General features: G+C 41.0%; 5 protein-coding genes and 1 long non-coding RNA gene across 24 annotated transcripts; 2 read left to right on the plus strand and 4 right to left on the minus strand.

Annotated features, from left to right (window-relative positions):
* Positions 1–21,914: 21,914 nt before the first annotated feature.
* Positions 21,915–30,419, plus strand: RFXAP (regulatory factor X associated protein). Its single transcript, XM_065851434.2, has 4 exons — positions 21,915–22,050; positions 22,163–22,950; positions 25,888–25,995; positions 28,925–30,419. Exons 1-4 carry the CDS (start codon positions 21,915–21,917, stop codon positions 29,033–29,035), a joined length of 1,143 nt encoding a protein of 380 aa, XP_065707506.2. The 3' UTR covers positions 29,036–30,419.
* A 1,135-nt stretch (positions 30,420–31,554) lies between these two features.
* SMAD9 (SMAD family member 9) lies at positions 31,555–75,995 on the minus strand. 3 transcript variants are annotated; one of them, XM_071804935.1, is made up of 7 exons: positions 75,787–75,995; positions 60,566–61,189; positions 53,836–54,093; positions 50,838–50,975; positions 48,866–49,087; positions 43,313–43,569; positions 31,555–39,091 (listed from the first exon to the last, which is right to left on the minus strand). In XM_071804935.1, exons 2-7 carry the CDS (start codon positions 60,975–60,977, stop codon positions 38,948–38,950), a joined length of 1,431 nt encoding a protein of 476 aa, XP_071661036.1. In that variant the 5' UTR covers positions 60,978–61,189; positions 75,787–75,995; the 3' UTR covers positions 31,555–38,947. The 3 variants fall into 3 exon arrangements, with proteins under 3 accessions (XP_071661036.1, XP_065685652.1, XP_065685644.1); XM_065829580.2 differs by lacking the exon at positions 75,787–75,995 and adding an exon at positions 75,484–75,610 and having other exon boundaries at positions 50,865–50,975; XM_065829572.2 differs by lacking the exon at positions 75,787–75,995 and adding an exon at positions 75,484–75,610.
* Positions 75,996–84,485: 8,490 nt separating this feature from the next.
* LOC139827267 (uncharacterized) lies at positions 84,486–99,365 on the minus strand. 2 transcript variants are annotated; one of them, XR_011737712.1, is made up of 4 exons: positions 99,216–99,365; positions 98,998–99,129; positions 96,206–96,344; positions 84,486–84,656 (listed from the first exon to the last, which is right to left on the minus strand). It is a non-coding gene; the product is annotated as an uncharacterized lncRNA (long non-coding RNA). The 2 variants fall into 2 exon arrangements; XR_011737711.1 differs by lacking the exon at positions 84,486–84,656 and having other exon boundaries at positions 92,413–96,344.
* Positions 99,366–99,786: 421 nt separating this feature from the next.
* Positions 99,787–125,773, minus strand: ALG5 (ALG5 dolichyl-phosphate beta-glucosyltransferase). Its single transcript, XM_065829535.2, has 10 exons — positions 125,614–125,773; positions 124,535–124,706; positions 123,222–123,268; positions 122,470–122,538; positions 120,185–120,277; positions 118,525–118,638; positions 117,235–117,294; positions 113,951–114,102; positions 102,562–102,647; positions 99,787–101,058 (listed from the first exon to the last, which is right to left on the minus strand). The coding sequence occupies exons 1-10, from the start codon at positions 125,683–125,685 to the stop codon at positions 100,946–100,948; spliced, it is 978 nt and encodes a 325-aa protein (XP_065685607.1). The 5' UTR covers positions 125,686–125,773; the 3' UTR covers positions 99,787–100,945.
* A 70-nt stretch (positions 125,774–125,843) lies between these two features.
* On the plus strand, positions 125,844–135,746 carry EXOSC8 (exosome component 8). Its single transcript, XM_065829557.2, has 11 exons — positions 125,844–125,944; positions 127,360–127,396; positions 128,447–128,510; positions 129,702–129,775; positions 130,312–130,357; positions 131,362–131,467; positions 131,555–131,600; positions 131,856–131,952; positions 132,899–133,019; positions 134,975–135,081; positions 135,534–135,746. Exons 1-11 carry the CDS (start codon positions 125,928–125,930, stop codon positions 135,647–135,649), a joined length of 831 nt encoding a protein of 276 aa, XP_065685629.2. The 5' UTR covers positions 125,844–125,927; the 3' UTR covers positions 135,650–135,746.
* On the minus strand, positions 135,502–166,462 carry SUPT20H (SPT20 homolog, SAGA complex component). Of its 16 annotated transcripts, none has more exons than XM_071804958.1 (25): positions 166,350–166,462; positions 164,283–164,380; positions 163,930–163,968; positions 163,053–163,088; positions 161,881–161,939; positions 161,731–161,797; positions 158,413–158,539; positions 157,660–157,763; positions 157,022–157,138; positions 156,836–156,889; positions 155,791–155,930; positions 154,395–154,551; positions 154,252–154,308; positions 153,121–153,192; positions 152,035–152,192; positions 149,812–149,844; positions 147,596–147,713; positions 145,488–145,596; positions 145,097–145,258; positions 143,046–143,358; positions 141,865–142,019; positions 139,451–139,506; positions 137,688–137,793; positions 137,052–137,170; positions 135,502–136,208 (listed from the first exon to the last, which is right to left on the minus strand). In XM_071804958.1, exons 2-25 carry the CDS (start codon positions 164,283–164,285, stop codon positions 136,071–136,073), a joined length of 2,499 nt encoding a protein of 832 aa, XP_071661059.1. In that variant the 5' UTR covers positions 164,286–164,380; positions 166,350–166,462; the 3' UTR covers positions 135,502–136,070. The 16 variants fall into 16 exon arrangements, with proteins under 16 accessions (XP_071661059.1, XP_071661069.1, XP_071661093.1 ...); XM_071804968.1 differs by having other exon boundaries at positions 145,488–145,593; positions 158,413–158,542; XM_071804992.1 differs by having other exon boundaries at positions 143,046–143,115; positions 158,413–158,542.
* Positions 166,463–253,011: the final 86,549 nt, after the last annotated feature.

Consider the following 253,011-nt stretch of genomic DNA (forward strand, 5'->3'; position numbering starts at 1 on the left):
ACTGCCAGGTAGAGCACAGGCTAGGGATGGGGAAGGCAGTGCATTGAGGCATTATTGAAATACAGCCTCGGACATGTGCTCTTTGACTTGGGAGGTCTTCAATTAACGTATAGCTTGTAGTACTGTTTCTATAAGTTGTGATGATACATACAAACAAATCAGTGAATTGATTATCAGATCATGTAAGAGTAAGTTGGCCATATTACTGATTAAAGAGTACAAACTAGTTAAAAACTATTGTAAGTAGTCTACAGTTTGTCAGCATCCCAGTGTCAGCAGTCACCAGTGTTCCTCAGAGAAAGATAGGCTCCTCTGTCCAAAGAATACTTTTGATGTTGAATAAAGTATCTTTAAATTAGTACTGCCTATAGCAGATAATAAAGATTTAATAATTCTGATTAATTCTGGTAGCTGGAATTAGCTGCAGTACTTGGGAAATGGCTCTTCCATCAGGATCACATAAAATTCAGCATCAAAATCTGAAGGTGAAATTAAATACCATGGCCATATCCATCTAACATTTTGCTGCCAAAAGGGAGAGTTTTGGCTTCTCCCTCTTTCCAATGCAGCACGCACATGAGAATCCTGAGTCCACGACCACCTTCACCTTGTTTCCAGGAGTATGGCTGCCTGTGCTCATGGCCAGCTTTGATACCAGACAGCTGCCAAGCCTTGAAGAGCTAAGTGAGAAAGAGCTGAGAGATGCCTCTTTGGGGTGAACTGCCCTTTGCTTGGGTGAGGCTTTTAAGGTGATGCTCTTGACCTTGGTCCTTGCCAGAGCTCCACTGCAGCCATGCTTACACCCAGCAATGCATGTCACTGATATGGTCACAGCCCATGGACTTAACTTCCTGGCTTCACCACAGGCCCTGCCCCATCACTATGGACTTGCCTGGCGATCCGGGCTCTTGGCTGAACCCAGTCACCATCATAGGGTCTATTCTGTTCACCTCCCTCAGCTATTGTTGGACAGGGCTGCGTGGTCTCTGCCGTGTCTGCCCTGTTGTCATCCTGGCACTTGGCTCCTCTCCCCTGCAACACAGCCCCACCACTGCTGCTCCCCAGCCGTCCTGCTGATCTGAAGGGACTCACTGCTCTGGCAGTAAGCAATTCACCTTTTTGTCAGGCCAATTCTCTAATGAGCATTGTAATTACAGCGTATTATTATCATAACATATCACATAACATTGATGACACAACCCATAAAGTTAATTGTCACATGTGTCCATGACCTGGCTCTCCTCTGATATTGCAAGATGTAGGATGATATGTTGGTAAGACAGGTCACAAACCTGAGCTGTTCCTGCTACAGCCCATGTGAGGTCCCTTTTTAGGAGCCGTCCGGCAGCCAATGCAACAGCCCAGCATCACCGGGAGACTATTTGAAAAGAGGGGTCAGATGAGGTAAGCCAATTCTGCTAACACCCAGAAACACCTGAAAGATAGTACAGCTATACCACAGTGTGCCATAACACACAACTCTGTTTTTCACCCTGCTAACTGCTTGGGTTCACATTGAGTCAGTGATTCATTATATTATTTGTCACCTCAATAACATCTTAAACTCTCTCTCTAGTTACTGGGCTATGCAATAGTAAAAAACAGGAGGCCTTAATTATGTTTTTTTTTCTATATTCAACAAATCTTTATCTTCATGTCAATTAAAATTTGTATTTGTAATGCTTAATGAAGAAGCCACATTCCCTAGAAAATGAATCTTTTCTAAAAGATCTTATGTCAGGACACCAGCATAGTGAATGCATCTGCAGCAAGAACCTTCCCTCCCCGTTCTCTTCAGTAACAAGAGAAAAAAAGATCCATTGTTTCCTCTGCTGTGGTGGGTCATATTGCTTTTTCACTTTTAAAAATAAAAAGACAGTAACCTAGAGAAGCATGGTTATCACTTCGCTGCAAAGGGGCTAAAAAAACCAGTAATTTCTTATAACATGTTCTTCCCTTCATCAGCTGGAGTGCTAACTGCAGCCTGCCCAGGAAGCAGTGATGTTGTGAGCAGTACAAAAGCTACTATGAGAAAGGAATAGCTAGATGTCTAGTGAAACTGCAATACCAGAAGTCATAAGAGGGTTTAGAGACAGTGTTGGATGACACAAAAAAAATGCTAATCTCTGTCACCCAAAGTTGTAGACTAGGTCTTGTCTCACCTGGTACACCAAGTACCTACTTCAGGGCACCTCGGGCTGCCTTTACGACCAGCCATGAAACACAGACACTCTGAGAGCAGGCACAATGGTCATATGTTTTTTGCTATTTTATAATGAATACACTAACTCACTGCACTGACAGAAAGGGAAGCTCAGGTGACAGGTATCCCAACCATTAGCTCTTGCATTATCACAGATACCCTTCAGATATCCCCAGTCTGAACACAGGATCTCACACTGCAAAAATTGCTATGAAGAAAACCAAAAAAAAGAAGGACATTCATTGAGAGCAGAGGACTAAAAGGAACTGTGAAGAAACTGTCCCCTCCTGTGTGAGGGATTTTACATCAGATTCAGAACTTTTATTTCATGAAAGGTTAGTGCCTTTTCAAAGAGATTAAACCAAATCAGAAGGTGCCTCAGCTCTATACAGATAATTATTGTGAATGAAATCAATTTGTCATGTTGAAATGCAGTTTTGTGGCTCATTACAGAGATTACAGACAGAAAAAGTGCATCCAGTTCAGGTTTTAATGAATCTTCTCATTGATTTACAAACGTTAAATGGCCTGAGGTAACTGTGCCTAGAATGAAAATAAGGTTAGATTCTTCCAGAGTAGTTACAGATCCAGTTCAGGAGATGTAGGTTTATCATTTTAGTCATGAGCATCCAAAATCAGTGTCGCAGAGAGTTTAATTCCTCACTGAATGCTGACCAAATGTGGCAGATATCCCTTTGGGTCAAACAGTTGAATAAATATGTGCATGTGACAATCAGTAGATGGCATTTTAAATCAATTTAAATTACTTTGTTTGGTTTCAAAGTGACAGCAGAGGAGAAAAATACTTCATATTTCTACAAAATATCATACAATGTTCTCTCTGCATGGAGCTATTACTTTGGCGGGGAGCGAGGAACACACAAACACATTTACACCTATTTTAAACCTAGGTAGATCTACACCACATTGCAGTCACTGCAGTAATTTTGGTTTATACCCAAAAAAAGCACTGCCTGTAGAGCCAAAAAGGGTAAAGAGGACTGCTACTGCCTCCTGCCCTTGTTCCTCAATTGAGGAAATGAAGGATTAATCCTAGATACTCAAAGATGATTAATCATGAATTCACTGGAAGTGTCGGCTAATTATCTCTGAGATCAGAGCCAAAGCCATTTGCTAAAGGTCACCGGGAACTCTATGACCATTGCTGAAAAGGAACTTGAATCGAATAAACATGAATCCAAAATAACAAGCAAACACTGTTTCTTCATTCTGCTTACAGCATTTAGGAATCCTGAGGAGACCACTTCAATGATAACCTCCCTGGTACTTTGAATGCGGAGACACAAACAAGCTACTAACAGGCAAGAGAAGTTGTGACTTTGCAAAGTGCTAGTCACTGTGCAGACACTGTTCTTTGAATTGTGGTGAAGTGGTCGATGCCTTAGTGAGTACCAGCTAAGCTACCTCATGTTTGCTGTGTGGTGAAAACCTTCCCACAGGCTTCCCCAGAATACCTTCTGTGGTGTAAACTTGCCTTGTGGTAACTTGTTCATGCAGTCAGTCACTCCTTCTGCCAACTTCCAAGGATTAGCAGAAAACACGGTCCATGGCTGAAAAGTGGCCACCTTTTAATACAGGTTTGGTGATAAAGTATATTAAAATATTTTAGGGGGGCGTTTTTTGCTTGTCTAGTTTTGAATAGGAAATAGGCTTAGTGCAATTCTCTGACAGGAGTCCTGTCATTGCTAAGCTGATTAGAAATCCAGGAGCAACACAGCTGAGCTCTATTATAAGCTATCAGTAACAATCACCACTGGGAATTACTGTGTACTGCTGAAAGAACAAAATCCATTTTACATCAGAATGAGAGATGTGGGACAGTCAAGGGAGCTTGGAAGGTGACTGGGTAGTGTTATCAGTTAAATGGATTTCATAAAACATCGATTTTTCACATCTTTACTCACTAACACAGTATAAGACCAGGCCCTTGGGGATTCTGCATCTCATCAGGGGCAAAACTTGGCAGAAAAGAGAGAGCTGGGCTATCAGTCATTTCTGATGGCTTGGTTCCTTGAAAGCCTGCAGCAGTGTAATCACTGAACTTTTCAGAGTACTTGATCACACAGCTGGCATGCCCTAAAAGAGTGTTCCAATAAAACGTCTCTGACACGCATTATCAAGCAGCACACAACATGAAACTGCTGCACATGCAGAACCCTTGGCACAAATCAAAGACTTGAAGGTTGCATTCAGATGATGAGAAACTTCCTGAAGCTGAAGGATATTTTGGTCTCTCCTCACTGATGTCTGACATCATCACGATTCACGTCTGATGCAGGCCAGCTATGTGCTGCTGCACAAGCTGACAGGGAAAACACCAGCAGCTGTGTTACAGAAGCAATCCTGATGGCTCCATTCGTTGCACAGCACTGGGTGACCATATGATAGCACGTGGTGGTGTGGCAATGGCAGACCAGCAGAGCGCTGAGCACAAACTGTCCGCATCCTTACATTTGTTGTAGAACAGTGAGTCCAACAACTATTGCTTCCTCTCTTCCTCATCTTCCTCTGCAATGGACTCCTGTTGTTACCTTGCCACTATTAGATCCTTATCATGATCTTGGCCATCTCCCTGATTTCCTTTTAATAAGGAAATGTGGTCTTATGTAAGTAGCTGGATTAACAGGCATTAGTGGTACAGCAAAATTATTATAAGTTTCCTCTGACCCCTTGTTTGAGCTACTTCCTTTCTAATTTGGAAGAATTATTTATATTTGGAAGAGGAATGAAAGACACTTTATAAATCTATTTTTTCTCTGTTGAAATAGCTAACATATACAGCAAGACAAGAGGTCTAGGTCTGAGACAATTCTGTCTCCACACAGCCCACCAAAGACTCTTCAAATTCTCCACTTCTAGTGATCTGGGCCAGATGGCTCAGAACAATCACTTTTAAGAACATGTTGTAATATGTGCTTGCTTGCTTTTGAATCTAAAGGTGGATAGGCTTGCAACTTATGTCAAAGGGTCATCTCAGAGCCTCAATTCCAACAGTAACTTCACCTGGAGGTGCCTACAGCTTGTTATCCCATCATTTTCCCCAGGACCCTGCTTGAGCATGGGTTCTTTTTCTTCAGTGTGCCCTCCTCTGGGGACCTAGATGCATTGGGTTTTTTATGTAAATCTCCAGACAGTGTAAGCTACCATACCAGAATTTGGCACTGACTGTTAAGGACCACTTCACAAAATGTGAGACAGACAAAGTGTGCTGTATGGTGTGAGAGCTGGGGTTGTGGTTCCTTTTACACAGAGTAACTTCTGGCTTTATTCAAGGATTCTGTAATCTGTGCGATCACTCCAGAGGAGGGAACACAGGTCTTCACCTTACAAACTTTCCAGCTGTGAGACTTAAGGTCTCTTTGGGGACTGATCTCTTCACACCGTTGTGCTTGCCTTCCTGGCTGCTTAGGGACTTCACTTGGAGGTAGGTGCTGTGGGTACCCTGACCCCCTCACATGTACAGCCTGGAGGTCAACACGCTGTTGGAAGGAAGGGTACATGGCTTGCCTCCTCTGAGACTGATGAGGATGCTGAGTCCAAGTTGCACACTTTTCATATGATTTAGACTCTTAGAAGATGTGAATTCTGCTCTGTTAAGTACTTGTGTCTGGATGTAGCACTCAAGTTGATGAATGAACTCAGTGTCAGTTCCTGTCTTTAATGGTAGCAAAAGACTAGAGTTCAAGCACCTCTTTTCCCATGGACTAACTGCTGGGCTTTGTGTATCGCTCTTTGGAGATGCCCCAGGACATGCCTATGCTACGTGCAGAAAACAAGAGTGAAGTGCTGGATGCTCTCCTGCTTTTGGGTTCCACCACCTCACCCTAGTAACAGTACTAGCTGAGACTCCTGCATTGCCTTGTGTGCTCCATGTCTTATGTCTTCACTCTGTCTGTCTTGGCTCCTAACTTGCATGCTCTGGTTCATTTGCTGAGAACAGAGGGCTACTTCTTAGCTACTGTAATACCTATGTGGGAGAAATACCAGCAGGTACTGTGGATCTTTTTAAAATTAACTTAAAAACAGAAGTCTTGTTGGCTTTGGTCATGGCACTAATTAACTTCAGTCCAAGCTTCCTGTAGTAGTTAGACTCTTAATTTCCACAAATGTCAATATAAGATAGACATTTAACTGCTACTGGGACATGTATCACAGGTTCTTCAAAATCCCTGTTGCCCATCTTTTAAATCCATTACTAATCCTATGATCCCATGCCAAGATTCTCAATTTCTTAGCCCCAGTCACCTCTCGTGGGGCTGGTGGTAGCTGCATCTGTAAAGGAATTATGAGTCAATCATGAGTCATGACAAGCCAAATGCTGTGCACAATTAACTGCCTATTTACAGTTTTAAAGAGACACTGAGCCTGTCAGGGTTGCAATGACTTATGAATAACTACGATTCCTGGGACAGATTTCATGTTTCCTGAATTGACACAGTCAAATGGCACTGTCTTCTCAGTGTAGGCCATTCACAAATATGTACATTCTTGTGTAGCAAGATCTGGTGCTAGAAGCCAAACAGGAATCTGCTGTTTATAGTACACACTTGCAATCCTAATACCAGCATGTGAATGCAGAATGGTTTTCTTGGAGTTTTCATACATTCGGCTTTTTCTTACAAATGTCTCTCTCAAACTCACGGCTTGCCTATGCTTTAGACACTGTTAATATTTACTGTAACTGATAAGAGTGGGTCAATGATAAAAGGTAGAGTTTATATAAAAATGCTCATTTGGATGCCAATATTATTTGCCTTGTGGCTTGCTTTAAGCTGTTCAGGTGAGACAGAGCTGATCATAATGGAAAATCTTTTGCCTACTGTGGAGACAGTTGGACCTGACTTCAGGCAAAACCCTCATGTGGCATTTGATATTTGTGTTTCCCCTACCCAAGTACTGCTTATGCCTTGGTTGTGCAGCTCCCTGTAGACTTTCCTGTAACAATGAGAATCTCTTCTTCAAACTGTCTTAATAGAGGGCAATCTTCTCATACTATAGTTGATAAACACAATAGACTTCACTCAAAAGATAATGATGGAGAGAGCAACAATCTGCACAAACAGATGGTCAAGTATTAAAATTCTATGACAATGTATCCAGCATCTGCTACACATATGATGCCATACATTTCTTATTGCATATAGAAATTAGCATGGCCTACTGCTTCAGCGTCTTGTTAGTATGTTTGGTTCTTGAAGATATTTGCCTCAGAAATCTGCAGTAAAGAGTTCCACTGAGTCTTTTATGTGATTGAATGAACGATGAAAAAAGGTGGTCATGTACTGCTATTTACATTTTTCTCTTGTTTTTCCAGTGAATCTTTCAGAAGTCCAAGAATTCTGGGGAGTTGTGTCAACAGAGAATTTGGCCCCAGGTTTCTTTTTGCATATGATGAATTGACAGCCTTGTACCTGTAGCCAAAGGGAGCAGATGGAAGAAATTCTAGTGACAATTTTGTTCTAGTTGCATGCTTCAACAAAACACAAAATATTTCAAGGAAATTTTTTTCCTCCTCTAATTCTATGTATCAAATGAGGGTATCAGGAAGGCAGAAGTGCCCATTCAGCTCTGGAAGCTACCAGAGCACAATTTCCCAGTACCACTTTCATGACAGCTGAGGCATTAACTGTTTTGTTGTTCTTCCTCCTCTCCAGCTTCTGAAAAAAGAGGTATAAGTTTCTGTGATATTTTTTATCATAGCGACAGTGAACTCCACTGATTAGTGAAATTGTGGTCCCCCTGGGGTTCAATCAAGTCTCCTGTTCTGGACTTGAAACTGTGAACTCAAGCCTAGTTTACAGACACAAAACTGGAGCCTATTCCTTGTTGACCCAGCTGTAAAAGGACGTGGACTCATGGCCAGACAGGCTGCGAGCTGCTACCTGACAAGAACTACAATGCCCTTTCCAAACCAATACAACTGTCTTTTTCAAGATACTTGTCTCATAAACCTCATATTCATTAGGATAGTAGCTGTTAGTCTCAATGAAGTCTCCTACAACTGCTACTATGAGAGAGTTAGCGTAAGAAGAAACTGTGGTATGATCAGGAATAATCTTTTCCTCATCCTTATTAGAACATGAAATTGGCTGAACAGGGTCAGAATGATCCATCTAGCCCAGGATTCAGCCTTCAAAAGGAGTTACTATGTTGTCTGTCAGAGGTAGGACGTAACATGAGGCACTTTCAGCCTCAGACGTCTCAGTTTAGCTATGCTCCTTTTGGCAACGACCTTGCGTTTCCCAGGAGCATGGACTATCAGTAATTTCCAGTCTCTAACATCTGATACTAAGACTGGTACTTCTGGAAATCACAGAATCAGAATACAAGGGCAGTGATAGGTGAGACCCTATGAAACTCCAGTACTTCCCACTTTTTTATTCCCTTTTCTCACACCAACTGACAAAAGCATCATCCAGCAGAGTGGAGCAAGGCTTTGGCCAATCTTGTGCCCATGGCGGGAGCCAGACGTGAAAGGTGGCAGGAATGGAGTGTAATTCCCCTCCAGTTAAGGGATGGTTGGTGAAACATTCCAGAGAGCAGTTTCTGGCACTCAATTCAGTAAGACTAGTTTCTCTTGAGGGAAAAAAAAAAAAAAAAAAAAAAAAAAAAGATTAAAAAGGGAAGAAAACAACAATGACAACAATCCCCAGGGAAACGGTGGTTAGCGTGCTTGAAAAAGGCAATAAGAACAGTGCGCTCACAGTAGTGTGTCCTCCAAATGCTCTCGTGGCAGTCATCCAACAAATAATCATTTGAGGACTTCCTGAGCCAGAGGTATTGTCGCTATGCATATTACAACTGTATTATGTAACTGTTTAATAAAATTGCAGTGTAGACAATGGATATTTAAAATATATGTTGTATACCATTATCTGTAGTACTATTGCACGTAACACAATAAATCTGCATTTCACTTTGGTTGAAGTTTTCTTTCATGAATTTGTCCAGTCACTTTCAGCTTGACTGAATATTGTATGAAAATTCACCTCCTTTGTTTGCTTTTATCTAGTCATCTGCTAGTTTCGTTTGAAGTTCTCTTGCTTTTGTACTGGATGAGACAGCTTATAATAGCAGTTTTTAATTGTCTTTTCAAGCCACTCATTTTCATAGACCTTTCTACCCTCTCAGTTATCTCTCTGCCAGTCTGCTTATTTATTATTTGGCAGTTCCATACCTTTGATCATCCTTATCACTCAGTGACAACCAATGACACGACAAGGGGTAATGGGTACAAACTGGAACACAAAAGGTTTCACTTAAATTTGAGAAGAAACTTCTTCTCAGTGAGGGTGACAGAGCACTGGAACAGGCTGCCCAGGGAGGTTGTGGAGTCTCTTACTCTGGAGACATTCAAAACCCGCCTGGACGCACTCCTGTGTAACCTCATCTAGGTGTTCCTGCTCCATCAGGGGGATTGGACTAGATGATCTTTTGAGGTCCCTTCCAATCCCAAACATTCTGTGATTCTGTGATTCTGTGACTCACCTCAGTACTCCTCCCAGTTTTGCTATCGCCCTTGAGACAGAAGGAGCAGAACTGTACTGAGCACCTCCAAGTGGCACACCGTGCATATAATTTTCTGTTTAGTTTGATGTTGCTTTCCTAATAAATTTTAATACACTTGTTGCTTTTTTGCTTAAAAACAGAACAATGTATAATATATTAGAGAAACAATAAGGAAATAGCCTAGATTGTACCTTAGCAGCAATGAGGTATGAAGTGATCTTGGCGTACCAAATGCCAGAGCGGCAAAGATGCTGAAAGTGCAAAGTCACACATTTGCTCGTAACTCATAGAAAGACCTCTGCCTCCTCCTGAACCCTAAGGACCTGTCTTAAATAAGAGACTTTATTAAAAATAATGCGTTGATTAACCTTGTGCTTTTCTTGGCAGCATTTAGTGGAAGGGCTGTGACATTTTCAAGGGGCCAGCATTTGAGCAGTATTTCATCACTTACTGGGCCAGAAGGAGATCTAGATTAAGACTTTATGGCTCTCAGTTGGGGACAGCCTCCTAAGGAGCTTTAATTACCTGGCGTGGAAGCTGGGACGCGTGAGGGGACCATTTCCTGCCACTGTTACCTACCAGCCCAGAAGACAGCTCCCCCAGCAACTTCAGGATTTTCAATTGGGAGGAACTACTTCCACATTTTATAATTACAAAGTTCAAGATGGATTTGATTTTGATTCAGCAAAAGGCCTTTGAATACTAAAGTAATTCTCTTAGCTCCATGTTTTCCGTACAGATTTGGTTAGAGTCAACAGAAATACATGGCACCATTTGGAGGACAAGCACTGTGAGGAGGCTTCTTGTCAGAGTTTTTGTGGCTTTGACAAGTAATTACGGTTTGAATTTTGAGTCATGACAGGCAGAATTTTAATCATGAAAACAAGAAAATGACTATATAAAGAACAGAGACAGATTAGCATCAGCTGAATGAGAGCAAAACCAGAACCGCCATGGTTGTGTTATTAAAGTTTCGGAGAGAAATGTTGAGAATTTTTATGGCATACATAAGAAAACTCGGAAAAGAGAAGTTTGAGAGAAATGTGTCTTTTGAGAATGACCAATAAATGAAAGAGCAGCCAAAGGGGAGAGGACTAATATACAAGTAAGTGTGGGTGATCCATAACATTTCCAGTACTGGGCTCAACTTGATTTAGTAAAGCTATTCTGAGACGCTGATGCTGAAAGGAACACTTCCAATTCTTGAGCCTCACCTACAGAACAGACGTGTTGGGGAGAAAATGAAAAAAATGTAAAGTTTTAACAGTATACTCATGTATTCAGTTGTTGTTCTACATTAAGACTCACTAACCTAACCTATCAGACACAGCTCCACCAGGATCCCGCAGCACTCACAGTTTCAGGCACCCTTTTTTGAGGATCTGAAATCTGAAAGCCCTGGAAAGCCTCAGTAGCTGCACAGAAATGCATCACTGCTACAACAGCACTGAGCCTGTTTCCACAAACAAGGATACCCAGTAGTCAACATCCCATCTCGATGCTCTAGAAAGACATTCCAGGCAGCAGTGCTGACCACTGTCTCGCTGAACGGAACTCCTATGAGAGTAGAGGGAATGACTCAGAGGTAATAAGAAAAGAGGTAGAAAAGGAGACAAATTTCTCCTTTGCCACAGTGAGGAAGATACAACCCTGTATAACAGTGGAATGAACCTTCCCCAGAATACAGGGAAAGAAATACCTGCAGAACATCTTTCCACTAGACTTGATTCGCCCAGTATATCTAAACAATAAATAGTTTTGCAAACTATTCTAGGTAGTACGACTGAGCTCTACAGTCCTTGACAGTAATAACCTGAGTAGTATCAAAAGTAAGATTTATGGTACCTATAGTTGAACTGAAGGTGGTTCACAGAGTTTAAAATGAGAAGGAGGTATTAGATCATGCAGTTTGAATCTCTGTATTTCACAGACCATTTCACAGTTGTATCACCCAGCTCCCCTTTTATTGTGGTATCTTGTGCTTGGTTAAACACATTTGCCAGCAGTTTAGCTAGGCTTGAATCCAAGAAACAGAAAGCTGGAGAATACACCACTGCTTTATTAGCTTAATTCAGTAGTTAATCAGCTTTGCTGTTAAAAATTTGTGCCTAATGTCCCATTTGAATCTGTGTGACAGTAGGTTCTAGAAACTGTTAGCTTTTCCTGTGGTTTTCTCTATTCAATTCAATTCAAGTCCCTTACTATTGTTTTCTCTTTTAAAAAAGTACTTATAATTATGTCATGCCTCAGGTCTTCTTTTCGAGTGAACTTGAGTCTCACTCTAAAGCCATCCCTGCACTTTTCTTGTGATCACTGTTGAGAGGTTTTTTGCATATATTTGATTTTCTATACATTTGTTTTAAAACACAAAAGCTGGAGTTGTTAGTAGTATTTCAGAATCAAGTTCCACCAGTGTTCTACAGGAAAATGAACTTATTTCCCTATAGGTGAGTATTGAAATGACATTTTTGCCTGAATGTCACAGTGGGAGTTTTTGGTGAGATGCTTGTACATTGTGACCTTTAAATCATTTTCAGAACCACATCCTTGCAGTAAAACTTCACCATTCTGTAAGCTTGGTTTGATTTTCATGTTCTCAGTTTTGCATTGTGGTAAACTGCATTTTTTGAGGATGCCATGAACACAGCCAAAGCCTTACTGTAACTTACTACACTGTGTATCTTCATATGGTCTGCAAATTTCATCAGCTCTTTGTATTTGCTTCCACATCATTAATTCAGATGTTGAAAAATATCGGGATTAGTACAACTCTATGTAAAATCCCACTACAGACATTCACATTCAGTTATTGCTCTATGTGGACAATTCATCACTGCCACCTGTTTAAAAAATCACTTCCTAGACTATTTGCTTACTGTCCCTTTACTGTTCATATATAATATTGATCCTTATCAGAATACACTGGTATACTGCCAATTTTCTCACCAAAGCCTAAATAAATGACATTTTGTACTTTTCTCAAACATATACTATCTTAAAAATAGTTAAAAAAAAAACAACAACAAAAACAAACAAACAAAACCAAACAACAACCCCCCCTCCAACCAACCAACCAAAACCATCAGACTCTAAGAGGCCTATTTCCTGTTAAAAAGAATCTTCATTGGCACTTATTCTGTTTTATATCCAGTTCTTTAATAGCTATAATTCATATCCTGTCTTCACTACTGAATACTTATATACCTGTGACTTAAATCAGGATAACTAGTATATACTACTTTAAGCCATCATCCCGGTCTTTGGAATATTGCTGCAGCATTAACAGTCCTCCCGTCTCTTGGAACAGCTGTCGTGTTCCAAGATGTATCAAAACTACATTTCAGCAGTCAAGAGGTCTACCTGGTCCTCAGATCTCGGTACAAATTATATAGGCCTTTACACTTCACAAACTTTTTTTTTGCAGATGTTTAATATCCTCCTTAGTTGCTATGGAATTGGAAAATACTTTTCAATTCTTCTCATGATGGAAAAAAAAATATTATACATTTTCCAATTAAGTAACAGAAATATTTATTAAACTTCTATTTTTTCCCTTAAAAACAACTTTATCATCTCCATTTAGTAGCAGGCCTAAGAATAATTTCTTTCCTAATAATCTTCATCTTCTCATTTTTGCTATGTGATGCTAACAATCTTTAGCAATATTTCTACATTTCATGATTGTATATGGATTCTTACCTATTTTTCATTAAATATCATTTTTGATTCACAAATCCTGCCCTGGCTTCATTACTGTGCCAAGACTGGCTCTAAAACAAAGTTGTCCCTTCTGATAGATTGGAACTGTCTTTTTTAACCTTCTAATATTTTTTTCTTTTAAACCAACTATTTTTTTTGACACAATTTTGCTCAGATTTTTTCTATTTTAACAATTAACTTCTATATACATGCTATGCATGTTTATGTGTAGTACCTATTTTTATAAGTACTGTTATGGGTAATCTTTTTTCCGCAGTGACTACAATCAGTCTTGGTTACTGGACCACCAACCTTTCACCCTGTAATTAATTCTTCTGTGTCATAATCTGGCACTAAACAGTGCAGCAACTCTCATGTAAGAAAACTACTGTCACAAATTCTTAGAAAGTTTAGCAATGTCTTAACACTGGCAGTCTGAGCCCTCCCTCCTTGGTGTTCTACACTTCTAACATAATAGCATGATGTATTTGTTATAGAATAAACTGTTCAAAGATCAAAAGTTTTGCTGATCTGGCCGACTATGACATGCTTGAAAGGCCATTACTTTAAGTACAATTACTTTATTAAGTGGGAGTAAAGAAGCAGATAAGAGTAACAAGGTCAGATACAGGTTAAAGAGGAACTCTCATGGATTACATTAATACACTAAGTAGTGCTGGGTGTCATGCCTGTCAGCAAGCTACCAAGAAATTAAGGATATTATATACAAGCTCATGCCTGATGCCATTGGAAATAAGCCAAACACAGCTGCAATTGGTCACGTCTTTGCAAACATCTGACAAACTTACCCTTGTAACAAGAGATTCAGGTCATGTGCAAACTGGGAGGACAAGACACAGTAAAATAAATTATTAGCCTTCAAGGATATCACTGCAGTCAGTAGTGGTGACTGATTTTTGTGTTAACTTTTTCCTTTTTTTTTTCTACAAGCAAGACAGACCTTCCAGACTCCACCTGAATAAGTAAAGGCATTGTGATTTTCTTTGCAGTAAAGCTTGAATCTTAGAAGAGACTGTCAACAAATAAATGGCTTGTAGGTCCGCATTCTGCTTTGAGTGGCATTTGCACAGCTACGTGGAAACTGGCAGGGTTGACTTTGTTCTTACTGATTTCAGTGTGGCTGCTCAGGCTTTAGATCAGAGCGGAATTTGGCGACTAGTAGTCCTTCATACTAGATAGCAAACATAGATAGACACAGGTTTACTTTATTAAGCTGTTTTAAAAACAAACAAGCCAATAGTGCCTATACAAAATAGATGAGAGGACAGACTATAAATCTAGATCCTCTGCACCTAAAAATCTTTTGTAATACAGGCAGTTTCAGAGGAGCACAATGATCTAAACTTCCAGCTTGTGTTTATTATCTAAAGCACAGCATTTGCATTTTTCATCACCACTAATGAAGTCCAAAATGTGCATCTGTGTACTCCTTACACTGCAGACTGTCAATTAGCTTTATCCTCAAAGCACTGGCCTGCAGCTACTGGCCCTCCTCATTTCAGAATAGGGAAGCATGGAGGAGCTTCTTAGTGGAGTGGCAGTGCCCAAGAGAAGCAAAGGGGAACAGATTTACAGTTTTTCAGACTTTTACATGTTTCTAAGCATGACTTACAATTTGTTATTGAGAAAAAGCATCCAAGCAAGAATTACCTGATCCTTAGTCAACTTTCACACATTACTTGGAATAAAATTGTCTTCATGAAAACCCTTGTCTGAAGAATAATTTATAATCAGGAAATAATACCACGGGAATCACTTTATTTCATAGAATTTATAACAGCTGCAATATAAGGAGGAACATTTAGAAGCTATGAGAGTTTTTTTATACAAACTATTCTGTTGAAGAGTGGGTAAGTCATAATTATTCTTATGTTAATATATGGGGAGCTAAACAAAATTCCTCAATGGCCTGAGCGTGTTCAAATTGCATTTTAAGCTCTGTACTCTGCTTTCAAAAATTTAAACGCCCAACTTTATATAGGATGGACAAAATGGTCTAGAAAACTAAGAGTGGAGGGCAGAAAAGTCTAGGTTGAATAATTTTCCATTTCCAAACACAACCCAACAGATAATGTGGAAAGTCTGTGGCACAGAGCACTACAAGACTGCTTGTGCAACAGTACAAAACAGGATGTTGAATGCTAACAGTTCACGAAGCCTACAATATGCCAGCTATTTAGAACACAAAATAAACTTCGTAATTACATATACAAAGTCCTTAGGAAGGACTTATCCTTACTTCTCTCAACGTTTAATATGCCAAGACCCCTCAGCACTTTTCCTGTGTTTCCCATATAGTTATCCATGAATCCCTCTACCTTGTAATGGAGTCTCAAAGCTCCACGAATATCTGCTTCTCCTTGGGAAAATTCTGGGTCTGAAGCTAAACATCTCCAATGTACAAAGCAACACAATCTTCACTAATTTTCCTGTACCAGACTACGCAACCAGTAGCATTATTCAGCATAGCCATTAAGTCTGCAGTGACCAAATTAACTTTTAGTTTTCTGTATGCCAATAGCTGCTTCTAAAGTAATAGCCAGGATCTGGACAGAGTCTGAGTGTCTATTGAATAGTACAAACCATTGATCCCAACAGGGAGAAGTTCAGCCCGTGAATTTATCTTTCCGGATGGAATGGATGAGAATTGTGCAGAAACAGATGTGCCTCGGCCTAATGGGTTGGCAGGCTACAGGGATTTCTGGGTTCACAAAAAGCTGCTGCTAAAACACATGGAGCTCTCCGACCCAGCTGCAAGTCTGTGCCCTCACTCCTCCAGAATTAAACTGTTTAAACATCCAGCTTTAACAGAATGGCTTTGGGAATAGGGGGGTCCCCAACAGGTGCAACAGGCTGTTAATCCTGGATGCTTGCAGGCAGGCATTCAGGTCTAAATTAGACACATTCCTGGTTGTCAAGATGAAAGGCTGAGAAGAGCTGTATGCACACAGTGCAAAGACAGCATACTTGTCTAGAAAAGATTACTCCTGTTCCTAAATACACAAGTCTTGTAACATCAGTCTGAAAAAGGAGACAAGAACTAGCTTCTTAAGCCCAGATTTGTTATTTTCTGAGGATCAAGCCATGCGTCTGTCCTGCAGAGTTCTGATTCCTTCCCCTTTCTTCTGAAAAAACGAGCCCCTTTCAATCTGTGATACTCTGGATCTGATCATACTGCAGTCCCTCTATAAGAACTCCCTTTGTACCTGTGTTTGTCTAGCATTTCAAAGAGAACAGGAATAAATTCTGTAGCAGAATACAACAAAAGAGTTAAAAATACATTAATTTGATTACTTTACCCCTGACTTTCTGTAAAGGAGAAGAGTGGGCTAGCAAAGCATCCCAATGAGGAACCTACAAACCTTACCCACTGACAGTTCTTAACATGCAATTTCATAAATCAGGGCATTTTGACTTCCCTTTGTCAGGAACATTCTATGTCTCTTTCCTTCCGTTTCTCAAAGAATGGGTGCTCTCTCCACCGCTGCAGTAGAAAAAAAAATAAACAGATTGTGATTCCCTTATTTTTTAAAGAATGGTGGCTTAAACAGAACAAATCAAAACAAACATTCTCAACTTCATATTAAAAAACAAAACAGAAAAATCCCCGTGATTGTGTAGAATAGGCACAGTTGCTATTTCACGGCTTCAACAAAGTGATAGAAAAGTGTTCAAAATAGCTCCAATTCAAGAAAGAAATTCCTGTTAATGGGTTAGAGCCATCTTAATTTATGAAGGGGACTCTCAAGCGTGAAATATGTCTTTGATAACACATGTGAGAAACATGTGGCATTAAGTCAAAACCAGAAAATACAAATTTTGCTGTCCAGATGCAAGTAAGTGCAGACATTCAAATGTCAGAAGCAAATCCTCCAACTTTTGCTTGAAATGGCATGTAAAACCTACTTATGAGAACTATACAGGAAGTATTGCACCGCTTGATTAAAGTGAGAAAAGACCACTCAGAACACAACCTGTGTAAGTAACTCTACGGCAGAAGTGACCCCCAGGCGTGAATCCCTTAAATCATGAAACAATGTCCACACAAACATCAGAAATGTTAGCCAACTGTTATAAGAAAAGAAAGAAAAGATGCTGACATTCAGATACAGGTGTGCGTTGCTTGTATTTGGCAGTCACAGATATTAGCATGGCCAGGGCAGCTATTCTGACACAGTTCCCTGCCAACAGAGGATTGCTTCCCTTATTTAGAGCTTTGCTTCCATCTAGTTTTAACTTTCTTAATAAGCAAGGCTCTCCCTATTTCTACTGGAAGAGAATACTTCATAGTCTATAACTGGTCTCATTAATTTTTTTTTTTTTTGTAAATTTATCCCATTACTTATGTCTACTGCTTCATTAAGCAGAATGACTATGCCTACTTCTGCTATGGCAAGCAATTTTCTTCTCAGTTATTCACGTTTTCTTGGCTGTAAGGAGGCAGATCTTCTGGCATGTTATTTTAAAGTAGGCCTGAGTTGAATGATTTAGATTGAGAAGGAATCAATCTGTGAAACCATAATAACTAGAATTAGCAGATACCGACCTCTGCCAAGGTGATAACTGAGCACCATAAAGGCGTGTATCATGACTCACTCAGAACAGGAGACATCTCAGGACACATTCAGAGATGCTGGCTCTGCATGGGGGGAGAACATCCAGCATGTCCCCGATCCTGCTCAGGTGCTAAAAACAATACCACCCATCTATTCACTGTGAATGCAACTCACCTAGAATAATAAAATGGGGTCCAGATAAGATCTACTTCAGCAATTGAAAAGAGCATCAAGAAACACTGTTTTGAGATTTAGAAGTGTTCTGATAACTAAAGCTGTTGAGATCACAGGGGCTAATAAATACCCAGTGTGAGGTTCAAGGCATACTCTAAGTCCTATCCTGCACACTTTTATTCAGCTCTATTTTTTATTGTTTTTATTATATTGTGGATGCTATTTTAATTTATAAGTTTGTTAATTTATGTCTAATTATGTAAATAAACTAAAGGGAAGATTTAATTTCAGCAGACTTATTTAACGTATCTGTTGTCCTGGTACAAAGGTAACCATGTAAAATGAGAAGGGTCTGGGGAAAGAAACCCATTTCTGATGGCCATTTTATATCACACATATATTAAAATCAGAATGTATATCCATAATGCAAACTAAAGTTCTGATGTCGTGGTTTGTTGGTTTTTTTATTTCCATGGTTTGCAAAAATAAGTTTGTCCGTAATTCATAAAGCCTAATAAGTTTCTGACTTCCTAATACTGTTGGGAAACAGAAATACTTGAATAGTGTATAAAGGAATGTTTATAAGATTTCATCAAATTATCATCAAATTTTTTGTACACTTATATAAAAAACAAGTTTTAACAAACTGACTACAGTAGCTTAAAGTCATTTGCTTTGCTATTCACAGGAAGATTTTAGCACTCATTGTCACCTGGAAATTCATACCAGCGAGCATATTGGTCACTCTGAACTTCGCCTCCATTTGAAGGGAGATCTGTTTTGAGGCTGCTGAGCTTTTGAACCCTTCCATGACTGCATCACTGTGCAATTTGACTTGAACCCAAAGAGAAGGTAGGAGGCATAAATGGAGAGATTGCTAAGCAATAAGAGGTACAACAGAGTAGAAAAACCTCTCTTGACTATATACTTGCATTTTGATTCCCTCATCAAATGTTGTGTTTCTAAAGATATGTTCTTTACAAATTATTAGTTCTCAGCTTCCCGCAGCAGTCTTCATTCCCTTGTATCTTTCAAGTACCTTTCACAGCTGTTTTCAAAACCAAAATGCTCTCGTTGACTGGCCCTTTTCATTTTATAACAGAGTGATAAGGTTACAAGATAATTTGCATTTAGATTGTGTTTTCTTTGAAGGGATATCACTACACTGGATGTCCCACTTCTCACAGAAGTTCTTACTATGGCCTGATTAAGGCAAATGCACTTCTGTGTACAAGACAGATAGGACGGTAGGTGGGTGGGTGGGTAGATAGATAGGTAGATAGATACACAGACAGACAGACAGACAGATATTGAGTGAACAGAGTTTATATCATCACTCATAAGAAAATGCTGAAATAACTTTCACAATTTGAAATGATTACTGCAGAGCTATAATAATCAGTACTATCTTGGTCTGTAAGTAGGATAGATCAGCCTCCCCAATGATGATTACCCTCCTGAATCTTATCCTGTATCTGTTTTTTTTTAATACATGTTGTTTCCCGAGACTGGATATCAAGAACTAGCACAGAAATATTGAGCATTAAAGTGAGCTATTTCACAAACACAAATGAAAGAGACAGCAGAAAATTACAAAATCTATTTAAACAACTAGCTGTCAGCTTAAGGACAAATGAACTTACTAGATTTCAATAACCACATTTAGCATCTCCTCTTAATTGCACCTGGGAAGGCAAAACACAGTGCAGCTGTTCCTGGCTGGATGGCAGCGATGTACAGACTGGTGATAACATTTTCCCAACATGACCTTCCTTCTCAAGAGCTGGATTACGAGATGTGCAGCCCAAGGAAACTAATACTTTGCTTGACTTCTTTTCCATCACAATGTTTCTATTTTCTGAGCAAAACAGGGAAGGAAAAAAAAGCATAAATGGCAGCTTTTTAAGAAGGGTTTCATTTGTTGGCTGTCACTAATTGAATTCCTGTTTATGTTTCTGTGCCCTCAAGAAAGCAGATGATAAGGCTCTGGGGTAAGAAGAATTCGATAATACTTCATGTTGCAGTCCAGTAATAGGCTCATTAAATATCAAATCAATTTGCTTATTAAATAACCTTCTCAATACCTTTGTAAAGTATTGTTAGTTTTCTGGTGATTTGTGTTGTTTTTCCTCAGATGAGGAAAACAAGAACTAAGGAGCTGAAGTATGTTTCCAGGCACACTTCCCAATGGGATCCCCGTGTGTTACCAAGGTATCTGAGGTCAAATCCACCTAATTCAAGAAAAGGGAATTTTCAGCAGAGCATTTGCATGGAAACCTTTACTCCAGAAATCATTTTCTCATTTAGCTTCAAACTGTTTCCATCTGGTGTGACTGGCCCACACCAAACCTGGTTGGCCTCAGGTTGTCTCAGGCTTTGGAGAAGTGTTGGGGAAGGGCACGAGCAATTTTTCTTCCCGGGATTTCAAGGTGATCAGCTTCCCAATTCTTATTTGCATTTTAATTAGTTATTAGTGTGGATATATGCAGAAAGCGTGCCTGCAGAAAAATGCTATTTTTTTGATTCATTATTACTTTTGGTTTGATGTTAATTAATGTCAGGGGCCCTTATAATTTTAAGAAGACATTCTTTCAATATGCATATAAAGCAGAAGAAATAGACTGTTTCAATGGAACTATAATTCGAAAAAATTCCAAACATTTACTGGCAACCTCTGCCTCGAGGAGTTCACATCTACAAAGGTAAGACGCACTGGGGACAAGGCTACCTGTAATTTTTATGTTTCACTGCTGGCACAGATCCAAGCCTGAGTCCTAAAGAGAGGGTCTTGGAAGTCATCCCAGCACAGCTGTGGCAGAGATGAAAAGATGCTGAGGGAGGTGTGTGGAAAGCAAGTCCTCACAATGAAGTCTGTAATTCCAGTTTAAACAGTAGAGCTGGCAGTCATCTCACCCATGTTAAAAGTGACTGGTGGGTCAAAGGCAATGAGGACAGAGTTCACTCAGTTCACTGTGATTTGTCTAGGACTATTCCACCTCATCAGCTATTTTGAAAAATGAGGGAGAACTGTATTATGAGATGGTCAAGGATGAAACTGAATGGCTGCAACCATAAACAGCATAATCACTTGTCTTAGTGATATGAAAAGAGAGATGTGGTAACGGCCAGAGAACAAACACGTCAGCACTGTTCTTTAATATGTGTTAAACTGACATGTGCAATAAGAAAAGAAAGAATCCACAGAGAGTCAAGAAGTGAGAAAAACTAAGCGGAGCAAACAGCAAGTGATGAGAGATGGGAGATCAGTGGGGCTTCTCTGCAGGAGTGAGGAAAAGTCAGTTCCTGTGACAGAAGGAGGAAGTAGAAGGAAAACTGAAGGTACGCATAATAATTGCATTTATTCTTGGAATAAAACGTTGAGAACTTTGAAAAAGAAAAAAAAAAGCAGACTGGCTTATGGAGTGAAAAAATGGCTGAGATTACTGATACAGCATTCATTTGCATTGTAGAATAGATGTTTAATTAGGAATAATGTATTTGTAATGGCACAAATTTGGTGAAGATGGTGTTAGCTGCTCAGATGAACCTTGTAAGAGGGAAAAAGAGTCACATAGAAGTGATCCAGTGAGAGAACAGATAGCCAAATGAAATAAAAAAAGGGGAAAGAACAGCAAGCTGAAAGCTACAAAAGCAATAGCAGGCTGGAGGCAATAAAAAGGCTAAGAGGGAGAGGAGGCCAAACTGCACCATGTCCCACTCTCCAGCTGGCGATGGCTGAAGAGCGAGGACACACGCCCAGTGCAGGGACAGCACTTGTGAAGATCAGAAGCAGCTGGACAGTCTGGGCCCGGGCAGCCCCCACAGCAGGTCAAGGGCTGAACAGGCTGGCTGGGCCAAACCGCACTGGTAACTGTGACATGGCTACAAGGGGGTTCTTTGCACTTGGGAAGACATGCGGGTTTCACGCAGGTGGAGCAGGCGCAACCCCACGGCAAAGCCCCAGAGCCCTGCCCATGAGGCGGCGGCGCCACCACTGCAGCCGGCCCGCTCCCCTCCGCACCGCCGCGCGCGCGGCCGCACCCTCGCGCCTCGCACACGATCACGCTCAGCCACCGCAGGCGCGCTCCCGCCGCCGCCGCCGCCGGCGCTGCCCCTCGGCCGGCCTCCAGGGCGCGTGCGCGGCCAGCGGGCACATGCGCGGTGCGCGCAGCGCGGCGCGCCTGCGCGCGGGGGCGGAGCGGAGCGGGCTCGGCTGAGGCAGTGGCTCCGGGGAGGGGAGCCTTGCGGGACAGCCCCGCTGCTGCCTCCTCCACCGCCTCCTTCTCCGCCTCGCCGCAGCAGCTGGCGCTGCTCGTGATGCAGCCGTGCGGCGGTGAGGAGGCGGCGGCGGCCGGGGGGGTGCTGCCTCTCCCGGGCGCCGACCCGCCGCTGCCGCCCCCCGGGAGCGGCGGCCTCATGTTATTCTACGAGCTGGGGGGCCCCGGCGACGGTGAAGCCGAGGCGGGGGACGAGGCCGAGGCGGCGGGCGGCGAGAGCACGGTCAGCCCAGAGGAGCTGGAGGAGGAGGAGGCGACGGCGGCGACGGCGACAACCTCGGGCGGCGAAGCGCCGGCGGGCGGCGGCTGCAAGAGCTGCACGTACCAGGGCTGCAGCGAGACCACCACGCAGGTGGTGAAGCAGCGCAAGCCCTGGATGTGCAAGCGCCACCGCAACAAGATCTACAAGGACAAGTACAAGCGCAAGAAGAGCGATCAGGCCCTGGGGGGCGGCGCGGCGGCCGCCGCGGGGGGCGGCCCGCGGGCCGAGGTGAGGCGGCGGGCGGGGTTAGCGTGTGAGCCGCTGCCGGGGCCTCGGCGGGTGTGAAACCGGTAGGCAGCCCGCCTGCCGTGTGGTCCCCTGGGAGCAGGGGCTTCTCGTGGAAAACCGGTCTCTGTCGGAGGGATTTGGACCTTTCTGCCCTAGGGAGGGGGAAGAAATCTCCGGCTCCGGCAGCAAAGGGCAGTCCTAGTGCGAGAGCAAACCCCATTTCATAGAATCATAGAAGAGTTTGAGTTGGAAGGGACTTTCAAAGGTCATGTTTTCCAGCCCCCGTGCAATGAGCGCGGACACCTTCAACTAGATCAGGTTGCTCAGAGCCCCCTCCAGCCTGGGCTTGAATGTCTCCATGGATGTGGCATCTACCACATCCCTGGGCAACCTGGGCCAGTGTTTTATCACCCTCATTGTAAAACATTCCTTCCTCATGCCTAACCTGAATCTCCCCTCCTTTAGTTTAAAACCATTACCCCTTGTGCTATTGCAACAGGCCGTACTAAAATATCTTTTTTCTTCTCTGACATAAACTATAGTAACTTAAAACTGTTTCAGTTTCCAAGAAAAAAAGATATTGCTAAAAGATGTGTCACTGTGCAACCTGTGTTCATTTCACAGGAGTAAACATGAAAGTTTAGATCTAAGAAAGATGCCAGTCTTCTTGCTAAGTTGGTACTGAAATGTGGGGTTTTAAAGTAACAAAGGCCGTCGGGTATCTATTGTGTAGGTTCTTCAAGTTTACTTACCTTGTTATTTTTTTTTACATTAAATGACAGCTAAATATTTAGACCAGTAATAGTTCATACTTACTTTCATGAACTTAGTGTGTTGTTTTGATGGGGATTGGACTAGATGATCTTTCGAGGTCCCTTCCAATCCCAAACATACTGTGATACTGCCAGTGATAGAACTGGTGCTAATGTTCAACTTTTTAGATATTTTTTTTTCTTCAGTTTGTGACTCAGCCGGGATAACACAGTTTCTGATGGTTGCTTCTACTGAGTCAACATTTAAGACCTTTTATTTAGATGACCTAGAAAGAAGGAAATGGTTTTACTTTTGAAGATGCTGGCTAGTTTGTGCTCGAAGGGGCAAGTATAAGATAGTGGTTGTTGGAAGAAAAAAAATCTTACCTGGCAGATGGGTGCTCCTGCTAAAAGCAACCCTCTTTTGTTAACAGAGCTGTCTCTGGAGTTGCGTGACTGGGAACTGATCTAACTGCAAACCATCCACCAAAAAACTTTCCTTTCTCTGTTTTCATATAAATATAATAGTAACCATATTTAGTGTCACACCAAAGAAGCCTTTTTTGTCTACCTGTAAAAGTTGCCCTGAAGCAGACATGTAAGAAAAAGTCAAGTGTTCGTGGTGCTGCTGGGGAATATCCTCCCAGCTTCTTTCAGCTCAAAAGACTTGCTGAGACGGGCGTGGGTTTTCTGAAGTTTTTGTAGGTCTAAGTGATGTCTGTTTCATGTACCTTTTTTTGAGTTTTGTTGAACCCTTGTAAACTCTCAATCTGTTACATTCTTATAGTTTCTTCAGGTCTGCTGCCTGGTTTGAATATCTCCTTGTTTTTGAACCTGGCTGCTCTTAATGCCAGTTAACAGCCAGTTAGCATTTACTTCAGAAGATAACAGTGAACAACTAATTTCTGATAGGCTTGCTTCTAAGTTGTTTCCTTCCTGCGGTGAAAAGGCATAGCATGCTTGTTTCCAAGTAAAAAGCTGTGTACTTTCATCATCTTTATTGCCATTCCGTGGACTGTCTCTAGTTTTAGTAGCTATTTCTCTTTTAGATGAGAGAACAGAAACTGCATACAGTATTCAAGGGTGAATTTTGCATTTACATACTGACAGGATTCCCCCGTCCTAAGAATTCATCAGGCTCAGTTCATGATGTGTCTACGCAAATACTTGTGCTAGCTCAGAAAAGTATGTAAGAAGTATACAATTGCTGCATTTCATAGGTTAAGATTTTTTTGTTCTGTAACATGAGATAGCAATTATTGCATGTTGGAAGAAAGTGGGCTCACTTCTCACAGTTACTGCAAGTGCAGGTTGCTGTGAATGTTATCAAATTAAGGCCTGAACTTGCAGAAGAAATCAGGATATTTAGTGCTAAACTCAATGTGCTTTTTTGCAGTGGTGTCTGTCAAGGCCCACAAGATGCTGTCATCTTGTGGGAATCAGAGTTTTATTCCTAATACGAGTTCCATTTTTCACTTCTGTGGACAGGATTTAAGTAAAAGATACTGGGTATTTTGTTGTTCTTTCTTGAACCTTTTCAGGTAGATTGAAGTGTCAGTAAGTTGTGAATTTAATACACGTAGGATTCAACATTGGTTGAAACTTTCCAAACCGTGAATATTTACAGCTGATTGTAGGCCCACATTGCTAGAAGATGGTCTAGTTCATATGACTGGTGACTGTACAAGGAACAGAATAAACTTAGAAATAAAAAACATGTTGATTTTACTGTCTCTTGCCTGTGACTTTGTCAAGTTCATAATAGTGTTCTGAAGCATGTTTTGTTTTGCTATTAAAAGTATTATTGACATTCCTACTCAGTTGCAAATGTTAAATATCATTCACTTCCACAAACTGGAGATTGAGGTGTTGTGAATTACTTCATTTTTAGGAAATTTAATCAAATAAATTCAAGCCATTAACTCACTATAGGAACTTAGCTTTGCCATTTATGAAACTATCTTAGCTGCATTGCTTCACTATGACTGATGAAATAGTGAAAATAATGCAGAAAGAAGCGGCCAGTTCTTGAACAAGTATTTTCCATTCTGCTGCTGCTGTTTTCCTCTGCAGATTAATAAAGCAAACCCTCTTTATTCTTGGGACTTCTGTATGGTGAAAAGTAAATGTATCATTGTATCACGGTTTATAGTCTCACTTCGCTTTTATTTTCTTTAATGTGCAGGATAGTGTTGAAGGTTCAGTGTCTGTTACAAAACAGAGAACAGGTTCCCTTGGAGATCGGCCAGCAAGACCTACTCTTTTAGAACAAGTATTGAATAAAAAGAGGCTGGTAAGTTTTGTTTTCTTAGAGGTTTTGAACTCAAATATGTAAAGGCAGTGTAACAGTGTTAACTGTCACCCTTGTGAAAGATGAAAATAATTTTATTGATCGTACACTGCATGTGCAGATTTTCAAATTTAAATATGTTGCAGAGCAGATGTGTGTCTTGGCCTCTGCATGAAGAACACTGAGAACTAAATTTAATGATCACTGCCATGTTAACTAAATAGATGTGGTTATTTCTTTAGGGTAAATAGTGCTTATAGTATAGCTGAGATGTTTTTAACTTGTTCAACCATCTTCCTGTAAAGCTGTAGATAGAACAATGCATGGACTTCAGGCCTGATGTAAGATTTAATTACTGTAGTGTGTTTTAAAACTTGTAGACCTGTCACATCACACTTGTGGTTAGTATGTATTTGTTGATAAAGCAAACTGTGTAAGCAAGCAGTATCACTTGTAATATTTGTAGTCTGCCTGAATGGCATGCATTGTAAATTTTGAAGTGCTTTTGTTGCTCCTGTAAGCATATTTAAAGATTTAAGCACAATTAAGGGAAACAATTCTGTATTTACTGCACCTTTGTCTTCAGCATTACAACTTATGTTATTGGTTTTTACAGTCTTCTTCCTCCCAAAGGACTGTTTGTCTGTTCTCTTTGTTAGCTACACAAAGCAACTGAACAATCCTCATTAAAGTGCTATAGTCTTTGTTCAGAATTTTGAAGTCTTAAGTATGCAGCTATATCAAGTTACTTTATTGAATTCTTTCTCAGTAATAGCACCTATTTAATCATTATGTCTAAAACTCAGTGGGGTATCTGTAGGCCTTCAGTTTTTACGAGAAAAAAAGTAGTGAACTATGGAGTTTATTTTTCATGTTATCTGTTGTTCTTCATGTCCTGCTTACTGAATTGTTGTCCCCTTTCCTGTGTCTGTTCATGTGGCTTTTCATTAAATATGAAAGGTATCTTATTAATGAAACATTATTTTTTCTTCTAGAAATACAGCAACCAGAAGCTCTTTAAGTAGATGTTGAGGGCTTTTGCACAGAGTTATGTCAAGCCTCTTCAAGAATTGTGATTTCCTTGCAGTATTCTGGGGGAGTGAGATTCAGATCCTCCTTGATTTGGTTCTTGCTTCTCTTTCTCTCTGCTCTGACTCAGTTTCTCTCTTTCAGCATTGTTTCTTCTAGAATTTTGTCTTTGTTTTGTGCACATCTACACAACACAAGGCCTGAGGGATACATGGTGACCCAGAAAGATCTCTCACAGCCTGTTGCATCCAAGGCTGTTCCATACCTTATGTTTCTGCGTGTGAAAGTTACTGCCAGTCACTGATAGCTGCCTGCAGAGTTATCACTTAGAAGTGGCAAGTCATTTGTGCTTGCTCAGAAGTTTCTTGCATGGGGTTAATCTCTGTGAGGTGAGGCTTTTGTGGCAGCCCATGTGTGCCTCGATGTGCAGCTTGCACAGTAAAGGCGTAGAAAGCAGAGGCAAGGGGATGAGATGCAGCAAGTTGTGGATGGAGAGCCTGAAGCACCTTAGTGCCCTAGAACAGCAGCAGATAAAGAACTGGCTGTTCACTACAGAACTACGCTGTGCAGTGAAGTGACTTGATAAAGCTAATATACAGTAAGGAAAACATGGCTGCATACCTGTTCAGTGAGCATGTTTGTTGTTAGTAACTTCTTTCAGTGACTGATGCACTTATCTGACCTGTGAAGTGCTGCTGTAGGTGTGAGTTACATGCAGAATGGCTCTTGTCAGTTACAGTCTCTGCAGTGCATGAAATTCTAGACCCTGCCCTGGAAATTGCTTGTCCTTTTGGATGGAGATCTGGATTACAGAGTTGCAGTACCTCTTTGGTTGCATCAGTGAAGTGACCATGCATAATGAGCAAGCAGTCTAGGGAACTAATTCAGCAGAAAAAATATCTTTTTTTTCCTGTGTTAATTTTTGGAAGGATCCATTCCCAACCTGATGGCACCATTTGACCTTAGCAACACTTGTGCTACCACCATGCAGGCATGAGGCTGAACAACCAGATCACAGAGTGCAGCTCTTCAGGCCAGGAGCCAGATGCAAATAGTTTTAGATGCTTTTTGTCTTTTGACTGAAGGCAGAGGTGTTTTTTAACTCATTGCTTGTGGCCGGAGTGCTGTTGGGAAATTATTGAACACTTAGTGAACACAGAATCATAGAGTATCTCGAGTTGGAAGGGACCCATAAGGATCATTGAGTGCAACTCCCTGCTCCTCAGAGGACTACTTAAAACTGAACCATATGACTAAGACCATTGTCCAGATGCTTGACCTCTGACAGACACATGAGCTTTGTTGTAGAATTACAGTATTTTATTTCTTTGTTATAGTATTTTTGAGATATCTGCAGTGGGTAATATTGAAATTGGCTGAAAACTGAAGCACAGTTGAAAAGTTTTTGTTTTCAATATGTCAGTAGGTCACTCCTGTTTGCTATCTTTGTGGGTTTTTTTTACGATACTGTATATTCTTTACATTCTAGATCTGTTTTCAGGATGTGTGTTAATGCTGCTTCTGGTTACCTGCTGACATCCTGAAACAGTTTCTAGATGTTTTTAGTGAGCATATTTGTAGTTCTTCAGCATTTAACTCTCATTCATATGGGTGTATTAGCTTTGGCTGGGATACGGTTTATTTTCTTCACAGTAGTGTGTATGGGGCTGTTATGGGTTTATGATGAAAACAGCATTGATAACAGAGTGATGTGCTGAGCAGCACTTCATCCTACTGAGAGGGGAGTGAGCACAAGGCTGTGTGATGCTTGGTTGCCTACTGAGGTTAAACCTCAACAATGGGTAATGCACAAATTGATTTAATGGAAGAATATTATAACCACTATGCTAGCTATTTAATACATGAGTTCTTTAAAGTAAAGTCCACTTTCTCTTTCTTGCAGTCTCTACTCAGAAGCCCAGAAGTAGTGCAGTTCCTACAGAAACAACAGCAATTGTTAAGTCAGCAGGCTTTGGCACAAAGGCAGCAGCAGTTTCAAGGAGCACCCGGGTGATCAGAAGAGATTGGTGACCTGCAGATGAGTTTTGTGCTGAACAAGGAATAGGATATGTATTTTATATAAATGCCAAGAATCTCAATGTTGAAAGAAGAACTAAAGTTGCTGCTGTTACGCGTTTTACTTGTTTCTTGTTTGCACTTTTGAGGTTTTGAGCTGCTTGGGTGTCTGCGAACTTGTGAGCAAATTTGGAGGAGTCTAGTTTTTGATTATTTTTAAAACTTTGGTTTAATGTTTAATTTTTTTAATAGAAATTTCTTTATATTGGTAACATTTAGCTGTACACCCTTTTCCAACCAAAGTCTTCACTAAATTAACATTTTTTCTACGTAAGGATTTACTGTTAAACGAGTCACTCTTTGATGACAATCATTGAAGGAAGTCAGTTACTTTCTATGGAAGTTGTGAAATAAAGTCCTGAATTTGAGCCAGTCCAGTGGCACGACCTAACAACAATTCCTCAGGGATATGAGAAACTTAGGTTGGGTAGAATCTTGCACTAAAGGCAAAGATGACATGCCATCAGGAAGTTGATCCAGTGTCTCAGAACAGGCGATCCTCCTGCTATATATTCATTATCTGTAAGTTGAGTAGGTTTGAAATGCTTCATTATCTGTGCAAAGTATGTAAAAGAATTTGCGTTTAGACATTCCAAAAGAGATAAAATAGCAAAATGCTTTAGAGAAGAATGAGGTGAAACATACGCAACTGAGAGTTGGACCTTGTTTTGGGGACTTATTTGTAAGAACCAGCCTCTGAGACATTAAATATAACTTAATTACAGATGAGAATATCAGTCATTTTTAAGTGACTAAATGAAGTTTTAAGTATTTTAACTCATGTTATCAAATGCATCCAAAAACTAAAATGTAATTGTGCATTTTTTTCCTTCATGTAGTTTTTTTATTCTTATAAAAAATACATAGCTAAAATTCTTCTATTAAGAGAGCTGATGTCTAATAGGCTCTAGTGCTGGACTTCTCAGGTTTTCAGCCAATTCAGAAGAACTTGCAGTTGATTTGGTTAAGAATTCAGACACTGCATTTGAGTGTTGAATCCCACATTGTGTTTTTAAAACAAAGATTTTTTTATTAAGCCACATTTTTAATAGAGGTTATCTGAATAGTGTAGGTGCTTATTAAAGTACTACTTTGATATTGCAGCAGTTTGATCTGCTGAATAATCACTCTCCAGGAGTATTTGTTAGTCTTACAAAGTTTTACAAGCTGTGCTTTATGTATGTATAGAATTTGTTCAGTAGGATTTATTGTATTTAGCATTGTGCAAGTTGTTCTTTAAAAAAGAAATTTAAGAACTTTGTATCAACAGTTCTGGACCAATAAGTGTTTGAGTAAAATCTTTGTTTTTCTTTAAAAAACAACCCAAAGTCTGTTCTTTTTTTGTTTTGGTAAATTTATATGTTTGGGGGGTTTTGTTGTGGTTTGTTTTGGTTGGTTGCTTTGTTTTTTAATATATGCTAAAATCTAGCTCTTACTAAGTGGCATTAAAATATTTGTCTTCCAAGGCACTTGTTACAGAAAGTTATTTTTGTTTTAAGTAAAATCAGATTACTTTTTTCAGTGTGTCAGAATTTATGTGAAAATGTAACAGGCCGAAATTGTAGAATAAAATACTTGGTTTTGTTTTAAATGGTCAGCTTATGAAAGCACTGATGTGAACAGATCTGATTAAACTTTTTAAAAAACCAGCCAACCCACACAATGTGAAAGGGGCACAGGGAGTGTTTGTTAAGATGGTGCTGAACGAGTTGGTTACCTCAAACGAGGTAAGTTTGAAGCTGTGCCTAGAGACGTTCAGTGCAGCTCAGCTGCATGGTGTTTCTGGTGGTTTGTGGTACCAGTGCCCCACAGGCTGGTGCAGGTGTCATCTGCAGAATGTCGGGTGGGATTCCCAAGCTGCTTGTGAACCCAGCAGTGTCCACCTGGCTCTGAGACCATTATGTCTCCTACTCCCTTGCTTCTGTTATCGCAGAACAGAATCTGAATTGTAGGAAGTTTAAAACCTGATTTCTGTAACAGTGCATGCTTACTATATCTCTTTTTCCTTGAGCAGTTCAAGACCTGCAGAGCTGCAAGTCTGTCTTCCCACTTACGTCAGCACAGTCTACAGCTTGGGGCCTCTGTCCTAGGGCAGCATCACTGCTTGTTAACTGCCTGTCACGATCAGGGCTGCCTGCTTCAAAAAGGAAGCTTAGCCAACCTGATCAGCCTTTAAATCTACAAGAGGACAGTGAGAGAAGTATATCCTTGTAAGATGCAGATTGTATGCTATATTAATTTTCAATCTATTTCATGGTGTCTAGCAGCACATTCCGCTGTGTTGCCTCATCCTGTTACTCCCTCACTGAAATCACTGATTTGCTCTTGCCTAAGACTGAGTTACATGAATAAAGACTTTTTAAATGCCCTAGTTCCCAAAGTCACTGGTGATCAGACTGGAACCTACAGATTTCCAAGGCCAATCTCTTTCTAAAGAGAAAAAGTGGAGACACCGAGTTCTTAAATCAGAAATATCTTTATTAACAGTAAAACACAAGACGTGAATAATCCCTTTTACAATAGAGTAGTTCCAGCCAAAGAAAATGGAGTGTGTTAAAAAGTGTATTGTTCAAATGTCAGACTAAATATGTTGACTTCAGAATGCCTCAAATCAACTGCAGCAGGAGGAATGCTTGTGAAAATGCCCACTTGATTAGCAGTTGTTCCATGTTTCTTGACAGGGCATGGGATAGAGTACTCTGGAGCTGATCAGAGGACTCAGCTGCCCTGATCTCTCAGGCTCCTGACTATGTCTGAGATTTTTTGTTCTCAAGAGGCAAGAGTCCAAGTAGCATTCTTTATACAGTGATCTACACTGTTTTACAGGACATCACTGTGAATAATACTTTCTTCTGGATGTTTTGCCTTGATTCTGATGGAACAGAGAGGGCAGAACAGTTCAGACAGAAGTGACACAATTAAAGCTATGTATGATTCATGGTTCTTTTCTGCACAAGATTGTGGTAGTGATACTTCACACAAAATGCTACACCTTGCTCAAAGCCACTGTTTTGGCCCCTTGACTGCATAGAACTTTGCAACCTTTTGGCTTCAGAGATCCACACAAAAAGGCCTGTTTCTTCACTTTCTTGTCTCACTTCTTAGCCCAACTTATATCACAGAGGTGATACTGAAATGAAGGATTCAATTGCCAACACTGAATTATCTGCAGACAGTATGCTGTGGTACATTTAACTTGTACTTAGAATGTATTATAAATAATTAAAAACTCAATTGCTTAAGTGAAGAAAATTTATCTGAATGTGCGTTATCTCTGCTCATCAATGTGTTTGTTCCCTTGCTCGCAAAACAACTCCATGGACATAACTGTGGATTAATAAGATGTAACACGCACTCTAGCATCAAAAAACCACTTTGAAACATGATGTGCTGACTACTGTGAAAGTGCAAGGGGACGGTTTGCTGATGAGGTCTGTATTTAAAATTATTAACTGGTTGGTCTATTTCTTCCTATGCTATTCATATGCAATATTATTTGAATACTAACATGTAATATAAAATAGCAGCATCCATGGATAATAAAAACACTATAACTGAAGATCTAAAAACTGTTCACAATTAGCTGCAAATGTTCACATTGGCTATCATGGAAGAGTAGCTGACTGTGGAGGACGTAGTGGTTATGTCTGCCTTGCAGAGAGACATGGCCTACGAATTAAATTTATGGTCTGTACAGGCACCAAGTTCACAAGCGTGGCCCGGGTGCAAGCGGAGGTGCCCTCACCTCCCTGGCAGGGACGTGTGCCACCAGTGTGGCAATGTTATATTGTAAGGCACGCCTGGGCAACTGTTTGAAAGTGCTGGCATCAACGGGTAACAGGCTCCTGGCTGCTCCTGACCACTCTGGAGCTTCCCATTAGTAGACAATCAGTACAAACTGTTACATACTGATGCACAACCTTTAGAAGTGTCTGCACTAGAGACACAAAGCTCTTTCTCTCTGCTGAACAAAGACTCAATGCCCACTCAGGCCTTCTGTACCTTGCAGAAAGGTCCTCTCAGAGCTGCTGTTAGGAAGAAGCCCTGTTTCAGTGACTGCAGTGGAGCCTCCAGGGTCAGAAGCTTTTTATTCACAGATCCAAAGTCTCATATCTCTCTCTGCTGTAAGGTCAGACCAACTCTGTCACACCCTTTTTGATGGTGACCTGACCTCTTAGTTGTTTTCAGGGAAGGATGCTTTTCCATTCTTAGTTCCTGTTAAAAATGTGATTTTATAGTCAGGAGTCCCTGTGAAGGCTCCTGCTCATTCCATCTTCCTTTGGGTACTACAGTTTCCTACCTATGCATCAAACGAGTTGCTTTGTTGCAATTCTCATTTAGACACTCTGTATAATCCATGTCATTCAGTCGTGCAGTTTCTGTTCAGACTGCAGTTTTCTTTGAAGAGCAGACACTGCATGTGCTTATAGTGTCCTTGAATGGGTTCCCCAAAGCTGAACTCATTAGTCCTGCAGCAAGGCAAAGAGTAATCTTGCAAGTGAAGTTTCCAGATGCAACCAGAGCCTACACTTGGATCACATGGGACACCATTTGCCCCAACATACCTAATGGCTTAATTGGGAGGCTGGTGCACCCAGCCAGGCTGTGTTTATAGGAAGCACCAGATCAAGGATTGTGGTACTCCGAGCTGCTTCTAGAACAAGTCTTGATGATTAGTTTAGATGTGAATGTAAAAAGCTCTACTGAACACAACGGCTGCCCAAGCACGTACTGCCTTGATACCTCCAGTGATGACCACTGAGCACATCTGCTCATATGCTCCTCCTCCCCAGTGCCTTCATCCTCTCAAGGCACCCCTGGCTACAGAAACCAACCATGAACTGTAAGTCCACTAGAAAATCTTCTCAGCCCCTTCAGTGGAGTTTCCACTTGTGCAGAAGGGCTTGGGTTCAGGTGTCCAAGTAACAGCCTGCTCTTCGGGCTTCTCCACAGCAAGGAACTCTTGCCTTTGGCTTGGAGAGCATGTGGGACATGTTAGGTTCAGTACCTGTGTTTGATATAAATCTATCTTCTGGGAAACACTTATCAACTTTGAAAAGTGGTATTTAATTAACCTATGACTCATTAATCCTTATTGTGTTTGGTTTTGGTTTTACTATGGTATGGGGAGCCAGAGAGGTGAACAGTACAGAGGATGTACTGTTTCTTGTGCTGAGCACCACGTAGCGCTCAAGTATTCCTGAACACTATAGCTGCACCAGAGAAGTCTCTAATGAGCCAAGAAAATTGGCCTTATACTTGAGACCCCTTCAAAGTTACTAAAGTGAATCAAGCTTCTTTATAAATTGTTTCCATCCACCCAAGAAGCAAACAGCCTCTGCCTGAGCTGCCTCTGTAAATCCAGCTGGTTGTGCAACTCCTCAGTCACTGATGAGGCTTTCTGGTTCATAGAGCTTATAGGCAAAGGTGAGTGTTTTAAGCTAGGGAGGAACAAGGGCAGAAAGTCATAGACAGAAATGCCTGATTTTCTCCATTTTAAGCGTTGGGCAGTGGAGGTGATGTTTACAGTGAGAGAAGTTTGCAGTGTTGATTTCATACTGAGGAAACACTAATACCTTATAACTCTGTCCTGCACTGAACTCATGCTTCATCCTGAAATTCCACCTACTAACAGAGAGCTCCTGTCTGTGGCATCCAGTTATCATTGAACCTCTGCACAGACCCGCAGAATAATGTAAACTGGAAGTGATCTCTGCAGGGCACCGAGTGTGACGCCCTGCTCAAGGCAGTGACCACTCGGAGAAGGCTGCTCAGAGCGGTCAAAGTCTTGACACTGTAACTGCTGGAGACACGGAAGGAATTTCCTGAACTCCAGTTGATGTTATTTGGGGCCACAGTTCCCCTTCACATTGCTGATACATTATCCTTCAGACTGAGCACGGCAAAACATGAACTACTCATGAGGAGTAAAAATGCTCTGAGAGTACCCTCTGATGGGGAGACAAAGCAGGGGCTGCACTTCTGAACACTCCAGCCATCGCTACCCATACCAGATCGGCTGTTACAGCTCACGGTCTTGGGGCTGAGCCGTGAGAGCAGCAGTGCTGCTGAATGGCTTCGTGCACTCAGCGTGCCAGATTTGCTTCTGTCACCTCTGGATGCAAATGGCACGTTAATACTGCTGCTGCTGAAGAACTGGCAGCAATCCAGCACTCGTCATCTCTCAGCTACTTAATAGGAGAACAAGTGGTCTACGTACTATGATGAATGTGCTTTATGTCTCTGCCTGATCAAACTCCCATCGCTGCCTGCTGATGCAGGGTACTCCTCCACAGAAACTTTCAAGAGGGTTTGAGTAGTTGATGGCTCAAAAAACATAAAAAAGAATCTGCCTTTGACTAAGTAATCTCCCTGTAAGTGGTTTCAAATCTCTCAGGAAGCCTGTCTCTAAAGCCTAAGTATTAATGAGTGCATTGAAAGGCTTTAAATTGACTACAGGTTGCTAGGCTCATGAAGACCTTTCAGCAGAAAAATATCTCCAAAATGGGAAGTCATTAGAGTGAGATACAAAGTTACATTGTTGTAAATTATGAGCACCCTGAATTTTTAACTGAGTTCAATTCACATACTAGATAAGCCTGTAAGAAAGACTTTGTTAAAAAAGAAAGGGAAAGAAATGGTTCATTAGCCTTACTTTCTATCACTGCATCTGGGCAAGGGTATCTTCCTATATACTTCTTTTCCTCACCCACTGCGACTTTCTCTTGGGAAGGCGCTGCCAGCTGCTGTGTGTTTTCACAGCATCTCATACAGCGGACTAAGCCCCTAGGTACCATCAGAATAGGAAAGAGCTCACAGTGGTAACAGGCTTCCCAAAGGCTAACAACTGAGATGCTTGTTGGCTTTGATTGCCTAGGATCAGGTGCTTCGATCCAACTTTAAGCAAATAGTTAAATCCGCTGAAATTGATCCCATCCTAATGCAGACATTTTAAATATGTCAGAAGGATTGTGCTCCAGAAATGCCTCTTTACTTGCTAGTAAGGGAATATTCAGGTGACTACCTTTAATGAAATACATGTGTGGACTGCATCAAAGCCAAATCCTATTTGTATGAGGATTACTGTAAAACTAGACATACAGGAAAGTAAAAACTGCTCTAAATTTACCAACTTCCATTTAAACAACACAGACACTTACTGAGCAAGCATCATTACTAGGCTGGGAAAGCCACCACATCTCCCCTAGGGCCCACCTCACCTACTTTTGGAACCAATGTAGCCGTCTACGTTTGAGCTAGTGACTCTGAGTTCCCCTCACACTCAACGGAAAGACATAAGCATGCTCAGAGCAGAGTGTATTTCACCTACTTGAAATACCAACCTTACGATGAAATGACTGATGCCCCAGAGGAACCTGCTGCTCTTCACTGGCCATCCAATTTTCCTCTGCAGCATCAGCAGGAAACTGGGGTCTGAAGCTGCCCAAGAGACGATGAGGCTCAACATCCCCCTTTGCTCTCTGTGAGGAAGATGGCAATGCTGGGAATGTCTAAAAGCAACCCCTAGGCATCTCTCTATATGAGGAGGAAAGGAGGCTTAAGCCTAAAAGTCAAGGAAGAATCTAGGATAAAGGACAGAGCTAGATCGTGGACAGGAGAGGTGGTTTTCCGTCCTTACCTGCTAAGAAAGCAAAGGGATGAGCAACATGAAAAGCAGAGAGAAATTACTATAAGAAAGGGTACAACAAATACGCTAAAAACCATGTTACAGTACCTCCGTACAGTGACACTGATGACAGAGGGAGCTGAGGAAAATGTCTTTTTCCAAACTGGTCTCCCTCAAGTCTGCTAACAGTAAATGGCACACCTGGATTTTCTGTGTAACATTAATATTGGATTTCATTGCTGCAAGAGACTGTAAAGCATTTCCTACCCCACAGTGACACTGCTCACATCAAATGGTGACAGAATAGCGTTCTTCACATTTACAAATTTCCTATACGTCTTGCTATTACTGCTCAATCTTAAAAATAATTTAGCCCTCTGTGCCCTACAAATTCTGCAGGCAACTGAAGATACATTCAAATGAAATAACCCTGCCAGCTCCCCGATTCTTCTGCTCTGTTCATAATTGCCACCCTGTAACAGCTATGACACAGCATCTAAAACACATGGAAAGTCTTTCCAGTGAATGGTATTTCCTTTGCATACATGATGTAGCTGAAGGTTTCAGGCATCCTCTTCTAATTATGCAGTAAAACATGTAGCACCAGATATTGGGTGAGAAGAAAAGAAACATTCTGTGAAACAGTTTTTTTTTCCCTCAGGATACTTCTGGTGTGTTCTAAGGAGGAATGAGATTGGGGAAGTTATCACTCTTCCTGACCCTTAAAGCAAAATGATTTTCAGTGGATTGTTATGCCTAGAAAGAAATAATCCTCCACCTTTCAGCAAGGTAATGGGGACCATCAAAACGTAGTAAGTGTTTCACCTGCCTCCTCAGAAAAGGTTACTGAGTGAACAGCATTTTGTAAGGCTGGCTCTGTGGATGAGAGTACGGGCAGCAATAGGTTTTCTTGCTTACAGAAGGACCACGGACAAGCAGCTTTTTTCTGCACAAAGATTCACTCTTGCTTTTTGGTGGCTTACACTGCCTCACCATCCTCTGCAGGTGAGGCAAAAGCCCTGCAAACAATGAAGACTGTATTTGAGATGCGAAACTATCCATGGGGACGTATGCAGTGATTGTCAGCGAAGCGCTGGGCACTGCGGTCAGGTCCTGCGGGCTGGCCCAGCACAGGGGATTGACGTGCCTGACTCCCACCTCCTCCTCCTTGCATCCTGTGAGTGGGGGGCTTCCTGCTCCCAGCACACAGACTATTCCAAGACAAATTATAAATAATTACTCAGTTCTTCAGCGCACACTTCATTTCCCTTTTCTGAATCACAGTTCAAGTCCCTTTTAGACGTACCCTTGATATCAGCACAGTAGTGTTACTACAGACAGTCCTAACTTTAAAACAAACTACATCAATACTGTATAATGGATAGGATTCAATTTACATGCCAGATACATATGCAAGTATGTATGTACTTTGCAAAAAAGCACTGGAAGTTAATTAGTTTTTAAACTTACAGGCATATATTTCATTTTTTTTTTTTCTTAGGAGCTTGTTGCTTTTCAGTGCAGCAGTACCGTAAGCTGTGTGAACAGTATCAAGCTACTTGGATGCATCCAGAATGCTCTGATAAGGCTCCAGTGCTGAACATGTGCTGAGGGCTCTCTCCTCCTGGGGGAGAAAGGGGTGCCCCAGCTCCTCAGAGGATCTGTTGTCTCATCGTGGTTCACTGTAGGGAGACAGACTGGAATTGCAGTTTAGTCCTTCAGTTCACTGGATGAAAGTCATCTCTATGCATAAGTCCTGTGTACAACCTAAGGTCCTCTTTTAGACCTGAAATTAGGATGTAAAATTGATATAAACGGTGCAGAGATCTGACTTTGGTTGCCTGCAGAGGGGTGAATTTCACCTACTAGGAACAGCTACAGCCAGGTTTCTGAATCTGCATGGAAGTGCAGAGAATTCGCACTGTATACTGGCTTGGCTGGGGAATGAAGATGCTCACAGGAACTGTTTCACACTCTTGCAGGAATTTGGCTTATTTTGCACTAGAGAACAGATACGCTATACCTGAATTTCTAATGTTATTGTACTGGCATCAGAATAACTAGAAACCACAAAACATAGCATGAAAAAAAAAAGAAGAGTAGACTATGTATAGATATATTTACATCTACATACATCTACATATAGAAGCTTCTGTTCACTGGAAATCCTATAAGCCACTGCCTGCAATAGCATCCATCCTAAGGGAATTCTAGAGATGATTCTTAAGAGACTGAGGAGATGGGGTTATGAGGTGAACCCATTTGTGTCAGCACCTTATCCAGCCATTGCAATGGTCCATGCAGGTGGATCTCAATCCAGCAGGGTGTGCTTGTAACATCCTGGCGATGATATTCTGCTCCCCAGCCCTGTAAAAGCATCAAAGGACCAAAATGTGAGTTAAAAAAAAAAATTAAATCACAACTCCAGTACTGAAAGTCTAATGCAACTGCAGGTAGTCCCAAGATTTAATGCTTTGTCTTAGGGATAATTTTCTCTAGAAACTTTGCTCCTTTTTAAAGTCATTGTTATCATAGTTATCAGGGTCTCTATAGCATTAAATTAAAAATGCTCAGTCACACTTCCAGGTGCTGAGACCAGCTGGCACGGAAAAGGCCTGTTTCCAAGCTTGGCTGCCTGCAAACAGCCCGTGGGGAATGGTCCCTGCTGTTCGCACCCCAGAGACGTGCCCAGGAAAGTCTGCCAGCCTGCTGCCTGGCACAGAAGAAAAGCAGGCCAGGTCCCGTCACAACACTTTAGTAGGATCTGGGAATGATCCTGGGCACTCCATCATTTATTGGTAGAGAAGCATCCTATGAATCTGAGACTCTAGAAGTTCTAAGTATTTATCTGAACCTCTAGAAAGTTCCAGCACAGTTCCTATGTACTGTATCTAATCTATATATAGACTTTTTCCACAGTTTTTCTATCCTTGAACATGACTTCTTTTCCTACAGGAGATCCCGGTTGCCTGTTTTAGAAAGTCCTGCAGTAATTTCTCCATCCCCTTTGGGGATATAAGGGATATGGAGTGTCTGACAGAAGATGTGGATGTAGTGCTGGCAGGGAAAAAAGAGAACCAGAAGTCTCCGCACCTCAAGCAGGCACAGTGGCTCCTTGTGAAGCAGCCAGCGTGATTTCACAGCAACACCAGACATCCAAGTCACAGCCCAAAGTCTCACAGCTCCTTGGCTGTCTCACTGCCAAACATGAACTTGGATTTCCATAGGCTAACATGCAAAACACGGTTCCACTGCAGGATAAGGCTTTTCCTTTGTAGGTGGTTGATCAGAGAAGCTGAGCCTTACCTATTGTTATGCCAGGCAGGCGGGTTAATATTCATCATGAAAAGAGGACACGGAGGTATATTAAGATTGGTGACTGCCAAAGGTACCTAAATTGTAGAATGCTGAACACCTCAGACAACTGAAGCTGCTAGAACCCACTTCTCTAGATGATCAGCTGCAAAACTAGGATTAACACCAAAACTTGATGCCATAAGTGGTCTGGATAAAATCCATCCCCCAGAAGAATAAGATATGGACCACCAAAGCCCAAAGAGTACTTTTAAACAGGCAGCATTTTTCTGACCTAGGAAGGGCCTGCGTTTGCAGGCACCTCAGATTTATTTTCTGGAAACGTTTGCATAAAATGCCACTCTCTAAATTGTGCAGTCAGAATTCTGAGTTTGTGAAGTCTGCAGTACTCAGCTGTAGTAAAGATACATGGTCAGAAGGGCAAGTGTCAGAGGAATCAGTGCACATCTACTGACTGGAAGGATGGAAAATCTGGAGGAATAGGAATTGCAGGTTGCAATCACAACCTGTCAGATTTGGAGGAAGCCGACAGTTCGGGTCTGTGGCTGGCCACCTCCCTCTGCTGGCAGCTCCCAAAATCCTAGCGCTGCTGTCTCAGGCTGCCAGCTGGAGCTCCCAGCAGGGGAAAAGCCGGGAGGACAGGACCCCTTGTGCCCCCCCATACATCTCTCTTGGGCCACAGGTAGCATCTTTCATCCACAGGGCTAAACTGAACTTGGAGGTGGAGCTCTCTTAACAAGGGAATAAAATGAGAGCAACTGGCAAAGCTGTGGTGTTTTGTGCAGATGGTGGGAAGGGGGTACCAATACCCCCATGGGAAGAACAGAAATGTGCCTTCCAGCACAGAGAATCAGCTGAGGGCTCCTGCTGCTCCTGCCAGCCCTTCCCACCTCCTGTGGGCAACAGCTCTTTCCAGCCCCCCGTTCAGTCATGTCCCAGAGTGCTGAGCTGCCATATCTGCTGGGTCGTCCCCTTAGCCCCAAAACCTGAGGAAACATGGAAGGAAGTTCGGCTGGCTCATCTGTGGAGAAGGGACAATGGCCATCCTGCTTTGGCTACCAGCAGTGCTCAGGGGATGGAAATGGCTGTTTGCTCTCACTGATGACACACTCACATCTCCCTGAGGGCTGACCTCCTCCCAGCTGCTCTGCAGGCACACAAAGGGTATCCTAGGTGACAGGACCTTCACTTCCCTCTGTGCCATGTCCTGCCTCCAGAAGATAATGCAGTTCTGGCACGTTTCTCGTGTCTTGGTTCCTACCCATCCCTGCCTCCCCAGGTGGTAGCTCAAGCACTGATGAGGTAGGAGGCAGGTTCTCCAGCCCTTTGGCTCCTCTTGCCCTGTGGGCTGTGGGTGGCCAAGTAGCACCTGGTCACGAATCACGGGAGAAGCCATAGGACTGCCCTGCACCTGCGGGCTCCTGGTGTGTGGCTCTGATAGACAACAAGCTTCCCCCTGCATTGCATACCCAACACCCAGAGGCATTCTGGTCCCCAGACTGAACACAACAGGGCTCACACCTTGGGAGAGAAATAATTTGAGACGACTGAATACAGGAAAGGGTTTTCACAGGCCAGGCAGGAAGAACCTAAATGAGATTTGCATAGCCATTTTCCAAAGGTTATGGGAAAGGGTTCAAAATAACTCCTTGCACTGGTCTTCTGGTGCCTGAGGCACTATAGGGCTGCTATTGTTTCAACAAAGCAAGGTGATAATATGGCAGCAGCATTATTTAGTGCATCAACACCACCATTTCTGCTGCCATGCTGGGCAAGGAGGCAGATAACACATCAAAGAGACTGCCCCTGAGTTGTTGAGATAATGAAAATATTGCGTAACTGGCTACACTGCCTTTACAAACAACATGCCCATTCACGTCTTCCATTAACGAAAATATCGTTTGTTGGGTTTCTTGCTTTCTTTTTTTCCCTTAATGCTTGCGTGTGAACAAGATGTCAGTTCATTCCCAAGAAAAATGCAACAGTATGGTCACAGGCAGAGTTTGGGTTGGACTCTTGGGAAAAGTTACAGGGCACCCTTAATGCTCTCAGACAGTTGACGAGGTGGGTTCCCAAGGATGGTTGGAAAGAGTCAGAAGCAGAAAGCTGCATGGGACTCAACTCATCTGCTTTGCAGAACATAAGGGAAGTGGGCTCAAGCCTCAAGCAGTTTTGTAGTATCTTATATGTGAATTCAGTCAGCTTGATTCAGTCATTTGTGTAGAATCAAATCTGGAAAACAAAGGGACATACTCAAGCCACTTGCTATGGTACCTAGCAGGATCAACTTGCTTCTAATGGTGCAACTTCTCTAGTTTGCAGGCTTAACATTGTCAGCTCTCCCCAGAAGCACTATGGGAAAGTCTGTTTAGTGCATCTGTAAACAGTCTCGAAATACTCACAATTCTCTGGCGTTTAGATGCTACAATAGGCACCTAAGTAGATCCTAAGTGCTAAAAGCAGTCAAGAGATATCCTGGTGAGAAGGCCATTCAAAAGATTTAAGAAACCCCACAAAGACTGGTAGATCTCACACAGAGTAGTCAGACTGCAAAGTTCAGATATGAAAGACATGGAAACAGTAATGGATTTGTTGGCCTCCTGTCTCTTCCAAATAACAGAGGGAAGGTCAGATATTCTTCTGGACTTTGCATTCTGCTTATAAGAAGCCCTTCTGGCAGTGTGGCTGGCCAGAGCGAATGTCACTACAAATTGAGACAGTCTCTTGCCGGGCATCAGACAGGTGGCAAACAACAGTTCCCAGGAAGCACAATGGGAGCTGAAGGAGGGCTCAGTGAGACCATACATACCAGTCTACAGTGATACTGAGAATGTAAATTAGAGACATTAAGACATTCTTTTCAGATCTATGGCTCTACCAAGCTCTATTGCAAACCAGCAATGATAGGACAGATCACAAATGCCTAAGATATGTGCTACAGCATTTACATGTTGCTAAGCCCCTCTAAGTCGAGCTCATTATGCAAACAATGTGGGAACATCATTCAGTCTCCGCTTATTTTAGACAAAATCTTATGGAATACCTAATTTTTGGAATCTAATACATTTCCAGGTAGACCATAAAAGCTACTGATTTTGAGCACCTAGAAGTTTAAGGTAATACTGGAAAACAGGCAGTCTGAATTGCTATTTGCAAGTTGGGTGCCTAAATCCCCACTTGGGAAAGATTTGATAGAGTCCAGTTTTGCACCAAAGCTAGCAAATGATGGGATTTGCCTTTTAAGGAATGCAAGAGAAAATAAAGAATCCTTACTTTAACAAAGCTCATTCGAATAGTGCACATCTTGGTCAGCTCATACACCACTTCAAAACCATGATTGACTGACTGGGCAAGCAGCTGGGCGAAGAGCTGGTTGTTGAAGATCTTGAGGCTGCAACCGCTGGGGATCTTGCAGACAGTGGCTGGGTGGAAACCGTGCTGATAGTTACAGTTGCGGCTTTGCACAAAAATACTGCTGTCACTGACACATTCAGCGTAAACTTCCCCACCGACATAGTAAAGATGAACACCTTCAAAGAGAAAAAATGATGTGTATTATTTCTTCCTTGTTTGCAACACATTTTATACCAGCAATTCTTTAAGTATTTTAACTCGTGTGGGCATACGATCTCAGGATCATTCCAGGCACTCAGTGCCTGTATAATGCCTTTTAAAAGACATTAAACTTTGTGTATATCTGCACAACGGACTCACCAACATTACAAGGAAGTTGTCATAAATGCTATTTTGAGGTACTGCTATAGCAGAAAAAAGACTTGGCACGTGATGTTCTGCCTTGTTTCTCAGTGAAGGCTGGTTTACTTCAACCCAACAGCACAATACTTTATGACACATACACATACATACACACATTGACATAAATGTCAAACATATGTCAACCATACACAAAGCACATATCAAAACTGTCAAAGAACTGACAAATCTGTTATGCATTATGCATCCAAATCCATTTTCCCTACTGAACAAATGCACACTGACCAAGACCCACTTCATTGCAGCCATTTTTTTACTACAGGATCCCATTTCATGCAGTTCAAACACAGCATGGTTTGTACTTAAAACCAGCTTTTCTCTATTTTGGTTCATCCATCACACCAGAACCATGTATTTGTATTTACATGATGTGACTTACTCATCAGATCCTGTTCAACATGACCTTGACAAGGAAATTATTGATTTCCTTCTGGACTTTTCAGTACCAGAGTGACTTATCAATGCTAACTCGCAAATTTTTACCATGCCTTGGAGAAATGATGATGGAAGCACTTCTACCCATTCAATACTCTGGTCCCTGACAGGATGTCTGCTTGCATGAAAAGATATCTAAATAAAGAGTCTATCATCTTCACTCAATTTGGCAGCCTTAAAGGTAGGGGTCTTGTATAAGCTAAATGTGTAGATGTCTTCTCTAGCTGACAGATGATGAGAGGCACTGCGACCAGATGGTCTTCATAAATGACTTAGACTCAGGACTTGAGGGATTGCTTAGTAAGTTTGCTGATGACACAAAACTGAGGGGAGCTGTCGACACTCTCGAGGTCAGAGAGGTCCTGGAGAGGAATCTGGGCAAATTGGAGAACTGGGCAATCACCAACCACATGAAGTTGAACAAGAGTAAGTGCCGGATTTTGCATCTGGGACATGGCAACCCTGGCTGTACATACAGCCTGGGGGATGAGATGCTGCAAGGCAGCTCTGCAGAGAGGGATCTGGGGGTTCTGGTCGACAGCAAGTTGAACATGAGCCAACAGTGTCCCTGGCAGCCAAGAGGGCAACTGTGTCCTGGGTGCATCCGGCACAACATTGCCAGCCGGGCAGGGAGGTGATTGTCCCGCTCTGCTCCGCACTGGTGCAGCCTCACCTGGAGCACTGTGTGCAGGTCTGGGCAACACAGGATAAAAAGGATATAAAGCTACTGGAGAGTGTCCAGAAGAGGGCTACGAAATTGGTGAAGGGTTTGGAGAGGAAGCCGTATGAGGAGCGGCTAAAGTCACTTGGTTTGTTCAGCCTGGAGAAGAGGAGACTGAGGGGAGACATTGTGGCGGCTACAGCTTCCTCACAAGGGGAGAAGGAGGGGCAGGTACCAAACTCTTCTCTTTAGTGACCAATGACAGAACCCGAGGGAATGACAGGAAGATGTCCCAGGAGAGGTTTAGGTTGGACATTATGAAAAGGTTCTTCATCCAGAGGGTGGTGGAGCACTGCAACAGGCTCCCCATGGAGGTGTCACGGCCCCAAGCCTGACAGTGATCAAGAAGAGACTGGACAACACCCTCAGACACATGGTGTGAACTGTGGGGTTGTCATATGCAGGGACAGGAGTTGGACTTGATGATCCTTGTGGCTCCCTTCCAACTCAGGACATTCTATGATTCACTCCACCTGCTACATGCAGGCTCACTGCCAGCTGACACTGTGGAAGCCTGTGCAGGTTCCCTGCCCCTGCTGCGTCTTCCCATACCTGCCTGCAGGCTGGCAGCAACAGCTGGGGACTGGGCAGCCATCCAGACTGGGGAACAGAACCAGACCATAAACTTAAAAACAAACAAAACAAAACAAAAGGAGATTTATTTGCAGTGGGATCTTCATCAGTGCAAGCATGGCAACGGGGACCCAGACTGCTTAAATGTGAGCATGAACCCACACCCCGAAGGAGGCCAAGTGATGCTGTGAAGATGCATAGACATTCACCCTTCCCATGGCTGTATCAGGTGAGATGAACCCCTCCCATGACCCAGAGAGGTGCAAGAACTCAGTTCTTTGTTCTCATAAAAAACACCACCAAATAAAAATAAAATCCTCCTGTTCCCAGGTACAGCATTCAAAGCCTTACATACAAATGCACATGTTCACGGAGTCTCAGTGGAAAGCCTACCAAGCTAGTGATAACTATGCTTTAATAATGCAGTTTTAATTAGTTTTATTCCCATTGTCTTTCATAAAAAAAAATGGTTACATATTTCCAGTCTGATTCATCATTCTGTGGTCGTGACAGCAAGGAACAGTAACACATCCGTAGGATGAAAACAGCTTCTAAACAGAAGTGGGAAAGGCTTGCGGAAAAGCAGGTTGAGTGGGAAAGCAATCAGGGAAAAATATGCTCTCCCATAGACTTCCAGGGTGACTCACACAGGAACCTTAAAGTCTGTCTTCAAGCCATCACTTGACTTTTACTTCTATTGCACCCACAAGATCCCAAATTAGATGTGAGAGGCAGGGGGTGTGGCTCAGAGAACACGCTATATTGCACTGGGAACATGGGTGAGATGACAGCTCCATTAGACCAGTCATCAGCTCCAGCACAGCTGCACCAGACAGTATGGTGTGTTGCACCTTGTGACTGCTATTGCTTGACCCGTGTCTCCTTTCCCTGCTGTGGAAGATGGACTAAAGGGAAGGACTGAAAATCCAAAGGTCCCAGCTGGCCTTGACAGGGTCCATACAACTTCCTGAAGTAAACAGATCGAGTGAGAACACAGGGTAGGGAGAGAAGAATAAGTACATAAATGTTCACCACATTTCAAATCTTCAGGTGTGGATACTGATTTAGGGTGAACACACTTCAGGGTGCTAAGGTGAAAAATTTTAAAGGCTGGAGTTTCGGAGTATATTGAGTAACCCAACTTTTGAAAAAAAATGAATGCTTTCAAAGGCATTGCCTAAAACTGTGTACTGCAATAACAAAAACACCAAAGCCACTTCTGAAAGCAGAGGCTACAATTTGGTTTTTCCCTGTGGACTTTTTAAAAGTAATAAATATAGCAGTAATGAAATGTCAGTATGCATTTCCATTCTTCTGGTATTCATTCACCAGAGACAAGCACCCTCAAGAAAGCCAAGCAGCTGAATACATATTTATAGAAGATCAAATCCAGGTTCCATATGTTTTAGTGGGATTTCACTGCTCTCTGCAGAAACTGGACTCAGCAGTCTCCAAGCTTCCACATCTTTTTGACACTCTGAAGTCCCCTTTTTGTCCTTGAAGTCTGACTGCTGAAACAGGTCCAATTGCTAGTAGATGTTGCATTGTGTTCTGGATTGTTTTTAGCTTTGATGTGGTATTTCCAGGAAACCGTTTCACACTGATACACTAGATGACAATTCAATCACATATCCTTATCCTACTGAGCTAATTTTGTTTACTCACTCTTTTTTCTCTCCTGTTAACATGTGACAATTGTATCCATTTCAGTAGCTTTCATCTGTCCAGCACGCCTTTGAACTACACACTTTTGGAGCTCTGTGCTCTTCTGCAGGCCTGTACTGGTGCCACTTCTACTTCACTTGAACATGTTTTTTTCAAGATTTGCATGAACAGGGAAGAGCAGTAAAATTAAGGATCTCTGATATACTAAGCTCCTCTCTGGGCAACCTGCTCCCTTCCCTTGGGCAGATTCCTAGTGTAAGACTTTAAAGAGCTTTTAATCAATTAAGATAGATCTTGGGATTTGAATGGATGAGGACCACTAGCATTTACCTCATTTTCTTTCTCTTCTGTCTCTTCCTCTTTTCGGGCAGAAAGTCACAGGATGTCACATCCCCAAACAACAGCTTTGACTGGGGTCTTTCGTCATTCTTCCTTTAGGGCTGAGCTCAGCTTTGATCTATACCCCTTTGAGAGCTTATGCTGATGAAGAAGCTTTGCTTTATTTTTGGTGTAAGTTAGAACTAGAAGTCCAACTCACTGCCACCCCTCGCAACAAAGTGCTATGACCGACACTTGTAGCATCACACCGGCTTCACACAGCGCATCTGCAACACAAGTGCTTTCCCTTCTGGAGAAAAGTGCAAGAGCTCAGTGCAACAACTCCTGTGCTCACCTTCAGTTTCACTGTTGTTTGTAAAAACTGTGCCACATTCGTCTCAGAGTTTCCTCGTATTCAGTCATTCAATGCTAGACTATCAAGAGCCAATTAAAATACTGCTCTAGGCCTGGGAAATGAGGTGAGGTTGACAAGATAATAGGTGTGGAACAATTAGAGTTAATTAGCCCAGTGGGAAATCCATTCCCAGGCAGCTACTGGTGAGAGGCTGGGTTGGCAAGATACTGAGTCTAGACTGGATATACCAGAATGGGCAAAGCTTCATGTGCAGGGAGAAGTGGCCGGTACAGGGCTTCTGACTCACCACCACAAACAACAGTAAGTTCTGGGAGAACATCAGGGCCTACACAGCCCTAGTGAGCTGGGACAGAGTGTGTGCGGCCACACGTGTCCAGGTCAGGCCTCCTCGTACTTGTCACCAGTATCGTATGATCCTGTGTGCACAGAGTACGTGTCCACCAGAAGTGGAGCAGACAAGGAGAACTGCTGGAGGGACAATCCAAAACTTAGTTTTACTGTCAAGAATTTGGCAAGACAAGGGATCAGACTGGTAGGGGGGAAAAAAGCTACAAAGGCAATGCTGGTAGAGTTCTTCAGCTAAATAACTACTAAGTGTTTCATCCATCTCCCTTTGTTATTTGGTAGTAGGAGAACCAGCCCCGAGGCACCAGCAATTATCCTTTTAGTGGCATTTCAATGGCAATATTCCCAGTTGCCAGAAGCTCTAATAAATAAAATGAAAATATATACTGCTAAATTAGAACACACAACTATAAACAACATTTTTCTCTTTGCTGGCCAAGTAAATAGCTTTTCTAAGGAGCAGTCAGAAAAGCATCAGCTGTTTTTCTTCTATTTCAGAAGTAATTTCAAAGCTTTGGGTTTAAGACAAGCACATCTGACATATCAGCTAGGTTTGTTAATGCAATACACAGTTCTTTCAAGTTCTGAATATTCCCAACAAGAAGGGATTTCTTCTTACCTTTTCCTATGTGTCTCCTGGTGTTTTCTATAGTAGAGTTGCGGTTTACATTTGAGAGCAGCCCCAGACAGAACCTATTTTTGTTGTTTGAGGGATCTGTAAATCCATCTATAAGGATACTTCGAGAGGAAGCCTGGAAAGTCTCCCCTACCCGGTTGTTGAGTTCATAGTAGGCAACTGAACACCAATGCTGGGGTTCCTCATAGCAAACAGGCCGAAAGTCTGTAGAAAATAAAATTAATCAGCTGCTCAGGTCTCTGTAATATTTTTTTAAACAATCATTCTCTGTCTCCTTTCCTCTCTCCCTCCCAATCAACACCCCCTCGGTTCTTCATCTGAACAGTCACTTATGTCAGGCTTTATCTGAACAGCAGCTTCTGTTTCTTCTTAATTTTATGACTGAAGCCCCAAACATGCAAAGGCCTGATACACCAGCTTAACTCTAAGCCTCTGAGGAGTCCCACTTGTTCTTAAAAGCGATAACTGCATTGTATTAAATGAAGCACATGCTGACATTCCTTGCTGAGCCAGGGCCCAATTTCTACACTGAAAATAGTAAGGGATACATCTGTTTTGCACACCAGCAGGAGCTAAGGATGACAGATGCGCTCAAAGCAAGTAAAAACTGAGCCAGGCCTTCAGCCTAATACCAAACTCTGAAGTTCAGAAGTAGTCAATCACTCCCCCCAATTTTCTGCATGCTTTGGGGCCTTCTGCTTCCACATGGGCCCGTAAGCAGAAATGTCAGCAAGGTCATTTATTTCAGATCTACCCCTTCCCAGGTTTTCTAATTCAGAGAAAGACTCAAAAATGTAACAGAATCTCTGAGCCTCATTCATCCTACAGGAATTAGCGGGAAACCTTATCCAGCCTGCCCACCACAGGCACGTGAGACCTCCTGCCCCCAGATCATCTCTGTGCATAACCTCTAATAAACTTCCAAATAATATTCACTGGGGCAGTGATCAGGGATGGCAATCTATGGTAAAGAGACTGAAGTATCTTGACAATTTATCTAAAAGCATTGGTCTCTGATAACTATCTGGCCACTCTGTGCAGCCACCTGTAACTAGCAATATTACCCTCATCTTCCTTCTGCTCCAGTTCTGGGTTACATGCATGTTCCTCACTGTTTCAGAAAGCTAGCATTATTTTTTTCTAATGCGCATGTGTGTGCACAGTGTCCAGTCCTCATGCCACAAAGGACATCTGTTTAGGACTAGAATATGCTGGACTAAAAGAACAATGGTGATTATTCCTCTGCAGCAGCAGGAAGCCAAAGGAAAATGCAGCAGAGGGTTCATTTCCCCTTGGGCTTTGAATGGTGGAGGCATCACCTGCCAGCAGTAATCTGGAGGTTGTGGAGACCGTGCTGGAGAGGTCATGAAGTTGTTTTGAGGGAAGTGAGTAGGATCCCAGACCCTTTTACTTTGACACCCATGCTCTCTCCCACTAAAGCACTCTTACACGAGGACAAAGAGTTTGGCCTTCTGTAAAAATCTCTTTGTACTTCACTAGAACATTTCCTTTTCTTTTCTAGCCAGCCAGTAATGTAACATTAATACAAAGATAAACAGTAAGAAAGGTCCTAGCCACAAGGCTTTAAAGTACTTGAAACCCAGAACTGAAGGTGATAAAGAAATCAGTTCCGACATTGATAGTGCTCCTGTGTGTTATATTGCCTCACCATCCTTGATTTGATATATTTTTCTTTATAATGTAGATAACAGTGTTTGCTTTCATTAACAGTTTTCTAACTGTAATAGTCCATGGATGCGAATAAGGTCTAAACCCTGTAACTTCACACATAATTCACTGAGTTCTTAAACCAACCTATTCTGCTAGCTCACGGATGGGTCTAGTATGCGGCCTTACTGCAAAACCTATTATTACACATCACTGAACCTTCTTGTTCAAATAATTTTTTTGCTTAACAGTTTTTATTGGAAGAATAGTACAAATGGTTATTTACTTTCAGATTCTCCATCGGCAGATTTACCTCCGTTGGGCAAAGACAGCACTAGTTGACTTTCAGCTATTGCATCCATTGACCGCCCATTGTGGGTTCCTGGAGGTTCTCTTGCGTGGTAAGGTGGGGGTGGAGTTTCCACTATTATAAAGAAGTAAAGAACAAAAAGAAAGAAAAGACACCTAAATCAATACGTTGGTAAATTCTCCCTGGCTTTTCCTGATGGATACTTAACACTACTTCCACATTGTTTAGCTGGACAGGGGCTAGAAACAGAGCACAAATCTCAACCTGACCTCCCTTCAGTCTCCAGATCAAGCTCATTACATGTTCAGGGAGGACGGGAAGGAAGGGCTGTCATGTTGGACCGGCTGCACTTGAAAGAGAGAGGGACAGTCAGAATCACCTCAGACCTAGCCCGGTGTCCAGTCAAGCTCTCTGTTAATACCAGTTTTTACCCTAAGAAAGTAATGCAGTTTGATCCTTTCCATTCCAGACTTCCGTTGCAAATTTTAAGCTTGAAGAGGATGATCTAAGAGCAGAAGCTAACTTTAACTGATCCTCCAGGAGAGACCTGTCTTTCTTCACAGTCTACAAAAAACAACTATGGAAAGCCTTTATACTCTAAAGTCAGAGTTGGCAAAACTCCCTCCAGATTTGCCCTTTTCACCTCCATCCTACAAGGGAAGGCTGGCATTCCTCTGGTTTGTTCAGCTTCCCATCAAAGAGCGAGGGATGTGATGAAAAAAATATGGAGAAAATATATCAGCTCACAACCTGCCCTGCTCCTGATTTGTTTCATTCATGGCACAGTAAGCTAGAAAACAGAAGGTGACTCTATAGTGGGGATTCTCAAGAAAGACAGGAGGCTTCAGAAAGACAAAGAAAAAAGGACTTCATTTTCATATTAGAAAATGTTGCCATTCAATGCATAAACACTAAAAACAGGTAATTCTGTTCAGCTGAACAGAAACTCAGTAGGCTTATGTGTAAATTATAGCCATATACAAGCTTGCAGGACTAAGGGTCTCTTTAAGAAGACCAGGGTTTAACTTGGCTCCAGCTTGAAATTTCCTCTTGTGTTCAGGTCTGTTAGGTGGCTCTCAAAACAGAGTAACTTCACCCAGAGTGGATAAATGTGGACTGTCTCATAAGACAACCACTGAATCTTCCAAGTAAGTACTGCACAGAAATGTTATTCTATTTAAGCATTGTTCAGGATTTAGGAATTTCATATAATATACTATATTTCTAACATATAGATGACATAACCCTCCCACAGAAAATGCAAAGAGCCAGAATAGTAAAACAAGATCAAGAAAGAGTGGAAGACAATATAAGTCACAGAAAGGAATAAAATGTGGTTGTACAGGTATTTTTGATGTCTATCATAAGATCTCCTTATACCCACTAAGGAAAAACAGGCACCTGCAGACACGGTGCACCACAGCTACTTTAGACACATACCTTAAGAGGCAATGAATCTTTTTCTAGGAGTGCCTGCTTTTCTCCACCGATTACACAGAGAGTACAGACAATTGCATGAGATGTAAAAATTTGCATTGTTGACATCTGTATTTGGTCACACCAATCCCACTCAAGGTTCTTGATGTAACTCCAGTTTGCTTTAGATAGTCTTCCATCCCTGATTGTTACACAGGCAAATTATGCTTATCAGCATGCTGTATGCTGTGATATACTGAAGCTCAGGTTGAGCCACTTCCACTTTTAAGTAGCTTTGCAAGGTCTCAGTTTCTGTTAAATGCACGAGACAGAGTCATTACATAGTTGGAATGGGCCTGATTTACCTGCCAGGACCAGCTCCACTGAATCCGGCTCGGTTTCACAAAGGTGAAACAAAAAGATAGGAGAAGACAAACAAGTCCTACTACTTGCTGAAATGTTTCGATGTTGCTAAATATGATTTAATCTGAAGTACAGATCTAGAAAAGAAACAAATGAAGGCCCATCCAATGAATGGAGAGGGAAGGAAAAATATCACATTGTGTTGAAAGTGTCCAGCTTAAAAGTAAGTTCAAATACTGCAAATACCTTGTAAAAATGAACACCTTTCTTGCACTTAAAATCAAAATAAGCATGTCATTAAGGACATGAATTTAAATACTTGGTAGTTGAGACATTAAAACATTAAGCTACAAGATTCTGAGCTGAATTCATCTTTGTGAAAAAGGTGAGATCATTGAAACTATTTGAGAGTTACAACAAAGTGCAGAAGAGAATCAGAACCATGGTTTGATACTAAAGCCAGCTCTCAGCTGTGTTGCTTGACACCTTCTTGGTATATTTAATAGCAAAAGCATAGTTATATTCTCAGGTAATCAGAGCAGTACTAAGTAAGGAGTTCACAAGGCAAACCATCAGAGTGACATAACCCTGCCAATCTCTGAACTGTGGAGCTGACGAAACATGTTCCAAAGCCATAGGAATTTGTCTGGTGGCTTCACCAAGTGTTGGGCCAGATGGTTAAACATCTTCATTTCCTGAAGTTTATACAGTCAGTGGGATCACCATACATTAAAAAATATTTCTGTGTACCAATCTTCCCATTTTATCCTGTCTCTTGATGCGGTTTCTAAAGGTCCCTATCCTGACCATTTCAGTTAGGGGTGCCTAACTTAGGCCTTGCAAGTGCTCTTTTCTGTGGACGGTATCAGAAGCTTGGATGGGCAGCTTCAGGCAGAAGGTGGCCTGGCACACCTCCTCCACTCCTCAACTTTCTCCTTACAGTAAGCATGAAATCTCATTCAGGCACTTTTAGGAGTGGGATGACTACAACTCTTAGTCACTTGAGCATCCATCAAAAGGACTGGGAGTCAATAATAAAAGACAGTCGCAAGAAATCACATTCCAAATCCATCCCGTCCAACAGTTCAATCTGTAGCTACAGGCTGGGGGAGAGCACACAGACGTGGCACCTGACCCCAGGCCCTGGCAAGAACCTTGACTGCCTCAGCCAGGATGTCTGAAAGCTCATTCTTACCCGTGAGCTGATAGGGACTTCCTGGTCCAGAAGAGCTCCCAGGGGAGTTGGGGTAGCTGATGCTGTTAGGTGACTGAGAGAACATGTGGCTGGGTGATGATGGAAAAGGGGTGCATGGAGGATGCTGGAAAGACTCGGGATATGTAGCATTGTGCGGCATCAGTGGCTCACTGTGCAGAGAAGTGTTTCGGAACTTGGCGAGGAGGCTGAGGTGAGGGTTGAACTCGCTGTGTCTTGGAACGAGTACAGGAGGTAGGACTGAAAATAAAAACAAGAACAGAATCTGGTTAAAACTGCACTCTTGAAAGTTTATCTCCTTGTAAGTTAAAAAGAAGCATATTCCATGCTGCCCAAATATTGCTGTCTATATACAAGTCATTGAAGGGAAATAAACCTGTCCAAAAACAAGAATCAAAAGCTGATTCTTGGACCTTTTTTTTCCATATCTGCAGCCAGTTGCAGCAACTCCATGTGTAAAATATGGACTCATTTCTGACTTGAGCCATGGATCATAGAATTCACAGGTACCTCATGTGCACACAGCCCTCATACAGAAATGCAAGTGGCACATTTCTCCCTCTCAAAATTACCTATTCCTTCCTGAAAGACTGAACATGTCAAGAGTTTGCTAAATATTATCACTAGGATTCGTCAAAACCACAACTAAGTTTAATAACAATTAATAGTGTTTTGCAATACACTGCCTATTTTACTACTAGTGTTTTACAGATGGGCAAAACGAAGCACAGACCTGAAGCCAAACACCATATTTAAGAAGTTTTCAGGTACTTGAAAATGCTGCCAGCCAGATCTTTAAAAGGAAATGTAAATGCCAATTCAAATATTGCAACAATATTAATTTAGCTCTTGAAATACAGTCAGAAAAGATTTGGCATGAGGAGGCAAATGACAATGGTTGGTAGTTAAGACATGAAAAATATAGGTCAGAAAACTGAAATCCAAATTAATCCCTGTAAAAACTGGTCTAATAGAAGATGCTGCTTCTCTTCACTTACATCTCATACTGTCAGTGCTGTTAACAGTATTGCTGCATTGAGAAACCTAAAGTTCACCCCAATTATTTTGGATGCTGACATATCAGGAGTGAGAGTAGAACTGGAGTAAAGCCACTCTGGAAAACCCAACTAGTCTGTTACTTATGAAGATACAGCCTCTAGGCTGGAACACAAAGAGGCTTGCTAAATAGTTCTGAATATGGGAGTTCAACTTGAGGCTTTAAATGGGCTCTCCATAGTCTCTGTGGGGAGAACAGTGTCTACAATGGGCCATTCATGTACCCCAAGATTTCTCTGTTAGTTACCAGCTCACATAGTGTCTGATTATCTCAGTTAAGGCCTTAAACACAGGTAGGGAGAATGAATCCCCAGTTGCTATTGTGTAGATCTAAAAGCCACCAGAGAAGATAAGGAGGCAATCTGAGTTACTGTGACAAAGACGAATTGTCCCAACACTGGGAACAATTCAGTAGGCCTGTATTTATTGACCTAGTGTCCAGGTTCCTCTGGCCTAAAACCCAGCAGCCCGTAATCTTTCAGTCTGTCCCTACTAGCTTACAGAAACAAACAGCAATGTGCGCTCTTGCTTATAAATGCTGACAGTAAAATATGGTTTGAACGTGTTTTAACATATTGTTTGGGCCCAAAAGCTCTGTCAAGGTAAGGCAAATTCTTTTTAGGTAGGTTAGCTAACACAGTTTAATTACAACTCACTCTCATTTATCCAGCACAATGACAGAGTGGATTAACTGCTATAAACCAAATAACATACATATAATGCAAGACATGTGCATAAGAAGAGGCTGTAGGAACAGCCTCCTTGGAGTGCACCCTCAGTGCACATCCACTGTGCAGAGCTGTGTCAGTTTGCAGGCAGGAGGTGGAGGAGGACCAGTGCCTAGTGCAAATGGCAGGTTTACAGCTTCTTGCTGGATGTGGCACTGTGTTGCAGCTAGGACAGGGTTAAACCACGCTCCTGCCCTCCCACGGTCATATACCACTTGGGAATTTGCCAGTCACTCATGAACTGAAGAACTGAGCCCTAAAAACATACAAAAGATTGGACTGATGATGGGGGTTCATTGCAGAAGTTAACTTCTTACCTGCCTGGAAAACACAGGCACTGGGATACCTGTTAAGAGATTACATGCAGATCCTTGTCTGGTCCAACATATTTCTAATTAGCTTCTGGCCAATACGAGGATGGTGTTCTGGAGGCTTTCTTTCCTTCTGCCTCTGATAGGCCCTTACCTGTGGGATGAAGATTTTGTTGCCACCCTCTTTAGTCCTTCAGTAGGGAAAGGTATTTCAGCTTCTTTAGCTTTTTGGATTTCCTAGACTCTCCAGGTAGTACTGGTAGAGCCAATACAGGTATTCACATCTGAGATGCATTGCCCAGTCACCTATGGATCTCTTCATAGCCAGCAGAGAGAAACAGACTCTTTCACTGCTCTGCATTGGGACAAGACCAGTATCACGACTGCAGACATGGTTTTGGTGAGCTGGACCCCTCCCACCCCGTGCTTCTGTGAGCAGCTCCAGACTGCGAGCTGCCGCTGCTTGTGGAGTTTTCCTCTGCTGCTCCATCAAACTGGTATGATGCTTTCCAGGTCTGCTGCTGCCCAGCCAGCTCTGACCATCAGCCTTAAAAAAGGGGGAACTGGTGATCCCTTTGCACTCAGCAGAAGTGCTGAGCAAGGGACAGCTGTGCTACAGCAATGCTGCGGGCACCACCACTGAGGAAGCAGCTTTCTTCCACCCTGTGAGAACTCAATGCAACTCCTTCTCTAAATGAAAGCTGAGAATTTGGGTGTGTGAACAGCACTTGCCAGGGAAAGTCTTTGACATGCCCTGAATGAGTCAGCATGAGGAGTTTTCAAGCCTTGAACTCCTTCCCAGCTCTGACCAGGGTACTCTTAATTTCAGCTCTGCTGTACAATTTTTGCCACCTCACTCAATCTTTCCACTGACTGCTCTGTGGCTGCCCAGAGGGCTAAAGCCTCTGTGGTGGTGAGGAATTCAGAAATTTTCTTGTTTGTGGCTGAAAGCTCCCCAGAGGGCCTTGTTCTCCTTGTCCTTTTGGTAACAGTTGTCAGCCTCCAGGCCTCAGCCACTCTCAAGGAAGTGTGACCAGAGGCACGAAACAGAGTGACTGAGTGCATTGGGACCTGTCTGTCCTCATAACTTATCTGTGTTGTCTCCACTCAGTGGGGTCCTTTTCTTCTACCTGCTGTTCTCCACCAAGAATCATGGGCGGATCCTTCCTTCTATGCATGCCCAAGTATTGATCTTTGTTTAACTGAAGACACATATGGTCATGTTCTGAGTCCTCCCACTGCCTTCTCTGCACTAGACTTTCTCCTGTTCCCTTTAGCGGCAACAGTTCTTGCTGGAAACCTGGCTGTACCCAGAGCCTGTGACTTCAGGTGCCAGCAAGCAAACTATCATGTGCCTCACAGTTTAATTCCAGGTACAAAATCCACACTGCAATTTTTCACACATCAGCCCATCTCTGCAGAGTTTACTACCTTTGGAGACCTACCCTTCAGCGAGATCCATCTGTTCCCTATGCCCATGACCACTCATAAACACCAAACACACGTCAAACAGTAAGATCAGGTGGTCTTCCTACTGGGAGGCTACCACATCTTAGACCCACTCAGGCTTGACGAAAGAAATCAGTCTAAGTCAGAAGTTAATTTAGGCTCCTGCTGTCTACAGCAATGGTGCACACTAGAATCTGCAATATCTACACATGAATAATATCACGTAAAAATAATATGCTACATGTTTAGGCAGCTTCTATATTTTTCTGAAACTGCAGCTTCTCCCAACAACAAACCATTCAGATTTCTGACCAGCAATTCGAGGCAAAACAATAAGGCGGGAACCAGAGTCTAACCACCACATTGATCTCTTTAAGGCTAGGTGGCATATCCCCTCTCTGCAGTGGGATGTTGCACAAATACAGGAAATATTTGCTGTTTTTTTCCAAATGGAACCTGCTGCTCAGCAGACCTGAGAAGAAATCTGCATGGTATTGGTCAGCATAGACTAGGACATGGCTGGGCAACCTGAGGACACAGCAGATGTAATGAAACCCCTGAATTTCAGTCCAGAGCTTAAAGCTGCTCTCTCATAACAGAGGTCTAGGGATATGCCAGGCCATTAGAGAAAGGGTGAGGCCCTCCCATCTTTGACACTACTCATTCATCCTGAAAAAAAATTAATGGATCTGGTCACAGAGTGTTTGACTCAAGGAAGATGGACTACAGTGATTGATAGTGAGCCCCTAAGGATGGACACTTCTATGAAAATAAAACTGGCTTGTGGATTATAAAGAAATGCACTGCTGACTACTTTTGTGAGTGGATTCTTTAGTTCCAGCAGATGAGATACAGAGAATCTCATGTAAGCCTAAAATCACCAAGAGTCAAGATGTAGATTTCCTGTAGTTAAAAGAGGACTATTGTCTAAACAGATTTGGCTCATAGATCAACACTCCCAGCCCTTTCTGTGATCATTCCACTACCGCTTTCTCCTGAAGCCCATGTCTTCTCTGGCCTCACCACCACCTCCCTGCAGCACTGCCTTCTAATTGCCTCTGGGCCAGAGCCGCATTGCTGTCACTTGCCGTGGTGTAAGTTCTCTCTCCTGCCGCTGCCCCAGCACACCCAAGGAGGTTGTATTCCTTGTTGCACCTCATCACTAGCAGGGTCGTGACTTACTTGTTAGCTTCAGCTCCTATGAAGAGCAGTAGGGGTGAATACGACAGCCCAAGAACAATTCCCAGGTCCTGTGGAGAAGTGGCACGGCAGAGCCTGCATCCCTGCAGCTGTGCTCTCTTTCACCTCCAAAACAAGGTGGGCACGTCCAAAGTGCCTGAAGCCCATCCCATGGGCCAACCCCTGCACCCTGAGAACGGCTGGTCCATGTGAGTCCCCATGGGTCGAAGCTGTGCCCGGGAGCTCTCTACCAACTCAGCAACACACAGACCTGCATCTTGGCCCCGTCTCATTTACCTGTAGAGACGCAGCCACTCTGCTGCACAGCCAAGTGACAGAGACATGTTCACAGCTGAAACCTCCTGAGTTTCAAGGTCAGAACAAGCAGCTTTGGCAGCTATTTAGCAGTTGCTGGATTATCCCAGTACTAGTGTTTGTTGGCGGGCACTGAACAGATGAGATGAACAGGGTTAAAGACAGCACTGAGGAGACTCCATTAACTACACTGGAGTTACACCAGACAAAATGAGAAGACATTAAAGACTGCAGCCTTCAAAGAGAAATATACACAAACCAGGATATTTTATGAGCATCTTTTCTTAGATTCTTGAAGAGTTTATTTTAGCAAGGCAGGAGATCAGCTCTTTCCACTGAAAACTGTTGACAACAAGCACCACTCACTGCAGCTGTAAAATTTTAGTTGTGGCAATGTTTACAGCAGTTCAGATATAACTTCGAAACGACAGCTCCACTGCAGAGGAAGGATTACCAGAAAAGGGAGCAGCCCCTGCTGTTTAACAAATGTTAACAGATGTCTTTCCCTTATTTCATCTGTGTGAAAAGAAACATCCCACAGTTCACTTATCTGATCCTAATGTCACCTCAGAGTAAAGTTCATGCCAGACAAAGAGTAATCACAGAATAATAAGTATATACTTACCAACCGTATCCATTAGTAAATTAAATTACTGTGATTTTTGGCAGCAAGGGAGAGCTAGGTTAGACATTAGAAATAATTTTGAACTGTAAGGATAGCAAAGCAATAGATTCATTTGCCTGGGGAGCTTGTGGAGCCTCTATCACACGGGATTTTTAGAGCTCATTAGAAAAACATCTGTCAGGAATGTACCTGGTAATTTGTTTTGGTTTGAGAGTAGGGATAGAAGAGAACAGGATGACTGCTCAAGTTCTCTGCCAGCCCTGCTTTCTAAGATCCCTAAAGAAGTCAGCACTGAACACTAGAATTTTTTAACAGCTCTTTCACTGACACAAAGCCCAGTAAGTGATCCTTCAGTGAGTTCATAAGTTTTCAGTACTGATGGAGTCCAGTTTAAAGAGGATCTCAATGGAAAAATTCAAAGTTTTATGGGAACTTGGGGGATTTATTTCACATAAATGATCCACTCAGGTAAGGACACCCACTGAAAGCAGGTCAGCAGGCATTTTAGGAAAAATCAACTGACCTGGTTTCATATCCACAGCAGAATAAGCCACCCTACTGCAACACTAATCTTTAAAGAGGGAGCCAGGGACACATTTTTGCTGTGGATTAATACATTGATTGTTGCTTTTCAGACAATAAGCCATAAATCTAGCCATGGTGGCAAACCTAGGCTGGTGCCTAGACTTCATGCAGATGGACACCAGTTTGCAGGTGGAGCGTTCCGGTGGCCGGCACCCACCTCTGGGGAGAAGCAGCTTTCAGCACCCTGGACAAGATCCGGGCACCCCGAGGTCTGGTGGGACATGGACCCCGTGGATCAAGGGGCTCCTCATGGACCCCACAGGGCAAGGAGCTCCCCATGGACCCCATGGGGCAAGGGTGTCTGCATGCCCAGCTGCCGGAAATGAAAGACCCAAGGTCATTCCATCAGCCAGAGCCTGCCTTTTCAGATTCTACAGCACAACTGGGTAGGATGCACCAAGACTTGACCTGCCAGTGCAAGAGCTAAGAGAGAGATGCAAATCGTTTGCAGATCATATAATTACCTGGCGTTTCCACCCGCCGGTAGTGGTAGGGGTTAATGCACACTTCTTTCTGTTTTGAGCCGAACGGGAACTCACAACATTCCAGTGGTTTCAACTCATGGTGAGATTGTAAATCAGGCCAGCGCCACACTCTGCAGTAGATGACGTGGGGAAGCCCCTTGCGGTGAGACACCTGCAGCCGCCCATCCAAGGAACGTGGGATCGTGACACATTTACTGGGCTGACCCGGGCAGCTCAGAGCCCTTTCCAGTTCTTCCATGGCACCTTTTTTCTTCTTTAACTTCTTCACCAAGGAATCAACAGCTTTTTCTGCCCACTTTTCCTCTTCATCTCCCTGTTTCCAGCCCAGCAGCCTTTTCACTGCAGGGCTGGTGAAGGAGAACAAGGAACTGATAGGGGTGCTGGAGTGCATAAGAAGCAGAGTTTACACACGAGTGTCAACAGAAGCACAAATCGCTCTCCTGCCTTGCAAGGCTTGCGCGGAGTTTCCACAATATTAAGATGGACACGCTTGAAGGAAAGGTTCTTCCACACGTACTTTTTTGCAGACTTACGCACTGGTTACAAGCAGTCCAACAGGGTGGGTCTCAGAACTTTCCAAACATAAGAAACTGCTGATGAAGCCTGGAATAACAACACAATACATCGTTAGGCTTCACACACTCCTTTCATTGTTCCTTGAATAAAATCTTTTGAAAGAGAAATTATTCAAAATGTGTATTTAATTTTCAATGGTTTTCTGTTTGTTTTTTGCTGTTTATTTTGGGTCGAAGCCTCTCCTCCACATCACTTTCCACACTCGTTTCAGAGTTGGACCTCAGAAAGCAGTAAGTGTCCAGTCACTTTAATATGTGTTTAGAGTTTAACACACTAGGCAATTTGTTGCAGGATTGGAATTACATTTGCTACAACAGAAAATTTAGCCTTTTTTTTTTAATGCTGGTAGCTGTAGGTTCAGTTCAAGTATCTTCAACGAAATTAAATCTGTAACATCAAATTCTATGGAAGTAATGAGCAGCATATTTTTCTGATTTCAACTCCCTCTCTTCCCTTCCAATCTCACTTGAGTTGTGAAATATTAACTGCAAAATTAATTTAAAATTCAGCTACTCACAGATTTCATTTCATGTATTTGAAAGATTTATCACTATTCTCTAAGCTTATTTACATTGTCTCATATGCAAGAGAAAATTTTGTTTGCCAACCCACCCTGTTTCACTCTCTCCAACAATTTTAAGTTTTTTGGATAAAAATCACAGACTTTTGGACACAGTTTGTGCTGGATGGATCCTGAGTTATTTCTTCTATGAGTTTGTACATGTGACAAAGTCCAGCAGAAAGAGTTTAGTTCTTGAGGGATTTTCTTTTTTTTTTATTTTTTTTTCTTTCAATGTAGCTGGAGCCAGTCTAATTTTAGCTGAAAATGACATATTTCCACTGACTGGAACTCTGAGGAAAACCGTCCTTGTATGTCAAGCTACTTAGTGTTTTAAATATACTTCAGGGACCCCCTGACTGGGAGGTCTGGACTACCAAGTCCAAAGGTCTGAACTACACAGAGGGCACTTAAAGCAGGAGGTGGGAGAAGCCTCTCAGTGGATGCTCCCAGAGAAGCTGCTCCATGACTGCCCTACTCCACCCTTGCGGGAGCACTTGCATCCCCCTTGCCCCTCACCAGCAAAGGCCTGGACATAATCCTCAGCACTACATATATGCAGACACTGAGGACACAGAGATATTGCCCAGTGCTGGGAGCAGCAGGGCTTCACAAACTGTATCCTTAAATGCACAGCTCTTGCAAGAGTTCAAAGGGCATTTGGGGACACCAAGTGCAGGCACAGGGACAATTTATTGAGACAGGAGGCCAATCCCAAAGACTGGTTCTGTGCTGTGGGGTAAGCACACTCGGCCCAGGGCACCAGAGCCCCTCAGATAACGTGCAATGTTTGCTGAGGACCAGTGACCATCTAGAGCTCTTCTCCTCCCAGCCCTTCAGTTTTGTTCTCATGCACATTTTTCCACACTGCTGTGTTACCCTTCAAGACACCCAGCACCCTGAGAAATGGAGATGCATGTATACAGAAGGAGCTTTCTCCCTTCTTCCATAAGAGCAGCAACGATTAGGGCAGGGGCTCAAATTCCCAAAAGATTTCCATAGAGCTAGGGAGATGGAAGCACTTGGCCCCACTGAAGTGAAAGCTTAAAAGCGACTCTTCGGCATGTCACAAGCTGCAACAGCAGCTGCTGTTCCCTCAGGAGATTCATATTCCAAGGACACACGGACAGAAGGCTGCAGTAAAATACGAACAGAGGGACTACAAAAATGGAAGGAAGAGTAGACACACCTTGCTTCAGGCACCCACCACAGCACTGAGCTCTGGCTTATGGAATTTCTACATTATCCATCTATGCATATGTCCAGTTGCCCTCAAATGTCAAGAGAGGCTCTTGACAGAGCATGGCAGAAATCATCTCACTTGTGCCATTCAGCACACAGTGACTGATTCCACAGAACTGCCCAAACTTGTCCCACCACATAAAGAGAAACTTCAGATTCCAGTTTTTTTTCCCTGCTCTGTATCAGTAAAAATTCAATGACCTGGAGCATTTAACTACATAGTTACTAATGCCTATTAGTCAAAACTGAAGTCTATTCCAAACACTTACAGAGTACATGTGAGAATGAAATAAGTTCAGAATGATTCATCATAGGAAAAGACCCTCCAGCTGCTTGTAAAACATAATGTGGATAAAATTTAGGCAGGCGGTTTCCAGCCCTTGCGGGGCAGGCCCAGCCTACAGAGCCCAGCACCAGCCCCATCCAGGCACCTCGTTCGGTGGAGGCGTCTGTCCCTTGCTGCCTCAACGAGAACCTGCAGAGGATCCACCACCGCATCGTGTCATTGCTTGGTGGCACCAACCACATCCTCACACAAGAAAATGAATCACCTCAGTCTCTGTGGATCAGTCCTGAAAGCAGCAGCAGGAAGCGAGGAGAGCCTGGGACGAAAGCCCACAGGACCCGCAGTGGTGTAGAAGTCTCTGCTCCAGGCTGAGAGGGAAAATGGCTCACATTTCTTATCTGAGGGGGTCTCCTGGGCGTTAGCATGCGTAAATAACTGCCCCGATAAGTTAATGCAACATTACAATCATCAGATATGAAAACATACACGTTCACGTAAAAGTATTGTCCTGAGATTTTCTTTTCCATTTTGACCAAGGTTTTAAATAAACACATTAAGCTCGTTCAGTCAAATTAAATAACTCAACAGTGACATCAGTATGAGTCTGAGCACTATTGTTGCTAGTGGGAGAGTCGCCAAGACTATGTGTATAAAAGCAAAAGCCGTGCTTTGCAGACCATGTGATGTAGTCTCAGATAAGTACATTGCACAATTTCCTACTGCGGTCCCCCCCAGTTTCTTCTAAAATCATTTTTTCCCCAAACTCAACTGTCATACAAAATATAAATTCTATTAACTAAACTAAACAGCTTTCAAATAATATTATTATCAGAACATCCTAGTTTAATGTTATTAAATTACATGATACTGCATATTATGCAGCAGCCTAAGCCATGTGTTGCTAGGCTTAGATACTCCATTATGAAATACCGAGGCAGACACTGTGCCAGGGCTGCAATGATAGAGATGTCAATTCACAATTTAATTTTAACAGTCTTTCAGGACAGCAGTTGCTTAAGCTGTATGCCTTTTGTAACAGGCAACTTGCCTACCCAGCTGGAAACTTCCAGCATTGAAACATTTCAAAACCATGTTTGCTGTATTTTCTGTGCTGATGATACCTCATGTTTCTCAATGCTCATCACTTGAAAGTGGTGCGAGGTGGAGGGAAGTGTTACAGTTTTGATCCATAATCCCACCACACGTATCAAGTCCTGGGCCATGCCACAATGGAAATTCTCGTCTGGTCACCTGTGTTGCCTTCAGCGACAGTACAATGTGCTACCATGAGTATGAGTCAAGCATCATTGAGGGTACATCCCTAACATGTTCCTGCCTCTGGGAGTACAAGGAAGGCTTTGTCTACCTGTCAGGTAAGTGACTGGTCAACATCAGTCAGTCAATCTTCCATGGTGTAAATCTCCATTCCATCACAGAGTTTAGCCTAAGGGACAGCCTAAGGCGCTATTTAGGGAAGAAGCAGAAGACATATGGCATTTGAGCATGGACGTGCCCTTTCCTTTCTGTGATTTGCAGGAGAAGGTGAGACTGGAAATGCTTCAGCCCAGTTCATTTGCTCCATTCTCCCTGCCACAGCTACAGCTACACTAGTGCTGGGGAACATTTCTGGGCACAGGAACTTGAATATCTATAGCATAAATTATTATCACAGTATCTGCAATGGCTTTGGTCTGTGCCAGTAACATTCTCCCAAATAACTCTTGTGCATGGCTCAGGAGTTAGCAGGGACCAGGGGTCACTTGTAATAAGAAGTCTGCATAGGCCCACTCCGTTTTGGAGGGTGAGACAGGCATTGCATGGAAGCAAGCCTCTCCATCTCAGTTGGCCTCAAGGCCAAGAACAGTACCAGGCATATTTAATTTATTAGTATGGAAACGGCCTTTCAGTAGAATTTACTCTGCCACATAAACACATCCAAATTGTTGACACTCATATCTGACTTAGTCATCCTTAAGTCCCTAAATATGTACTTCATAAAAAGCATGTGTAGATGGCATGAACCATTCCACTCAGAAGTAAACACAGAGAAAAAGATCAGCCAAACCAGACACTGCTTACAGCTAATGCTGGCTGAGATGAGTCTCACCTCAAGTCTGAATGATTGCCAGGCTAAGACCTAGCAACATGGACATGGAGTGAAGGGAACTGGGATACTTTCTCCTACTCCTAAGCCAATTTATCATCCCCCAGTGTAGAATTAGCCTGTAGGTCCTCAAGTCAGGAGGAAAAACTTGTTCCTCCAAGAATTCCACTACAGTAACTTCCACTGTGCTACTACAAGTACAGAGAAAACAGATGGAATACCATGAGCATGGCCTTGCTGATTCCTGACCTGAGCTGAAGTCATTAAGAGGGGTTCCAGAGCCCATGGAAATTAAAAATGCCCTCCCCTGTGTCTCAGGTGGCAGCATGCTGACACCTCCAGCATTGAAAGATCTTGGGAAATTCAGATTTTGCTTTTGTAAAAAGGATACGCACTGTGCTGGGGAAGACTCACATCACACCTCAGCAGAATGTCTGTGCAGGCCAGCGTGCTGGTAAGTTCCCCTCTAATTCAATTCCCATGGGCAGAGCAAGGTAATTATACCAGCCCTCCTTACATTTCACTGTAAGCTTTACACAGAAGTCAAAAAGGAAAACTGTGTGGATGCTCACGAAAACAGGTTTAAAACACAACTGTGTAAAAGCACAGTGACAAGCCTCCCTCAAAAGTGTATCCAGGTACATGTGTGTAAGCACAGGTGTGTGCAGATGTGCGTGTGCACCCGATCTTGGAACAAAGCTGCAAGGCGCTGCACCCCCTCGGAGCGCCTGTTTCAGCTGCCCGAGCCATGAGAGGCATGGCTATCAGTCTTGAAAATGGCTGACATCATCAGTCTCGGTGTCACTGCAACAGCTAAGTAAGGCCACCGAGGGAGATTTCTCAGAGGGTCGTCTAGACATAAGCTGTGCAGTTCTTGGAGATGCATGCGGCTGCAAATGGAGCAGTGAGACAATTATAGCTGGAAGTCTGCCGCTCGGTGACTAAATCACAACAGAATTGGAAGGGAGGAAATTATTTCAGTCAAATAACGTAAAGAGGAATGCTATGAACATGCACTTGGTCAGTTATTTTTACCTACCACTGATTCGATTACTTCCACCTACTATGAAAGAGAGAAGCATACAAGTTTTCTCAGTATAATCAAATCTTGATTTGGTTTCCAACATGCCCATGCAGCCAGCGTGCACCTGGGCTGGCAAAGAACTTCCCAGGTCACATCATCACTGCTGTTCACTATGGGAATCTTCCACATCTTAGCAGGGGAAATAAATTAAAAAAGTGTATTTACAAATACTTAAGTGTCAAATGAATGAGGAATCTCACCAACCTTGCCCTGAGCCTGATTCCATGCCCTGAGCCTGAAGAACCAACCTGACACCAGGGTTTTGCAGGCACAGCCCATCAGTGCTGGGCAGGAGAGGTTTCCACAAGTGCATTCACTCCTGCAGAGCAGTGTGGAAGTGAACGTCCAAGCTGCACAGATACCATCGCTTCCACTCTGGTCACCAACTCATGGCTCGGGAATGGTGGCCACAGGTTACTCTTGACACATGTAAATCACTTGAAAAGGCCCATGTTCCACTCGTGGCACCTGTGACATCATTTGGGATCCTCCAGGGCTTCTTGTTGTGATCAGGACCCGCCACACAAGGGTGCTGTCACAAACTTATCTGAAAAGACTGTCTTTTGCACCCAACAAAATACAGTGAATGAATTATTCATTACAATGTTACTGAGTTCTTCCACAACCACAGAATCTGACACCCAGGGTTTTAATTAAATGGGATGTAAAGAAGGTTGTTCTTTTTTTTTTTTTTTAAATTACAAGAAACTAAATTTCTTCCTGGTTTGACCCTGGACTGCTGCAATTGAAAACAGCTGCAATGACAGGACATAAAGTACTTGAGACTCAAATTTGTCCATGTTTCACACAGTCCTGGCAACATCTAATTATTCCTACAAGCCTATTTGTTTAATAAAGCAAACTTCTGAAATTCATTTTCTCACTTTTTTTCAAGTGTGTTCTGAAAGCCCTTCTACATCGACCATGTGTGAAGCCATCAATACAAAAGAGCAAATCTCACAGCACTTCATACCTATCTAGCCACTCATCCACCCTGTGGAGTCTTCATGAATTCCCTGCCTCTCAGATAAAGTAACAACAAAACTTGATGCCAGTGCCTAAACACCTGTAACTTCCAAACAATTTATCTAAGCTTGTGGAATCAAATATTATCTCATCTACTCAACATTGTCCAGTTTCTCTTCACAGGAATGACACATTCTGATTTGCTATAAAGAAGGACAGATTTGAGTATATAAACTGCATACCTCAAGACAGTGACACAAATCTCCATAGGTCAAATGCTTGTAGATGTGCTTAAGAAGCATAGGTTCAGTCACAAAAGAAAATTTAGTATCCAGCTCACTTTTAGTATGGCCATGATGCCTTATTGGAAAGGGATGTACCAATTCCTGCAGTGGGACAGCTCTGGGTGAGCACATTGATAGATGCTTCAACAAAGCTTCGTTAGTGTGGCTTCAGATGGAGAGAACAGAGCAGCACAGACATGGTAGTAGTATGCCACTGTGTAAAAGGCTGTTGCAAGCAGGATAGTGGCAATCTGTCTTTGGTGTCCGCTTGCAGATTCAACAGGGAGAACATATGAATACGATAGCTATGCATTGGGATAGCTACTGCTGCTGGAGGTCTGCAAGTGCAGATCACATAGCTTTCTTCAAGAATAACTGCACTGGCCTTGAGGAGGAAGGAGGGACTGGAAAAGCCCTTGAAATGAGCCCTTCTGATCCTATGTCCCCTACTATGACCAAGCCAAAGATCCCCTCTCTTCAGGTGCAGCACTAGGCTAACATGGCTACACTGGCTTTGGTCGCTGGGCTACCCGCATCCTGCTGCTTGTGGTAAACCCAAACCTTCTCACTGGTTTTTGCCTTTGAAAATCTCCCACAATATCTGAAGGCACCCCACAAAACTACCACAATCAAAGCCTGTGCAAAAATATGAAACTGGACCAATTTATCACTGTCATCTCTCTTTGACTGCACTTCCTTCCTTGGTATTAATTTTTAAAGGAAACCAGCGGCTGTGATGTTTACATGCAGTGAACCTCACTGCGTTCCCTGGCTGGGCCACACTGAATTCTCTGAGATGCAATCCCACAGGAACACATTCTCCGCTCTGCCCCTAGCCCCACTCCCCATAGGCAGGAAGAAGCCCCGTTCTCCCCATCCCTGCCTGATCCCTTCCTGCGGCTGCCCAGGCTCACAGCGGTGGCTCCAAGGAAGAGCTCCTCTCTCAGCTGCCTTCCTCCCGCAGACCCAGGGCCTAAGGAGAACACATGGCACGGGGGAAGCTCTGAGGATGCATTTGTGAGAGAGGGCAGGATATGATGGGGAGGTGCATCAACCTGCCCTGGGGAGCCAAAATGTCTCCTCATGGCTTTGGTTACCCCCATTTTATAGACAGTCGGTCCTGCATTCCTCACATACCCACCATTCCCAGAGAAACTGTAGCAAAGCCCATCGGTGTTTCTAAAAATGGAATGGTTGGAAATACACAAAAAATAGAGTTCCTGCTTTTAAAATAAACGCTGACTCGTCTCTAATACAAAGCAAGCAGCCAAGTGCCTCCAGAACAAACACTTCACAAAGGAAGGACCAGCAGAAAATTTCAGCTTCATTGCTGGTGTAAAGTTTATATCCACATTAATCGGATCCTGTAATCCTCATTATCAATCACTGGCATTCTTGGAGCCATTCCCAAGTACCCATTTTAGGGAAAGGATTTGCTTAGAGTTAGACATAAGAACATTGTGAATAAGGACACATCCAAAGAAAAACTACTTTACCAAAGATGTGGTACTTAAGTCTGATGCTAACCTATCCTGAAAGCTTAGTGTCTTTAGTTCTTAGAAAGGAATGCACTTTTGGAGCTCTGGTTGTACATTTACAGTGCACACTGGTGAAATGGACAAAGCAAATGTTCTCCTGGTCTTGTATGCTAGCACATCCCATCTACCTAACAGGAGATCTGAGGGCCAGCTGGGTAACATTGAGTACAGTGCCGAATATCTTCATTTCCTGGGGGAATACACAGCACTGACAGGAGGTTGGTTCATGCTCGCTGATCTGCAAGGTCTGATCCCAGTGATGGAAGCTCTTGTACCCAGTTCTCCCCATGCCAGGGCTGCATCTCATGCTTCTGAGATCTGCTGCCTAGTTGTGCCAGGTGTCTAATGCCACAAAGTCAGAAATGATAGCCCGTGACACAGGGAGTTAGCTGGGGAGTCTGGTGCCTCAAAGCACCCCACATTGACAGAGCACCCCCCATAAACAGTCCTTGCTGTAGCCTGGCAGAGAGGCTCCTGCCTAACACCCAAGGTCCCAGAGAGGGACATCTGGGAGGTCTGCCTGAAGGGTGACTTATTCAGTTATAGCGTTAACACAGCAGACGTCTTTTGCAGATTTAGCATCACACAGCTTGGCAAGTGAAATATAGATCAATAGATCATATAGATCATCAGTAAAACACTCAGAAGGAGGAACTTGCAGAAGTGCTTCCTCTCTGACTGACGGCAGGCCTGGAGAGGGAGCAGCAGCACCATGGGCCACCTCTTCTTCCTCCCAGGTGAGAAAGCCTGGCCAAGTGCCTATGCAGAGATACATTTCACACACAAAAGGCTCTCCTTATACATCATGTTAGCAGTTTTCCATGGAATCACATTAGCATTTCATTGTGTTCAAACCATACCACATTCAAATCTGTTTTTCCCAAAAGGCTTTCATTGTGCATCACTGTGGGAAATTGCTAATGCAATAAGATTGACATATAGGTTCTCCTGCAGGAACATCCGCAGTAATCTCTGCTAATTGAGCCCTCAGCTTGTGAAACCCTGCAGGGGGAAGGAAGGGAGGAGCATCCACAGGGCCTACGTCTTGAAGAACTGCAAAAAATAAGAGTGTGGAGGACAGGTGAGCACCAATATTAGTATGTTTTATCCACGTAAAGATCTGACTCAATGGCAGAGATTGCCTTGGACAAGAGGCCAACGGTCCCAAGTAGTAGCACTGAGGCATTTTTCATTAAAAATAACTGGATGTACTTGGGCTCTCTATGGCAGTTATATCACAACAACAGGACTAAGAATAAAAGGAGCAAGGGCTTGTCTATCTAGTTCCCTCCTGAGAGGGAAAGTAGGAGACAGTTGGCCATTCCCAGTGGCTTCAGCTGAAGATGTGGTTCCTCAGCTTCTCTGTAAACCAGAACACTTGCTTATGAGTTTAAACAGGCTTCATACGCCTACATTTGAGCCTAGTAGTATAAAACAACGGCTGGATTCTCTTAAGCATGTAAGACAACATGTCACGTTAACAACCAACTTCAGGAAACACTCAGCAAAAGGCAGAAATAGGTCCCTGAGTCTTTAAAAGAAACACATCTCTCTTCTGCAAACCGAAGAGTCCCAAGCAGGTTACCACCAAGAAGCCTTGGTCCCAGCATCAGTCCTGTAGGACATGCAGTGGGGCAGCATGGGAGCCACGGGCTGCTGGCTCGCACAGGAATGAATTTGGGTTTCTCTACTCTAGATGTCCCTGTGGAGGCTTCACACTCTGTGTGAAGTAATTCAAGATCTGACGATGAAAGAGAGATAAATTAGCTACCTCATATGCGCTGCAGGATAAGAAACTGCATGTTGGCAGCTGGGCTGGAGTAATTTGACAGAGACAAGTAGCTTCTGGATAGGCCAGGCCAGCAAGTAACCATAACGGAGTCTTGAAAAGCCATGTGAGCTGCTTGTGTCTCCAGTCAGTTCCATGCCTACTGGGCAGTGCGGGTGGTATTGCAGCCTGCCGCAGGCCTCTGGTAAATGGTTTTCCCTCAGATGTTTCAGGGTACCTGCTATACAGGTACCCTGATGGGGATGGCTTTTTAAAGCACCATGGACTCTCCTGATGAGGAGCACTGCAAAAGAATGCTTAAAAAAAAATTATTTTGAAAGGTTTTTTTGTTAAAGAAAGGCATGGCAATAAATCACACACAACAGAAAATTACGTATTGTTGAAATATATCGGCCTCAGCAGCAGGGTTGTTTGCGTTATAAAGGGTTCTTCATTACACAGAGCTTTGCTATTACCAGACACCACCTTCTGGAGAGGGTACCACCACCACCACCCTGCCTGCTGCTCTTCACTGCATGGCTGTGTGACCCAGTACACCACCAGGCCGAGCAAACACAGAATAACTGTTACCAAGAAATGGCCAACCTGGTTCATATTGTAGCCAGGTAATGAGGGTGAAAGGAAGCCTCAAACAGAACAAACTGTAATGACCCAAAGGTCTGTTAATTTTCTTTCCTTCTCATTTCTCTTTCAGTGGAAGGCGGGTTTGAGGCCAGTATTTCTGAGGAACTCTGGAAGTGGGGAACATTTTCAAGGCCTAAACAAAGACCAGGCATATAGAGAGACGCCAGAACAGGAGTCCGCACGGAGACATTTCAGAAAGAAAAGCAAAAGACGCAGGATTTTGGCAGGGGTCATGCTGACTGGGAGCAGAACGTAGGTGGGAGAAAAGAGCTTGTTGGGAAACAGAAGTTGCAGTATCAAGCTGGAAGGTTGCCACAGTGTGGACTAATGCTTTGGCAGCTGCAAACAAAAGGAAAGAGGAATGTAAGAAGTCACATGAAGAAAAAGTGTCAAGAGACATCTGGGAGTACTGAGACCTGTGAGGAAACCAAAGAGGCAAAGATGATGCTAAGTTTGGCAGAGGTGTGGATGGTGATGTTGCTGACAAGGAAAAAGAGTGGGAAGGAAATAAATTTTCGAGAGAAGGATGTGGGAAAGATAAGGCATTTCTCCTCCCAATCAGAAACATACCTCAGTCTTAATGCTGCCTCAGAAAAACAGAGATAGATTATCAGATTTTATTTTCTTTTTTTTTTTTTCTCTTTTTTTTAATGTAGGGATGACTGAGTAAACTGGGAAACTGACTCCACTTGGTGTCCACCTCCACTGTGCCCCTGATGTACTCTTGTCCAGAGGAGCTGAACCTCAAAGCAAACTGTTCAACCTTACACCTGTCTAAGATGTTGCAACAGTTCTTGCAGAAAACTTGCAAGTTGTACTGTAGAATGATCTGTCTAAAAATCACATGTATCTGCACAAAACTTGGGCAGATAATGTTTCACCTGCTTCAATTTAAATGCATAGATATATTGGTCAGGATGCCAGTCAAGGCTCTGATCCCACAGTCTCTTAGATCCACTCACCTACAAAAGCACAGCAAGGTTTTCAGCTGCTATAATAAATACACATGCCCTAGACTCCTTAATTCACCTCTTCATCTGTAAAATTTCCACAGTATTAATCATTCAAATATTATACATAAGATGGGAAATAATTTGGGATATTTTTGAAAAAATAATTTTATTATACTGTATTCAGAGTCTAATGCTTCCTTACAACAAATGTTCTCAAAGTCATAGGACAGCAATGATTCTCTCAAATTGTCGTTGTTACTACCATCTTTTGCTGTTAATGTACAGTAACACTAATGATTCTTTACACCTGCCTGCAGCAGGAAACCAGGTAGTCTACCATAACAACCTTTCCTATGTAAGTTTTTGCTGTGCCATTTTCAGTTAAAATATTTATGATGTTGGGTTTTTTCCTTTCTTCTTCATCCCTGTAATTACTATTTGTAAGGGGTATATTGCACAGCAAATAGAATTTCTGTAGACTTTCACTATATTTTTTGCAGCAGACAAATTACCCTAAGTGTGTGTGTGTATATATATATATACACACATATATATAAAATATATAATTTTTTTTCCCTTTCTGGCTCCCCTTATTCTGTTAAGTTGCTTTGAGACGGGGTGCCCAGTAGTAATGCTGGAATTACTGTTTGCCAGTATCAGCACTGGTGATAAACTCTAGCTAGTGTTTTGGTTAGAGGTCACTTGTAATTAGTGGTCATTGTCCTTTGAATTTAACAATGGAAAAATAAAACTTTATCAAGACAGATTAGCCTGGCCATCAAAATTACAGCACTTCAGCATTCAGGAGAGAAGATTACATGACACACTATCTCCCAGGCTGATAACAGCAGATAGCTAAGGATTCAATGCGAGATGCAGAAAGTCTGTAAAAAAATGGAAGAAGAGAAAGGCAGATTAACTGTCCAGATGTTATACGATACATTGTACGGAGACTTCTACACTCTTGTTTTAGTGAGCTAGGCCTCATCTCATTCCCACTGAAGACAACATGGGGCACTGCCACCAGCTTCTATGAGAGCAGCTTCCAAGCCTGAGATACTACCCAGTTCCTCTACACGTCCCCACCTTCTGCAGATATTTGGCAGGAGTGTACATACCTCTTAGCTTTGGGCAAGTGTGTCAATAAAATATTAATACTCAACTTCTTCACAAAGTTGTTCAGTTGACAGCTTTGTGTGTATTCGTTTCAGTTGCTGCATGTAAATAAAAGCTTCTATCTCCAACTCACATCAACTTACAAATCCTGATTATCATACAGATTCATACAAATTTGATCTTTATTCCAGTCGTTTTTTGCAGAATTACTGTTTATCAACTTATGTGTGAGTTGTTAATAAAGTGAACAAGAAAATGTTTTTAACTCCATCACAAAGGATAGATCAGAATGGGACCCACTGCTAAACTCAGTAAATATAATAGAAGAAAACCCTTCTTGCTGCAACACACTTTAAATATATTTTTGGGCATGTTTATTTTAGCTACTATGCCAAATTAAGTCAATACTTAAAAACAACAACAACAAAAACCAACAAACAAACCACAAACATCCCCAGCCTCTGCTTTAAAATCTAACAGGAAGCAAACATGAAAACAGCCAGACACTGGTACTTATCAAATCCGAAAGAAGGGAGTTGTCTGGCTGGATTAAAACGGATGAGGTTTGTTTGAGTGGTGACATTTGTCCTACCATTGTTGAGGGGAAGAATTCTGCAGCGCTTCCTTCAGTCTATACTCCTGAAGATGAGAGGATTACTCCTCCGGCACAAATACATGCACGTCTAAAGATGCACATTTCCACACACTGGAGACACAAAGTACTGAAACTTGCTTTTTATCTGCAGTGTCCTTCCCAAACCACTGCAAACTTGAATACATTCCCAAGCCATGCACATCATTTCCCACTTCTGAAGGGAGAGCTCGTTCACTGAAAAGATGACCATTCCCGGATGAGAATTTTTTTCACTAATTTATAAAACGCAAGTAATTAACAGTACGCCTCTGTGTGTGCATGCATGCGCGTCCATGTGTGTCATTTATTTTTATTCCCACTAATGCCTCTTTCAAAGCAGACCTGGTTAGCATCAAATAAATTCACCCATAAAATCAAAGTAGGAAAACACAAAGTTACCACACAATATCCGAATTGTTATAAATGAGGTGAACTTTGAATTCCCTCCACTTAGAGCTGCCCGGGCATGGAGATAAAATTACAATAATCCATAATTTGCCATATCGAGGGCTATTGTTTTTGGAAATGCTGGTTACTTGCTAACAAGTAACGTTTTAACTTCAGAGACAAAAAAAAAAAAGAGAGTCCCCGTTTCTTGCTGGAATACAAACCCAAATCCCAGCAATTCAGCTCCGTTTTGCTTGGGAGCGTGTCCAGGAGCGGGATTTCTTGAACAGAAAATAGACCTCTGAAAGGGAAAGTATTTCCAAACGTGTCATGTGGGGTTTTGTCGGGTTTTGGATGTTTTTTTTAATGCTACTTAAACGAAAAGGAAAGAAATCCTAGCAGCGGGGAGACTTGTCAGCGTTCAGCCATCCATAAAAGCGTTTTTCCCCCGCGCTCCTCCTTTCGCTCGCAGCCCTGGCGTCGGTTTGTCTCATCTCGCTGCCGCCCCAGCCCCAGCCCCCGCCCGCACACCGACCGCCCCAGTGCAGCGGGGCCGGGACCGGCGGCCGCGGGGACACCGGCCCGGGGCGCCGCCGAGGAGATGCTGCGGCCGCCACCACCCGGCACGGGGAAGGATGCGGAGCAGCCCCGGCGGGAAGTTTGGGGCGACGCCGGCGGGACCGTCCCCCATGTTCTCCCTGTTCCCCCTCCCCGCCCGCCCTTCCCGGGACGCTGCCGGGAGCTCCGGCTCTTACCTGCCTCCGGGCGCGGGCTGGGGTCTCGGCGCGCCGCGGGCGGGAGCGGGGCTGCAGCTGCGCGGCGGTGGCGGGGCCAGGGCGCAGCGGCAGCGGCAGCAGCAGCCCCGGCCGGCGTCAGTCAGGCGGGAGCCGCCAGGCTGTATTAGTGCGCCGGGCTGGAGCGCGGCCAGCAGCGCCGCTGCCGCTGGCCCGCCCCTGCGCCCCCCCCGCCGCGCCCTCACACACACACACGCACACACACACACACACACGCACGCAGCGCGCACCCCGGCACCCGCCACACGCTGCTGCCCCACTCACCGCACACAGCCGGTGTGTTCACCCCGCCAACACACGGACAACCCTTGCACGGAGTTCACCCCACGGCACGGACACGCACCCACACAGGCAGAATCCACCCCGCGCATCCCCCGCCTCACACGGCTCACCTCTCGCCACACTCTGACACTCGCCCCCGCCCCGGCGTCCCGCGGGAGCGCAGCCGCCTCAGGCGCCGCCATTTCCCCGCCCCGCGGCTCCCCGCAGAGGGGGCGCCCCGATCTCTGCTCGGCCCGGCGGGGCCCTGGGCCCGGACGCGGGGCTGGCGGCAGAGCCCGGGCCTGGGGCTGTGTGGGGTCGGCGGGGCTTTGTAGGTGACCGCCGGGACCCCGTGGGGCAGTCTCAGCCCGGTGCCTGCACAGACAGCCCTTCGCCTATGGGCCCTCACACAAGCCACCCTCCACCCAAGGATGGTCACAGCAGTCACACAGGGTGACATCACCGCCATTCTGTGCCACTCCAGCTGATGCCGACCTGGCTTTTGGACACGGGACAAACTCTGTCTGTGGGGAGAGGCTGGGAAGATGCCCCTGTGGGGTGACAGGACAACAGCAAAAGGATTTGATGGGCAGGCTGCACCTTCCTGCCCTGGGCTGCATGGAGGCCGCAGCAGTGCCCTCAGCTTCTCCGCCTGGACCCCACACTGGGGCTGTCACCACGTGGCGTGTCCTGCAGAAATCCCCTTCGTCTAGTGTTCCCACCGGTGTCCAGGGCCATGACTGCTGGGGTCTCACTGCCGAGTCAGCATCTTCAATTTGCTGTTCTGAAAATCTTCCTGGTGGTGATTTTGTGAGCCGGGTTCGTGGGACCTCCATTTAGCTTTTAACTGCAATGCAAAAAAAAGGAAGCTTGTAAATAGGATTAGTGATACCAGCACTGAAGTTTCGAATGGTCCTGTCAGTTCATGGGACCAGTCAGAGAACAGTAAACTGCAGCCGTTATTGGTAAGCAGGTGTATTTTCTGCTCCACATTCTATTAAATCCTCACATTACCTATGAGTAACCATTTCTAACTATGTAGCATATTGTATTAGCTGTAAAAAAGGAGAGGCTGAAAGAGAAATATCGGGGAAGTCAAGTGGCTCCAAGGACACTAGAATAAAAGGTATTGTGAAACTAGGGCCCTAGGCAGTGCTAGGAATAAGTACCAGCAGAACCTGACCCTGATCACATTGAGGGGTTCTGGTTAAATTGCACTGAGCCTTTTGAGGTCAATCAATAAATATGATTAAAGATACCACCCTGCTGACATTTTAGCCAAAAATTTTTACATTGTAAAACATGACAGAAAAGCTAATGTTGTTTGAGTAGACATCAAAAAGCCACAATGGAATTATGGCTCCACAGCGCAAATTTATCGAGGCATGTGTGTGTGCAGGTTGAGGGGGAACAAGGAGATATAATGTAATGCCCCAAATATTTCTGTTGCCCACTTTGGTGTGAAATGTCTTAAAATACCAGTGGTTTTCCCATTGCTGCCTTGCTTTTCCTGCAGGAGACTTCTCAACAGATGCATGGCAGAAGGGATGCTGTTATTTATAAATTGCTGTAAACATTTATAAAGTGCCAGTCACACACTCTAACTCAGCATGACTTGAGATTTTATACCTATAATGCTGTTTATTTTTAACTTACGCACTGAAGACTTCACACTGCAAATGCCATACTTGCAGGCAGTTTGGGTGTCTGGGCTGAGATGTGGTGTATAAATCACTGAGGTTCTTGATCCTGAATCTGGGGGCTCTCACACCCAGGTTCTGCTGGGTCTCACTGCAGCTCTCTCAGGTGTCGAAAGCTCCAGTTGCTCATGCCTCTGCTCACAGATGCTGCTCCCAGCAAAGAGCTTGCGGGACAAGGTGGGTCTGTACTCTCACCTCCCTGATGCACAACCTGCTGTGCTGACTCCAGCCCATTTGGTTGGCAGAGTGAATTAAAATGCCAGTTCTGCTACTGAAACCATCCCAAGCAGTGGGAGATAGCTGCAGATCCACTGCCTACATTTATCAGTCATTTCCTAAATCTCTATTTTGATAGTGGCTTCAAGTGAAATGACTGAATTGCATTCATATGTGTGCAGTGACAATTTTTAACTCTACCATTTTGAAGAAGTGTAGCTAAAAAAGATCATATGGGTATATATATTACTAGAGTTTTCTATACTACAGATCATATAGCAGGGAACACTTTTTTTTGGCATACAGTTGTATTTCAGATCATGTGGCATATGCACATAGCTGTTTTATTACAACAGTTGAATATATGCTGGCGTTACCTGTGATCTGCTAAACCTGTTGAATGGCGAGCAGGGCTCGCAAATCCCACCTTTCCTTTCTTTTCTCTCCACACATACTTTCAGACCCATCCCTGAGTCCAAATCCTTGTATGCGTGGCTTTCAAACCCTGTGTCCTCATCGTAAGGCTCTGCTGTCCCCTCCTCCTGCCACTGTGACTCACCATCTGTCATTCCCCTGCACCACCCCGGCTCTGAGAATTCCATTTCTCGTTTGGCATTATCCCCTTCAAGTGCCTTATTTCCCACCCTGCCCCTTACAAGTGCAAGCACCTTCCCTTAGGCTGCACATGGTGTAACTTCTCAAATCCCATCCTGTAAAACATGGACCAACCTTCTTTATTCATAAACCAAAGCCTGATCTGAGACTGTTCTCCTTTTTTTGGTCTGTATTTGGTCTTTTTGTGCTGGATAGCTTTGTAAAGAAAACCATCAGTAAAAGGACAGGTAGAAAATAGTAAAAACTGGTTATAGCTGTAAAAGGGAAGGAAGGGTTCTAATTTCTTTTAGCACTGAAACTTTGTAAAACACAGAATAACATGAATTTTCCACTTGAAGGGAACTGCAAGTTCCTAGGAGCTGTAAATATATCTACTTTGTATGTTCTGCTTCAGGGGTCCAGTGAAGTACTGGCACTGTCTACCACTGCACAAGAAAGAGCTGTTAGCACAGCAGCGCCATGTGCTGCGTGATGGAGACACCTCCAGTGGCTCTGAGTGTGCTGGCACGGGCATGAGAAGACTTCAAGCCACAGTGTCATGGATTTACTTGGTAACTTACATTTCCCTCATGGGCTTTCTCTAGGCAAAGACACAGCAGGCACTTGCCTCTGGCAGCAGGTTCTTGGGAACAGCAACATCACTGTGGTTCTGCTGCCGGCTTTGCCTGTCCTGGAGCCCTGGAAAGTGAGGGCTGTTCTGTATCGCAGCGTGGAGTCAGAGGTGTAGGGCAGCGTTGCCGAAAAGGAGAAGCTGACTGTTCAAGCAGCAGCAATCACTATCCCACCTCCTCAGTGGGTGCATGAACAACAAGCCCAAACCCTGCCAGGATGCCCAGCTCCACACCTTTTGCTCCTCTTTTCAGGGTAGGACTGGGCCAGCCACAACCCCTCACCCTTGGGTTTGGCTAAGTTTGACATTGCTTGTGCTGTGTAGAAGCTTGGAGCTTGCTCAGTTTACCCTGCTTCTCATTCACAGGCAGCTTGAGTATGTCAGTATCCTAAGGTCTGAACAGTTTGGACACATCTGTATCAGTTTTAACAATAAACACTTAAAACATCAGGGAATCTTCTGTCACACATCTTTTCCAGCACAAACAGGATGAAACATTTGCTCTGCACAAACATGTTTCATGCTACTCACATCAAATTACTGCATGTTTGTGGCTTAAGATGTTAATTTTCAGAAGAAAAACAGGTGGAAAAAGCAGCTGCAATCTTGTGCAACATGTTGGTGAATGCAGCATTGGAGAGACAGTGCTGGACAGCTGTGTTCTCTGCTCACTCACAGCAAAGGTATTAGAATTGCTCATCTCACTACTCTTTGCTTCAGACAATAAAGTCAGAGAGGCAGAAGAATGAGGTAGGCAGGCAGGTCAGGAGTGCATGCCGAAAGGCAGAGAAGGAAGAAAAGGAAATCAGTGGTGGAGTGGACATGTAACAAACTGAACCTGAGAAGACTAAAGCAACAGTTCAGAAATACTGAGAGACACAGGTGAGCAGGCTGAATGGCTTCATGTGCTGCCATCAGAATGTGGATTCTGCCCATCTTGGGTCAGACAACCAGTAAGATCTAAAAGTTACCATTTATCTTCGTGGCACTTTTCATCCAGAGTTGAAAGAGGTGTCAAAAAGTGAATGAGCTCAATGTGATAAGGACAAATTGACTTAAAACATTCTTGGTAACTTTCAATTACCAACCAAAAAGACTCAGGAAAACATTTGGACTGGCCAGGTTATTTCAGTTTTTAGAATTGGAAAGGATCATTTTCTATGCAGCACTATAGTTGAACTGAAGACTTTTGCTATTGCGTGTATGTAAGTACCTGCTGAAGCAGCTGCACAAGAATGAAGTCATATTATTTGTGATTAAAGATATTGGGGGAAAATTCTGCTCTGAGCTACAAGAGCATAAAGTTAAAGTAATTCCAGTGAAATTTGTCATCATCTTATTATACTCAAACTCCATAGACTCCCTTGTGTTTTTTCCTTTCACACATACAAATATTTGAATTCAATCCACTGAAGTTTTTAATGCATTGAGATCCAGCTACCTGTCTTGTTATTTGTGCTGAGTTTGTTCCATGCTGCAGAGAGTAAGACTCTGAGATGCTCAGAACAACATGACTGTTGGGATGTCTCTTTATTCCAAGAGATGTGGATTGACCCCAGACTAGCTGAGATGAATTTGAAGTACAAGATCTTTCAATTGACAGAATCTATTGTTTTCTCTTTAAAACGATGAAGCCACACGGAGGAAGAGGACAGAGACAACTTACTTTTGCATTTTTTGTTCCTTCTGTATAACAATGTTGATGACATAGTAAATCTTAGAAGGTAAACTCTGGCAGGATTCTGTTTCCATTGTTTTTAGCCAGCACTGGCTGAAATGTGTAATAAGAAATCACATCCTTGCTGTTTGCTTGACCTGGCTGAAATATTTATGTGCCTCAGTCTCAGCTGGCACTGGTTCAAGAACCGCTGTAATCCTCTGCCTTCACTTCACCTTCTGAACTTCACACCTAATGTTGGGAAGAATCAGATGAACTGTCAGCCATTTCACCTGAGTCCACTCTTTATCTTACTAGCCTGAACAGTTTTCTTGTTGTCGAGGATTTGCTTGGATGAAAATAAACAGTATGGAAAAGAACCAATTATGTAAAGATTCATAAACAGTAAAAATGAACCACTGTCCTCTGACTTCACACATATCCAGAGGTCCCAGTACTTCCCTGAACTTTGGCATCAAAGCCAATAGTTATGGTTGAGCTAGAGCAAATCTTCTGGAAAAACATAGATTTTGAAATCTTTAGTGATGGAAAATCCATTACAATCCTTGCTAAGTTGTTCTGGGATTAGGCTTATCCTTGCTGTAAAGACAAATGGCTTTCTCTGCTCTGTATTTTTCTAGCTTCAGCTTCTAGCAATTTGATCTTGTATCTACACACGGGAGGCTAAAAGCTCATTATTACTATGTCGCTCTTCCTTTACAGCCTGTGCTTATGCTACCTTTTCCTTCATACACTTGAGAACGGCCCTTAAGTATCATTTTAAGAGTTACTGGGCTCTCCTTGAGCCCATTTCAAATTCTCAGCATCTTTCTGAATTGTCAACATCAAGAACTGAGTGTTCTCCAGCTCTGCCAGACATCAGGGGACATACACGGAGCTCTGCCAACTTTTTAGCCTTATTATGTCTACATTTCAACCTATAAAGATCACATCAGCATTTTAGTATTTTTGGCTCTTGCTGAGATGATGCTCAAGATCTCTTTAGATTATAGATTAGACTCCCCATCTTCTCATACCTCTGCCTGCAAATGTTCTTCACTCCTGCACATCACCTTATTTTTGACGTACAGGAACATGCACTGTTTTCTTGCACGAGGCTTACAAGTAAGTACTGGAATAACTTCCCTGTGGATGGGGAGGAATTTCTCCCCCTGAAGAGCAGATTAAGCAAAAACCTGTCAGAACAGCTGGTCCTTCCTTGGAAGTGGGGAGGGATGAAGTGCCCTTGAGGTCCTCACCTGCCCCATTGACAATCTGACTACATCCATCAACTCCTTGATTTTTTTCTCTCCTCTTTTTACCAATGCCATAATCTGTGTCATTGGCAAAGTTCTCAGTAACAACTTTGTCGTTTATTATGCATCACTGTTAAAAACATAGTTAAATACTACAAGGTCAAGGAACAATCTCTTTGGGCCCTCATTAAAAACCCATCAGGTTGATAAAATTTTCCCCATTTATGGTGACATTTTCAGACCTAGAAACTAGTCAGTTTTTAATCAATTTAGAATAATACAAATTCAATACAGCTTACATTAATTTCCTAATTAAAATGTCAGGTAGCATGAAGCTGAATACCTCTGATAGTCTGCAATACCAAACCTATTTCCTTTACCAGCTAAACTTTTAATTCCATTTTAATTTCACCAGATATTTTTGTTGACTGATGGTACTTACTTTGTCCTCCTTTAATTCTTTAGTGACTATGACCTGTGTTAACTATTCTGTGGGTTTACCTGTAATTGCTTTTAGCTCTAAACCATCTCAAATTATACCACCCATTCCATATGTCTCTTTATGAATGCCGGATTAATATTAGCTGTCTTCCACTTTAATGTTCCCAACCTTCTAAAATCTGCTGAAGTAACGTGCAAGGGTCAGAGAGCTCCTTGATGCTCACATTTAAAATTCTTGAGAGCAAGGTGTCAGGATGCGATGACTAAAAAGTGTCTTAAGTTATTGTTAAATTAGAAAAATATGTTATTACCTTGCAGTATAAGTAATGTGTAATTTTTAAAATTATTATTATTTTTTTTAATCCAGATACTTTTTGAAGTACCTGCCTTGGCTTTATTATTCACAGTTCTCTCATTTCCATCTGTTAGAGAGGCAAGTAATTGTTTTAATTCCTTCAGTTTCTGGGATGCTGACTTCCTTTCTTTCTGTTAATTCTACAAGCTCGTTTTGTTTCTGTATTTTTTTTTTCTAAAACCTCTATTTATTTTTTGTCTCCTGTGTTTTAGAGAATAGATTTGAATTCATACCCCTTCTGAGCCAGTTTGTTCTCTTTTAACCAGAATAGCCTCCCTTCTCAGTTGGATTGTGGTTTTTAAAGCAGCTCCTAGAATGTTTTAAGCAGTTTCTAATTATTATTACCTTTCCTATTTATTTTCTTTCTTTTCAGCTGATTTATCTTTCAACTGTTTTCAGCTTTGTAAGACTGGGTTGCTTTGGTGTTGTGATTTTTTTGTTGTTTGCTTTAGTTTTTTGTTTGTTGGTTTGTTTTTTCTTTGTTTGGTTCAGTTTTTGTTTTGTTTTGTTTTAAAATAGGAAGAACACGTATAGCTGTCTGAAATGTCTTTTGGTCACTCATCACAAATGCAATCAAGTCACAATACCTTGCACTTAAGCAATCTCTTTAATTTAGTGATGGACTTCTCTTACCAGTCAAGATTGAGTCTAGCACATATTCCTTTCATGTTAGATGCTGAATTTTAGGGTCCAGGGAAGCCATCCTTACTGAGCAGAACTTTTAACAAGAAATTAATGACCTTGCAGGATATCCTTTCTGATCCTTCCTCAATGTACATTTAAAAGCAAGTCCATAGAGAGGTTTTTCACTTGGCCTTGTTATCAATGAAAAAGATCAGCACATTTTGGAAATATGAAGAGTGGGGTCATCTTAACGTGCTAATTTCAGGTCTTGTGGGCCTTTTTCCATTTGAAACTCAGCTTAAACAGTTCCATCTACAGAAGTTTGGTGCCAAATAGAAACAAAATACTTTTGTCTTTATAACGTTAAGGGGTGGGCATATGGAATCATTACCTTAGCCACTTGTCAGCTTAATAGTTCTTACCATGTTTTATCTTCATAAACCAGTCATAATGCAGCAGTGATCCCTAGAAAGCCCTCATGTGCTGTGTTTATTTAGAAGATATGGTTATTTGGATCCTCACATGGTTATGTGGTTTCTTCATATTCCTGCTGTAGAAAGGGGAAAATAATGGTCACAAAACAAGCCACTTCACATTTTTTTGTTTTTGTTTTGTTTTGCTTTATTTCCCCTTTTTAGTTCAGGGACTTACTCTCTCATTAACAGATGTCTCAAAACAGAGGCTGTTAATATGTTTCACTTTCTGAGAAAGCCCATCTTGAAATGTCATTTGAAACTCTCTTCACTAAGTGGTGTCCTCGGACTTCCTTCTCCAGATGAAAACATGAAAAGATGTTCACATTAATGTTGATGGCAAACATCTTATTAAGAATATTTTAAAACACTCCCATGATTTAAACAAAGATAGTATATGTCTTTCCAGGGAGTAGGAGGGGAAGGCATCTTTATAAACTGTATTATTTAAAGAGAGAAAGAAAACAAAACCAAAACTAACCCAAAAAACCAACTCAGTGATATCTGACAGACAAGAACATTATACTGATAAGCACATCTTTTTTCTTCAGTGTTGGCATTAAAGCAGGATGCAGTGAGTAGAAGGGAAAATGCCATTTATATTAGAAAACTCACTGTATTTTAATTAAAAACTTGATTTATATGGATCAGATTTATCTGTATTTTCACTGTCTGGCAGAAGTAAAAAGAGCCTCATAAACTTATAGTTGCTTCAAGCAGTAGGGGTCAAGCAATGCATCATTTTACCATGTGTTTGCTTTAAAACAAGCTGGGGACCAATTGAATAATTTACCTAGGAGTTTCAAGAAGAAAACTATTGTGCTCTGATCCACTCCTTGCAAATATGCTCATGTCTTGTCTTGGAGATCATGAAGTTATTACTGCTCTGTATGGCCAGTAGTGACGGTCTGTTTGGAGGTCTGCACCTTTCAAAGGGAGATGCATTTGGTAATTTATGCCCTGATTTAAGGTTGACTGCAGTTTGTGGGAACTACCACCTTTTTCAATAAGTTACAGATCAAGCAGTTATTGAGTAGGGATTGCAAGACTAAGCCTGTGATAAATTCACTCCCCTGGGAATCACCTGGCACCAAATACCAAGCCTCACATTTAATCAAGTTATCCGAGAAGCTGAGTTACATGAAAATCTGTTTTTCTGAGTGTCAGTTCGGTGATTATTTGTTCAACATCCAAAATGTATAGATCTTAAAGAATATTTTTATACCTACAAACATTTTTTAACCCACTTAATGCCTAAGCTGTAGTACTTTGAGGTAATCTTAGAGCTTCTAGTCTTATCATTAAAAAAAGAAAAAAGATATAGAGGGAGAAGCAGCTGTTTTCCTGGGGAAGAAAATAGACCAATATTTAATGGTCTGCCATTAAATGTACTTCTAGGTATATCACTTCAGACAAAAAAAAAAGTATTTATTCCTTAAGTCATAAAGCAGCTACGTATTTTCAAGAATCTTACTACATTTGCATTACAGGAATGTACAGGAGTGCATGTACTGTTGCCTTTTTATGATGTCTCTTCATCCTTTTCTGCCTTGCAGTCCATATTCCAGAAAAATTTCCTCATTCCTTCCACATGGACATCTGCACAACTGAGTGCAAAATGAACTTCTTGTTGTTGTTGTTTTGTGGCTTCTGAAGTTTTACTTCCCTCCATCACAAGACTTAAAGGCACCGTATTCTGCAAACTAACACATTTAGATACAGTGAAACCCTATGTTACTGCACACTAATGTAATAATGAGAAATGTAATTAAAGTCACTACTATAATAACATCTTATCGGAATGCACAATGAAGATAAACTTGCTTATTCCAGAGACAGAGGGCTTATTGCATAGGAAGCAGTTTGTTCTGATGAGTTCTTTGATCTACAACCGGTATCTTTGTTAACTAGAGGGGTGGGGAAGGGCTTGGTATATATTGCCACATTTTCCTTCTGCTGCCAAGGGAAGAAAAACTAAAAATATGGGGGGGCTTCAGGATCAAAGAAATGGAAAAAGTTACGCTGCCTAGGGAACAGGCTAAGGGAAAAGTTTTTTTAGAAATATCTTCATTAGTAAATATTTAGAATGCACAGATGCTGAATAAACACCTCAGCTACAGACTTCAGCAAAACAATTACTATATGAAAAAAAAAGAAGAAAAATAAAACTAAGTTGGTGGCATGTCTGTAAACTGTGTATAGAAATACCACAACTATGCACAAGATATCAGCTTTTCTTCATAAAGGGCAAGAAATTACTCTGACTCATCTCTCCATATTTTTTACACAAATGAGACTGGATGGCAACCGAAAGCCTCAGAGACATCTCAGCAGTCAGTCCCTGAGAACTGGGTGAGACAGTTTCAGCATACTGGCCCTTGGCACTGTATCTCTCAAACTGAGACCTTCTTCTAGCTCCAGTCTCTTCCAAAGGAGGCACTAACAAGCTCAGTGAAATAAAGAAGAAAAGGAGTGATTTCTTTTTCTTTTTTTTTTTTCTGCTTAAGGCTTGCCAAAGCTAAAGCACAGTGTTAATAGTCTATTCCAAATACTTAAACACTCAGTGCATGGGTCCGTGTTTGCAGAGTCCAAGTGGAAATGACTCAGCATGCAAAAAATAAAAAGAGCAGGCTGCCCTGTTGTAATTCACATAATTAAAATATTCTGCCTAAATGCATTACATCTCCCCCCTCACATCAAAGGCCTGTGTTTCCTCAAGCTCTCCATTTACATTTAGGGAAGCCAGTGTTCTTAAGCTCTTACAGGAGAGATGATGTGGCCTGGGCATCTCTGCCTTGGTGGGAATAACAAATCCCAACACTGTGTAAAATACCAGGTCCCAGGCAAAGATGCCTTATATTTAATAAATACTGCAGCAGTCCCACAACTTAGTTACCCTTTGCTGTACTATGGGTTGTATAGAATCATAGAATAGCTTTGGTTAGAAAAGACCTTTAAGATCATCGAGTCCAACCGTTAACCTAACACTGCCAAGTTCATTTCCAAACCATGTCCCTAAGAACCTCATCTACATGTCTTTTAAACACCTCCAGGGATGGTGACTCCACTACTTCCCTGGGCAGCCTGTTCCAATGCCTGACAACCCTTTCTGTGAAGAAGTTTTCCTAATATCCAATCTAAACCTCCCCTGTCGCAACTTGAGGCCATTTCCTCTTGTTTTGTTGCTTTTTGCTTGGGAAAAGAGATCAAGACCCACCTCACTACAACCTCTAATTTGCTTGTATATTAGCCTGTATTGACATGTGCCCACATTAGGGCATCTAGGTCCTTTAATGATCTAGACCACTGACAGCTGAGCTGTGCAAAAAAACTAAGGTGTTAGAAAATCGGCACAGGGATTTATGTCCTACCTGGCAGTTTTTAAAGGCTTCCTGGGGGGTGAGTGATTTTTTGTTTACTTGGTTTTTGAAGGTTGTGTGGGGAAGTCCTGGAAAACACTTCCGATGTCAAGGGGTCAAGGGCCGGCTGTGCCGCTGTTGGAATTTGGATGGGGCTACCCTGTTCTCCTGCAGGGTTAGATAAAATCGATGAAGAGTTTCTTACCAGCATGTGTGAGGTATTTGCTGTGTTGTGCAGCAGCCTCCAGGTGGTGGACAAGCTGGTTGAGAAGCTGCAGTTTAGGGAAATAAGGACTCAGAGATCCTGGTGTGGGAAGAGCAGCACCAGCAGCTACTGGTTTTGGTTCAGTAATGAGAGTTACAGTCATTGCAGAGGTCCACTGAAAGCAATGAGGAGCCAGCAGTAATTATAGTCTGGATTGCTTGTGCTACGACTAACAGGTGGTGGCATGGGTGCAGCCTTGTGGGGCTTTGCTGGGAACAGAGATGGATAGGATAGATCGGGGCAGGCACTTAGTGCTTGTTGTCCAGGAGACCAACTGATGCAGGTGAGGAGAATCAAAAGCCTTAGAAGAGAAGGTGGATGATACTTTCCCCTTTATACCCCAGTTAGCTGGGCCTAAACTGGGGTGACACCAGGTCAAGGATGCTAAGAACATTAAGTGTGGGTAAGGGCCAGGATATAGTGGTGACACTCCCCATCTATAGATGCCAGGTCAGATCTCTGCCTTGGCTTAGGGGGCTGTGTTCTGGCTGACTATGTGATGGACAGCATCAGGAGTCTTCTAGTGGGGGCAGCCACTCCATGAGCTGGAGACTGTCACCTGGCCCATACTCTCCTTTGCTGAAGTAACTTCTCTTTTAACGTTTCTTTGATGTTGTTTGGTAATTCCAGTGGCCTGGTGCCATTTACAGGGGCATTGTACTGTGTATCTTGGGAAGAGAAGATGTATAACTGACTGCTATAAACAATTACTGCACAGTGGTTCTTCAGGGGATGAAGAAATGAGACTATGGATGGAGCATATTTTGGAAAAACTTCCTTGCTCAGCTTGTTTTCTTTTCCCATGATACTCCAAATCTAGTTTTCTCTAGCAGACATAACTCATCATTCTGTTGTTTTTAGTCTTATGAAGAGTTTGGGAATGAATTTCATTTCCAAAACATGGCTGTAGAATACCCTTCTGGTGAAGTTTTGATGCCAGTTTTAACAGTTCTCTCTGCCTGCCTTAGCCCCTCAGTGGAAGTTGCTGAGCATAGGAGTAGGTGCTTGGACACAGAAGGGCGATTCTCACAGCATAAGGTAGGTGGCTGGGCTCTTCTTCATGGGCAAGGCTGGATGCTCCCACAGTGAGGTCAGTACAGTGTGTGCGCAGCTCCATGATGGTCTTCGGCTGATCAAGGCAGGTCTGCTGTTGGTAGGGGCTGTCCCACCTTCCCTGGCTGTGACTTTTTGTCCCTTCTTTTGTCCAGGCATTCGTGATTGGGTCTCCTTGTGGGAAGTTTGATGGGTAAAAGGTCCAGCTGAAAATGTAGCACGTTTCAAATGTGTAAGCATTCAGCTGGACAACATGCTGATGTAGGTGTGGTTGTACAGTAGGGACATGAAGGAAGAGATGAGGATGGCAGACAAGAAGATCAAGACCACATCTTACAGCAGTAGGGAAACCTTATGTAGGCTTAGTGACGTGTCTTGTCTTTTGATGGTATGAGGGCTCCATATGCCTCTATGTGGCAATTTCTGTTTTTGTTTTCCTGTGTGTGGAAGCAAAGACATTTGGAGTCAGCTGCTAGAAAACACGTGATACATTTGAAATGTGTGCTTCAAGAGGCACTTGTCTCAGGGCTTCAGGTGGCATGTGCACCTTTTTGTAGGAGACTGAGCACCAAACCATCTTCTGAGGAAGGTAAGAAGTAGGGACTGTATTACCACAGCAACATAATGGTTTGAGCAAAATGGAGCAGTGGGGTTGTGCATCCTCCTTAGTTTAAAGAAATTTAATCCATGGTACCTCCTTTCTGAAATAGCCACTGAGCTATGGAAAGGTCTAGCATGAGGTCACTGAACTCCTGTTGAAATGCGGCTGCTGTTCAGCAAAGAGTGCAGGATTCTTGAGGACACAAAGTGGAGAGGTACACAGCCTCCTTTTTTACAGAGGAATGTGTCTGAGAATGGTAAGTCTTGGTTCTTGTCCATGTGCCTGGAACTGCTTCACAACACTCGCCTGACAAGCCATTGAATAAATTGCCTCTGCAGCACTGGAAACAAGACTGAGGACTCCTTTCCCAAGGGGATATTTAAACTTTTCATTGGAAAAGATTTAAACTTTTCATTGGACGTATTTTGTCAGCAATGATTTTATTACTCACTGGCTATTAATCATGTGCCTTACTGTGGCATTCATATTTCAAGTCGTTACACTTTTATTTTCTGGCAAAAATGCAGTAGATCTGTAAGAGTGACTGTTCCCTGCTGTTGAGAAAGCCATGGCATCATAAAACTTGAGAAGCCTTGCACTAATGTAATCAATCTACTAAATGACATCTATATTTGAAATACTGTGTGCATGTATAATACCTCACAAGAGAAAACAAAATACTGGTACCACTACCATGTTGTGGCTCTGTTCTGGCATTTGGCGAGCTTCTTGTGTGGAACTTCTCCTGTGCTGAAAACCTTTCTTCTCTGTGAAGGTCTGTTCCCTCTGACTTAGTGGCGCTTATCAAACACAAATGGTGTGTTGCCACATAACATCTTGATGTCAGGTTTGCATCTTGGCAAAATAATAAACACATCTTTTTTTATTTCTAATTACATTATCTCTCAGATATGAAAGATAACGTTTGCCACTGACTTTACATTCAGGGAATGTTTCCTATAAGCTTTTATGCTGTGTCAAGCAAAGCCCTGGGAAATGTGAGCCAATTTATTTTGATGTTCTTTAGTGTCTTACTGTCTACAAAGGCAACAGCCATCTTAGGTACATCGCTCACTTTGATCTGTCCTCTTCTTCAAGAATAAAGAATTAATCTTTACAGGACACAGTCCTCTCTAGAAGGACTGTATGGGATTCAACTGTGAGGAAGTAAAAATAGAGATTGAATTGTGGCAAAATGTTGACAAGTCTACAAAAGAAACATGGAAAGAATGAGCCTTCTGCAAAGCAGGGAATGTGAGTTTCCTAAGAAGCTTTTAAGGTTCCTGTAAATTATTATCTAGGCACAGCTGACAACAGCAGACTAAATGCTCGCTGACTTTTCCTAATTCCTGAATATCTGACTGAGTGCAGTAGTAGCCTTACGAATGACCACTCTGCAAATGTTTTCCCCAAACATCTTGCTTGATGGAAAATTAAAAGCTCTTGCACATTGCTCAAACTTGTACAACTATATTAGGCACTAGTTTTGCACTTAATCACAAAGGTGGTGTTCTCCCCAAAGTAATCACTGTGCATAATAAAACTTATTTAAAGCATGGAATGTAATTGTTTGGTGTTGACTGTACACTGACAGAGCTATGTGCATAATCCTTACATTAATAGAGAACATCTTAGGAGGAAAGGAGCTAAACCCCCAGGATTCTTAGTGCAGCCTGCAAGCAGGCTAACTGGGGACTCATTATCAGCAAAATCACTTCATATCCTCCTGTGAATGTTTACTATTCACGGTGAGGAGCTTCTATCCTAACATATTAAATCTTTTGTCCTACCACTGGAAAATTCAGTAAGATTTTTTTAAGGGTAAATAAATTATCATACCCATCTTCCAGATTAGGGCTAGACTGATGTACTGTATAATCTTGAGTAAATCAGAAGTAGCCAGGAATAGAAAGAATGCTTCATTATTTGGCAACCCAGAGAAACCAGTACATGTAAAATTAGATTCCCTTAAACATGCAGGTCTGTTCAAGCCACTCCTGAAATTCCACCGTGATGGGGAGGATGAATGCAGCAAGATCAACCTTTCCTTGATACTTTCTCTTAAATTGTTTCAGCGTCAGAGGCAGAGCATCTATGATTTCAGGGAACGGTGTGGGCCTTGCACTGGATTTTTTTTCCTACTTTTTTCAGTGTAAGATGCAACCATGTTCTCTTTCCTTTGAATGATTGTTCACATGCAATTCACTTCCAGGATACCTGAGCAGTGACCCTGTATTTGGAATACTATCATGTCCTCTTCTGTTGCTTGGAGAAGGTGATCTCCAGGATTGGAAGATAGGTTGCCCTGGGATAGTATGAGGCTTTGGAAGGTGTGCTGGTTTTGTCTGGGATAGAGATAATTTTCTTCCTAGTAGCTCCTATGGGGCTCTGGTTTAGATTTGGGCTGTAAACAGTGTTACTGTAACAGCAATGTTTTAGTTATCGCTGAGCAGCCTTACACAGAGTCAAGACCTTTTCTGCTCCTCACCCCACCCACCAGTGAGTGGGGCTGGGGGTGCACAAGAAGCTGTGAGGGGACACGGCTGGCACAGCTGACTCCAACTGACCAAAGGGATATTCCATAACATATGATGTCATGCTCAGTGTAAAAGCTGGGGGAAGAAAAAGGAGTTTTGGCATTTTATCTTCCCAAGTAATGGTTACTTGTGATGGAATCCTGCTGTCCTGGAGATGGCTGAACACCTGCCTGCCCGTGGGAAGTGGTGAATGAATCCCTTGGTTTGCTTTGCTTGTGTGCACGGCTTTTGCTTTACCTGTTAAACTGTTGTTATCTCAACCTGCGAGTTTTCTCACTTTTACCATTCTGATTCTCTCCCCCATCTCACCAGAGGGGAGTGAGCGAGCAGCTGTGCATGGCCTAGTTGCTGGCTGCGATTAAACCACAACAGAAGGCACTGGCAAGCACGTGACAGACAAACATTACACATGTAGACAAAGTGGTGAGTACCCTCTCCACTCTGCAGTGTTTCTATAGGGTCTGACAAATCACAGTGTTACTTATTTCTTGTTTACCACTTAAAGATGAATGGCTGTAGTTAAATTTATTCATTTTGGTAAACTGTCTTTCCCAATAATTAATTAATTTGATAAGTGAACTCAAAAGGTCCATTTTTTTTTCCTTACATTATATGCAGGTGTGGGTGTAAGAATTTCATAGGTATCATGGAAGTTGAGGCAATGCATGAAAACCTGAATAGTGCATGCATAAGTTGTTTAATCTAATATATTCTTGTGCAGTCAACCATTCTTTTTCTAGCAAATACTGGGATGATACTGCTATGTCCTTGGTGAAAATAACTGGTCCTTCCTGTAGTTCCATTGCAGTACTCCTGCAGAAAACTGGTTATTTTTCTTCTGTTCCTGTTCTTATGAAGCATTCTATCGAGAAAATAAATTGTCAAGAATAGTAAAATTAGACATAACATCAGAAAACATTTTTGTGAGACCAGAATTTTATTGTTTGATTAAGAAACAGTGAAGGTTGTTCTAAGCTCATCTGTGCTTAAGCTCTGATTATCATGAAACCTTCTACCAGGCAGAATCTAGCCAGACTTGTAAAACCACCAGAAAGCTGACACAGTTGACAGTTGAGCTGACACAATTTCTAAAACTTATGACTTGGCTTAATGACTGGAAGATGGCCATGGATATGGTTTTGTTTTTTGGGTTTTTTTTTGGCAATGAGATATGGAAGTTATCAGCAGTTCTGTTGTTGAGCCCTGAAATGGCATCAGGTCTTGCCAGCCAAAAGGAGTTAGCAATGCCTTGTGGTTTTGACCTAATTCCTGGTTCGACAGGAGATGATTGAGAATATGCAGCCAGGTAGTTTATGACAGCCTGTGCAACTGAGGTTGTAATGTGGTTACAGGATGAAGCCTGTCCTTGTCATAATTACCTAACCTTTCTCTACAAAGATAGGAAGATAAAGATTTGTCCCACATGTGGACGGCTGCTTTCCAGAGTCCATGCTAAGTGAAGCTGCCAAAACTGTTTGCAGAACTTAATGATTCTTCATCATCCTGTGGTTCAAACAGCTCTTCTGATCTCCAGTCCAAAAGCCGACACTCATATTTCCCTTTATTTTGTAATGGGATCTTTAAACAGCTTCAGGATAACCCCAGATGAAACATAAGAACATGGCAAAACCAGATGGAAATTCCAGAGTTAATGTCACCTCATTTTGAAAGCATATTCTATAGAACATGCCAGCGACAAAGGCTTGGATTCAGTCTTGATGTTGAAGTTCAGTCTGCTAAAACAACAAACTGATGGCATTTCAAAGGAAGACAGTGATCTTGACAGCAGGACATGAAGACCTAAGGAAGGTAGAGCCTGAATGATACAAAGGCATGGACCTGAAAGGGAGTTAAGGTCGTGTAGGTAAGAAGGATCACCTGTGGCTAAGCCATTTCTGGAGGATGTTTATCTGGTCTGCAGCTGTTCCTTGAACACTAAGTGTATATGTAGAAGACGACTGTAAGTTATTTATATAACTTGTTGCTTTCATGGGAGTGCTGGGAAGCATGGTAGTGTAAATGTAGACAAAGGATAACTGCCCATAGCCTGTTGGAGAACTTATACTCACTGATGGTAGACAGTGTCCTTAGAAAAAGTATGAGAATTAGGAGGCTTTAATGCAATACCTGGGAGCTGCAGGAGGTCTGAAGAGGAGCACTCCCTGCTGGTGTGTCTTTCCCTAAGAGAAGCTGGAAGGCATTCCCCTGGGCCTGGTGAACTGCTGCAATGATGCTGACTTTGCAGTTGGCCAACACACCCAGCTGACCTACACCCTGTGCTGCTACAGCTTGCTTGCTGCTGTTTGCCTCAAGTAAGCCAGATTATTCCTAATAACTGCAATAAGGCACGTACAGGGCATAGAAGAGCTACTGCTGAACAGGCTGCTGGTCTGAAATCGGCTAGACAGTTTAACTTATTTCTTTTAAAATAGGTGTCCTACATTTGTCAGGTATGGACTGCTAGTACCTGCGGATTCCACATCCAGCAAGAATTCATCTCCTTCTGCAGAAAGGGAGACATGGAGCTCATTGCTTTAGCAAAAAATGATCTACCCTTTGCACTAATGTGCACATACTAAGGATCTATGTGTATGTGTGTAGTATAAGAATCTGGCAGATAGATAACTTACAGCAGGGGTGTCAAACTCATTTTCACCAGGGGCCACATCAGCCTCACGGTTGCTTTCTAAGGGCTGAATGTAATTTTAGGACTGTATAAATGTAGTAGTTACATTTTTTTATACTAGCTACTTATGCAGTTAGGGAGGTTGAGTAGATATATGAAGAGTATAAAGCAAAATGGATTAAAAAATATCCAGGAAAATGAAGTTTAGTTTGCTCTTCCTTTCCTGATGGATCTTTTAAATGAAATCATATTCAAGTACGCTGCTCTCAGCTATGATCTCACAACTATTACTTAAGCTTGGTCATACAAAAATACCATTTCTTTTTCCAGTAAGAAACAAAGGTTTGTCTGTAGCTTCTCCCCTGAGCCTAGATGACCCCTTGGACTAGTGTGCTTGAGATTCCCTTATGTGCTGTTGGCTAACGCAATAGGCACGACATAGTAGCATCCAATTCTTAACCTCTGAATCCCTTTTCCAAAGAGGTAGATAACTTATGGTTCATCTGGCAGGGTGCAGCCTTCAACAACACGGCAACACTCCTTTAATTCATGCCCCTTGAGCTACAACAGACATGCCACTGCATCCCTAAGAAACATACACAGATCATAAATAAGGTTAGATGTTATTTTAAGTAATAAACACTGAGATACAGAGACTTCATTGCAGCCTCTTTGCCTGTCTCTTCATTTGGACTATTTTTAGATTGCAGTCAGCATTACGACGGTGAACCGAAGAACACTTGGACAATAGGTACATAAATAATTATGGCCAGGTCTCCAGAGCCTGAAACATTAGCAGAGGATCCAAGTTAAATACTGGCTGGGACTACTTGATGGCTTGGAGATGTTGCTGTGCTTATACATATTAATGGAATTTCATTTTCCATGGTGAAAAACTAACCTGGACTCCTCTGCATTGTTACTCATTTAAGAGTTACCCTGCTTTGTGATAATGCTGGAGTGTCACTGAAACCAGTCGGGGATTTGAAGCTGACTGCTAGATTGGTCACAGAAAACATACTGTCCACCAGCAGGACACGCCTGCGAGTAAAAAGAATTTTTACTGCTTTTTCCAAGCCATCTTTAAAAGATGAGTTAAAAATGGCTTGTAAGGATAAAAGCTAAGTGTGTCTTGGGGATTTTGCATTCCCATAGCTTAGGGTCATGATAAAAAATTTTAACAGTGAAGAAATTTGAGTAAACTACTGAACCTTTTTCAGTAACTTTTGGGTTTTTTGCATGTATTTTTCAAAGAGAAATCTTTGATATTAAGTAGCCTATTGAAAAAGTGTCTTATGAAGTGCTAGTAACATGGTAGAGAAAGGTAAGGTTTTTATGCAAAGATATCAAAACACTTAAAAAAAGAGTGAAATCTATATTTATGAAAGCACTAACTATGCAGACATTGATGTTGGTAAGAATGTTGCAGAATTGCCATGTAGATTTTCTCTACTTGTTTTTATTTCCTTTTTAAGGTCTGTGAAATTACCTTGTTTTCATGTGTCTTTGGAAGGGTGAGTCATGCAGGACAGGGCGTAACCTAGAAGACTTATATCTGCATAGGTGACCCCTGCATATCCAAGGGTAGGAGGAAATCATAAAGGTTAAGATTCCACTGAAATAGAACCGAGGAGACCTTTTGTATCTCTGCGAGTCCATAAAGAGAAGAGTGAGGGCAAGTTAGGCAGAGCTCTGGTTTGAATGACAGGCTTTGTGATCAGGGAAGTTGTCTTCTTCTGCTCAGAGGAACTTGGTTCTCTACACACTCTCTGTTAATCTAGCAGGACTTCATCAAGTGTGAATCAAACAGCTTTTCTCCTAGTAGGAACAACCAGGAAATGTTCCACCTGAGCCTCCCATGCCATGTTGTGGCACTCCATAAAATCAAGTGGGGGCTCTACAATACATCAGGAGATGGAGCCAGCACTGTCTTGCTGGAGCTCCATAATTAAAGGTCTCATTTTGAGAGGGCAACAAGACCTCAGGTCTTGCCTACGCTTAAAAAAAGGAGGAATTTATATTCACATTTCTTACCTTAGAAAAGCATCCTAGTGTCCAGGTGGCAAGTCATTCTATAAGCTTGTGGTGAGTTCAGAGTTTTCCATAGGGGAAGTCTTTCTTTTGCTGCTGCACCCTGTGTCTGCTGGACCACTCAGTGACTCATTTCGAATCACTGAAATGGCAGAAAATCATCTCAGAAGAAAGGAAAAAAAACAAAACAAGTGGAAGCTGTTATCATGACATTCTAGTGAGCTGAACTGGCTTGAGGGAGACTCTAAACTGCCACAGAACAGGTGCAGAGGGAGCAAGAATTCTCCTCTTTATGGCTTTGTGCAATTAAAACAGCACAGCTGCTTCTGAAATTGTACCAAGGAGAATCTTCTGATTCTGGGATCGCTGTGCAACAGTTGAAGTATGTTGGGCCTGAAGGAACACAGAGGGGAGAAGTGCTCACAAGAGATCTACCTCCTGATAACCTTAGTAAATATATAGAAAACAGTAAATATTGCAAAGAGAAGGGCTGGAACCCAGGTCTTCTTGCAGAGTTGTGTTTCACTCTTGGGCTTTATGCACATCAGTGCACTGTGGAACAGCTTAAGTAGAAACCAGATGGAGAACAGCCCATGGGACATATAGGTTTGATCTCCTTCCAGTGTGGGCATCTACTCATGGTCTCACATTTCTTAGATACATATTCAAATTCGTAGGCTAATAAGTAGGCTCCTACTCTGCTCATGGAAAGCTTAGACCTGGTTTCTGGCTTCTACCTCCTTCCTACCCTAAGAGAAGGGATCTGGGCTGTGCAGTGAGCAGACAGACATCACCCTGCATGCTGAACAGACTGACGTTAGACAACTCTAAGGCCAGCAGGGTGGCCTGGGACAGGTAGTATTTCACATGGGTAAAAGGTGCTTCATTCAGGTTCTGGATACCTGATTCTTAACTTCTGAAGTCACATATTGGGTCTGGGCCAAAACCTCTGTCACCTGATGTGATCTTCATGGGAAAAATCAAGATACATGATTCCAAACTTCCCATTGGTCCAGATAACTACACAGAAAAATTATAGTAATAAACTAAACTGAGTCATTAGTAAGTATAATATCTAAACATTTATAGATTTAACAATAAAAGTTAACTCTCCCTCTTAAGGTAGAAGCTTGAGGAAGATGAGGATGTGAATGAATACTAGGATATAGATTTCAGAGAAAGGGTATCTCTGATCTTTGACAGCTACAGATTTCTATTAGATGTGTCCTTAACTTTTAAAGGATCTGATTTCTGGCAATTCTCTATGTTTCCCATCCGTCTGCCTCTGATATTTCTAGAAAACTCTTAGGTTAGTGTAAAATGTTTTGGTGTCAGAGACTTCTGCTTGTGTAATTAATACAGCAATTTGGGGTCCCTGCCATGTGGTCATCTCTTTAAATAATTCATAGCCATTGCATAGATGATTTTCAAAATATCTAATTATCCTTCACATTTGCTTAATAGTTTTCACTGCATACTTGTAATTCTCCCTTTTCTCTGCATTCAGCAAATATTTGGATTAAGTTAATGTTGACCTACATATAGATACAGGGCTCAAAACACAAGTCGACTTAAGATCTCTGACCCAAATCTGAAATTTGTTGGGTGTTCAAAAGCTTCGCCCTGCTGTGGCCAAACCTGAAGATATGTATACACTACGGACTTGAAAAATCTTTTGAAGTTTCTCAGGTGTACTAAATTTCACTAGAGACAGGCTCTTATGCACTTTAGTTCCGACAGTGAAAAGCCACTCTGTGCTAATCTTATATTTAGTCATTGTTGGGAGTCATAAAGCAGGTGCACCTTTGCTTCAGGAGTGTGTTTAAGTGTCCAAATATCCCTCTGGAGTAATTTGCAGAAGGGTTTGGGAATCCTTTCATCATTTCTTAAGATGTGGGCTTGAATGTGGGCTTAAAAAATAGAGGACCTGAATCTGTACCTCTAACACCCTCTTTGAAGGTGTTGACCATTTGGGCAAAGAGGGAGAAGAACCATATGCCTGTCTTATCTGATGAAGGGGAATATATTGCCTCTCTTTAATCCTTTTTCTCATTTATACTCTATCCAAATTTGCATTTTCTAAACATGAGGCCAATCAATCAAGTTGCTTTTGCCATACAACTTACTGATTCCTGAATCAGTTCCATGCACTAAAGTATGACTTTTAGGAAAAGCAGTCCTTTGATAAGCAAGTTATCTCCTCTTATAGAACATATACACAATGTGGGAATGAGTCAGAAAGGCTACTTTTGTTTCCTGTGTTCTTCACACCTGGCTCTGTAACTCTGAAAACGGAGTTTTCATTGACACTTGGTTTGTATAATGTCCCACATTGCTGCAAAGATTCCATTGCTCCTTCAGGCAGTTCAGAATCAGAGCCTGTAGATCTACTGGAGATTTCAGTGACCAGGGCTGGAAGAATAACTGATACCAGTAGCCAGTTACTCTCTCTATGGACTGGCACAGAAAGAAGGTGAGATATGATTTGCCGAAAGATTTTGTAGAGGTTAAAATAATGACTGAGAGACACTGAAAAGTGGGTTCTGGGTTCCAATCCAGACTTTGGATATCACTCTCTCCTCAGTCCCAACTTGTTTTAGAAAATTTTTGTCCTCACCCTATTCTGGTGGAGAACTTGGCTTAGAAAGCCCTGTCAGCTTCCCCTTCCCTCATTAGTAACATTTCCTTTCTTCTGTCCTTAACTGATGTGCGTTGTTCCCCATTCCCATGTTCCAGTCCCTTCGCCGAGGCCATTGCTCTTCCATCCCCATTCCTCATGCAGTCTCAGTACTTACCATCTTCCATTTCACTCTCAGGCTTTCAGTCTCCACCTCAGATCAAATCTCTTTTCTGTTTCTCCTCATTCTCCTTCTGTCCCAGTTTACTCCTCTTGTGTTTTTTTCATCCCAGCTCAGCTTTTATCCCCACTGCAACAGAATGTGTCAGGCTACACCTACGCAAGTGAACCAGCATCCAACCCCACAAAGCTCACAGATGGTAAATCCAGCCTTACCTCTGCATCTCTGAGGTGGAAGATAGAAGTATTTTGTTGGACTGACATAGGCACAGTAGCTAAAGGAAACTTCTCAATAAGGAGAGAGGTACTGGAGAATTTATCTGCAAAGTTTTGAAAAAACTTTGTAGAAAATGCACAAATTATTTTTTTTTTTTTAAATAATAAATTTAGCAACTCCCTTGCAAGCTTTGGCATCCAATTCAAAAGCAGATTTTTTAAAAGAAAATGTCACCAGATGTTTACTTATCATACAGAAAATAATGCATGACTTAAGCCTCATAAGTTGAAAATGGTGAACTGTTTTGGTTAAAATTTCAAATAAACTCAGTTTTAAGGTAAGACATGAGGAAAATTTTCGGAATCTGCTTTTGAGATCTGGTTGGCAACTTCAATTAATTATAGGCAGAGCTCTTGGTGTCCTGGTTTGATCAGGGAAATTCACTTCACAAAAACTGAGAAGCTGGCATTTTATTCTAGCAATGGCAACAATGAGTAATGTGATTGATTCTGCACAAGTGATAGAGACGCATGTGGACTAGGTAAGAGAATAAAGCCTGAGAAATCAAACTGAAGATGCTTTCTGATAATTTATTCCAACACTTCAATTTATAGAAAACTGAGGTAACCCTAGAAAGAACAAAACTCAGTATTGCAGAAAGAGTAAGAAAAATCACCAGTGAAATCATATGTGAAAGTACAACCACACACCGTTCATTCTTTAAATCTATTCATATGTGTACATGTTTCCAAAAGAAAGATTGGCTTAGTTTGTTGGCAATCCACAACTGTTTTGAAAGCACCACTGAAACCTGTGCACTCTAACAGAGAAAGACGCCACTAAGACACCAGACCCCTCCCTCCCTCTCTGATCTCGTTTGAAGGCTGACAACTTCAAACTGGCATTGCTAATGCACAGGCCCCCCAATGTACATTTGGTCTCATTTTCGTATGCTCTGAATTAGCTTTCCATACCCTTTCACTACAAATTTGGAGATGCCAAGGTCTCCTAGCCTTGAACATGCAGTATTATTTAGTACATATGAACCAAAGATATTTATAAAAGACAAGATTTTAAAACAAAATGTGCTTTTTCTTGGACCTTCTATAGTCTGGAGTTGATATGCGGTTTCATCTCAGACAAACTATTTCAGCTTCAGACAAAAACATTTGGAATGTCAAGAGACTACTGCAAGTTCTTAGAACAGCCTTATGAATATTACTGTTACAACTCAGTAAAACCCATTAATGTTTCCCATAACACTGAATCCAAACATGCATCAGCATGAACCATGATTGATCATACCAAGTTGCAATATGTCCATCTGTTTCCAGATACTAAAGGGACAAATGGTTGTGGTCAGTCACAACACAATATTGCACAATGTAGAACAGAGTGCCTCTTTTTAATATTTATAAGAAAATTCCAAATTTATGATGAGACAAAAGCAGATATATTTATTTGAGTGAATTTATAAGACATGTTAAAGTTACTTTTAAAAATAAAAACTGATTACTAGGTAAGAAAATATTTTTGGAAATGTGTCGGCTTTTCAAAACTTCATACAAATTCCCTGCTGACAATCTTATAAAACATATACATGTTGCAAAAATGAAACATACAACAGGAGCAATGAAGAATTACCTCAGCTTTCATCACCACTTCACTTGATTGAAACTGTTCTCATGTTCCATTAAGTATAATGATATATTTGGAAAATGTAAATAACCTAATTACATTTTCTTGTTTCAAGCTGCCAGGCACCAGTCATATATCGCAGTCGTATAAAAAGAAGATCCCTGCCCATCTGCAGCCAGCTCCAAAAGGGAACTAACTTAGAACCTGTGATTAATGGAGAAGAAAATCAGAAGGATGTTGTTAGAAAATATGTGCATAGGCAAGACACACATTTAAGTAGTCATGAACCTCTGCATTCTCAGCACATTCAGCCCCACAACCTAGACCTGAGCACCAATAAACATTTATATTGCGAAAGTTATTGCTTTACAGTAATTACATTATACCGTAAGTGGGAGATTCTAGTTTGTAAGCAGCACAGTAATTCCATGTATGTCAGAAGATGGAACGGAACGGAACGGAACGGAACAGGACAGGACAGGACAGGACAGGACAGGACAGGACCGAACAGAATAGAATAGAATAGAATAGAATAGAATAGAATAGAATAGAATAGAATAGAATAGAATAGAATAGAATAGAATAGAATAGAATAGAATAGAATAGAATAGAATAGAATAGAATAGAATAACTTCAGTTGGAAGGGACCTACAATAATCATCTAGGCCAACTGCCTGACCAATTCAGGGCTGACTAAAAGTTAAATGAAATGCTTTAAAAAGTTAAAGTGCATAGTCTTCTCTGCGACAAGGTTTTGTTCAAGTAAATAGGGACCTAAACACCAATAAGTAAGCAAATGATTTCTTAGTGACTTTGAAGAAGAGGACTACCATCTGCTGTTTTACAGCAATAATATGAATGTGCCAGTCTTTAGGCAAGGTAGGGAACCCACACTATGAAACCAAGCCCTCTTCCATCTTTGCTATCATTTATGTTAGCTGCAAAATGCATGTGGAACTGCATTGAAAGAAAACATTTATTTTCTAGTAAAGTTGGTTTAAGATGTTCTCTATTTGCTTGCACCCTTCATCATCATTGCAGTTCATTATACTTTCTGTTGTTGAGGGGTTTTGCTGAGAAGAGATTCAGATCAAAAGAACAAAAAACACAAAAAAAACCACCAACACCCCCCCCCAAAAAAAAAAAAAGAAGAAAAAAGAAAAAAGAAGGAACTGCATTCGCTGGGACAGAGGAAGTGAGCAGAAGCAGAACCTCTTGGCTGGCTCTGCCATGAAGAAATATGTATGGAGCTGCACCTTCCAGTAACAGAGACCTCCCCACAGGTCTGAAAGAACATCACCTCTTAAGAAGAGAGGGTGCCCTAGAGGAGGCCTTAATAGGCGGGCTGAGAATTTTGGACGGCAAGACACAGCGGAGTTGAATCAATAAACAATGATGGCCAGACTTTTTGTACAGTGTTTTTATTAACACATTACAGGACATGCCAAAGTAGTGCTCTGTCCTAGCCGTGTAACTACCTACTTCCGTGTGCAGTTGGAGTGCAGAGTTTCTCCCCCTTGCTACCCCTTCACCTACTCTTCCTGTACCATGCCATGGCAGAAGGCTGGAGAGGACATGAAATTAAAAATTTGTACAGAAAGAAGGCTGTGTGTTATCAAAACTGGGTAAAATACAGAAAGATCCTTGGATATTTTATTCTGCATTGACACATAAGGAATATTACAAGAATATGAACAATTTCCATACCTTCAATTTCAGTCCAGTTGACAGCAACTTCTGCTATAGGTATTCTAAAGCACTGAGCTATATATAGAAGTTCCACATCAAACGCCCTGAAGTAGAACAACAAACATCAAATACAGTCACACTTATTTCCAGATTAAAGATGGTGGCACTGTTAATTAAATTCCTTGCCTGATTTAAGGAGGTTTGTGTTCAGTTATGAAGTTGATACTAATGCTCTACAGTTCATGAATGCTGATACTAATGCTCTCCATGAAAAGGAAATCAATGTCCCTGACTGAGCAGCTCAGAACGCAGCCAATACACAGATAACAATCACAGAATCATTTTGGTTGGAAAAGGCCTTTAAGATCATCGAGTCCAACCGTTAACCTAACACTGCCAAGTCCATCTCCTAACCATGTCCCTAAAAACCTCATCTACATGTCTTTTGAATACCTCCAGGGATGGTGACTCCACCACTTCCCTGGGCAGCCTGTTCCAATGCCTGACAACCCTTTCTGTGAAGAAGTTTTCCTAATATCCAATCTAAACCTCCCCTGTTGCAACTGGAGACCATTTCCTCTTGTCCTATCACTTGTTACTTGGGAGAAGAGATCAACAGCCTCCATGCTACAACCTCCTTTCAGGTAGTTGTAGACAGTGATAAGGTCTCCTCTCAGCCTCCTTTTCTCCAGGCTAAACAGCCCCAGTTCTCTCAGCTGCTCCTCATCAGACTTGTGCTTCAGCCCCTTCACCAGCTTTGTTGCCCTTCTCTGAACTCTCTCCAGCACCTCAATGCTGGTACAATTTTTTGCAGGTTGTGCAGCGAAATGAGTTGGGGAAGTAATCCTACTCTAAGTCAGCCACCCCTCCCTGCCCAGTTTGTCTAAAATACGCTTTAAGCCTCTCCATTCTATGCACAGAGAATCGTTGGTGTGTTTCATTATGGCAACTGCATGCTCAAGCAGACCTTCTGGATCCAAGGCACTGAGGCTTTCAATATTAAAAAAGTGTTTTGGCAACTACAGCTTGTAATGTTCATGTAGAAATCAGCATATGAAACTACCAGTAGCTACTATTGACAAAGGTGAGTGCAAATCATAATTATGAAGGTTCTGGTGATTTTGGTTAAATTTCTTAGATATACTGTTTACTAGGTCTTTTTTCCCCATCTTTGTAGTCTCCAAATGCCAACAGGGGTGTTCTTGTTTCTTAAGTGAGTTCTACTAATTGGAATTTAAGCTGCCTCCCACTCCCAAACCTTAAAAAACCAGTAGTCTGTATTGAAAAAATGGTCAACATTATCCATATTTGATTTCTACCAGACTCAATGTATATTCAAACGCAGAGGGGTTTTTTTTCCATTTTTTTTTTTTTTTTCCCAGGGAACTAAACTTCAGTGTTAAGGAAATGGAAATGTTTTGGCCAAGCTGTTGGTAAGGTTTCCAGTTTGAAATCAATGGAACAGATGCTCCAAACCAGCTTACATAGGTCTTGAATATGCGTCTGTGAGGCAGTCAAGTACAATTCAACACCTTTCTCTCAGTAACTTCATAAGTTTAGAATCTTCTTAAATTCTCATTGCTAAGTTCAAGACAGTTTTCTTTTGAAATGAAAAAAAAAAAAACAAAACACAAAAACTTTTGCCACTGGAGAGGATGTATGCAATAAAAATAACATTATGTGTTCATGCTTCAAGGGTTACTTGAATTCAAGTAATTGGTAATCCCATTTAGCAGTACAGAAAGGGTAGAAAGGGACAGATAGGTGATCAAGAGCAGGCAAAAAGACATACGTGAGCAGGTGGCTAGCCAAGTTCAGATGCTAATTCCTTCTGCTTCAAGCTATCCTCTACTTTAAAGCAGCACAGGGCATTACTGCAAAACTACTAATGATTCAACAACAGAAGTCCACTTTGAAATGCTCACTTTGATCTGACACATACATGTAGGTTCCCACTGAAATGCGGACCACAACACGCTGGCGTGCTGGTGAAATCATTACCAAACATGCATCAACCTGAGCTCACGCTGTACATGTGTGTGTTACAGGACAGCAACTGATATCCCTCTGGACAGCAGTAAAACATGCAAAGGCAGCATAAACAGAGGTCATCTACAGAGACTACAGTTATTTTGTATAGAAACGCTTTGTAAATCTGATTTTGATTAGGACATAGGCCTTTTAATTGTCACAAAAAAGTTACAGGATGTAGTTTTTTTACCTCAGTGAACTGATTCTGCTCCAAGCAGCCTTGCCATTTCACTCTTTTCTTTTGTGCTGGTTTGATTGAACCAACATAATTTTCCAGGAGGTTAGTTAATTTGCTTGTTGATATTTGGCATGGCGCTTTGTTTTGAATGTAGTACAAGAATAAGAAGATAACACTCTAGGATGGAGTTAATGTTTTCTTCCAGTAACTCTCCAATGTTTGGGAGTTGGCATGACAGAATCTAAGAGCTCACTGACATTGATGCATATTGATTGGGAAGCCAAGGTCATCCCTCAATTTCCCATCTTCTGCAAGTAAGCAGGTGTGTAATGTGAAGAGGAAAGGATCCAGGACAGGTGACTTGGGACAACCCAAGTATTCGATACGATGAACAGCACATTCCATATTTAAGCGGGAAGTTGCTGGGAACAGCCCTCTTTCCTCCATGGCTGCCAACCCTGGGGAGGTCCTGCTCCCACTGCTGCTCCCAGGGGCTGGTTCCAGAACCTTCCCTGTGCCCAGCTGTTGCTCTCCGCATCTCCACTGAACTCACTGTGCTGGCAGTGCCCTTCTTCTGGTGTTCGTTGCTGAGAGCATGCGTTCTAATGTCTAAGTATTGGTTTTGTGTCATTTTTTTTATTATTATTTTATTAAATCTGTTTCTTTTTCAACCCAGGAATCTATCCTCCTTTTTCCCTTCTTTCCCTCCAGAGAAGGAAAGGTGAGTGAGCAGCTGTTTTGCTGTTCAGCTGCTGGCCCAGCACTAACTGGCAACATCGTGAAATGCGGGTTGAATATTATTTTATTAATAATGCCATGGTCTCTTCTACTGAAGCTGTATTATTTATTTTTTGCTGACATTTTATATTTGTAAGCCAAAACTCCCATGTATTCACCTTTGAATGTTTATGAGTCACGTACATTAAGACTAAACCTAATTTTGTAATAGTTACTACTTAACTGACTAAAAATCTTAAGAGACGCAGAATAATTGTCTGATGAATTATACCATATGAGCTGCTCTAAAACTATTACTACATAAAGTAGTAGCCTAGTGAGCTAATAGTTACTTGCACCAATTCCTAGTGGACAAGTGACTACTGGAATGTCAGCATATACATCACAGTACAAAAACACTAAATAGGTGAACTACAGTGCTCAAAGGAAAAGATTAAAAGCACAGGACTTACTTAATCAGGCTGAACACTAATACTGTTACATGTGGTTGCCATTTGTGCAAAAGTGGACATACCCTGAAATTAAACATATCCTATTCAAAGCTGAAATGAGAATGACTTCTGTAGGAACCACTGGGATAACTTTTTTCTTCCCCTGTTCCCCACTGCCTTTCAGTACACCTCATATGCATACTAAAATAGTTAATGGGGGAATATAGAATTATAGAATAGTTTGGGTTGGAAGGGACCTTCAAAGGTCATCTAGTCCAACCCCCGCTTCAATAAGCAGGGACATCTTCACCCAGATCAGGTTGCTCAGAGCCCTGTCCAGCCTGGCCTGGAATGTCTCCAGGGATGTGGCATCTACCACCTCTCTGGGCAACCTGGGCCAGTGTTCTACCACCCTCATTGTAAAAAGTATCTTTCTCATGTCTAGCCTGAATCTTCCCTGTTTTAGTTTAAAACTGTTTCTCCTTGTCCTGTTGTAACAGACCCTGCTAAAAAGTCTGTCCCCATCTTTCTTATAGGACCCTTTAAGTATCAAAAGGTCACAATAAGGTCTCCCCAGAGCCTTCTCTTCTCCAGGCTGAACAACCCCAGCTCTCTCAGCCTTTCCCCATAGGAGAGGTGTTTGGAGAGGTGTTCCAGCCCTCTGATCATTTTCACGGCCCTGCTCTGGACCTGGTCTAACAGGTCCATGTAGATCACAGTGTACTCAAACACTGATAGTATTTCACCCATACTGCAGATCACCAGATGCAGATGGTACAGCAGAACCACACAGAAGGTTCTATAGTCCGGATTTAAGTGTATGTGAGCTGGAGCCGACCCTGAAGGAGAAAGCAACATCAGTGGATGAGTTGATTAGTGCAATACGTATTCTGACATGAAGCCATCTGTGTCTAGTTACCGTGTGACAGAACTGCCCTTAGAAATAGCAGAGAGTTATTCACACCGTCTGCTTCACCAGATCCCGCTGTGGCGAGTGGAAGTAGGAGTCTCTGGGGAGGAGGGACACAGCTCAGAACACCGAGGTTTGGTTCCAGCCTGACTGAATTCAGGCTCTAATCTAAGTGACCAAAATTAAGACACCCAAACAACTTCCCCATCTATGTTTAATACTGGCTCCATTAAGTGTTAATTAACATAAACATGAAGTATAAAATACAGGAAGAGAAAAACTTCTCCACATTACTTTTGTTTAAGTTACAGTTTAAGACGATGCTGACTAAAATTCCATTGAACACCAAGTTCATAGGTGTTTAACTGAATTCAACCCTTTTAAACTGACCCCTTAAAATGTTTCAGTTTATAAAACATCTATCCTGCAAAATTATTCTGTATTTCAATATTGCAGTAGGACTCTCATCTTACCGGTCCAATATTAAGTGTTTCAAATATCAAAATTGGGCCTTCAGTTCACAGAATGTTAGGGATTGGAAGGGACCTCAAAAGATCATCTAGTCCAATCCCCCTGCCAGAGCAGGAACACCCAGATGAGGTTACACAGGAAGGTGTCCAGGTGGGTTTTGAATGTCTCCAGAGTAGGAGACTCCACAGCCCCCCTGGGCAGCCTGTTCCAGTGCTCTGGCTCCCTCACTGTGAAGAAGTTTCTTCTCAAATGGAACCTCTTGTGTTCCAGTTTGTACGCATTTCCCCTTGTCCTATCATTGGTTGTCACTGAGAAGAGCCTGGCTCCATCCTCGTGACACTCACCCTTTATATATTTATAAACATTAATGAGATCACCCCTCAGTGTCCTCCAAGCTCAAGAGACCCAGCTCCCTCAGCCTTTCCTCATAAGGGAGATGCTCCACTCCCTTAAGCATCTGTGTGGCTTTAACAGTCATATTGTTTTAACTGGAATTTAGGGCTTCTCTACACCCAAGATTTGTTGGGTGTAAATACCCAGTAAACTCTTAATGGACAGAGAAAACTTTCAATAGCCAAAGAAGTCTGAGAATGAAACAAGATGTCAAGAGGATTAGACCGCCAGTCCTGCTTTCTCTGTACCAGGGCTTTTTAAAGTCCACATATGTCTGCCAGGAACAGGATTTTTTTAAAAGACAAACCAAACATAACAGCAAAATACTTTTGCATTCATTAGACATTCATAAACAATTCTTATGATGCACAAAAACAGGAAAAAACAATTAATTCCACTGCTTGTGTTCGTCTACAATGCCAAAGAAGTGGAAAAAAATCCCTGTAGCAACAGGAATGCTTATTTTTCTGTAATTTTAATATAGAGACTCATATTTAGAGATCAGTGACAAACTGGAGAAACAAACATTAATTTTTTATATTGAGCTTTTGAGTTTTAAATGTGAAACAGCATGGCTTGTTCAGTATACAAGGTAATTTTTATAGACAAAAGTAATAGCAACAATTTGATCTAATCACTGATCTGCCAAGTTACTTAATCTAATTTTAAATTGCCACTTTACAAAAGTATGTCAATCAAGCCTGGACTAGAACTATATTTTGAATTTCCGTTTTTTTTAACCAATATTCCAGGTAGGACAGTAACTGCTGCCATGTCTAGTTCTCCTTGGTAAGGAAAGACATTTCTGGCTGGAAGAAAATCTATGATTTTTTGGGTAGTCACAAGAAATCAATGGTCAAATTTAGGACAGGAAAATTCTGCCAGTTTAGACCACTACATTTTCCAATTTTCCTCCTGTGCATTAAAATTTAACATAAAACAGTTACATTTCTCAGGTCAAGACTGTAGATGCAGAACTAGAGCTTCTTTTCAAGTCTGAAAGCGGGTAATTGCAACTGTCTCTATTATGTTTTAAAAATATCCCTTTTAATTTTCTTTTAAATTTTAATTTAAAAAATGTGCTCCATCCATTTCTGAAAAATAATTAGTGGTGTAATCAGATTCAGAACCTAAAACGCAAAGCATATGTTCTGTGTTCAAAAGGTTGCTCTCATTTCAAACTAATGTCAAAACTTTGCTATTTAGAAAGTAAATTTCAAGAATGTTTGGTTTGTATTCATATGTTGACAGCTGGTTCTTGAAAGGGCACTTAAACAAAAAAGTCAATGAGAACGCTCTCAAAAAAAGATAGTTTAGGATGTGGGCATGATTTCTTATTACCAATTTTATAAACAGTTTGCAATACCTACTGATTTTCAAATGCTTTCTAAACTTCGGAGTTAGATGAACAAAATATTACAGGAAATATCTTGGTTTCTCTTTAAAAAATGTTAATGATCCTTATCACCATAATGATAAAACAGTATTTCTCAGTTTGCTTTTAAGATTTTCTAAATATAAGCATCTATAAATCAAATTCAGCACAGCAAGAATAAAACTGCGGTCTCAGTTTTCTAGTATTTTTAACATTAAAGAGAAGATACTCAATTCAATGCCAACTGGAACAGAAAGAGCATGAAGTAAGCAGAAAAAAGTGAATTCTAAGCAAATAGTTTTTCATTCTTAATGCAGCTGATACAGGTTATTTCCTTGTGATTAAACTAATTATGAAACTGTCAAAGATGCACATAAGATCATTCAAAGGAAGATCTTGAAATTCGCCCCCTGCTTCTCCTATGAAAGGCGAGTATGGAAACACAAGGCTCCATTTTATATGTGGTGCGGGCAAAACCCGGAAAACACTTTTTTGGTGTCTCTGATAGCTCTTAAAGTACGGAAACAGAAATCTGTCAGCCTGCCTGACCTAGCAGCAGAATAGCCATGTTGTTTACATCAACATATCCATTACCAGAGTGTAAGATGCTCAGCTTCCAAAAGACAGTGCCCCTAACACTCGCTCTTTGAGTGAGGTATGTTACCAGCCTGCTGAGAGAAACAGAAATAAAACCTGTATCACTGCTCTGCCTTTTGGAGCAGTATTGACGATTTCCAGCACTTCAGAGCAGTGTCCTATTGTCTGGTGCTAATTCAGTACTGGTGCTCTCTTCCACGCAAAGACTCTACTGGATACCTTTATCCAAAGGGAAGAATTCTCCAGGCTTTTTCTCTCCAGAAACAACTGGCATTGTCTGTATAGCACAGAAACTGAACTGCATTTGATACAAAATTGCTTCAGGAGTTCTTCGAACTTACTACTTTCAGGATTTACTGAGTCGTTTATCCTTTCAATGCAGCTGAGGCACCACCAACCTGACACGTTTTTTCCTACAAATTACTAAGCTGTGAGTCGAATCTACCCGGCTGAACTTCAGCCACCTACAGCAGAGATAACACCTTCTGTACAAATTGTCTAGAGTCCCTTTACAGTTGAGGGCAAGAAACAGGTATTTGTCAGCTGCACTTCACTTGGTGTATTTTAGAGGCCTATATTAGGATGAAATGAATTACATCCTAAAATTGTTTCTTCTGTTGTCTACGAAGGGAGGCTAGATGACAAGCAGATGCACTCTAGATGTGATGAAGAAAATCCTGTTCCTTGTGTGTGTATATTTACATTCTAGCTGAGCAGTAAGCTTGACAGTTCAGGGTAGGAATTATTAGATAGCCAATTTTATAGCCATTTTATGTTAACACGAGTAAATATGTATTAATGTTTTGTCTAAATATTTATTATGTTCTCCTGTAAGAACTCATTTAATGCTGTAGTACCTCAAAATACCCGAGCCTGACAAAACTTGAACAGACAGGACAGATGAAGTTTCTGCAGAAACCGAATCTTGTTCATTCTCTTCAGCAGCTCACAACAAGCTCCAGTTCAGCAGTGGGGGAGCCCTCAACAGACTCCATGCCAAGCGTGCTGGCTCTCAGACAGCTTTTATCCTATTAAATGCTGCTTGTTTTTTGGATATTCCCCAGCACTCACCTCCATTGTCACCAGAATATCTGAGCATTGACCATACTGAACTGAATTCTTCTTTTAATATGTAGTAGAACTGCACTTTGCTAATGGGATTTTAAGATTCAAAAGAAATCAAATAAATTTCTTCGTATGTCAAACAGACCCAATGCAATGATGCAGAGGAGGTAATAAACCCAGATTTCAGAGCCTGGTGTCCAATATCAAGATGGTGGTTTCTCTGCAACCACGTGCTGATGGTGTCAATATGAATGAATTCTTCTGCGACCCAGTTAGGGACTCGTTGTTCCGGGTGAGCAGAAATATAACACTGACTGCTGTTTCTTCCTGTTACACCTTCGTACTCATGTACAGAACCTTCATGGCACAATGTCTAACCAGTTTTTATTTTCCTTTTTACAGACATGATATGCAATGCAAAGATATTACGGGCCAGTTTTGCTTAAAATAAGTAGTTTCCATTAGTAGGTAATGTCAGATTCTTACATTATTACATACGAAAGAGTCCGATGTATGGTTCTATGAGATGCATGTTTGATGTCCCCATAGAATTTTCAAGTGCAATTATCCCAACTGTCTGAACAACACAGAAATTTCACTTATGACTATCATTTCTTCAGTATAGCCACTTTCGCCACATGCTCACACCTCCCCAGCTCCCAGTTTATTTCCAGATCTTATAAATATCAACTGGGAAAGGGACAGTACTCTGTTTTGTGCACTGACATGTTACCTTCCAGTTACACATGCTGAACGGCTACCTGTGAAGGTGATAAGTAACTTCTGAGTTCTTACTGTAGTTTTTGTCTTCAGCAGTGACAATAATCTGAGATTCTCTCCTCTCTGGGGGTTTCAGTTTCCACAAAACTTGCCAAAGCTTTTATCCTGAAATCCTTACTGTTTTGTCAGATTCGGTTTAAATTAGCCAGTAAGTATGAAAATGAGGGCAGGGAAGCACGGACACTGCTGAAGGAGTGAAGAGGATAAAAACAAACATATTGTCTGCTTTGGCGGAAAAATAAACCAAATAAAAGAAACCCTATTGTTTTTTTAGGCAAATTTGTGACTTGGAAGTATCTGAAAGCTGTTTATTTGAAGAATTTGAGTTATTCTTCTTTTGACAAAGAAACAAACATTCTTCGTCACTAACCAGTACATTTCAGATAAATCAGAAAACACTCATGGGATTAGTTTATGGATTACTGTAAATAAATGAGCAAGAAGAGAAGGCTAATTTTATAGCAGCACATATAGGCACAATGAATTAACACACGAAGACATGAAGATCTGGTGTGTTCCACACCGGCAATATAACTACTAAAAAATAAGTTAGCAATATCCCTTTTTTGTTGCCTCTATTCCTGGATAATGGGGTATAGCACAATTATTTTTACTCTTTCATACCTTTGTTGCCAGAGAAGCTGAGTGGCAGAAGAAAGCTTGTTTAGATTTTTCTTTAACAAAAACCACAACACTTTACATAATATGTTTGACCAATAAGCGCAATTATATTAAAAATCTTCAATTTAAAATAGTATATTATTGAAGACTGCATTTTTGCAGATTAAACTGAATATCCTCATTCACTTCTTTCCATATTTCTTCTTGGAGCAGTTAATTTGTAAAGTGAAGTTAAACAGGGAGATTTTGAGGTGTGCACTTCTGGGCCTCACATCTAGGTTTAACCATGTACTTAGGGAACATGACATTTACAGAAATTTATAGATCAAGTTTGGTTTTGGAGGCAGCAGCACAAATCATATGTCCGGCTCAGCTACAGTTTTCTTCAGGGCAATAAGCAAACCACTCAGCTAGGAAAGCGGTTTTCTGAGTGCTGACCACCCACAATTCCAGATTCAATTCAACAGAAGCTCTGCATTCCACACTGGATTTGTGCACCCAAACACTACCTTTGCAACCTCACTCTGGAGGAACAATACAGCTCAACTACCACTACCAAAGCTCAACCTAAAACTAGGTGTATTGGAATTGACTAGGACTGTAGGATTACACACAGTTTTGTATGGGAATGTTGTTCATGAATTCTGTTCCCTGTTAGCAAGCAGTAGCCCATTAGATTTTCTTGGATGAAGACAACAGTTTCAAAAGATTTGATTACATTTAGTCAAGCCATCCTTTTTAGCAATAGTTGTGGTTAAGAAATTGACAGAAATTATGGTATCTGTGAGAAAAGAGTGTTTCGGTCCCATAACAGTAGTCATGACTAGATCACTCTCTCAAGGGAACTGTTTTAGCTAAATGATAACAGAAGAGAGCTCTGAAGTAATTTAAAGACTATGCATCATTTTCTACTGTTTTAAATTAATAAGATCTATCAGTAGTCCTCTCATGAAATATTCTAGCAAGGAAATAAGCAAAGAGTAGGCATTTCCTTGCACTTGGAGCCTTCAGCAATTACAAACATCTTATCAGATATGGAGTTTAGGTAAAATGTTTTGGTTAAACAGCACTGAATTATGGAGGTTATGATGCACAAAAATAGACAGATAAAAGTTTTGAATAGGATTAATAACTCTTCAGCTTTCCCTATCGTAGTAAGAGCTGCTCTCTATTTCTTATTCTGCTTGCATGGCTCACATCTGTAAAAGGAGACAGGATTCTCAGAAATAGTGAGTGGATTAAAACACAATAAAAAATTTTCTTCGGAAATGCTTTTAGAGGTGAAGAGAGAAAAGTTATTGGGATTTTCCTTTTGTTTACTTCCCTCTCCTAATCAATTACCAGTTGCTCTGACAAAGCAAAACCAAAATGTCCTACTTAGCATTACACATTTCTATACCACCTGGCAAAGTAAAATGGATTTGCCAGGAGTTAATTGTTGCCACCTAGAACCTCAGCAATGTAGTCTTAAAATCCTTCCTACAATTTATGTTGGGTGTTATTTTAAAATCCCAACCTAGTGAGCCCATCTGTTCCCCTTCTCCCTATCATCATTAAAAGAAAATTAAATACCCAACTATTTCCTAAAGTATATCTTAATAATAGAATGGAATGCCTAGCAATCACCAGGATATTTTAGCATAACAAGAAAACTAAAGTGCCATGCAGGTAGCACTGTAGTTGGTTACACTGAGCAGCTAGGATTCATACATAGACATCACATGCTTCATAGTAGCTGCAATACTGAAATTACTTTTTCAAAACCATGTTCAATTAGGAAAAAAATCAACAACAACAACAAAAAATAAAGAATTTACCAGCGTTCTATATGAAGAGTTGAGAAAGTCCGCAAGGCAGCTTCTCTGGTTAGAAGTTTAAATCCACACTGTGTGTCCCTGATCTCTTTGACACAGAGGAACCACACAAGGAAGTGGAACCCGTACATAAGAAGAGTTCGGAAGTAAGAGCGCTGTGGACAAAAGGCGAGAAGTTAGATGGTTTCATTTAAGTTATGAGTGAAGTGTTTGAACGGAGCTGGCTTACATGACAACAATGCTGTTTTGTGATAACTTTCAAACTTTGTCAACTGTTTTTGTTTTGCACTGGAATGAAACCAGAACTTTTTAATTGTTACAGTGAAACAAAATTACAGCTGAAAAGACTTGCCAGTCATGTGCACGGTTAGGACACTGGCCTATGATATGAGAAGTCTAAGTTCTTTTTTTCTGCATTTTCTAATTCAGAGCAGCTTTTCTTTCTGGATAATGCCTTATTAAGTGGAGCAGGAACCTGCACGTGGATTTCAATTAATGAGTGGGACAGCCATAGTATCTTCTGCATGGTTGTCTGGGAATTCTCCCAGGAAAAGTGGAGTGAGGAGGGGGATGCCATGCTACATGCTCTATTCCACTGTACACTTACAAGCTATTTTTTCCTTCTGTCTGGTCCTCTCATTTTCCCAAAAATTGGTTAAACAGGTCAAATAAATTCAAAAGTTACAAGGAAAAAACAACTGAGAACAAGCCAGCAGGGTTCTAGATGCTACTATGGCACTTTTAAAAAAAGTTTTACGTTATTTAAAAAAAACAAATGGGAGCATCTCTTGTTGTTTGCCACCCACTTCTTTCATTCAAGGCTGAGCCATCTCCAGAGCCTGCACATAGCATGTTAAGGTGCTTAAGGGAATGCAATTAGAGAATGCACTTTTTTGTAGTACATGATGGACCAAGTGAAAACAGGACTAAAGTAACAGCTGCTGTACAATATAATATTTCATTTTATTTATCCAGCAATGTTACATAGTCAACTCTTTTGCTCTTTTGCTTTCACAAATGTATTTTATGTTTCTGGTAAATGTTCTCCCAGACTAATCTTTGGTTACACTTTTGTTCTTGACATAATAATAATACTAAAGGTAAGTTTGTCCACAGAATCCAGAGCCTGGACTCTGGGTTTGCAGAAGTCCCTCCTAGTCTTTTATTCAAGACAGCTTCTGAACAACTAGACCTCTGACTGACAAATGGCTTCTGAACTCACTGCTGGTCTTAAGCTCAATTCAGGTGATTATATCTAACATTGCAAGCAAAATACCATCCAGAATCTTCAGGAGCTAACAACTTAACTGGTAAGCATCTCTGGGTGATAAGAGATGTCTTTAAAGCTAATAATTTCAAACCTCACTTGAAAAATGAGAAGATGCTCATCTTGTTATATAATACCTTTTGGCTTAAGGAAATTCAAATCAATAGGTTGTGCCTCTCAGCTAAGTGCTCTAGCCCTAGATGAATGGTGGATCTGGTGTGGATTCTTTAAGGTGAACCACCATGTGACCAAGAACACAAGGCTACTAGTCCCAAAAGGGAAGCTCTAAGAGGCTGCATGACTGTCAGCCAATGCAACCATGCACTTACTTTGCAAAAAGGAGTTCCTCGGCTATGTTCATCACTTCCAGAACTATTTATTCATGTCATACTAGGGATTCATTAAAGTACATTAACAATTCTGGGGGCAGAACAGAATTCTTGATGTCTTGAGACTGAATTTAAGGGTGAAATTCTGGTCTTAATAATAAATCCCATACAGCTGCTTCTCATAGTTTCATTCTACTGTTTTAGATGCCATTAAACCCAGAAAAAAATCCCAACTTCTCAAAGATTGTTCTGCATTTTTTTATATCTATTGCACTACACAACAGTCTCTTCCCAGTGTGGTAAATGGAGCCTTTCCTTTCCAGTCTAGGGACAGTGGGGTGATGAGACAGGCTACAGGTTTCAAGCAGAGCAGTACTACGTAACCAGTTGGTGAATCCCTTATCAGAAAGTTAGAAATATGGGGGGAGACAGGAAGAAAAGGAAGGACACACTCATCCTAAAAATTGTACTTCTGCATTAAAGTCCTGTTCCAATTCCTCTCCCTCATGTAGCAGGACGTTCAAAGGTGAAAAGAAATATGAAGGGACTAAAGAAAATTTATTTACCTTCGGTACCTTACCACACCATGGAACATTCTTTTCTGGGCTCCCATTTATCAGCTACATGGTCTCCATGTAGCAGTAACATTTCGAGAATACACTGCCTGCACAGCTGACAACTGCAAATGGTATATTCTGTGCTACAAGCATTCAAGTACTATGTTGAATATTTATCCTAATTTCTGATAATGATGAAAGTTTTGCATTTTTTTTTTTTGAGGCTGCTAACATATACACAGCAGTATTTACAAGAACTCTTTCCAATGAACCACTCCAATACTGCCTGATAAACCAGTAGAAAAAATTAAAGATCTACCTGGGGCTGAACATTACCAGTGTAACTTCTTTTGAACTTTTGTAACTATTTAGTAGTTGTGTATACATTTCAGAATAATTTCAAATATCAAACATCAGTATAAACAAAGCTTACTCTTGAGAATGTTCAGCATGATGAGCACATCCAATGATGCTGAAAAAATTAGTCCAGCAATGCGTCTGTGCAATACAAGTTCCATGCCTGTGCTTTGTCAAATACTGTCTGCCAAGACATCAGAAAACCAGATGCAAGATAAGACTGTGCGCCCATGCATCACTGTTTATTTCACAAGAGCCACACACAGAACAGTACTGCCTGTGTGTCCAAATCTCAAAAAATGTACTATGAGTAACAGAGAAAAATTACAGTACTTTCCCACGACCTGAGATACTCTTCAAACAATTTGCCTTTAATTATCCCTAACTCATTTTAAACAGGTCTCAATGTCTGCAGATCAAGCTCTTGCACTGGAAGAGAATCAATGAAGATAAATTCATCAGTTGCCTTCCACTCCGGTACTGGGTACTAGTGACATATTCTGTCAGGGATCAGAGGCTCTGCTTGTAAGATGTTCTAAACTAGAAAAATCAAATCCATAAACTGGAACACTAACTGAAACCAGTTCAAAGTCCCTGATATCTAGAACACATCCTTTGCACACAATTGTGCATATGCATACACTTATGACAGGCTTTCCCTATTTTTTAGGTTCCATTCTTTTACAAATATTGATTATTTAACTGTAAAATCTGTAGAGCATAATCAAATAATTCAAGTGTTTGAGTATTAGTACACAGCAGAAAAGAGAAACAAACCTTTGCTATTGAGTCCTTCTCCAGGTGAGCTCTAGAACCACAGGAAATAGCCATCTGGTTCTGCAGAAGAATAGAAATTACAGAGTTATTACTTAAACTAATATTTTCTGGATCAGTGGAATCTTCTGTTGAGAAAGCAGTATATTTTTCTGCTTCCTATAGCTGCATTCTTTCTACTGATACATTCTGAGGTTAAAAACCAGTCTTTTTTCCAATCAACAGATCATATAAAGTTTATTACATTTTGTATATGGTGCATACAAATTACTGCAATTTATTCAGGTCTGGTTTAGCTTACATTGTTCCACTGAGGTATGCACACTGTAGAGGTGTTAAACAGTCCAGATATGCATTCAGCATTCCTAGACACTTACTGATATAATGTATGTTTTCTCAAAATATTACACTGTAGAAGCAATAACAGAATAAAGTACTTGTTTCACTAATGTACCTTCAAACAAAATGCCATGGTACTGGCCAAAATTATAACCTCAAATAAAATCAAAATAGAAGATTTAAAATTATCCTCATGCTACTACTCCTCACACGAAATCTCTCAAATCTGCTCTATTTGAGAGCGCAGGACTGATGCTGTAGAACCAGCAGCTGCTGTCACCCTGGTAGCAGAGAGCGCTGGGAAACATCGCCACTCGGTGGCTCCCGCGCTTGCAGTCCTGCACTCCCACTTCTGGTACTCCGGGAAAACGGCTACAAGCACCTCACACATCTGCATTTGAGCAGAAAATAAACCTCAGTCCTTTCAAGTCAAGCACGCAAAAGAGAATGACTATTCAGGGAGGAGGTCTTGTTCCACAGGTTTTTGAATTTGTATTTACAATAAAAGTTCTTGCAAATACTGTCATTAAACTAACAGCTCTGAGAAAGGAGAACCTCTATAAAATAGGATGAAATTAAGATGCATCCTTAAAGGTACATAGGATGACATCAGATAAAAAGAAAATACAAAGCAGTTAACAAAGAAAAAAATTGGTTTTTAACTGAGTAGGTAACACATGGTATTTATACAGAGCAGAGAAACTTCAAAGGAAGAATGGTAAGTAGAACATTATGTACTGCATTGAAATGGGCACAGTGAATGCAAAGGAAGCAAGAACTCTGTGGAAACTACCTCTTGGCAGCTCATTCTTGCAACTTCTAAGCTCACACCTCAGTCTTCAGGCTTACACACAGATCTTCAACTGGATCTCACACAACGCAGGTTGAAGAGAATTATAAACATCAATTTGTATGCAGATGTATTAAACTAAAACCACAAAAATTTATACTCACTGGCCAGGGCTGAAGATTTTCTAGACCTTCTTCTACTTTTTCAATATCTGCGAATTTTGTAGCTCCATCTGCATCAGCCATAAGAATTTTTTTCCCCCGAGAAATAAAGACACCCTGCAATCAATATAATCAACAAAGATCAACACCTCTAAAATAGTTTTTTGTCATAAGCTAGCTGCAAGACAATGCCAAGATCTAGTGTAGTAGCTAGAACAGTGATAACCCACATTCAACACAAGGAGTGAGTCCTAATGTTCTGCTACTAACAACAATTTATCAATTTATATTATAATAACATCTAGAGACTTCGCACACTGAGCAGCATCCCACAATGACAGACAGTGCATGAACATGAAAGGTTAACAATTCCTTTCCAGAGAAGCTTCCAAACTAGAAGCTTTACAAACCAAAATCATGAGAGGTAAAAAGTTGCTACAGTCAGCTATACTGGGGAGCACAAAGAAGCTGCAACGAGCAGCTGTCACTGCACTGAATGCCTCTGCTTTGTCATTTGAGCTATGGAAAGGAGGATGCAGTGCTATTTTTTCCTAACACTGTTTCAAGAGAATCCATGAGATAATTTTAAATTAGTTTTGAGAAATAAGTCTTAAGTCACAATATCACTGCAAAATGTTTGTGATGCACCTGTTGTCACAGCTTGTTTTGCCTTATTCTTGGTCAGAGATACTTGACGATTTTTGAAGATATCCAGAGAGGAAAACAATCAGCAGTGGGTTTGCCCAAGATACTGTCACAACCAGGCATGTGTGATTTTGGAAAAACCTGTCAAGTAATAGTATACACACCCACTTTGCACTCTGCAGTGCAAAATTGTATCACACAGAGAATCATTCTCTTTCTCTTCGAATAACTTAAAAACTGTATCCCTCCACACTTTCTAATTTCATGTTTCTCCATTCACTACAGTTATTTGTGGATCATACAGAAATTAAATTGACATATTCAAGACAGAGCTTAAAATAAAGATACAGTCACTAATAATTTGTAAATGATAGCACTCTTTCACACAAAAGGTGTCATTCATCTTAAAAAAATGTTCCATCTAAATGTGCAACAGCTATTTTATTTTTAGAACATAATGATTTTATTATAATATCTATGTGCAAACTAATATGTGAAAGCATAAATCATGCTGGTTCTACTATTGAATGGAGGTGATAGGAGCAGGCTTCAGTAAACAAGAACTTTGCTGGATGAGAGTGTTTTGTCATTAGCCATTTTTAAAATCACAACTATGACCTGGAAAGCAATGTTTGCAAATTTAGCTCTATTTTCTCTACAAAAGCTTTACTTCAATCTGTAAAGGGTTTTTTTTGGTTGGTTGGTCTTTTTAAATGCAAGCCTATTTCTAAGTGGAACTAACAGGAACATGAAATCCAAGTCTAAAATTTTTTCCTTTTGAATTCTCAGAGAAAAAGATTCTGTTATTGAACTTCCTGGCAAGAAAATAGTGTTTCCAAGATCTAAAATACGCTTGTTTTGAAAAAGTTTTTGCCTTAATTTATAGGATCTGTACTCAGTTTTCTGATAATCATTTTGTTAATGTATTAAATTCAAAATGTCTATCAGCACAGCTCCACCTTCTGCATATTTGGGCACAGGTAGTTCAGACAGAGAAGGAGATGAAAGTATCAATTACCATCCTGACTGCTCCTCCTTTCCCTCGATTTTTTACCAAAGAAAGCACTCGCACCTTGTCGCTTCCATATTTCTTGCAGTACTTCATAGCAACCTGATAGACAGACAAAAAAACAGCATAAAACAAAACCAGAAATCAAGATAGAAATTTACATTTGCTCACCCTTTTAAAAAAAAAAAATTAACAGTACAGAGCTATAACTACTTCAGTCAGCACAAATACATTGCCAGTGTTGGCTGGAGTCTGTTTGGGAAAATAAAAACCAGTTCACAGTCAGCACAAGAAGACTGAAGAAGCTAGTTCTGTTCAAAAAGAACAGGATATTCCCCTAAGCAATTCTAAACCCCATTCACCCAAGTCCAAAAAACTCAATGCTAATATAATTTATACTATACTATTAGGTTGGTCCAAAAGAAATTGCATTTTTTGCATTGTTGAAATTTGCTGTTTGATATTGGAATGCATTCTTAAATAGATGTGGTTATGTTATACATAATTTTAATGCACTTTTCTCACTTTATTTTTTTGCTGCAGACTTATTACTTGCTGTTTATTTTATATTTATTTTAGACTATGGAAATCATGTTAGATAAAAAGCAAATCTGAGTGATTTTCTTATTCGAGTTCAAAATGGGTCATAAAGCAGCACAGAGAACTCACAACATCAACAACGCATTTGGCCCAGGAACTGCTAAGGAACGTACAGTGCAGTGATGGTTCAAGAAGTTTCACAAAGGAGACAAGATCCTTGGAGGTGAGAAGCATAGTGGGCAGCAAGTGGATGACAATGACCAATTGAGAGCAATCATCGAAGCTGATCCTCTTACAACTACAAGAGAAGTTGCTGAAGAACTTAATGCTGGCCATCCTATGGTTGGTTGGCATTTGAAGCAAATTGGAAAGGTGAAAAAGCTTGATAAGTGGATGCCTCATGAGCTGACGAAAAATCAAAAAAATCATTATTTTGAAGTGTCCTCTTATTCTACACAATAACAATGAACCATTTCTTGACTGGATCGTGATATGTGATGAAATGTGGATTTTATACGACAATCGACGATGACCAGCTCAGTGGTTGGACTGAGAAGAACCTTCAAAGCACTTCCCAAAGCCAAACTTGCACCCAAAAAGGTCACAGTCACTGTTTGGTGATCTGCTGTCACTCTGATCCACTACAGTTTTCTGAATTCCAGCAAAACCATTCCATCTGCAACATATGCTTAGCAAATCGATGAGATGCACTGAAAACTGCAACACCTGCAGCCAGCATTGGTCAACAGAAAGTACCCAATTCTTCTCTGCAACAACACCTGATTGCACGTCGCACAACCAACGCTTGCAAAGTGGAACGAACTGGGCTACGAAGTTTTGCCTCATTTGCGATATTCACCTGACCTCTTGCCAACCCACTACCACTTCTTTAAGCATCTCGAAAACTTCTTGCAGGGAAAATGCTTCCACAACCAGCAGGATGCAGAAAATGCTTTCCAAGAGTTCGCTGAATCCCAAAGCATGGATTTTTAGGCTACAGGAATAAACAAACTTATTTATTGTTGGCAAAAATGTGTTGATTGTAATAGTTCCTATTTTGATTAATAAAGTAGTATTTGAGCCTAGTTGTAATGATTTAAAATTCATGGTTCAAAATTGCAACTACTTTTGCACCAACCTTTTATACCAACACCATTAGTTAACAAAAAAAAATTCTACTACTGCTACCTATTTCTCATTTGTCTTGCTGCTGTGTTTTTAAACAAAAGTACACAGTGATCCAAAATCCCATTCACACTGTAGGTAGATGCATTTTTTGTGTCATTTTGTGGGGAACAGAAAGCATGAGTTTTCTCCTCTATTTTTTCCTAAAGGTTCTGTCAAGTCCTTTTAATTCCAGAGGCCCATGGCCACAGTGTGCTCAGTTAGAAGTGACACTAGAAGGAAGGCAAAGCAGGCAAAAATATATGCAAGCAATATCTATGTACAAGCTTAAGGTAGGTAAATGAAAAAGCGGTACTCATTTTAGTAGCTAACTCAAACACCTTCCAAGCCGCAGTAAAAATCCCTCAAGTTGGCCAGTCTTCCTTTTTATTAACAGTGACATACACCAAAGTTGAAGCAGAAGAATGCAGAACTATTTGGAAAATCCTAGTACTGGCAATGACAACAACAGAAAGTATCCAGAAACATGCATTTTAATTGTCAACTACTTCAAGTACCAAAAGGTAAAGCCACAACATTGTTATATTTCACAAATGCAGTACAAAAATCCATACACCTCTTTTTCTTACCTGTGTGGTTTGGTCTTTACTACCGTCATCAACCACTATTACTTCGTAAGTGAACGAAGGATCTCGTTTCTTGAAAATAAAACCAGAAATAATGCATTTCATTCAATTTCTTAAGTAGGTAGCAGGTCTTCCAAATATCAGCACTCTTTTCCCTGGCAGTTTTTAACTCATTCATGTTTGCCAAGAGGCATCAATATGATGAAGTAAATTTGTTAAGATGGCAATTAAAATTAAATAATTTTGCCATCTTTTGTAACTGTTCCATTACTTTGGTTTGTCATAGTTTTCCTCAGCTACCATGTAGAACTGAAAAATTAGTCTAGTTGTAAAAAATGAAAGCTGAAAACAACATCACTGTTAAGAAAATCCAAACAAAACCAAACCCACAAACCTTCACAAGGGGCTTCCTACTCAGAGAACAAATCCTATTGAAGAACAGATCCTTAAAAAACTAGTGGAACAAACTAGAATTTAGTTTGGGAAGTTAAATGCATGGTTAATCCTTAATCTCTGTCTTGCAGAGATATCACACACACACAAATTTTTCATCATACACTAGTAAATTAAATTTTTACTTAATTTAAAAATAACTTCCAGCATCCAGTCTAAAAATAACTGATAAAGAACATAAGCATTACTTCTAAGTGCCTAAGTGACATTGTTTTAATACATACCAAAATAACACAGTGGATAACTGACGTATTACATACATAACACAAAGATGACAAATTTTGAGTGTGAAATGAAAATACCTGTCTTTTTTCTAGATAATCCAAAGCTTCATCCATCATAAGAGGCACTAAAGAAAAGGTGGAAGTCAGGTTAGTAGATTACAACAGGCAAAGCACCAAAAAGCACATACATGAGCAAGCTGAAAACAAGCACAACATAAAGCTGAGCAAATTCTGTTGTTCATACAACACTAGCTTTAATAAAGCAGCTTAGCACCTGCAACTCTGAGTCCTGTCCTTTCTGAATGCAAAAAAGGAAAAAATCACACGTGTAAGACAGGATAAAAACATTTATTTTAGAGAACCAGCTTTCCATTCTGAAACATGTAATTCTCTACCCAATAACTAAAGAAAAAAAAAAATAATTCTCCATGATTGACCTGACAAGCCAGCACTGACACTCTCTACCTGCAAGCTGGCAGAGAAGGCAACAAGAGGAATTTCTAACACCAGTCAGTAACGTGCCTTCTCCTACTGAGGCTGCTGGCCATGATGCTTCAGCCAACGAACAGACACAACTTTTACAGCTGATTTATCTTCAGCTTGGAAAGGGATCCAATATTCAATCTCACAGTTGTCTTCATAGTGTGTGCTCATTCCAGAGCACATCTCATCCGATTATTATACCTCCAAAGAGAGAGACAACTAAATGAAAATCACATGAAGTATATTAAGGCCTTGCTTACCGAAAATGGGTACATGAGAGCTAGGAGTGGGGAATGCACTGGACTTGAGAAAGGTCCAGAAACACTTTACTCGTCAACATCTCTCTTAATGGAATCGCAAACAGCTCAGTATTTTCACTCACCAAGAAAAGGAACGAAGCATGCTACCACATCAATCCCAAGTACAGCTTTACGGCTTGATTATTTCTATTGCATCTGAAAGCCTTCAGTTTTTAGTATCAGGTACTTATATGTATGGTCAAGTCAAAAGTCAAACAGAAACAAATGCAATCATCCTTCTTCTGCTTGTCTGAAGCTGCTGTTGTTCCTTATAGAGTGGGAAGCTCTCAAATAAATTTTAAAAGCTTTTTTTCTACTTCTTCACTTAAAGCATTTACCAGGGCAATGAGCAGCCAATTCTGCTGGACCTCACTAAAATAGAGAGGATTCCTACAAATGCCCCATGCTATTTTTAGCAACAGAAATCAAGTTACACAGTGTCTTAATTTCGAAATTCAATGTACTTGGACTGTTTTCTGGCAACTGTGTCCAAAATCAGACACATACTCCGGCCTGCCAGAATCTACGGCTCACATAAAATGACCGTTGCATTATTAGAGTAACAACAGACAGATTTTCTTCTTTTTCCAAAAATAAGAAAAATCTTACACCGGTCTTCCTCATTGTATGAAGGCACAACTACAGAGAGCTCCTTTGTAGGAGGATCATGTATACTTGGTACAGCTTCCTTCATGCCTTCAGCATTTATGAAGAATTTCTCTTCTTCATGTCGATGAAGGGTTGGCATTTTGACGGCAGTTACATGAGCAATCATCATAATCTGTGATGAAAAAGAAAAGAGAAAAATTGCTGAGCATTCTAATAAAGGTTTACCTAGCTGTCGAATGTGCTATAAGGCACAATCAAGTATTTTTCAGTAATGAGGTGGGTCACTGGTACAGTACCTCATGCCCTGACCAAATGACACAGGACCAGACCCTTATCATGCCATTTGATTACTCCATTTCACCTACTCTGACCGCTGTCAGCGTCATTGGCTGGTTGCTGTCTTCAGCTGCAAAGCACACAGGTGTCTCTAAGATGTGGTCCAAGCCCCACTGCCCCTTCCCCAGGTCATCTCCACCACACAAGCTGGTGTTGACTCTGGTCCCTGCAGAGCCACCGAAATCAATGACACTACTTGTGACCTGCCAGCCACACGTGCTTCCAAAACTGAGGCTCTAATGATCTTAATGCATGGCTAAAACAAATCTGTAGAACATGTGTTTTCCAGTACTTTTACTCGGGAACACCACATACGTGGCACTGTTGATGGGCAGCAAAATTTCCCTTTCCAGGTGTCGAACGTCTCAAACTTGCACGGTGATTCAGCCCCGAAGCAGGGCGCAGGGCTCCCCACTGGTTACCGTGAAAGCGCGTTACCGGGATGTTTTACAAGAGGTACTACAAGGATGAAACGCGTCGGTTTTATCTCATTCACAAGGTGTTTCATCCCACGCCTTGTGAAAACACGTTCCCGGCACAAACCCGGACACAACCAGAGCCACGCCAGCTGCCGGCCAGCCCTGGCCCTTTCCCAGGCCCACTGCAGATCGGCCACCCCCCAACAAGCCCAGGGCCGTCCAGCGCCCCTGGCCCACATAGTGGGGCGGGAACGGGGCGGCCCCACGTGCCGCCCCCGCCCTGGAGCCCCCCCGGACCCGCGGGGACCGCGGCGCGGCTCTCACCAGGACCAGGAGGAGGGCGGCCAGGCCCGCGAGCACCGCCGCGACGCCAGGCAGGGACAACGGCAGCGCCATAGCCCGCGGCCGGCGGGGAGGCGCCCGATCGCGCAGCGGCAGCAACGCGGAAGCGATCGCCTCAGCGCCGGCCGCCCAGAGGGGCCGCGCCGCCCGGCCCGTGCCGCTGCCCGCCGCTGGCGCCCCCCAGCGGTGCGGGCCCGCCAGCGCCGCTCCCGCCGCTATTGCCGCCGCAACCAGCAAAGCCTTCCGGCCGCCGAGTCACGAGGCGGCAGCACATCCGGGACGGCAGCGGCGCCGCTATGGCGACGGCTTTCAAGTAAGTGATGGGCCCGTCGGCCGTTCTGTCCCGCTTCCGCGGCGCTGCGGTGTCCGCCCGCCCTTCGTCCCCTGTGGTGGGTGGGAGCCCGTCTGCCCGCTCCTGAGCGCCGAGCCAGCGCCGCCACGGGGTCCGTTGAGGCCTTTATCCCGTTACCGCCGCGGCCCCAGCAGCGTGCGCCAGGAGGCTCCGTTGTGTGCTCTGCAACTGTGATCGTTTTCTTTGCGATGCTGTTTCCCGTTACGGCAGCGCCGGTAGCCGCTCGGTTTGCGGTAGGCGCCGGCAGAGATAACCCTGCGTCACCGGCCGGGCCGCGAGCGGGTGTCGGGGCCTCCCGTGAAGCTCCCGCTGTTCACGCTCGTGGCCGCGGCGCCCGGCTCTGCTTTGGGGCATCCCGGGGCAGGCCCGGGCACGTCCAGCGGGGAGCTGCCGAGTGCTGAGGGGGCTGGAGCCCCGAAATGTGCAAAGAGGGGCTGAGCGAGCTGAGTTTGTTCAGCCTTAAGGCTGCATGGCTCAGCGTAGAAATTAGTAAGGCCCTAGGCTACCCTTGTCTCAATAAACACTCCTTATAAATTGATCACTAGGGAAGTGATCGTCCCCCTGTACTCAGCACTGGTGAGGCTGCATCTCAAATTCTGTGTTCAGTTTTGGGCCCCTCACTGCAAGAAAGACATTGAGGTGCTGGAGAGAGTTCAGAGAAGGGCAGGGAAGCTGGTGAGGGGGCTGGAGCACAAGTCTGATGAGGAGCAGCTGAGGGAACTGGGGTTGTTCAGCCTGGAGAAAAGGAGGCTGAGGGGAGACCTTATCGCTCTCTACAACTACCTGAAAGGAGGTTGTAGCATGGAGGGTGTTGGTCTCTTCTCGCAAGCAGCAAGTGATGGGACAAGAGGAAATGGCCTCAGGTTGCACCAAGGAAGGGGTTAGATTGGATATTAGGAAATATTTTTCACTGAAATGGTCATCAGGCATTGGAACAGGTTACTCAGGTTGAGTCAACATCCCTGGAGGTATTTAAACGACATGTAGATGTGGCACTTTGGGACATGGTTTAGTGATGGGCTTGGTGGTGTTAGGTTTATGGTTGGACTCAAAATGATCTTAAAGGTTATTTTCCAATCAAAATGAATCTTGGAATTAAAACTAATAGTGGTATTGAGGTGAAAGCTAGTAGTTCTGGTTGGGTTTATGTGCAGGTAGGCTCTTTGTAAGGAATAAACATTTTGGAAGTGAATGTAGTAAACCATCTTAGATCAATTTAGAGTTTCCTTATCTTTCTGTAACCATATTGCTAAGCAGCTTTGCCAGTCGTCTTGATTCTCAAATTATTTGTTGTAGGTTAGTGCTTGCTTATCTTTTTTTGCCATCTCTTACCTACTTGGGAGCTTACATATGAACTTGTTTTCTATTTGTTTTAGAACGGTGGAGCCATTGGAATATTACAGAAGATTTTTGGTGAGTAAAACATGATGCGCATGTATAAATTGCTTGTAATCAGTTTTTTTTGTGCTTGCTTCTGCTTTTCTAATTTGCCTCTATGGAAACCTGAAACTATAAGGGAAAAACAAACTCACTGAACAGAGAAGAAACGAGCATACTTTTCAGAACGTATTTTTCCATTTCTCTGTGGCATTGATGCTGCAGCAGGTTGCATTCCTGTTCAACTTGATGGGTGTTTCTGTTGGCCTACAAAGGAATGCAAGTCAAATTTGACCAAGATGGTGACACAAGTTTGTGTCTAGTACAAAATTTTGTCAGACTAGGCTTTTAGATGCTAATAAAAATAAATAATAGAGGAGATTTCTGCTAACCTTGCTCACTATAACTGTGAAGGAAAACCACTGACTTTTTGGTATGTTAAATTAGTCTGTCCATTACTAATGTAGTATTGACCTACAGATGGGTCCAATATTATTGCAGTCAGTTTTGGTTCTTGTAACTGAACCAAAAGCCTTTGAGAAGCTTGCAATTGTGATATAATAATTCGGATCTACCATGATGGTGAATTGGTGCAATTTCTAATTTAAGGTTCAGGTATTATACAGCTTCTGACTGACAATATTTGAATGTTGGGGTTTTTTTGGGGAGGCATTCACTTCAAAGTTAATCTTAGGAGCTCTACTAGATGGGGATGTGGGAGAGGAATTGCCTGCAAAATCTCAGCAATGCAGATGGGTAGAAACTCCGATTTTAAGGTATTGGTCATTATTCATTCCTGGATGATATTCTGAATCTAGCCTCTTGAGACAATCTATTATATTTGTTTTATAAATAAATGATTTTTTTTTTAAATAGTTTTTTTTGTGAGCCAACAACCACAAACTGCACATCATTTGATAAGAAAAGCTGCCTGCAATGTGGTTGACTTTTCCCTAGCATTTTTGTAAATGCATATTTTTCCTAAAAGAGGATAATACTATTTTATGTGAACTTATGTAGCATAAATATTGGTGTGTTATTTAATAAAATATGTTTTCTAATTTGAACTTTGTAATTTTTGTTTAGAAAGAGAACTGTCGACCTGACGGAAGGGAGTTAGGTGAATTCCGGGCAACTACTGTCAACATAGGCAAGTTGTTATTTTGAATAATAATAATGGGGGAGTTATTATATTATTAGTCTCGGATTACAATAGTTAGTGGCCCTGATGACTTGCTAATTGGTTTCCTTAGTGCTTGCATTTTGAAACAAGAAAGAGGAAGGATTTTTATTTGTAGTTTCAACAAGCATTAAAGAGAATGCATAGTACAGTAGTATATTTGAGCATCGTTATTCATTTCTACTCCTGGGCCAGTATGCACAGCACAGTTTTCGTGCTTGTGGAAGCTAATGTCTCATATCAGCAGCATATGTTAGAGATGCTGAAGGCAGTGTTAGATGTATACTGACCAGTGCAAAATTGATGTCCTAGCATCTTGAGAAAGGCAGTGACTGCCAGCTTCTGCTTTGTTTTAAGCTTGATGAGAAACTGTCTCAGGCGGAGACAAGATACCTCTTATCAGTGAACAGCAGCACCTTACCTGCCTTATAACACTTTAAAATACATGTTAGTGTGCCACCATGGAATAATTGCTGGTTATTGCTCAAACTTGATGCTGTGGATCTCTTCTACAACACGTGTCCAGTTCTAAGCTCCCCAGTATGAGAGAGGCCAACAAAGTGCCACAAAGATGATGAAGGGACTGGAGCATCTCTCCTTTGAGGAAAGGCTGAGAGTTCTGGGACTGTTTTGTTGGAGAAGAAAAAACTGTGGGGGGATCTTATCAACGTATAGGAATACTTTAAGGGAGGGTGCAAAGAAGACAGAGCCAGACTCTTTCCAGTGGTGCCCACTGACAGTACCAGAGGCAATAGGCACAAACTGAAGCACAGGAGATCATCTGTGAATGTGAGGAAACATTTTTTTTTAAACTGTGAGGGGCATTGAGCGCTGGAACTGGTTGCCCAGAGACATTGTGGAGTCTCCGTCCTTGGAGATATTCAAAAGCCATGTAGACGTGATCCTGGGCAACTGGCTCCGAGTGGCCCTGTGTGAGCAGAGGGGTTGGATCAGAGAGGCTACGTTCAGCTGTCCCTTCCAGCCTCAACCGTTCTGTGTGATTGACTGTTCTATAGAGAGATTGTATTCCCACCTAGGATTCATTGAGACTTTGCTTAGCCTGTGTTTGGTATAAATGATTCACTTTGTGAAGGTGGATATTAATTAAGGCCCTTTGAATGTTAAAACAGATTTTATTGAACAGCACTGTCTCTCTTTCAGGTTCAATTACAACTGCAGATGGTTCTGCCCTGGTGAAGTTAGGAAATACAACAGTGATTTGTGGAGTTAAAGCGGTATGGTTGGTTTTTATTTGAACTATGCTGTTGGTTGAACTAGTGCATTTGTGTTTAGAATTAATCTCCTGCTGAGTTACAATATTATGCCAATCAGTTGCAATTAGTCTTTCACCTGAGTTACTTTCAGATGTGAAAATTTATATATAATATAATTGCCTAATCCTACCTGTATAATCTGAGAACGTGTATTTTTGTGGTGTGTATTGTGTATGGGGAAAGATATATACAAAAATCAAGTCTTTGTTATTTCTAGATAAAAGCTGTATAATTTAAGAGTCACTGAATATTGATCAGTTAGTACATTGGTAATTAGTTGGCAAGACTATTAAGTGCCTTATGGCCTCAACTTAACTCCTGGCCTGCTATGAACTCAGACAAATCACTACATGTCCCTGTATTGAGTTTTCCTATAGGAAAAATAGAGGCAGAAACTGATTAAAAATGGCTCTTGTACTGATAACTAGGAAGAAAAATACCATTCATTAATAGAATATCTGGAAAGAAGCTCTTCATTTTTGTCTTTTTTTCTCCAGGAACTTGCTGCACCTGCAGCAGATTCTGCTAATAAGGGATATATTGGTAAGCTTTTCAGTATGGATCCTACTTAGATCTTGTATTTCTTCAGCTAAAAGGCTGTAATGATGGGACAGATTGAATGTGGTGTGAAGACTTCTTAAAAGAATGAATTTGGGTAAAATTCTATTGCTTTCCTTAAAATTAATTTCCAAATTGACAGATAGGAAGTGGTACTTCAGAAATTTCAAAATTTGCTCTGCTTGTGAGTTTTCCATGTAAAGCTACCTTCTTATTGCTGATTCCAGGCCAGGATGAAAACAAACCTGCAACCGGGGGGAAGTTTGTATCTTTAGAGGGGGAAGGTAGTTCGCCTGTAAAAGACTGTGGCATACAAGGTTGTGCAAAGGGACTTTAACTTTGAAGTTCCAGTAGGCAAAAAATTCAACTGTTAAACCCCTTTATTTCTTTGAAACTGTAGAAGTCACAGGGGTACATCCTGACTCCTGTTTGGAGTTTCTTCTGAGATAAAATAATTCAGTGGAACTGAGAGCTTAGACGAAATGCCCTTTTTGTGAAGCATCTCCAAAGTATGTTGTTTTCAGTGAACTTGATTATGCTTAGGTTTTTGTCACAGATGTTTATGCATGTTTTTGCTTCAAGTCTAAAGCATCAGGTTTTAATTGTTGATGAAAAGCAGGTAGCATACCAGTAAAGTCAGGCAGCAAGATGAAAATGCTGTTGTTTCTTCATCTGCTTAAGAATGTATAACTCTTAAGAGTTAGTGTGGGGTCATGATAGCAGGATTACAAACAGAGAATGGTAGTTAGGAGTACATGCTTCTCCATGGAATATATAGTTTCTGAGTGTACTACAAGTTCTTTAATACAAATTCATGCATAACTTTATTTTTGAGGGGAGAAGTAGGAAGGCTTGATTGAAAAATTCTTGATCTTGCCTTTCATTTGAAGTACATAAAGTGGTATTAAGAGTGTGTATTGTCTTATTTCTATTTTGGTATCCCATTGCTTGCTTTCCTTAGTTTATGACTAATGATTCTTGCTACCTAGTTCCAAACGTAGAACTGCCACCCCTCTGTTCAACAAGGTTTCGCTCTGGACCGCCTGGTGAAGAGGCTCAAGCAGCAAGCCAGTTCATTGCAGATGTGATTGAAAAGTAAGAATCATCTTAATGCATTTAAAGCACAGACAACTCTGCAAGACGATTTTCTGTTTACTGGTTTACTCTCTTGTTTTATTTCAGTTCACAGATGATAGCGAAAGAAGATCTATGTATTGTGAGTGGCAAGGTAAGTTGTATCTCGAAATGAAGATGGATGTACTAACAAGGTCAGAGCGTTGAGACATTAAAGAAGGCATTTGGGGTTATAGGTTGTTTTGTTGTTGTTTTTGCTTTTTAGTCTTCGTAGCTTGGTTTACAGGTGGAAGTGTTAAAAGCGTATGATAAAATAAGTATCATTGTTCATGTGTCCAGCATTTTCTTAGATATTGCATCATTTGTTTAACTCTGCTAATATCTCACATGTGCAAACCTTTTTTGACAGCTTGCTTGGGTGTTATACTGTGACATCATATGTCTGGACTATGATGGAAACATTTTGGATGCCAGTGCCTTTGCTTTGTTGGCAGCATTAAAAAATGGTAAGTCTTCTCTAGAGCAAGAGACACACTCAGATTAGCATTTCTTGGAGAAATGTGTTAGCTTTGAATCATGGTGAGTAGGTAACTGATTCACAATTCCTTAAGACTGCTTTTTTCTTGTCATTTGAATGCTGTATTACTAAAATGCAAATGTAAAGTAGAAATGATGGTATGGATGCCATAGGTGTGTAATGCCTGGGGAGCAGGATCTTTTTGTATGTGTATTATTGGTCTCTTAAAAGACCAATAGCTCTTCTGCCATGTGTTCTGTGTCAGATATCAATCTTTCAGCAGTGGTTATAAATGTCTGGATCAGGGTCTGACCTTGTTAATGTATTTTGTGTAGGCAGAATTAGTTGTTTGGGGCATTGCTTATTTGTCACAACAGAATATTCCTAGTTTAATGTATTCACAGGTATGTGGGTTGTAAGTGCACGTCAGAAGCAGTATGAAGGGAAGCTTACGGCAAGGCCTCCTTTTCCGAGTTGCTTGCCTTTGAATTCTTACAGTTACTCTGCTCTTGATTTTCTTGTCTCCATCACTATACAGGTTGTCAGAGCAAGGGTCAGCTGGAGGTTAGATTGCACTGATCTTTATGTGTCCAGGCTCTTGGGGAATAGTACTTTTTGTTAAATATTACTCTAAAGGTATTTGTTTGGCCCTTTGGAAGCAGAAAATGTTTCTGTGTAGGGCAGAATGTTAGCTTGAGGAGAATACTGTACTTTCTCAAATGGGTAGTTCTGAGCTAAACACATTCCTTGTATTCTAGAAATTTTTTTGTATGGAACACGAGTAACGTAGCCAAAACTCTGTTCTGGTCTGTTTTCAGTGGCTTACCAACACAGTAAAAGAACAGCTTAAATATTTCTGCAGTCTTGGACATCTCTAGTCCTGCTAAAACCAGCAATGTTTGATATTATACTACTGTCATTTTTCATTTCTTCAGTACAGTTGCCATCAGTTACTATAAATGAAGAAACCGGTTTATCAGAAGTTAATTTAAAACAGAAGAATCGTTTGATTATCAGAAAACATCCGGTTGCCACATCCTTTGCTATATTTGATGAGTAAGTTCGTAACTTTTGTACTTATGAAAACAACTGTGAAAGACAGAGGATGCTGCCAGTGATGTTTCTGCACTTCTTCTGCCCTTCTGCCAGTAAAGAGCGTGCAGTCTCAGGCAGCGCCATTTCGCCTGATCTTAAATCCACTCTCTTGTTGAACTGACCTGTTGTTCTGTGATATGAGAAGGCAGAACAAAAGTCTGTCCAACTTCTTCCTGTGACTTAAAGCAGAATTGGTTCCCAACCTAAAAAACACACTGAAAAGTATGGGAATAGGTATTGGTTTATATTTTTGCAGTATCTTTAAGACGAAAGAATGTTAACAATGCAATTAACATTTTGGAAGCCTATGTGAATACCTGATATGAAAGATGGTAGTTTTTGAACAGCTCATACCAAGGATTTAGCCAGGAGAGGAAGTGATGGTCCAGTTAGAACAACAGAACCTCTGGATAACTGAGAACATAATTACCCAAGATGAAGTACAACCAGAACTCTTAAGTCATTGTTCACGTAGGTAAAGAATCTGATTATGAGAGTTCAAAATAATCACATCTGATAACTTGACTCCTCACCTGAAATGGTTTACTGGCTCTTCATTAGTCCAAGTATGTTAAATATGTGTTCTGCTGCTCTTTATAAGAAATGCCGTTATTTACGGTAGTATCCATTTGAAAAGTAGAAAATGACAAATATGATGCTTTACATACTCTGGCTTCCAGAGGCATTTTTCTTCTGTGTAAAAACCCTCCTTGAATACAAAAAACTTGTGGGTTGCTGGGTGGTGTGGCCCTGGGTGAGGAGCACTGGTGCAGAGCACTGCGCAGCTCCACAGCTGGCCCCTCTGGAGTCAGCCTCTACCTAAACAGTCTGGTGCATCAGACCCTCCATGCGTGCCAGCTCCCTGTGTCACGCAAAGGGCCGATGCGGCACAGAAGGTAGAATTAATAAAGCAATATTTCTGAGTAGCGTAGGTACGGAATGTTTTTGTTACACTATTGCTATTATTAAATGTCAATCTGAAACTGTTGGTGAAGTTTTACATTACTCAAAAATACTTTAGTTATGCATTGAATTTGAGTTCAAATTGAAAAGCTGCTTACCCTTCTATTTTGTGTAATCGGCTTCTGTAGCCTCACTACTGTGCCTTCCCCCTGCAAACTTGCCATAAACATCACTTAGCATAGGTGCACTCGAGATGCTAAATCAAGTTTGATTACATCCATAATAAATTTTAGTTTAATGGTGTAAACTGATGCTTCATGAAGGCTTCAGTTAGTCTTTCCTGTCAAGATACGTGCACTTCAGCCAAAAGTCTATGATGATAGTGATTTTTAAAAATTATTTTCTAAAGAAACTAAAGCTGAATGGTGGTGGTTCAGCTTTTTATAAGCTCAAGCTCTTCTTGTGCAAAGTTGGCTTATAATTTAGATCCTCTTCTTTCTTTTTCCACTAGTTTGCTCCACTTTTAAGTTAGTAAATGGTTAAAAAATAACAATATATTGAATCTCTTTTAATGATCTGCATCACGTGATGTACAACGGCTTATTTTGGCTGCCTTAAGCAACCCAGTACATCTATTTGCTAACTATTCCAGTCTAAGTGGTGTTAAGAGTTTTCAGGTAACAAAGAGAAAATTACTTTGGTGAATTTACCATTGGAAATGAGTTTTGCCTTAAGTTCTAGTAGAGATTAGCGCAGCCTACAACTAAAAACAATGCCATTTTCTTTGCATAACTATGAAATAAATGACTGCATATTGCAAATAGCAGTTTAATGGCATTTTCCTGCAATACATAGGTTTCAAATCCATCTAGCTTAGGCATAAAGCTGTATTTTCAACAGTTAGTATTTTAACAGACATACATACTTGAATATGTAGAATCTCCCACTTCATTTTTTGTTTATTTTTTAAACAACCTATACTAACATGCCTGCATATGTTTTTCTTTCACAAGCACATTACTCATTGTTGATCCAACTGCTGAAGAAGAAGACTTAGCAACTGGAACAGTAACTATTGTAACTGATGATGAAGACAAACTGTGTTCTGTCCACAAACCAGGTACTTCCAAGTTTATTGCACAGGAACCTATGGAGATGATAATTTTCTATTGACCTGTATGTTATGTACCTGCTTTTCTTTGTAAAATGTGTGTGCTTTATGGTAAGAAGCTGTTTGCTTGAAATTACTTGCTCTTGAAATTGATTTCGAAGAAGGTGGCATAAGTGAAGTTGTAGGTCCCCATGACTGTTGTAGGTCCCTTCCAGCTGAAACAGTCTTAAAGTTCAAAAAGAAGTCACAGCTTGACCCACATACTCAAAAATCTGTCCTTTGCTTTATATCTCCTGTTATACCTTCAGTTTTGTTTTATTTTCCTCAGGCTAGAGTTGAGGTTGCTGCATGCTCCCCAGGTGAAATTACTGTATTACTTAATACTCTCATTTGGAAAACACATTTAGAGATACTTAACTGTAGCATATATAGAAAATCAAATTGTTGCCTTTAATTTTTAGGTGGAAGTCCTCTTACAGGAGCCAAGCTTCAGGACTGTATCACCAGAGCAGTTACAAGACACAAAGAAGTAAAGAAGCTGATAGACAAAGTAATAAAAAGTATAAAGCCCCAATGAACAAAGAGAGAGATCTTTTCAAAAATGAATTTGTAAAAATTGTATTTGTTACAGTGTTCACAAACCTTTTATACTAAATAAACAAATACCAATACTACATTTACAAAGTTCATTTTTTCTAAAATGTTTTCCACCCTTATACTATATACAATGCTGCTGAGTAGTAAAAATACAAGATAAAACATTCTGTTAAAAAAATTAAGTGACTTAAGGAAACCAGACTCTAGCTGCTTTATAGATGAAAGCTCTAAGCTCTGTAGAGTTGGCTTCCAAACACAGTTCATTTATTTCAGTGTAATGTCAAAAATTCATTTTCCACCAGTAATATAAAACATTTGCTTTTAAGCTTTCTCCTTTTTAATCTGAAAAAAAAAGTCCCCTCTAAGTCAGTTTCTTTGGAGGGGTGGGGGGAAGGCAATTCTTAGGATTTTGGAGAGGCTGATGTGCCTCTTTTCCTTTTACTTTTTGAGTGGCTGCCTGAATGCTGTTGATGATGCAGGTGAGCTGCTTGTGCTGCTGCTGCTGCCATAGCCATTTGATGCTGCAAGAATCGCAACTGCTGCCATGAGGGAGAATGAAGAGAAAAAGTTTGTTAGTGTTAACTATAAAGTTACTTTTCATGTCAGAAGAATGAGAGGAAAGGGGGGGGAGAAATGGAAAGAAAAAAAATGAGGAAGCACCAGGCTGACAGAAGGAATACACCACGTACTGGAGAAATGAGTACAGTCAAGCAGCACCAGTGGCACAGAAGCCTGTGGCTTGAGGGCATATCTAACGGGTTACATGTGTACTTGGACAGATTTGTTCCTTTGCCCTTTCTCCCCATTGCAGTAACTGCAGTAACTCAGCAACTTCAGTTAATGTTTGGGTTACATAGTACTTTCTTAAGACAGTATCTTCTTAGTGTGTGCATTGTATGTATTTTCTGTATGTATCACAGAGAGGAGACTCTGTTAAAAAAAATGTAAATATTATTATAAAGCATCTGAATGAGAGGATGCTAAAGGAATGCTTTGTCAGAGCTGTTGCTTCCACGTACTGACTGTAGCAGTGCTACATTTGAACTCACAGGTGCTTACATTCATGCTGGTTTGATATCTGTTAGCACCTGGCAGAGCTTATTTCGATATGTGCCACAAGCACTCCTTGAATGTTAGCAAATCAGGAAGGTGGATGGCTTAAATGAATAAAAATAAATTCAGTGCTCCAAGTTGAGAGAACCACAGATTTCACATCTTTCATGACACAGTTTGCCAAAATGCATGTTTTTTCCATTTGCAAGACCATAAAGACATTTGGAATATTTTTTTTCTTAAAGGGGCAAGGTTGTTGGTTTTGGAGCTAAGAATTGTATTTTTTTTTTTTTTTTTTAAACACAATCAGAGTGAAGTTGCTGGATTACTTGTATCTGTTGCTGCTGCAAGGCTTGTTGTTGCTGTTGTAAGGCAGAAGAGAGCTGGAGTCTCTGCTGAGGAAGGCCTTGCCCAGGTCTGTTCACAGCACAGCCAAGCTGAGACAACACTAAGGAAGGAGAAGGGGAAAGCAAGCAGGTCAGAGAGGTCAGGGTTGGGGAAGGAAGACACAGGAATAGAGTGTTAAACAGAAAAGGGGGATCAATAGAATTTGCTTCAGAGTCAAACTGGAAACAGCACAGAATCAAGTATTTATGATATACATACTCTGTTAGTTAGAACATACTTAGATTATGAAGTGCTTGTGGAGACACAAGAGGTTTCTCATACTGGATGTTAAGCACACAGTTAAACATTCCTCAATGAAGTTTGGCATAGAAGTTCCCTCTACTTTCTTTTGTATCAAGCATGTCGTCTTTTCATGTGATACAATCAATTTACTACACTTAACTGCCAAACAAAGCAGAAAAGTGCATACTTTGGAAGTAAAAGCTCACTGTTTCTTGTATAATTTATGTGCTGATAATAGTAAATTGTTCTGATCTGATGCAAGACCAAACTTCATTTCAGTGTGAATTTATCAAGATACACACTTAACTGCAAAAGGAGGCTCAGCAAGCACATACCTGTGGCTTGAGGTTGCATAAAATTCCCTACTCCAGTCAGGTTAATTACAGCAGCTTGTTGGGCAGATAATGCCTGATCTTGACTGGATGAACCTTGGTCAGACCCCTAGCAAAAATGAAATGCTTGATCCTTATTACCAAAATTCAGTATCAATGAATAAGTAAATAAAGCCTATGTGAAGGCAAACTTTTGAAGTGCCATTTCAAAACATTTAATTCTATATCTTCTAGCACGTGTAGATACAGGCTATAATGTAGTCACTATAAAGCAGAGCAAACTGATGCTGAATGCCCCAAGATAGGCATAGTGCCACTTCTACCAAAACGGCTGTTACCCAGCAGAAGTCCCATCAACTTCCCTGCAGTCAGCAGAGGCTGCAGTTCATGGTTGTCATGACATTTCCTTTCCCAACCACAAAGTCTTCAGGTGACACCTGAAACCATCCATGTGCAAAGGTCCTAATCAACCAAAATGGGAAATCTCTGAAATTTACATTCCTATGTTCATATTGTGCCACACACTCCTCAATTTCATAAAAAATACAAACCCTGCTTTTAAAATTTTCAGAACAGAATAGTCCTCACAGTAAGCCCCCAAATGGAAATAGTGGAGTCTGATCTAGAATCTACTGAAGTCAAAGGGTACTGAATTACAGTGTCTTCTAGAACTTAAATCATGCATTGATTCATAAAGTGGGGAAATAAAGTATTATATAATAAGATTTAAGCAAACTGCATGGCTTATCAGTCATAAAAAAACAAAAAACCCCAAACAAACCAAAACAAAAAACCCCATTTTGAGCTGGTGTATTTCCAGCAGTTGTGGTGGTTCTTTAGAATAACCATATGAAGTAATGCCACTAAGATCTAGGTAAACGTGACCAAAATACTACACATTAAGAAGACATCATCATGGTGTGATGTGAACAAAATGCTAAAGTGAAACAGTCTTGATTCAATATGGAATCATGCATACACAAGCATTTAGTTTTATAGAAGAGCTCTGCTCTGGCATAATTGTCTCCCATGCCTGCCCTTTTCCATATTTCCAGAGTGTGTACAAGAGTGGGAGGAGGAAACAGCAAAACTACAGCTCATCTTTTACTGGTATTAATTTATTTGAAGCATGGTGCAACACTTGTGGAACACTGAAGCTGCACTTCTGCACCTGTAACTTCCAGCTGACTTCAAGATCCAGTTCCACAAGCACTCTCTGTTCTGCTTTTAAATGGAGCTATGACAATGCAAACAACTCTACCTCACATTTGCATTTGTATGTATGCTTAGTGGAAAGAAAACATTTACAGACCTTGCAAACTCCCTATCTTACATAAACTTGTACTTCCATTATCAGAAGCTCTTTCAAAGCTATTCCTGCACCTACCTGTGCATGTTCAGCTCAGCTTTTAGGCCTTATATGTATTAACCCGAGTGATTATATGGTACTGTTTTGTACTTTAAAAATACTAATAACAAGAACTTCAGTTTAAAGAATGAGTTGCAATAAAAGCTTAGGCAAATCCTGAACGTAGAAGTTTGTATTTTAGGATTAATCTCTTGCATTCAAATGTCAGCATTTTTAGATTGTTACTAAGAACTAGCTGCTTTGTTGTAAACTAAGTGATTAAAATTTGCAGCAAATGGTACATCTGGTCAACTGGCTGCAAAGATCTGTTGGGGGCAATGCAGTAAGCAACACAAAACAGGTATCTAAAGAAAATTAAGAAATTATCAGTAGTATTGTGTCCAAGTATATCAATTACCTGTAGAAGATTTAAAGGCCGAAGATTTGATGCATTTTTCAAACCAAAGGGGCCGCCTGTTAAAGAAAACATCTCTTTATTAGTTGGAAGTCTTAATTACAAAAGTGTATTACAATTAATACACCTTTCCACTGGGATTATTTCTAAACATTTTAAAGTGGGAAAACTGTCATGTCTAACTCTATACTTAATACAACACTGCATTTTCTGTAATGTTGGTGAGTTCATAGTTATCCAGACTCAAGGTTAAAGAGACCTTACTGAACAGAAAGAAAACTGTATCGCTACTGAACACTGTACCTGTAACCTATTACCTGTTAATGTGTTTACACAAAGGTCAATATGGAGAATATTGTAGCAGTTATTCTTCAGTGATTCTTCTGGTTTTAAAAAGTTTCACTGTTTGTATAGTAAATCCAGAAATGTCCAAGGGCTCAGTAAAATAACAGGCTCTCAGTTTCTCAATCACTAACAGAAAATAATCCCACCCAAAATCTTAGCAGCTGCCCATCCCTCCAAGGGCTTCTGGCAATAGGTATCAGCCTTGTAGAGCTTTTGGCATTATTCCACACAGCACTCTTCAAAAACTACGCTAAAAAAGATGTATATGTAGTATGCTATGAGTTGGGTACAGAACTGATACAAACGCTCCAGTAAAACAGCAGCTGTCAAACAGAATCCCCCAGAGGTCTGCCACCGACCCAGCTCAGCTCGCTACTCCTGTCTGCTATCTGGGCAACAGCATAGTATGTAAAAATCTGTGACACCAAACTGATAAAGGCTGATAGTGCTTGAAAGGACAGAATTAGAATTAAAAGTAAGCCTAGGAAACTGAAAAAGGGTCCAAAACTCAATAACATCAAATTAAAAAAAAAAAAAGACAAATGAACAAGTACAAAATTGTAACTAGTTTGGTCTATACAGCAAGAAAGGACGAGAGAAATTACAGCAAGTCACAAACATAGCCAAATCATCCATACCACAAACGACAGAACACACAAAAGAACCTCTTCACACAGTTTACATTTATAAAACTCACTGTCACAAGGTGCCGTAGATGCCAAAAATATAAATGGGTTCAAAAACCAATTAGATAAATCCACAGAGTAGAAGTCTAGCACAGGATATTAAGCACAAAGATCCGCGTGGATTGTCTTCAGCTGAGAAAGTCTCAAAGCTGTAGATGGCCAGAAGAGGTACGGTTGTATACAAGGGCGTTTCACACCTTTGCCTCGTCTTAAACTCTCTCCTGAGCATCCTCTAATGGCGACTGTCAGAGACCGAATATAAACTGGACGGATTTTCGGCCTAAACCAGTAAACCCATTCTTATGGTAATGTAATGCTGTTGCAAAAATACAAATAAAAAATAGGCAGACCTCATTTGGGGAAATGTTAACAGGAATGTTGTGAAAGAGATGATATGCATTTATTCTGCTGTGCTCCACAGTGGTAAATCAGCCAGGCTCAGGCTTGTGTCCAGTTTTGGTTATCACATTTTAAGAAGGATGTAAGCAAATTGGACAGTCTAGAAGAGAGTGACAGGATTATGAAAGGATTGAAAAAATACGACCTATCAGAAAGAGAAGACAAATGTGGGACATGACAGCATGTTTGATACTTAGAAAGTAAAGAGAGAGGGTGAACAACTATTTTTCATGTGTGCAAGGAACAGGAGAAAAAAAATAATTTAATTTGCAATTAAGGAGATGCATTGTAATTAGAAGGAAGCATTTTGTATGGATAAAGACCTACTCCAAACAGCTACCAAGGGAGACTGGATTCTTCTGTAGCGAAGGTAATTAAAGCCAGTATAGATAAAAATCGGTTCAATATGCTTTAGACACATTTGACTCTGCCTCAGTGTAAGGGATGGATATCTTGAAGTCTCTTCCATACCTCTGAATCCATAATCATACATTAGAGTTTTTCATCCTTATTATTTTTTCAGAAAAAATAAACTAAGAATTTAAATGCTGCCTTAATGAATATTGAGGCATACAGATTTAAACAGTCATACTGGAAGGCAACAAGGAACTAATTAATGGTCCTGCTAGAAAAAAGCAGTACCGGTGACAGAATAAAACGCCCCCGCATTTAAAAAGTGAGGCCTCTTCCTAAGCTCAGTTGTGCCTTTGTTCTTGTAGTTGTTATCAATGTTGCATTTGAATTTGGACTTTCTCTCAAATTTCCTTTTGTGCATATCACACAATCCAGCCTAGCTCCTCAAAATCACTTTCAATCAATCACAAATATTGCCTACACTTTCAATGCAAAAATACGTATGCTGTTCCCCAGCTCCAGCCATCAAATCCACAATCTGTTCACACAATGGCCACTTTCGTCCATTGTTCTCACAGTATGTTTCACTCTGTCCCTACCTGAAAGGTGGCTTTTCAACTCATTCACACTAACCTGCTTGAGAGGCAGACTGCATTGCAGCAGGCAGCACACCTGGTACCAGACCTCCTGATGGTAAAATGCCACTCAGGTTTATACCTGCAGGGGCTATGGCACCAGTGTTGCACCCCAACATGGGGTTTGAACCGCTCATCAGTGTCTGTGCTCCACTGTAGAAGAGGAAAGACAACACATCAAACCCAGGTGGTACAAGCAAATCTGAGTAAATCTTTGCCCTCTCTCTCATAACAAGTAAACCAATTATTTGCTGTAAATGGGATTATGGATAAAGCATCAAGGCAGCTTAAAAAAAGTCATTATGCCTAGGGTACAATAAATACGTAAATTCATACGCTTGGCATATTTTTTTCTTTGGTATAATCTATAGGAAAAAAAACCCAAGAGGTTCTTCTATTCTACAAATGCTGAAAGATGAACAGCCTTCAAAATGGTTGTACCATCACAGCAAAAAGTTAAGGAACAGGTTTGTTTCCTTTTTGCCCTATGAAAGATCTCTCCAATTGATCAATAGTGATCAACTCCTGAACACAAATGTCCAATACTTGCACTGAAGCACACTATATGTCTTATACTGATCATCTTACACTGATCACAGAATTTCATTCAGTTTAAAAAGCAGTTCAGATTATACCATAAAATCTATTCTTGGCAACAGCATTTTTTCTTTAAAACCACAAAATGAGTTTTAAAAATCAAATAATTTTAACCTTAATATTTGATTGTTAGAAAACAGATTTGTCATTTTCTTGTATTTTACATAGGCACTTCAATATCAAATCTCCATTTTTCATTTAGAGTGGTCTGCATAGGATATTCCACCTCCTCTCCAATTAAAGTTTCCAAACTTAAAGTGCAAAACATTAGAAACCACTTAAACTGAGGTTAAGCCTTATGAAATTCAGCTATGTGCATCCAAAAAGCTGAAAGCACAATTTTCTTAACAGACCTCTTCAGTATTCTGACAGTAGGTGCCTTATATTTGAGAAATACAAATAGTTTCTAGTGGCTCTTGGCTTCATGATTACAAAGTGAATGATCTTTCTGTGCTGCAGATCCTGAAAAACATCTATCCTAATGGATGCTGGACAGTCCTGTACCATTCCCACCCTCCTCACCCCACCGTCCCAACCACCAACCCGCCCAGGGCAAATTAAGAACCCATCATAACAACTTACCACACAGAGCCCACTACATTGATGAAGTTAAGTCCTGCAGGGTTTGCCATGACCTGGGTGGAGGTTGTTCCTGTAGTAATGGATGTTACCATGGTGGAAAGAGGAATGGTCATTACAGGCAGTGCCTGGCTCAGAGACATTTGCTGCTGAGCAAACGGGGTTAACAAAGTGGGCTGAGGGGTGAAGCCTGAATCTTGGGGAGTAGGGGTGGCAGAAGGGGTAATAGGAGTTGAGCTCTGAGCATCAGGAGGGTGTGGGGTCGATGAAGGGGTGTTGGTTGGAGTAGGAGTAGATGGTTTAGGAGTTCCAGACCCTGCTCATTGAGAAAAATAAAAAGTGCTAGTTTGTTATAAAAGGCCAGTCCTTTTTGTAGAATAAGGTTAATGGAGTTGTATTTAGCACTGACAATTTGTTCCATTTCTTAGACTGCAAGTGTTAATTCCTACATGACACGAGTGTTGCAGCACGCACTCGTTAAGGATGCAGCATAACCACAAAGAAAACCCATTCTCCATGCTTAGCTCCTTAAGCCATCCATCCATCTGTATCCTCCATTAAGCCCTTCCATTATTTATCCTATGTTAAGTCATAACTCCTTCAGAAACACTTAAAATGAAATAAAACTACTTCTTAGTGACAATTTTAACCTAATGTTTTTGTCCTAAGATGTTAAACATATAGTCTATATGCACTGTCTGCACAATAGCATTGTGTTAAAAACATATCATGGAAAACAACAGATTCAACAAAGAACATATACTATTTCAATGATCGTGGGGTTGATCTAAATTTCATCAGATAGCTAAACTCCCATTTGCCTAATTTTGATAAAACAAAAATATTTTTTTAGTATTTAAGAACCAGAGGATAATACTGCATCTCTGAAAGTTACTGTGTAATTCCTTCTGCTTAAATGTAGCATGTGTAACTGTATTTGCTGTGAATGCAGTAAGTACAGTTTATCAATAGAAAAGAAAGCAAGAACCCAAAAAAGCTTGAGGTGTGTTTTTGTTTTCCTTTTTTTTTTTTTTTGGCTTTCATGTCCTGCAGAAAGAAAGGAAATAAATGCGAATCTCCAGCTGTTGTGAGCAGAGCCTTACAACTAACCGTGTGTGGTAGATTTGCACAACTCATAATGCTAACAAAAAACCAAGATGAATAGGTTTGAAGATAACTTATAAGTTTTCTTTTTTTCTTTGTGCAAAACAAGAAGGCAGAAAAGTTACACCTTTTGAGCTATCCAGATTTAAAGTTATTTAATGCAAAAAGTGTATTATAATACTGTGCAGGACACTGTAATGTGCAGTCTACAATTATTAAAAAAATGAAAAACTGCAGCTATTATTTCTCTTTGTACAAATCTGTTCACGAATTGTCTCAAGACGCATATAAATTTAAAAAAAAAATGTTTACGATCTCTAGCTAGTATTACAATGATCCTGTCAGTGTTAATGAAAATACTTAAGCTAGGATGTCACTTAATATTGAAATTTACATTTTAACACCTGAGAATATGGTGCTATCATCATCAGCATCACCACCACACTTGCAATCAGCAATGATTTGTAAAACAGTGTAGGAGTGTTTTAAAAAATCATCTTATCGTTTATTGTATCACCACCTTGGGACTGATCAGATTATACACATACATAGAGATACAACTGCACCAGTTCCTATAACATTTAAAAAACCAGAAACTGATCTAACATACTGTTTTTACACCGGATGAAAAAAAAAATCTACACTTTGGAATTTTATCTCATCACATTGTCTATCAGCCTTTCATAAATGACGAGATCATACTAATTTCATAAAACGTATTAAAACGTATACACAGAGGGTGCATACATATATACAGAAAAAACGAACACAGTTACAATAAACATAAAATACATACAGTGAACAAGAAACCTGCCTAAAGCTGCACAACTTATACAATTTAGGATACACTGTACACTTGAGTTTCATCATTCCACAGGTTAAGAAGTTTATCTCAGGAAGCATTTATGCAAAAGCCTAAGATTTAATGGAGAATTTAGGTCGTGACTCACTTTGTGAAGAGCTCGCAGGAGACATGGCAGCTGGAGAGAGCATGCCAACTTGATTAAGATCCATAGATTGTTTCCGAGAAAGACCAGGAGGCTTAGGAGGAGGAGGAGGTGGAGTTGGGGATTTTAGATGGCCACTTGACTGTTGTGCACTGAAAATATTACCTGAAATAACAGAATTAAAATACATCATTGTTGTCTGAGTACATGTTAACTCAAGTATTTGTTAGGATACAATTTTGTGAACAACAGAATCAGAAATCAACAAAATGATGCTCTTTTCATAGAGAATCTTTTTTTTTTTTTTAATTAGATCTTTACTAGAAGGATATCATGTCATTTTACAACAGCCAGAACACATAGAAAGAAGATGCCCAAGTCCATAAATAATTACCTGAAGAGCTACTTCCAGAACTTGAAGGTAATTTGATGGGAGGAGGTCGGTGTTTTACACCTTTCCCCAACACCGAAGACTGAACAGAGCCTGATAAACTTTCTGGCTGCTAGGAGGAAAGAGAAATTAACACTACCACAGCAATAATGTGAGCTTCTGCATATTTGAACAGAAAAGACAACCCAATTAATTTTTACTAGACTTCTCAAAAACATGACAAAATTCCCTTCAAACATTTCAGATTTTTATTTATTTTAAAAACATAGCCTATGGCTGTCTCCTTTTAGATAAAAAGCTTACCACCAAGAAGCAGCTTGAAAGTGCCAGTAAAATTTAAAGCCAGATTAAAAAAAAAAAAAAAAAAACGGAGTTTCGCTCTTCTCCACAGTTCTGAAATCATTCTTCATAACTTCTTATAAATACAACAGTGAAAGATGCATTTTAAATAAAAGCACAATTTGGTCTTACTTGAAAAATAACATAATTTCATTCATTCACCATCTGTATACATCTGCCATTTCCAACGAATAAGGATTCAGAGAACAGGATCAGATTTCCTGATTCTGGGAGTAGAAATTTAAGTAGTTTCAGGCAAATCCCACTGACCCATTGCATTGACTTCAGTAATCTATTAGAGGAAAGGTGCTCCCTTTCTCTTTGTTCTTACAGCCTACTTATCAGATGGTTTGAACATGAATTACCTTCAGGTAATCAAATCTGGAGTTCTCAATCATGTACAACAGATCTTGAATCCATAATTCCAACAGCTGACACCATCAAGAAACTCCACAGTGAAACACATTTACAGTTACAAGTCTATATATTTTTACCTAGAGTTCAAAAACTGCTGAAACTATTCAAACTATAGAAAATGAGGTTCTCAACAATTCAGAGTGGAATATTTCAGTGCTGGAGCCTAAATTAGATGTGCATAGGCTAACAAATCAGAGCATCCACCATTGTGCAGAATCCATCTTTTTGGATAGCTTAGTTTCCACTAATTCTTAGTAATAAGAGATAGTTCCTCTGCATGTTTCTAATAGCTCGCTTATAAAAAAGAAATTTTTGAGGACAATTCTGAGGATTACCTTTCTCTTATACTATTAAAAACTGCTTTGTTCATTCTCAAAATAAAGACTAATGCCACATTCAAAAGAGGACTAGGTCATTAAGTAGAGTAACCCCGCTAACTTTGGTCCAGCTTACACTGGGGGCTTGGACAGCCAGACAAGATGACTTCCGGAAGTGTCCTTTCCCCCAGGTTATTCTATGATTTTAAGATTTATACATATAATATATACACATATGCATGCATATATGTCTACACACACATACAGAAACACTCATACTCCTTTCTGCAACTGCTGGCGTCTGCATGGTGTTCTTCTGGCTGCCACCAAGACCCACCTCTTTCAGAACAATGTTGTTGCAGTTTAAAATTAGGTATTTAGGGGAAAGATGTAGCAAAGGAAACAGCCTAATGGATACCAAATTAATTTACTAGTTGGAGCCTAAATACAGTTCTCCACTAGAGTACTGGAATCTGACCAAGAAAGCCAGAGGCAGCGAGTAAAACACAAGGTGATACCAGCAGGTATGAGAATTTGGCAATGTAGGAATTACTACAGAATGTGTACAGACATATGCACTTTAAAGTGCTTTTTTTTTTTGTTGTGTTGTCTTTTTTTTTTTTCAGTTTTGATCTTCAAACTACAGAGAAAATAATTTTAATCATTTCTAAAGGTAAAAGAAAACAAGTTCAGCTACAGCATCTGCTTCTGTGTTTGCTGACCTGTAAAATTAAATGCATAGCTGTATTTTACTATACTGCTCTGTGAAAGGTTCATCTGAACCTTCATCTGAGCAAAACCTTGGAGCTAAAATCCCCCAGAACAACAAAACAACATGGCTAGAAGACAACATTTGAACACAGAAAACACAAGTGCTTTCCTCTAACTTTTCCAATACACTCACTCTGAATTATTATAAAACATTTAAAAATTCATTCAGAATAAAAAATTTAGGTTTACTTTTAAATATGGATAGCGAAAATTATTCTAATAATTCAATAATCAAGTGAAAATAAATGTATGGCTTAATAAACTCACTTCCATTTCCTTCCCTGGAGAAAGATGACTAAGATTGACTGATCCACCTGAATTATGAAACATTTTCACAGGACATTTAGCTTCATTTTGTACTAACTCCTGATACTGGTTCACCACTCTGAAACAAACAATGAAGACATAAAAAGATAAACAACATTGGACTTCTAAAGTAGATACACATATGTAAACACATAATTGTATATGTTACATAGTCATATATTATTTATTTTATACAGAAGTATATATTATGGAAGTATATATCTACATACAGATGCACATATATAAAACAAATCTATATTTCTATATATCACACTACTTTATGCTCCTGGGCTCTTTTCTTGATTTTCTTCCATTTTAACTTCTATTTTAATCATGGTCTTTTTCTAATGCAAAATACAGGTGTTTTTAAGAAACAAGTTCAAGCAACAGTCTTTTGAAGGAACATGCAGAAGAGTAGACAGAACAGTTCCCTTTCCAAAAGCAACTGCAGCTCTTTGGGATGTCAGTCAATGGGGATCCCATTCCCTTCACATGGGTCCAGAATATACTATAAAGCTGTGTCCTTCGCTTATGCTCCCTGTGGAACAGTCAGCTCTCCTTTGATTTGAGGGCTGTGTCAGATGCGTGCTCTAAAAGTAAGGGATGAACTAAGTGGTCCATACTAAACGTACATCCAAGAACCAGTTATCACATCAGAAGTGATTACTCCTCTTTGAGTAGCAGGACAGCCAGGTCTTACTCTAAGAGACTAATGAGTAGTGATGTATCCAGGAATTCAAAGCACCAATAGCACTGGGCAAACAAATTGAAAATACTGTTCTACCATATTGAATAATACACGTCTCCTATTTGGAGAGAACTAAATTGAGGGTTTACTGTTTCATAGATGTGAGCAGAATATACAAAGCAACCTTGCCGACTTGAAAAATCAAGCTGAAGACCTGTTGCTGCTTATACTCTGGCAGACTGAACCTCAATGAGAAATTGCTGGAATATTTCCAGTAGCTTACACCTAAATGCAATGATTGACACTTTATTTTGGTATAGCACTGATTCAATATGTTGCTACATGACTAATGCAGACAAAAGCCAGGGTTGCAAGATTTATGGCAGAGGAAAGTGTGCAATATACTTTTTTCAGGAATTAGATTTCAGATTGCCTTAAAATGGCAGTGGAATCAAAGTAATAAAAATGCCGTATAGTCAAAAAAGTGGTCCTGCCCTCCTTCCTTCTCTCCTGCTTCTTCTTGTCTCAGTTCCTGAAACCCAGCTCCTTATTCTGATTGAAGGAATTGTGCAACCCAGTGGTAAACATGATCAGGAAAGCAACCCCAGTTAAAACTGGACCCCTGTATTATGGTTGTCTTAGTTTTCAGCCAATCAGTCCCCCAGTTCAGCTCACAGCAAAACAGCAAGTCTCTGTCAGCACAAAGGAGGCAGGAGAAACATGAGTGAAGAGTTCCTTGATCAAAGTTATCTATTAAAACAAAGAAAGTTGTTATTGATTTTTGACTAAATCAAGGATTTGTCTCACTGCCAAGCACCTAAGAAGCAGGTATAGAAGGGTAAGAGCTGTGGCATGCCCATCACCTCGAGGTCTCCTAGGAAGGCACAAAACCACAACTGGCTTTGACAAAGATCGCGTTGCAAAGGTTCTCTGCTCATTTGCACAAATGCGTATCTGTAATGTGATGCAAGCTAACAAACATTTGAAGACATACTTGTTTTGCTGACTGAATTATCCTGGAATTGCTACTCATAATCATTCTACAACTTATACTGGGAAACTGTTTTATTGCTTGCTTCTCTAGGAAAGCAGAATAAAGTAATGCACAACACACAAAAATAAGTTGTATACACAGAAATCCTAGATTATACCTAAAGTTCAAATGAACTATTTCCATGACTGGTTATTTACCATACCAAATGTAATGCTAAGGTTCTGAGAGCCTGTCACCTTGACCTATGTAATCAAGAATAATGGTGCAAGTAACTGTGACAACATGCTTGAAATTTACGTAACAAGGTGTGTTCACATATTCACTTTCCTCTGTTCTTCCTTGCTTGTCGAATATAGAAACTGCACACTTCATCCTATTTCTTGTTATGATGAGTAATTCTTATTTTCCTCATCTGTTCTGCATCTGTTTCCATAACCACAACATCAGCGGAACAAAATTATTTGGCATTAAGCCAAATGTTTGTACACAGTTTACCTTTCAGCATCAGTCTTCGAACCAATAAGGAACCTGAAACATAAAATGTATAATACATTTTCAGTCATGAGTTCGACTAAAATAACATGTTTTTATAATCACAGAACTTAAAACAAATGTCAATGCTGCTCTTTTTTTTTCAAACCTGCCAAAAATACAGGAGATACTGTATTCATTTAATGGACTGGGTATTATTTAATACTTGAAATACAAACTTGGCTTCATAACTATATGTACAATATACACACATGGCCTAATACTCCAGAATGTGGAAGTTATGCATTTTATACTTCCAAAAAATTGAAGTGAACAACTGCTATGGAATTGCTACTGCTAAAAGTACGAGGGAGAAGTTATACATAAATCAACACATCAATATGTTCACACTGAAATATAGATCTAAGTGTCCTGTTGGTATGTCAAAAACATCTACCTGTAATATTTCAACAAACAGTTTCCATTATTTGTTTTCACTTGCACAAATTATGATTCCTCATGATTTTTCAGAACTCCTAAATAAGCATCTCTTTTCTGCATAGTATGTATGGCTTGCAAGCTTATTACTTGAGCGATTTTTAAAAAACACTACAGACCTTTTATGTTTATCTAAAAAAAAAAAAAACAAACAGTTTTATTTTACAGCAAAACAAAAATGTCTTCTGCACCTTTTACTTCACATGACATAATTTTCTAATGAAGAAGTATCCAAATTTTGTTGAACTTCAACTTTTAATGTCTTAAAAATAATGGACTTGAGCAGTGATTACCCAAAAAAACACCAGGCATCTGACACCTATAAATCCTTTTAATCCCCAGCCTTATTGTGCAACTGTAAGGTAGCACTGCTGCTGTTCCAGGAAGAATAGTACTAAGTACATGTGCTGGCTGTGGCTGGAATAGAGTCAATTTTCTTCCTAGTAGCTCCTATGGGGCTCTGTTTTGGATTTGTGCTGGAAACAGTGTTGATACCACAGCGATGCTTTAGTTATGGCCGAGCAGGCTTACACAGAGTCAAGACCCTTTCTGCTTCTCACCCCACCCCACCAGCGAGTGGGCTGGGGGTGCACAAGAAGCTGTGAGGGGACACAGGTGGGACAGTTGACCAAAGGGAATTCCACACCATATGGTGTCATGCTCAGTATATAAAGCTGGGGGAAGATGAAGAAAAAGGGGGACATTTGGAGTGATGGTGTTTGTCTTCCCAAGAAACCATTATGTGTGATGGAGCCTTGCTGTCCTGGAGATGGTTGAACACGCCTGCCCATGGGAAGAAGTGAATGAATCCATTGGCTTACTTTGCTTGTTGTGTGTGGCTTTTGCTTTAATTATTGAACTGCCTTTGTCTCGACCTATGAGTTTTCTCACTTTCACTCTTGCAATCTCTCCCCCATACCAATGGGCTGGGTGGGAATGAGTGGGCTGTTATGTGGTGCTTAGTTGCCAGCTGGGGTTAAACCACAACAGTATGGAAACAAACAGTAAATAGCTCAGTCTAGGGATAAAACATACTGAGTACTAAGAAGATTTTAAGATTTTAATAAAAAAAATAGGAATTACATACTAGGCAATAAAAATATCTTTCATCAAAAGAACTCAAGTTAGTTTTCTGAGACTCACTGCTCCTTGCCTTACTGAAATTTACAGGGTCTATTCTGCTGGACAGGCTCCTCCATACAAAGAATCTGGTACACACCACAAAAAGAGCCAAGAATAGAGGATCTTTATAGAACTGCACCCAGCAAGAGAAGATTCAAAACAATTCAAACTGATGAAGCTTCTTAGGAACTCCTGTTTTTCTTAATAATTTCTTTAGCCTAAATTTCTTTGCATAAGGCTAGACATAATATAATGAATTCTCATGTTTTCATAGCATCAGGCAAATTTTGAAAATAAAAACTGAGTGAGACTGAAAAAGAATGCTAATGATGTCTCACAGTGTCTCTGATTTTTTTGTGTGTTTCCCTCCTCACCCCCCCGCACCAATGTGTGGGGTTTTTTTAATCTTTAATGTAAAAGAGCAGGCAGGTTTAACACAAAAATACATTTAAGATATGAGGGTTGCTTTTGTCTTTTTAAAATTTTAGGTTCATTAGCTGAATTTTTCAAACAAGGCTCTTAAATCAGATCTCTAGAGTGTTTTTATGACTGAAAATGATAGGTAATGTCTGTCTTCCTTCATGTATCTGATCAAATCTGATCTGATTAAAAGGATATGCAACTTACTGTGATGGAGTTAACAGGTTGTCATTTTCCTCATCACCTTTGAGTGTCTGAATTTTACCATAGTACAAGGGATTGCCAAGTGACTGAAAAATGGTCAGTTTTGTTTTTTGAAGCTGGTTACCAACTTCACATTCAAACACATAATCATCTTTTATTTCCTGGAAAGACAGAAAAAAATAACCAAATAAGTCTTTAACAAGTGATAAAAGAAACATCTAGTAAAATATGCCATAGTAAGAAACTTTATAAGAAGGGGTGCATTATCTAAAACAAAAGTGATTCGAGAAGAAGTTATCTAAAGGGATGAGAGCAAAAAAGAATTTGTCCCCTCTTAATAATACAAAAATATTGCAAATGGTAAACAATCATATGGAAAGGCAGACCGGGTATATAAAGTTTTATATAAATGATGACAAAGCAAAAAAATGTTCCCAGTAAAAAGTTGGAGACAAAGATTAAATCCTATGGGAAATTATTACTCTTAGATAATAAGAAACTATGAGGACATAATGATAAATGCTCTTAATAAAGATGAATTCTTCGTAATTTCAGAGGCAAGACCTTATGAATTGATTTATGGCTAATTATATTAAATTACTTCTATCAAATCATGTCATTTGTGCCAAAGATCTTAAGGTTCAACTTAAACATTGCACAAAGAGTTTTTTGTAAGAGGTATTTAATATTACTTAAGCTCTTCCCAATTTTAACATTTTGATTTTAACAGCAGCTCTTTTCCATCAATCTTTGAGTATGTGAGTGAAGAAGGCAATTTGTTTAGCCGAGTACTGCTCTCTGTAACTTCTTATGCTTTCTTTACAGCAACAGCAGATGTTACTTGGGAGATTAAAGTTGCTTTTCCTTGCATTTATGGAAAACCTGAAGAAATTAAAAGACTGATCAGATGTATGCTGCACTGTATGAAGTTGCAAGTGTCTGTGGTAATCTTTCTGTGTCTATGTAACACATGGAAGATTAATTAAATTGGGAGAGGGAAGACTATCCTCACAGTACTTAGATTTTGTTGAAATAAGAGGCATTTTAACTAGAGGCAGAGAAATTTGGCCAATGGTCTAAACTACTTACGTGTGCCGGCCAGACAGTTGGTTGCGAGTCATCAGGCTTGATAGACTTTTCCACTTTGGCATATTTTTCCACCTTAAAGAAAATGGAGATATCAGAAAAGCATGAACAATAGTCATATTGTGTCAGAGGTAAAGTCAATCTAGCAGAGTTTCTTGTTTTTAACAGTGGCTAACATGATAATCTTTAAAAGCGAGTGCAAGAAACAGACAAGGATAGCTTGATACTTTGTACAGCATCCCCACTATGTGTTCAGAAAAAGTGAACCGAAGAACCCTTCAGAACTTTGTATTTATTCCGTTACACCATATTTGCTATATTAAACTTTAAAAAAGTGTGAAACATGGCTTAAGACCACAGATTGAAATCACTGCCTGCAATGTAGAATGGTTAAGAAATTTCACAATTCCAGCAACTCCTGAAGATTCTGGATTAGGTCAGGTACAACACTGTTGAAGTGCAAAGGGAGAGAAGGTTTGTACAAACTTAAGAGCGTCATTTCACATGTAATGCACACTCTTGCCAGCCCTACTAAGTCCAAAGCTACAGTCTTGTCTAGTCTACTGAGTCCTTTCTGTATCCTAGCAGTATGTGTTTTGGCAGTGCCAGAAACCAAGAATGTGAATGTCACTGAGAGAAGAATGCACATGGAGTGATCAAAAGAATTCCCAACTAGAATTCTTGTATATTAAAAAAAAAAAAAAAAAAAAAAAAAAGGATTTATGGGATATATTATGTCCCATAGTATCATAACATGTCATAAAAGATGAATTCCCACCAAGCTGAGAACTGACTCAGTTTTAAATAGTTTTCTTACCTCATCTCTTTTTCTATTTTGCATATTATCAGATAACTTCAAATAGACATGCTCACTGAACCCACAGATGAACAATACTAAACATGTGTTTGCACGGTTTATCTCATCAAATCAATGATGTTACAATTGCAATATATTCCAATGTGGTTTAGCTTGTGTTTATTCCTTACAGTACAGAAAAATCATTAAAAAGCGGGGGCGACTGTAACATTTAAAAAGCTCATTCTTTGATAGCGGATACTCTTTAGTCACTTCTTCATACAATACGATATCCAATACAATTGCTGACAATTGTTAATGGTAACAACTGGACTTACATCCACTTCAGCAGGTGCAGTCAAGTAGCAAGGGTTCTGTTTCCACATGTCTACACACTGGAAGATGAAAACAGAATATTAATCTGTTAAATGTTTTAAATAAATAGTTAGGAGTATACCCACCTATGTCTCAGAACACTTACATTTCCAGCTTTAGAAATTTTGAGGTCATACTGCTGGGCTCCTTTCCTCTCCTTTCTTTTCTGTAAGTAGTCAAGTAGTCTGAGCTGAGGTGGAGTTGAATAGTGAGTAACTTCCTGCTGTCTGTTCAGAGACGACCTTGAGTACCTTTTGAAGCACCTACAGTAAAATGACAGATAAGCTTGTAAAAACATCAAAATGAAATTCACCACCACCTGTGTACAAACACAAAAATATGCAGGGAAATGCTACTTATATTGAGATTAAAAGACAGGTTTTGAAATATTAATTAAAAATTGCTACTCATATAGCATTGTTAATTTCATAATTTTTTTTAAAAAATACCAGTATTCTGTTAATGTGTTTCAGCACTAAGAATGGGCTTATTTTTGAAATGTGTAGTTGAAGCACATTGTCAAAACCAGTAACTAACTGAAAAGTTGTCAAGTTTAAAATATTTATATATTATCATAGCTTTCAGTTCTGTCAAAAGACCTGTGTGCTGCATATGCAACTATAAAGTTACAAACATAGTAACTATCCTCCAGTCTTTATCTCCTGCCAAACCCATTGGTACATTAATGCTCTTCTGGACATGCATTTAACAACTTCACCTATCTTTCTAGAGGAAAGTTTGCTGAGCACCGAGTTCTAATTTTAAGGACAACTTGATCAATTTCACTATTTATCCTTGTTTAGACCTTACCAGGGATTGTACATTAGCATAGTATTTCAATGCAAATCTAGTTTTAAATATTTCAGTAATTCTGACAGGCCATTGGTACATTTAAATTCTATAAAGTGAATGCAATTCTTTTAGTAGAACAAATGTGGATAAAAGAGAATAACCATGCACAGAAGTGAAACAGATTCTATGTTTTGTTTATAGTTCATCCCACATTATTTCCAAGTTTTCTAAGACTCTAATACGCCTGTACTTCTCTTTAGCCTAAATGTCAAGCATATAAATATTTCTCTTGATCTCCTCATTCAAGGTTAAACTTGTACATAGTTTATAACAAATGAGAGACAAATATGCAAGATATCCATTTATATACTTTACATTACTGACCTGCCATCTGATTCACCTTACAGCTGAAGTATGCAAAAAAGGACCAAATCAAAACTACAGTAACGTATTAATTATATACCCATTTTTAATATACAAACCCAAGCATATTACAGTATATACTAGTAATTGAAATACAGTACAATATTGAGCACTTGAAAATAAGATATAATTTCCTGTTTCTCATATTCGTAATATTTAAGTAGATACTACTTTGAGCACTGCATATGAGAAACAAAATCTTCACATAAAGCATTGTTTATACTTTTCTTTGAAACACTTAGTAACGTTTCAAAGAAAGTCTCATGATGCTTCACATTGAAAACTACCGTTTCATGGGGCGAGTGTTCATCTTCTGCTTGTTGTATAGGAGTCTGTTTGTAGTACAGGTCACTGCTATTGAAGGATCAAGACACAAAGGCTCTGCTGTGGCCAAAATAAGTTGGCTCTCAAGTAGGAGTTTGTCCTCCTGCAACATACACAGCTATTAATAAATACCAAAATATGAAGACTTTTACACTATATGCCTATGTATATGTGCACATTATCTTAAAAAAAATAACTGTGTGTAGATAGTCAACAAAAGGAAATATTCAACAGTTAAGTTATCACTAACCATTATTAGGGGTTACAGAGCTTTGGGTGGGGTTTCCAACAGGAAAATAAATCCTTCTGAAAAGTACAGGGTATGATGTTTTTGTTTGTTTTTATGTTTTCTTTGTTTTAAATGCAGTACTAGCGGCAATGAAATACATTTTCTGTCAGTGATTTATACTGATGGACTGGCAATCAGTGTCATAAAGATGGATCTACGTGGGACTTCATATTACAATTTGAAATGGTTCTAAGCATGACTGTGGCTCTGAAATAAAAATGAGCACATAGAGTACAGCACCTTAGTCAGCATTTAACTAACTATAACTGTACAATCGTAGTTACTTAAGATTCTCTTTACTGTGACAGTATCAACAGCAAAATTATGCTAGAAAAGCAATTGTGTCATTAGACTCCAACTGCTGTTCTGGGGATGTATGTTGAGCATGAATGATGTAAGATCAGCTAGTTAGAGTAACTCCAACACTTTCAGTCTCCACTACCAAAAATTAAGGTCTCATTCTACAAAACCTTTAGCAAATCCTATGTTTTTTTTTTTTTTAATGGCATGTTGTGGGAAGACACTATTAATAAGTTAATTTGGTAGCTCCCTGGACCATGTCCCATCCAGCACTATGCACATCACTGACAGTTTGAATTAATCAAAAACATAATTAGTTTTATTAGATTTTATTAAACAAATAAAGAAATAAACACTCTATGTTTTTTATTGTGTATTTGCTACATCAGTGTAAAGTATTAAACTAACTGCTAACTCACCTGTGTCCATTTGTGGTTGTCACTTGTTATAGAATGCACATCACAAATTAAAGTCTGAGGAAGAAGACATAATTGTAATTACCTTTCGAGGTAAATAATAAGATTTCTTAGCATACATTCAGTAAGAGTTCATATCCAGTCTAAGAACTACTGTAACAGTGACAGATGACTTAAACCAGTTCTTACCTGCATTGTAGGACGCAAAAGAATGTGCTTGCTTTGGTAGGTTGGAGATTTCATGTTACCAGACTGCCTATAGTCACGTATTTCTGCTATGACACATCCACAATGAAAAATATTCACCTAGTTGAAACAAACAAATCACTCAACTTGTAAATAAACAAATATTTACCCATCTGCCTCAGTCCCTGCCTCCAAAAAGAAGTTTGTTATACATCATATAATATTCACCAATACTGTGAATGAAACTGATCACTAATTTTGACAAACTCTTTACTACATACCTAAAATACAAGCTTCAAATGGAATGTTCCCATATGCCAGCAACGTAGTTTTAAGAAATTCCCATGTCAAATACTTTGTAATGACAAAGAACAAAGGATACTTTGCTAGAGCACAGATTTGAAGCTAGTTGACGGTCTTAACCGTAGCAATCTCTCTTCCATCCATCCATCCATCTCTCCCCCGTATTTTTTTCCCTATATATCAATAAAGTATTTATTTGTGCCATTAAATATTACACTTCCACATGCACAAATGATTTACGTCTTGTGGCTGGAATCACCCACGTGAAGCATTCAAAAAAATCAAGGTCTATCTGACTACAAAATGTTTATTTATTTTCAAAAACAAAACTTCCAAACCTGAGATTTTTCTAAAAGATCAACCAAAATAGGTGGTAGCTCCTCTGCATCCAAATATTCAAGTAGCTCTCCTTCCTCATAAGGCAGTCGAATGGTCTCAGAATCTGAATTTAAACAAAACATATTGCATTTCTTTTGCCTTCCAACTTCAAACTTTAACAATGTGAAATCTAAAACAAGCTTGCCACAGGAAAAAGCAGGGCTGGCAGAAACCTATCCAAACATGCAATGTTTTTGCATAGTATTAATTTTGTACATCCTTTTGTTTCCAGAGCTTGATTTTGCTATTATTGTGCCAAAAGGCAACATGCCTTTATAGCTCAGTGGGATTAAATTTTTGCACCCTGCTGATATACTGTATGCTCTTATTGCACGTCACAGTACCAGCGGCACGAAGATGCAATTTAACTTGCACAGATGCCTTTGGTCAGACCTAGATTTAAGCAGCAGTGAAAGAAACAATTTGACAGAAGGAGCCTGAAACAAGAGAAACTCGGATAAGCAGCTTGGGAATCTAAAGGGAAATAAAAGAAGAGCAGGTTATCACAAAGGCAAATATCTACTGATTTATCCTGCAGCATCTGAGCACCTCACAGCTTTATGCAAATTTTCAGTTCAGGTACAGTTAGAGGTTTTTTTTTCTCCCCACAAAGGCTTATGTTAGAAGTGAAACAGTTAATGTAAACAATAACACATTCTAACTATTTATAGAGCATTCTGAGTATTTTAAAAAATAAATAGCAAAAATATTACCTGAACCATTTTTTCCCCTGAGCATAAGTGAATAACCCTCATTTCCTGGGTAGAGGTTCACTACCAGACATGACAACGTCTCCTGCATAACCAGCTTCTCAAGTAAATTCACATTTCGCCTCAGCTTCTGCTTTAAAAGTAAACATTGCTTATGAACATAGTACTATCAAGTAATCAGTAGCAATAAAAACAATTGCTAGAATACAATTTAGATTACTGTTGAAGTATATAGCTGAACAAGCTCAGTTAAATTTAGATGGACTGCATGGAGCAGAATATATTCATTATGCGTTATACACACTATATACACAGATTTAAAAAACCCCCACACATTTAAATGAAAAAAGATTGAATTACAAATCCATAGAGAACAGTTAGCCAGAATGACTCTATGCTAAAATGTTGTAAATCTACAGTGCCCTATTTGTATAATTTCTATAAGCATCATTTATACACTATACATTGCTCAATAACAACAACAAAATATTTAGTACTTTCAAATATTCCTAACAGAAGCAGATGTTTCTTTCCAGGATTAAAATACTGAATGACAGCATTTGGAAGTTCTCTTTACTGCATTGCCTTGTACGTATTTGCTGAAATTGGTTTTGGTTTTGTTTTCTCTTTTGGTGGTGATTTTTGGTTGGTTGTTGGGTTTTTTTGTTGTTTTTGTTTTGTTTTGTTGTTGTTTTGTTTGTTTTGGTTTTTTTCTTGTTTCATTTTTGGGAGTTAGGAGGTTGAAGGGGGAAAATAGGTAAAGGAAAGAGGAGAGGACAATAACACAGGCCTAAGAATATTTTTGACACTGCATTCATATAATCTGAACTTATGACATATTCTAAGCATATTTTAAAATAGAAAGCCTTCCTAAGACATTGCAGGAAATTAGCATTTTAAGTACAAATATTTCAATAAGCAGGTGAGGCTACATTTCACTAAGCATGAACATTTTTTATTACTACAAAATATATTTTTCTCCTTGAGCTGGTTATGAAGAAATAGTAGCTCAGAGCTGATATTAAGACCAAGGAGCAGTCCGAGGTATATGACATTTCTTAAGCATTCACTGCAATATATTGCAAGAGTTCAGATATCAAGCAACCAGGCCAGTTTTTCTGCTCCATTACATCAGCTAAAACTCCCAAACCTCTCCAACTTCACCCACAGAAAAGTGGGACTCCTCCCTCTTGAACATGCACTGGAGTGGCTGCGTGATGGCTGGGAAGCAGTACAGAGTACAGGTGCTTCCTTTTGGTTTATTCATGTATTGTAACTACTTATTCCCAACAGCTACTACCAGTGTACTAGAAGCACTTCTACAGCAAAGCAGCAGGTACACGCTTTACTATTTTTGTACTAGTCCAACACGAAACTCAAGTGACTTTCATGAACATGAGAGTAAAAATGAAACAAATTGCTCTAGATAATCACCTCAACATAGATAGTTCCCTCTCTACTGTGCATGTGCACAAACAGAAGACATGCCAAGAAGTAATGAAGCTGGGTAGACTGGGCTAATAGAGGATGAGTAATTAATTACTCCTTTGTGAACTGCTGCAGAAAATCTGGTCTTCCCTATGAACACCAAGAATAACGATATGAGCGACCAAGTAAACTTCAGGGTAGAAAATAGGAACATGGGATAGATGCAGTATTACAAGAGCTAAGATAAAGGGAGAAAGTTAAGACTGAAAAATAATATTCAGTGTCAAATTAAAAATTGCTTCTGAGTGGACAATATAATTAAAACTTGCACCATCAAAATGGTACAATACTGGAACAGAAAGTTGACAGTTGTGTGCACTAAAATCTTTGAGCTACATCAAAGTCACTGGCCAAACTGTAGGCAGAATATTATTTCCTTTTCAGTTTTATTATGCAAATTTAGAGATGAATAGGCAGTTCTACGCCCATGGATGAAGTTTCACAATGGCATTATCTTCTAATCTTTGCATCTTGGTCACTGAACTTCTCATTTTTGGTAACTACAATTGGTACCATAACACCAAGACATCTATTAACTACCCACTACCCTTATTCAGTGAACAAGGACACTAAACAGAATTTTTTCTATCATAATAAGCTTCCAATTCTTCAATAAAGAAGAACTTAAATTTTCATTCAAATCTAGATCAGCAATAATCCACTTCATCTTCTGTGATGGTGTAACCTTCTTTACTACCTTAGTTTTATTATATTTGGGTAGTTTTGCCAAGTGCCTTCTAGTTCAGCAACAACTATTGGATTGAAATGCTACTTATTTTTTTCCAGATTCCAGTACAACAAGCCTGATCTTCTGCCTGGTGCTGAAATATCTTGTTACTCATTCACTATTGATGTTTTAATCTTTCCAAGTCTATAATTTGCTTAACAACTTACGTTTGTGACTTAAATCAGCATCATATGCTAAAAAAAACCAAGTACGTCAGAATCATCAAAAAGAATTACAGGTGCTCAGTAACTACTACCTCATTCTCATTTGTCTTCTCATAGGGTTTTCCTCCCTCGGGAAGCAGCAATAAAGCAGATTCCACACTTGTCCTTCACATTAAATGTGACATTCAGAATTTAGCAAAGTAGTTTGTGCCTTTTACACCTTAGATTTATTGTTGCTAAGAAAGCCTGTTTGAGCTGCTTTGATAATGTTACGAAAAAATGTCACAGAATACCTTAGCAGTTCATCAGTTATGCAAGAAACAAATTTGGATTTACAACAAGGCATAGTTTCTAAAAAAAATTTCACATTTTTTCCATGGCAGTCATGCTAACACAACTGATTCTGAAACAGCAATGCTGACAACAATGCATGTGGCATTGACGCTGGTCCTGAACTTGGTCACAACTGACTGCAGTGACACAGGATTAGCTCAGAATGAACAGGTCACTCAAATCAGTCTAGGTCTTACTATTCATATTATATCCCGCAGTTATTTTAATAGTACTGTTATCTAATAAACTCTGCATTCTAGACCATTCTGTTGAAATTCTCTCTTTTCATGTATAGAAAAGCATCTCAAGAGCACAATCTTTACAATCCTCTGCCAGCGTTCTCCCTTATAACCCTTAAAAACAGATTTAGGATTATCAGGGGTGTGTGGTTTTTGTTTTGTTTTGTTTTCAAACTAAACTAAAATGATCCTGTTAAATTATACAGTTTAATTCACAGATGTCATAATAATCATTTATCCCATAGTGTGAGCTTTAGGGAACTAGTACAGTAACCAGAACTTACTATTTTTTTTAAACAAAGGAACTAAATATTTTCTGAACTCGCCTGTTCAGACAACAATGAAAAGCTTCGCAGCAATTTCCACTTACCTTTATCTCAGGCTCTTTTTCACATTCTTCTATATATAAATCATAGAGTTTTTGAAATACAGATTTTCTGAAATTAAAGAAGTTTAAAATGTAACCAAAACTAAATCAAATAAATGCTATTTAAATGCTAAGTAACGAAAATCTTGCTACCTTCCACTGGATAAATATTTTCTTTTGGGAGGTCTCTGACGGGCACTTTCAATGATATACTAGAAAAGGAGACAAAAAAATAACATATATTACAAATAAATTTAATTCTATCTACCGTGCAACCTTATATCAGTATCAGACAGTGTTCTATAAATATGGAAAGTAAATAATGGTTATGGTACATGGCTGTTTCAAAAAGTACTAAACATGATCTGGTGTATGTTACAGTCATCAGCAAGAACTCACCTCAATTTAGCCGTGAAACACAGCATTTCATGGCTATGGCATGACTTGCACACAATGTCTTGATTTTACATTCATGTTTTGTTATTACAGTAGTAAATAACAGTACTGTAGCAGTTAAGACAGTAACATAAGAAAGTTAACATGCTAAGATACAATCAAATTCATGCATACTGACAATATTTACAAATCAAGTACTCTACATAACCAACTTTGAGAAGTTTAGTTTTTCCTTTGTTTCCTGCATTTACACTAGTTTTCTCTATAGTGCTGTGTATTATAAATACAATTCATGTACACTAAATATCTGAATTAAAAAATAAGAATAAACATATAATCCAATGTTAAATGTAGCTTATACTCTAACAAAATGTTTCCAAATCTCTATTTTTTGTCTGCAGTATTTTGATTAACAGCTTAGTTCAGAATTTCAATGCAGAGAGGTTCCCTCACAGAAACATGTACTTCCCGTAACAGGATTCAAGGTCACCACTGTATCAGATGCCAACACGAAAGAACATGTCTGTTAAGGCAATTGCTTCTTCGTTCTAACTCAGCTACCCTTAAAAACACGAAAAGGATTTTTCCAAATATTTCTGCCATGTGTCTCTGGATTCCCACTGGACATTTCTGCTTATTTCACAGCACACAGTTTTGCTTGTTTGAAAGGGAAAAACTGAAGTCCTGCATATTCTATCATCATTGCACCTGATGATGTTTTCAGTACAACACAGGTAAGAGACAAATATTCAGCATAGGAATTTTAGTGAGAATTTTGCAAAACGAGTGTTAAACATATAGGTGATTATTGATGTGCATATATATTTATATAACATATTCCTCCACAGCTTTTCAGAATATAAAAATAAGTTATTTTTTAACTGAGACCAAAATACTAAGTGCAAACAAGTAATGTAGCTACTCCTTACCTCTGCACGATCCAATGCCAGTTCTAAAGCTTGTTGCTGCAAGAATTACAAAGGTTTTTTTCAAAAAGTACATTAACTGTTTAAACATCCTCATACATAAAAAACCACTATAACTCTATTACTACTGATATGAATTTATAGTTAGAAGATGGACTCAAACATTCTTTGCCACATACTAAACTTAGCAACTGAAATCTCACATAACTGTATCAACGGTAATTAATTCCACTACCAAATGCCTATACTTGTAAGATTTTGACTGAATAACGAAGTGTTAGAACAATGAAAGGCAATAAAAATTAAAAGTAGGAATAGAAGTCACACCTAATAGAAGTAACAATAATAATAAATATTAACCAAAACAATTAGAGATGGCAAGTGGAAAATCTAGACTACGCTACTCAAAAAATAGAGAAGTGTTTTGGAGAATCTTTCATTCTTCAGTAAAGATTAAAAACACTTCTAATAGGTACTCCTTCCCTTATATTAGATTTATTATATTAGTACTATTTTCTCAATCCAACCCATCCCAGTCAGCTGTTTGTCAAAGCAAATACCTTTACACAATCCTCAAGGAACTAATGTTATTTCATACATTAGAATAGAAGTCAGAGCAGAAAAGCATACTACACTAACAACAAAGAAATATACAGTAAAAATACTTGGGCTTTTTACCATTCACCTATAGTGTCTCTAATGCAAAATTTCTTACCTGTTCTTGGGAAAAAAAAAAAAAAAGCACTTGATGTGCTACTACTCATTAGAACCTGTCACTGCAGAACCTTAAAATTTTAGATATATGAATATGTCAAATACTCATGCTTTCTATAGAGGTCTAGTGGATAACTGCATGATTTTAGACACTCAGTTCACTCACTGCTTGACAACAGGTAAAAATCCACAGCAATACTGTCACCTGTAAATAGAAGAATACTATATGGAGGCAGGATTTATACTTTGTACTCAATTGTCTAACACCAGGCATGACTGAAAACACACCACTAGGTTTATATGATAATTCCTATAATGCACTGGGCAGTGACTGTTTAGAAGTATTTACAAGCTATGAAAGAAGATATCCCTGAAAAAAAAAAAATATCAGAACTCAGAAGAGACAAGCAAAATAATTTTAAGCAAATGAGAAACATTAAGGGCATTCTCCTCATCAGTCGGACAGGTAGCAGACTAGAGGGAAAAGATCTGAAAATATATTACCTGATCATAACTTACCATTGTAGCTGAAGCCAGGTGACCAAATGGCTAAACAAGTACTTAAGAAGTTTAGTGCAGTGGGCAAAGAATCATATTTTATGGTCACACCTGGGGTACTGAAAAAAAAATGACAAAAATATCACTAGCCAACTAAATAAGCATTATACTTAAATATAACATTTTCGGTGGCTAATTATACTTAAATTTAACTTGCATAGTATCCTTTCCTCCAAAAGTATAAACAAAAACATACCATTCAGTGTAAGTGCAGAAGTTACTTTTCTAACGACTGCTACTACTTTGCACAATCATTTTACATTACGTATATTAAATATTAAAGTAACGATAAGCATATCATTGAAAATATTCAGCCAAGTACTCTTCTCTACTGCAGCAGTCTACCTGGACACCCTAAACATCACATCCAGAGATGCACAGAAGGTTAGAACATTTAATGACAAGCAGCCAGAATGTTTAGCATACCCTACTAGGGGATATTTGTTTTGCTTTTATGAAGGTATTATTCAACAGACAACAATGTCACTAGCAGTGTCTTCTATTTTGAGATGTTTGTTTAATTCTGACTCACAGTAGGCTGTCAATTAGAAAGTGAATAAAACTTGCACAGCACTAGCACGTTCCTTAGATGTCCTTGCCCTCAGATACGTCCCTATGCCACTCTATTTTTAATTTCAGATAGATAGTTGCATGAAAAAGAAAAAAAATCCTCAAAACCCCCAATCTTTAAATCCTGTCTTTTGTAGCATTCCTAATGATGAGATGAGAAAATTCAAGTAAATTTTGCTTTCACGTTTGAAAACTACAGTGCCTCACTATACTTGAAACATTAACTTAAGTAATTCCAACAGGCACAATTTTAATTTGTGCAAATATTTCTGCCGCAGCTACATTCCACATCAGCTATGGCTTTGGCAAACACCTTCTTAGATTTCGAATGACATATGCTTGCTACCTCACACCTACCTAAAACTTGCTTAGCTGTTTCACCGTGGACCAGTTTCTCACAGAATCACAGAACATTAGGGATCGGAAGGGACTTTGAAATATCATTCAGTCCAATCCCCCTGCCAGAGCAGGAACACCCAGATGAGGTTACACAGGAAGGTGTCCAGGTGGGTTTTGAATGTCTCCAGAGTAGGAGACTCCGCAGCCTGTTCCAGTGTTCTGTCACCCTCATCGTGAAAAAGTTTCTTCTTAAATTTAAATGGAACCTCCTGTGTTCCAGTTTATATCCATTGCCCCTTGTCCTATCATTGGATGTCACCAAAAAGAGCCTGACTCCATCCTCATGACACTCACCCTTTACATATTTATAAACATTAATGAGGTCACCCCTCAGTCTCCTCCAAGTTCAAGAGACCCAGCTCCCTCAGCCTTTCCTCATAAGGGAGGTGCTCCACTCCCTTAATCATCTTTGTTGCCCTGCGCTGGACTCTCTCAAGTAGTTCCCTGTCCTTCTGGAACTGAGAGGCCCAGAACTGGACACAATATTCCAGATTTCAGTAGGAAAAAACCCCCACAATGACTTAAAGCTCCCTGCAAGGCTTCAACCTGCTGGCTTCTAGCTGACGACAAGGCGGCAGGTAAAAAGCAGCTTGCAGGGGACGGCCCAGGGGGCGTCCCTCCGTGCCATCCTAAGGGCCAGCTGCCCTCCGAGCTGCCTCTCTGCGCACGCCCCGGCTCAGGCCGAAGCCAGGTCCCAGGAGCGGCACGCCGCACAGCCCCCGGCCCGGCTGTGAGCGAGGCGCAGGTGCAGCCCTCTGGGGAACGATCCGCCCAGGCCCGCTGCGACCCCCACTGAGCACCGCCAAGCGCCCGCCGGGGTTGCTGCCGTCTCCGCGGACACTGGCCTACCTGCGACGGCGGAGAGCGACCGGTCGAAGCCACCGACCGCAGCCGTCTGCCGGAAAGGACGGGGCCAAACCGCAAGGCCGCGCCGCAAGGCGCAGGCCAGGCCCCCAGCTCCCGCGGCCCGCCCCGATCCGCTCGGAGCCGCCGCCACCCGACCAACCGCCCCCTCCCCGGCGCGGGCGGGAGGGACCCGTGCCGCCGAAGTGCCGTTACCTGCCGGCCTCCCGCAGGGCCCTGCCCCCCGCGCAGTGGCCCCCGCCGCCCGCTCATCCGCCCCCGCCTCAGCCCACCGCGGCGCCCCCGGCCGCTTCCGCCCCGCCGCTTCCGAGTCGCTCCCGGAAGAGGCGGGGCAGTCGCCATGGCGACGAGGTGGGTTAGGTGGAGGGCGGGAAGCGCCTGGCGGCGTCGCCATAGAGACGGGAAGGCGGGCTCCTATGCCCCGCCCCTTCGCGGGCGGCCGGCGGGCCCCGCTGGCGCCGGGAGAAGCATTTGGGCGCTGAGGGGCGGGGCAGGCGGGGCGGTGGCAGCGGGCGAGGGGACGTGAAACCGGGTCGAGGTGTCTGTGGGGTTCGGTGGTGTTAACGTACCTGGGTACCTCTGCAGGCCAAAGGTTAAATGCCGTTGGAATGATCTGAATAGGTGTCCTTGTGTCTCAGGGGGGCCATAAGGATATTTGTAGATTATTGATGCATGACTCCCAGGCAGCAGCGCATTGTGGAAACTGCTTTGACTGAGCCACAAAGATGATGAAGGGAGTGGAGCATCTCCCTTATGAGGAAAGGCTGAGGGAGCTGGGTCTCTTGAGCTTGGAGAAGAGGAGACTGAGGGGTGACCTCATTAATGTTTACAGATATGTAAAGGGTGAGTGTCACAAGGATGGAGTCAGGCTCTTTTCGGTGACAACCAATGATAAGACAAGGGACAATTAGTACAAACTGGACCACAAGAGGCTCCATTCAAATTTAAGAAGAAACTTCTTCATGGTGAGGGTGACAGAACCCTGGAACAGGCTGCCCAGGGGGGTTGTGGAGTCTCCTACTCTGGAGACATTCAAAACCCACCTGGACACATTCCTGTGTAACCTCATCTGGGTTTCCCTGCTCCGGCAGGGAGATTGGACTGGATGATCTTTCAAAGCCCCTTCCAATCCCTAACATTCTCTGATTCTGTGAGGGCAGAGAGGAAAGGTTGGGTGCTTGGTGGTGCGAGGACAATTCGAGGTCCAAGAAGGATTACTTAGGAAATGTATGGTGGACACATGGCTGAGGAAGCTTTGCTTAGTGTAAGCTCAGTACCTGAATGTAATTTTTGCTCAATCATAATGCTCTCTGTTTAAGTAATTGCCATTTGAGGTATACTGGAATTATTCTAAAGAATGTTTATGGAACATTTAAGCCTCTTTTCTCTGTAATAGATTGTTGTGGGTGTTTTAGCAGCTGCTTCTGGGTAACTTGCTAGAGCTGCTAGGTGGTTCATCAGATCAATATGCAAACAACCATCATTTTGAAGTGAAAAAAGCTAATTTTAAAATTGCATTAAAAGTCTGATGTTTCAAAAATGGCTGCCTGTTTTTTAGGGTTTATTTGTTTTTCTGGAATGCTCAATTTTCTGTAAAATAAGACAAAATAAAGCAGAACTGCCTAACAGATTGGGTATAGATATAGGATCATGTACATATTGGAAATTTCTTTGAATTACAGAGTAAACCACAAAGGAATTGGAGGCAGCTTGAGAAGAAATTTACTGTCACCTCTCCCTCCAGAGAGGTTAAATAATGCCTGCATTGTGTTTGGCAGATATTTGTCTAACAATGATCACATCTGTCTGCAAGCAAAGTTTAATACGTTATTACAGATTAACAAACATTAGTATTACTTGGTAAAATATTTTTCTGATAAAGGATTGAAACATCATCATGCTAGGAAAACAGTTTAAAGTAACATTTGTATTCCTAAAAGATCAAGAATTAGGAAAGCAGTTTAAAGTAACATTTGTATTCCTAAAAGATCAAGAATTAGGAAAGCAGTTTAAAGTAACATTTGTATTCCTAAAAGATCAAGAATTAGGAAAAATATTTTAAATCCATTGTCCCTCAGCACAGACAGCAGCACCAAAGGATGTATCTGCAAACTGCTGCTGGGTTCACGTGAGATGCCCACAGTGCTGTGATAGGTCGCTCCTGTGGTCACCCCGGCAGGAGGGCTCCTGGTTGGGAAGCTAGTGTCCATACTCTGAGTCTGTAAGTATTCCTGAGCTCTCCCAGGCATGTCTACACTGTACATTGCACATGCTGTCTCTGGGCACAGCAGTTCCTTGATGTGTTGTCTGTTGTTCCCAAGCCTTTCCAGCACTTCTGGCTGAATCACGGTTTATAGCAATGGGCAAGTGTGCTACCCCATGATTCAGCAGCCAGTCCGATGTGAAACACCACACCTAGCACTGCCCTTCAGTGCCTTTGCTAACCTTGCAATGCTGGTGTGTCCTAATGAGGGGTGACTTGAAAACTCAGTGAAATTTAGACAAAAGGAGATCCAGGGAGCTCTGGGCAAAGAGTAATGCTGGAGAGTTTCCTGTAGGACCACCCAGGTATTATGTTTTGTTGGTGGTGACACTGCTTTTGTTCCAATACCATATTCTTCTTAGACTTTCTGTGTCTCACACTCAAAGCAAAGCCAAAATTTGGAAGTCGTAATTGCTGATGATGTCTGGATTCTCTCAGATATTCTCAGCACATACAATAAATACTTCTGATGTGATCAGCATTCTTTAGATGTGTGGATAAACAAGATGGGCACCTAATTTCTGCATGTAAAAATGTTTTGTCAGGAGTCCACGTTGTTCCTGAACACCAGAGAAGAGATGACCAGGATCCCACAGTGGTCCAGAAGCAGGTGGCAGTTCTTCCTGATCTCATCCAGGCACCTGATAGATGTGTTGTACAGCAGTTCTGCAGCTGCATTTGATCCAACTTTGAAGCTAGCTCACCTCTGAGCAGGCAGTTGGACTACCTTTCAACCTGATTTTTTTCTGTAGTTCTGTACTGTATGCCATCTGCTTTACATTACCCAGTAACCATAACAATTATCAGAACATAATTGTCATTATGAAAGCCATTTTCGATCACTTTTTCTGCAAACTGAAGAATGCTGGGAATGTGAGAATGCTAAATTGTTAGCTAGGCTTTGTTTCAAAAGGATCACTTATATTTTAAAAAAAATCTGCTTGTGTTGGTAACTTTCAGTATTTTAATATGGTTAGTAAGAGTTGCACATGGTCAAATACAGGCATAAATTATCATTTAATCTCAGCTTAATCGGATACCCAGAGCATCATATGGAGCATTGGCTTGCCACCAGAGTAGCAATATATGCAATATTCCTGTGTTTTTGAACTCTGTTATATTTTACTTGGGATAACCAGGCAGCCTCTTTCTGCCCAGCAATATCTTCATCCTCCTTGAGGAACCCACACACTAACCTATTCTTGTTGCCACAGTCTAGCTTGGTGACCATGATGCCAACCATTTGTTGACTGCACATTCTGTCCCTGCTCAGTGCCCATCTGCACAGGCCTTTCGTTGGCTTGTGTGGTGCTGCCTTTGAGAGCAGCTCTGTGCCAAATGCCATGAAGTCCCACAGGGATTCACTGCAGAGAAATGGCAAGACAAGTAGCTGTAGGACAACTACACATTTCATAAGATCTCCTATCTGAAGGCTTAGTGAATATAGCCAATGACACATATGAATCTGAGTCAGATTTATATGCTCAGACTGAGGCAGTGACTCAAGTATGGTCCCTCTCATTTGAGTACAGATGAAAAAATAAATGACAACACGCTACGAGTAGGAAATTGTTCAAGTCAGACAGTCTGTGGGCATGTGAATGAAACTTAGGGCAAAGAGCCATGAACTCCTGAATTTTAACTCAGTTATGTCATTTTCTTTCTGTGTGCGTACTCATAAATCCCTGTGACTAACATTTCCTACCCTGGGTATGTACATCCATGTTTCGGACTTAGATGATTTGCAGACACGCTGAAGACACAAAGCTTCTCTTTATTTTAAGATCAGATACAACTTTTCCAGTACAACCATGCCTTCTTTTGTAGGCACATATCTCTAATCTGACTGTTTAAATAGAATTTTATAGTTTGTTAATAGAGATGAACAGCATTCTTATTCAATTTATATTCAATTTGTTGTCTGAACATTTGTTTTTCCGTCATAAATGCTCACACAGAAGGTTACAGAGAAACCCCTTCATTTATTCTCAGGCAACAGGAGTCAAGAAAACATGAAATACTGTGCAGTAAATGTTTTTAAATGACTTGGAGTAGGATTCAGTGCATAATTAAGACACATAAAGTAAATGAGCTAGTAGCACAGGTGTTTGTTGTATTCAATATGGAGTTTGGAAGTATTTGGGGAAACCTGCTGACACCCCCTGCTGATGCCCCATCACCCTGAGCAGGTGTTGTAAATAAAACTAAAATTAACAAACCTGTGCCTCCTGCACCTTCAACTATTTTATAGTAAGACATTATCTTTAAATTTTACAAGTTCTAACAAACCTATAAGAAGCTGGAAATTATATTTTCTTCTCATTCTTTTCCCAGATATAAGATTGCTTATCAAACAAATTCATACATGACATTACTTTTTTGAGTCCTTCAGTTGGTGCTGTGATTGCCTACACCTTAAAGGCTAAATCTACATGAGTCATGTTAGCTCACCTTGGCACCTTTGGGGACAGATTCCCTAGTGCCCATGCAATCTAACCTGTAGCATTTGCCATGAGGCAATATGAGTATCTTGTTTGGTCAAGAGAAATGGGAAGGAAGGAATAGCACACTAAGATGGTTCACCCTTCACAACACTCATAGGTAAATAGTTTATATTCATCAGTGGTCAGAATGGCAGTGAGTCACACCATACTATCCCATGTCCTGTAGCACTCTAACATAACCAAACCTCGTAACTTTCTCTCCTGCCTAACATACTGAAGACAATCAATTCACCTTACTCAAAAGCAGGTATTTTGGATAACTTTTGGTTGCTTGAAGATAAGTATCTAGTTCCTTTTGTGATTCCCCTGGAGTATCTTAGACACTTTTTAAGGACTGACAAATATGACACGGAACTTGAGGGAGATCTGTACTCTTCAGCTGGAGAGGTTGGCTAACAGAGTCTAAAATGGCACTACACACCAGTAGACGGTCAGCTGAGTCACTCTCCTGGACTCCCTGGCTATGCCAATAAGCTCCTCTGACTATGGGAGCATTAACACTTGTAGACACCTAAAATTAGGTATCTCCATCTCCAACTGAGTCTTTCTGCAAGAGCTCTCCTGCTTCAGTTTTGGCATATTGATCCAGAGACATCTTATATACAGCCTTGAATTTCAGAATGTTCTGACTTATGCTCATCTTTGTTGGGTTTCTGGTTTAATGGCTAAAGAAATTGATTTATCATTGCAAATTATTTATGATTTCTATCAGAAAAATATAACAGTCAAAGCTACTCAGTTCCAGTCACATGTATTATTTTGAATTTTCTCTTCTTCTGGCTGTGGCAGTGAGGCTACCTAGAGCTAGACAACCTTGTCCACTTTGTAGGACATTATGTAACCTTAGGGGGATGAACAGGGCATTCACATCACAGATGTATGGGACACTCAGAGACAACGTCTGTTCCACAGTCCAGTTCAACTTTTTCAACATCTCCATCTTGCTCTTCCGTGAACTTATTTGCACCTCTAACACTTCACTTCCCAGTCACGGAATCACAGAATGGTTAGGGTTGGAAGGGACCTCTAGAGATCATCTAGTCCAACCCACTTGCTAAGGCAGGTATACCTAGAACAGATTGCATAGGAATGTGTCCAGGCGGGACATGTAAAAGACTACATAAAAGACTGTCTTTCTCCTACCAGCATCTCATAGACACAAAGGAGGAGCAGGATGGGCAGCCTGGCTATCCCTTCTTCATTGCTTCCCCCTTGCCTCAACATGACAGCTCCTACTAGGCACAGCACAAACTGGTCAATACGAGATGAAATGGGGCGAGACTTGCTGGGATTTCTGTACACAGAAATATGGAGATCGGAGACTGAATTGAGGAGCTAACATCCTCCTCAGGATAGCAAATAAAGCACAAAGATTTAATAGCAGACCAATGGTAATTTGGAAATGTCGTGAGCCACAGAGTGTAAGCCAGAGGTTGAGATCGCTACGAGTGATTTTTTGATTTTTCTGTTTCTTTGAGAAAGGGAGGGAGAGGAAGTGAGGACTGGGGAGGTGGAGAATGGTCAGAGTAGATCAGCTCCCTGATGATCTGGAGGCAGGCAGTCATGGTTAGCTAGGGCCAGAGGAGGCTGTGCTGTCCAAATTATACTTTATGTAAAAAGACCACTCTGGCTGGTCTTTTCCTGCCCTGTGCTTACATAGAAACATTTATGAGAAGGCTTTTAATAATTGATATCATTGCAGGATTCTGGCATGATGCTAGGTTAATCCTTTGCTTGTGTTTGGTGTTGGGATAGCTGTCATTCTCTTTCCAAAAGCCAGGGAACCAGTGGTTGGAGGAGTTTGGCACTGAGGGCACTTTGAGGACAACTTAAGGCAATATAGGTACAGCTGAAAATTTAAGTATGAATCTATGATGCCCAGCTTATGTAATGGACTGCAGCATGCTAGCATATAAAGGGAAGATTACCTTTAAACCATCTCTAACACCTTCAGTATTTCAGGGGAAAGAATCACTGCAGTACCAGTTGGTACAATACAACAGAACATAGTAGTCAACTTGGCTTTACAAAACAGTGAAGTTGCCATGGCAAACCATACCGGAAAAATAAAATGATGTCTAAATACAAGAATCTCAACATAACAAAATTTAGGACAGCCTCAGGAATCCCTATAAATTTTTGTCAAATTATTCTTCATTTGGCAAAATACATGTACATACTTCTATTGTGAAAAAAGTTAATGTGAATGTTGAGTTAACCGATCTATAATAATGATAGAAAAAAGCTGTTTTCTTCTCCTTCAAAGATAAAAAAATGCATCTTTTATTGAGTGGCTTCTGTAATAAATAAGCAAATAAATGTACCATTTCTACATAATTAATTTTTGGATGAGCTGCTTTGGCTGAGTTTTCCAGACTTCATAAGCAACAGATTTGTTGGGCTTCTCTTGCAGTTCTCAGAGTCTGGAAAACATTTCTTATTTGTATTTTGAACATATACAGGTGATGTTAATGTGCAGCACATTTGTGATTCTTTGCAAGAGGTATATTTGGTTTATTTTAAAATTATTGTTTATTCCAATAATGATGCCCTTGTTATGGTCTGCCTGTCTAGTTTGGTCTGATTCCCTTTTGCTTATTTTGTGGTAAATGAGAACAACTTTATTTACAACAATGTAGGTACATAATGTGACTAAGAGAATGAACTGTATGAGTGCTTTCATCAGCAATTCTGTGCAAGAAACTGTAGGATATATAGAGAGGAGCATAGTAGAGTATGTCTATCAGGTTAAGACTGTCCTTACATCATTTACCGTATGTCAGGAATTTGAAAGAGACAGCCTTCATTTCCATGACTTTGTGTCTTTCTTTGTCCGTCTGGATGGAGATAGCTGTATTTAATGTCGTATCTTGCATATTTTCTGCATTCTTCATATAGAAGCCTCCCATATTTCACTGGAAAATCATTGCAGCCGTCTTTTCAGAGCTCTGGATTTAATTTTCACCATAGGACAAAAATAACAGGAAACCTAAGATCCTTAATCTTTGATGTCTGGAGTGTATCATGGAACTGCTAAGTTTTCACTGAATGTGATAGGGGTTCATAAGTCTTCACAGCAATCAGATATGCTTAGATTATAAAAAAAATGGCAATGTACTTATCCCTAACCTGACTTTTTTTTTTTTTTTTCTGAATCCAATGGTAGATATTTCTCAGGCAAATGGTAAGTTAACAAAAAAGAAAAAAGATAAGTTGACCAAACTGTGCAGATAGCTAAGAGACTAATAATGGGATTTATTCAATACGGAGCTCCCAACAGGGATGAGCATTCATCTGCTGAGTGTCATAAACACCAAATCAATCAGATGGATGTTGACATAAGGCAAACACACTACTGCTGTTGGCCTGTCATTAATTTTCATTTCTTTAATAAAATAACTAGTCCTTGCCTTATTGTATGGCTTTCCTGGAACATCTACATTTTCCAGCTTTGAATTAAACTATTTATGGAACCAAATTAGCATGTTATCCTGCCTGCAGTGATTGTTTCACTCAGCCCACTAGAGGTCAGGGCTGTACTGCTAAGGTAGATGGTTAAAAACCGGATAGAAAGAAATCTCTCTTAGTATGTTGCCAGAAGTGAAAATTTGGCTTCTAAATTTTAGCAATGAAAAAGATGTTGTATATATTATTCAGTTAATATTAAATAACACATTGTGTCTAATACTGATGAAGTAGACTCATTTGACAGATCCACGGTTATTATAAAATTATATAGCTTTATATAGCAGTGACAAAAAAATAACTAATTTAAAAAAAATCCTTCGATTTCTAAATTTGGGTTTGATTACTGTTGAAGCTTTATTTCCAGCTTTGTGATTGCATTTTATATGCTTGTTATTTAAGTGTCTACTTAAAGAAGATCAGAGACAGGTGTAAGGGACATTTCTTAGTTCTGTAGAACAAGGGTTAATTCCAGTCATGTAATCTTCTCAGCTGTGTTCAGAAGGAATGGGTTACAATAGAAATAGTTTGTAATCCAAAGGATGGGCAAGGTCTTTGACATTTCATAGCTTGACATCCAGTCCAGGAACTTTTGCTCTTTACTTGCTGGTTATAAGAATTTATAACTGGTTATGAATGACTTAAACATAGCATAGGATCAGTACTTTCTTAACAATGTTTTATTCTGCTCTTTAATAGTGTACTTTTTGTATAATTCGTACATGCTAAAGTAAAAGGGAAGCAAAAGGCTCATGGCAAAACTACACAAATGGTAAATTACTTTGTCCACAGGACTGTGAGAAAGCATCAGTATAAATCAAAGCCAAGGGGAGGGAGACAGGAGAGCTTGATATCGCTTCTGGTGTAGGAAATCAGACATTCTTTTCCTGCTATATTGCCTATAAGCCCAAGATAGCTAGCTCCACCTTGTGACAAGAAAACAAAACCTGAACAGATGAGAAATTTAGTATTAATCTTGAGACTAGTAGTGACACTCGTTCCTTTGGCATTGTTTACTATGAGATCAGTGTCTAAAATACCTAAAACATCTCTCTCAAGCTACCAGACTTCAGACACAAAGGATTCATTTGTTAGATTGATGTCTGCTTGTATGGTGGATCTATGCCTGCAAGTGGGGGCAGGTGACAGCAGCACCAGCTCCTTGCTGTGCATGTAGCATCACGGGAGGGATGCTCGCCTGCATCTGGAGGAGGTGGCTCTGTGGTGTGTGTGCTGGGGGTGCCACAGGGAAGGGCTCCTAGTGCAGAGTGGCTGCTCTAGAGAGCCAGGTAGTGGGATCACGCTTCTGGCTTTGGTGCCATTCTGCCAGCCCAGTAGCCACTTTGTCCAACCAATAGTCAGAAAATCCCGGATTAGGGTGACATGTGACATGTGGGGCTCTGAAGTTGCAAAAACAGAAGCTGAAGGGACCATGGCAGAGAGATGCATATTTTATCAATCTTTTCTCTGGAATTTTTCCTCACCTTCTTCCATGTTCTTTCCTCCTATCTGGTTTGAGGAACATTTTCTTATCCATGAAAAATTGCCCAATTTGAATGGACCTATTAATATCAAAATAGCTCAAGTTTTCTACAGTTTCAATTAGCACACCTAACATGGCAGATGGGACTCACCTACAGCAAGACTCAGGCACTTAAAGGAAATCTGGATGAAGTTATTTAATACTAATTTTAGCTATAGTAAAATTAATAACTGATCACTGAAATAGGTGGAGTCAAGGCCCTTCATCTTTTTTTTTTCTCAAGCCCAGAAAGAATGCCATTACATTTTGCTTCCCCTTGCATGCCTCAAAATTTTAAAATTTTCAATATGTGCTTGCGGTTTAAGTCAATTTAACGTGCTATTCAGTATAAAAAATGCTATTTTTATGAAGAAGTAGTTCTAAAAAGAAGTCAGATTAAATATTGCTCAATTGACATAGCATGGAAAAAATCACTGATGAGAAGGCCAAGTATCCTTATGATGTATCAGATTTGAGAGTATATGTTTCTTTCCAGCTATTGGCAGACTCTGCTTTTCAGCTTTATGAGCCTCAAGTGTGTCTGTTAAGAAGAAATTTGACTCAAAGCCATTTTCTTTTTGTTGCTTTCCAGATAGAATAGAGTCACTGCATCTTCTTTTTGTGTAGAGAATCCAGAAAGCTTTCTAATTGGAATTTGCTTCCTTTTCATTTTGGCTTTTTGTATTTTTTCTTTCTTTCATGTGTTATTATTCTACAGTATGCTGTAAATGCTAAATACATCCAAAACCTTCAACTGATACTTAAATGAAGAGTATTTGACCCTTTCTTACATGTACAAAGCCAGTTGGTTCCATTATGGTCATGACAAGTTGTAATTTTGTTTATGTGCTAAAATAAACATAATACTCAAAATAAACATAAATACTCAAAATAAACATAATACTCAAAATAAACATAATACTCACACCTATTCCTCATGATTCTGAGAGCTTTTTCCTGTGGAGTCCTGGAAGACTGTGTAACCAGGAAGACTAATTGAAGAGACTGAACAGCCAAAGGCCTGTGGCCCTACAAGGAGCATAGTGTATCTTTTCTAACCTGGGTCCCTCTGCAATCTGAGGTCTCTTTTTTTGTCTCTCTTTTGTTTTGCTAGAAATGTTAATTACTATGTCCAGGACAAACTACTGCCCAGGGAAAAACATGCTTTTTGACTTTGCAAATCATACATGTTTGTATATTCTCAACTCAATGGTACTTTTAATTATTATCTAAGCCCTTGATATATCACAAAGGAAATTCTATTTTTTGGTGCTTCTGGTCCTTTGTATTAAGTGTATCACATTTAGTATGGAAAATAAGATGTGTATCATGTCTTCTGGTGTTTCTAAGGGCAAGGAATGGACATTTCTTGCTTAGGACTTGTTATTTACAGCTATAGGGAACTTATTTGTGCTTATAAATATCTCAAGGGTGCGTGTCAAGAGGATGGGACCAAACTCTTCTTAGTGGTGCCCAACAATAGAATGGGGGGTAATGGGTACAGACTGAAACATAAGAAGTTCCATCTGAATATGAGGAGAAACTTCTTTACTTTGAGAATGGCAGAGCCCTGGAACAGTTGTGGAGAAGTTTTCAGTCTCTCTGAAGACATTCAAGACCCGCTTGGACACATTCCTGTGTGGTCTGCTCTGGGTGAACCTGCCTTAGCAGGTGGGTTGGACTAGATGATCTCCAGAGGTCCCTTCCAACCTCAACCATTCTGTGATTCTATGGGAAAATGGACTTGATACAAAGTGAACATCTTATCTCTTCCTGTGTTTTTGTACATTTGTAATCTCTGTGGAGCTCTGGACAGTAGAAGTTATTTGTATTTTAAGATCTTATACATATCTGCATGTATCATTCAAGTATTTGTTTCTTCAAGAACCTAAGATGGGAGTCTTGTTCAGGCTGTAGATACCTTCACTTCTGTGTCTCAATGGAAGTTTCCACATACATGTGAATTTTCTCACATACCAATACAGTAATGAGAGATCAATATAGTGAATAGGGTGAGATTCATCTGTCTAAATCAAGTGCAAGTGTCTAAGAAGATTATATAGCTGATCACTTGGTAGGTGTTTCTTTTAAGATACATTGGATCACTTTATAAGCTCGATTGATTATATAGGTGGGAGGAAGATTTAGTTTCCTAAGCATATGAGTTTAATGTCCTTTTTGGTGGTAGGGGTACATTTCTGGACTTCAGATGCTACTCTCTGTTTTTCCTGCAAGTCCTGTGACATAGCTGCTGGCTCTGTGCCGATGTTTTGGATTGTCCATGACACTGGAAATCTCTTTAGGCCACTGAATCCCACTCTAGAACTTGGAAGGGAACATCAAAATGTCATCTTCAAAATCCAAAACTGATTACAGCCTTTGTCCTTCTTTGTCTCGCTAATCTCTGTCAATCTACCTCAGATTTTTGTACCATATCCAGAGTGTTGGGCACTGGTCCTGCATGGGTGTTTTAAACTTTAGTTTATGTCATGTAAATAGTCCTGTTTTAAGGTCATGGTGATACTCAGGCAGTTAAGCATACTGATGAAGTTTTTATTTAGAAATTTGCATCAGAGATATTATAACTATATGTTCTCCTTTGGAAATGCCTTATGAGTAGTATAACAGAATTTTTCAACTATAATTCTAAGCTGTATTTCAATTATTTGTGAAGTGATTCTTAACTAACGTTTTGGGATCTTTCTGATTTAGTGTAATCTGTGTCATTCTTATTTGCTTTAAATAGGGGTTTACCACCAATACAATTTGTCTAACCATGTGGGTTATAAATACTGGATATCCTTTCTCTGGACTCCATAACCTAATCTTTTAAGCGACTCCAGCATTATTCTGATGTAGATGACAGCTACCCAGTCCTGCAGATGCTATGAACAGGCTTAATTATAAAACCTCACTCTTCTCCTCAGCAAAGAATATTCTGAATCGCTAGACAAAAAAATCAGTTTTTGAAGCCAGTCCAGCTGTGAGTTGAAGAAGTCTCTGGCATTGCCTTTTGCTATGTCTGTCTGAAATTAATACCTTCTACAAATTTTATATAATTTCAGACAGCTACTTCTTTCAAATGCGCCGTTTACTGTATAATATATTTAAAAGTATACAACATTTGATGGCAATAAATGAGTGAGAATGCAGTGTGAGGAAGCAATAAAAATGCCTCAGTTGGAGTTTGTCTGGGTATTAGGGTTGCCTCCCTGGACTTCAGAGACTTACAACAAGTGGTCAGAGTACGTGGGTCCTAAGTTTGTGTTTCTTTATAAAGACACCTTTAGATTCAGGTTTTATTTTAATGTCTTGCTGAAGATTTAATTCAATACGGATTGACTCATATCAGGTAACACTCAAATAATGCATCAAGGCTGTATCACTCACAGTCCAAGATGTAGGAAGACTCCTGACAGGGCAATCAGGAAGACTGAAGAGATGCTGTGCTTACAGAAAGAGCCTTCTTGTGTGTTTAAGTCACAAGAAATAAGGGTTTGCTTACAAGCCGTGAGACAGACTTTACACGCTGTATACCACTAATCTTCCAATGCTTCCCTGTCCTACTTTGGAAATGAATTAGCATCATAGAATGGTTTGGGTTGGAAGGGACCTTCAAAGGTCATCTAGTCCAACGCCCCTGCAATGTGCAGGGACATTTTCAGCTAGATCAGGTTGCTCAGAGCCCCCTCCAGCCTGACCTTGAATGTCTCCAGGGATGGGGCATCTACCACCTCTTTGGGAAACCTGTCCCAGTATTTTACCACCCTCATTGTAAAAAATTTCTTCCTCATGTCTAGCCCGAACCTCCCCTGTTTTAGTTTAAAACCATTACCCCTTGTGCTATTGAAACAGGCCCTGCTAAATAGTCTGTCCACTTTAGGTTTATCTGCAAGAGCATGCAGGACCCAAAACTTGTTATTGAAATAGGAAGGTTTCTCTTAGTAAATATTTGCAAGAAGAAAGTTGGTTTTATTAGTTATATTCATTACTGCAGCCCTGGAGGAATCCCTGTTTCTGTCATGGGTGTGCTACATCACTGGAAAAATAATTTTCTGGTGCCCAATAAATGGTCAACAAATGGCTGCTCAGTCTGAGACCTGATGGTTACATTTGTAGAAGCGTTAAGGACTCACAGCTGGGTGGAAGTCCATGGGAGCTTTTCCTTTGAAGTGTCAGGTAATGCTCAACACAGTAAGGGGAAAGATGCAATTTCAGTTACTGTAAACAACCATGAAAAATTATCCAGACATGTAGAGTTTTGTCTTGAGAGCACTGCTGAATAGCCTACAATGAATAATACATGAGAGTGACCACAGAGCAAACAATACATTAAACAGTTGGTTGTTGGCACATTGGTGGTCTGTGTGTGGAGACAGTGACAAAGGATTTGGTAGAAAATGAATGGTTACATGGTCTGGTAATCAGAAATTGTGTTGTAGCTGAAGTCACCTCCACTGCCATGCCAACTGTGGTTTTTATATCAAGGGGATGCTCCTGCAACAAGGCAGTTCTGGCTGAGGAATATCTGCTCTGCAGATGTCAGCAAACCCGCATCACACAAGCGCCAGGTTTCTCTTGTGTATCCAGTGCACTTTTTCATACAGATGTTTTTCTGCAGAATTTTTGTGAAAAGTGCTACCTATTTTATTGTTTGGTTTGTTTCCAGATTTCTGACTACTTTCATCAATTCGGTACTCTATTAATTTTATCAGTGTTAATTAGTGCAGTCAGGAAAATCTGCCCATGGAACTGTATGAAAAAAAGTTGTTTAGCTAACATTAGTATTTCTTTCCCTCTTTGGGAGTCCTTATGATAATTTTTCCTTTGTCTCCTTTGGGTCAGTGTCACATGTTGCTGCTCACATAGGCTGTCTGTCTAGTCCTGACTTAGCAAGTCTTGTGTAACAAAAAGGTTGCATAGAGAGGAGCTTTTTCTAATAGCTTAAAGTATTTCGTTTTTACAGGTGCACTGAAATACAAGATAAAAGAAATATGATTACTACAACTGATGGATGGTACATAAACCACATAATTAAATTGAACCGACCACTAAACTTTATTTCTTAATTTTGTTACTTCCGCGTTGTTCTAATTATCCAAAGAAAAAACAGTTGAAAATGTACCCAGGAAGGAATCATTGTTTCCTATTTCCAGTTGTGATTTTAGACAAAAATCCCTTTCCAATCATTTCCACTTTAATAAAAAGAGCAATTTCTGGGAAAAGTTAGCCAAACACTTAAATGGAAAGCTCAAAATTGTCTGAAAGAAGGGGAAAGGTTTCAGTAAAAAACCCCAAAACACCCCAACCCCCCCCAACAAATTCTGTCGTTCCGTCATTGTGAGAATGTCTGATTTGCTGCTGATAGATTTTCCTTTCCTATCCTGTGCACTGTGTAAATTGCACATGGCTTGCACAGCAGATACAGTAGATATACTTCAGACAGATAAATGATAAAACCACATAGTGCGTAATATAGTCTAGCTAGGGCTTCCAACTGGAATTATCTGGCAAACCCAATAAGAGGGAGACCAAATGGTTTAGGGCTCTTTTTCTCTCCCCCTTTTTTTTTTTTCTTTTTTTTTAACCACTTTGTTCCTTTTGGTCTTAGAATGAAATAAAATCACATTTAAGATGTTATTTTCTTTGATTTCAACCCTTCACCCCCCTTCCACTCCTTTCTACTCCTCTGTAGGTTTTAGAACTTCTTCATTGGAAAAATGCTCAATGGAAAAAAAGAAAAGGAAGAAAGATAAAACATGTCCATACATAGTGAGAAACTTCTGAACTCCACTAACTCATTTTTATTCGGTGGTGAAAAGAGGAAAAGGCATTTCCAGCGATTAATTTTCATGCTTTCTGTTTACCATTTAGTAGAGAAATTGAGTAAGAGAATGACTTTGCACAATTTCACACAAAAAGAGCAAAAATAGGCACTTCTGATCAGTCAGATGGATGAAAGGTGCTCTGCCTATCTGGTAGAAATGGTGATCTAGATACAAACTCTGGCTCAGCACGTCTCTGATGACTGTGGGAGCCAAAGAAAATATTATTAAAAGAAGATCCCTCTATACTTATATTTTCATGCTCTTTTTGTTAAATCAGGAGCTAGTGGCCACTGATGGAATCAAATGGACCTGGTTTTGTAGCTGGAAGGGCATTTTTTACGTTCTTGGGTTCCCACAGCGTCCTCACTTTTAGAGTACTTCAGGTGTTAAAACCTGCTTTAACTAACATTACACCTTCATTTTCAAATCCATGCAGATTTTCTTAGGAATGAAACATCGTCCTTCACTTTGGATTTTCATTTTGGGAGTAGCATGGTTCAGATTTGACATATGTCTTGCAGAGAGAGGTGTAGCAGTCAGTCCTGTCAATAAACACTCTGTGTCTCTGAGTCACATTTGTCTGTGTCTTACATGTTTCCTGCTGAGTCACTAAATGGCTTTCTCACGGATTTTTCACATCTTAGTGTTTTCATGTTTGAGTGGGAAATTATTTTGGCAGCAGGCCGTACTTTTCTGTGTGTATTATGTGTGATGAAGAAACATGATCTGAAAAACAGGCAAAAACAGCCCCGGGATGATCACAAAAAGAAAATTTTGTTTTGAATGAAAAGAACTATTCCTTTAAAAGTAAAGGTAAAACTGTAAACTGATCTTCTTGCTATTGACAAGGCACATGTTGTAGCAGCTGGAAGCAAGTGACCAGGGAAGTCAATCTGCGGGTTGTCATTTGGGCAGAGGAGATCCTCACACTGGCCACACTGTTTTACAGGGAACAAATGGAGCTGCTAGGTCTGTACTCGTAACTCTCCAACCCCTGTATATCCAAGAATATGTACAACAAATCTGCCAACTTAAAAACCCAGATGGCAAGCTAAGTGTTGCTGAGATAAAAAACTTTATGTAGCAAGTATGGATTGCACTTAGACAAAAATGTTTTGGTCGTTTCCCTCTGCTCCCACCTTCTTCAGAGTTGCACATCTAAGATGGTCTGCTGGTATAACTCAGCTAAGTTGAATGGAGAAATTAAATCAATCCCTATAAACTTACAAGGACAGACATTTTTCTTTTCATGCAGATGACTCAGCATATATTTGCACTGCCTGAATAATAGTACAAGGGTTTAAAATTAACGAAGATTAAATAGGTTTAAAACTGGGGCCTAATTTTCTGTTGGTGGAAGTGTGCTTGTTCTTTTGTTGTGAGGAAAATGTTACAGACTTACAGAAAAAAAACATCATTCGCCCTTCCTTGCACTTCCAGTCTTTCCAGTTTAGTACCTGAGTTGTTGCACTGTCTCTTTCATTCTGGGAAAAGTTTTAGCAAATGAAAGGGCTTTGTATTCTTAGCAAAGCATTTGAAAATTGGGGAACGCTGTATTAATACTTGATAGCCTTTTACTGAGAATCCACTGCCCTGCAGCCTACCTGCAGGCATTTTCTTGTTTGCAGTGTTTCTGCAGATTATCTAAGTAGCTGCCAAACTACCTGAGTCTATCAGGCACTAGCATTCCAAGGGCCTTAAGTTAACACTACTGCTTTGGCTTAGGGGCAGAAGCAAACAGGAAGGTAGGGAAGCCATCTGCATGGAGGTGGATTATCAGTGCTTAGTTTTGTCATTAATTAAGCTGACTCCAGCACCTTGAATGGGCTGTTTGCACAGTAGCCACGTAACTGTAGGTTCAGTGACTGAAAGCAGCATAACAGAAAGGCAAAGGTTGCAGAATGAGTCACTTTGTCACAGGTTTCTCGTACGTAACTGCAGTCATTTGATGAGCCACAGAAGCAAAAGACTTTCCTTGTGGCTCTATAGATGTTGTAGTGAAGAATCTGCATCAGTCCTGGGTTTTCTTCTGCATTGCTTATACAAAATTATGGTCCGTGATTGAGGTTGAGACTGCTGTAGTCACAAGATAGTGGAAGTAATTATTTTTGCATATCACTATCAGACATCTTTTTCCTAGTTTATTTCCAGCTTATTTCCATCCATTATTTTCTCCAGGAACTGAGACACATGGGTAATGGATGAACCTCTATCATTTAAGCAAGAGACATATATTTGAATATTATTTCAATTTTTTGACCATTTGGGACCTCAGAGATTCTCTGATCAGCCTTAAATTCTTGTGTGAAGGGAAGAACAAGTACTGAACCTCCTGGGCCTGCCTGTGGAAACTGTGGTGGGTTGGTCCTTCTGCTCAGTGTGCATTTCTGGGACCGAGAGGTTTTAGAGGAGGAAGGTAATAGCACCCATAGGACTGACATGAATGATGATGAAGTTAGCATTTCTGAACATTATTACCACGGATTGCTCAGCAGTGGTGTGTATGGATTATGGTCTAATGTATTATAGTAAAAAAAAAAAACCACTCTCGAAGAAACCACTCTTCTCAAGTTAGTAACATTTTATTCTTATTTTCTTTCGTTGCTTGTATAAATTAATTCGATATTCATATTTATCTCTCTATGTTTAGAGAAAAACACCTAGGAGACAGACCTGCTCTCTTTTGATATAAACAGTCAGATAATTTGCTTCTTGATCTGACTTGGTATATAATTATGGAAAGATGTTCCCCTACTAGGCTGCTGTGCTCTTAGGAGGAATGATGAAGCTAAGAAATGATGTGACTTTCTTCCATGGCCTAGCATTGTCCATATCAGGATGGGATCACTCTCTGCATATTCCCGTCTTTCCACACTGACTGTCAAGGAGGCCTTGCTGTTCAGTTCAGGTTGTAAATTTTTGAGTAGCTGAAAGACAATGAGATGTATCTCTGCTCAGATGTATGAAACAGTCAATCCTAAAAGGCTTCAAGTGTTTTACCTTGGAGTGTTCCTCAATGATGAAGCAGATAAACCATGCCATAGAAGTATCCTTTTTAACCATAATGATAATGTTTCTGTATAGAGGTCTAAAGTTAGGTGAGATGGATCCCATGTCTAGTCTCGGTTTCTGGTGGTCATATTTGTTACAAAATCAACATTCAATAAGGAAAACTAGAGTAAGCTGGCAACACCAAAATCTATAGAGCCTTAGAGAGTTTGAGAACATGGCCAAATAATTTAATGCATCGGTGATTTCAGTATTCAAAAAGGTATTACATAGCTTCTGCACCTTCCTTTACTTACATGACTGCAGCTGTTTATATTTCTGGCAGGTGTTAACATTTCTGGTGGGATTGTTTTACACTCACTTTTTTGCCCACTCTTTGAACAGGAATGGACTTTGGATAGAAAGTTTTAGAAACCTGGAGATGCTTAATAGTTTCCTGTGTCCCCTTGCATTAGACAGACCGTGTGACCGATTTGCACACGTGCAGCTGACACTTCTCTAGGATTTCTGGACTTACAACAGTCAGTAGATCATTGCTTGGAGAGGTTGGGTGGCAGGGTATTGCTGTGTAACACTGAGAGCAGAGACTGAGAAGCAGCCTGAATATTCAGAAACAGTCTGTTTCTCCTTTGAGTCATAGCCCCAGAGGTTCCAACATTATCTATGTTGCTTCAGTCTGGTCTGGGGAACTACGCAGCTGTTTCTCATGACTGATTCCTAGTAATTCTTTTGTAGTATTTGATTTTTTGTGCCACGGTGATTCAGTTATGGAAGAAACTTAGCAATATTAATTGGCACCCTTGTCCCTTTTCTGTGTTTACTAGAATGAAGTCATTGACATATGGAAACATTCAGATGATTGTATCAGACAAGCCAGACTGAAAGCAACAGACAGATGTCCAATGAGTTAAATATGCAAATCTTTAATGTAAATGTAATTGTAGATGATGAATTAGATTAATGAACAGATGAAAAATGACCATACTAAAAATGACTGGAACCCGATGTCATTCCTTCTGGGAGAGTTTTTGTGAATCACATTATTATAACAAAGACAATGTGTTTCTGTTTTAGTATAATTCCTCATAATTTACACATTCTTCATTGTTACTATCATGCTCTGCATCAATGTATTTTTCTGTGCTTAAGAAGAATGTTCAGACAGGTACTTTCTGAAGATTTATCATTCACCTTTTATTTGGATATAGCACAAGGTAGATCTCAGTAATAGTTTTGATTCTCACTCCAAGTAAATTTAAAATACCAACAATTGACCTAAAAGTAACTAATCAAAGCAACAAAAATAAAATTACATCTTTCTTTTGTGTACATATTTTCATCACTAGGGACTGCATGCAGATACACAAGGCTTGATTTTGAATCACTGTAGGTTGCAAGGTTTTGCCCCTGGCTGGGACACTGATGGGTTGATCAGATTTGATATGAAATTCATTGAATTACAGCAGAAGAGATTCATTTCTGTCTAGCAGACAGGCTAATCCAAGCTAGGTTTTTAAACTTCCTCTGCAGCCAGTGGAGAGAAGTAGACTGAGGTCAGAGGCTCACTTTATGATAACACACCTCTGGGCTGCTACTGAAGGAGGTGTCCCCTCACATCCCGTTCATCCTATTGCTCCTACCATATCTCTTTCAGCAGCCACTGGAATGAGCAGGATGACGGCCCAGCATTCTGCCTGTCTCCATGGAGGGATGCAGGATCATACAGGAATGTGGAAACATCCCTTTTGGTGGCAGTTCAGGTTTCTATTGCACAAAAGCATCTGTTTTAATGCAGTTAACAATGCATGGAATCAACTGTACTGCCTATAGAAGGAGTCCAGACAAATAATTTATCTATTCACCTAGGGAAATAGAGTTAAGTAAGGTGAAACATGATCTTAGGGTACTAAAGACTTATGGTCAACTAAAATGAAACAGTTAAGTATCTACATGACAGGCTGGTGTGATAGTGTGGTATGATAAGTCTCTTCTGCACTTCATTCTTTACAGCTGCTTCATAAAATATGAAATAAGATGAAAAAAGTGACATATGTGCATGCATTTGTAAATATTGATATAATTGCTTATTTTCACAGAATCACAGAATGGTTGAGGTTGGAAGGGACCTCTGGGGGTCATCTGGTCCAACTCCCTGTTCAAGCAAGGCCATCCAGATCCAGCTGATCAGGACTGTGTCCAACTGGGTTTTGAATATCTATGAGGATGGGGGCTCCACAACCTCCCTGGGCAAATTGTGCCAGTGCTTGCTCACCCTCACAGTACAAAAAGTTTTTTCCTGATGTTCAGATGACATCTTTTGTGTCTCAGTTTGCACCCATTGCCTCTGGTCCTGTCACTGGGCACCACTGAAAAGAGCCTGGATCTGTACTCTTTAAACTATCCCTTCAGGTGTTTATACACATGGATAAAATCCCCCTTCAGCCTTCTCTTCTAAAGCCTGAACAGTCCCAGCTGTCTCAGCCTGTCTTCACAGGAGAGATGCTCAAGGCCCTTCATCATCTTTGCTGCCCTTTGTTGGAGTGCCTCCAGTATGTCCATGTCTCTCTTGTGTTGAGGAGCCCAGAACTGGACACAGCATGTAGGTGTGGCCTCACCAGTGCTGAGCAGAGGAGAAGGATCACCTCCCTTGACCTGCTGGAAATACTTTGTCTAATGCAGCCCAGGATAACATTGTCCTTCTTTGCAGCAAGGCCACATTGCTGGCTCGTGTTCAACTTGTTATCCATCAGGACACTCCAGTCATTTTCTGCCAGGCTGCTTTTCACCTGGATGGCCCCCAGCATATACTAGTGTCTGGGGTCATTCCTTCTCAGGTGTAGAACTTTGCACTCGGCCTTGTTGAACAAAAAAATTACGTTTTTTTTTAAACATTTAGAAAATTAAAGTATTTTAAACTGTTGTAAATACAGTGATATTGCTTCCTGAGACATAGTGCTTTCTTTAACCCGTCAGGTTTTCTCCTATTGCTCATTTAGTTTGTCGAGGTTTGGTTATGGTGTTGTTTGGTTGTTTGGTTGGTTAGTTTTGGTGTTGTTTGGGGGCTGTTTGTCTTTTTGTTTGTTTGTGGGTTTGGTTTTTTATTGTTTGGTTGGTTTTGTTTTGTTTTTTGGTATAGTTTTCTAAGGAAAAGGCAATGTAACATTGAGTTGAAGAGTGTAGTTACAGTATTTTGTGGTTTACACTGGCAGGTAGCTAAGCACCACCCAGCCCCTTCTTGGTGGGCTGAAGGAGAGAATCAGAAGGGTAAAAGTGAGAAGACTTGTGGGATGAGATAAAGACAGTTTAATGGATAAAGCAAAAGCTTCGCACACAAGCAAAGCAAAGTCAAGCATTTATTGACTAGTTCCCATGGGCAAGCAGGTGTTCAGCCATCTCCAGAACAGCAGGGCTTCACCACACATAACAGTTACTTGGGAAGACAGAAGCCATCACTCTGAATGTGCCTCCCCTCCTTCTTCCCCCAGCTTTATATAATGAGCATGGCATCATATGGTGTGGAATATCCCTTTGGTCAGTTGGGGTCAGCTTCCCAGCCGTGTCCATTCCTAGCTTCCTGTGCACCCTCAGCCCACTTGCTGGTGGGGTGGGATGAGTAGCAGACTCTGTGCAAGGCTGCTGAGCAGTAACTAAAACATCACTGTGGTATCAACACTGTTTCCAGCACAAATCCAAATAAGTGCCCCATAGGAGCTACTAGGAAGAAAATTGACTCTCTTCCACCAAATCCAGTACAAGCATATTCAGTAACTTGAAACAATGCATAACAATTCCTCCTTTTATTTATAATTCTAACCAGAGGAGAATTTAGATTTCCATCAGGTGATTTATGAGGATACCATGTGCTCTAGGAGGATTCTTTGTTACACAGCTGAAATGTCAATTGAAAAGTCTGGGTTCAATCCCTCTGAGTCTGCAGGAAAACCACCTTCCCATTGCTTGTCAGTCTATTCTGCTTTGACCTTCAATTCATGAGGAAAGGAGCAGAAAGCAATTTGACTATTGAGGTTGCCTTCCCTCTCCTTTCACTCTCTCTCATGTGAGGACAGCTGAACTTGCTGTTTATCAAGTGACGTAGTGGCAAAATTGCAGTGTCATGATTTAAAATTAACTTCTAGTAGTTTTTACCTGCAATAAACACCCCAGTCTTTACTAGAGCAGTTCAGGGGGTTATTTTTAAGTGGTTTAGTACTTTATTTTTTTCCCTCTACTGAAGACAAGGTGGACTTCTGGGGTGGAAGTTTTGTCAACAAGCCTGTTTTGTGATATCTTCATTCAAGAACCAGAATATTTCAATACTAATATAACTCTTCAGAGCAGGGGTTTTGACTCATAATGCATTTTAGTGTGTCATCTACCATGAGAGGCCCTTCATGTTGCCTAGGACTTCCAATCACTATGATAACACAAATCATAACAAGCTCATGAACATCTGCACACGATTATGAAACAGCAATATGTGCCTGGGTGGTTGTTAAGAGATTTCATAAGTCTATTTTCAGAACAACAGAAGTGCAGGTTTTGGGAGTGTCCCTGCTCTGCGAAGCTGACTCACATATAAGTACTTTCACTGTCAAAATTTGAGCTGGGTTTATGCCCTAAAGACAGGAGGTCTTCCAAATGCTCATGCTACAGTTGTGGAGAGAGTGTAACGATGTGACTTTGGATATGGCCCATTGTAGACAATGTGACCCTGTTTTGGTCATCCCCAGAAGACCCATCGTGAGGTGCTAACCTACTTTTGTGGGAAAAGTGATGTTAAAGAGGGAGTGAATACAGCTGCACGTGTGTGTGTGATGCAGTGGGAGCTGTATACCAAGCATAAGCATCAATATGAACAGGAGCTTTAATTTATGAGCTTCCTATTCCAGTTTACTTTCATCGTGTAAGCAAAGGCTGTATATGCTGTGTTCTGCTTTTTCTGGCAGACTACCACTGTGCTTCTGTTTGAAGGATTTATGTTTATCCTCTCAACAAAGAAGATAATATTAGTTTCATAGAAGTTTAAGGGACATTTTCAGCAAGTAATTGTTCTCAAATCCTGAGTAATTACAAGTCAAATAAATTGTAACAAAGAAATGATTGTGGATCATAGATATATGTTTTGACTTTAGTATGACAGACAAGTGTGAAGTAGACCACAAAATATTTATCAGTAGGGAATGGTGAGGTTTGATGACTTTCTAGACATTTCCAAATTCATATGAGTCATCCTAATTGTGTATTTATTTTCTTGCATGATTTCTTTTGTGTTCCATTACCTTGAATATAATCTCAGCATATGTTTGCATTCTTAAAATATTTATCTGCCTAGGTAAACTGTAAGGGAAAAAGAAAAAAGGAAACATAATCAGCCCCTATATTTTCTTTTTTTTTTTACAGCTGTTTTGTGGTGATGAGACATCAGTCTGACTGCATGACTAATTCAGGCAACAGAGAGGCAGCGAGGTGCGGAAGGAAGGTGGGAGTGAAGTATTTTCAGGAGAACTGGTCATTGTTTGTTAGATGTCAGAATCGGTCCAGATTCTGGGTCTTACAAACTGGAAACCACATTTTCCAGTGAAACATGAAGCTCTAAGAAGTTTATTTCCCAATTATCAAGTTATTGCCTGTCTCCTTTGGTATTACATAAACTACTTTGGGGCCTAGCCAGACAATAGCAGTGAATCCAAAAGCAGTTAAGCATTTACTAAGTCATCTGGACTACCACTTCATTTAAGACATTTAAAATGCCACTAAGATACTCCAGTATAAAACCTTGGAAAATATTCTGAGAGAATATGTAATAGTAAAAATTGATATTCTTCACTTAAAATAAAACTTTGACTTTTTACCAACTCAAGTATGTTTTAATTTTGTGTGTGTGTGTGTGTGTGACTAAATGAAAGCTTGTTTGGGTGCTGAAATTTGAGTAAATCTTTAAATGAATAGCCACTTTTCAGCTTCCTTGTAAAAGATGTGTATGTAAGTCCCTGTGTATGGATTTAAATATCTTGTCTTGAAGTCAAATAAAGTCAGAAGCATGAGCTTTGATGTCCTGTCCCACACCTAAGGCACAGGAATTTGTATCCTTTATCCATACTATATTCTGTGTAGTTCTATGTAAAGTTTTAGCTTTATTATAAAGGACCTACTTCCCTATTTTTTTGCATAGTCATATGCAGTGTGTGTGTCCATGTGATGGAAAGAGCCTGTACCACCGTACTTACCCCCTGTCACTAGGACAACTATTTCCAGCTCAGCACACTCTGTCTCATTTATACATACAATTCCTTCTTGGTAATTTTTCCCCAGTTTATCTATTCTGGACCTAGGGAAGTTACAATACATAAATTCTGTCAATCACCACTTTTCCAACAGAAAATCTTTAAGGCCAAATTTAGGCAAACTTCCTGTTATTTTAGGTCTCCAGGAGCTGTACATTCTCCACTAAGTCTAACCTGAAAAGTATAGTCTGTAGCTTCTTAAATTATATCTGATTCAGAATCTTCATTAAGGCATGAATTAATGGAGAAAGTTCTCAGTTTCCACAAGCATAAAAAATTTCTGGAGGGAGAAACAGGATAAAAAGCAGACAAGCAAAAAAAAGTAAAATAAAGCTAAAGATATTTGCAAACCTGATGTCTATCTACAGCTATTGGCTTAGAATGGTAGTGAGTGATGCCAGGGACAAATATAAAACAAAGTCATTCCTTGCATATGAATCTTTAAAGGCCGTGTGTTAAGTTCATATGCTGCTGATAACTTATCACATTTTCTGTCTAGACATCCAAGCCAACGTGAATGAGAATATTTTCATGTGATTTTTCCCTCCGGGATTTTTCCCCCACAACAATGTTCTTTTTCTGCTTCTGTGATGCTAAGAATAATAATGGAAACTTGCTGTCAAAAAAGACAGATCCACGCCCCATTCTTACTTTTTCGTGATGTACTGTGGAGAGTGCATCTTTGGGTATTGAGACGATATATTTCAATTTGAAAACAGTCCTTTCTTCCTTGCTTAGAATAGTGATAGGTGTTTAGACTGATTCTTGAGGGACCTAGAATATTTAGGTCTTGTTTTGCATCTGCTATATTCCACCTGGATTCTAGATGGGTTACCAGAAAAGAAAGACAATTCTCCTGGTCTTATATGAGATTTTATAATTTTTTGAGCTATTCATTTAAATAAGGTTCCATATCTAGAGGGAGAGTCTTGAATTTTTGGTGATTTAGCTACTCCAGCAACAGGTTTTCCTTTATCTTCAAGTAAAAACTCTTTCAAAAGCTCTTCCACTAGTAAGGTTCCCTGCTGAAAGATTAAAAAGTGGCAGACTAGGAATTTTCCAAAAAACACAGTGGAAACCTATCTTAGTTATATAAAATTCTAGCCATCTAACAACCCTCATAACATCCTTTGTTCTTCAGTAACTTTATAGAGTAGCTGGCTAAATGACATTTAGATGTCCATGTAATATTTGCTTATATTTTACCCCATTGTCAATTTAGTTAATGGAATTGATTCCATCTTTGTGTCATTAAAATCAGGATAAGTTTTCCTAACAATGAGCAGTGGACAGATATCCACACTAATCTGTCAAGTCTCCCAGAAGCTTTCAACAATATGGATGATGAGGTGTCTTGCCTGAAGGAGAAGTAATATCCAGGGTAGTGTACTGAAATAATTCCCTGAGGGATATATCTTCTGAGTAGTTGAAAGACTCCTGCAGCTCCAGCATTTGATCTTGCACTTGTGTTCCCTGTGAATCAGTTGTCTTTTCCCTTTCAACATTTTCATGCCTGTCAGGGAGCAGTGGCCATGTGGCTGCTCTGCAAGGGAAGGTGAGCCTGGAGTGATGGGCAGAGACCCTCAGACATGAGCCCCATGCCATTGCACCCAAAAAAGAGGAGCAGAGTAGGTCCAGAGTTTAACCAGGGCAATCAATGGCTCTGGTTGCCAGAATAGTCTGTGGTGATGGACTTGATCCAAAGCCAAGCTGGGAAGGCAAGTCAGCAGGTGAGCTTAGTGCAAGGCTGGGCACAGGCATCCCTACAATGCAGCTCAGACAAAGACTGTCTGAGGGTCAACTGGGGGTGGTGGGCGATGAGTCTTCTCCTGGCTCTTTCTCACAGATCTTTTTCCAGCATCTGCACCCGAGATTACAGCCATACCATGCCACAGCTGGTCTTGAGCACTCACACCCAAAGCTGAAGGAGGGATGAGGCTGCAGAACCTCTTGGTTCCTCAGCAGATTGAAGGTGTGGAAGAACAAGTCAGGGATGAATGGAAGGCTAAGAGCACTGAAAGAATCACAGTAACGTTTAAAACATGTCTGAAGTTATGTACCCTTAGTTGGTCAGTTTACTCTGTAGGTTAGAAATAGCCATGGTTTCTTCTGTCATGTTAAGATAGGTCATCCTATCAACTATAACAGGGAAAAGTAAAGAGAAGAATGAAAATGAAAGATATGGAATTGCATCCATGCAAAGATAGAAGCCTACAACTCTTAATGTTGGAAAGGATATATCGAGAAGAATTTGATAGCAATCTGCAGACTGACTGTTAAAGGTAAATAAAGAATGATTATTAACAACTACTCACAATTAATTATATTAATCAGTTGTTTATTTTAAGGAGATAGTTGCTGATAAACTGAAGATAAGATAAACAGAAAGAAGTACCTTTTACACAATGAACAACTAAATCATTAAACTGTTGTGGCAGTAGAAGCCTAAGTCAGTCATAGACAAAAATAGTTCAGTTGATTTGTGGAGGATAAATCCACAGGTGACAAGTAAAATTCACAACCTGGATGTGGCTGTTGGTTCAGCAAGCCCCTAAAATATTGACTGTCAGCAACTGTAAAGATATGCCGGGGAAAAAAAAAAAAAAAACCAAACCTCTGCATTTGTTACATAGTGCAATAATTAAGGTAGTAAGTAAAGTAGTTGAGTGTTAAGGTAGTTAATAATGTCTTCATTATATTTTGTATTCTCTACAGTAATGTGTCTTAGCTGGGCATGAGCCTTTTAGCTCTAAAGATGTTTGAAATAATATAGTTTACTACGCCATGTCTTCTCGCGCATACATGTGCCAACATCAAACTTGTCCTTCTGACGAAGTCTGGCTTCGTATGGCACTTTTCATCAGTTTCAAGAGCTCACCAAAATACTCAGTGACTAAGGCCAGGGATATCTAAAAGCTGTCCTAAATCTCTAGGTTGATGATTTTCTTTCCTGTACAATGCAATACTCATAAAGTTTTCCTGGCAAAGTCTGAGCATTTGGAAAGAAGTCATTGGAGAACTAAGGTTCATTACAAATCTCAGCATATTTTGTTCTTTCAGACTGACTTTTTCTAAGATAAATACACATCATAAGGTATTTTACAGAATAACCTAATACAATGTGAAAATAAACAATCCCCTCAGAAAACTAAAATGTCAAACCAAGTGAAACCTGAAATGCAACAGGACAAAGCTGTCCTTTTCTGGCTCTTTGCTCTTTTCTGCTTCTGGAGAACTTATGAGAAAGATATACAGCAGTGCATACTCTTATGCTTCCCTTTCTGTCCAAATGAAAGTAACTCAGATTGTACTGTAATAATCATGTAGAACAAATATAAAAGAGGGCAGATGCCACAATTTATGCCAGAAAAAGCAATATTACACCATGTTCAATCAGTGAAACAGAATGATAACTTTCTCCTTCCTACCCTTCCAAGCAAGAATAAACAGAGAGATTTGGAAGTCCACTGTAGACCCAAGATGCAGATGCAGTAATAATGCTTCATGCCATTTTAGTTTTATTTATGGGAACTCATGAACTGTCTTTACAATCTTACAATGTTGTTTGTGAGTATATATATCAAGATTTTGTATTGCAAAATAAATACAGAACCCATTTTACTTTTCCAGTCCTGTTTGTAGAAAGAATGGTCTTAACATTATCTGGCCAGACAGTCAAGTAAAATGAATTGACATGATATGAAACAAACTGACCCTGAAGATATAAGTATATAGTCCATTACGGGAACATGAAAAGAAAAGTATCAATCTGCCTCATGTCAACTACCCCTGAGGATACGTTTTCCTTAGATTTGACTCTCTCCAGCACCAAATGACTGATGTCTCTTGGAGGGAGAGCTGGAGCCTTCAGTAGCTCATGAACTAGCCACAGAATTACCAAATTCCTTCTAGCTGCATAATTTCCAGCCATTCTACACAAACCAGAATTAATCCAGCGTGAGCAACAGTTGCAGAGCATTTGTGACAGGAAGAAAATACATGCATTCAGTCTCCAGTCAATGTGCTTGGCCCAATGAGCATGAACCAGGTGATGCTATTTTATAATCACTTTCACAGAGGATAGTCACATTTTCAGAACAGTAAATTGTCAGTTGAAGCTCATCTAACACCTCATCTCTTGCTGCCTCATGGATAGTTTGCAACAGAAACGGTTTGTGCTAGAACTCTATGGCAGAATGTCTGTACCTTCTTTTCATCGTTGCCATCTCTCATACAAAGTCCTGTGATCCTTACAGTGACTTTATGATGGCGATCTGACCTCAAAACTTTGAACTAAACTCTACATTTATTAAAAACCCTGGAAACAGACATGGGTCTGCCACAGATGTGAGATGTCTCCACCTCTCATGCTGCTGTGTTGGCAATTCACAGTTTCCTAACAGCTGTGTGCCATCATAGTGTCTCTCCTGCTAGTCCTACACCAGAAAGAAGCAATAGGTCTCTGGAGTGGATGGAAAAAGTTAACTTGTCTGTAACTTGAGTCTGTGCTCACAGCCATAATGTTAGACTCTGTTTGGGGAAGCAAATAGGAGCTGAATTGTAATATGTGGCCTGATATGGGGATGTGAGATGTGGGCCTTCATGTGACATCTCTTCACCACTGCATGGGACTAATGAAATGATGTAGATGATTTGGGTCTCCAGTTGCTTAGTTATGAATCTGCTGAGGCTGGTGGGACCATTTTGAATTGGGTCTAATAGTGGGCATTCTTGACATAAGGTATTTGGAATTGGATTTAACCTTCTGATTTATATTGATACTTAGACCACATTTCATTGATACTATTTACTCCTTGGCTTTAATTTTTTCATCTTTAAGAAGTCAATAAAAATTTCAGGGTTGTGTGGCAATGAGATACGATTTTGAAAGATTGCTTTTGCCTGGAGAATTTTGCTGTTTGCTTCTCTACATGTATTTCAGGTAGAAAACATTTCCAATAAAATTTGCCTTTTATAGGATAAAGTGAACAGTATAAATTTTGTAGGTTTTTGAATTCCGATTTTATGTTGAAAAAAGGCGAGACACAGTTTATTAAAGTAAACAGCACCCTGCTCTAAATATCTGCAGTGTAAACTCAAGTTGGGATTCAGTAATTTCAAACTTTGGTTGAAAAGTGTATATGTTTTGCTAAGGCAATACATACTCCCAAGGCATAAGTGATCAACAGCAAGGAATGAACTGAAGCCCTCATGCTCTGACAATATGAAAGAAGAAGAGCAGATGTCTGGGTCACACAGAAGCAGTCTAATGTTAAAATTCTGTAACCTCACTGCACACTTTGTGCCAGACCCCATCATGCTCTGATTAGTAAAGTTTGATTGCTCTGATCTAATGCAGGTAATTGACAGGTAAGACAATTTTTGGTTTCTTTATTTCAGTGGGTTAGTATAAAATAACTGGAGTTGATTTGTGAATTTAGCTCTATTTATGCACACAACTCTGAAAAACGATAAGGCTTCTTGTTACATGTTAGAAGAACAGAATTTTGTTTTACATGTCACAAATGCTGTGCTTTATATATATATTAGCATGGTTAAGCTGGACATTGATGCTTAGTAATTTTTACTGGAAGTGAGTGTGTGCGATGCTGGTTGCTTTGCTCTTTGTGTGTGTAGAGTTGGAGATAAATAACTGAGAGATCATGGATATTTATGGACTTACCAAATGAAAAAACTGTATGCGTTGCATATTATGTGCACCCTAGTTATGGTGAAGTATGGGAGGAAAATTTTAGTGATGAGTTTGAGGTATGTTTATTGGAGGAACCAAGAATAAGCTATGAAAGTCAACTCAAGCTAGAGGAGATAGATAACTATTCAGAGATGCCTTCTGCACTCCATATCTATTTTGCAAACATTTTAGCTAGTCTCAAAAAAACACCAAACCAAAACCCAATCAAACTGAAAACAGGTGGCATTTCACCTTCCTCCGTTTATGATATGAGTCTGAGGGACCTAGTTGGGGTTTCTGATAATGCGTCAGAGGCCTTAATGTATGTTGCTTGGGCTCCAGCTGCCTTTCCTCAGGTGCATGGGTCATCCACAACTTCTTGTCATACCTGCCAGCCCTGTGTCTTCAATAGTGTAAATAATTGAAAGTAATACTAGATACCAGTGTTCAGAAAACTGAATCAGCTTGGCTTGCTTTTTCCCTGCATGACATGAACCTGCTTTGGTAACATGGGCCTTGACCACATCAGGTCTCCCCAGAGTCCTGGCTGCTCAGTCATGCATCTTCAGCAGCTGGTGGAGGCTGCATGGTCCCTGTCCAGGGCAGGCGTGTGGGTTTCCTGAGTGAAACAGGGCACGTGGGAGGATGAGAGGTGTGGGCAGGAGTGCACACACCCGGATGAGAGGCTGGGATATGGACAGCTGGGCTTGAGAACTGGGATGTGTACCTGTCTGTGGGGACTGGGCATGGTCTGAACTACGTCTAGACATGATCTAACAAATAGTACTAGGTTTTTGGCTAAGGGAAGCTTGAAATCTGCCCAGGTGGAGCAGGAGGGATGCTGAATCAACAGCCCTCATCCAGCTGCCTCAGGAGAAATTAATAATGGAAAGTTCTCAAGTATGGTAGTTTTCACAGCTCTGCTGGTGATCTGGCAGTCTTACCACTGCTGGTGACTGGTAGATCTGAACTGCATTTGTGGACATGAAATGAACTCTTATTATTCATCATGTAACATATAATTTCTGTATCTGGTAAGAACACTACAGTTATGACAATTTTATAGAAAAAATGGTGGGTTTTACACCTAGCAGAAGAACATTTTCATGCATAAAACATTTCTATTCACAAACACGTTTTTCAAAACAAAAATAAACTATTCCTCCCCCTACTCCCCAATATGCTGATTCCAGTTTAAATTCAAGATCCAGATGATGCAAATCAATTTCTTTACAAACAAAGGCTGTATCTAAAGAAGAGAGAACTATGTTTTGTTTCAAGTCAGTTTATCACACAGAAGCAAAACAACTGCAATAAAACTCATCATTCAAAAATCAGCTGAAGCCTTATGGTGGAATAATACACACTTCATGCTAGAGAGACTTCAGTTTTCCTTTTGGGAAACTTGAGAAGGATTTGAGCTAAAGAGAAAGACCAGAGGAAGCAATTTAATAATGACTTAGTAGTAATTTTTTATCACACATTTTCCTTAACTGCCTGTGGTCCTATGTTAGGATCTAGCTCTGATTACATTAGTCATTATGCAAACACACAAGAAGGTAGTTGGTGACATGAAGACCCATCTTTTCCAAATCAGATGTACTTGGCCTGGCACCTTGTATCACAGTATCACAGTATGTTTGGGATTGGAAGGGACCTCAAAAGATGATCTACTCCAATCCCCCTGCTGGAGCAGGAACGCCTAGGTGAGGTTACACAGGAACATGTCCAGGTGGGTTTTGAATGTCTCCAGGTAAGGAGACTCCACAACCCCCCTGGGCAGCCTGTTCCAGTGCTCTGTCACCCTCACTGAGAAAAAGATTTTTCTCAAATTTAAGTGGAACCTCTTGTATTCCAGTTTGATCCCATTACCCCTTGCCCTATCATTGTTTGCCACTGAGAAGAGCCTGGCTCCATCCTCGTGGCACTCACCCTTTATATATTTATAAACATTAATAAGGTCACCCCTCAGTCTCCTCTTCTCCAAACTAAAGAGACCCAGCTCCCTCAGCCTTTCCTCATAAGGGAGGTGCTCCACTCCATCATCTTTGTTGCCCTACACTGGACCCTCTCCAGCAGTTCCTTGTCCTTCTTGAACTGAGGGGCCCAGAACTGGACACAATATTCTAGATTGGGTCTCACCAGGGTGGAGTAGAGGGGAAGGAGGACCTCTCTCGATCTACTGACCACCCCCCTTGTAATACACCCGAGGATGCCATTGGCCTTCCTGGCCACAAGGGCACAGTGCTGGCTCATGGTCATCCTGTTGTCCACCAGGACCCCCAGGTCCCTTTCCCCTACACTGCTCTCTAATACATAATTTCCCAACCTATACTGGAACCTGGGGTTGTTCCTGCCCAGATGCAGGATTCTACACTTTCCCTTGTTAAATTTCATCAGGTTATTCCCTGCCCAACTCTCCAGCCTGTCCAGGTCCCGCTGGATGGCAGCACAGCCTTCTGGCGTGTCAGCCACTCCTCCCAGCTTAGTGTCATCAGCAAACTTGCTGATAGTACACTCAATTCCCTCGTCTAAATCGTTAATGAATATATTGAATAATATTGGCCCCAGTACTGACCCCTGAGGCACTCCACTAGATGCTGGCCTCCAACTGGACTCCACACCATTGACTACCACTCTCTGGCTTCTGTCCTTAAGCCAGTTTGCAACCCACCTCACTACTCTATGGTCTAGACCACACCTCCTCAACTTAGCTGTGAGGATGCTGTGGGAGACTGTGTCAAAGGCTTTACTGAAGTCAAGGTAGACCACATCCACCGCTCTGCCATCATCCATCCACCTTGTTACATTCTCATAAAAGGCTATGAGGTTGGTCAAGCATGACTTACCCTTGGTAAAGCCATGCTGACTGCCCCTAATAACCCTCTTATCCTTGATATGCCTTGAGATGGCACCAAGGATAAGCTGTTCCATTACTTTCCCAGGGACAGAGGTGAGGCTGACAGGTCTATAATTACCCGGGTCCTCCTTCTTGCCCTTTTTGAAGACTGGAGTGACATTTGCTTTCCTCCAATCCTCGGGCACCTCTCCCATTTCCCAAGACTTCGTAAAGATTATGGAGAACGGTCTAGCAATGACTTCAGCCAGCTCACTCAGCACTCATGGATGCATCCCATCTGGACCCATGGATTTATGGATGTCCAGACTATTTAATTGCTCCCTAACCCAGTCCTCATTGACTAAAGCAAACTCCTCCATTGACCTGGCTTCATCCGGGGCCTCGGGTACAGGGTTCCCCAGGACAGCCTCTGGCAGAGTAGACAGAGACAAAGAAGGCATTCAGTAATTCTGCCTTCTCTGTGTCTTCTGCCCCCAGGGTACCCACCCCATTCATCAGTGGGCCTACATTGCCTCTGGTATTAGTTTTATCTGCTATGTATTTGAAAAAGTTATTTTTGCTGTCCTTGACCCCTCTCGCCAGCTGTAATTCTAAGGAGGCCTTGGCTACCCTAGCTGCCTTCCTGCATCCTCTAACAGCAGCCTTATATTCCTCCCAAGTGGCCAGCCCCTGCTTCCATGACCTGTAAACTCTCCTCTTCTGCTTGAGCATACCCAACAGATCCCTATTCAACCACACAGGCCTCCTGGCTCCCTTCCTTGACTTCCTACATGTGGGGATGCTCTGATCCTGAGCGTGGAAGAAGCAATCTCTGAATGCAATCCAGCTCTCTTGGGCCCCTTTTCCTTCAAGCAGTCTTGCCCATGGGATTTCCCCTAGCAATTGCTTGAAAAGGCTGAAGTTAGCCCTGCTAAAGTCCAGGGTTGCAATTCTGCTTGCTATTCTGTTCCTGCCACACAAGATGCTGAACTCCACCATCTCGTGGTCACTGCAACCCAGGCAGCCCTCAACCTTTACTGCTTCGACCAGACCCTCCTTGTTAGTGAGGATGAGGTCCAGCAGTGCACCTCTCCTGGTCAGCTCCTCCACCATCTGCATGAGGAAGTTATCATCAATGCACTGGAGGAACCTCCTGGACTGTGGCTGGCTGGCTGAATGGTCCTTCCAGCAAACATCAGGGAAGTTAAAATCACCCACAACAACCAGGGCCTGTGACTGTGAGGCCACTCTCAGCTGCCCATAGAAGGCCTCATCAACTTCCTCAGCCTGATCTGGTGGCCTGTAATAGACACCTACAACAGTATCACCCCTGCCAGCCTGTCCCTTGATCCTGACCCATACACTCTCAACTCGTTCCTCATACGCTCCTGGGCAGAATTTAGTACATTGCAGTTGCTCTCTCACATAGAGAGCAACTCCACCACCACGCCTGGCTGGCCTGTCTTTCCTGAAAAGGGCGTAGCCATCCATGACCACATTCCAGTCATGTGAACTGTCCCACCATGTCTCTGTAATTGCCACCAGATCATAATCTCCCAACCGAACATAGGATTCTAACTCCTCCTGCTTATTCCCCATGCTGCGCGCATTGGTGTACAGGCAGTGGCCTGGCATTGATTTCTAAGGGCATTATGCTTTCAGGAAGTGCAGGAGCAACAAAACCAAGTCCTTTTCTGATCTTGGAACACCTGGAGACAAGAAATGGGGCTTGTCATTCAGTTATGCTGGTATATATAGCAAGTTATAACAAACATGGATAGATGTAACTTTGCTGAGATGTAACTCTTCTTCTGAAAACCAGGGGAAAAGTTCCAGTGTGTCTGGTGTTATCGGGGTACCAGGGAAGATTGTCATGTATGTCCTTAAATTTTCGGAAATCTTAACTGTTTCAATTAAATATTGTACTCAATGAAGTCTATGGTGACTCTGAAGTGAGCAGCATTGGTAAATAGGTCTGGGTGTGCTGTGCAAAAAGTACTGGAAAGTAAATCTGCTGGGAATCTGTCCTCTAAAAGTACATGCCTCTTTATTTAAACATCCAAGCAAAAATCCCTTGTTCATATTAAGAATTTTAAAACCTCTATATCAGCAATGATACTTGATGCTTTCAAAAGCAAAGATGTTACCATGAGAAATTTGTTCACCAATGTACAGTAGGCAATCTGTGATGAAAAGATCAAGGAGGGAATCTAATCCAAAAGTTCTGTTGCAGATCCTCAGAAGAGTTTTCCATACTCATTATCTCCCAGCTGAGTGTCCTCACTGGTAGCCTATAATCGCAATCCCCTGATCTGCTCTCCTTCTGATTTGATGACTCTTGCATGTCTGACCACACAGTGACCCAATGTGGCTGGAGCAGATCACCTCTCCTGAATGACCTGCCCAGGGCTGTCTTGGGGAAGGTTTGAGTTTGAGCTGTTTCTGACTGCAGGAAGCCAATTCATCCCAAGTGCTCTTTATAGTAAGTTACTCCACAGAAAGTGGGAGATGTGATGACCAAGTCCTATCTAGGTATCAGTTTCTATGAATGCAGAAGTGGGGAGCAGGATCCCTGGGCACATCATCCAGGCTGTAAGCGCAGAAGTTGCAAGTTGCTTCAGCTGTCAGCCCTTAACCCACATGTTATCTACACACTTCTTTATGGACTGGGCCACAGTTTATCTGCGAAATCACAGAATCACACAATGGTTAGGGTTGGAAGGGACCTCCGGAGGTCATCTAGTCCAACCCACCTGCTAAAGCAGGTTCGCCCAGAGCAGATCACACAGGAATGTGTCCAAACAGGTCTTGGATGTCTCCACACAAGGACACTGTACAACATCTCTGGGCAGCCTGTTCTGTGCTCATTGGCCCTCATCCTATTGTTGGGCACCAGTGAAAGGAGTCAGGTCCCATCCTTTTGACATCCACCTTAGAGATATTTATAAAGATTGACGAGATCCCCTCTGAGCCTTCTCTTCTCCAGGCTGAACAGACCGAGCTCTCTCACTGTCTCCTTATAAGAAAGGTACCCTAGGCCCCTAATCATGTTAGTAGACTGCTGCTAGACTCCCTCCAAATCACTCCGTGGCCCTTCCCAGCTAGGACTGGGGAGCAGGGAGGTGCTGTGGTGGGGCTGATGCAGGGTGAGGACTTGCTGTGGAGGGGCGACTTGCCATGTGCTGACTCTCTGCAGCAAAAATGAGGGAAAATGTTTCTTTTTGCTGCGGTTCACAACTACTCAAAGGCTTTGAAAGATTGCACATTAAAGTATTAGAAAATCCAAGCTCTCACCTGTTCTCATAGCATCTAATCCAAGAACCACAGAAAACAATTGGAAAATGTTACTACAGTTTTGTTGGGCTGGGCCTTTTACCCTGAGCTGGAAGTATCCAAACACAGCAGGGTCAGGGTCTAAAACCCCTGTGCTGCACAAATTTAGGAAACAAGTAAAGCAAAGGTCCCTCTTTGGAGTAGGGAGAGATAGGAGCACTTTCCTACTCCAAAGAGGTGCTCTGAGGATAACCAGACAGGCGGCTGTGAGCAATGTCTACCTGTGAGCAGGGCTGTGAGCATCACTGTTAAAACCCCAGAGGGCTGAGGTAAAGTTGGGGAGACTCTGTAACCTCATGGCCAGAGAGAGATCCCCTACAACCCTGATGAATTAACCCTGTGGTGTGCAGACTTCAAAACCAGGTTTTTCCCTCTTATATTTTGCCAAATGCGGTTAATTTAAATAAATTCAGATGATTCTCTAAACCGCTAATATTTCTAATTTCGCTAGTTGCTCCTTGTAAAGGTTCAGGCTTGAGATAGCTTTGCAAGATTATCTGTAGTAGAGTAAATATAATAATTTGTTTGCTTTGTTAATATGCAACAATTAAGTATAACTTTTTTTAAAAAAAAAAAAATTCTCTTATTTCAGATCAACATACTTAAATATACTCTTGCCTATATAGTTTGGTTTTCTTCTTTGGTTTCCATGGTTTAATTTTTAAATCCTATAATAGGAATGAATGGCATATTCTGGCAATTTCTGCTCTCAGTGATTATGCTCTGAAGTGGGCTGGTGTGAAAAAAATGATCTAACAAACACAGCCCGAACACCAGAGTGTTTTACTCAGTATCTTATGCATTTATTTGCTAAGACTGAATGTCTTTCTCTCCCTTGACTGCACTTCTCTGCAATGGGCAAGTCAGCACAAGGTGGTGCTAAACAGCACACCATTAATCTTTTTCCTCTATACGTGCACGACGGGAGCTTTTGGAAAAGGCAGTTAAAAGATCTTGTTTTAACAGACAGATGAAACGTATTTTTTTCTTTTTAATTAATTGATTTATTTATTTCTATCTGTCATGGCTGGGAGAGTTTCCCCAATAAAACCTGCCCAATATGGCTCTGAAAGATATCTCCTCTGTAAAGGATCTTTGAATTCATGCAATAACTTCATGTTAAGCTTTCCTTACAGGAAAGTGTAGCCATTATCTACTTACTTATTTGTAAGTGGATCCTGGTGTTTTTCACCTCTGTTCCACAGCTCTTTGGGATTTGTGAGTTGTTTCTGAGAAAACCCATACAATGTGTGCACTGTGGGCTTAAATTACAGAGCTCTGTAGTTCCTTTGGACAAATTGCTAAAGAGAGGCTGAAGATCCAAAATAGATGGAGAAGACTAATCACTGATGATGGGACTTGAACGTCTGACCAGGTTCAGGACTGGCAGCTCGAGGGAGAATGGGTGTCTCTTCACCCAAGAGGTTCTCTGTTCTCTATGTGGATGCTCTGCCTGGAGCATGGAGAGACGTGGGGGTTGGTCAGCTGCTGGCCTCTTTGCTTCACATGCCAGAAGAAGTGCTAATTAGATATTTTGTTTTCTTGGCATAAAATATCACCTCTCCTGCAAAAATGCTCCTGGGATGGAAACCGGAAGGGATGGACATCTCTAACTTTTTTTTTTTTTTTTTTGGGGCGGGGGGGGGCGAAAGCAAAACTGGTCTCTTTGAAAAAAAAAAAAACAAAAACCAAACAACATGCTTTTACTAGTAAACACAACGTAGATCAGCTGGAATCAACTACACAGAAAACTATACTTGCTCACTCTTTGACTCTTGAGGGATCTCACCCCACAGATATTTAGCAGCACTTTGACATTGTATCTGCACCTCAGAGACTTTCTTTGGCATCTTCTGTCCTTTAAAAGCATGTTTTATGGACAGAAAAGGTCTCTAGGAAAGCCTGGAGTGTTATTTCCTTTTGCAAAACAGTGGAAGGTTGAAATCGATCCTATTCCTTTTCCATTGTGTACATCCCAGACTCAGAGAGAGCTTCCTAGGGACCTAGAGAGAGTGGGTATTCTTCTACAAAGGCAGCTGAGCTATCCGTTTGCTCTTGCTATGTGCATGATTTGATGGAGCCCTCTGCTTAACACAGTACTGACAAATAGCACCAAGTTCAACATAGTGTGAAAACTTATCTTTTGCAGAGTGATCTGAGATGTCTGATGACATCTGTCGTATCATATTGACTTGGCATTAGGATAAGACTGGACATGAGGAAGCATTTCTTTACTGAGAGGGTGGTCATACACTGGAATAGGCTTCCTAGAGAGGTGGTCGATGACCCAAGCCTGTCAGGGTTTAAGAGGCATTTGGACAATGCCCTTAACAACGTGCTTTTAGTTTTGGTCAGAATTGAATTGGTCAGGCAGTTGGACTAGATGATCTTTGTAGGTCTCTTCCAACTGAACTATTCTATTTTATATAATTAATAGCCAACTTTGTCTGACAACACATTTGAGCAGGACTTGGACTAACGAGTGAGAGGTGATTAGCTCTATTGTATTTTTTATATATGTAAGTTAATATATACATTAATATACAGCAATATACTAATCTTGCCAGAACTGGGCAGTTTGAAATCCAAGCTGAGTATCTTGCTAGTTTTTATTATTTAATTTTCCATCAGTGACACCAGATCTCTGAAACATATTTGTAATTGCAGTAACCCATTTCCTGTCGGAAGCAAAGTGCGGAACAGGCCTTGTTCTTTCTGCGCTTCATTGACACTCAATTTCACTAAGAAACATTTATTTCATTAAAAGTTAATGCTCTATCTATTGACTCTTGTCAAGGCTTACTGATGCTGCTGTTGTCAATTAACCTTATAACTCATGTTTTGGAATTAGTTATTCATAGACATTTTCAACAACAGATGAGTCTAGATAACCCATCAGGATCTGAAATACCTAAATTTATGGTGAAGTTCTTACTTTAGGTGATTTCAGTATGAACTGTTTGAAGAAAATTTGGCAGACATCAAGAGATTAGGCATGTTTATATATTGGGAATGTTGAATTAGTTTTGGATAAGCACCTGGTCTTCAGAATATAGTTCAACAACTGTCTGTTTGGAGTGAACAAGACATTCCTTCTCTGGATAGGTTATCCCACAAGGTTTTACTGGATAGATGGATAAGCAATCTGTTCTGATATGGCAATCCCTTTCTTTTTATGTTTTAAGCATCAAATGCAGAACAGACCTTGAAGCACAAAGTGGCATTTCCATGGGTGAGCTCTGATACTCCCCATCCACGTTTTTAGTTTCAGCCAGTGGTCTGAACAGCAGCACACACATCCAAGAGTGGCCTTTCCACTACCAAAGGAAGTGGTTGGAAAATAAAGTGGTTTATTAAGATTCTAATGTGAAGGCCATGAATTCATATACCAATGATCTTTCTTTTTTTCATGGCTCGTCCAGTTTTTCAGGTGTGGGTCTGTCGATTCTGCAGCTTTGCAAGTCCAGGGCTGGCAAATTTTTCTTTGTCCTCCGTGTCCGAGCTAATTTTATCTATTGCCCATTTTGAGCATTGGCAGTGCATGACTTTCTTATTTATCCAACCCTCAGGTAAGCAAGGAGATCTACTTCAAGTGCATTCAGCCCTAAGTAATTAACTCGATGTAGACAGGAGGTGAATTTCTACTTAGGAAGGCAAGCAGGAACACTTGAGGAAGCAGCACAATTCCTTGGTTAAGTGGCATGTTTCTAGGAGCTTTTTCATAATGCAGTTTTGTAGAGTTACTGAATTGGCATTGAAAGCAATTAAAAAAAAAGGTATAAACCTCACAGCATTAACAGCTTTCATAGATAAGGATCCTTCTGCTACCAGGAGAGGCTCAGTAGAGAAAAAGCAGTGAGGCAGAAATCAGTGTTTGCCAATCTCAATGCTCCTTTCAATACTATTGCATGACTACTTGCTTGTGCCAGTAGGAGAGAGAAATTTGTATTGCTGAATACCACAGCAGGGTAAAAACTGCAAATTGAGAATGAGTTTACTTTGTTCCCTAACCTGATTCTTTGAAATACCTAGTGAGAGTTTTGTTTGATGTTGTAACTATTATCATTCGTCGTAGCCCAGTTGTTAGTCTCTTCTGCTTTATGTCTCATAATTATAGGTCTGCACACAAAAGGTGCGAGGTTTTGGCATCTACATTGCACCAAGTGTCTGGAGTGCTGAAAGAAGAGACATTTTCCTCATTTTGTAATAACACTGCCTTTGATGGATGCCATAAATCACTTGGTCATTATGCTCATTTTCCTTTGGCCTTCTGGTGTTGTCCCTCCTGTAGTCTGGAATGCTGCTGCGAAGCACAGTTTGTTTCTGGGAAAGTCTTGTTGGCATTTGCAGCCTGAGCTCCTCTGGAGGATACGGCCTATGCCTGTACAGAGAGGCCTAATGCTTCCCTTGATGGAAAACTCTGTACTCTCTAGAGCTATAGCAGCTTAAGTTACCAGTGACTGCATCTTTCAGGCTTTCAGTCTCTTATTCCTCTAGGAAATAAAAACTTAGTATTTTGATTGTTTGCTTAATGAAAGCATTGTCTTACCTATTCCCTGCTTATTCTGAGTTTTCCAAATAAAAGGAAGAAAAAATATATGTATTTTTGAAGCTGGAGATCTCAATGCCATAGAAACATTAATTCCCATCCAACAACCTGATGCTGACCAATTGAAAAAAAGCAGCTCCCTAAGGTAGCATTGACCTTCAATCTGTGATACAAGAAGTATAATATGACTAAACTTTAAACATAAACCCAGGCCACAACTTTTGGTTCAGATCCCAATTTGAACAACTTCCACTTTTAGAGGTGCTTATGGCTGAGACTTGGGTTCAGCCTGGGATGAAGAGATGAGTCATTTGCACTTAAGCTTAGTTTTCCGCAACTGCTGGTTTGCAAATAGGCTTTGGTTTCGGCCCATTTCCTTAACATGGATGTGACCCTTTGCATATGATTATGTATTCTGGCAGACTACTGCTCTGCAGTGTGCTCCAGTGTCCATCAGGTCTTGGGAAGCTCCTCTGAGCAGTTGCGCAGCTCAGTTCTGTCCATGCCGAGAAGAGCTGCAAACCCTGCTCCGCTGGGTGCTTCTCTCCAAGTCCTTGGGGGACAAATGGGCTGAGCTCTTGCAGACTGAGTTCTTTGCAACTGGTGTAACTCTGTGTTGTGGACCCCTCACTGCAGTCTTCAGGGTGAGCTGATAGATTGAGAAAGCCTTGGAAGCTGGATGTTTTCAGGAGTCACAGGCAATGGTGTGGGGCAGTAATAAGGAATGGTATGTAACATCTATGCATCTGGCCTCTGGAAAATACCTGACAACACCAGAGGTAATAACTAAGAAGAATTGCTTGTTCAGTTCAGCATCCGGTCCTAGGCAGAGTCAGCATCTGAGAAAGATACATGCATGATCAAACAGCAGAGGGCAAAACCTGCATTTAAGAAGGTTCTTCCTCCTCCTGGATGTTTCATTAGTTTGTGAGCTAAGGTAAGAATATTATGTTTTTAAAATTTACCTTTTCAAAAGGAATCTTGGATGTTCTCATTATCTATATGGAGATCTAATTCTACTTTTGTTGCTGACCAATGCCTGAATGCATCTCATAGCAATGACCCACACAGCTTAATGATGTGTCAAGTAAAGGGCACTAGTTGTGCCTTTCCTTTTTGTATAGAAGAGTTCTTTACATGGGATTTCTTTCTAAACTTACCTCATAGAAAGAACCCATTTTCACACAAAAGTCCTGGTTATCATTCTACAATAATGAAATTTGGAAGCACTAACCTCACATGAGAAATGTCACGTGGAATATAATTATGTGCATTATGGATTTCTGTTACAATTACAGGGAGAGGAAAGAAAATGCAAGGAGTATCAACAGGTCCTTTTAACTAATGCATAATCTGTTGACTTGGGGAGATCTTAGGTTTTGTTTCCATTTTGTTTGCTTTTATATTTGCTTATCTGATTGATTTGGGCTCAGAGAAGTTGCTTTTATTTTCAGCAGGACCAGAGGTAATGGCCTCAAGTTCCTCCAGGGGAGGTTTAGCTTGGATATTAGGAAAAATTTCTTCATTGAAAGGGTTGTCAAGCACTGGAACAGGCTGCTCAGGGAAGTGGTTGAGTCACCATTCCTGGAGGTGTTTAAAAGACCTGTAGATGTGGCACTTAGGGACATGGTTTAGTCTTGGACTTGGCAGTTCTAGGTTTATGGCTGAACTCCATGATCTTTTCCAACCTAAATGATTCTATGATTCTGTTATTTTATGATTTGATATAAACAAAGCTTTTACAGGCTTTGAGCTTCCTAGACTTTCTAAAAATAGTTAGCAAGTTGACACTCCTTTACAGTAACTATTGAGCTCATGTGCTTGGCTACGCTGTGCTATTGATCCTCCCTCTGTCCTCCTGGCCTCCATATTGTGTATGTGTGAACACAACCAGGAAAATTCACAAGAACTGCCACAAAAGTACCTACACAATTTAACAAGAGGATGGTTTCTATTTCTCATCAGAGGGGTGGATTTTCTCTGTTTTCTCATACAAAATGTTTTCCTCATTCTTAGAGGAAGATTGCATTCTTCAAATTCCTCAAGAGTCCCTCAAAACCACCTCTCTTCTGTCTGGTAGGAGCCATCTTCACATGAGCTCCCAGTAGTTGGTAAAGTGACTGGTACACACAGACAAGCCTACTCAAGTTTCTTAACTCAACAAAAAGGTTCTTCATTGACTGCAGCAGGTTCTGGAAGGGCTTTTTATAGACTGATGGGCTTTTCAGAATGGGAGAAAATCCATGAATAAGTTATTTTTAAGAGCTTGTTGTTGAAACTTTATAGAAGGACTAATTTAATCAGTAGTACAGTATCATCAGAAAGTGAAAATTTCCCTGAGGTAAGGACACAAAAATTATCAAAAATCTAATGCAGTAGATTTGAGTAATACAGTATACGGTACAGATACAGTTTCTAGCAGATTAAATGTCATGGAGAAATGGGAAAGTGCCTCTAAAATTTGATGTGCTATTTGGAACTTGTGTAGTTAATTTATTGTAGAATTACATATTCTTCAGTGAAACTCTTCTGATTTAGACCAGCTGGAGATGTGGTCTACCATATGTTGTTGGGGAAAAGCAGGAATGCATTTGAGGGGATCTGGCAAAAGTTTTCAAGTTATACTTGTTACAAGTGTGAGTGAATGTCTGTGCCTGAAGAAAGTGAGTGAGCTACCGTCATCCATGGCACGTATGCATTTAATACGTGCTGTTCACCATGTACAAACCCCAAAACATTGTGATGGATTTCTGTTGAAGCTAAAGGTATTCAGCACTTTTTTCTCTTTACAGTTCCTCTGAAGCATTTTGAACTGTATTCTGTCTGCACAATAGCAGTTGCCTGAAGGATGTGGTTATGCTGAAAAACAGTGAAACAAGGAGGAAAAAAAAAGGCATACCAACACTGTCAAAACTCAGAAGTCTTCTGTGGCAGTTGAATGAGTGTGAAATTAGTTCACTGACTTTGAGCTAAAGCCCTGGCGGGGTTTTCTGCTGACAGGGTTAGAAGGGCAGATTGGAAATATGGTGCATTTCCACCTCATGCTTCACTAATGGAAACTATGATGATTTTGTATGAAACTATAATGGAAACCCTATGATTTCGAATCATTTTAATACTTAACATTTTGTCTTTGTGAAGTATATTGTCTATTATTTCTTCTATCAGTATTACACTCTATAGGGGCTCCAAAACTATACTTCCTCCAATACTATGAAAATACAGACAGGTATGTAGTAGGCAATTTCTTTTCCATCCTCCACCAGCCTTCTCTTTCCATGCCTCAGGAGCCCTACCTCTGCAATTTTCCTTTATTACACTTCCGTCTTTTCCAATGAGCATCTATTCCCATCACAATATCCTCCCAAATCCTTTGCCTTCATGATATGCTCTTCAGTGCTGAGTGCCACTACTGCATCTCAGCTATTCAGTGAGCCACCATACCAGCTGAAGAGATGGAGTAGCTGTGAGCAAAGGGATGGTTTTATGCTCTTATCTATGTATAGGTCTGCAATAGATGTTGACTTACACAGGCACATGGGACATTTTTCAGTGTGCCATGACAAGCTTGAGACTGCAATATAAAAACTCAAGCATTGTAAAAATCACTTGAATGGGTCACAAGGACAAAACAGTCAAAGACATTTCCCTTCCAAAAGCAGGGAAATAAGTAAAAAAGACAGAATTTATAGGCAATTAAATTTAAGATGAGAATAAATTAGGTGCCCAAGAATGTGTTGTATGTCAATATCAAAACTTTTAAGAGAAACTAAATGGCTTTATTTGTAAATCCTGCTTCTTTGTTTGTTTAAAATAATAATACTAATACTCCTGGTAGCAGTGCAAGGATTCTTTAAATAATTTGACTCTACTGTATGAAATGAAATGGAGTTTATGATTTATTCTTCCGTCTATAGACATCCTTGGCCAAATTCTGTAGAGCTGAAGGCAATGGATACTGGTACGAGGCCACAGAGCCTTAGTTAATACAGCAAACCAGAAATGCAAGGGTTCTAATAAGTCCTGGAGATCTTGGAGAAAAAATAAAAAAGCAGTTGAGAGAAAAACTACAATAGCCGCTATAATTACATGATAAGCCAAACGTGAAATTAGTGTGTGGATTGGTCTGACTAACAGTGGGAAGAAGTGCTTCTTGGTTCTAGCCACACACACAATTGTGATCATGCCTGCGTAAACAAAGGTATTTTCAGGAAGAGCTGGTGAGTTGAAACTGATTGTGAGAGTCCTCCTGGCACAGCTTGACTGATCAGCCAGGAAAATGCCAGGGAAAGACCTCCTGTATTTTCCCTTGTTTCACATCTTTTCTTAGTAATTCAAAATGAACTGATAATAGAGGGTCCTCATAATTATTGTCTTTTCCCTGGTATTTTCAAGAACGTCCCTCACTCCTGTTAGACTTCAGCTCTTGTCAAAACCACTGTCAGACCTTTTATCCCACCACAGTTCCACCACTTTATCCTCTGGTCTTAAAAACAAGCTGCCTCTGAAAACATCTGGCTATGTATTGTACTGTTTATCAAACTTGCATACTATTAGGCAAATACAGGATTATGACTGAGTCAAACAAACAAAAAAAAAAAAAAGGAAGAAAAATAAGCAGGCACATAGAGGGAAAAGAAATAAATAAATGAAAAGAAGTATTTCGTTGGAAAGTCATGTTTCCTTGAAAAGTCATTATGAACAAGTAAGTTTGTTTTTACATGCCTCTCCTATCCTCAGTATAGGTTTGATTCAGGAAAAGAAGAGAGGGAGAATGGATAACATAGGTCCCTTTTCACCTCTGCTAGCCTGATGATCTCATTTTCAGTGATTCAGTAATTCCTGATTTGTACAGACAGCAGATGTAGGCTCTAGGGTCCTCTAGTTTATCAGTTTCCAAGAACTGGCTTTAGCAACCTTTTTTTTTAACTTTTTTTAAATTTAAGTTCAAAGATCCATGTTTTGAAACTACCTCTGGCATACGTTATACCCTAAAAGAAATAATGATTTCAAGGTCCCTTGAGGTTTGGTACTCAGTTCTGTTTTACTCAGTATGAACTCTGGTGTAAGCAGGTGAAAAAGGAAGGTGTCAGAATTTGGTCCTACTCCTATTTAAATAAGTGATTTCCAGGGATCAAAATTTCTTTTCTTGCTCTATTGCAGACTAGTTAAAAAATAATCCCCCCTGTTGCTGGTTCTGCCTAGGATCATGGACACATTTACTCATATTACAAATGCTACTGTCACTGAAAGCGTCCTACTGTGAGCACAATGTGGCCTCATAGGTAATAACGTGCTTTTAGAGACGTACAGGAGATATCCTGCCTCTTGGTTATGAGAGCTGGTTCTGGCTTTTGCAATGTGTTCGTTGTTTTCAATGAACAGTACTTTGCATTAACTTGGTACATCATGTCTCCAGGTTGCTGGGGACCTGCCAAGCAGTGTGAGGTGCATACACTGGTCAGACTTTCTGTTCTTTTTGTCATGAACGGTCATTTTTCATTAGTTACTCTGAACTTGGCTGGAGATTAGATGAAGATATGGCCATAGATTGGTTTTGACCATTTCTGAGGTGACTTGACTTTGCTTCCAGTCACCTTTTCAATTTTACGTTGCACACTGCAGATTTTCTTAAACGAAGTCATGCCAAATGCAAAGATTCTAAAATATTTAGTAGCTAAAAGCCTTTCCACTGTTCATCTCGTGTTTTTTTCTTCTTTTTCTCCTCTCCTGTCAGCTATATTCACATCCATTATGTTAAAGAATATACCTGCTGTACACAAAAACTTTTCATACTTGTGATTAAAGCATGCTCTCTGCATCTTCCCTTCACTAAAATCAAACCTAGAGCTAGGTTCAACTTTTCTCTATCATCCTTCCAATTAGAGCATAAACAGGACACATCATTGCTGGATGCTTCAAGCAGAGGCGTACATACCATAGTTCACACCCACACTCATCTGTTGGAAGACCTTGTAGCTCTTTCTGGGGAAATGTGTCCAAGTTTCTTATCAGCGCAAGGAGAGTTGGAGGGAGAACAGGAAGAGAAGCATCTGTTTCTCTCCTGCTGTGGGGTTAAGCATGGCTGGAGAGCACTTCCAAATGTTTAATGTCGGTGTATTGCAGTTGATGGACCATGCATGCCTCATTCTGTAGCCAGCAGAGGCTGGTTACACTCAGGTCTGTATGAGATTCTCCTTGTGACCCCACAACGTAGGAACATTGAAGTCCCACACCAGTGCAGGTCAGCTGGCTTTTGCAGAGGCCCCAACAGGTACAGTTTCCCCAGACAGGCCAGGGAACCAACAAACACACATCTCTGGTTGTTGTACTGCTTAAAAAGAGTCTTTCCATTGTCTGATTTAGGCATTTTTGAGTGTTTCAGGTATTTTCTTGCAGTAGGGTGTGGGAGGTCTTCCTGCAACTGGCTCTGATGAAATGTGACTCTTGCTCCACTCTGACCTGCCTTTGACTTTTTCAACTACGAAGAATGAGTCAGAGTCTGCAGGTGGTGATCCAGGCACAGGCTTTTCTTACGTTGTTGCCAGAGAACTTTTTCAAAAGGAGAACCAAAGACACCATCCTTCAGGAGTTTTTGTCTTGCTCTCCTTTTCATTCCTTTATTTCTGTTCAAGTATGACTGCATAAAAGACTGCTGTATGTCAGAACTCTCCTGGTTGCATGCCAGCATTGGATTATGATAAGTTATAGAGAAATAAGCCTCTTTCTTAGAAAGCTGAAATAAATCAGTCCTGTGTTGTCTGTTTCATGCATCCTAGTGGGTTCAGGAGATTAGTGCTCTAAAACAATTATATGGCAGATGTACCTAGAAATAAAATTGTGATTATATGCTGTTGGCTAAAAAATGTGACTAAAAAGTCCTCAGAGCTTTCCCTTAGTTCCCTTTTCCCTTATCAAAAACAGAGAGGAAAAAAGAATAATCTTTCTTTAGGTCATGTAATCACCATCAAAGGGAGAAGGGGAGAGATACTCCAGAGAATGCCATGCAGGTTTTGTAGTAATTTTTCTGACTTTTCTGCTGGAGGCACTTACAAACCAGCAAGGAACTAGTGACACTCAAAAATGAAAAACTTCAGTACTTTTTCCCCTGGGGGACTTCCTGCCATTTTGGAGTGCTCTATATAACCTCCAGCAGTCCTGAAAGTGTGCCAGAGCCAGTGAAGGTTTTATGGTTTAAGCTAAACCGCCCATGAGACGGACCTGAGCAGTCAGTTACTGTTTCCTTCTGCACCTGCTACAGCTTCTGTTGTGATGGTGAGGTGGGCAGAGAGAGGCAGTGTTTTCTTGAGCTGCCCCAGCTTAACCTCTTCAACTGATATTTTTTGGGCCTTAGGTTCCCCCTCTCTCCTCTGCATTCACAGTTCATTAATTAATTACATCTAAACTTCAGCATTACTTCTCCTTCCCATCCCACCCAGCAGAACAAAGGGCCAGAGCCAGAAGTATGGCTGAAGTCATTTGAGAGCTTTCTATACGAGGATGAGGAGAAATGGCTTAGGAAAAAAAATCGTACTACTTAAGGTTTGAAGACAGATGGTTTTCAAGATATGGCTGTGGGAAAAGTCAAGGCAATCCAAGACAGTGTGAATTTGTGGATAGTAAGAAAAGATAGTAGGATATATTCTTCCAAACTTGGGTTACAGACTTTGCTTAGATTTTAGTGCTAAACAAAACAGACATCCTAAAATAAGTGCCTATATTGAACATCTGTTTATGGAGAGAGGTAGGCAATGTTGAAAACCTCCAGAGGAAGTGATGCAGCTCCCACTCAGTACTGGTGTGGCATTGTCTTCATCTAACAGTGCAGCAAGAAGTTCTTCAGCAGACACCCTCTCTGTTTGGCAGCATAAATGATGAATACAGTTGTATTCTTGTACGAAAACACCGTAATAGCTTGAATGACCCAAACGGGGCAAAACCTCCATAGATGGGGTGCTACATGCAGATTGGAGCCCTGTTGATCCTGCACAACTCAGGGTTCACAGCATCTAAAGGGCATGAGGTTATCTATACTACCCTCTCTCTCTTTATAGTTAGCTCTAATAAAAAGTATTTTACATGATGCTTTACAGAGCCTGAGTGCCTTTCTTATAATGCAGTGGACCAGCACCTCCTGGAGCAAAACAGTTTTGGTTTAGATATACCAAATCTTATGCCTTAGGAATAAACAAAATGACAAAGGCACCTTAGAACAATGGACTGTATCTGAGGAATAAGGATGAATCTCATTCCGCAGTAGGCTTTAGGAAGGCCCAGGGGACCTTTCAGGCATGTTCAATTACAGGGTCAAGGATAAGGTTAGAAAGACTTTTACTTCACAACAACGAAGTACCTCTGAATTCTCTATTGTAGAAAAGAATAGCACAGAGCATAATGCAGTAATTTGAGAATAATATTGCTTTGACAATAAGTGGTAGAAGTGGTGTTAACTCTTTGATTTTCACTGCTTTCTGTCACCATAGTGGTTTTATGATGTGCTACGTTATTTTTTTTTCTTACAGAGAATGAATACTCTGTTCCTAGTCAGGGTCGAAGGAAACCTGTCCAAGAGACATTTGTTAATGCACCAAGAACACACTGGACTATTTAATTTTTTTTCCAGATTGACTGTTATTAAATGATAAGTACATTTTCATCTTCCCTTTTATAGCAAACATTTTATTTCAATTCAGACAGAGCACTGTGACAGAGTCCTTAATCAGCAATGTTAAAAATATTTAATCAATGGAGTCACTTTTGCTATAAAGTCCAGACAAGGTGGATCATCTCCTGCTCAGGAAAAAACAGTCTGGGGATTGTTTGCCTGGCTCTTTTCCTCACCTTCTCAGTTGTATGACAACATGGCTTTAAGTCACAGCTTGTCTCCTACTAGAATCCTCTGCTCACAAAAGACACTCAGCAGTGTTAATGCTGACTTCCAAAGCATTTATACTTAAATTACAAAATTACCAGGAGGATTAGGGGAGGAAATTCAGCAGCTTGTTTCCACAGCTGTGATTTGAAACCTCACAGACATTCATAGGGAATGAGGCTGTCGCAGACCAACTCTCTTTTTGTATCCCATCTGCTTTCTATCACCTCCTTAGTTTTATTGTTTCTGCAGTCAGAGATCAGCTGTATTCCTCTCCTGTTTGTACACCCGTGAAGGGAAAGACTTGGTGAATTTCCCCAAGAGTATAGGATTTCATCTTATGTGAGGCAATGAAGTCATGTAGCTCCTTTGAAAAATCTCAGTGTAATTCGGCTCATTTTATTTCTCCTGTTTCCTTTTCTTAGGCTTATTCCTCTGTGGGTTGTTTCTGAGTGTTTTTCCTTATAAACCTGATTACATGGAATTAGAATTTTTTTGATTTAAATTATCAGCAATTGGAATATTGCTGCTCTATGCTGCTGTGTTACGTTGTATTACTTGGGAAATGGACTTGAATAAATGTCTTCTTATCTGTAAATAGTACTTAGGGATATGTTTATCTTAAGCATATGATTAATCCCATTGAACTTGTGCATGTGCATAAGTGCTTTATTAGATCAATGTCCTTGTAGCAACAGTCCAATTCCTTTGATATCAGGACAAAAGATTGCTAATGAAGAATTGGACTGATTTTTTAGTATCTACTGTTCCCTAAAGGATGGGAATAAGTTTCTCATTTTTGGCAAAGTATTTCCAAGGAAATGTTAGGTAAATTATTAATATTTTTGGAACCTGGATGTCAAGTTTAAAGTATTGGTGACAAGTGGGAGTGAAACCTTTAATAGTCCTTCCAGATTTGTCATGCTATGAGTAATCTTAACTTCCACGGAATAAGAAAGATTTCCTTAGAAATTACACAGTTGCTCAGAGGATGTTTTCAAGACCTATTGTAATTAGCCCTGTGGAAATAGCATGTTGTGTCTGTTAGCGTGGAAATTTTTATGACGGAGAGCACTCAGCAGAGGACGTCTGCTTACTGCTGCTTGTTTAGTGTTTGTGTATAAAAACACAAACAAAGGGACTGCATTTGCCATGCAAGATGAAATCAAGGAAGTAGTTGTGGGAAAGTGTATTTCAATATTTACAAATGTCTGCAATAGCAGAGTGGATCAATTATGAGATTTCTTACCTATCTTGAGGCATGTGAACCCACTTTTTCTTACCCCTGCTTCCCGTTTTGCCCTGTAGCACCTCACAAAAGGGCTGGCAACCACAAATAGGGATTTCTGGGAATGCTGTGTATGCCTTCTTGTTTTCAGGTGTGAAATGTAGAAAGCAGGTGATACCTCAGCACGCTGTGGGAAAGTGGCAGAGGACTGGAGGTGCGTGGCGCAGGTTTATCCTTCTGACTAAGCCCAGCAGATATTTCAAGGTCAAGTTGTGCAACCACAGGGAGTTGTACGAGAAGTTCACAGTACCTGGAGTCAACCCGAAAAAACCCATCAAAGCAGAGAGCTTTATGGTTCTGGACTCTTTTCTGGGGTGAGGAGGAGAGAAAAAGCGAGGTACTGTTAGCTGCTGGAAACAGAAAGCAAGGAACAGAAACACCAGCAAGGAACTGGACATTCAGTGCATGGCCATATCAAATCACAGTTGCATGAACAAATTTTCAAAGTATTTTTAGGAATTATGGACAACTAGTTATTGTTTTATATAAAATGTTACCTGTTTTTTACACATAACTGGTTTGTACTTTTTCAGAATAAAATATGCTATAAAGCAGTTTTTTTTTTTTTTAAAAGGAGACTATGCAAAACCACTTAAAATTAATGTGATCTACTGGGTTTTCAAGTCAGAAGATGTAAGAATTTAAAAGGAAAAAAAAGGAGATGATAGGAAAAAAAAAAAAAGAGGAAAAGGTTAAATTCAGTGTTTACTCCAAATTTCTATATTAAAATATCTTCTGATTTTATAGTTTTTCATTCCTTATTTTGTGATTCTGAATATTACAGAAAGTTGTCTTGGTTATTGGTTTGATCATGTATTCAGAGAAAAAAATAGCATTTCATTCTCCAACATAGGGTTATTATTATTATTATTATTACCACTATTGGGTTTGGGCATTCCCCCCCCGCCCCCATCTTGTTTTTAGTAATAACACATACTTTGAGCTTTACTTGAAATAGATGTTTTGGGATACACATGGAACAAGTACGTTGAGGCTTGATATTTTCCTCCAAACAAGCCGCAGGGAGAATTTCATTGTACTGTCAGTGTCAGAAGAGAAGCACCAGTTCTGGTATTTGTATTTAGCATTATTTGTTAAGGACCAGAAAAGCAAAGTGTTGCTGTGGCTTCAGCACATTCCTTTTGGGGAGAAAATACTTTGAGAAATGCTAATTAAAGAGATTTTAATCTCTCTGCCCTGGACCGAGTTTCTATTGATAGAGATCACTGTCATACTTTAGAGAGCAGTGACTACCTAGAACTGGATCCTGGTACAAGGTTTGGACTCCTAGGGTATTGAATGGAAGACAATAGGCAGGTTAATTAAAAGGAGATATTGAAACTTTTACTTCTTTTTTAATGCTGCAGATGAGCTGGTTGAAGAAAACAATACTGATCTGCATGATTACTAATGGGTTTAGTCTATATGAAATGGATGAATCAGCAATGGGAGGTCTGCAATTAAAGTGCCTGATTTCATGAGAGCAACGCTTGGTTAACTCAGGACCCACTTCATGGTGCCAACCAGAGTGAGATGTCAGAAATTTTCATCTGAAGAACTCCTAGTATTACTTTATTTGTACTGAAATTTGTACCACAAGCAAGAGGGAAAACTTTTTGGAAAAAGTTTCAGCCTTCATGGGTGAATAAATTTTCTCTAGAAAGTTATTAAGATAGATGCTACAAAGAACTGGAAAATGGATGATTCTGCAAGGAAAGCTGCATTTATAGCTTAATATTTCTAGGGAAAAATGAGATTTGCAGTGAAACCTTTTACTAAAGTTGGTATAGAAATAATCTGCGTGTGGTCCTAAAACTGTATGAGGATTTTGCTCAAGATTTCCTGTGCTGGGTGAGGTGGATTGCTCTGTACTCCATTGACTATGGATTCAGCAGCCCACACAAGGACTTTTTAGGACGCTCTAGGGTATGGAGAACACCTGCAAGAGACTGCAGATACAACCCATGTCCTTCTGTAGAAGACAGAGAGAAGTGCTGTAGAAGGCTCATACATGGACACTCAGTCTTTGGTGTTTTAACGGCACCCTGGAAATTGTCAAGAGAGGGTCCTTGCAGGGGCAGGTGAGCTGTCACCGTGATCAAGTATTGAAGAGCTCAGTTTTGAAGCTGATCAGGCTCAAGGGACAGACTCCAGCAGATAGATTTCTGTAGCATAATTTTTCCTAGAGAAGAGTGACAGATTGTGTCGCAACCCCAGTTTTGAAACTGTAAACACAGAGGCAGTAAGAAGAATGTGTTAGCTAAACCAAACCTCTGAGCAAAGCTCCTGTGTGCCAATTTGTTGCTTTTCAGGAATCACCTTTTAGACTCCAGTACTCCAGCACAAATCCATACAGAGATTTGCTGAGGTTGTGTGTACAGAGGAAGAAGAGGATAACCCGAGTGCAGTTTCCACCCTTTAAGAATGTGCCCAGCATTCCAGGCTGCTGAGCTGCCTCCTGTAGCAGGCAAGATGATGCCACCAGCCCTCCCATGAGTCTGCACCTACATTGCGTGAGTACCACAGCTCACCTGTACATGTCAGGTATAACCCACTTGCTCTGTAGGTCAACTGCTGCCAGATGCCCTGGAAATACAGTATGACCATGGTATGGCCAGGCTGCTGGCATCCTCCTGCCTGCCCTTTGTGTGGATCCCTGGGGAGATGTGATCTGGAGGTTGGGGCTTCTCAAAACCTGCATGAGGAGCAGGCTGTGGGGTGGGTGAATGATCCTGCTGCTGGCACATTGCTCTTTATTACTGCCTGAGGCTTTCTACACCCCTTCCCCATCCATTGGTCTCTGCCATCCTCGTGGGACCAGAGGATTTTAAGAACCAGTAAAGGGCGCCTGCCATTGCAAAAGCAACAGATGTGACACACAACTTGTTCTCTCAGCAGGCTGAGCACTGCTTGGTATATAACCCAGGGTTGTAAGACACAGGACCAATTCTGGCAAAGATGTTTAGACATAGAAACTGCCCTCATCCCATCCTTAAATTTCTTATCCTTAAAAGGGGTATTAAAATCTTCTGAATACAGGAAAAGCACTGAACAATCAAAACCACTTTGGAAATACTTTCAACTTGCTTCCACAGAGAAAAATTGTCTATTTGAAAGTTTGTAGAAACTATATATTGTAATCTTCATCCCTCACCATTCTTTCTGGAGACACATTTCTAACTCCTGTTATGATAACCCAGATGTAAACTCCATGGTGCCTTCCTGCCCTTCCTTTCTTGCCTATTCTCTTTGTCAGAGGGCTCCTGAGTTCACTTCAGCTCCCACCATCAAAGTTGGTGTCTGAAAAGCTGAAATGATGGGATGAGCTCATCAAGAGACTTTTATCTTTCTATCAGTTACGAGGATAACAAATACTGTTTGGTAGGTCTTTGTGTTAATTGTCTTCAGAAGTTTCAGTCTGGAGAGAGTGGTGTTGTTTATTTACACAAGATGAGGGCACCTCTGTCAATTACTTATCTTTGATATCTACATTTGACATATAAAAATAGGGTTTTCTTGAGGGAGACAATTTTATATGATCTTTATTAATTTGAATTTATTTATTTGGCGAGAGTTGTCTCCTGGCAATATTTCTGAGGATGACAAGGATTCTTGCTTATTTGGGGTTTTGATAGCTTTCTATTGTGAAGTGTTGGTCAGAACCAGTGTAACACAGATGAGTCACTTTTTCCTTTGGGAAGGATTGCTATTCCTTTACAGGATTAGTATGAATCCACTTTCTAATTTCTGTATTTTGGAAGTTGTGAATGGAATGTAAACTCCTTACTTTATATCCTCCACTGCTTCCTTAAGAACGAAAATAAAAAATGCAAAAAAACCCGTTTTGAATGTGTTGCTTGTTGTTGTTTCTTTTTCATGGTTTTGCTTGTCCTATTGGCTTGAAATGTATTAAAATCTTTTCTGCCTGCAGGAATGCCTGACCATAAATCATGAGAAAGCACAAGTACTATCTATTGGCTTGCAGAATGATGCCTCATGAAAGGCTAATTTGTGGCTGCAACATGAAGTATATCAGGTCTTTCCCAACAAAGCATAAACTGCCCGTTACTGGAAATATTCAATTAAAAAAAAAAAAAAAAGATCTTGGATACCTCAGATATGTCCCTGTGCTGTAGCTGTCTAAAGACCGGTATGTAACAACTGTCAGCATTTTAATTTTTCTTCTTGTGGGTGTGTATAGCCTATATAAATAAATTGAATAAGAAGTGCTAATTCCTTCTCCTGATTATGAGATTATTCTTATTCCTGTGAGAGTTTTCGTTTCCCACAGGTATTAGTTCCTTATGTCACTGGAGCAGTGCAGGCTGGATGAGTGTCTTGTCTGTGTAGGTGATTTCCTTCTGTCACCCCTGCTGGTCCTGCTGGCCTTTTCCTCAGTTTGCATCCCAGACACCTTCAGGTCCCTCTCACTGTGCTGCAGTGATGCTGACAGCATAGTTTCAGAAACAAAATATACAGGAGGCCTCTGAAGTGCATGGTCAAGCAGCTCCTGTATCTATGAGTGTGCCTGGCAAGAGCTGTTGGTAGCATTGCTGGTAAATGTGATGACACAGAAACATGCAAATTGTCACTGCAAGCAAAGATGAAGCCTGAAAATAAACCACTGATTTGTTTTTTGAATATTTTCCAAGGCACCGGTACTTTTGTTTTGCTCTTCACTAGACTTCAGAGTGAACCTGTTGGAGGATAAACACAAAGATCTCCTTCCCAGTCTTCAGGGTGGATGCAAGGCCTTACCAGAATGCTTAGATGAAACAAAGTATGTGCTATGCTACTGCATAAACGTCTTAATAACCTGTTCATCAGGTCACTGTGGCTTTGGGATCAGTGTCCATGCCTGGCTGCTCTGCAACTTGTCTTCTAACCTGAGCCCAGCTCTGCCTCAGGCCTTTCTCTGCTGAGGCTCAATGACAAACCCCACCCATGGAGACATGGTCTGAGGTGTCATGCTCACGACATTGCCTGACATGCCTCACATGCTCCTGTCTGTCATGATCCTGTCTCTATGCTCATTCCAGTGCCTGAGCATTGTCAGATCAGAGTCTCATGAAGTGCAGCTTCACCTGGTCTCACCTTCATGGACTTCAAACCTGTGTTTTCCACCTCTCATAACTGTGCTCAAGCCAGCAGGCTCTGGCCTCTTCTGAGCATGCAGACGTAAATAGCAATGCATGTGTTTGTGGACCAGTATGGACCCTTGCCCCATGTAGGAATAGTGCTGCAAAAAAACTGTGATTCTTTGATGTAGAAAGGAAATGAGGACACTACAAGGAAGGACAGCAGTGTACTGGTTGTAACACTGAATTAAGGAGGAGGTTTAACTTTTGTTTTTTTCTCTTAGGATTTTTTTACACATTGTGTCTTATAATATGCAAAATAAATTTTAGAGGGAGGGAGGAAAGGAGCACAGCTCAGGACTCTCTCTTCCCTTCTCTGCCCATTAAAGTGGCAGACTACAGTTGTGCTCCACCTCATGAACAGTTACGCTTCAGAATAAGTTTTTATTTCTATCATTTTACAAGGAAGAAAAAGTCTTTTCTCTGTAACATTTCCCAACTCAGTTGTCAGTGTAACTCCAAATGAGTTTCAGAAGGATGTTGCATATTGAATTTCTGGAGTGGTTTACTGACTATGTACATAAAAATAATCAGCTTATTTGGAAATGCTGATGAATGTGAACCTTATGGATAAGTAGAGAAAACTGGGTTTCAGAAAAATTTAGCTCTTAGCCACTGTTTGGCAGAGGAAATAGCCTAAATACTTGGGCTGGATTACATTACTGACTTCTGATGGGAATCAGCTTTTCCTGGGTTCACCAAGAGTATTTCACTTGCCAACACTCATCTCTCACCGGGTTACTCATGGTGAGATACAAGCTCTGCCCTTGTGCTAAAGACATGGTTTCGGGTACTCAACACCCTGCAGTAGAGGATGGTGCAGAGATGCTGAAGCTCACAGTACCAGAGATCACTCCCCATCTGGAAGCAGGTCATCTGGTCAGTAAAATGCTGCAGCTAAGATGACAAGCACTAATTAAAGTCCTCATTAGCTCATGTACAAAACTGTCAGTGTGTCTGTACTGCTCTGGGATATTATCTCCATAGTGTTTCATGGACAATTCTACCCTGTCAGTTCTAGTTTCAGTGTCACCATACTCTCTTGCACAATGCGAAGATGCCTACAGAGGCAAGAGACACTCCAAAGAGAGGACAGACACCGCAGGTCTTGTCTAGCACAGCTGTTGGGCAGCGAGGGCACAGAGGTGACTCTCAACTGCAACCCGCCACAGGCTGATCCATTAAAGGCAAAAGGACACCTACATTAAGACATAACAGCAAACAAATTCTTACAAATCATTCCTATGTTGGGATGTAGTCTCTGGTACAGTGAGTGATTTAATTCTGCAATGTTCCTTTTCTCTGTGCCTAACATGCACAACACTTGCCACTCATTGCTCAACAACTCCATGTCAGAAAATACCATCCGCGGCTGTTTCTTCACTAGTCTCCTTGTGTTGTGCGTGCAAGCTGCAGAGTTAGCATCCAGCTGGCGTTTCTTGATGGCCAGACACAGAGACTCCAAAAGTCAATTAATATTTGGGTCAGATTCTAATCTCTGTTCTGCTGACATGAACTTGGAATAACTGTCTGGGTTCAGTGATTGATCCAGATATTGCAGTTTCAGTGACAGAAGGTTTCTTGGGCTGGATTTCTGGCTGAGACAAACATATGTGGCTTTCTTGGACATAAGGAGCTATAGAGCCTACGGTAGACCAAGGGATGGCTGTCTGAAATGATAACTTTACCGAAACTGTACTGTTTTTACACTACTGTGTCCAAAAAATGAAGTGATGTATTTGTTTTTATTATTCTTTGCTTTTTAAGTCACAGCTTTGGAGTAGATCTCCATTGTGTTTACAGTCACTGAACAGCTTTTAATTCACTATATGAAGTGTGGCTGGCTGACTATCTGAGGAAACATCGAGCTCCAGATGGGTTGCAAGATCCTTCTGAGAAACCAGGCAAGGAACCTGTTCTGAGATCTGTGCTGCTTCAAGCAACCTCAGATACGCCTGGGCTACAGGCTTTCTGCTGCTGTCACAGACTGCAATGACAGATAGTATGGGATTTGGATTGCCTTTTTAATTTTTTTTCCCCTGGCAACTCCTTCTGTTCTTATGAACAAACAGTGGTTTCCTAGTGTACATCATTGCATACCCAGAAAAAAAATCCCAACACTCTGTACTTCACATTGGTGAAGGCATTGCTGTTATCTTTACAGATACAAAAGGGAATGTGCTGTACATACTTCTCTATCTGTAAGATATGTTACCCCAAGGAAAGAGAGCCTTGCATTTGGAGATTTTTTGTTTGTTTGTTTTGTTTGTTGGGTTTTTGTTTGTTTATTTGTTTGTTTGTTTTTCCTTTGTGTGTGGGGTATTTTTGTCTTTGGCTTTAGGCAAGTCATTTAGAGCTTGATTTTGAAATAGTAACTTGATGCTTTTTGTGGTTACTAAGATCAACAGTTACAAGTAGTTCAGCAATCCCTGCTATCCCTCAAGTAATCTCCACTTTTTTGATGTGCAAAGGAGAGATTTTCTGGCTAATGATCATCATGAATGGGTGATTTATGTGTATCAATTAACACCTGCTGCCACAGGATGTGCAATAGCATTGACAGAGAAGAACTAAGTATGGGCAGGGCAGACTAGTAAAAGTGAAACCCACTTTGTGTTATTCTATTTCGGAGATATTTTTCATTATTGCTTTCAAAATATTTTTAAATTCTGTCTCTGACTTTGTATCATTAAGGACTTTGCTGTGCATTTAAGAAGCAAGGGTCAGTAAGAGAAATGGCATCTTCATTCTGAGCTGCTGAATGTTTATCCCCAAATCATTAGCAATGAAGTCATTAATCATTTGAACCATTCATCATGTTTATTTTTTTTAGACTCCAGAACCACGGATTCACTGAGGCAAAGAGAAAGTCCGTGATGGTCCTAAAACTACTTGCCTTCATTTTGATGGCTCAGTCTTGTCACATCAGATGTCACTCTAGTTAACTCGAGTTCACTGATACTATACTTGTATGAAACCAAATTCCACCTGCTTTTTCTCTGAGGTGGAGCACTCACTTGATGTCATGCTTTCTCTAGTACTGAAGAGCTGTAGAAAGTGCTTGTCTGTGTCTTTCCCAGGTTGGTCATTGCTTCCTCTGCTCTGCAGTTCTCTGATATCAGCTGTTCCAGTGTGGACGTGCTTAGGGACCCCACTGTAAAGTGGGTGCAAAAGTGGCTTTATTGGCACGAAAGAGGGACAGTAAACTGTGATGGAGTGGTGGGAATAAGAGGCAGAAGCTCCTTAGGGCAGTGGTATGTTTGAACAGAATGCACAGGGAATCAATCATACCTCCAGTGACACAGCATATATTTGAAAGGGACGTTCTACAGTCCTGAGTGAGAAACATCAGAGGTTACCATAAAACTAAAACCACCCTGGGTTTGGCAGATAACATGTGACAGAGCATATACCATGACGTGATGCTGTGGAAATGCCTCCAGGAACAGATGCTCAGCCTATTTCTTCTCTTGGGTGAGTGCTCATAGACAGAAAAAAACACGAGTCATGATTTGGACCTCTGATATGTCTTGAGCAGGGAGGGATAGCCTTGTAATCACTGATCATAACTCTCAGTGAATCTTCCAGCATCCTAGTTATTAACATAGCATAAATTATAAATGCTTAAAAACTTGCAAATGTAGCTTGGATGGTCTTTTTTTTTTTTTTTTTCCCCTCATATCAGAATAAGAACAATCCCAGATATTGCTGTCTATTGAGATCTCTAATGACCTTCTTGCTCAAATTGCTTTAGTTTCATAACATTCATCAACACAGATATTTTAAGTAGTGTGGGTGATAATATTGCTTAGAACTTATTGATTTCACTAATGTTTCTTGTTCTCCTTGATATAAGAATCCATTTTGGATTCATTTCATTCATTCATGGCTACATTTTTCAATGGGGCTTAGCAGTTAGAAAGCAGATTTTTAAAATTTTATTTATTTATTTTTTAGGGAGGTGTTTTTCCTTTTGGTATAACTTTGGATGGCTCAATAGAAAGGTGGATTTTACAGTGATGCATTCTGAAGTGGTTCCTGTGGGACATCAGAGAAATTGCATCTAACACTGGAAGGCAGTTGCTACCTCCTTAAATGAAATAAAGAGAAAATAAAAGAAAGAAAATTTTGCAATACATCTGCTATTCAATTACTGTTTAAGTATCAACTTACCAGCTTCATGCGAAGATATGTGCTAATTGGGTTTTCATGTACTTTATTGCAACAATGACTTCTTCCAGGTTTTTCTGACTTATTTATTGAAATCCTATTGTTTCAGAATAAACATTTTAGTCATCTCAGGAAAAATCTGATGAAAGAATTGAGTTTTGTTTTGGAAAATGATCTGTTCAGGAGCAAAGGGAGGAGCAACTCAATGCAAGGTAAAGACTCTTGCATTTATGAAAAACACACTTGTTTTTCAGATGCAGTACAAGCCCATCCATTTGTTTTTAACAACTGCATGTGAAAGATTCCTTTTTGTGACATTTAACACCATATTAAATGGTTCTCCAGGGCCATACTCATTATGGCTGGCGTAAATTCACTGATAATTGATTCACATGAGTAAGAAAAAAATCTGAGTGTCTCTGAGCAGTTCAGCAGCATTCTGCTCTCCAGCTACATCCTAATGAAGTCAGGGGTTCAGTTGCAGGGACTGATATTTACATCTCATCATCACCACATTAATTTGTTTCACTGTGAGTGGCAGTGCATAGAAGTCAAGCTAACTAATGAGGATCAGATGATTAAAAGGAAAACTGAGGTTAAGAATGGAGAAATAATTTTAAAATGCTTTCGACTGACTGATCCTGGTTCCCTATAGTGCAGTCTCAACTGATTATTTAAATGGACCTAAAGGATTTATTAACCCTTTATCAAGCTTTTCTGGTTTCTGTCCAGCTTCAATATGAGAGGACAAAGAGAGCAAAACAACTTCTCTTCTGTCTCAAAGAGGCAGCATACTAATAGTTTTCTTCTTCCTTATTTTTCTATGCAAAATACATCCTGTATATGGTAGATGTTTAATAAATTAAGAGGAAACTGTTTAGATAAATCTTGTTTTGGTTTTGGATTCCTTTTAATGTTCCACATAAGACCACTGATGACACCTACTTACAAAAAACAAGCTTTGTGTATCCCAAAGAATGCTCAGACCTTTTGCTTCTGTTCAAGGAACATCAGCTGTCATAAGAACATCTGCATTATTCTTGTGACAAGAGTTTTGGCTTAGCAGGTTCAACATAAGAAATGTTCTCCCTGTCATCTCCCATGATGTCATCTTCTCGGAAGGCTGAACCTGCTCTTGTCTTGGACAGAAGATCCTCGAGGAACACACTGCAGATATTAGCATGGCACCTTTCATTTCTTCAAAAACATAACCCCTTCCTACTATAGGAAGACTGGTGCTTTCAGTTTATGTGCCAAACATAAGATACAGTTGAGAATGGCAGTTAATCATGGCACTGAACACCATACAAACTCCTGCTAGGATAACTGGTGTGAAGAGAGGGCTTCAGTTCCAACTCCTGGCTGGAAGCACAGGACTTCAGCACATGTGGTACATACCCAGCACCGTGGACCCTCCTTGAACTATTCCTCTCCCGTCTTTATCTGGGAGCTACACAAGTGCTCCTGCCACCAAGATGCCCGTGGGTGATGGGGCTTGGTGGCTTAAGCATCTCCTGTGCTTTGCTAGTGCAGGTCTCAGCAGCAGCATTCATTCACGGTCCCATCATGCTGCCCACAAGACAGGAACAGTTACTTGTGTTTTGGTCGAATTTTGATGTAGATCAGTGATGTATTGCCTGGCACAGCACAGTTTCTAATTACTTTAGGGGATTGGTCCTACTTTTTTCATAGCCAGCACTGAAACTGGGTGGAGTTGCTACTGCACTTCAGCCCGAAATGGATGATGGATAAATGAAAATGATGGTTTTAATAAAAAAGAAATTTTTGTAGGTTAGTTTGTGACTGAAGCGTGTTGACCAATAAATAATATTTAAGACCGTAGAGCTTGCAAAGTATGCTGATACCACACATCTTCTGTTTTTTTTTCCAGGTATTGAAAAAAATCATGTTATAAAGATACAAATCTAATTTCTTTACTTTTAAAACATTAGCAAGTGCTAATACTTTGGATCACCAGGTGCAAAGTTATTATTTAAAACTTTGTCTCTGATGGTGAGAGTAACATAGCAGGTGTTGATACCCATCTACAAGCTGAGGTACAACAGCGGGGCCCATAGTCAATTGGTATTAGGTAGAAATTTGACAAAACAACTGTTGCTTGAGGTAAGATGTATAGTTACCAATATGGCAAAAGCTTATCATCTTCACTGAAAAGGCAAGAGATTTATAAACAGTGGTTCCCAGGTGAAACTTAGCTACATATGGAAAAATTCAGTGAGCTCAAGGTGGAGAAAGTCTGCAAGCAGGCAGTCCAGTGGGAGTATGTATCAATGAGCAGACATCTGCAATGGCTGGTGAGGTGGAAGAAAAACCCTTTCATCAATCAAGCTGAGAAGAGGTACCTCAGAGAGCTATCCAGAGTTTTTTTTTTTTTTAATTTATTTTTAAAAGTACTTTGGAGACATCTACTTAAGAAGCCAGGCCAACTCAGCGTTACAGAGCTGAGAATTCACTGGAAAATCAAATGGAAGCAGTACTGCAGGGGTGTTCGCCAAGTGAAGAATGGAAATCAGTGAGGAAAGGTCAGACAAGGAGCAGAGGCACTGGAGGAGGCCAGAGAGATGTGTCTGGAACCATTGCACAATGACATCTGACATCTGAGGCTTAAATGTCGGCAGGGTGTGCCAGCTGCTGCTGGATGCTGGGAGTGAGATATAATGAGACACCTCATGTCTGGCATATTCTAACAATGCTGGAGATGAGGTTTGCACATGAGCTGCTAGGAGGGGTCACCAGGCTGCTGGAGCTGCAGTCGTCACAGTTCAATAGCTTGGTTCCTTCCTGGGGGTGAATGCAGACACGTGCAAAGCAGTGGGTGGGCAGTGGATGAGTGCCCTGTAGCTAAGAAAAGGAACATCAGAGAGAGATTAAAAAAGATAGAGAAGGAAGTTTGTCACTGATATCTGTAATCTCACTGCATTGGGCCATACTCCCCGAAAGTTAACATAAAAGTTAGTGTCAGCTGAAAGCTATGGGACCAGTAAAAAGAGCAAAAGAGAGGTTGGAAGATTGATTTCTATATCTAAGTAAGGAAGGATGATTTAGCAGTTAGACTCTACAATCTGTACCTTGGGAGAGCTGGGTTTAATTCTCTGGTCTGCTGCAGATTTTCTGTGTAAATTTGGGTAGAACATTGCAGCCATATCGCAAGCAAATCTTTGTCTTGGGTTTCCCCAGGTCCCGTGTGGTGAACCTAAGATTAAATGAGTGTTTGTTGTAGTTCATTTCGTGGTAGCTACACAGTACAGGGTCTGTATTGGAGCCCAACCTGAAATGGAGATTATGTGTTGAAAGTCGTGGGAAGGGGGAGCTGTGGAGTGTGTGGGGTGTGTTTCAGAGTGCAAAATCTGAGTACATTGAAGGACAGGAGAAAAAAATGGTGTAATGTTATCCATATTGCCCTTTGAAAGGGTCGCTGGAGTGAACTATCCCCAGAGCCATACTCAAAACTTTGCCTGGGAGAGAGTTAGCTGGAGCACAACAGGTACAGGTATCTCACACCCTCCTGCTGGCTTCCCCATCTGAGCAGTTTCTAATTCCCACAAGTGGTATGTGTGGAAGAACCAGCAGAGACAGCAAAGCCATCAAGAGCCACAGTAATGATGCTGGATTCCATCTAAATGGCTTTGAAAACTGCAGCATGAAACATCATCAAAAACTGCTACACAAGAAAAAACTGGGGTGAAATAAAAGTTCAGAGCAAAGAGTAAATGGGATAACTAATGCGTGAGATAGGATGTCTCTGAGAAGAAGCAGAATGAAGCAGAATTGGGGAAATACAGGGTTTTTAAAAGGCTATATGATATTTGGGCTATCTTTATGGGTATTTCTGTCTGTTTTTACTGCTTTAGTGCTGGCAGGGATGAACAAACAGATTCAGAAGTGCATCTGTTATGTTTGAATCTACCATTCAAAATTATAACTTATATTTTAATGTTTTGATTGAGAATCTGGAAATTGCCCTGGGCCTTATAAGTGTACTTTGCATGGAATTCTTTCAAACTTCAGAACTGTTTTTTACTTGAATTCCAGCAATCCCAAAATGGGGTTTCCCATTTTCAAAGTCCTCCAGGGAGAATTGCTGATGGACATAGGTACAGCTGGCTGCTGCCTGCCCTGGGAGTGCACACTGCCTGTGCAGGAGTGCAGCAATCTGCTGGGGGAGATCGAGCAAGACATACCTGACAGGTCTTGTTGAAATGGGACTGTTGCCATCAGATAATGACGAACCAGCAAACTCCACGAAAAAAATATGTTCTCTTGGAAACTTCCCAAGGGGAGACACCCATTATTGACACCACATCAAAAGCATCCAGATCCAACTCAATCATCAGCAGTAAGTTTTGTTTGCTGAAGCATGAAGTTGTTAAAATACATTTATAAGATACAGTCCCTGAAAAATGCTTTGCAAAGCAAAAGTATGTGATGGTAAAAGGTTCCAGTTCTCATAGGATATTTCTCTTTTCCAAAACATGGTAATGAACGCATGCATTCATGTATCCCCTCATTTACCTGAAGAATAAGGTTATATATATAATTTTTTTCTAATTAAATCAGCCAGTACTCACTGATACAGCTTGTGAGGTCAAGATATCATGAGCATTAGTAGCGACCAATCCTTATAGTATGTCTTTGACATAGTGGAGTTATGCTGTGCTGGTTTCTGGGCATTCGAACAAGCTAGAGAAATGCCAGTGTTTCCTTGAGAGAGAAAGACTTCTAATTTTACTCTTAGTGACAGTCACAGCAAAACAGCTTATAAAAGAGGTTGCTCTGTGTGACAGAGACCAATGAATATAGGTGATATATGCATAAGCAAAAAGAAATGCAAGACAGATGCCACCTATGAAAACCGGGACTAAAAGATGGTTAATGGAACGTGTGGTGGGGGGAGATATTATGGTTGGTGTAGGTATCTCACATAGATGCTCCTTATTTCCTGCTCCCTGCCAGGATGACTTCCCTTTCTTCTGTATTTTCCTGCGGATACAAGCTCCTCATTTTGGTCCTCTGGTTTGCACTTAAGTTGTTAAAGTTTGCTAACGTACTTATATAAGACCACTTCCACAGCCTCTATCCGGTCTTTACTTCTGAATAATGGAGGCGTTATGGAGAGTTAGCACTTGAGAGAAATACTTTGAAGAAAAAATTCATAAATCTTCTGCAGAAAGACAGAAAAGATTCCTGTAATCAGAGCCTATTATTAAATGAGTCCAAAGCTCTGAAGCCTGTAACAACTACACCATTTCAAAAGCATTGCAAGAATGGAGGGTAAACAGGGATACTGAAGAATTTTCTAATAATCACAGTCCTTACTGAAACTGGAAAGAAAAGCTTTAGAAGCTTATGCTAAGTCTTGTAAAGCACAGGGGAAAGATATAATGCTATGAACACTTAAGGTCATAGTATTATAATCTGAGAACACAACCACTGCTGGCAGTTATGCTGTAAGAGGGTGCCAGTATGAGTCCTAATTCCTCGATGATTAACGATTTGGATCCCTCTCACCGCAGTGAGTCACTATGCTGGGAACTGTACAAACAGGGCTGACCCGGCGTGCGGTGGGTGAGCGGGTCCTGGAGGGATGGAGGGAGAGAGCCGAGCCCTCGGTCCCGCACGCGAGCGGCAACGCAGGTGGTGCTGGGGGAGGAGGAACCGGTTCATCCTGCTCGGTATGAGCCCTCACTGGTGTTAGAGAAAGACAGCTGCTACCCCAAAGTGCTGATAGTGTGTGCCTGGGTCTGACCCTGCAAAATATTGCATTTGTCTTTTCATCGCACCCTAGTGAACTTCACATGTGCAAAATTCAGCTCCCTAAGAGTTCTGTTGGCTAAAGCTTGCCCGGTCATATTGTTGTGGTTGTTATAGTGGGAGAACTATTTATCTCATTCTCCATTTTTTCCAGAAGATGACTTGCCTGTCAAACATGACATAATGCAAAGGTTATGGGGGTGCTATAGTAGGTATTATTGCTTCATTTTCCAATTTTCTGAGTGATACACTACTTTTTTGCTCTGGGAGTGGCCAGAGCTCATTTTCATAGTGTTTTTAAGAAAAAAAATGTTAGCCATAGTTAATTCACTAAGTGTGAGGTCATTTGGCTTCATACATGGTATGAGGATAACTGTATGTTGTAACTACCTTGCTAGATATTTATGAATATTTCTTAATAATGTGATGCATAGGAACTGCGTTAGTGTTTCCCCTCAGTTCAGTGTATCCTTTGGCACTTAGTGAGCATCTCTGCATTGTCTCAGCTTTCCTTCTTCATCTCCACCCCATCTCAAGCATAGCCTCATCCTACTTCTCTATGCTGTCTTGGGGATTTTCCCTCTTCTTTTTGCATGTCTCTCCCTCCTTAAGCTCCTACCAGAATCTGACCATCATGTCCATTGCCTCTTGATCTCGTTGCTTAGTATGGCATCACCGGAAAAGCTTGTTAGTGGTAAATCTGATGTATAACGTTGATAGAGGATGCTTCCCACTGACAGGAATACATACACACATACTCTCTGACAGAGGTGCACTCTCCATCTCTTGATGCAGTGGTGGAGGTCGGGTCCCACAGCTTTAGGATGGTGGTGGGGCAAGCCTAGCTTTTCAAATGTTCTCAGGAAATGAAGGCAAACTGTCCTGCTAGCTAACATTGATCCCAATCCAGAAGAAATGAAATTATATGATGAAATAAGATAACAAGTACTTGTTACTGTTCACTGGCTGTAGCCTGCACCTAGTTACTGCTCCACATGTTTTTGTTTAGCATCAGTGTGTCACTGGAAACGTGGGGAAAGCTTCATGCAGAGAAACATGAACTTGATTTTGAAAGAACTGGCACATGTTTAGATTAGACTCAGAAATTATAACAAATGTAAGAAAGCAACCCTTTAAGCTGCTCTAACACAGCCTGTGTCTGCCTCTGTCTTCATCTATATCTTGGCTACTTCGGCAACTGTTTTATAGTGAGAAGCATCATTAGGAAAATTGTTACTGGCCACAAACAGTTTGATTTTACTCACCAGAGCAGTAAGCTTGTGAATCATTTTTGGTTTCTGTCTGCCAAATTACCGGGTGTCCTGAGTTGGTGTTTGATGTTTCTTCCTAGCATTTGACTTTCTTCTGGGATCCCCAACCATAAACGACTGGATTATTTTCAGTTCAAGGAAGTTTTGACTGACCAGTGCTGATACCCCAAATTCTCAGTGAATTCTTGTGGTGTAGTGATGGAAGCCGCCTCATTTCTTTCATGCTGACGTTTGACTTTCTAGTCTTCTTGTAATACCACCTTTTAAAGAGAACCTTTATGGGGCAACCTGTTTCTTGTTGTCAAGCATTTGTATGTCTTTTATGGAGACATTCACTAAATGGTCTTGTGACAACAGTCATCAGTGCTATGTTGGCTGTTTAAATTTCTCTTACCACACTGCTTGTTCTGAACAAATTTTTCAACACATACACAACACCTTCAACCAGCCTAGGTAGACAAGATGTTGTAGTCTGATGCTGCTTTTTGTCTTTTATGTATGTGCATGTAGTTGGCTATTTTTTAGTGCTGAATGTTATTCCATGGTAATTTACAGGGATGTTTTTGTTAAGAGCCGGGATAATCTGTCATCTACAGAGCCTTTTAATATTCCTTATTCACAGAACTGGCTTTTTAGATGCAGGCCTCTGAAAAAACTCACATCGTATTTATCCCTTCTCCTTTACTTTTATCTTTTATCCCAAGCAGCCTTTTTTTTTTTTTTCCTTAAAGACAACAAACTGTCTAGAAATTATGACCTTTCCAGTTTTTCATCAGTTCCTCAGAGTTTCCCTGTTCTTCTGCACCTCCATCCTCATGAGGTGCACTGAGTGCTGTTTGAGTTTCTCTGCCTGCCACTGCTGAGTGTGGGTGAAAGATCTCCTTGAATCTGTAGTTTATTTGTCTGGCTGGCTTTCGTATAATGTTCAACTTGCTGTTGGAACCCCTTCCAGGCATGCACAGTGTTTTCTTGGGTTGTCAGGGTTGGTGAGGATATCCTTGGAGTTACACAGGCTCTGTAGCAGCCATTTGAAACTCACGGGGCCTTCTGGCACTCTGTCTTTTACTTCTGTCACCCCTTAAAATGTTGTTAAGAAGCATGAAGAGTTTCAAAGCAAAGCTGCCATTAGGACCTGAAACTACATGCAGGAATGAGGTAACACAATGTCCTGCTTTTTGCTCGTGGTAACTGGAGAGAGCTGTTACGATAATTTATTTTATTGCTGTTCCTCACAGAAAACAAAGACATGAACTGAGGGCACCATCAAGATTAATCTTCCCATGGGTTCAAAAGTGCACAGACTCTGTGGTGTCACTGCAGAGACAGGTTAGCTTGGGAGTGAAAGATGAACTAAACCTGCTGGGTCTGCACATCTTCATTTTTGGGTCTCAAAACTGTGGCCTCAGAGTCTCAGGATATGGCCTTCATGTCTGTAAGTTCATGCGAAAGAAGTTTACAACTTGGTTTGTCACAAAGATGAAAATAGTAGTCCATGGTGAATTGTAAGGGCTGACAGTGAGTCTGAACATGAAAACCACCTTCTTATTGGAAACAGGACATGTTCACTAATGACAACATCATCTATCCCAGACAGCCTCCCCAGCCCTTCTGAGTGCCTGGCCTTGTTTGCTCTCTATATGCAACAGAAAGAGATTTTGGAGACAAGTAGCTTGTTATGCCTCTTGCTTCTTTTTTCTCTTTTGCTTAATAATAAAAAATAGGAAAAAAAGTGCTACAGTCCAAGCCGTTGATTACTGAGAACATGGAAAATATGAACATAGAATTTTTTTTCTTTTTAAATAGATGTGATGGAAGAGATGTTGAAAATTATGATTTTTTTCAGATGTAGGTGTAGCAATGTGAGTGCCATGGTTGAGAGCCAGGAGAAAAATAAAACTAAACCCAGACCCTAATGTTACATATTTGCCACTTATGCAGCAGAGGACTAAAGAGAAGCAGTTGCGAGGAGAAATTCAACAGCCTGTAGAGTCTGGTTTGCATTAGAAAGCACCAGGTCACTTCAGTCCACCATATTGTCTTTACATGTTGCACAAAGGTTTATTTATTTAATCTGGAGCAAAAAGCAGTACTAAGGAAGAGAATCAGACCTCCTTCCATGCCAGTGCGCTCAATTTGCTCAGATGTATCCAAATGATTTTAGTATATGTAAGAGTGTTGTGTCACTTAAGAAAAAACTTTCTCTGACTTCAGGACTTGGCAGTGTCTGCTCTGATCTGCCCAGCACACCACTGACCCAAAAGAGGCTTCTCTTGCATATTAATTCTATCTTAGGGCGAGTCTTGCTGTGGAGCAGTTGCAGATGGGTGGCTTTTGGGCCTGGTGACCTCTGGCAGATGAGGCAGTAATGAATGGCAGATGACTTGAGGAGATCTGTAAGCATATCCTGGGCCAGCGTATCTCCCCAGGCAAGCTGCTATCCCACGACAAGCTCTAGCATGACACTGTCATCTGGACTCTATATTGGTGTTCTTGGTATGGAGATGTTCCCCATGCTTCTTGCAAAGTTATGTTTTAGAAGAGCCAGATAACTTGCAGGAAGAGGTGTCCCAGAAAAAAACTGCCAAGTATTTTGTAAACAGGAAAAAATGACACAAACTTATTTTTATAATAGCATTTGAAATGCAATTATTTTAAGAAAATATTTTAAAAATTGGTTGCAATGGGTAGAAAGCATAAAACTGCTAAGAAGCTCTCAGAAACATAGAAGAGAAGTAGGTGCTCTTACTTGATCATCCGTGCTATGTGTTATGCTTTGCATTAGAATATCTGAAGATATCTCAAAGGGCCTCGCTGTAGCAACACTTTTAAGCCCAGGAATCTTCTCACTGGCTCTAGATATGCAGGTTCAAGCAGTGGTTTTCTATCTTGCCCTGAATTTCATGTAGATACAGGTGTTCATTCCCATGCCAGACACTGATAGATCAGCATCAGTTTATAGAAAATAAGTGATCATGCCCAAATGCTGAACTTCAAAGCACATGGAAGCAGGAGATGTCTGGTTCTGCAGTTTTGGATTACTATTTTAACCTTTATTTATATATATATATATATATATATATGTATTTAACCAAAGAAAACTACACAAGTCTGTTAAAGGAAGAGACAAAGACTACTGTATTTATTTTTTCCTTAAAAACAAGAGCAACATTTATCTAACCTTGAATTCTTGCTGACTTTTTCCTGTACATTTTGTAGATCTAACCTCAGAACACATGAACAATCTGAGTAATTCAATTGCTTGTTGGCACACTATGGGTGTTCACCATCTTCATCAAATTTGTAACATATCTTTTTTCCTTAAGAACATCTGCTGCCTTGGGTAACAGAGGAAGTGCCGGTTTTGCTGTAGGCTGAAGTGATGAAGGATGTCACACCCTTGCTTTTAATGATTGTGGCCTATTTTTCCCTTCATGTTTGCATGTTCATCACCCAAGTAATATGCAAATATAAATAGGAACATGAAACTTAAGAACTGGATTGCTTTGAACTTTGAGCCAACAAAATCAAGTTTTTTTCATGGTCTCTTTTTTATTCTACAAAAGAATTTCACAACGTAGGGACCTGAAATGACATAGAAAATAGACTGATATTTGATATGTCAAAAATAGTTAATCAGAAATACCTGCAAACATTTCTTGTGATTCATGGTGACTATTGCTCTAATAATTATTTTTATTAATATTATTTGATTATAATTATTTAAAAATTCTTTATTATAAGAAGCATGATCTTAACATCATTGAACAAAATAATTGTTTGGACCCAAGTCAATAGCTTCCTTCCTTTCACAGTTCCTTCCTGCATGTGTTACAAGTGAGTATTTGAACCCCAAGATGGCGTGCCTAAGTACCTGGGTCTGTGTGCGTTAGAGGTGGTCTGAGGGGAGAAGGTGCAGTGGTGGAGCAGCCCTGTGGAAGTGAGGTACCCAACCAAGCTGCTCGATACTCAGCAGCAGAGATGAAAATTACCTCACCAGAGTCCTCTGTGTCTCCTAGGATTTGCTCCTTCTTGGAATAAAGAAGATGTGTTGCAACCATGACTGAGAAAGGCTCTCCTGGCTGAGCCTGAGCACCGTAATCCTGCAGAGGAAGATCTGAAGAACAGAGCAAGATTGCTGCCTACTTTTCTCTCTGTGGTGTGCTGGGCCTCCTGCCCTACACTGGCAGTTTTAAATTCCTAATTTGCAGACTTAGGATGGAGCAGAAGGCTGAACTCAGCATGCTAGAGGGGAAACCAGCAGCCCAGTGCAGGCCCTGGTGTGGACAGGAGTGTATTACAAGATAACAATGGATAAACCTGCAAGGGATAAACTGTGAATGAAGATGTACTTTTTTCCTTGAATTGCTCACAGTCTATGTACAAGACATGAGAAAACACTGGTGTAGAGGAAAGTACACTGAAATGAACCAGAGTGAATGGCAGCCATGGGAGCATATGTGGAGAGCTCCTTGCTGTTCCCTCCTATAGTATGAGTGTCACCCCACCCCCACACATGCCATCCCCACCCCAGGTCAGTGCCACCACAGCTGTGAAGTAAAAGACTTGTGCATATTGCTGAGTGGGTATTTCTGTATTGCTATTCAAATGCTGTGCTGATGGAAATAATCTAATATGTTTCCTTCGGTGTTTTACTATCAAACACAGACTGGCAAGAGCCTCCATTCTTGCAGGGAATTCTGGGATGGAATAGGGTATTGCAACTACTCTGAGCAGCTCCTGGGAGAGCTTGTGGGAGGATCAAGCCTGGACCTCCTCCCTGGCTCAGGAAAACCTCTGGCAATGGGCCCTCCCCAGGCTGCTCCGGGGTGGGGATGGGCGTTGAGGGATATCTCTCAGAGCACATCCTGCACAGAGCTGCCAGCAGCGGCAGCCTGGGGACAGTGTCCTTGACTCACAAAGGAGCTTTCACACTGTCAGCAAATCATGTGGTGCCCAGGCTGCAACCCAACTGCTGCCAATGTCTTCCGTCCCTGTCTTCCTAGTGCAGCCTTTGAAGGCATTTTGGGACTATATTCAAGGCACAGTTCAGTTCAGGAATTGCCCTGGTGTTTCCCTACTCCTCAGTCCCATTGCTAGCCTCTACCTCTTGTCCTCAGCGCTGCAGATTCTTCGCTTCACTCTCTTTTCTCCTGCTCTCACTCATGGGAGAAGAAGACATTTATTCCTTAAATGTAACCAGAAGTTAGTAAATCCTCCAATCCAGCCAAAGTAAATCTGTTCTTTCCCATGTAAGCTTTGTCTTCCTGTGTTTCACTCCTGTGTTTTCTGTCTTTTGACTAAATCGTGGCAATTTTTGGTAAGAGACAGCAGACTCCCATAGAGCAGCCGATGTAAGTCTTGGGCACTTAATAGTCAGCAAAGGATGGCAGAAAGCAGGCATGTGGTGACCTTGATGGCATTATACCTATTTGCACAGCATGGAGCCTAATAAAGCAGGCCACAAGTCTTGTCATCCCAAATTGGTTTGTGCTGAGAGAGCGCTGAGGTCTCTGCCTTTGTGGCATGTCTTGCTGCAGACCAGATGATCTGCTGACACCAGAGAAGTGTTCCTCTTCTTTCTCTCAGAAGCATTTAGGACATTAGGACATTGTTTATGTTACTGTGATACAGGGCTTAAATTGGATGTCACACCATGTTACCATGGCATGTTAGAGCCATGTTGTTTTCTGTGTTGCTTTACCAACTTAGACAAAGGAAAATTAGTTTATTAGCAAACTACTTGGCTTGGATCTATGTGTTTCTTCCCACTATCAGTTCTAAGACAAAAAGCCATAATTCCTATGCTTTTATCTATGGACTGAAAGGCCCAGATGCAACAGAAGGCTCTGGGGAGTGATGTCCTACCTCAGAAAGGAAGACTTCACTTTAGAGAGGAGGAATATTATAATTACTTAGCTCTTGGTCTAGTTGATTTAAGAACATAGTGGGATGTTGCTGGGCTTTCTATGCTGATTAAATCCCATCATAGCTTTTCTGAGGTATTATTAAGTGCATTGAATTACAGAGGTAATTCCCACACTATTTTAAACTAGTTAATGCCATTTCCATAAAACAAATAATTGTTCATTTTTTAATACGATGAAAACTGTAAAAGGTCATACAGCATTCAAATTGATAAGTTTTCCATGGGAATAAAATTGTAAGATTTATGACCTGTTCCACATTTAATTAGTCTTTCTCTGTTTATTTGCAGCCCTCTGGGCCTGTGTGCTCCAAGCCTCTGTGGATGAGTGGGCTCTTTCCTGTTTCACCCAATGTATTTTCTGGACACAGTTTCTGTGTTTCTTACCTTTATGAGTCTCTGCAACCCCCTGGACCAACACTGAAATCTCAGTGGTCTGTCTGCTCCCACTTCTACATGTGTGTTCTTTGGCGATTCGGTGTAACTTTCTAAGGCATGTGGTAAGTTCATACTGTAGACAGGCTTTGCACAAGGTTTTAAAATATCCTAAAATTGTCTTAATGGACTTGCGTGGGCATTGCAGACCATGTGTAGCTAATGCTTTTTCAGAAATGAATGTAGTCTTTGTAAATCATTAAGTATCTTCCAAGTTCACGTTGTGTTACCTGCAAATGCAGCTGTCATAGGACATCTGAAAACATAGGTGCCAAAATCATTAGTGGTTTTAAAAATTTTGACATAATTCTTTTTGACATGCTTTCTTTTTGACATATTCCATATAGAGAACAAGAATGCACACAGCTCTTCCTCATTACCACAAGTTCTTTAAAAGCATCCTCATCTATTGCTTTACAAAGTCCTCTGTGGGTATTTTTTAAGTTATTCTAGTAGTCAATATAAAATTTACATAAATCACTTTTTTTTTTCCCCTCTGGCAGTAAAAACTCCACAATTTCAACACTTTTTTTTTTTTTTTTTTTTCATTTCGCTTATTTATAAAACTTGGTTTTGGAAATATTTATCCTACAAGTAATTAGTTGTCCTGTCCCATGATCTTTTCAGAAGTGTTGTTTGCAGAAAATGAGCAAAGCTTGTATGATAAGCATTAACGTAAGGATGTGAGGCACACTGCTGGCCCAGATGAAAAGCCTCTCAGATCCAATAACCTTTTCTACTGTTTACACCTGGCATGGCTGCACAGCACCAGCCTTCTCCAGTGGGCTCCTGTCTCTGCAGATGAGAGAGAAAAGAAAACGTCAGGTGGCTCAGCTCACAAGTTTTAAAAATGAAACAAACATTTTTTTTTTTTTTTAAGACTGGGAATAAGAAGTGGAAAGAAGGTGAAAGGGAAAGAACTAATTTGTTTCCAGCACTGGAATACACAGACTCCTTAGCTATATTTGTTCATGCATTTTTTTTTTAGGTGTCTTCCCATGTGTATCACAAAACTGTTGGCCAGATATAGCAAGAAATGGACTTCATTAAAGAGAAATAAAACATGAAGTTATTTTGGCTCTGTAATTACACAGGCCAGAAATGAAAAATAAGCTTAGATTGTTGAATGGAAACTCTTTATATGTTTTTGATTACCTTGCGTTGACAGCTCTTCAGATTATCCTGCTTCCCATGCCAATTTACACTGAATTTATGAAAAGAACATATGAGGTACTCTCTCATTTCTAGGCTGGGGGTTTCATACACTTTCATTAGGCACACTGCATTTTGACAGGAACATTGTCTCTTGGAGAAACTCACTTCCCTTTCCAAACCTAATGCCTCTGATGACAAGTACAGCCCACACAATTTTTAGATAGTTATAAATCAACATTATATTGCTCATTGTTTCATTGTAAGGTAAAAAAGTTGTTAATTTTATTCTTTTCCCTTCACCCATTCTTTCATCTCCGTTTGGCTCCTGACACACAGTTCTGTATTAGTCGATTCCCTCTGTGACCATCTTCCCCCTTGCTCACACAGCTTTTTCCTGGGGTCTCCTCACTGGACTGTGTTGTGATTCCTTCCTCTGCCATGCTGTCCAGAGGCTCACGTGTGTTTTACTTCTGGACAATGTTATGCTGGTGGCTTTCTCCCTTTTCTAAGCTGCAATGCCCACCTAGCACCCCTTTTTGAGGGGTCACATGTCTCCCCATAGAGATAAATGGAAAAGCCACCAAGAAATCATGAGTTTGGAAATGCTGCCAGAGGGGTTCTTTTCCTTTGTGGAACCAAGTGATGAGGAGATGCAGCTTGTTGCTATAGAGACTGCAGTAATTTTTTGTGTTTTGTCTTGTTTGCACAAAGTGGTTCTGTCCTGTGGCTATAGCTCCTTGCCTATCACAACAGAATACATATCTTGTTATTATGAATGCCTTAGGTTGATCAGAGTTCTGATAAAAAAATCTGAGACAGAAGCTCAGGAAGTCGGAGCCAGTCCTAGCTCGCAAGTGACATCTGAGGTATCACTCTTGAAGCAAATGCTTTAGTTTGTATGTTGTCAGTGGAGCAAACTCATGATCTTTGAAACTGCCAGAGGCAGGACCTTCTGCACCTGATAGCTGCGCTTAAGCCAGCACAACATTTCTCTGGAACCCTTCAACAGCACCTGCCTCTCCATCAATTAAAGTATTTAGGCTCATATTTGGAACACTGTTCCATCATGCCCGTACAATTAGATTTGCAAGCCAGGGAGCTAAGTCAGAGAGGTTTGATCTGAGCTGGGGTTTTAAATGTGCTTCATACTGTGTTGGCTATAAGCATACTTTGAAAGTCTCTCCATGTAGGTAGAGGTCCCCAGTTCTTAAGCAGCTTCTGTTCAACAATCCTAAATTCCAGGAAATCTAATAGCTCCTGTTTTACTGTGCCCTTTAAATTTATTTTCCTGTTTTCTAACATATTAATAAATATTAATTAATGTATATTCAGCTTGGACCTTTCGGCTAACACTGACTTCTTCCAGATATTAACTTCTTTCTAATCATATCCTTCTCCCCCTGACCTCCCTGGATCTCAGCTCAGAGTTTCACAGTTAGAACATCTGGTATGTTTATATATGGATAAAACAATACCTCTGTACTTTATAGCTAAGCCATGAATTCTAGTAACCAAGGCTTTTCTGAAAGCTTGTAATTCAAACAGGGAAATGTCAGCATGATTTGTGTTTTCTATTGAATCAACATAATCCAAGATCAAATCAATTTTGCAAGATTTTTAATACCTGTTAGGCTTAAAATAGTTTAACATACTGTTTCTGGTTGACTGATTCCTGTCCATGGACATTACAAGTCTGTTTAGAACACATAGAAGTTGTATGCATCCCAAATAATGCCCAAAATTACGTGACTTAAATCCAGCTGGTTTTATATATAATGTAATGAAATAAAAAAGACTGAAAGCTCAAATGGAGCTGCAAAAGCACAGACTTATTCAGCCTTACAAATAAAATGTTATAGAGAACCAACCTAGAGAGACATACATAGTTTTTTTAAGGTTTATATGTCCAGAGAAGTTACCTGTAAAGTCATCGAAGAAGCGTTAAGGTATATGGGTTTAATTTGCTGGGTAACAAATACTGCATTATCTTAGATAGATACACTGTCACTGTTAATGGCAGGTTTTAGGGGTTTAGGTGATGAGAAGATTGTCCCTCTGCTTTCACTGTTTTACCAGTGAAACAGCTATTAATGTCCCAGGTGAAAAAAAGGAGTTCCATTCCAATATCTGTCTGTGCCATATAAAAGCTAGGGGAAAGGAAAACAAAAGCAGAAAGGAAAGACAGTGAAATCAGCTAAACTGTATTATTAGAAAAATGTAGATGGCAAGATACAGCTGAATTATTTACTTGAAATCACAATTTTGCTTACATTCACATACATGAGCCTGAAAATCTGTGATGGGTGCGAAAGAATGGTTTCACATCTAAGCTTTTCAGAAAACAGAGATTGAATCTGTCTGAAAACTGATATGAAGGAGAAGCTTCCCTTGGAACAATATCCATGAAAGACATGAGCGAGTTGGGAAGCCCAACTATGGGAGATTCCCACTAACACAAAAGCCATACTGATGGAGAGAGCAGCAACATGAATGACAAGACCATAAGGTGTCCTATGAAATTTAAATGTCCAAGGAGCCTTTGGCCAATTTGGATCTTGTCTGGATCTAATATATGAACTCTGAGAAATCAAGTAGCTGAGGTGACAGAAGATGCTCCAATTAATTGCTTCTACACCATATTTCATCAAAATGGGTTATTGAAAGATGTGGGATAAAAGACTGAATGCAGAGAACCATGGACTAGTGAAAGCTTGGGGATCCTGACATTTGACTGATTTCTGTGTCTCCACAGTCTTATGGAAATCTTTATTTCAATACTTTCTAGGGCTTGACCTGATTTCTACCAACCATACATCAGAGGTCAACCCACTGCAAAAACCTGTGACTGGCTTTTACCACCAAAAGTTGGAAGGAGCAAGTGGTGGAAAAGTGCATCTGGGTAGTGCTTGTGGCTGGGTTTCAGGCAGGGATCCATAAAGATTTATTGTGCAGATTTCCAGAGGTGTAATATTTGGGCTCAGAGACCTAGACCTTGCTCAGAACCCTAGACTTTGAACCCTTGAGATTTGTGATGTATGGTCATAAGCGAACACTATAGCTGGAGAACATTTAATCTGATTTCATACCTTAGGAGAAGGAAGGAGGTTTGCTGAGAGTAAACTCAACTGCATGTTATTCTGTGGTGTCATCTAAATGTATGAAATAGGACATAGGACCTGAGTACTTCAGGGTACTAGGATGAAAACCTAATTAATCACAAACGTCAGTGACGAAGAACGGGAGGTCAAGGTTTTGGTAGGTTTTTGTTTGCTTGTTTGCTTGTTTGCTTGTTGTGTTCTTTTGTTTGTGTTTGTTGTTGTTTTTTTGGCATGTGTGTAAACAACTTCCTGTATTGCACTTGAGTGCTGCTAGAAAAAGTGGTAACTAAAGGCACATGGAAGAAAAACAAAACCCATAAATGTTGGAAGATGGTTTCACCAGAGTACTTCATGGTGTGTTTGCATTACGGAGCTCAGGGCTGCAAAGATGGCCATCTCTGAAGGCGGTGGTGGTTCATACCATTGTAGCTGGGTCAGTAAATCCAGCCAGGACTACCAAGGGTATCACAAATGAGTGGGTGCCTACTCAGGCAGTGAGAACTGATAAGCTTTCTGTTGCCAGAGGGTCAACAGGCAGGTCCTGTTTCTCTGTGCTCATCCCCAGATCTGCTGCTTTGTACTGTCAAAACGGCACAACAGCTTGGCCCTTGGAAGGAGATGACACATTGCTGAATTCTTTATATTCCAAGTAATTGGGATTCAGCTCCTCTGGGTTTATACAGCTACAGTGCACCTCAGGATGCTGAAAAATTGCTAGATCCCATTAGAGATAGCTGAGTAAAAAGTTGTCCAGTTAAAAACAAGTACTAGGTGTAAGGAACTCTTCTTTTCTTCTTCTTCTTCTTTTTTTTTTTTTTATTTTTTAATTTTTAAAATTTTATTTATTTATTTATTTTAAAATTTTACTTTCTTTCTTTTTTTTTCTGTTTCATGTTCTAACCATCTCCATTTTGCAAGGTTCAAAAAACACAATGCAAAGTACTTATTTAAACAAGGTTTTGACATTTTAATAAAGGATGTGTTTCATGATGGTTGATTGCAAATAAACACTGGTTATTTAAGAAATTCCATTAATTCAAGGCATTTCGAAATAATACAAGGCATCTACTCAAGTGAAGAGACATTTTAAAGTGAGTAATCAAAGAGTAAATCCAAAGATGCACCAGTTCCTCCTGCTTTCCCTTTAATACCAGAGGGACAGTCTCTGGGAAATGAACAGGCTGAAAGCAACAGGTCGTGCCCATCACAAAATACCCGACTGCAGCTGATTCATTGTGCAGTACTAGATTCTGGTTGGAGTAATTTCTAAAGTGCCAAGGAAACAATAGGTCTTTGTGTGCTCTCAAGAGCACCAAGCCAACTGAATAGGAAGAATGTCACTTCTTCACTTAAACAACCTTTTCTATTACATATTTTCATTTTATAATAAAGCTCCTCTCTCTATATTACATTACATACATGTAAAAACTGTATTGTCATGTTAGAATACCTGTCTCGTCCAACAGGAAAAAGCTCACAGCTTGTCTGTGTGACAGAGCTCCATAGACACATTCTGTCTAATACAGGAAGACAGGCACCAAGGAGCAGCATTTCAGCTTTCATATATGCAAGCACATCCATATGCTTGTGTGTTAATGTGGTATGGAAATCACGTTAGCATTTGCTACCAGTTTTCTCCAGCCTGGAGCAAATGCCTTCACATGTCCACTTCATTACCTACATGCTTAGAGGAAATTCTTGCAGTTCAACACGCGTCTTTTGCAGCACGTGCAACTGGGTAACAGGAAAAGTGCAGTGACAGGAGCCTTGGGAAGGAAGTTTATGCTCTCGGTAGCCACAGCAGTGGGATTAGGACTCAACCACTTGCAGCTGACTGACAGCCTGGGAAGAGGTGTGTTTGCAGTGTCACCGAATGCAGTTGCCATAATCCTTGCCAGTGACAGTGAGCATAAATGCAGCAGCACAGCTTCTTCCAGCTTGCTGGATCACAGACCGCTTGATCTGCACCTCAAAAGTGATATGTGACTCTCAAGCATATGTCGTGTCAAATGAGCAAGAGGCCATCAAAGAGAGTCAGAGCATAACATGTCTTCTTTTGAAAGAATGTACACAGGACAGATTAGGTCATCTCTATCAACACTTCTCAATAGAGTAACTTGTGATCATTAAATGGATTGTAAGCTTTTGAGGGAAAGTATCCCAGCTTCTTACAGACAGTGTAGTTACTTATTGTTGAAAAGGAAACGTGAAACATCTTGGAGAAATGCAGCGTCTGTTCAGTATCTAAGTGACAGCGCAACAACCATAAAGAACACTGGAAATGCCTCAGATGGTATAAATTCTGAAAATCTTCGTAAGAAAATGCCACAGTGGTCACACCGCGACATAGACGAAAATGAGTGAGAGGTAGTTGATTCAAGGATATCAGTCCTCCAAAGTCCCAGCGATGTCATGGACGGTTTGATGATCCTTCAATTAGTTGATGAGTGACAGCACAACATGACATCCCATGGACCTCCTCTATGCAGCACACAGCTACCTACAGTAGAAACTAACTAACTAACTAACTAACTAACTAACTAACTAACTAACTAACTAACTAACTAACTTACTGTCTCAAACTCTTGACAGAAAAACAGCTACCTACAAAAATACTAACTAACTAAGTCATTAACTAACTAACTAACAAACGAACATGTTAACTACCTAAGTGGTCAATGTTGTGCCAAAGGAATGAGGTCCAATCTGAGGCATCTTGAACCATCACTTCAGAGTGCCTGGAGAAAGATGGGGGGAAAGACAGGCGTTAGGGACAAGGCTGAGAGGAGATCAAGCAGCTTGTGCTTTCACGTGAAATCCAATACCCATTCCTTGTTCTCCTCTGCAGGACTCCTGAGAACTGGTGTTAGGGTTTGGTGTTACGATATTAAAGACTGAGACTGTGAAAGTTTGCAGAGGTTTCTGTGAACACAAGGGCTTTTGACCCAAGTGCTGTACAAATCTCTGTGTTGATGGCCAGGCCGGGGTACAGACGCAGTAAGAATTTTTCTCCTGCCACACATGTTCTCCCAAGGGCAGGTGCGTGCTACCTCTATGGGACCCTCTCTGGGCGACTCAGAAACCTTTCCTGTACTCAGAGCAGTGTTCCAATTCAAAAGATGGACAGCAGGCTCTGCACTCTGGCAGAGCTCCAGCTGGTGGATGACTTTGCTTGTCCCTGTGACAGCAGTCCCACCTTCTGGGGGAAGAGGCTTTTGTTCTGACCCTTCTTTTGGACCTCACATACTTCTGAAGTTTCAGCAGTTGTCTCTGATGTTGACGGCTCTTCGGCCGACACAGTGGCAAGCCCAGCCTTCTCCTCCTCCTCCTCAAAGAGCTCCCCGTGGTGCTCAATGAGGAGCTGCACCAGCGCTGTCACCTGCAAACAGAAAACCATCGGTTTCTGCCCCAGTGGCTGCAGCCAGGTCCAAGGGCCTCTCGCACTCCCCACCCTGGCTTCTGCACAGAAGCTGCAGCTGTGGGGCTGCTCTTGCCAGCAGCTCCCCCAGCAGCGTTTGCTGAAGAAAGGAGGCAGCCTGGAACCTCTGAACAGCAAACCTCGGCTGGGCATGGGAGGGTGTAGTTGGCTGGTAAATGCAACGTACCTTCATCACCTCCACCAGGACATCCACAGGGAGCATGTCCTCCTCGGGTGGGCTGAGGAGGACTGTTCCCAAACAGACAGCCAGTTTCCTGGCTGTCATCCTGGTGGTGGTGGCCTTGCTGCAGATGTCATGGAGCAGGCTGAGCAAGTGTTTGAGGAGGAGGAGGTTGGCCTTGGGCAACTTGCTGGCCACCCTGAGGAAAGAGGAACAGAAGGTTCAGAAAGGAGATGTTGTCAAGGCAGGTGTCCCAGTCTGATCTCAGCCAAGCCCAGGTGAGAGAAGGTTCCCTGGCCATGACCGGATGAAAGCAGAATTTCTGCCCTGGCTGAGATATGGCCACATCCTACAGGCAAGAGCAGGGCAGTCCTCCAAGAAGAGAAATGCTTTTCTGTGACACTTTCCCCCAAAACCTGACCTCACAGTAGCAACAGCAACAAGTCGTGGCTGGCCAAAAAGAAAGCTTTTTCATGCAGGCTGTGGCTTTGCAGGCAAATGCCTGGCTCTGCCAGTGCCTGCACAGCAAGTGAGCTGCTGTCCAGACTTACTCTTTGAGCCCAGCCATCCTCTCCTGCCTGCTGGTCTTCAGCACGGCGCTCATCCACTCCTCATAGAGCTCAACCTGGAGGAGCTGGGAGGGGATCTTGCGCAGGAAGTCCTGCAATGGCAAGGGCTGCGTGTGAGACTGTGAGCAGTGCCGCCAGGAGCACAGGCAGCAAGGCCAGCCCTCTGTCTGAGCAGCTGCTCCAGCCAGGAGCTGCTGGGCTCCAGGTCAGCAGGCTTCACCTGCAGGATGACGGCCAGGAGGTGCAGCGGCTGGCTTTCCAGGTGGACCTCTGCGCCGCTGTCCAGGGCCTCCCGGAGCTCCTGGGTGGCCCGCTCGCTGGCCGTCACCAAAAAGATCCCCTCCGTGGATGGCCCGTGCTGGTGCAGGAGAGCCAGCAGGTCCTGCAGGGGACAGAAGAGATCATTACTGGTCTAGAGACAGTCCCTGGGATTACTGAACCTTCCTCAGGGGTAGGATGGAGCATGGACGGCTGTGCAGCTGTCACAGGGGCAGGAAAGCGATGTCTGGAGGTGGGTGATGTGTGGAGGAGTCAGCCTTGTCCCCAAGACCCATCTGGGCTCTCTGTGATGGGGATACCACCTCTCCACAGGAGCCCATGAAATGGAGACCAGGTGGCCAGACTTGCTTACCTGGATGGGCTGGGGCAGCGCGCCGTCCTGGCTGCACAGAGCTGCCAGGGGCCGGCCGAAGAGAAGCCCCCTGTGCACACAGCCTGGCATCACTCGGTGCGGGAAGGGCCTGGGCAGCCCTCTCCTCCTCGTGCTTGTCCTGCCTGTTGCAAAGGAGAAGAGAGCAGAGAGCCGTGGAGGAGAAGTGCCAGGCCAGCTCTCCTTGAACCCCTCAGCACTGTTCCCCCACCGCTGAGCATGTGGGTGAAGAGTTATTTTGGAATGAGTGGCCGCAGGGGCTCAGCTCTCTCCCTCCGCAGAGCCTTGGGGATGGACATGCCCTGCCGGAAGGGCAGCAGCAGCCCCAGTGCCTCACAAGTGCCTGACTGCCAAAGGAGGAGAGCAGGGCCGTCCTGCCCCTGTTTTCCCCAAACTCACCAGCCGAGTGACCAGCTCCACTTGGGCTGCTGGAGGGGACGCAGGGTGGTAGCCGCTGCTCTGCACCAGCCTACAAGAAATGCGCTGTGCTCACCAAACAGTTCTGCAGCAGAAAGGGCCCTCAACGAGCTGCACTGGCCCTTTGTCTGGTGTGAAAGTTGCGGACGGTCTAGATTGCACCCTGGGTGATCCTGACCTTTGCCTGGTCCTCGAGGAGCTGTTCCAGGCTCCTGGTGTGCAGGGTCATGGCCTGGGCAAAGGGAAAAGAGCAGAGGATGAGAAGTGCTGCACCTGTTCCTGGGCTGCACTCATCTCTGGGGACAGAATGGAGACAGGAGGGACACTCACAGCATTGCGGCCCCTCAGCTCCTTCATCAGCAGCCTGAAGGAGGGCAGCTGGCTGACACGGGCTCCCTCCACTCCTTCTGGTGGTCTGTGTGCGGGGAAGGGAAAGGGGCAAAGAAAGAGCTGTGTGAGACCCAGGCCAGCTTGCCTCTCTCCTGCCAGCCCAGGCAGCACTCGCAGGCTGCGGTGAAGCAGCTGGGCACCACTCGGCAGCAGAGCGGAGAGCCGCGTTAGTGCAGAGGCTGGGGCTGTGCAGATGTTGGCTGCACACAGCTGGACTTACGCAAGGAGCGTGCGGAGCCAGAGCTGCTTCACTGCCCGGCAGCTGCAGAAAGAGAGGAGAAACAGCCTGAGTGCCGCTGCTCCCCAGCCTGCGGGCAGAGGTGGGCGCAGGCACAGCCCTGCCCTATGGGGAGGACCAGAGAGGCAGAACAGAGCTCTGCGAGGCAGGACTTGTCCCTGCAGTGAAATGTGGCACAGAGACTCACCAGAAGGTGACGATGCAGGAGCCGCAGGGCCAGACCAGGACGAGGGTGGTGTTCTCGCCTTCCTCCTCCTCAGCGGCATCGCCGGCTGCCCCCTTCCCGCTGCCCAGCACCTGCAGCTGGCACAGGGCCAGGCAGAGCTGCGGGCGCGGGTCGCTGCCACGTCTGCAGAGAGGAGCGGCAGGGAGTGACCTGGCGGTGCCGAGCCCGCTGGTCCCCTCTGGCGTCTGCCTGCCACGGGCATGGCCATCGGTGCATCCAGCAGCAGGGTGCTGGGGTCTGTGGCTGCTCCCGGGCTGTCCCTGCCCTGGTGCCAGGGCCAGGGCTTGGGAGGAAAGGCAGCTGGGGTCTGTGAGTCTTACTGGGGCTTGGCGATGACCAAGCTGCGGCTGAAGAGGAGGAGGTCCCTCTTCTTGGTCGCACGGCCCAGGGTCACCTGCACCTGCTGCCGGAGCAGTGGCTCTCCTAATGCCGAGATGGGCGTGCAGCGCTGCTCGGGCTCAGGGTCGTCCCTGCAGGGCAGATAGCATGTCACACATGAAAAAGCATCTGCTGCCCACGGGACCAGCTTTACTGGGGTGTCCCCGAGCCGTGGGGGGAGCCATACCGGGAGCCGCGGCAGCAGTTGACCTGACCCATCTCGACAAGTGCAGTAAAAAGCTGCAGTGGGATGTTCTTTGGACTCTAAATAGCGCCCAGTTGGCTCCAGAGAGGCTGCCAACAGGTGCCCCTGTGCCTTGCAGAGCTGCTGGACAAGAGCTGGTCTCTCCAGCGGCTCCGTGTTGGCACAGAAGCGTTGCCGGGCCAACGCTGGGTCAACACAATGGACCATTCCAAGTGCTGGGGTTGGAGAGGGGTGCAATGGGGGCTCTCCCCAGCATGCTGCCCATGTCTTTCTCATCCTGGGGAGCTCAGCCCTGGGCACAGCACCACAGGTCTGGCATCACAGCGCTGAGCAGAGGGGAAGGGTCACGCCCCTCCAGCTGCTGGCCGTGCTTTGCCTTCTGCAGCCCAGTCCACCATTTGCCAGCGCTTTGGGGCAAGGGCACCGTGCTGGCTCCTGGTCAACTTGCTGTCCGGCATGATGCTTGGACCTTCTGTGCCACGTTGCTTTCCAGCAGCTTTGCCAAACTGCTCTTGGTCACGAGTGTGTGTGGATGTGTCCCGGGATGCTTCGTGCCTGTACCGTTGCCATCCGCAGCTGGTCCCTCCCTATTTTTATGGGTGTCCCAGTACCACTGTATGTAGCCGTGTACTGAACCCATGATTTTCACATATGTGTTTGTGACTTTCAAAATTTTTTCTTATGGCATTGTGACGAGAGGTTTAGTTAGCTAGCTAGTTAGTTGATTTCTGTTGTAGGTAGCTGTGTGCTGCATAGAGAAGGTCCATGGGATGTCATGTTGTGCTGGCATCACCAGCTAGTTGAAGGATCACCAAACTGTCCATGACATCCCTGGGAATTTGGAGGAGTGATATCCTTGAATCAATTCCCTTTCACTCATTTTCTTCTATGGCGTGGTAGGACCCCTGTGGTGTTTTCTTCTAAAGATTATGAGAATTTGTACCATCTGAGGCATTTACATTGTTCCTTTTGACTGTTGTGCTGTCACTTAGAGACTGAACAGAGGCTGCATTTCTCCAAGATTCTTCACATTTCCTTTTAAAGAATATGCGACTACACAGTCAATAGGAAGCTGGGATACTTTCTCTCAAATTAGACAAATATTGATAGAGATGACCTAATCTATCCTGTGTACATTCTTTCAAAAGTAGTCATGTTATGTTCTGACTCTCTTTGATTGCTTCTTACTCATTTGACATGACATATGCGTGAGAGTCACATATCACTTTTGAGGTGCAGATCAAGTGGCCTGTGATCCAGCAAGCTGGAAGAAGCTGTGCTTCTGGAATTATTTTCACTGGGAACTGCTTTTGGTGACACGCTGCAAACACCTCTTCCCAAGCTGTCAGCCAGCTGCAAGTGGTGGAGTTCAAACCCCTGTGCTGTGGCTACCAAGAGCAGAAACTTCCTTCCCAAGGCTCCTGTCACTGCACTTTCCTGTTACCCAATTGCACGTGCTGCAAAAGGCGTGTACTGTGCTGCAAGAATTTCCTCTAAATATGTAGGTAAAGAAGTGGACATGTGAAGGCATTTGCTCCAGGTTGGAGCAAAGCAAGTTCCTGTCTTCCCCTATTAGGCAGAATGTGTGTATGGAGCTCCGTCACACAGACTAGCTGTGAGCTTTTCCCTGTTGGACGGGACAGGTATTCTAGAATGACAGCACACTTTGTACATGTATGTAATATAATATAGAGAGATGGGCTTTATTATGGAACAAACATATGTAATAGAAAAGGTTGCTTTAGTGAAAAATTGAGATTCTTCCTATTCAACTGG

Source organism: Patagioenas fasciata, chromosome 1, assembly GCF_037038585.1.
Source record: "Patagioenas fasciata isolate bPatFas1 chromosome 1, bPatFas1.hap1, whole genome shotgun sequence".
Taxonomy (NCBI): domain Eukaryota; kingdom Metazoa; phylum Chordata; class Aves; order Columbiformes; family Columbidae; genus Patagioenas; species Patagioenas fasciata.

Excerpts from the sequence above, each read along its gene's own strand:
- RFXAP (XM_065851434.2), top strand. The coding sequence starts at position 21,915 with ATGGCTGAAGAGCGAGGACACACGCCCAGTGCAGGGACAGCACTTGTG. Across the intron at positions 22,051-22,162 it reads GGCTGGGCCAAACCGCACTG|GCGGCGGCGCCACCACTGCA; the intron begins GTAACTGTGACA and ends CCTGCCCATGAG. Across the intron at positions 25,996-28,924 it reads TATTGAATAAAAAGAGGCTG|TCTCTACTCAGAAGCCCAGA; the intron begins GTAAGTTTTGTT and ends TCTTTCTTGCAG.
- SMAD9 (XM_071804935.1), bottom strand. The coding sequence starts at position 60,977 with ATGCACTCCAGCACCCCTATCAGTTCCTTGTTCTCCTTCACCAGCCCT. Across the intron at positions 50,976-53,835 it reads AAGTCCCTATCAGCTCACGG|TGGAAACTCCACCCCCACCT; the intron begins GTAAGAATGAGC and ends TCTTTATAATAG. Across the intron at positions 43,570-48,865 it reads CAGGAGACACATAGGAAAAG|GTGTTCATCTTTACTATGTC; the intron begins GTAAGAAGAAAT and ends TTCTCTTTGAAG.
- ALG5 (XM_065829535.2), bottom strand. The coding sequence starts at position 125,685 with ATGGCGCTGCCGTTGTCCCTGCCTGGCGTCGCGGCGGTGCTCGCGGGC. Across the intron at positions 124,707-125,613 it reads CCGCCCTCCTCCTGGTCCTG|ATTATGATGATTGCTCATGT; the intron begins GTGAGAGCCGCG and ends TTTTCATCACAG. Across the intron at positions 122,539-123,221 it reads ATTATCTAGAAAAAAGACAG|AAACGAGATCCTTCGTTCAC; the intron begins GTATTTTCATTT and ends TTTATTTTCAAG.
- EXOSC8 (XM_065829557.2), top strand. Across the intron at positions 129,776-130,311 it reads TGATTTGTGGAGTTAAAGCG|GAACTTGCTGCACCTGCAGC; the intron begins GTATGGTTGGTT and ends TTTTTTCTCCAG. Across the intron at positions 131,468-131,554 it reads ATTGCAGATGTGATTGAAAA|TTCACAGATGATAGCGAAAG; the intron begins GTAAGAATCATC and ends GTTTTATTTCAG.
- SUPT20H (XM_071804951.1), bottom strand. Across the intron at positions 161,798-161,880 it reads AAATATTTATCCAGTGGAAG|AAAATCTGTATTTCAAAAAC; the intron begins GTAGCAAGATTT and ends CTTTAATTTCAG. Across the intron at positions 143,359-145,096 it reads TCCTGCGAGCTCTTCACAAA|GGTCTGGAACTCCTAAACCA; the intron begins GTGAGTCACGAC and ends CTCAATGAGCAG.